The 288,358-nt window shown below is 44.5% G+C and overlaps 1 protein-coding gene across 1 annotated transcript; it reads right to left on the reverse strand.

The window, feature by feature from the left end:
• Window positions 1-31,674: 31,674 nt before the first annotated feature.
• Window positions 31,675-239,272, reverse strand: OSBPL3 (oxysterol binding protein like 3). The gene is made up of 23 exons (XM_056118561.1): window positions 239,198-239,272; window positions 137,182-137,417; window positions 114,457-114,573; window positions 114,218-114,271; window positions 112,797-112,910; window positions 106,962-107,129; window positions 105,538-105,658; window positions 103,220-103,323; window positions 102,925-103,017; window positions 101,071-101,227; window positions 91,352-91,482; window positions 87,028-87,135; window positions 80,510-80,644; window positions 79,161-79,254; window positions 75,401-75,651; window positions 71,172-71,309; window positions 56,480-56,543; window positions 52,648-52,726; window positions 50,106-50,250; window positions 44,928-45,072; window positions 38,314-38,440; window positions 36,984-37,106; window positions 31,675-33,976 (listed from the first exon to the last, which is right to left on the reverse strand). Exons 2-23 carry the CDS (start codon window positions 137,272-137,274, stop codon window positions 33,880-33,882), a joined length of 2,658 nt encoding a protein of 885 aa, XP_055974536.1. The 5' UTR covers window positions 137,275-137,417; window positions 239,198-239,272; the 3' UTR covers window positions 31,675-33,879.
• Window positions 239,273-288,358: the final 49,086 nt, after the last annotated feature.

Below are 288,358 nucleotides of genomic sequence, written 5' to 3' on the forward strand. Positions count from 1 at the left end.
TAAACAGCAAGTTCATTTGAGTTTCACCAGCAGGCCCCACCCTCTATCCAGATAAGATACCACTTGTAATTGAGTGTGCATGAGTATTGTGTGTGTGTGTGTGTGTGTGTGTGTTTTAAGGGAGGTTGCAATAACTACTCATGACTTCAAATCCCTTCACTTTTTGGCCTATCCAATATCTTTCAATGAAATGTCAGTAATATTTATAAGGCATTTTGTATTTACTACCTTCGAGCACACTTCTAGATACCCTGCATGTATTTATTGACTCTTGAATCTTCACGAAAATCAGTTTGAGGGTCCAAGATACAAGTAAGTGAATTCAGGGCCAGAAGGAAAGTAGTTCATCAGACCAGAGCACAACCTTTGCTTGCAGGGTGCTGGGGTTTGATCGCTGACACGACATGGTCCCCAGAGTACAAAGCTCTGTAGCACTGTCCTCCCGTTGCTCATTGATTTGCTCGAGCAGGCACCAGTAATATCTTACCAAGGTATTGAGAGTATCTCGACCTCACGGCAAAGCTGACAAGCTCCCTGTGGTGTATTCAATATGCCAAGTACAAAGAGGGAAGTATAAAATACTTTCAGGTATTGTCTCACAATTTCTTTTATTTGGGGGGTTTGGGGCCATATCTGGCGGTGAAGAGGACTTTCTCTAGGCTCTGTTCTCTGGTATCATTGCTGGCAGTGCTCAGGTGCCAAATGTACCTGATCTATCTCCAGCAAAGCAAGCACCTCAGCCCCTCCACCATCTCTCCGCATGACCCCTTCCTTGTTTTTTTAAAAGAAATTTCTTTATTTTATTTCTTTATTTTTAAATTTTTATTAGTGAAATACCATCAGGTACAGTTGTAGACAAATTTTTGTGCTTGGGTTTCAGTTATACAATGATTGAGTACCCATTCTCCATTACCAATGATCTCAGTATCCTTCCCATCCCACCCCGCCTCTGTGGCAGGGCATTCCCTTTTGTTCTCTCTCTCCTTTTGGGAGTTGTGGTTTGCAATAGAGGTATTGAGTGGCAATCATGATCAGTCTATGGTCTACTTTCAGCGTGTACCTCCCATCCTGGGCGGATCCTCCCTTCCTTGTTTTTTTAACAGTAAATTGAGGCACCGGTTGTAAAGCCCACCCAACTGGAAAGAGTCAGGATCAAGACTGTTTAAGTGCAGGTCATGTGACTTTGCCTGAGCTTGAAACCAGAACACTGGAGTTTGTCTAACAGAAGCCAGGACACACAATAAAAAGTTGGCCTGGTCTTACTTTCCTGCATTGTTTTCCAATTGCTGTGTTTAGGATTATGGTTAAAACTTTTAGAGACTCAGAGATAAATCCAAAATGCAAACTTTTAACAAGAAACAAAAAAATGAATAAAAAGAAAATATCAAAACATAGCTGAGTGGATGCAGTGCATGCTTTGCATGTGGAAGGCCCAAGTTCTAGTACGGGCACCAACCACATGGTCCCTAGAGCACCATTGAGTGTACTCCTATCCCCCCACCTAAATAAATTAATAAATCCTGAAGATATAACACAAGTGAAATCAGTTAAAGACAAAATACTGGATGACTTTACTTATCTGGACAAGATAAAGAAATTCAACTAAATAATAAGTAAAGCAGAAGGAACGCCAATTCCTAGATAATTAGAAAAAAATGGGGGTCTGGAGAGATAGTCCAGTGGGTAAGGTGCTTGCCTTGCATACAGCCTACCTGAGTTCAATCCCCAATATCCTATATGGTCCGCTGAGTACCACCAAGAGTAATACCTGAGTGCAGAGCCAGGAGTAAACACTGAGCATTGTCAGGTATGGCCCAACCCAACCCCCATCCCCCATCTCTCTCTCTCTCTCTCTCTCTCTCTCTCTCTCTCTCTCTCTCTCTCTCTCTCTCTCTCACACACACACACACACACACACACAGAAAAGAAGAAAGGAGTTGGGCCGATGTGATGAAAAGGGTTCAGCTGCATTGTGGAGGACAGAGACTAGACTTAAGGGAACAATCATAGGCAACCCAGAAGCAAAGTAGCCTGGCACCTACATAATGTTCAATTACTGCCATTAAAAAATGCATATTAAAAATGATGTAAAATATCAACCGCTCATTCCACTGTAACTATTTTCCTTTAAAGAAATAGAGCTAGGGGGCTGGAGTGATAGCACAGCAGGTAGGGCGTTTGCCTTGCATGTGCCTGACCCGGGTTTGATTCCTGACATCCCATATGGTCCCCTGAGCACCGCCAGGAGTAATTCCTGAGTGCAAAGCCATGATTAACCCCTGAGCATCGCCAGGTGTGACCTAAAAAGAAAAAAAATAGTATAGTGGGTAAGGCAGACCTGGGTTCTATCCCTGGCATCCCATATGGTTACCTGAACACCACCAGGAGTGATTCCTAAACGCAGAGCCAGTAATAAGCCCTAAGTATCACTAGGTGTTTCCCCAAGCCAAAAATGTTTTAAGAATTATAAATGGGGTCATACATCGAACCAGAATGCATGTCTTTCATGTAGAAGTTCCAGGTTTAAGGCCAGATGATAGTACAGTAAGTCAGGCAATTGCCTCACATGCAACAAACCCAGGTGAAATCTTCAAAACCCCATATGGTTCCCTGAGCCCTGTCAGTAGTGATCCCTGAGCGCAGAGCCAGGGGAATAAGTCCTAACCATCACTAGGTGTGGCCCAAAACCTAAAATAAAAGTGAAAAGATTCAATATATAAGCTATGTTTTAAGTTATAGAATGTCTGAAACCCATCTCTGGGGTATTGTGTTCTCCTTACACTTATTTGCCAGATCCTTACTAAGTTAAGAACTTGTAAAAGTCAGCAAAATTGATTAAAGTTCATTCATGGGCATGTTTCATAAATGAGCATATTAATGAGTCAGCCTGAACAGATGCCAGAACAACATCCTTGTTGGAAACAGGGTCTCTTTAGGTTACTCTCTGGGTTCCTCCTCCTCTCTGAGATGTACAGAGACTTTGAATGATTCCTATTGGAATCAAATCAGCCTAACACTAACCAGATAAATGCTACTTTGGCAAAATTTTTAACTACCTACTCAATACCTTGGGGTGGGGGAGCATGCAAGAGTCATAGTACTAACCCTAAACCTAACCCTAGCCCTAACCTTAACCCTAACCCTAAATGTAGCATTTAGTTTCATAACCATCAGCTCTGGTTCAATCCCTAGCATCACATCTGATTATTGAGGGTCAATATGAATACAGAGCCACAAGGAAGCCCTGAGCACTCCTGTCTGTGCCACCCCGTTATGAAACTAAAAGAGTTGATTTGTGGAAAGCACCCATCATGTGGTAGACCCTCAGTCACAATGAACTTCCTTTTCTGTTGATGCCTTTTCAGTTAATGTCATTTTAAACCAAGGCTACAGACTTTTTGCATGTGTTTAATTTTGTCTTTTACTACATTGACTGCTTCTTTTTCCTCCCCTACTGCACACTGCTTCTTGAAGAAAAAAACTACTAACATAAATTAATAAAAATCTGGCATGCCGTCACACACTAATGAAGTTCAACAAAACCCAGGAAATGCGGAACTTTGTGACCTTGGACTCTGGGCTCAACAAGATCGGGAGCGGAGATCTTCTACCCGTTTTCACCTGTCTCGGACTACCTCCTGCAAGCACCATATAATCTCATCATCAGCCACCATCCAGATGGCATGGTTTTTTTCTCCCGGGAGGGAGCAACATGACGCCCGCCATAGCCATGCCACCAGACGCCACGCCAGCCTGTTTCACTTGGGGTGCCCCAGAGGGGAGCAGGTGAGAGCCCTCTCCACCCCAAGGAACCTAGCCAAAACCTACACAACCAAACCACTGCCATGGTCAAGGCCACTCGCCAAACGTATTCCTGGGCCACGCGGCCACATTTACAGCCACCGGACACATCATAAGACACTCCCTACCCATTCTCCAAGATTACGATACCATATTTGATGAGGTTCAAATAGTAGGCAACTAATCATAGAGGGAAATATATATGTATATAAATATATTTTCAGATATATATACAAAAGTTCATATCACTCAACCTTTAATAACATGTTAGTGATATCCTGAAGGATGTCTTAATGGCCCCTACCAAAATAGAACAATCTTCACACTGTTTCCTCTATGGATATTTTTTGTAGCATTTCCAGCAGTTTTTCATAACAGACAAGACAAAATATATTATTTTAGTTGTGCTTTGGGGCAGGGATTGGGACTTGGGATGGAAACATCCCAAATGTGGTGGTGGAAAGGTGTAATGGTGGTGGGATTGGTGTTTCAATATTGAATGTATTCAAATATTGTGAACTACCTTATAAAATAAAAAAATAAAATTAAAAAAAATTTGGCATGCTTTGAGACATATTTTTAAATCTATTTTATTTCCTCCCTGAATCTTCTTCCCCGCAAAATCAATGATTTTTTTTTAATACTGGAAACTCTTTAAAAAATAAACTGGCTACTATATTTTAAAATTAAAAAAGATTTTTACAGGTTCAATAAAGCCCAGAATGTAGAGCCTGTTTTTGACAGTGTCTCAACTAAAGCCAGCTGGCATGGGGGGCAATCCATGACCCAAAGCCAGCTACCTCATGGAGTGAACCAGGAGCAAGGGCAACTGGGCTGGTGATTCTCACCTCACAGGGGAAGCCAGTCTTGCTCCCTGTACAGCCTAATTCAGGAGGTAGGAGGTGCGGTATAGTTACCAAATCAGCTTATGCCAAAATGGACCTAAGGGCTGACCCCTCACTGCGATTTTTCATCATTTTCATACTAAAAGTCATGCCTATCTGTGGAGATTTCACATGCTAATGAAGCATGTGACCCATGTCAGGGTGTGAATCCATGCTGGGTGTTCCCCAGAGAAAACGCCACTTGCAGGGCAATGGTGGGCCTGAAGACAGGATCCAATATGTGCCAGGGACCGCCCTGCATGAACACAGTCAGAAGCATCCGGAGCTGCTCTCAGGACTACTCCCTGGATGCTCAGGCAGAGAACAAGGAGGCTGGTGTGGGCTGTATTTTCCTGGATTTGCTTCCTTCCCAATTTCCACTAAAGGGGTGACAGCTGGACTCATCTACTACTGACAGAGAGATAGGAGGAGACCCAAAATTTATTCAGTAGCCAGCAAATGATTAACCAAAATTGTCCAAATGACAATTCTCCACACAAATATTATGGGGATAATACAGAAATGAAATGACCTATTGGTTTCCCATGATGAATGCCCCTAGAACAGCTCTTGGCACAACAGCCATTATATTGCATCTCATGACTTTGCACTTCCTGGGGATGAACTGGGCTCACTCAATAGAACTCAATGAGTGAATGGCCTTGAGAAGAGGGCTCAGCATGGCCTCACCATGTGTTTGACTCCTTGACAGGATGATTGGCAAAATTATTGACCAGACACCCCAACATATGGTCTCCACTATGGTCATGCAACTCTTATGTGAAAGCTCAGAGAACTTGGGTGTCTTTTATGGAACTCAGGAGTCTGAAAGCAAGTATTATATGAAACAGGGGAGCAGCTTTCAGTCTGATGAATTTGCACTATATAATAGTCTGATTTCATCCTGAGGATGCAGAATATAATTTCTATATATTCTATTATTTTATGTTGTTTATTGTTTTGATTTAGGGACCATACTCATGGTGCCTGGCACACTGCTTCTCATTCAGTGCTCTGGCCTTACTGTTGAAAGTGTTAGGGGATCCTGTATTGATCACTTGATCACTTGACTTCCCGTTAATCATTGATTTGCTCGAGTGGGCGCCAGTAATGTCTCCATTCGTCCCTGTCACATGCTAGTGTAGCCCAATGGCGTCTGTTTGTTCTAGGAACATGAAGAGCCTCAAACCGATAGTTCAGGGTCTTGACGAAGAAGTCTGACCATCTTGTAGGTGGGCGGCCATGCGGTCTTTTGACATTCCGTGGAATCCAGTCGGTAACGGCTCTAGTCCAGCGGTTGTCTCCAAATCTCATTATGTGTCCAGCCCATCTGATTTTCGATGCCTTGGCAAACGAGACAGCGTCCCTGATTCTTGACCATCAACAGAGGTCGGAACTCCGGATTCTTTCTCTCATTTGAGTGAAATGTGATATCCAAGCATAGCTCTTTCGATTCCTCTTTGGGAGACCCAAATAGAGTTCTCATCTTGTTTTCATAGGGCCCAGGTCTCTAAGGCGTATGTTAATGTAGGAAGAACAGTGGAATCGAAGAGATGTGCTTGGAGCCAGAGGTTCTTCGTCCTCTTAGCTATTTCTTAGACACTCTTGAAGGCGTCCCAATATACTCTCTTCCTCCTGCACAACTCAGGTGCCATATCATTTGTCATGTTGACTTCTTGACCTAGGTACACATAACGGTTGCATTCGGAGATGGTCATTTTGTTGAGAGTGAATGGAACATCAGGAATGAGACTGTTTCTCATAAACATTGTCTTCATTAGATTCAGCTGTAGTCCGACCTTTCCACACTCACGGTTGAAGTCGGTCAGCATTTGTGCCGCTTGACTAATGTTTGGTGTTATTAGAATGATGTCATCAGCAAAGTAGAGGTGGTGTAGTTGCCAACCATCTATCTTCACTCCCATTCCTTCCCATTCCAGTCGTTGCATGACGTTCTCTAGGGTGGCACTGAAGAGTTTTGGTGAAATGGTGTCACCCTGCCAAACCCCTCTCTTGACATCGATTATCACTTCTTTGTAGAATGGTGAGATCTTGGTAGTGAATCCGTAATACAGCTCACAGAGGATCTTGATGTATTGAGTATGAATGCCCTGATTGGCTAGGGCTTTGATGACCGCTTCAGTCTCAACAGAATCAAAGGCCTTCTTTAACTCAATGAACGTTAGACAGAGCAACATCTTGAACTCCTGAGAAACCTCAATGAGGTTTCGTGTAGACATGGTTGATTATGCTGAATCCTTTGCAGAACCTGGCTTGCTCACATGGTTGTCCTTCATCTAGTGTTCTGCCAATCCTATTCAGGATGACTCGAATGAACAGATGACAGACAATAGGCAGAACGGGCGATAGTTGCCAATGTCGTGGATGTCTCCCTTCTTGTACAGTAGTACAGTCCTGCTGGTTTTCCATTGGGACAAAACCTTGCATTCAGACAGGTAGCGCATGAAGAGCCAAGCCAGTGTGTTGATGAGTACTGACGGCAGGTTCTTCAGGTGTTCAGGTCTGACCTTGTCTGGGCCAGGTGCTGTTCATTTCTTCACCGGCGAAAAGGCATGTCAGATTTCTGAAGGAAGAACATTGGGAATGACATATCCATCCTGCAGAATTTGGTATGTGGGCAGGTGGACGTGGCTATCAAAGAGATCTGAGTAGAAGTCATGGATAATCTTCTCCATTGCCCTTCTGGAAGATGTGATAGATCCATCAGGACGTCAGAGGGCAGTCATCTTGGTCTAGTAGTTGGTGAAGGACAGGCGGGCGTTACGAATGTTTTTCCCGGCTTCTGCCGCATCTACCAGCACTGCTGCTCTTCTCTCTTTGAGGTCTTCCTTTATTGCATCTCTGCACTGCTTTGCGAGCTGGGACATTCGCTTGTGGTTGCCTGAGGCATGCACCAAACCACGCTGGCAAATAAGCTCAAGAGTTTTCGAAGACAGGCATTTTTTTGTGGCTATCTCTCTCTTGGTGTTTCTCGCACAATCATGGAGGTGTTGAACCAGTCGATCGTATTCCTCGTCAATGTTGTCAACGATGGCATCTTCCCATATTGCAGCAATAGTGCCAAAGAGCTCCCAGTTGATGGTCGTTCTGGGAGTTCTCTTCTTAAACTTTGCAGCCCTTTCTCCTCGCTCTGTGAAGTAGAGGGGATCCTGTATTGCAGGGATCAAACCTAAGGCGCCAGTATGTAAATCATGCACTCCAGCCCTTTGAGAGATTTCCCCAGTCCAACACTGTATTTCTGAAGCAACCTCAAATTCAGAGAGGGCAGACTCACACTCCTCTCACCAGAGAAACAGCAAAGCTATTCAAACATTTTTCATCTCTCATGCATGTTTTTACAAATGAGGACAACATTAAATAAAGTTAGTATAAACTCCTCTTTTTTTGTACATGTAGAAACATGTATTGTTTAAACATGAAGAAGATGTTTAATGAAGACCATTATTTATTCACTGGATATCAAATTGACAGAAATAACCAGTGAAACATAACTGTACAAGCCTTTCTCAGACTGTTCCCATTATTCTTTTTGAGGAAAGGCCACACCTGGCGGTGCATAGGGTTTCCTCTGAGCTTAGGGATCACTCATTGTGGCGCTTGGGGAACCATATATGGTGTTGGGGATTGAACCAGGATCAGTCATATGCAAGAAAAGGGTCATAATCTCTGTAGGAGCCCCCAGCCCCATTATTCTTAAAGATCATCAGTTAGTATTCAATTTGCTACACCTGCCAAGACTCCCACAAGCCTAGGAAAGAATGGGTGTGCCCTTAGAGGAGATTTGCATTGGCCGTGTACCCTGCTTTGTCAAGAAACCAGTGACATGGTCCCCCTAATGATAAGGGATGCTGAAAAATGTAGTCTTAGTGCTCAAGAGGAAAGGAAAAAGAGGTTCAGAGAGCAGGAGCAAGCTCAGCTTCAAAGCACTTTTAGAACACAAAATACGTGCTGGCCAAGCTCAGAGAGAACTTTTCAAAAGAGCCCCAACAAGGATCAGAGGAATAGTATAACACAGCAGATAGAGTCCTTGCCCTGCACCTGCCCAACCCAAATTTGATCCCCAGCACCACACATGGCTTCTGAGCACCATCAGGAATTATCCCTGAGCACAGAGTCAGGAGTAAGCCCTGAGCACAGCTGACATATCCTTTGACCCACGTTGCCCCACAAGGGACCCAAAAGTTGAGGAAGGTTTTGCATGAGGAAGACCTGGCACCTCAGAGAATCACTCATCACTGTCAGGAGCAATCCTTGACACAGAACCAGGAGTAGCTCTGAGTACTGCTGGTTATGGCTGTCAAAATGTAATAATGGTAGTAAAAATGACAAGAGAATCCCAACTAGGGAAACCCAGAATGTTGAACTGCTTTTAGTTTAAATAATTTATTTTCAAACTATATAGCACATACTGTGAAAAAATAAAACTTTAATCCTACACCTGTGTAAAGAATTGCTCAGAAAATAGGCTTGCTCTTCAAGGCCATGCTCTTCCTTGAACCTGTATCTTGTTTGCTTGTCTCGTTGTCTCTTGACTTGCAGCTTCGTCCTCTCTGGAGAAGCCCATGTGCTCTCTTGACCATATACTTCCTCTCTTTCCCTCACATCTCTCTAAGTAAATTTCATTCAGTAACAACTATTTTGCTTCACACACACACATACACACACACACACACGTGGAGAAACTGGTGACAGAGTGTGTGGATTTGTGGATTTTTTTTCCATCTTTAACAATAATTACTGCTAAAGCTTCTTAGCTGAGCTTTAACTGGAGCAGAAGAGTGGAAATAATATGTATATTTGTTTGGAAAGATCCTTAACTTAAAAGGGCTAATTGCAGCAGAAAAAGCAATTGAGTTAGAAAATTTTTTAAGGCATCTGATTCTATCTTGACTGATTGCTAACAGAACCAGAGTAATAAATTTGTTCATTTAACCATAAGAAATTAAACAGGTCCTGGAGTTGAGTCGCTGTAATCCCTAGGGACCTTCCACACCCTGGAAGGTTCTAATGTTTCTTACTCTTGGTAACAGAAGACTGTGTCAACTGTGTAATAAAATATTTTGAAATAAGATTGTACAGTATGCTTATTGCCAGTGCATTGTAAACTTTGACATAATAGTATATTGTAAATCTTCAAACTTCATTCCCCACCCATCCACCCACTTCCTAAATACCCCAAAAACTGTACCTGTCATCTCTACAAAGCTGGGCTTCTCCGAAAAGTGTAGCCATTCATTAGAAAACAAATTTACAGGCATATAAAAATTCAAGTAGGGTACCAGAGAGCACATGGGTTAGGTTGTGTGTCTTGCATACATCTGACCCCAGTTTGACCTCCGCCAACCCCACATGGTCCCCTGAGCATCACTGGGTATAGTCCTGGAAGTCCCAAGAACCTCAACCTAAGCTGAGAATGACTGGTATGGGACCACAGGTCTCCTGAACACCACTGGGAGCCCCTCCTTATGCCTCCCACAAAAGAAATCTATGTTTATGTATAGTTTTAAATTGTATTTTATATTTATAAAGTTGTTCACAATAATTTATTACAGTTCAATATTCCAACACCAATCCTACCACATTATTAAACCTTCCCACCACCATTATTTTGAATTTCCCCACCACCATCTAAGCCTGCCCCCAAAGCAGGCCCTAAATAATTTATTTTGTGTTGCTTGTTATGAATAATATGTTTAAAATGATCCACACTTTTAGAAGAAAGTGTGTGAAGATTGTTGTATTTCACCCTGGAGCCATTAAGCCCTTGTATAAGAGAATACTAACATGTTATTAGAGATTGAGACTTGTCTGATAATACATAATTTTTTTAATCAAGATCAGTTGTCACATCAAATGTGGTGTGCTCTCTCGGTACATTAGTGGAGTAGAGTATGAAATGTCACGTGATCGCAAATGCAACCGTGTACTCCAGGAATTCTAAAATTTTAAATTGGGTGATACAACTGGAGGCGACTTTGAGATCTAGAGGCATCTCTGCAGCTTGTGGCTCTCTTCCAAGGTTTATTTGGTTCCTGCAGAAGCCAGGAACCAAGACTAAGAAGGCAGGCAGACATATGGAAAGAAGGAGAGAGAGAGAGACAGAGAGGGAGAGACATACACAGTCCCTGGATCATGGCTGTTAAGGAGCTTAAATCAAATCTATGTTTCTAATGGGGAACATAGGTCAAAGAACTGGAGCATATATTTGCATGTTGGAGGCCTAGTTTTAATCCCCAGCACCACATTAATCACCGAGCACTTCCAGGAACACCAAGAGGGGATAATCCCTAAACACCATTGAGTGTGACTCAAGATAAAAATAAAGTATGAAGTAACTTGCTTTCTGCAAGTAAATTCACTTTCTTCTGTTAATGTTCTTGTAGTTAAAAGGGAGGAGAGTGGGGGATGTAGCCCAGTGAAAGAGCACATGTGTGCAGCAATGGGTTTCATCTCTGTCACCAAAACCCAGTGACAAAAGCATCAGTTGTGTGAGAGTTCATTTAGATGTCAACTTGACTCAACAAAATGCTGGAGGAGGGACAAGTTTTTCCTCTTGGTAAGAGTGGGAATTCACTTTCTCCTAGTCATCTGAGACTCCATGTTCATGGTTCTCTAAGCTTCAAACTCAGGCTCACCAACATTACTGACTTCCCAAGTTCTCCAGAACATCCTTGACAGATTGAGAGACCTTCAACTTCACTAATCATGGAAGACAATTGCGATACAGAACCTCACGTATAGAGCTCTTCTCTATATCTAGCAGAAAACCTGTCTCAACCTCCAGCTAGCTGTTCCCTGAAAAAACAGTGACAATCACCACTTTTGAACTCAAGGTGCCTCTCCCAACCACATGATTTCAGTGGTGCCCTGACGTTAAAATATATTATTTTTTTATGTCTTCCAGAGTGAGAAAGTTGAGTAGACTGGCTTTCACTGAATTTTCAAGGGAGGAAGAAGTTGTAGGACCTTCTTTTTGTTTCCAATATATTCTATTTATTTTAAAATTGCCATAAAACATGGTCATTTTATGGGTAAGAAGTCTGGGCTGAAATCATACTTAAGATTTCTTATTATTTCCAAATATCCAGAAACACCTAAAACAGATCACAACTTAGAATGCAATTTCCTCTTTTATGTCCTGTCTGAAAATTTTCCATTACTAGAGAGTCCTAGAGAAAATAAATACTTTTGATGGCTCTCAGGCATGTTTGTATAATACTTTATTAAATGCCATCTGCTTCAGCTTTATTAATGTTTTATTAAGGACCATCTGGCTGTTGCTACAGATCATATAGACTTTCCAATGAGTTGGTTCTTACTCATCAATAAATTAACAAGTGTCATCATTAGCAAAGAAGAGATTAAATTGAGTAGTGGGAAGAGCTAGTGATGCATGTCCCAAGGATGCCCCCAGCTGGTCCCAGCTCGTGGCCAGTAGGGCCCCTCCACATCTTCACATCCATGTGATTCACGTGGAATGCAAGGTTGGACTGGGAGGTCGCTTCTGTGTCAGAAGCTCAAAAAGGAAGTGCTGTGGCTCCAAACCCTGTGTCAGGGGACAGACTTTTTTTTCCCTGTGAAGACATACTAGGCTTTACTCAGGGCTTGTTCCTGACTCTACACTCAGGAATCACTCCTGGTGGTGCTCTGGGGATAACCGTATGGGATACTTGGGATTGATTAAGGTCCCATGCAATCACCTATCCACTGTGCTCTCTCTCCGACTCCCAGGAGAGAGATTTTGTGTGAGAGCTTGATGCTTTCTCACAGTAGCAGGGACTTAGTGGACAAAGAATTGGTAAGTGTTAGGGAGGGCCTGGGAGGGAACCTCATATACAACTGGGTAGATCATTAGGTGGAGTTTGGGCAGAAGCCAGGAACCAAGACTAAGAAGGCAGACAGACATATGGAAGGAAGGGGAGACAGACAGAGAGACAGACGGAGAGACAGAAAGACCGAAAGAGATAGAGCAGATTGGGAAGGATGTTCCTTGACAATGGGGAATTATCAGATCTTTGCTTTATACATCATTTCCCTCTCCTGGCCTTAACTCTCCTTAGTCCTTTAGAAGCATTAAAACAGGCCTAGCCGAACAGATGGGTTTCTTTGCTGGGCTAAAAATTGCCCTTAAAGTACTTTCCCAAATGGTGCAGCATATCAGACTTGGAAATTGGAGCTTCAGTCCTCCAGATGACAGAGGATAATGATTTTATTACTTTTCTTTCCCATTTGTGTTATAATATGACAAAGATTGGTCAGTCTCCTAAATTAATAGAGCTTGAAAATTTGTTTTACAAATGCTTTTCATCCGCAGTTCAAACATTAACAGCATTTATATTAAAACATGTTACTGTTATTAAGTAAATATTTGTATGCCTCCTGTCTCTAGTTCATATGCTGAAGTTTAAATCTCAATAAAATACAAATTATATTTTAAATTATAAATAAATAAAATTGACATCCAATCCTTGGAGGTCACTAGATCATAAGGTCAGAATACTCAATAATGGAATTAGGGCTCTTATAAATTGAATTTGAGGCTGGGAATGTAGGGCTAACATAATAGTTCAATAGACTGAGTTCATGCCTTGCATGCCAAAGGCCTGGATTTGATCCTTAGCATCACATGGTCTCCTGAGTACCACATAGAAAAGCCAATCAAGTTTGGGAATGAACTCAGTGGTAAAGCGCTCAGTTTTCATGTATATGGTCTTAACATTTTTGATTAACCAATTCATTGGTTGAAATTGGACAAAGAGGACCCAAAAGTCCTCCTTTTGTCTGACATATGAGGATGCAGAAAAATGGATGAACAGTATTCTGAATCAGGAAGTTGCTTCTCACCAGACAAATCCTTTATCTTGGACATCCACCTACCAATTTGTGAGAAATAAATTATGATTGCAATTGGCTCCGTTTGTGATATTTTATTATAGCACCCCCAAGGAGAAAAGACATTTATGTTGAGACTGGAGAGATGGTTCATAAGATGCTTAACTTGCATTCAGCTGACCTCTGGTTTGATCCCTGGTACTACATCTGGCTTCCAAGCAACACTAGAAATGATCCCTGAATGCAAAGTGCTTGCCTTGCACACAGCTGACTCAGAATCAGTCCCCAGCACCACATATGGTCCCATTGGCCACACCGAGAGTGATCACTAAAGACAGTCAAGGGTAATTCCTGAGTCTAGCCAGGTGTGAGCTCCAAACCAGAAACTCAAAACCAAAACCTGAAACCTACATTCTATCCCAGCTTGACCAAGCTAGGGTTCTGCCTGAGCACTGGCAGCTGGTACCTTCTCCATAGCGACCATAGTCCCTGAGGAGGTCCTCCAGGAAGGAGCTGATATCAGAGAAACCCTGCAATGTCCTTCCCTCCCTCCCAAGGGCATCCTAGAAGCTTTCTGCACCATTAAGCCCTTCCCCCGCCCCCATCCCAAAGTGCTGAGCTCCTACCTATGGGCCTGAGAGGGTAGGGACCCCACTGGCACCTGCTCCCTATGATGCTGCTTCTTGCTGATCTTGAGGTCTCAGCTTAAGCTTCATTTCCTTTCAGGCAGCATTTCGTGGCCCGCACACTGAACATTTCTGGTGTTCCTCTCTCCTTGCTCATAATCATCTTATTAATTGTAGTGAATGGCTTGTGTAACTATTTAGCAATGCTTTCCCTGCCAGGATTCAAGTTCTGTAAGTGGGGGAAGCAGTCCCTGTCTTTGTGCACTGTTGCATCCTCTCGTCTCTCAAAATAGCAGCGAGCAGGAACTCTGCAAATATTTGTTGAATGTTAATGAATGAATAAACAATCAAGTGTGACTGTCGATTAGACAAAAGTCCAGGTTAAACAATTGGCACCCTGCCCGGCATCTATTTGGTGCCTAATAAGTGATGACTGTTAATTTTATAATTCTCATCAGTTGCTAGTAGTTTTCATAACCTTTGCAAAAGCGGTTGAGTTGTTAGGAATGACAAGTAGTCCCATAATTTTCAGAAATATAGGCCATTAGAACTTAGAAAAGGTGGGTTTTTTCTTCCTGCTTGGTTGCCTCACCTAGGCTATGTGTAAATGCCAGGTATATTTTTAATTTTTATTTACAAAAGAGTCCCTGAGATGAGATTTTGTCTATTTTTTCTCTTTTTCTTTTTGGATCACACCCGGCGATGCTCTGGGGTTTCTCCTGACTCTGCACTCAGGAATTACTCCTGGTGGTGCTTGGGGGACCATATGGGATGCTGGGGATCGAACCTGGTTTGGCCGCATGCAAGGCAAATGTCCTACGAGCTGTACTATCGCTCCAGCCTGAAATGAGATTTCAAAAGAAGAAAAATCTAACTCCCAGGAACTTGAGTGATTTGAAATAATAAAGCACCTAAGAGAATTCAAGGGTTAACAGGTAGGTGCTGGTTAGGTTGTGAGAATCGCATTGCTATTGACCCATGCCCTAGGGGCCGCAGAGAGAGAGAGAGATAGAGAGAGACAAAGAGAGACAGAGAAAGAGAGAGAGAAGCTGTACAAGACTTGCAACAGAATACGCTTTCCATTGTCCCATTTTCATCCCTGAGAATCTGTCTTAAGTCTCCCAGAAACTCATCAATAACAATAAAAATTTTTTTCATCTTATTCTTTTCCTAAACTCAATTCTGTCCAGGCACTGATAAGCTCTTGGGTATAAATGAACTCAGTGTTTAGTCTGATATCACTGTTTAAATCATCAGAGCTATAATTCTGTTTTATGATTTAAACATAGCCAGTACCTGAAGCACACTGAAAAAAATTAACTTTGATAGCTTAAGATAAAATGCCATTATTAGTCTTTCACATTTTAGTGGAAATCATAAATCCACCTATCTGTGGCCTTCATTTTTATAGTTTATGACTAATTCATTTTAACCGTCTTCATACTTGATGGTAATTCATATTGTTCTTCCATTTACTGATTTGTAATTGGATCTTATTTTCATGCGCTTTATGAGGACTCTCAGCTACAGATATGTTATGCAGATTACAGATTTTTTAAGACTAATTAACAATCACAGCCGTGTTGCAATTTCTCTGTAGAGCTGCTTCTTCCCATCCCCATCCTCCCACCCCACCTTTTAAGAGCCCTTCCGAGACTCCTAAAATAGTGCTGGTAGAACCATCACTCATGTTTTGCAGACTGGGCACAGAGAAGGGAGGAGAGGAGAGAAAGAGAGAGAGAGAGGAGAGAGAGAGAGAGAGAGAGAGAGAGAGAGAGAGAGGAGAGAAGGCTTGGGCAGATCTCTTCCTAGAATCTGGTAGTCTCCCTCTGAGTTGAAATAACTTTCTTTTAATTTTTTTATGAAATTACTTTATTTGTTCACTCAAAAGGCTCTAAATGACCATCAATTGTTCAATTGTTCTTTTTTAAGTTTTGCCACATCTAGTCATGCCCGGGGCTTATTCATTTATTTATTTGTCTGCTGATGTTTATTTGTCTGATGTTACCTTTTACTTTTTTTTTTTTTTTTGCTTTTTGGGTCACACCCAGCGATGCTCAGGTTACTCCTGGCGGTGCTTGAGGAGCTGGGTCAAGGGTTTTGGAGGAAAAAGGGTCAGAAAATATTTTGAGGGGCTGGAGCGATAGCACAGCTGGTAGGGCGTTTGCCTTGCACGCAGCCAATATGGCTGACACAGGTTCGATTCCCAGCATCCCATATGGTCCCCCGAGCACTGCCAGGAGCAATTCCTGAGTGCATGAGCCAGGATTAACCCCTGAGCATCGCCAGGTGTGACCCAAAAAGCAAAAAAATAAAATAAAATAAAATAAAAAAACATAAAAAAAAATTTAAAAAAAGAAAATATTTTGAGTTCAGAGTTTTTTCTTAGTTCATGTGAGTTCCTAGATTCTTTCCTCCCTTATTCTCTCCCCCACCCATATATATATTTGCAATACAGTTAATCAGGCTTTCCAAGCTACATCATTACAGCACCAGACCCATCATCAGAGAGCCCATTTTTTTTCCCTCTAATTTCCCAAGGAGCCTCTCAACACTCCCCCTCCCCATGTAAACTCACTTCTCTAGATAAATTTTTCAACTCCTATGATTTTAACCATTTGCTGTTCCTTTTCTATATATATTTTTTTCTTCTTGGTTTGGGGGCCACACTCAATGGTGATCAGGTCTTGTTCCTCTCTCTGCATTCAGGAATCACTCCTGACAGACCCAGGAAACCAAATGGGGTGCCAACAATCAAACCTGGGTCTGTCATATACAACACAAGTTCCTTACCCACTGTACTATCTCTCTGATCCCGCCATGTTCTTTTTCATCCCACACTTAAGAGAAATTTTTTCTTCTCTCCTTTTAAAAAACATACAAACAAGGTACATTTCTCAGTCTGTTGTGAATTGAGGAAGAAAAGGCTTTTTTTTATCATATTTTTAAAAACTCCAGGCAGAGAGGGATGACTAGTGACTATTTACTGTAAGTCAGACATGTTGTTAGATCATAGTGAAACACATTTGGTATTTTATTAATATATTTTTATTTCTGTGGCATGAAGTCATGGTTATTGCCTCATTTTCACTGATTCAAAAACTGGGACTTACTCATAGAACTTGAGAATAAATTGCTTCTTTTTCGTTGCACATATACTTCTCCATGCTTGGCACACCCTTGTCCTTCTTTGCCTAGAAATGACTTTTGAGATGAACTCAGGACTCACATCTTCTGTAAAATTGTCCATGACCCCATTTCCAGCAGGACCAACTCATCTCTTGGCTAAATTTCCTCACCTGGTAAATCTTCATTGCAGGCTCTTTCCTCTCACGGGCATAATTCAGTCATCTTTGTCTCCTCATTGGATAGCACATGTTTTTCTGGAACCTAGGACGTCCTATCAGACTTTGATAAAGATCGAAGCTTCTTGTTTCACTTTATGTTGGATTCATACCTGATGGTGCTCAGGGGTCACTCCTGGTGGTGCTCAGGGGATCACGTGGTGCCAGGGATCAAACCCAGGCCTCCAGCATAGAGAGCACACACTTAGCATGGAGAGCGATCTCTCCAGCTCCAGGGTCAAAATCTTACCAAAGACTTGTTATAATATTCAGAATCACCAAATCAACACACATGATATATTTTAAAAAATGTTGTTCCTACAGTGCCCCATGCCCGAGCACACTGTGGTGCCAACCATTGCTTAGTCCTTGCCAAAGGGCTATGGGCACTGAAGTGCCCCACAAGTACAAAAATAAATAATGAAACAAAAAATATTTAAATTTTTTTTTTATTTTATTGAATCACTGTGAGGTAGAGTAACAAAGCTTTCATGTTTGAGATCCAGCAATACAATGATCAAACACCCATCCCTCCACCAGTGCACATTTTTCACCACCAATGTCTCCAGTAACCACCCCCCTCCCCATCCCAGTCCTCACCCTGCCTCTGTGGCAGACAATTTCCCCAATACTCTCTCTCTACTTTTGGGCATTATGTTTTGCTTGAATTTACCCACCACCATTCAAGCCTACCTGCCAGAGGCAGACCCTAGATAATTTATTTTCCATTGCTCATTTTGTCTGGCAAGCTACCCGTGAAGTATTTGATATGCCAAAAACAGTAACAACAAGTCTCACAATTTGTTGTGAGACGTTACTGGTGCCTGCTCAAGCAAATCGATGAACAACAGGAGGACAGTGCTAAAGTGCAGTGCATTTTGAATATCATGAGAGCTCGCGTGTGTGAAAGCGGCCGTGCACTTCTGGAATTCTAAATTGTTAATGGTTGGGTTCCAGAGGCATCTCACAGGGCACTAATCCATTAGGGATTCAATTGGGGGTCTCTGGACCAGGGTTGTGGGTGTGCTAAGATGACACCTGGGGCAGACTGTGGGTGTGACAGTCAGGCTGCCCAGCAGGTGGGGAGCTAGGGAGGGACAGCCTGACTCCTCTGCCACCATGTGGCCTGGACACTTAGTCCTGGAACCTGCATACCTGGGCCTTGTTTGTGGAAGCTCTTGGTGGCTGGTATTCCATCTGGAGTAGGTGAAAAAAATTTTTTTTTCTTGGGTTGGGGAGATAACTGAAAGGGCTGTAGGATGTGCTTTGCAGGCAGGAGCCCCAAGTTTGATTCCTGGCATTACATGTTTCCCCAACCACCACTGTGTGTCACCACAAAACCTAAGTACATGAAAAAATTTTTAAAAATTAAATCATTTGTTTTGTTTTATTTGGGGGTCACACCGAACAATGCTCAGGGCTTACTTCTAGTTCTGCAGCCAGGGATCACTCCTGGAGGAGTGGGGAACCAGGTATGGTGCCAGGGATTGGACCTAGATTAGCTGTATGCAAGGCAAGTGCCCTACCCACTGGACTATCACTTCAACTTTAAATAATCTTATTGTCAGCCCTTCTCCTGGAAGTGTGAGTCAGTAGGCTGCGGGTGGGAGCAGAAATCTGTGTGTGGATATACTCCTCAGTCACCGGACAGAGGGTCCAGGCCAGTTTGGGAAACAGTGACTTCCCCCAGGGTCATTCTGGCATGCAGGGTTCTGACTATGGGGAAGTGTCTATGTACTAGAAGCCTCTTTCACAAGTGTGCTGCATAGGAAGGAACCGACCCTTTGTAGTCCTTTCCAGAGAAACCAACATCTCCAGGACATCCAGCCTGAGTCCATCTGGATCACTGGGCACCGCTGGGCAGGTTGGGAGAGCAATACTAACTTGAACAAGTCTAAAAGGTGCAGATACTGGAGCCCTGCATAGGGCAGAATCAGGCAGATGCGGCAAAACGAATCGCTCGGACAGAACAGCAAGAGCAGGACTTGGGGTGGCAAACTGCCTGGGCTCAGTATGACAGGAGGGACAAGTATGTGCTTGGTGATGGGAAGTGAGGCTTGAGGGATTCACAGGCCAACAATATATTTATTATTCATTTATAATGCCTTATATAATAGTAAAATTACCCCTTACTGAATCCTCATTTTCTACTATGACGAGTAATTTGCATATATTATGTACAGTTTTGTGCTGTGCTTCCCTAACTCTTTGGTGTCAAAGCCAAAATGCTCTTAAAAAACTAAATGCCCTTGGAGTTCAAGGCTCCCAGGGTGTTTTGTTTGTGTAGATTGTATCTGTTGGTGTTTTTCAAACTATGTTTATAAATACTAATTTATTTAAAATATTGATGATACACTCTTTATATGTCAATATAGAAATACTTATAATGAGATAGAACTATAGTTGCCAACCTACACCCCCCCAGACAATTAGAAGGAAGGGACCAAAGACATAGCTCAAAGAATCATTGCACATGCTTTGCATGTTGGAGCACCTCCAGGTGTACCACCCCATAATCCAATCAAAACAAAAAAAATAGAGGGAAGAGTAATACTGCTTTGCATTTTTCAAATATTGTTCACGCGTGGCATAAGAGAAGACACCAGCTCCCATATCTGTTTCTGCACTCACCTGTCATAAGCTTCTGGGAAACTTTGAAGAGAATGAAGGTGAAAAGGCAAAAGTGTCTTCATATTATGAGGATTCTTGAGGCCTTACACAGCCCTAGGTGAGTCCATTCCACACCAGAGAACCACTGCTCAGAGGCGGTGCCTTGACAGCTTGAGAGCAACCCCACATGGGCATGTGGATTCCCCATCCCAGCAAGCCATTCTAGGACACTAGCAGGTGTTCAAAAATTCAGCTCAGTTGTGCTCAAACCTGACCCCATCTTACTGGAGACAGCAACAGATGTCACAAATAATGGGCTCAGTCACCCAAGATCAGCTTCCTCCAGGACACTGCTGCAAACCTGTGCTCTCACTTGCGCCTCCCCACACCCCATTCATCACAGTTCCCAGGACATGCTGATCAGGTCCCAGAAATTTGCTAGAGGACTGGTTACGCTCTAGAACAAGGATTCTCTCTCTCTCTCTCTCTCTCTCTCTCTCTCTCTCTCCCCTCTCTCTCTCCCTTCCTCCCTCCCTCCCTCCCTCCTTCTTTCCTTCCTTCCTTCCTTCCTTCCTTCCTTCCTTCCTTCTTTCCTTCCTTCTTTCCTTCCTTCCTTCTTTCCTTCCTCCCTCCCTTCCTCCCTTCCTTCCTTCCTTCCTTCCTTCCTTCCTTCCTTCCTTCCTTCCTTCTCTCTCTTCTTTCTCTTTCTTTGCTGATTTGAGGCTTTATTTTTTGCTTTTATTGTTTAAAAAATTTGAGATTCTGTGTGTTACAATATTATTAATAATACTTTCTCCTAATTGGGGCAAGGAGATGAACAGACACGTCTCGAAAGAGGACATATAGTTGATCAACAGGCATGTTAAAAGGTGCTCAGTGTCATCCATGATTAGGGAAATGCAAATCAAAATAGCATTGAGATATCATCTCATGCCTGAGAGAATGGCACATATCAAAAACTCTGGAAACCTGTCTCTGCACTTGGCAATCACTCTTGGTGGGGCTCAGGAGACCATATGTGCCAGGGATCAAGTTGGCCACATGCAAGGCAAGCACTCTTCCTGCTATATTATCTCTTTGACCTGAAATATAAATAGTTCATATAAACACAGTATGGGGTCCTTCCTGGTAATCCTTGGGAAACTGTGAAGTGCTAGGAATTGAAGCTGGGCCTCTTGCATGCAAAGCCTGTGCTCCGCCCTTTGCCATCTCTCCTATGGCTTTAGTTTCTCATGAGAGGCGGAGAGATAGTGCAGCTAACCGAGAGAGGCACTTGCCTTGCATACAACCTACCTTGGTTCAATCCCCAGCACCCATATGGCCTCTCAGGACCCACCAGAATTTGTCCCCAATGCAGAGCCAAGAGTAAATCCTGAGCACAGCCAGGTATGGCCCAAAAATAGAGGGGAAAAAAATCTATTGAGTAAGCGTAGAGGACTGACCTTGGGAGAGGACCATGAGACTTTGGTTGAGGGACAATGACACTCTAGTGGTAGCTTTGAGGTTGTAATACTGTATGTCTGAAACTTTATTATTAGTTTGAGGACCATACCCAGTAGTGCTCAGGGATCAGACCTGGGGGTGCTTGGGGAACCATGTGTGATGTTGGGAGTTGAAATGGGCTTGATCACATGCAAGGCAAGTGTTTTAACCCCTATACTATTTTTCTAGATTCTAAACTCTGTTGTTAATATTTTATAAATCAGGTGGCCTAAATAAATATGGAGGTGGAGGGGTGGGGGAGGAGAAATCTCCTTTAAAAAAAAAGCACCTAATAACTAGCTGTCCTCCTTCTCCCCATCTGTTCTGACTAAAGTCTACATTGTTTAGTTTGTCTCAGCTCATGACAATTTCTTCCTTCCAGTGCTCATGCCACAGACCTAGAGCCATTTTTATTGTCTTCTGAGATTTGTCAGTTTCTGGATCATGGCCGTTAATGAGCTTATATGGCATCAGAGGTAGTTGTGGGTGTAACTCAGGCTCCCGGAAGAACAGGGAGATGGGGCAAGGCAGCCCATCCCTGACTTCGTGAGAGTCTGGAGCCTGTTCACAACACCCACATACTTCAGTTTTTCAGCAGATTCGTTCTCAGGGATGAGGCTCGTCCTGAGCCTGTGGAGATCAGCCGTGAGCATGGCAGCAATTGGGTTATAGGGCTCTGTTGAGGCAGGTGGAGGGACTCACCTGCCCCACTCTGGGGTGCCCCGGATGAGACTCAGCCTGGCGCCGTGTGGAGGCATCACCTAAAGCCATCCTTGTCCTCTCTCTTCCTTTCGCACACCCCATCTCACTCACCAGCCAGTTTGGCCATTTTACCCCTCAATCTGCTTCCAGTTTCATTTTACTTCTCTGACTACTGCATCCTGGTTCAGCCATCCCCATAATGCCCTGGACTCATCTGACAGCCTCTGAGCTGAGCTCCCTGGCTTTGTATGTGGTGACCAGAGCCCGAATCAGAACCTAAGTCAATCATGTCAAGCATCTGCTCAAAATCATTTATTGATTTTAGTTTCCATTGACTGACCATTATTTGACACATGATGGGACCTCAGAGGTTTAGCTTTACATCCTTACACATATATATTCCGTACCACTTTCACCACCTCTGCTCACTTGTTGACTTTTAATCTTACTCAGAGTGTAAAACCAAAGTCCTTAGACTCCCCCAAGTACCTCCTTACCCTCATTTTATTAGCTTCTGTTCACAAGGTTCTGCTTTTTCTAGTAACATTAAACACATTTGATACTCAATGTGTATTGGTGATGGACTACAGAACATTCGAACATTCCCAGCTGTTGACTTTTTTAAAAATCACCGGGAGATACAGTTAGAGTTGTTCATGATTGGGTTTCAGTCATAAAGTGTTTCAACACTCATCCCTTCACCAGTGTGCATTTCCCACCACCAATGTCCCAGGTTTCCCTCCTGCTACCCCACAAGCCTGCATTGATGGCTAACACTTTTTTTTTCTGATCCCCTCTCTCATTCTTCTGGTCTCTCTCATTCTCTCATCATGAGTATTAGAGTTTGAAATACTATTGGAAGGTTATTATGTATATCCCTTTACCTTCTGTCAGCACTCAGTTCTTGTCCAGAGTGATCATTTCCAACTATCACTGCCATATCCCACCTGTTCTTGAGATCATGAAGTGACAGCACAGAGAGACATTTAGCAATATGTTCATTTGTTGGTGTTGCTAAGTGAGTTTTGAAGAAGCTAAGTGGCCTCTCTAAATCTTACCCCCTACCTGCAATTAAGTTCCCCAAGTCCCAACCCAAGGTACTTTTCTACCTATTGAAGTGCCCAGGACAAAAGTTTCTTCACAGGACAAAAGGTTCTTGAGGTAACCTTTGGACTTTTTATTGTTTTTTTTTTTTAATTTTTTATTTATTGAATCACCGTGAGAACAGTTACAAAGCTTTCAGGTTTAAGTCTCAGTCATACAATGATCAAACACCCATCCCTTCACCAGTGCACATTTTCTACCACCAAGAACCCCAGTATACCCCCCATCGCACCTCTCCCTTTGCCTGTGTGACAGATGATTTCCACTTTACTCTCTCTGTACTTTGATTACATTCAATATTTTGACAAAAGACCCACCATTATTATTTGGAATTTCCCCCCAACAATCAGACCTGCCGAAAAGGCATCATTAGATAATTTGTTTTCTATTGCTGGTTATGAAGAGCATATGATGTTACGTGGCTGCGTAATTTTGGAATTCTGCTATTTTAACAATTAAGTCTGGAGGGATTTGGGCAAAAGCTGCTAGGTTCTGAGATTCGTTTGTGTGCCTCTGGGATTATGGCCGTTAAGGAGCTCAATTAGTAGCCGGAAGAGCCGTTTGTGGGCAGCAACTGGGAGTCTCATTGGGGTGAGGGAGAAGGACCTTTGGACTTTTTATTTATTTATTTTTTGTGCCATACTAAGTGGTCCTGGAGATTGCACCCAGGCTTCTTGCATTCAAAGCATGAACTCCAGTCCATTGAGCCACCTCTCCAGCCCCCAAATAAAACACTAGAACTAAGACTAAACATCAGGTATGTAAATGTGGAAGGGACAAAGGTGTTGGGATCCTACTGTTTGCACTTCATTCTATAGCATAAGGTCCTGGGTTCGGAAACAAGTTAGGTCTTTGCTTCTATCCCCGTACTGCTATTAGCATGTTGTGAGAAGTTGGTCAAGTTGCTTAATTTCTTGCCCTAAGTGAATTCTGCTAAATGAAGATCGTCTAAAGGAGGCCTTAAATACCAGGGTTGCATAACCATCCCTCACACTGTAGCCCCCAAGTGAGAAAAACATGATGCTTTCATCTTGTAATTGTTCTGGACTTGATCACCAGTAATTGATCTGGACTTCTTCATGAACTTGCTTTTATCCACTGGTTAGCAAGAAAAAAAAATTAACTTAAGGTCCTGATGTTAAGTGGCCACAAGCCTGAACTCAGCCGCTGACCAAGAGACACACAGAGACAGGACAGATTTTTCAAGATTTTATTCACACACAAAAACACACTCATACAAGGGACTCAGTGCTGAGGGCATTCATAAAAGGGATTCAGTGTTGAGGGGTCACAAGCCTTAGTGACTTGGAACCTTAATTGCCCTCCAGGAGAGGTTTTTTCTTTTCCTTTTTCTTTTTGGGTTACACCTGGTGATGCTTGCGGGTTACTCCTGGCTCTGAACTCTGCACTCAGGAATTACCTCTGGGGGTGCTCAGAGGACCATATGGGATGCCAGGAATCGAACCAGGGTCAGCTGTGTGCAAGAAAAATGCCCTACCTGCTGTACTATTGCTCCAGCCCTCCAAGAGAGGCTTTTAAGCCCTATACCCTCTTGCCTCCGTGCCTGGGTGCATACCTGTGTGTTTAGGTGCCCCTGCTAGACGCATTCTCATGGGCTTGAGTAGCAAAAGCAGAAGTACAGAAGCGAAACAGAGCGGCTAACACATCTTGTTATATTTACTTGAATCATCCTTGTTATCTGTGTTCAGATGCCATGTTTTGGGGGACTAGTGTGTTTTGCTTTCTTTTTTTCCTTGGCAGCTGGAGCAATAGCACAGCAATAGGGTGTTTGCCTTGCAAGCAGACAGCCCGGCTGAGCTGGGTTCGATTCCTCTGCCTCTCTCGGAAAGCCCGACAAGCTACCAAGAGTATCTCGTCCTCACGGCAAAGCCTGGCAAACTACCCGTGACGTATTCAGTATGCCAAACACAGTAACAACAAGTCTCATGATGGAGACGTTACTGGGCCCGCTGGAGCAAATCGATGAATAATGGGAGGACCGGGACCGTGATCGTGAATTTTTTCTTTGGCATTTTGGATGCTTGGGGGTTACTCCTGGCTCTGCACTCAGGAATTACTCCTGGTGTGCTTGGGGGACCATATGGGATGCCAGGGATTGAACCCAGTCTGGCCGCATGCAAGGTAAACATTCTACCTGCTGTGCTATCACTCCAGCCCCTGGCATATTTTTCTTACTAGGTTGCAAACTCATGACTCTGAGGCACAAAATGGAGTCTGGCTTTCCAAAATGAAGTCCCACTCTTTAATTAAAACTTAACTTGGATGGGTTGGACATTTAGGATGGAATAACAAAAAGATCTGCTGATGGACAATGGTGATTCTTCCCTAGAACAGAAGCTGAGTCAGGCCACTGCCATGTGCATATGAAAATAACCCCCCTGGGGCAGGAGAGAGAACAGGAGTTACGGTCTTGCCTGCAGCAAACTCTGGTTGATCCCTGGTACCACATGTGTTCTCCTGAGCAGTCCCAGGACTGATCTCTGAGCACAGAGCCAGGAGTAATCCCAAAGCACATTCAGGTGTGGTCCCCAAACCAAACCAAACCAAAACCAAAAAAAACCTCCCTATGGTCATCAATGTAGACCAGTCATTACTTGAGACCTCCACCAGGCTGAATGACAAAAATCTCAAGGAGAGAGGAAAATGGCAAGACTATTTATAAGCACAATAGAAAATCAAAATGGAGAATACTGAGTTTGGGGGCTGGAGCAATAGTACAGTGGGTAGGGCATTTGTCTTTGCATGAGGTGGACCCAGGTTCAATTCCCGGCATCCCATTAGGTCCCCCAAGCACTGCCAGGAATGATACCTGAGTGCAAAGCTAAAACCAAGAGTAACCCCTGAGCATCACCGGTTTGGCCCAAAGAAACAAACAAATGGAAAAAAAGAGAACTAAGTGTAGTCTAATAAAGCAGTTTCTGAAGAGATGAGAAAACAATTTTCTCAGGAACTCCCTTTCCTGCATGGAAATTTTGTTGGGATATAAGGTGTGTGTGTGTGTGTGTGTGTGAGAGAGAGAGAGAGAGAGAGAGAGAGAGAGAGAGAGAGAGAGAGAGAGAGAGAGAGAGAGGAGAGAAAGTGGGTAATTTAAAAACAGAAGCAGTGGAGGGCTTATGTGATTAGGCAGGAGAGAAGCCTGGGGTACTTGGTTTATCTGCAGCACCCGCACCCCCTATGCCCCCCCCACCCCCGCAGGCACTGCCTGTCTCTACTCCACACTGCTGTTCTCATGGCTCAGAGCTAGGGAAACCAGATATTGTGACACAGTCCTTGTCATGCTAGCGGGGCAGCTGCTTGGTGGTTTAACTGGCATGGAAAGAACCATTAGTCACTGGTGACTCATGTTCCACCCCAGCCTTCTCCACTTGCCAAGCCCCCACATTCTCCTCACTGACTGGGCTCCTGCCCTCACCTGCCCTTATGAAGTCAGGCCAAGCCCTACCACCCTGGGGTTCCCTGTGAAGACTCTCTCACCGCATGGTGCATTCTGATGGGCCCACCGACTTCCCACCAAACAACAAAACTAAATTCAGTACAGAAGCAACTTACAAAACTTAGCGAAATGAAGCACGTGGATGTTCCCAGCATACCCCTTACATGGTCCTGGGATGATTATGAAATTAGAAGGCGGTGTCCCAGCTCCGTGGTGAGCAAACACTGAATTCAACCCGGTCATTATAACACTAAATTAAATGTTAAATGATGGTCAACAAGACTGGGTCTGAACTCTGTGTGTATGTGTGTGTGTGTGTGTGTGTGTGTGTGTGTGTGTGTGTGATTATTCCGAGAATGTTAGGCAGACTTGAGGGTCTCCTCCTCTCATTTTTTTAAGTTACAGTATTTTGAAAAAGAAGAAAGCCTGCCCTAAACTCATTAAAGATTATGAAAAACAAAAAGTTTCTATTTTTTTAAAGGACAGATAAATCAAAGTTTTATCACAAGGTGACCTGAAATTAGCAGAAAAGCAGGTGGCTGCTAAAAGATAGCTGGGAAACAGGACGAGACACCCAAGGACACGGGACAGGACGCTCAAGAATAACCTGAGTTTAGACTAAATAGCTATCACACATTGCTCTTTACGGCTGCCGAGCAGAAATTTTTAACAGTTCAAGGCTAACCGCAAACGTCCAGCTTCTGTACTATGCTTGCTGAATTAGAAGAAAGTTGATCGATGTCGCTAAGCAGAATGTGATAAGAGATGTTCAAAAAACTCTGCCTGGGCTGAGGTTCGAGGCTGTGTGCTGTGCTGAGACCTGACTCAGGCTCTGCAATCCCAAGTTAATAAAGGTTCTTCAACTCAGCAAACAAGGTATGATACTTCTTGGGTATAGTCTCTCACCCCACAACAACTTATCCTTAGTAAAATGTCTGAGTGGCAAAGCAAACAGAAATTGATCTTTTCAGGCCAGAGAGATAATATAGGAGCTAAGGAACCTATCTTTCTCACATGCAGTTAAGCATGGTTTGATCCCCAGAACTACATAGTATCCCACAGAAGTTTACCACAGGAGTGATCTCTTGGGCACAGAGCCAGGAGTAAGCCCAGAGCACCACTATGTGTGTCCCCTCCAATCTATCTCCTCTGGGGTCAGAGAACAGTCCAAAGGGCTGGGGCACATGTTTTAAATGTGGGAACCCTGAATTCCATTCCCTGTACCACCTGGTTCCCTGAGCACACCACGGGGAATAGTCCATGAGCACTGCTGGGTGTGGCCCGAAACCAAACTAAACTAAACCCAACCAAACCCACAAAAATCTTTCAAAGAAAGAAAAGGAAGGAAGCACTTAATCAATTTAGTTACCGAATATTGCTCTGAAGACTCAGATGTAAACTAGGGCCATGAATATAAGATCCAGATGCTGGTCTTGTTTACTAAGGCCTTTCTATGGCTCCAGGGGCTGAGCTCAGAGAAGAGCAATTAGGGGCTTCCAAGTATGCACAGGGGAGAACTGAGGTAGAGGAGACAAAGGTTGTGTGAATTTTTTTCTTTTTGGGTCACACCCAGCGATGCTCAGGGGTTACTCTGGCTCTGCACTCAGAAGTTACTCCTGGCGATGCTCGGGGGACCATATGGGACGCTGGGAATAGAACCCAGGTTGGCCGCATGCAAGGTAAATGCCCTACCCGCTGGGCTATTGCTCCAGCCCTGTGTGAATCTTCTTTACTCTGGTTGGGATGAGGCACAATGCCCATCCAAGGCAGCTTGGGATCCCCCACACTTGCCAGGCAGAGCTGCAGAACTATATGAAACTGCAGAGCACTGCAGGTAGCCCCTTCACTGGAGTCTCTTGAATGAGCAGAAGCGGGTTCTGTTTCCTGCAGGGACTCCAACCCTGAGCTCCATCCTAAGAAACCCTTGACTGGGGTCTACTAGGACACAAGATTCTGATTTGCTGGCAACTAATGGAGGGTAATGACATAATGCTGGTATTCCACTGCTATGATGAGAATATAATGTAACTACAGTTATAAGCTAATGGCCTGGAACTTGTAGCACAGCATTTGATTGCCTCCTTAGAGCAGACACCTTACAATGCTAGTGGCCAACAGGCTAGCCATACTGTGTTTGCCATTTCAGAGTGTCCTCTAGTATGCATAACACTTACCATTCTTTCAAATACATGCTGGAAAATGTTTCTCTGCTAATGACGAATTCCAAATCAGATCAACAGGCAATATCACAACACACATATGAAATTTAACAATAATTTCATGACATTCAAATTTCACTACTTGTCCTACAAATGTCTTTTTCTAGTTTGTGCTCCTTTCAAAGGCAGGATTCGGGGTTGGAGCAATAGCATAGTGGGTAGGGCATTTGTCTTGCATGTGGCCAATCCGGGTTCAATTTCCAGCAACACATATGATCCCCTGAGTACCACCAGGAGTAATTCCTGAGTGCACGAGTCAGAAGTAACCCCTGTGCATCACCGGATGTGACCCAAAAAGGAAAAAAAAAGCCAGGATTCAATCAAGAAAGCATCATGGGCTGAATTAGATCATCTCCTCAATGTTCTTAGGGATTCAGAAAAGTGAGGTGCTTAATTCAGACCCAGGGCCTGGTACAGCACCATGAAGACATCGACAGCTTCACACAAAACTTAAGGAAAAGCTCAAAGTATCCTGAGAATTGCAAATACAAAACTTATCTGCGTGAGTCAGACATTAAATTGACACAAGCACTTTCCACTTTCACGTCGAGACACATGGATACTCATGCAATTTCCCTGGCACCCTGGGGAGATCAAAGAGGGCGTCTTTGTGGGGCTCAACTGTGGGCACCTCTGTGGCACTGGGGATCGGGTCAGGGTTAGCTCCAGATCCCCGTCCTAAGGGGTGGCTTGTAGAACATTTCGGACATTATGAATTCAAACAACATTGTTTTTTCGTTTGTTTGTTTTGTGTTTTGGGTCACTCCTGGCTCAGGGTTACTCCTGGCTCTGCACTCATGAATTACTCAGGTTGGCCATGTGCAAGGCAAACGCCCTATGCACTGACTGGACTATCACTTCAGTCCCCCACAAATTATTATTCCCTTTCACTTTAGATAAATCTGGCATGATCCTTCCTCTGAGGAGCTTAAGGGAGATGGTTGTGATAATAAACAAGTCCTTTCTTGCCTTTCAGCAGTCATATAGACTCACTATCCTAGTAAAACAAAGACAAATGTGGTGGCTTTTTCCATGTTATTTATTCACAGTTAACTAGCTATATAAGGAGAAACAAATTAGTAGGAGGTCTTTTTTGGGGATGGCAGAGGCATCAGAGGTATAGATGGAGTGGGATTTCAACAGAAAAAAATATTATAAATGGTTAGAAGAAAGATTTACAAATATCCATTAAAAAACATAATCTCTCCTGTGGGTCACTGAGGAAGACAGAAATCATCACAAACAAAATAAATTAACAACTTCTGATCATTGCATTCCCCAAAACTTGAGTCTCAGAAAATGGTTTACATGTCAGAATGTCATGATTTGTCGCTACGTATGAATACATATTTCAACAGCAGAAAGGCAAGACTACCATGGAATAACAGATTAATACAATGCAGACGAAAACCGAGCACGTGAAAATAGCTATCTTCTGTAGCAAAAATAGATTTGTGCTGATATTAATATCAAAATGAAAGACAGTCAAATAAATTACACCAATACATTGGAACTATTTATATCTAAAATCATAAGAACAACTTACTGCTCCAACTCATTACTGAAAAGTCTGGGGGAGGTTTGATAGCTAGCAGGGAGGACTTGAGGCCCAGGCAGTCACCCTACAGCGTGTTTCCAACAGCCAAACACCATTTCCATTTTCTTTCAAGGCTGACCTTGTCAATAGAGGGATGGAATCAGTCAACATAGATTTGGAAACTTCCAATGAAGGGCAGCCTCAGAACCCAAGCAAATAACTTCCTGGGAGTAATTAAAGGTAGACTATGGAAAAACAGAATCCCAGAGGAAATAATCATGAAGATGGAAAATTAGTCTGTATGATTATCTTTCCCAGGGTCCCCCAGGATCCCCTGATGACTGTTGGGGCCCAGCAGATTTCCTGGGGCCATAAGAGTATGGGCTGTAGGTCCCAATGTGTGTCTGTCTAACCCCTACAAGAAACTACCTAACTTTGGGCAGGTGAACCTCCAGGAGAAGCTCCTCTGAGACTGGGGGGTATCAGCCAGGGAGGGGAGCATCTCTTTTCCCATCAGCTCTCCTGTAGAGTGGGACAAGTGAGCGTCTGAAAGACCTATTTTGTTTTTTTATGGGTTATCCCAAATGGACAGAAGAGACACATGCTATTAATAAGCTCCTTCCTGCTTTTTCTTTTTTAAAAAAATGGTGATTAAAGTAGCTCTCACATGGTGCAGTGATTGGTATCATTATTTTTAATTGGCGGGGGTAGAGCCATACTCAAAGTGGTGCTCAAAGGCTAGTTCCTGGTTTCAGGGGTGGATCCTGGTGGTATCCAGGTGCTAGGGATGAAATCTGGACCTCTTGCATGCAAAGCATGAGCTCAGCCCTTTGAGCTATCTCTCTGGCCCCTGGTATTACTGAATGAGTAATTTCAAAGCCCAGAAAAAGAAAAATTACATTTATTTTCCAAAAGAATACTAAGTATCAATTTTTATCTTAAAGTATGAAAATCCTTGAACTTCAAATTAGGTACTTTTTTTTTTGAAGTTTGGGGAACCATGTCTGGTAGTACTCAGGGCTTACTCCTGGCTCTGTGCTCAGGGATTTAATTAGGTATTGAGGACAGAGTCTGAAGGCAAAAAGAGCCATTTACTTCATCAAGGTAGTTTTAAGATTACAGTATCTGGGTGCATCATCAAGAAAATCCCTTGTAGATGCTGCTGCTGCTGACATGTGGATTTTTAAGTCTGCAAGCAGTTTCCTATTGTGCTCTACTTCATTCCATTCCCACTTCAAGTCAGGTGACTAGGGTCCATTTATCCTCTCAAACAAAAAATAAAGCATAAGGGCAACTGAAATCATAGCACTAGAGCAATAAGTAATTCCAAACACTGCCCACTAAAGCAACATCTGTTCAGGCAGCCTGTTCTGTCTTTCTTGTTGTGTTTCAAATTTTTGTGCAATTCACTGGAGCAGGCTTATTTAATAATCAGTTCTACCAAAGTTCCACATTTACCTGCATATTGTGAAAATCAGACTTGTTCTCCCCTGGATAATCTTCAAATCTAGAACCTGTGTGTCCCTGTTCAAGAATCTGGACACACGGTAGAAATGAAAAGAGCAAAGAACATATCATAAATTTACTGAACTACCTGGAGATGAAATACACATTGTGCCCATCTTGACATTTCTATATAATGGAGTGAATTAACACAACACTTAATGAGCTGTTTATTGTCTATAGTCTAGTCACTTGCAGGGCCCAAAAGGCTCTGATACACTTTAAATAACTCCATTGTGAAAATGCAATATTGTCCAACAGATTATTTGATGTGGCCTTGAAAAATCAAGGATTTTTCACCTCGATATTTATCCTATTTTTTATTGTAGTGTTATATATGTGCTAAAATTATCTAAATATTTTTAAAATGTTTTCTGGAGAAATATTTTTGCCACAGTACTCTTATACTTTATATTCCATAGAATTGTTATAGACATTAGAATAAAAGGCTTAAAAATTAGGCTTTGGTTTTAAGGTAATTTAGGCAGAAGCTGGAATTGCTTTGGTAATACAACTCAACTCCAGCACAAATCTGTTACCATAATTTGAAGTAATACATTGAAAAACAAGTTTTTCCATTTGGGTGGTTATAATCGATACTCTTCAAGACTGCTGCAAAACTCACCAAAAGAATGGTATGCTTAAGAAGAACATGTAGGAAAGGGCTAAGACATTTAAAGATTGATCAGAACAGAACACAAACTAAGAACATCAATTCTCCACATTTGTCTATAAGGCAGATGGTCAAAACTTTTATATAAGATCTGAAATATGGTGTTTATTTAGAGGTAGAAAATACCAAAACAGTATTTAAGAAAAACATGTTGCTTTTTTTTTTTTAAACAATCAGTCATTTTACTAAACTTCTAGGAAGTCCAACTACATGGAATGCTGTGTTTGACACTTGGCTGGCGCACTTGCCATTCACAGGGTGTGGGGAGGTGGGGAGGGAAGCCGGAGGCGTGGACAACAAAACCACTTCTCAGTTTCCCAAGGATTCAGCTCTCACTAAGGAGAGACTGCCCACTAACTTTCCGGATGCTATTTAATGAAAGGGAATTTCTCAGATGAATAATTTCTCAGAATAAAGGAGGACCGTTCTGTGCATAAGGCTATCCAGCTAACTGCAAGGAGGGATGATTCCACTGCCGCTGCTTCAGGAAAGAGCCAGATTATTCCTTGGTGAAAGCACATTCCAGGGGTCCCATGACATCTCCCCGACATGCAATCGCAAATATTCCTCGTACTCCAGCACCAGCAGAACTGTTCTATATGAACAACTCGAAAGCCGTCTGAGGCAAAAAGATATGTGAGCTACCAAATTAAACTCAGGTAGCTTACTTATGGATCATAATACTGGGTATCTTATTTCTCACTGCACCTGGGAGAGGGATTTCTTTTTTCCTACATCAAATTTTATAAGGCATAAATTTAATTTTTATTTTCCTCACCTTTGGAAAATTAGTGTTAAAGCTTCTTTTTTTTTAGCCCACACATTAACATTCAATCTTTCATTTTTATTAAATAGTTTATATATATAAAAAGAAATCGCAAGATGTTTGCTCTACATTCATATAAACAACTGTGATAATGTTTAGAATTGTAAAGAAACCTACTGAAGAAAATATATACTTAAATACAACGCTAAGCTAAGCATGAGTGATCATTCTAGACACTATCTTTTAAATAGAGACACACGTTTGTGGCTACCGAGCGCAAACACAGGAGAAGCAGGAGGAACCTTTCCCTTCTTCCTTTCTTCACCACAAGACAGGATGATCCAGTGTGGAAAAACCAAGATCTTTCCTAAGTTCCAAATAGGTTCCATTGCTCACCCAAGCATCATCGCTGGATTTCCTATGAAAGAGGAAAAGAATTTCCTGAAGGCTCTTGGAAATATTTTCACATTCTTTCTCCCTCTCCTTCCTTCACTCCACCCTCCCTGTGGGCCATCCTTGTCTCACTAGATCAGTCCCAAACTGAGCATTAAATGCCAGGGAACTGGGAGTCCAGCCCCAGGGACTCACTTCCGGCTCTGCTGTCTCCCACTTGAGGGTCTCTGGGAGAAGTTGCATAGAGGGAAGAGTCTGTCTCTCAAGTGTATATTCATCTACTCCACCTCTCTCCCACAGTGCTGTCTGCTCTTCTACTCCTTTAGTTTTTGTTTTGTTTTGAGAGCCATACTCGGTGGTGCTCAGGGGTTACTCATGACTCTGCACTCAGGGATCACTCCTGGCAGTGCTCAAGGGACCTTGTGAGATGACGAGGATCGAACCTGGGCCAGCTGCATGCAAGGCAAGTTCACTACACACTGTACTATGTCTCAGGCCCCATTTACCTTCAGTTTTTGACATAACAAAATATATCAAGGGTCATTTCCCATTAGCACAAGAAGATCAGCAAACTACAGGTCCAGGATCCATACCAGCCTTTTACCCATCTCTGTCATTCTGTCTAACACACGCTGCACAGCGCCCGAAACCCTCCCTACTGCAATCCCGCAGCCCACAGAGCTAAAGATACTTGCTGTTGGTCCTGGCAGGAAAGGTTCAGTGACTCTGGCAGTAAAATTCCTTACTTTGTTTTCACTTTTCGAAGAGCAGAATGAGCGGCCTGAGATAACACAGTGGGCAGTGCACTTGCCATACAGGCAGCTGACCCAGATTTGATCCCTAGTACCAGCTATGGTTTCCTGAGCCCAGCTAGGTGTGATGTCTGAACACAGAGCCAGAAATAAGCCCTGAGCACAGCCACGTGTGGCCCCCAAACCAAACAAAAACAGAACAAACCTGCCAAGAAAACAACAAATAAAACACAAGCCCACAAATAGCAGTTGAACATTCCATTGTAAAGTACTGACCCTTATTCCACAGGTACCCTACCAATACATGGTTAGGAAGTGCTTCAGCTCCTTCTCCAGCTATTCAAACAAAGCATAGAAAACAAAGCATATTCCTACCAATTGGGCTTGAGCAAAGGGTATCTATCCTGGGATACTGATGGTTAGTGGCATATGTCTAATTATATTTTGTCTTGGCAGGGCCAAGAATTGAAGGTCTCATCTGTGTAAGGAAAGTGCTGAAGCACACACCCCTACTTTTATTTTAGAAGAAAATATGCAAAGAAAATGCTCTGCATTTTTTTAAGAAAAAATGCAGAGCACCTGTTTCCTGTTCTTTCTGGAACATCTTTTTAGAAGCCACACTGAAAAGTGTTTGGGGAGAGAGGAGACTTGGCCCAGGACCTGGGGCTCTGGAACACTACTGATATACCTGGCAGAGTTTGGGGGTTCTGTGCTCTGCCATTTGGACCATCACCCCCTGCCTAGGAACAGAGATTCTGTTCACACTTAGTTTTCTTTTTCTTTTTCTCTTTTAAGGAGAGTGTCTGGGCCACACCCAGCAGTGCCGAGAGGCTGTTCATTCACTGCGCTCAGGGGTGATGTGCAGTCACAAGGACTTGAACCAGGGTTTCAATGGGACATAAGACAAGTGCCTTGCCCCCTGTACCAACTCTCCAATCCCCAGTACTCTTGTTTTTCTTGTCTGATAAGAGGCTGTGATGTTGTTGCTGTTGTTGTTTTTAAAAAAGGAGTCAATTTGCACACTGGATACTTTGAAACAAAGAGGCCTGATTTCGCCTGAGATGCAGTTCCGCTGGCAATTCCTAGAGAATTATGCTGTTGTTCCTTTTATGAATGGAAACACCTGAGCTTCCCCAAGCCTTTCTGTCCATCTTTGCCAGGATCTCTACCGTTGTTTTCTTCCTTTTTTTCTTTGCCCCATCTACTAATTCTGATCATTTTACATTAGGAATGAAAAAAAAAGGCACAGCCACCTGCTGTAGCTGAGTTCAGTACTTTTTCATTCCTGACATAACTCTTCCATGGCAGCAATGACAGTGTAAAGAGCATGGTCAATTTTGCCTTTGAATGTGAATCCATTCCCTGAGCTCCACACACTATGACACTGTTCTTGATGTCTGCACAGTAGATGGGAGTCGAGAGATTTCCTTGCCTCATTATCTCTTTGTGGTACAGGAGACAGAACCCAGGGCAACATTTTCAAGATACGTGCTCTATGGCAGAGTCACAGGGAAGATGTGACACCGAGAAAACGTATTGTAGTAAAGTGGAGGATGCCTAGATCACCCTTGTTTTTGTTTTTGCTTTTTGGTTCACACCGGCAATGCTCAGGGGTTACTCCTAGCTTTGCACTCAGGAATCACTCCTGGCAGTGCTTGGGGAACCATATGGGATGCTGAGAATCAAACCTGGGTCGGCCACATGCAAGGCAAATGCTCTACCCACTGTATTGTCACTCCAACCCCTAGATCACCCTTGACTCCAGTGTTCAGAGAGAAGGAGAGAGAAGAAAAGAAGTCGGGGGGAGGAGGGAGAAACAGGAAGCAATGGGTGAGCAGGCATTGGGCTTCAGTTATCCTGGTGATGTGGGTGAGTGGTATAGTCACATATCCAAAACACAGACTCAACAACGCTGAAAACATGAGAACTGTTTCTAACCAACTAACTGCAGCCACTGGAACTTTGAGATATGCCTGTCAAGTGGACAGGTGGGGATAGGAGGATGTTGAGGTGGGGAGAAAATGTGGGAACACTGGTGGATGGAAGGAAACAATGGTGGTGGCACTGACGTGGCAATATTATATGGCAATATTATATGCCTAAATCAACTCATCAATCAATAACTTTTTAGTTAACAGTTTTTTTTAAAAAAAAGAAAAGAAAAAAAGCAGCAGGAAAGTTGCGGAGAAAGCTCTCATCTGCTCACTCTCTTCACAGCAGAGGCCTGGACGTCCCTGGCCCCCTCGGGCTCGGCCCCGCACCCTAGTCACCCATACCAACCTGAAAAACCTGGGCTTGTGCTCCACATTCTTTTCCTCCAGGATCCGCCGCCGTTCCCGCTGCAGCTGCTCAATCCTCTGCTTCTGCACTTCCGCTTCTTCTAAGTTCCCTTCTTCCAGAAACCTGACACATGAGGGCAGAATCAAAGAAACAATGACCACTGGGTTTGCATACGTCCACAATGAATGATGGAATATTTAAAAGGCTTTCCTAGACAAAGATCCCTCTTCTGACTTTGAAATAATATTTTGAGGAAGTTAGAGAATATGCTTTTTTGAATGGGTGATGCTATTTACACGGATGAATAATTCTATCTGGGATCAGAGAGACAGTACAGTGGGTAGGGCACTAGCCTTGCATGCAACCAACCCAGGTTCATTCCCATGGCACCCCGTACAGTCTCCTGGACCCTGCCAGGAGTGATTCCTCAACGCAAGGCCAGGAGTCCTGAGCACTGTTGGGTGTGACCCAAAAATCCAAAAAATTAAAAAATAGTATTTTGTTGTTGTTGTTGTTGTTGTTTTTTGTGGTCCTGGAGACCTCGCCTGGGTAAGTAAGGCATCCATTCACCCACCAAGCCACACCCACAAAAATATTCTGCATAAAAATATTTTTCCGAAATGTGCTATTATTATAATAATTAATAATAATATGATTATTATATAATAATAATATTATTATTGCTATTGTTTGGTTGGGAGTGTCCCATCTGGTGGTACTGTAGATCTATTCCTGACTGTGCTCAGGGATCACTGCTGTTGGTGCCTTCAGGACCGTTTGGTACCACTTCCAGACTCAAAGCATGTGCTCAGCCTGTTGAGCTATCTCTCCAGTTATGATTTTTTTTTTTTGTCAAATGTATCAAATCCCCCCCTGCTCCCCCCAGTTTTGTTTTATTTTTTTAATTGAGGAGCAAAGAAGCTGGATACTTTCACTCATCAATACCTGCTTTTCTGAAATTCAGTAGCAATAGGATACTCTTAGCCCAGGGAGGCAGCACAGGACACTGCTTTGCATGCATGAGGCAAGGCTGAGCCCAACCCCGTGGACACAATCCCAGCATGGCTGGGCCCACAAAGATTCCTAGAGATGACACCAACAACAACAAAGAAAGGGAAAGATAGAAAGAAGCAGGGCTCTACTGATGAATAAGTCATTCCACACAGTGCTCAAAGGGAGTCTGACATGACAGCTACCAGCCCCTGAAATAACCTCTCTGGCCAGAGGCATCATCCCTGCCTCTCTTTGTCTGAGAATTGCTAATACATTTTTTTTTGGTTGTACAGAGTTTTATATTCTCTGGAGAGAAGAATCTTTGAAAATTCCTTACCTTTGGTCTGGCCGAAATCGAGTGTCAGTCGGTGGTAATAAAGACTTTGACAAAGGATCCATTTCATTTAATTCAAGTGCAAACTGCGTGAAGCCATAATATTGCTCATAGCCTTTTGGCATCGGATCTAAAAGAAAAAGAAATCATTGGCTCTAGCTTGAGCATTTCACTTACATTACAATTTAATCCCTCCGCCTTTTTCATCTTAGACCGGCCACAGTTTTTTTCTCTCTCAGCTCTAAACTGCCATTTCTATTAAGATATCCTAGCAAACAAATAGCTGCTGACTCCACACTGTCGTGAATTTTCTTCTCTACACAGTTTTCTTTTTCCTTCACGAATAAGGCGTTCTTCATGTGGTCACGGAACCAATGTTTAAATGCTGTGAAGTTCCTACATAGGTGAGAAGCATAACTTATTAAGAGAAATATATATATATTTAAAGAGTTCTGGACCCATAGTTTTTGACTATAAGACTCTAGTTCTAGAGAATTTGTCTTTCATTTAAAAACTGGATTCTCCTGACACCGTGTAGTATACCTAGATGAGTGTTGAAACCTACAGCAAGTCAAAAATAAATGTTATTATTTTTTTCAACAACTCTTGTCTTTCCGAATCTGTCTCCACTCCCGGCAGTGTTGGGGCAAGAGGGATGTGACGCTCGATTGTGCAAAGCAAGACATGTTGCTACCTCTTGAGTCACAGTTCTGGACCCTCCCCAAGTCTTACAGTTTTCATTTTAAACCATCACAGCAGGCACTGAAGCAACAGAATAGCGGGTAGGGCACTTGCCTGGCACAAAGCCCATTGGGGTTCAGTCCTCAGCACCCTGAGCACCATCACATCAGAGTGCAGAACCAGGAGCAATCCCTGAGCCTCACCACTCTGAGTGCAGAACTAGGAGCGATTCCTGAGCATCACATCAGAATACAGAAACAGAAGCAATCCCTGAGAACCACCGTGTCAGAGTGCAGAACCAGGAGCAATCCCTGAGCCTCACCACTCTGAGTGCAGAACCAGGAGTAATCCCTGAGCATCACCACCTCAGAGTGCAGAACCAGGAGCAATCCCTGAGCATCACCATACAGAGTGAAGGACCAGGAGCAACCCCTGAGCATCATCACTCAGAGTTCAGAACCAGGAGCGATCCCTGAGCATCACCACTCAGAGTTCAGAACCAGGAGCGATCCCTGAGCACCACCACTCAGTGCAGAACCAGGAGTAATCCCTGAGCACCACCACATCAGATTGCAGAACCAAGAGCAAACCAAACCCCAAACCAATATCAAACCATCGCAACACAACCAAGGAGCAGAGATGGGAGTGAACCAGCGGAAAGAGCGCCAGCTAGACGAGCAGGGACAGAGGGAACTGGAAGAGGAGGGCTGCTGGGCTGCTCCAGGAAGTGACCAGAGGATTCACCCTTAAAGAAAAGGGAAACGGGGCCAGAGTCATAGCACAGCAAGTAGGGTGCTTGCCTTGCACGCGGCTGACTCAGTTTCGATCCCCGGCACCCCAGTGGTTTCCTGAGCATGCCTCAAAGTGATCCCTGAGTATAGAGCAGGAAGTAAGTTCTGAGCAACTCTGGATGCCCAAAAGCAAAAACAAAAGGGAAGGAAGAGGCTGAAGGTGATTTGCGGTCAGGCTGCTGGCCCACAAGTGCAGGGATGAGGCTACCTCCGCCCTGGAAAGGCCCTTCCCTGCTGCAGTTTCAACATGTTAACCTGCCTCCACCCAGAGCCTGGGGCTCATGGGCAGGATACAGGGTGACGGGCCCCAAATGCAGAAGGCAGATCACGGCATCCATCTCTTACCTTGCAATCTCATGGATTTTCCTTGCTTAACTCTGGACTTGCCTGCCCCTAGCACTGGGCCCCTTCTCCCTTTCCTTCTTTCTGATCTCTGCTTTGACATATTGAATACTCTCGGTAGCTTGCCGGGCTCTCCGAGAGGGGTGGAGGAATCGAACTCGGGTTGGCCATGTTGGCTGCTTGTAAGGCAAACGCCCTACCGCTGTGCTATCGTCCAGCAGACAGATACAGTAACAACAAAGTCTCCAATGGAGACGTTACTGGGCCCGCTCGAGCAAATCGACGATCAACGGGAGGGCCTTTACCTTACCTTTACGATCTCTGCTTTATGGAGCGTGAGTGTACAGTCCCTGCCCGCCATGCCTGAACAGCATCTTGGAAACACGCTGGCTTCAGACCCGCACAGCTGGGGAGGGTGGTCCCCACCTCCCCTCTCGCCCATGCTGAGTGTGATGACACTCAGATGAGACTCCACACCGGAGAGGGGCTGCTGGGAGGGATTCAGACCTGGGGCTGCTGCCAGCAAGTGAATGTGCTTTGCAGGAGACGACTCGGGAACCAGGAGCAGAACATTAGGGAACGTGTATCTGTTTGCTCCCCAGATTCCTCCATAGTGTCCTACACCAAATTCCTCTCTATTTGGAGATGAGCCCTCTCAGGAGGAAAATGTGCTTATAGGAGGAGAGAGTGGGGCTTTGACCTGGCACCTCTCAGCAAGCCGGGAGCGGGCTTGGGGCTCACCAGAACCTGAATACCAGCATCTGGATCTTGTTCCTAGCTTCCAGAACCGTAGCAAAGCTAACATCTGTGTTTCTGCAACTCTAGCAGCCAAGGAAGACTAATGTAAGAATTCTGCCCTAACTTGAATTCCAGCTAAAATGTACTTATCTGGAATTAAAATGTACTTGTATTCAGTGAAGTGAATGTGGATTTACGAAACCCACTTATTACCTTGGCTTGAGGTGGTTACTAAAACACATACCTCAAAAATGAGGAAAGGAAATGAACAGACACTTCCCTTAAGAGGACAGATGGATGGCCAGAGGCTGGAGACGACAGTTCAGTATAGTGGGTAGGGCACAAACTTTGCACACACCTTGTAACCCAGATCAATCCCTGCATCCTGAGTGCAGGAGTAAACTGGAAGGAAGGAAGGAAGGAAGGAAGGAAGGGAGGGAGGGAGGGAGGGAGGGAGGGAGGGAGAGGAAAGGAGAAGGAAAAGGAAGGAAGAAGGGAAGGAAGGAGGGAGAAGAGAGAGAGAAAGGGAGGAGAGAGGGAGGAGGAAGGGAATGAAATACCATTTTACACTAGTGAGAATTGCAAATATCAAAAAGTCTGGAAACAATCAGTGCTGGCAGGGATGTAAAATCAGATATAAAACCATTCTGTGTTAATGAAGTAGTAAAAGCTCCATGAAAAACAGCACAGAGATTTCTCAGAAGAGTAAGACTAGGGGCCAGAGCAATAGCACAGCAGGTAGGGCGTTTGCCTTGCATGCGGTGAACCTGGGTTCAATACATAGCATCCCATACGGTCCCCTGAGCACTGCCAGGAGTAATTCCTGAGTGCAGAGCCAGGAGTAACCCATGAGCATTGCCGGGTGTGACCCAAAAAGCAAAAAAATAAATAAATAAATAAAAAAGTAAAACTAGAGGCTGGAGCAACAGCACAATGCACAGGGAGTTTGCCTTGCACGCGGCTGACCCGGGTTCAATTCCCAGCATCCCATATGGTCCCCTGAGCACCACCGGGGTAATTACTGAGCACAGAGCCAGGAGTAACCCCTGTGCACTGCTGGGTGTGACCCAAAAAGAAAAAAAAAGTAAGACTAATGATGCCATAGGACCAGTGCTTCAATTTTATGGCATTGACCCCCAAATTAATGAAAGAAAACTTAATTTAAAAAGATATGTGTACATTTCTGTGCATTTCAGAGTCAAGTACAATAGCCAGGATAGATACAACCCAAGTGTCCACTGAAAGATGGATGGGTAAGGAAGTTGTGGGTGTCTACACAGGGGAACACTAAGCCACTCGAAGACAGGATTAAACCTTGTAGTCTGTGCAACTTGGATGGAACCAGAGGCCATCGTGTTAAGCAAAATAGCTTGGAGAAGAACAAACACTAGGTGGTCACATTCACCTGTGGTACATAGAGAAACAGAACAAGGGAACAGACAGAATGGAAACGACACAAACCCTTACCCTTGAACTACAGAATTCAGATTCCCAGGCAGGGGTAGGTGAAAAGAACCGCTGGAAGTGTCCTAAGGACAGGGAAGCAGTCCTGGGCATGGGGGTGGGGTGGGGGGGTTGTAACAATTGTCCATCAAAACCACAAGCATTAACACAATTGCAATCACATGTAAACCATAGAATATTAATAATAGCAATTTTTTTTAAAAAGCAACAAATACTTTCCTCAGAAAGTTTTCTAGGAAAAATAAATATTTCCCCAAAAAGAAAAAATTTCAGCAGACTCATTTTTCAGAGCTCCCAAGCCCTGCTATATTTGATTGTGTGTCCTAAGCATGAAAATAACAAAGTCTCTGACAAAGTCCTTCAGAAATCTGCCCGCCTAATGCTCCCAGAGGGGAGACAGTAGCTGCTGACAGGAGCCGGGGACCATTGTCACTGTGACCCTCGCACTGTCTCAGGAGGCCTCTAGTGATGCAGGGACCAGCTCTGGGGCCAATTCCTTCCAGCTTCATGGCAGCCTCTGTGCCTGGGATGGAGTGACCGCTCCCCGCTGACCACGCTGGCCCATTTCTCAGTCACCTTACCTCTTTACCTGCTAACGGGAACCGGCTCTGTTCAAGTGGCCCTGGGCCCTGGGGAGGGATGAATGTAACCCACCACAGCAGGGCTCCCCAAGACTGCCTCAGCTGAGGGGCTGGACCCCCATGAGGCTGACAAGACAGAAAAGACACATTTTTCTGGGCGGGGGAGGGGGGAAGTAGAGGGAATATTTCCTCCCTGAGAGAAGAGGCTCGGCAGAGCTCTCTGGTCCTCAACTCCCTGCATGGTGTGCTGCCACCTGGGCAGAGACCACAGAGTCTCCACACAATTGTTTTTACCTCTGTGAGAAACAACATGGTAAACACTGTGGGGAGGTGGCATGTCCTCGGGGCCCCATGCCATCCTAGGAAAGCTGCCTGGGGGTCACCCGGGCTACCTCCTGTCTCCCATGTGTTAACAGCACACGGCACAATGTGAGTGACCACTGTGAGCTGGGTCTTCTTTCTTAATTTTTGGATTGATGGGTGGGCTTTTTGGGTCACACTCAGTGATGCTCAGGGGTTACTCCTGGCTCTGCACTCAGGAATCTCTCCTGGCAGTATTCAGGGACCATATAGGATGCTGGAGATCAAACCTGGGTCGGCTGCATGAAAGGCAACTGCCCTCCCCTCTGTACTATCACTCTGGCCCCATGGGCAGTTTTCTTCCGTAGAAAACATCCCAAGAAGATGAGATGCCTGAGCCCTGGGATTCTACGACCATGACTCAGACACATACTTATCAAATCAGACAAAAGATCGACTGTGTGGGAGTTCTGTGATGAAGGGGCAACCCGATCCTTCTCCTCGAGGCTGTTTCAGGGGCTCTCAGGCATAGGATATGTCAGCGTGGTTTATGTTGAATCTATGGGGTCCCTAACTCACTAAACCTCGGCCATTGCTTGCTCAGAAATACTTCTCTCTACCCCTGACAGAATGACACTTTGCACTCCACTGATAGTCTTTCTTTTTTTGGAAAAAAAAATGCTCATGAGCCTGTGGGCTTCTCCACTTCACCCAGCAGCCCCAGACCTGGTGCCCAGGTGTGTGGGCCCAGCTCAGGTCCAGTCCTGATGGTCACCAGGGCTGTGTTCAGGGGCACATGGGTGTCAGGGATCAAAGTCGAGCCTGGCTCTAATCCTTTGCACCATATCCCAGCACTGCCAGGATCACTGGTAGCGTTTTATCTTTCTGAATTTGCTTTATTGTATGGTAATTGGATGGATGCAAATCAATAAACAAAAGTTTAAAAGCAAGATACATGAAACATCAGAATGTGATTGTCTAATTTCTTTGATTTTTTTTTCTCCTGTAGTTAATCTTTCAAGTCCTTCTCTTATGGGACCAATAAGAAAATTAACTTGGCCTAGCTTCTGTTTCTTTTTTATTTGTTTTCGTTTTTGGTCCACACCTGACCGTGCCCAGGGATCATTCCTGATGGTGCTTGGGGGACCATAGGCAGTGTCGGATATCAAACCCAGGTTGGCCACTTGCAAGGCAAGTGCCCTACTTGCTGTATTCTCTCTCTTGGCCCCAGTGACTTTCCGTTGCTCTGAAAAAGCCCCTCTAGGCATGCTGTGAATCAGCAATGGTTTTGCTTTGGGCCATGAGTTCAGGCCAGAGGCTGGAAGACGAATCAGCAGCAAAAGCACTTTGCAAGCAGGAGGCAGATTTAAGTCCCTGATATAGCTCACATGTGCTGACCCCCCTGCAGCTCTGCAATCTGGGACCCTGGTGCCACAACGGCAAGTGAGGTGCAGTCTCTAAGGAGCCCCGTCGTCAGCAATGAGAACAGGAGGGAGGAAAACCAAGAACTCTCAGGCACAGAGTCACAAGATCACAACATAGGACAAAACAAGCCGGGCTCTGGGGTATGCTGCTCTGCAGGAGGATGAGTTTGGGAGAATGAAAGAAGGGCCCCCACCTGGCCTGGAGTGGAAGCGAGCACAGACTGGAGCGAGGCAGGCCAGGGAGGCCATGGAGGCCACGAAGGCCACGGAGGCCCGGCCCCAGCACTGGTACTCACTTGCTCTCCAGATGCAGGCAGCTGACGAGGAGCTGCCGCAGTAGATGCTCTCGTGCCACTTCCCGAAGAGCCGGTGCACTGCTTTCCCGCTCTTGTCGTAGACGGTGCCTTCGATCTCGCGGGCATTGGTGCTCCAGTACTTAGCCTAGGAGCCAAGTGATAGGTCTCTGTTCAGTATACGTGGGACATACTGAACATTTGTTACAGACGATTCCAGGAGAGAGAAAAGGGAAGAGAAGTGCCAGGAACTCGACGTTGCACCCAGCATGCCTGTTCGACTCTGGGCTCTGCTTCTTACAAGACCTTACACTGCAACGGGGAATGCAAAACTGAACTACCGACTCTTGATTCGCACCCTGGAACACAACACAAAAGATTTGTGTTTTCCGGGTCAGGAGGATGGGTCAATGGTTGGTCAATGGTGTGGGAGGTGGAGGGTAGTTAAGATAGAGGAAGGTCCATTACGACAATGCTAGTTGGAAATGATCACTCTGGACAAGAACTGAGTGTTGAAAGTAGGTAAAGGGATAAACAGGATAACCTTTCAGCATCTGTGTCGCAAACCAAAATGCCTAAAATGAGAGAGAGAAGGGAAAGAGAGACAGAAAGAAGAGATGGGGGAGGGATGGCTTGAAGGGGTGGGAGGGAAACTGGGGACACCGGTGCTGGAAAATGACACTGGCCAAGGGATGGGTGTTAGAACACTGCATGACTGAAACCCAATCATGAACTTTGTAATGCTCGATCTCATGGCGATTCAATGAAAAAATAAAAAGATTTGTGTTTTCTCTTCGAGGGGTGCCCGTGCACTGCAGGAAGGAAAGGCTCAGTTCTCACATCGGGGCCAGAGAGCGTGGGGGGCCCTGAAGATCCCGCTCCTGGGACAGCTTCTCTCGTTGTTGCTCTAACATGGTGGTGGTCTGATTTGTCTCTGGTTTACTCCCAGTGCGCAGGTACGGGCTTGGGGTTACTCCCGGTGGTGCTTGGGGGGCCTTGCAGTGCCTGGGATAAGACTCGGGGTTCCCACGTGCGAAGCACTGCCTCCAGTCCTGTGAGCCACCCCAAGATGTTTATTTTTGATACATTTAGAAGAAATGGGACTCACATTTTATTCCTATAGAGGAGATTGCTTCACAAACCAATTTTTAGTTTCTCTGGTATTTCCTCTACCTGACAGATCTCACTCATAACCACGTTGGGTTCATCTGGCTCTGGGATCAGCTCAGCAGCAGTACTACCCTGCAGCCACCAGAGGGAGCGCCTACTTCCTAACGTCGAATCCGAAATCTCTAGCCCCAAATCTCCCAATTAACTAGCTGCCTTTGAAAACAGTCTCCAAAGAGACCACTAGAACAATGACAGTTGGAAATGGTCTCTCTGGACAAAAACTGAGTGCTGAAGGAGGTAATGGGATATAAATTATAACCTTTCAGTACCTTCAATTACAAACCAAAATGCTCAAAAGGAGAGGGAGAAGACAGAGAGAGAGACTGACAGACAGAGACAGAGAGAAAGAGAGAGAAAAGTGAGTGAAGAGAGAGGGAGGAGAAGAAAAAAGTGTCTGCCATGGGAGATGGGGGGTTATGGGAGGGAAACTGGGGACATTGGTGGTGCGAAGTGTACACTGGTGAAGGGGTGGGAACATTGTATAACTAAAACCCAATCATGAACAACTTTGTAACTGTGTATTTCATGGGGACTCAACAACAAAAAAATTTTTTTTTAATTTTTTCCTCTAAGAAATAACACTAAGCATTAGTCCATCCATCAAAAAAAAAAAAATCCAAGGAATATTCTCAGTAAAAACAGAATCCAGGGGCTGGAGCGAAAGCACAGCGGGTAGGGCATTTGCCTTGCACGCGGCCAACCTGGGTTTGATTCTCAGCATCCCATATGGTCCCTTGAGCACCACCAGGAGTAATTCCTGAGTGCAGAGCCAGGAGTAACCCTTGAGCATTGCCGGGTGTGACCCCAAAAGAAAAACAAACAAACAAACAAACAAACAGAATCCACATCTGTAAGCCAATAGACTGCAGAGGTCTTCTCAGGGGTTACCCGGTGGTAGGAGGTAAAACTGGGGGGTACCTCCGAGTCTCTGAGTGGCCAGTCAGTGGTGGGTGGTGATTGGGCAAGTACAGCAGAGTCTCTGGGCAGAACCAGTTGTTGTTGTTGTTGTTGTTGGTGGTGGTGGTGGTGTGTGTGTGTGTGTGTGTGTGTGTGTGTGTGTGTGAGTACGCAGAGTCTCTGAGCAGAACTAGTGATTTAAAACTGAGTGTTCACACCATACACACACAGAGGAACTGGTAACAGTACTGCCGGAGTTGGATTTCCCTTTGGAGACATCTGTCAGCCAGCAAATCTAGAGCGAAGAGGAGGGTGGCACTGTCCCCACAGCCACTGGGGCAGCCCTGGGACCCTCAGCCCCAGAGGCATCATCGGTGTTTCCTTTCCAATTTCATCCCTCCCAGCTCTGGCCACACGTGGATGAGGGCTGGGAGTGGGAGAGTGGAGTTTATATCCCCAATCTTTCTTGGGGAAAATGATGAGGTGGTTCTCATGGGAAAGGGAGCAGCAAAAATATACAGGCAGACAGGTAAGGCATGGGTAATGCAGGGGAGAAGGCGTTGATCTACCTTGGTTTGACCTCCTGCACCCCATATGGTGCCCTGAGCACCCCCAGGGAACATTCCTGTCATCACTGCTGAGGATGGCCCCCAAACAAACAAACAAAAAACCCCAAAGAAACCCTGAGATCAAAGGGCCAGAGATGTGTCCGAGTGGTGGGAGAGCACGTGCCTCGCACATGTGAGGCTCTGGGTTCAGTCTCCCTGGCACCACAAACAAACAAACAAACAAAAAAACAGTAAGACTGAGATAATGAGTTGGTCTCAGATGTAGACCATCTCAGAGTGAGTACAGGTGGTCCTGGGACTGCCCCCATGGGTCTGATTTTGAGCGGAGCACAACTGGAACAAACCAGGTATTTCATGGGTCAGATCTTAGATCCAGGCTCCCCTCTGCTTCCTCGTTGTCTCCTTAGAGGGGGCCATACCCTGAGCATATGAGGGTGGCCACACTGGGCAATGGCTGAAGTGGGGAGCAGGCCGTGCGAGGGGTCAAACCCAGTGCCGTGCACTCTAACAGACAAACACCCAAGCACCCGGACCCTCTCCCAGGCACCTGTGCCTCTTGTCGCAGAGAGCTCAGACAAAGCTCTCAGGCATGGTGAGATTTTTATTTTACCCCGAACCATTGTCAGTTTGCTCAATCTTGGCTCTGCTGGATTTAGGAGATAGAAAGTCCATCTCTCCATGTTTCCCAGCCAGGGTGGCACAGAGACGGGCTGCAGGGAAACCCCCAATCAGCTCCTCATTCACCATTCATGGTCTTGATCTTCATTAATGGCAATGGTTCCTTGACTAAGGCAATGGTCAGAGATTGTTTAAAGTGTGTGAGATTTTTCGGCGCCAGAGTGACTTTGAGGAGGAAGAGAAAGCAGGAGAGAGGCTGGAGGGAAGGCAGCTGGGCAGGGAAATGGACCAGCCATGCTGCACATCAGATCAACCTTGAGGAACCTGCGATGTGCGTGAACCTCCCCGCAGTCCATTTCCGGGCTTCAGGCTACAGCAGGGAGAGATGCCAGCAGGGAGGGCCGGGAGGGCTCGGCAACAGAAGATGAGCAAGCAAGCCAATGGACAGGAGTGGAAACGGAAGTCCAGCTCTGCTTGTGGCTGACCAGACCAGGCGGGGAGTGGAAGGATCTGGGGAGAGGGCTGGGGCTCAGGAAATGGAACAGAGAAACCACGTCCATGAGGCGAGACAGGAAGGAGGGGAACAAGAGGCTGGGAGGGGTGAGGCTGGAGAGGATGGGGGTGAGGAAGAGTGAGTGTGTGTGTGTGTGTGTGTGTGTGTGTGTGGCTGGGTATGAGGAGCAGACAAAGCATAATTGTTTTGGATCCGAGGGGGTCCTCAGCAGTGCTCGGGGGACACTTGGGTGATACCAACAGTGCTTGGAAGCCATATAGGGTGCTGGGGACCAAACTCGGGTCTTGTGCATGCTTGGCTTTGAGTTCTCTCCCCCAGACCTGGGCAGAACTTTGTGGGTGTTGAATGGATGGACTTTCCTCTAGAGAAAGACAGTAGTCCAAGGATTCAGCTCAATCATGCTGAGAAGCCCGCTCAATAAGCTTACATGCCTAAAAAGCACACAGGGGGGTTAGGCTTGATCCCTGGCTTAACTTTTTCCTCTGACTTTGTTTAAACACTGTGGTTTACAAAGTTGTTCAATACAATTCGTTACAGGCTGCCAATATTTCAAGCCCAATCCCACCACCACTGTCACCTTCCCTCCACCATTGTCTCCATTTTCTCAACCACCCCTCAAGCCTGCCCACAATAATTTGTTTTATATTTCTTGTTACCACTACAAGACTAATGGAAGGATCCAAAAATATTTCCATATTAGAAAATTTGTGAAAAATGTATCTCACCATGGGGACGTCAAGTCCTTGTCTGAGGGTTTACTAAGCTGTTGTTGCTAGTTAAGCCTTCACCACATGATCTTTTGAGCACTGCTGGGAGCGATCCCCAAGCCCAGAGCCAGGTGTGCCCCCGCCCACCGAAATGCGGTCTGATTTGGTGTTTATCGAACGGTGTTCACACATACATATCATAAATCTCTCTATTTTCAGTATTCCAAACTGGCTTCAGGGCCACTAAGGAGATCCAGAACGCGTGCACTTCATAAACACCAGAAGCTTTCTCATGTCCATGAAAGGAAGTTCTGTGTCCATGAAGGAACAGCTTTTGCCTTCCTTCTCCCCAAACCAGCTCCTGAACCACCAGCTCAGTTTTTGTCTCTGTACCTGTCATAGCTCTGGGTCCCTCAAATATAAACGGCCGGGGTGGGGTGGGGATAGGAGGGTGGGCGGGGGGAGGGGGTTGGTTATCCTGCTTAGCACAGCAGCTCCAGACTCGCCAGGTGGGAGCACGGAGACCTGCACTTGATGAGGGCCTTAGGGAAACAAGAGTGGAAGGAGGCAGGAGCAGGAGGGGGTGCTGGGAAAGGGACCCCAACACCGTCTATCTGCGAGATGCAAGTGAAGGTGAAAGACTCCCCCAGGACCCTGTGTCCTGAGGCCCAGGTTAGGCGTCAGCATGCACCAGCCGCCCAGTTACCTTTATAAAGTTCACTTTGCAGTGGCAGGAGTCATCGCTCAGATTCTTGATGACGATCTCTCCATAGTGCTCGATCCACCGCTGCCCACTTAGTATGTTATGGATGCAAGAGGTCACTTTGTTCCACTCAAAGTGATCCCCAAACCTGCAACACAGGGGGAAGTGACGACCCGTGCACAGCAAACACAAACACGCATCCATCTAGAAGTAGAGACAAAGTGTGTGTGTGTGTGTGTGTGTGTGTGTGTGTGTGTGTGTGTGTGTTAGGGAATGTTCTTAGAACGAAAATCACATCTGATTTGTCACTTCAAAAAACTTTCAGGGCTGAAGAGATAGTCCAACAGGTAAGGCCTTTGCCTTATCAGCAGCAGATCCCTCTTTGATCCCTGGCACCAGATATGGTCCCCCAAGACCCACCAGGAGTGATCCCGGAGCACAGAGCCAGGACTACGCCCTGAGTACAGTCAGGTATGGCCCCCACAAAAAAGAAATACATTTCTAAAACTTTCAAGCTTTCCTTTGGGCTTGGGTGGTAGAAAATATCTTGCATGCCTGAGGCCATGGATTTGAGCCCCAAGACATCAAAAATAAAATGAAAATAAAAATAAATCAAGGTTTTTTTTTTTTTTCATGCTGTGTAGTAAAGGTAAAGCAAAAAGGCCAGAGACTTCTCAGTTTCTTGCTTCTGGAACTTTTGGGTGGACTATCACAGCGCAGTTATTTCTGCAAGGGCAGACTAATGAAGATGTCTCTCCCTGTGCTCCGCTTCAGAAAACAGTAATAAGAGCCCATAAACAGCCATCTCCCCCTGCTTACTTGGAAGCACCGGAGCCCCTATTTTTTATTTTCTTACTATTATGACTACAATCTTTATCACTTTAATAAGCCCTGTCTGCTCTCTGAATTCAACAGCGCGCAGTATACAAGTCCACGCCTGGTCACAGCAGCTGTGTGTCTTAAGAGAAACCCCGAAGTAGACAGACACGGACCCTCTGTGGCCATGCAAGAATACAGGGGATTACAGGGGCGCAGCCGAGTGCGAGGGTGAGCTGGGGGGTGAGACAGGAGAGAGGGCGCTGCTGTGTGATGGGATGGGGGCTCACAGCAAGCTAAGAAGCGGTTTTCAGGGTTCCTGCTTGCCCTGATGGCCTGCAGAGAAGGGGGTGTCCGGCCACAGCACCCAGCAGGGGCCACTTCCGGCACGCAGGAACCTCTGGTTCCTTCCCGTGGGGAAGCCGCCAGCGGGGGGCGCTCGAAGTCCGCGAACTCCCGAATCAAGCCCCATTCTAGGTGTCCCTGTGCTGGGGGTGACCTAAAGGTGCCAAGCTAGGAAAGGGGGTGCGGAAGCTGCGACCCTCCCCCTAACAATGTGCTCGCTCTCTCCCCGCACCCATGCATGCGTGCACAGGGGCCAACACGTCCACAAATGATGAGCCTGTATTTATGGGCCTATAAGCCCCGAGGTCCGTATGCCTTAGATGTTTTATAGTGAGACAGGAGTCAGGTACTACTTACAGAATTAAATAGTAATTACGAGGAAAATGGGAGTGAGAGCAAAGGCTTACATGGCATGTTCTCTTTGCCAACTCCTACTTTAAGTGCTCTACCTAGATATAAAATCCATTTCATCTTTACAACCTATGCATCTCTTTTATGCATGAGAGAACTGGTGATCAGCAACTGATTGTATTTGCGATCTTCTTTTCTTTTTCTCCACACATCCCCTGCTTTTGGGGGGCTAAATACTCAGGGTTTACTCTTGGCTCTGTGCTCAGGGATCACTCCTGGTGGAGCTTGGGGCACCATATGGGGTGCTGGGGAATCAAGCCCAGGTGGGCTACATGCAAGGCATATGCCTTACCTGATGTACTAACTCTCCAGTACCAAGATATCTGCTTTTTTGGGGGGTGGGAGGGGGACTTTTAAAATTTCTTTGGGGGCCATACCCTGTGTTGCTCAGGGCTTACTCCTGGCTCTGTGCTCAGGGCAAGGCTCAGGGAACCATATGGGGTGATGAGGATTGAACCCAGGTCAGCCACCTGCAAGACCATTGCTTTACCTGAGGTAATATCTCTCCAACCCCAGTACTTGCCATTTCTAAGTGGCAAGAGTGAGCTAGTCAGTCTTCTTAGGGAAGCAAAGAACAAATGAAATCTTAGTCCCCAAATTCACACTCAGAACCACACTCTTTATAAATGCGTATCAATAATTCCTCTCACAACCCCCACTCCAGATCAAGGCCATAGAGGTCTAAAAGAGCGGGTTAACCCTGGGAGAAAAAAAAAAACAATCCTTCTTCATTTTGCTGGGGAGTGGAGATGGGGTTTACAAAAGCTTTTCTTCAGAGAATCTGGTATCCGGGAAGCGTTTCCATTAGAGAGGAAGAACATGAGATGCTTCTGAAATGAAGGACACCGGAACCGAGTGTCCAAGACACTGAAACAAAAACATTCCCCCCCGAGGGAGCAAGCAGCGGGCAGCCCAGTGCCAAAGTTCTGTCTGGCCTGAACGGTACCAAGCTCCAGGCCGCAGAAGCACTTACACGGGCAGAGTGACGTGGGTTGTACCGATGGGAACAATTTCCATGGATTTGCCCCAGAATTTGTTTTTCCATCTCACATCTGAAACAAAACAGCCAATAATACATCTTTAGTAGGAGTGGCAGTAGGTGGTTCAAAGGGCTCTTAGGCTGGATAAATGATCTATCACTTATCGGAAATAAGTCCTCAAAATAAAATTAAATACCTTTTAGGTTAACTTTTCATTCAACCTAAGTACAACTGAGTCCCTGGAAGCAAATCAGGGAAATTAAGGTTATAAGATAAAGTTTCTCTTGGACTGGCTCAGAGGGATGAACAGACTTGGAAGCAAAAGGAATGTGCAGAGGAAGGCAGGGATTGTGATGTAAGACACCGTGGGACAGGCAGGAGGGATGGTTTCATGATTTGCGGATGGTTTCGTGATCTTGTAACTGGTATGAACAGTGGTAGCACTGTAGCACTGTCCTCCAGTTGTTCATAGATTTGCTGAGTGGACACCAGTAACGTCTCCATTGTGAGACTTCTTGTTACTGTTTTTGGCGTATCAAATACGCCACAGGGAGGTTGCCAGTGCAGGCATGATACTCTTAGTAGCTCTCCGGGCTCTCTGAGAGGGGTGGAGAAATTGAACCTGGGTTGGCCGCGTCCAAGGCAAACGCCCTACCTGCTGTGCTATCGCTCCAGCCCCTTAACAGTGGTACTAAGAGAAAAGACAGGGAATGGCATATGTCCATGACCCCATTTATAGGAATATGCAGAGATGACCCTTCTGGCTGCATAAGGGGCTATTGGAGGCCAGAGTTCAGGATTTAGGGGCGAGGAGGACTGGAACCAGGAATCCCCTGGCCACAAGCTGCATGGCCCAGTTTATATGAAATATGCAAACCAGACACATCTAGGGGAGGCAGCAAGAGTAGGGGGATGGCGTGGGGGTAAACAAGCTTGAGGGAAGTTGTGACATGGTGGAGCTGTGTGGCTCACAGGGTCTCTATAGAAAGAGGACAAGATGCTAAAATTAATTATGGTGATGACTGTAGACCTCTGCAAATATACTGACGGCCACGGAACTGTACCTTACAGTGGATGGTACTTACAGTACATAAAGTATATCTCAATTATTATAAAAATAATTGGCAGTTCAAAGCAAATACTGATAACAGCACATGCAGGATTTAGAAAATACACAAGATGTACAGTGTCCATAATAGGGATTAGGAGAGGGGAAATGGAAGTACACTTTGATAAAATTCTTTATTTTGGCAGAAGTCGGAGTGCGGGAAGTTTCGTGCTCAGAGGCTACTCCTGGTTCTGTGCTTGGTTGCTCCTGTCAGTGCTCAGGGGACCATGCAGTGTTGGGGATTGAACCCGGGGCTCCTGTATGCAAAGTCTGCACTCAGTCCTTTAAACTATCTTCCTTTTTCGTAAGATTCTTATTTTTTTTTAAAAAAAATGATGTATTTTCTATTTGAAGATAAATGGTAATCAATTCAAGACAGATCATGTGAATCCTAGAGTAACAACTGAAAATGAAACTAGAAAGTATAGTTAATAAGTCAACAAACTCCTTTACAATAGAATTATACACACCTCGTCTAAGAGACAGGGAAAAGGAAAAGGGAAGCAAAGAACAAATGAAATCAACAGGAGGGGTCCAGAGCAATGGCACAGCAAGTAAGACATCTGCCATGTATGCGGCTGACCCAGGTTTGTTCCCAGCATCCCATGTGGTACCCCCCAAGCACCACGGTACCCCCCATGCACCACCAGGAGCAATTCCTGTGTGCAAAGCCAGGAGTAACCCCTGAGCATCTCTGAGTGTGCCCCCATCCCTCCCCAAATAGATAGTAACAAACAGGGGGAAAAATGAGGTCAGTTTTATTAGCACCACACTCTAACAAACAGAACTAACCATCCAGGACCTAATTAAAAGGCCTGTCAGATTGGATTTTTCTACAAGGCAAGATTTGGACATTGGGCCTACGGGAACAAGTGAGAGTATGGGGGAAAGGTAGAAAAGGCAAAAGCAAAGGGAGTCAAGAAGGAAACTGTAATGTAAGGAGCTCTGAGAGCCCCTTCCCACTTCACAACACACAGCAGGAAAGTATCTAGGGGACAATGACTCTTAGTGATCAGAACATTAGAGGCATTCTGAAAATTAATTCCAGAAGATTTCAGTTTTAAACTTAACTTCAATTTTGAAGCCCCAAATTTAAACTTTAGTTGTCAAGATTCAAAAAGAAATCATGGTCCGTGTGAACTTTGTATCTGTCTGTCTGTCTGTCCTGCTTTTGCAGTGTTGGGGATCCAAACTGGGCTTCCACAGGCTAGAGCTTTCCCACTGGACTGCATCTACAGCCTGGGCACTTGTGGCATCATCACTGCTGGGTTTCGAGGCTGTGCCCCATGGGACCCAGGGCCCACACTCCATGTGGTCCCCAGACTTGCTCCTGATGGAGGCTGGGGAATAGTGAAACTGGAGCTTCATGGAAAGCCCACATTCCAGAGCTTTGAACATCTCCTTGGGCCTGTATCGTCACTTTACACCTACAATATACAATACTTCTGAGTGGTTCAGGGCTGGGGACTGAAGGTGGGGTAAAGAAGGAGGTCTTTTGTTTTGTTTTTAAATAACACATCCTTTCTTGTCATTTAACTTTTACTTTTTTTTTTAAACATATGGCCATGTGAACAATTAGGTGACACTCCTGTTAGCAGGAAAACGTATTTAAAACCCATTCCTTTAAATCCCAGGATGCTCAACATTTTCCCCTATACTACACTCAATTTATTAATAAATAAGCTAGCAAAATTAATCAGTCCATTTAGAACATATGTGCAGCCTTATTTGTTCAAAACAATCTTTCTTTTCTCTTGCCCAAGACTGAATATAGAACAACAATCCACAAGTTAATAAAAAAGATCAGGGGTTGGAGTAATAGCACAGCAAATAGGGCATTTGCCTTGCATGCGGCAAACCGGGTTCAATCCCCAGCATCCCATAGAGTCCTGCGAGCTCTGTCAGAAGTAATTTCTGAATGCAGAACCAGGAGTAACCCATGAGCATTGTCGGGTGTGACCGAAAAAGACAAAAACAACAGAACAAAACAATGCAAGAAAAACCCCAAAACCAAAAACCAAGGTCAGCAATGTAGAATGTTATTCTGGAAATAAAATTTAAATTTTAAACAAGGAAATTCCTCTGCCACTCATTTTAGGATAAATAACTGTGAATATTTAGTGTTTCTTTAAGTTTAAGAGGCATTTCAAGTATTTGTAGAATAAGATAGAGAAAAAGTTGCGGGGATAAATGGTGGTGCTATATAAAGATTGTGGTGTTTTATTTTTAGAGGAATGACTAAATATATTCTTAAATCTTTATGAAATATATAAATATCAATTATTCATCAGAAAAGAGAGACAAGAATATCAATGGCACAGGCTCTTCTAATAGTGCCCAAATTCAAGGCCGTTTTAAAATTTATTTTATTTATTTATTTAGGTTTTAAGGCCACTCCCAGCAGTGTTCCAGGCTTACTCTTGGCTCTGTGTTCATGATTACTCCTACTGGTGCTTAAGAGACCAGAAGTACTGGGGATAAAACTGCATGGAAGGTAAGTGCCACTTACAAGGCAAGCCCACTGAACTATCTCCCTAGCCCCCTCTTTCAATTTTTTAAAATTTTATTTTAAATAATGTAGGAGTACTGCTAGTTATTCAGCCATTGATTAAGCTGCCCTCTTTCGATTTTAATAAACATTTACAGTAACTCATGAACATATATTTATCACATTCCCCCAAAATGATGGCGCTCGAATACATTAATTACCACATTACCTTGCCAGAAAACAAAATTTCCAGACTCGGCGTGACAAGCAGAAATAGGTGGGTGGTGGCTGACCTGATGGAGCAAAAAAGCAAAACATCAAACAAAAACAATTAACTTTCATGGCATCCATTCCTTCTCTTTTGCATCCAGATGTAACACTAAGCACAAAATGTTTAGCTGAATGACAACACTGGAGGACTTCGACAACTCTGTCTTTGAGAAGTGATCCTGATGTGGTCAGCTCTGCCTGGGTCAAGGTTATCAGCAGGGAGAACCAAGAAGAGAGCCCAGTGGGGAGGGAGGGCAGGGCCAGGCTCTGGAATAAACAGACGCAATAGGTCCATGGAGGGCTGCCTGTACAGATTTCAGCCAAGCTGAGCCTGGATCCCAGGGTCAAACTCTATTAGCAGCCCTGAAAGGACCTGCAAATGTTTCTCTTAAGATGTCGAACCAAGGGGCTGGAGCAATAGCACAACAGGTAGGGCATTTGCCTTGCACGTGGCTGACCCGGGTTCGATTCCCAGCATCCCATCTGGTCCCCTGAGCAGTGCAGAGCCACGAGTAACCCCTGTGCATTGCCAGGTGTAACCCAAAAATATTTTTAAACTCAAGTTCTCAACAAAACAAAAATGTTCTTTGGTTCACCAGATTTAACTCTTGAAAATGGTATCACGAAGTCTACCTTCTTTTTGAATTACCTTACAGAAGATTAACCCAGGGATTGGAGACATAATACAGGGGTGAAGGCACTTGTCCTTGCCGGCCCCTGACCCTGGCAATGCCAATGGTCCTCCAGCACCACCAGAAGTGACCCTTGAGCACAGAGCCAGGAATAGCTTCTGAGTACCGCCAGGTGGGTGTTGCCCAAATTCTCCCCCTAACCCAATAAAGAGATTTAAGGAAAAAAAGAACAATTGAAGGCTTTTTAGATTTTTAATTTAAAGAAAACGATAATTTTTCTACAAGTCTAAATTAATTAGTGAAAAAAATTTGTTGATTGCTAAGAACAAAAATCATGCCGTTTTTGTTCAAGAAAAAAAAATGGTCTAAACACTTATCGCTATGTCCCAGAAAAAAGAGAAATTCTGGTGTACCAGAACCCAGCAACGGCAGTCTCTGTCTTTCCCTATGGGGTCATTACTCCTGCGTTACTCACTAATGAAAAAGAGAAAGAGAAAAAGCTCCGCAGTGGTGAGATTTCCTTATTATCCCAGCAACAGTCAAGGCCGATCAAGGGCTGTGGGTTCGTCACTATAATCAGGTGAGACTGACATCAGGAGGGCAGTGGTGCTCCCAGAAACTTCCCTGCCTGAGCTGCTTTTGGGGAAGGTCCAAGCGTCTAACCCCCAGCTCTCCAGTCGCAAGGAGACGGGCACTGGGAAGGTTCAAGTATTCCTTTAACCAGTAAAGCAAACACACTGGCCACAGGGACTTATAAACCCCAGCACCTGCGGACAGAGGTCCCCGCAGCTTACTGGCACCCCTGACCAACTCCCCAGAGTAGAGGGAGAGGAGACAGCGCTGACTCCCATCCCCAGACCAGAGGCATATTGCAAAGGAGGTAATCACTGGCCAGAACAACTGTATCCCAGAGCAACGAGGGCGGTGGCTCAGGCTTGATAATGAATTGGGCACTTTTCCTTGTTTCTGTTTTATTTATTCAGGAGGGGTGGGGATGGGGTTGGGTCACTCAGGCCTTTGCAATCTCTTTGAGCTTCGCCTTTTCCCTTATAAAAGGAGATCAGAAGATCCACTCTGGCTTCAAACAGTGCTCGGGGGCTCTGGTTCAAATCTCTAGTAGCACCACATATGATCTCATGATCTCTCTCTCTCTCTCTCTCTCTCTCTCTCTCTCTCTCTCTCTCTCTCTCTCTCCCACCGCCCTTGAAAGGGGGGGTGGTGGTCATACCCAGCAATGTAGCAATGTTCAGGAGATACTCCTGGCTCTTCTCTTAGGAATTACTCCTGGCATTGCTCAGGGGACCATATGGGATGCAGGGGATTGAATGGGTTGGCAGCATGTAAGGTAAATAATGCCCAACCCGCTGTACTATTGCTCTGGCCCCACATATGATCTCTTGAGCACCACCAAGGATTACTCTTGAGCCCAGAACCAGGGTTAGCCCTTGAACATTGTCAGGTATAATCTGCCTCCCCCACAAACAAAACAAAACAAAACAAATCCAAAACAAAACCCCAAAGTTCTCAGGAGCTACTCGTGTCTCTATGCTCAGGGATCATGCCTGGTGGTTCTTAGGGGGACCATACGTAGTGCCAGGAATCAAATGAGCATTGGCTGCAGGCAAGGCAAGTTCTTTACCTACTGTACTATGTCTTTGGTCTGAAACTCGGCATTTTTATAGGTGTTTCCAAAAATAAACATTTAAACAAAATGCTGAAGCTAAAAACAAATTTCTTCTGTAATATTTCAAAGACTCAAACAAGGATAAATAAAATGCCCATATGGATTATAAAAGCCCGATTATACTATAAACTATACACAAATTTCATAAAAATGCAACTTTTACCTTATAAAACAATTTGTGTGAGATTAATGAATCAATGCAGACCACCTTTAGACAGGCTTAAAGGAATTTTATGAATGAATTAATCTATCTTTTTTTTTTTAACCCCGGCAATACATAGGGATTACTCCTGGCTCAAACACTCAGGAATTACTCCTGGAGATGTGCAGGGGACCATATGGGATGCTGGAAATTGAACCCGGGTGGGCCACGTGCAAGGCAAACGCCCTACTCGCTGTGCTATCGCTCCAGCCCCAAATGAATGAATCTTAATGATCAACTAACAATGATTCCACCTAATTTTTTCCTGCTTAAAATGGTGTTGGAGAGACTCACATCCCACCATGTTAATGCCCAGCTTCACAGCTTCATGATTAAGAAGACTTGGAAGAGATGCCAAGCTGACGAAACTCACAGGTACACTGGTCTTCTGGCTGAAAACACGGGGGCGTCCTCAGGAGGGGACTGTGAGCTGAATCCCCACCTTGCCATAGCCCCAGAAGCTTCACCCACACTCCATAGTTGCCACCATACAAACAACCCAACTTTACTGTTTCATGACAAGTATCTGAAGAGACACCAGGAGGATAAAACTTCCAGGTACACAGATCCTGGAGTTTCTGGAGTGTGTAGTCACATACAAGGCTGCATGACACCTTCATATGCCACAAGACTGACAACCCAGTAGGAGCACAGCCAATTGGTTGGGAAAGCAGAATAGAAGCCCATTATAAGCCAAAACAATAACACAGAAGGTTCAACTTACAACAAACAACTCAGTAAATCCTCAGATAATGACTCTACTGTGAGAAAAAACAATTTTCACAAACTTTACTGATAATTCCACTTAACATTTTACCGCAACATACAATTTAGAGTGAATTAGTGTGTGTCTGCCAAGGGTGCAGGCTTAGTAGGGGTGAATGGGAAACTGGGGCCAAAGGAGGAGCGAAGATCACACTGGTGATGAGATTAGTGTTGGAACACTGAATGCCTAAAACGAACAATTTTGTAAACCCTGGTGTTTAAATAAAAAAAAAAAATTTTTAAGCAGAGCACTAATTGGGAACTGAGAACAAAAGGTTAGGAAAAAATGAATGACAAGGATACTTTGAAGAAAAATTTGGGGTGAGGGGGTGAAGAATATGTTCACTATCTTTTTTTATTTAACTGAATCACCATGAGACACACAGTTACAAAGCTGTTCGTGGTCCAGTTTCAGTCATAAATGTTCTAACACCCATCCCTCCGCCGGTGTGCACTTCCCACCACCAATGTCCTGTTTTTCTCCAGCCACCCTCCCAGTCCTAGCCTGTTTCTATGGCAGGCACTTTCCCCCTACCTCTCTCTCAGAAAATCGTGTTTTCTCTCTCTCTCTCTCTCTCTCTCTCTCTCTCTCTCTCTCTCTCTCTCTCTCTCTCCCCTCCGCCCCCAACTGCCTTCTCCCCCAGCACTTGAGGCAGGCTTCCAACCGAGGACCAATCCTCCTGGTCCTTATTTCTTGTTCACTATCTTAACTGTGATGGTAGCTATATAAATGTATACGGATGTAAAAATCCACCAAATTGTACAATTTTTTTACATGTGTGATGAAAATACAACAGTTCTATATCAATAAAACGATTATAAGGCCTTGATTTTTGGGGCTGTTTTTAATGGCCAAAATAAACCGAGAATGATTTGTTTAGTGCATGTTGTTTTAAAGCAGTTTACGAAGCTTTCTGGGGAAATGAATGACGGCCTTGTTTTCTTTGATATATTTCCTGACAACAGGTCTTTGTTCATGAAACTCTTTTTTTGTTGGGGGGGGGGGGTGCCCACACTTGGTGATGCTTAGGGGTTACTCTGGCTCTGTACTCGAGCTACTCCTGGCAGGGCTTGGGGGACCATATGGGATGCCGGGGATTGAACCCCAGTAGGCTGTGGGCAAGGCAAGCACCTTCTCCCCAGTGCTATTGCTCCAGCCTCTGATGAAACATCTCTAGCACAGCTACCCTGTGCTGTGCAGAGCCACGGAATGAGGGAACAAGAGCTTTCGGAATCTCAGACAGACACATGCCCTTACCATGCAATGCTCTTACCACCAATATAATCTTGAACAGTTACTATGCCATCTTGTCATTGGTGACCTTATCTGTAAATCAGGGCTGCAGATACACAGCACTAACCACAAGTAAAAAAGGACAACACAGGGGGTGGAGTGATAGCACAGTGGGTAGGGCATCTGTCTTGCACGTGGTTGACCCGGGTTCAATTCCCAGCATCCCATATGGTCCCCTGAGCACCGTCAGAGTAATTTCTGAGTGCATGAGCCAGGAGTAACCCCTGTGCATGGCCATGTGTGACCACCCCCCCCCAAAAAAAGATAACAATACAGGTATCGTGCCAGTGTCCTACTTGATATGGAGGAGACAGGGACTGAATTTTATGTCTTTTTCATGAACATATTTCCACTTACTGACAACCACAAGTCTCTTTTACTGTCCTTTTATCAATTATGAAATAGGGCTTCTGACCAGCAAAGTACCTACTCAATGCGACATGGCTAAGTGACAAATGCAGCACTTTAAGTGGAGATCCTGACTTCCCATCTTAGATTATTTTCCAGATGTCCCAGTAACCTTTTCCATCTATGGCTGACCTCAAAGTTGGGCTCTGTTTCTCCCCAAACCATTCAGGTCTGTCTCGTGGCTATTTAAAGAATTTCCGAGTCTGACCTTTGCAAACTCTTTGATTTTCATTTATTTCTTTGTGAAGGGAGGCCTGAAGATCCCTCTGGCTCTAACTGTACTATTTCTAACATCTATTCTCTACGTCTTCTTTAATTCTACATCAGAGGGGGCAGAGGATGCCAGCCAACTAGAAAAGATTATTCTAAGACTATGAATGATTTGAATGTCCATGAAAAGGGAAACTAGTGACTAATCATTTAATCTTTGTTGGTGTCAGTCTGTCTCTCAAACCTACCAGAGAATAATGAACACAATCTAACCTGATTGTGTTGGTTGTGGGATTTGGCTAAATTTTTTTTATCTCATTATGTCTCCCCCCCACCCCCCCTTTTTGGGCCATACCCGGTGATGCACAGCGGTTACTCCTGGCTCTGCACTCAGGAATTACTCCTGGCAGTGCTCAGGGAACCATAGGGGATGCTGGGAATTGAACCCGGGTCAGCCGTGTGCAAGGCAAACGCCCTAACCACTGTATTATCACTCCAGTCCCCTCTCATTACATCTTAACACAGGGACTTCAAGGCGAAAGATTTCAAGTTTGAGTCTAATTGGCCCGGCCCCAAGCAGATACTGTCCATTATCCCATATGTGCTTTCTGGCACTTCTTTCCATCCCATAGAAATCTAAAAAAATTGTTTTTAATAATAAAATAAAAGTCATCTCTATTCCCTTCCCTCTCTTCATTTCTCCCTCCTTTTCTTTCTTCTGTGAACTAAACCCAGAGCTTCACAGATGCAAGGAAAGCACCCTTCAACCGAGCTATATTCCTGGCCTGAAATAAAACCCTTTCTGACTGGCAAGGATTCTCCAACACCCAGGAAATCAGTAGATACAGCTTTTACTGTGCATGTACTTATGTATCTTTCTACCACACCTAAATCAAGGAGCCCCCCCCCCCCCCCCGTAGTTAGGAACTCTTGTAATAGATGTATATATCTGAGGACTATCTTTTCTCAGCTTGACCTGAACATTGTTCATTTTGAATGCACTTTACGGAAGAGGTAGGTGGTAAGGGGAGAAATAGATAGAACAGGGGTGAAGTTCAAGGTTTGTGTCTTTTGTCTGTTTCCAGGTGAAAGACAATGACCTCTTAACTATATCGTGTTTGCAGCTGTCCAGAAGCATAAGCTCACAGTCCTACTGCAACTTGCTTGATCTGCAGGGGACAATCTACAGGAGGGAGATTGGGTGCAGGTAAAATGTCACCCAGTGGCCGTGCCGGGGACCATATGGCCAATCCTCCCCTGGCACTCAGGCACTGTCCTATGTACCAGGATACAATGAGAAATGAAACAAAATCTTTTTTGTTGTTTCTGTTTTGTTGGGGGCCACACTGGTTTGACCAATGGGGGTTGAGCATTCAGTGTCAGGGCTCAAACCCAAGCCTCCACATGCCAAGCACATCCAGCCCTTTGAGCCATCCCCCTGGCCCCAATACACAATCTGTTGTTGTTATTGTTGTTGTTGTTTTGGAGCCACACTTAGTGGTGCTCAGGGGCTGAGCCTGGAGATGCTCAGAGGACCATAGCAGTGCCAGGATTTGAACCTGGGTTGCAACTGCAGCCACATTCCAAGCAAGGGCCTCAATCTTAGTATCATCTTTCCAGACCCCCCAAACATGATCTTTTTTTGATGTTTGTTTGGATTGAGGGCCAAGCTGACTATGCTCAGGGCATTCTCCTGGCTCTGTGCTCAGGGATGTCAACTAGTGGTTTGCCCTGGGGACCTATGTGTGATGCCAGGGATGAAACCAGGGTCGGTCACATGCAAGGTGAGTATCTAAACTCCTGTTGGCTATACTATCCCTGTACTATCTCTGTAGCCCCCCAAACACAACCTTTACCCTCACGGAGTTTACATCTTACCATGGATGTAGAGGAGAGAAATGATACACAGCTATCTGGGTGTACATGTTGTGGGACGCATCATATTTAGAAGAAGTCCAGGAGGATGGTGAGTGGGCAGGCGCTATTCCAGGCCAGTGGAGGGCGGGGTTCTATGGTGGAAATTTCAGCGACCATGAGAAATACGGAAGCAGTTCTGCTGCTGCTGGGGAAAGTGCAAACGGCCCAGCCCCTGCCCAGGACTGGTCAATGCACCTACTGTGCTAGGGCTCTGACTAAGCAGGTGGCGAGGACTCAGCTGAATGAGTGACAGGGGAGGAGGGTGGCAGTTTGGAGGGCCTCAGGGGCCACATGAGAACTTGGGATTTTATTCTATGGTTCTTGGGAAGTCCCTGGAGCTTTTAAGAGCAGAGTTTGCTTCTTCATAAAGCACTGCCTCTGGGTAATAGAAGAGAAATTACGTAAACAGATACGGAAACAGAAAATCAGTTAATGAGTCTATTGCAATTCATCTTCTTGGGCTCAGTGGAGGCCAGCAGCTGTAGGGGGCGGCAGTGAGAACAGCTGGGCCTTCCTCCAGGCAGAGTCCAGGATTGGATTTATTGATTGATAGGGAGTGGATTCTAAGAGAAAGAACTATGAAGGACGATACCAGGGATACTGTCTGATTTGGAGAAGAAGGGCTTCTCTCGTCTCCTACATTCAGAGTAAATCACATTTCTGGATGAAAACACATGGCTTCTGGCTAAACAAACCAACAAGAAACACACTAAGCAATGACTTGACCTAGAAATTGAGAAGCAACATTTTCACGGTCTTAAATTTGACTAATTGCTGGCTTCACTTCAATAGCTTGAGTTTCCACCCCAATGATGTCTTTAAAAAGCAGTAAGAACTCTGTCTCCTAGTGGATGAGAGGAGTATTCAAAGGTGATGTGTCTAAGCAGAAAAGGGACGGGCGTGGCACTTGTAAGTCTGCTCAGGAACACAGAGCATTGGGAGAGCTTCCATGAGTCACAGAGCAGGGGAAGGCGTAGGCCAGCGGAGCAAATGAAAACACACTGCCATGACCGCTCTTAAATTTTACTGACTTTCAGTAATTTCATTCGGCTTTTCTGACACAATTTACCACAGAATGTGGCCGGGTGAGAAGTAGTTAATACGATGTGAACAGCCCTCTGACGACTCAAGTTCCAGGTAATTAGGAAACACCACTTTCAGATAATAGCTTAATCACATATCCTGAAGACACAAAATCTTTCCCTAAGGAAAAGGAGGAGAAGCAAATCTCACTGAAATGAGTTTCCTGACCGAGGCAGACTCTGTGAGACTCGACCCTGCCTGTCAGCGACGCATGGAGGCAGACAGGCAAGAGCTCACGGACAGGAGGGCCAGTCCCTGAGGAGAGACAGGAAATTCTTTCTTCCTGAATTTGCCCCTTGCAGACTGATTTAGAAAGCTAAGGCTGAATCAGATTTCTGGGCACAGAGGAAACTCCTCCCCCCGAAGATGTGGAACCACCTGAGATTTGTGACCTCTGAGGGGGAGGTTTGTGATCTTTCTCTCCTTTACAGCAGTCATTCCCGGGCCCACAGTGGCTTGGAAGAAAGACCTATGTGGTTTAGGGAAGGAAGGGAGTGAAACTGACAGGCAAAATCCCATCATCGTGAAGGGTACACAAAAAGGCCATTTTTACAACAGAAGCTGTGCTCAGTAACTAACCCCACAGGAGAGACACCAGAAGAAGCCAGAGAGGAGAGGCCGCCAGAAGGGAAGAGTGAAACGCAGCTGAAGAGGAGTGGAAATGTCAGTGCTTTTTTTGCCTTAGTTTCCTCCCCTGTAATTCATTCTCATCTCACCTGCTACAAGAGGCAGGGACAACAGATATTCTGAATATCAGATCACACCCTATACAAGTTTGAAAAGCATCAGGCTTTTCCGGCAATCCTAATACTTAATTATCTGTGAGGAAAAACTGAACAGCAAATGCATCCTCTGATTTCTGATCTCAAAAGGAGTCATTTTGATTTCTAATTTTGGAGGCTTTAGATGAGCAACGGCATTTGCAAGTGGTGATATAGCTAAACTTGGTAAAGCAGTTCATCACTTCATCTAGCTTCTGTGGCTACTAACCACCCCGGACATCCATATACTCACCAGCCCCACAGCCACAGATACCAAGACTTGGAGAAAAGAGAAAGGCATTGCTTTTCAAGTCATGGAATTTTTGTTGTCTTGAAAACTTAGCAGTAAAACTGAGTTATCCTGGCTTCTTTTCAGGTTCTTTTGCTCACTGACATAATTCCTGTAAAATTCCTCATAAGAATAAATTCCATCCTAAAATATTAACATGAGGCCCTAGCCAGGATATGTATCATTTGATGTTCTGTACTTATTGAGTTATGAGCAAAAGGCAGAATGGTGATGTGAGAGGGAGATAGAAGACAGATTTTTCTAGAAGTCCAGCACCATAAGGGGTTGTGTTTTATAGAGTGACACTTCTATGTGAAACAAGTTCATAATGCATTGGCACTCTTGCAGGACAATGATAATCTGTACAAAAACTAAACAAAAATGAAACTACCTGAAGTCATTGAAGTGAAAAAATTCAGCCAGGTTTTGAAAAGATCTCAAGACATAGAAGAGAAAGTGGTAAAGGGTGGGCTTTCCATTTCACAGTTACTGCAGGGAGGATGGGACACTTCAGCACTTTGAGGAGCAAGAGTACATTTGAAATGCGACATGTTGGTCTTCAAAAGTCAGGAGAGTCATCTACCATCCCTTCAGAGACTCATAAATAAATCTCAAAAGAGATCAACTAGCCACAAAAATTTCTCTGGTACCCATTCCTGCTGAGACTTCTAGGGAGATCTTGGGAAGGGGGCGGGCCAGGTCCTGTCCTACCAAAGCCCCAGCAGCCGCTCCCACACTCCCAAAGACCCCCTCATGCCTCCAGCCAGATCGCCCAGATAAATATTCTGTGTTTTCTGGAGTGACATCTCCAAAGTCTGCAACGTTTATATTCCATCAATAGTAGCATATCAGACTGGATGGAATGTAATATAGAGGCCAACCAATTGAGACTAACAAAACCATAAGTGCAGAAGTCTGAACTAGCAACAACTTAGTTAAGTCAGACAAGGACTTAATGTCCCCATGGTAAGATACAATTTTCACAAATTTTCTCCTATGTAAGTATTGCCACATTGTGAAAACAAGCAATATAAAATAAATTATCATGGGCCTGCTATGGGACAGGCTTGAGGGGTGGTTGGGAAAATGGAGACAAAGATGGAGGGTGACAGTGATGGTGGGATTGGTGTTGGAATAGTGACTGCCTGTCACAAATCATCATGAACAACTTTGTAGAGCATGGTATTTACATAAACTGGGGGAAAAATCAGGAGAGTTTGAGGCCATTAGCACAATTATAAATTAAAGGTAGTACTCTATAAATTCATTAATTAGAGAGTTAGGAAGCAAGGGGGGTGGGAAGGTTGTAACAAACTTCATATATGAACTGTGCATAATAATTGCCTCACTAATGTATTCTTTATTATAAAAGAGGAATTAAATTCAAAAGAACTAGGTTTTAATAGGAAACTTCTATCAGGTATTGAAGATTCAGACTTCTGATATTAGCTTTATAAACTGCCAAAATTGATAATGGTTTTAGATTTTATTCATTCAAAACAGCTTTTAATATATATCATCCCTGAAAATTTTAAGTAAAGTTGTTATTAAATGTTAAAATAACTAAGACAAGATGGTCCATTCTAAAAATAAAACAATTTAGAGGAATCCTGATTTGAACATTGAATCAGGAAAAAAAAGTGAAATATTTATTACAGCTACATTAAAAACAAAGAATAAAAAATATGGCAATGATAAATGAATATATACAAAATATCAAATTAATAAGATCTATTTTAAAGAACCATTTATAAATTTTAGAACTAAAAATGATACGACCTGCAGTTTGAAATTCTCTACAGGTAACAAAATAGAGCTAATAAGAAAAAAATGAGTAAACATGAAAATAATGAAATAATTCCCATTATTACTCTTCGCTCCCACATTTTATGTTTTTAGGAATCTAGCTACTTCAAAGTGTGGTTTGAAGTAGCTAGATTGTTCTTTTTCTAAAAGTCCAAAGTATTTCTTGAAGGACTGGTTTACTGGTGGCAAAGTTCTTTAACACATGTTTTTCTAGGCTATCACTCAGATAGCCTAGCTGGGTACAATGTTCTTAGTTAGGAGTCTTTTCCGCCCCACATTGTGTATATATTATATCATTTCTTTCTGGCCTGTATAGTTTTTGTTGACTGTTTACAAGTGTTCCCTTATAAGTAGCTCTTTGCTATCCTTTTGCTGTTTTCAGTATTCTCTACTCTAAATTTAGAGAATTTAGGAAAGAGGGTTTCCGAGTAGTGCTTTGTAGGGCTGGAGACATACTTGGCCAACAGGACCAGATGGTTTAATGCTGAGGCTCAGTGATACAGTACTGCATGTGTTCAGTGGTGCTAGGGACCACCAGGTTCACACATGGTGATTTATTATTTGTATGTCTTCTCTATATGGGTTTATTTTGCTTGGAACTCTTTGAATCTCCTGAATCTAGATATCTAAGTCCTTTCTGAGCTTGGGGAAGTTCTTTTCTATTATGAAAGTCGGTCTCTTGATGTTGTTCCACATATAAGCTTATCTGATGTGAATCTCCCCTTAAAAGACTCATGTATTCTGCGTGTAAAAAAAGAACCAACTCTCTGACGGCCTGAGGTCACCTTCCACACAGATGAAGGGTACATCATGATGAGGACTGACAGCCTTAGCAGGGGGAGAAAGCGGGAGGCCTCAAGGCTCCCTGATGGCTGACTTCTGTTCCTTGCTGCCATCAAACCACTTGAATGAGGTCTACTATATCTTATTTGAACACTCCTCTTATTATTCTTCACACTCTTTATTAAAAAGAAAGTTATAAACAGGTCCTAAACATTTACTATACTCATTCTAAATAATTCACTTATCAGAGTATTTTTTTGCTCGAGCCTCATTACATCCGTGGAGCTAAGCAACCACATTCCTATTTCATAGATACCCATGAAATAACTGAGGCTCATAAGTGTAAGTTGTTTAAACAAGACCATATAGTCAGTGGGGCTCAGCTTTAAAAGTGGATCTACAGGGGATGCTAGAGAGATAGGACAGTGCTGCCTTGCACACAACCAACCAGGGTTCAATCTCCGGCATCCCATATGGTCATCTGAGCACCATCAGGAGTAATTCCGGAGTGCAGAGCTAGGAGTAACCCCTGAGCATCACCTGGTGTCCAGGTTCAATCCCCGCCATCCCATATGGTCCCCCAAACACCACCAGGAGAAATTCCTGAGTGCAGAGCCAGGAGTAACCCCTGAGTATTGCCTGGTGTGATCCCTCAAAATAAATAAATGTGGGTCTACATTACACTGAACATTTACTCCCTAGACTCCAACAATGACCAGATGCCTATTTCCTTGGGATGTGTTTCATGAAACTAAGAACTCCAGTTATGTAATGCTCTTTCTGCCTTCGTGCACATGTGTCCTGGAGCTCTGCTTTCTCTTTGTTGCTATCCTGGGAGAGACACCAGCAGATCCTGAGTTTGGCCCTTCCCTGTCAGAGGAGCATGAGGCTGAGACTTAGCTTTACATGAGCTCATACATCTACTCTGTCTGTATATCCAGCCATCCTGCCACAACTGTTTGCTATCATTTGGGGTTATTTGGGGTCTTCACATTTTTCACATGAGTGCATATAATACCATGGTAACCAATTATATTTCCATGGATCCTCACTCCAGTTTAGGTTTAGTATTTAAATAACCCAATTGCCTCTTAATCAAATTATGTTAGTATCCTTAACTACTGATTCACCCCCTCCTCCCTATATAATAGAAGTGTTTAATTTCTCAATTTCAGCTTCTAATTAGAAAATGACTGAAAAACATGTTTAGGATTACTGTGTATTCATTTCTTACTCAGTCCAAGGAACACTGTCGCTATTTACAGTTAAGACAAGTGTCAAGAAGGCCAGAGAGATAGTATAGTGAGTAGAATGCTCGCCTTGGTGCAGGTTCAATCCCCAAACATCTCAGAAAGTCCCCCCAGGGCCTCAGGAGTAATTTCTGAATGCAAGCCAGGAGTAACCCCTGAGCATCACCAGGTGTGACCCCAAAACATGCAACCCCCCAAAAAAAGACAAGCACCATCTTCATATGTCTCAGTCACACCCTTCCCTGATGGCCCCAATAATACAGACACACAAATAGAGGAAGGAAAACCAGTATTTCAGCCACCTGACTCACACTTTCCAGTTTTCTAAGAACTGGGAGAATAGAGTAAAGCAAGAGTATTTAGGGTTCTCATGCTGCATTTAGGGATATAAAGACACAGAGGTGGGGACACGGCTGAGTCACTGCTTTAAGCAGGTGGGAGAGGACTGCTTTTATTTTATTCATGCACCCCATTTTAGCTAAACAATTCCTCCTTGTCAGACATTTGGGATGTCCTCAATCCTTGGAAATCCTTGGGATCTCCCACCATTGCAAACTAGACTATTGTGTGTCCCTAAGGACTACAAACCCTCATGTCTCACTTCATTCATCACATAGCAATCCCTGCTTGAAGTACCTTGAAATGAGAATTTCACTGGGTCCTTGAAAAGCCAACGGGGTCTGTACCACTATTATCAAAGAGGAAACTGCACTCCAGAGAGGTAAAGGAATCTGTTCTGAATTATGGAGCGAGCGAGAGAGAGAGAGAGAGAGAGAGAGAGCTGAGATTTGAACACTGGCTGGCTGATCCCAGGACACTGATCTTGAAGACGGTTTCTCTGCCAATTTTTGGCTGGGAAGAGTCTCATGGAATCTTGGGGGAGAGGGGAGACAGAAGAAGGTCTGTCCATGGGTAGCAGATGAGAACAGGCCTTCTTGTCAGCGTCTAGCCCTGGCACCTAGAGTGATACCAGGCAGCCAGCACATGTTTAAGGAATCTTTGTGGACTAAACAAATACAGGAATGAATGACTCCACCTGCATCAAAACTAAGAGTCCTCTTTTTCTTTGGTGATTCCCTTTGGGGGCAGTTGGATGCTAGAATGATGATGTGAGTGATTCAGGCTGCATTCGTGATTTACATATTTGTTGACAAGGTCACAGTTGGCTGTGTTCAGGGGTCCATGCAGTGCCAGGGATCAACCCCAGGGGCACGTGTTCTACTGCTTAAGTCACATCCCAGCCCTAAGTACACACTTCAAACCCCTAAATGATGGTCTGTGCAAATGCCTTGAGCTCTGAGAATTCCTCTTCCTTGGTCTTTAAGCAGAAAGGGCACTGTTCCTGCCCAGGGCACTTCCTGGTGCCCAGCATTGCGTGTATCTTTATGCCCAGGGGAGTGGTGAGATTTCTGTAGCAGGGAAATCCATCCCTTTCTTTATATGGAAAAAGACTGCAATTAGTTCCATGGCTTTGAAGTCAGATAAAGGTAAAGGATAAATATTTCAAAAGCACTTTTGATAGCAAACATAAGTAAGTCCTCCCAACCCACAAAGAGTGTAGACTCACCTGTTCTGAAAAGTACCGGAAGCCCTTGTCCTCACGAATACACTCATACGTCTCCCCCAGAACAGGGTTAAAGGGTTTGCTCCCGGCTCGGAAGTAGCTAGACGCATAGGCTGACACAGCAAAGGCTGCCACGTATACCTAGAAAGAGGCCAAAGGGTTGGTCACCTTGATACCCATTTTACAAATATAGATATGAGCAAAAGCAAACTAGCTTCTTTGTCTAGGGCTTATTTCCGAAAGCTGGAGATATGACTCTGGCTTTAAGACAAAGGAACCAACATTGGTTTAATGATGCAAATTCTATAAAAATTATCCTGGGTGAGAGACAAAAAAATAAATAAATAAACATTTTTAAACCAGTCATTTGGTTTTTTGTTTTGTTTTTGTTTGTAGGTCACACTTAAGGGTTCTCAGGGACTAGTCCCTCCTCTTTGTTTGGGGTTGTTTCTGGTGGTGTTTGGAGGACTGTGAGATGCTGAGGATCAAACCTGGGCCTCAGGCCATTGAACTCTCTCTGGTTCTGTCCATTTGTTTTGCTGTCTAACAGTTGGCAGAGGCTTTCAAGATGGTGTCTTCCACTGTGTTGGAGCAGTTGAAACTGCTCCTATAATTATTTATGGGGAGGGGGGTAGGCAATCATCCTCAGAAGGTTTAGGGGCCCTGCCAGGCAATTCTTATAGCCAACTGAGCTGGTGATTTAATGTGCAGAGCCAGAGATTACTTGGGCCACGCCTATGATGTTTTGGGCCAGTTCCAGCTGCAGGCATGACAAGAGCCTTTACCCCTGTACTCTCTCTCCCGTCCAACCTCGCTCTCTTTAATCTGACAATAGCCAAGAATCCTGACATCATGCCAAGGCTTTTGGAGAGAAAGGAAAAAACTAAAAAGAGGCAACTTCCGTCCAAAGCCTCCAAACAATTCACTCACGATGTCATTCTGTACATACCCGAAACTTGTTTGATCAGGGAACATCGTGAATCATTTCCTGAGCTTGGGCAACAAGACAGAAGCCAGAGCACAGTGATGTTAAAAAGTCTGCTTTTCTGGCAGGGCAGGGAGGAAAATGAGGGAAAACTATACACGAACATAAAATGGGGGAAATCCTCGGAGGCCCTCACTCAGAATTTATCTGTCCTCTTTCTGGGCACATGGCACTCTGTTTTTAAATTCACTTCTGAGGGGTGGTAGAGTGGACAGCAGGGGCTAAATATTCAATCTAAAGAGCCAGAGAGACAGTAAAGGGATTACAGTGCTTTCCTTACATGCAGCTGGCCCCGGTTCAAATCCCTGGCACTGTACATGGTCTCCCGAGCACTGTCAGGGATCATTCCTGAACACAGAGTCAGGAATAATCCCTGAGCACCTCTGGGTGTGTGCTCTTGCCATCCCCAAAGAACAAAACCCCTAAAATATTAAATCTAAGTAATGATTACAAATTTCCTGTCTACAAAAAGCAATGTTGGTGTTTTCTCTCTCTTGCATGCTTCATGAAGCCTTTTGCAAATAATACCCAGCATAGAACACTCTATGTGGTGTGGGGTTTTTTTCTTGTTGTTGTTGTTGTTGTTTTGCAACTGTGGTTTGCAACTGTGGTCTGCTGATGTATGGTTGAAAATCAGTCAGTTAAGTGACAATAACTCTCCTATGGTTTGTCAAGGAAGTTTCTGCAGGCCAGCACTGGTGTGTGGACTGGCAGCTGAAAATCACCACAGCCGAACTTGAAAAGATCATCCAAATCAATTTACTAGGCTCAGTTCAGTCTTTGTTCCCAAAACTTGGACAATGATTCTTTTTTCTATGCTAGTGCAACAGGACAGTCACACTCCCTACAGTAGGGAGGGCAGGATCCATCCCATACTGCCTTCACAAGCTAAACCAAATTTATTGAAAAACCTGGTAATACTGGGGAAGCTGGGGGAGGACCAGAGTGAGCCCCCTTCCTTTGGAATGGCAACAGAGAGAATCCAAGCAGGCACATAACTGGGGCTCAGAGCAGCACCCACAGTCCATGTGAGAATCCCCCTCCATTGCTTCCTGCACAGCCTCTTACGAGAGTGCTGGGCTGGGCTTGGAGCCTCTCCTCCTGCCCCTTCCATCGTCCTTCACACAACAGTGAGGTGACAGACAAGGATCCTCTGAACACTTACAAGAATGAAACACCGGGGGTCGAAGTGATAGTACAGTGGGTAGTGTTTGCCTTGCACACAACCTACTCGAGTTTGATCCCTGGTACCCCAATTTTTTAGGATGGTCTCCTGAACACTGCCGGAGGTAATTCCTAAGTGAAGAGCTAGGAGTAAGCCCTGAGCATTGCTGGAGCTTTTTGAGCCAAAAAGCACTGTCCTCCCGTTGTTCACCAATTTGCTCCCGTTGTTCACCAATTTGCTCAAGCGGGTCCAGTAATGCCTCCATTGTGAGACTTGTTGTTACTGTGTTTAGCATATCGAATATGTCATGGGTAGCTTGCCAGGCTCTCCGAAAGAGGCAGAGGAATTGAACCTGGGTTGGCTGGCCCGACCGCGTGCAAGGCAAATGCCCTACCACTGTGCTATCACGGGAAACCTCACCCGGCCCAGACACGGACAGGATTGACAGATTGATAGCTCTTTCTTGATTCCATGGGTGGTGGTGCATGGCTGTTCTTAGCTGGTGGAGCGAGCCAAAAAGCAAAAAAAAAAAAAAAAAAAAAAAAAGGAAAGGAAAGAAAAGAAAAGAAACACCAACAAATAAGAATACTTTCAGCTCCAAAGTCACTGGTTTCCTTTGAAAGGAAAGAGCTGCCCACAGATGTAGATTTTCACACTTGCTTAGAAGCCATTTGCCTCCTTTTCTTCAGCCAATTTTCTCTGGGGGAAAGTAACAGAATTGATTAAAAAAAAAAAATAACAGTTTGTTTTCCTCTCCTCTTATTTTCTTTAGTACAAGAAAATTTCTCTGAGGAGGTCCCTGGAGGTGATGTGGCCTGACTAACATGTCATTCTCAGCCAGGATGAAGAATCCCCTCAAATACTCAAACCACCGAAGCAATGACTTTTGCTTTTACGAGGCATATGGGCTTGGAGGTTGCTTCTGGCTCAGTACTCAGGGGGGTCACTCTCGTCAGTGCTCAGGGGATCACGTAAGTGCTGGGGTTCAGCCTCCTGCATAGCAGAACATTTATCCGAGCCCATTCGACTACCTCCCCCCACCTGAGTGCAGGTTTTTTAATGGGGTGAAAATGTAGACTGCTGAGGGTGTAGAAAGGATCAGTATCTTCCATCAGCCCACCCCAACTCACCCAACAAGCAAACACCCAAGTCAGACTCTGTAGTTGGGAGTGAAGTTGGGGAACTATGGATGTGCCAGCACCCCCAGACAATGACCTTATTGGCATGTGGGTAACACAGGAGGAAGCAAAAAAGAGGAAGAGATTGTTCTGAAGAACAAAGGCAGCCACAGTCCCAAGAAGGGTCGCTTTGCTGGGTCTCACTCCCAAGGCCAAGCCCCAGGGACAGAGGAAGAAGGAGTCCCCAGGGAGCCCCGCCCAGCTCCATAGAAATGGTACTGAATAAATCACATAGGGGCAATTTCCTAACTTGAGCTTGAGAAACAAAACCTTTTCTCCTTGAACTTCCTCAACAGAATAAGCAAGAGAAGAAAGGAGAAATCTTTGTGATAGGAAAATATCTTCCGTGAATGAAGCTCACTGAAAATCTAAGGAACTGGTGGGACAATTCCAAAAATAAACACAATCATTCTCCAGGGAAATTTACCCTGGATGAGAAAAACAGCTAGCTGGAAAATTCAATTCTGTCCTCCCCAGGTAGCAAAAAATAAACACACCAACAACCCTCAAGATATATTTCCTTAGTGGACATATCATAACCATCACATGGAGGGTTCTGGGGAGTAAGGACACACAAAGCCATGGTGCAGAACTACCCCAGACACCAGCTTGGCGAATGCCGACAATGAGGGGGAACCAGCTACTGCTGAGAGAAGAGTGACCAGAGGGCTGGAGAGATAGTCCAGCAGATGGGGCAGTTGCCCTGTACCCAGCTGAGCCTGTTGGATTCCCCAGCACCCCGCATGGTCCCGGAGCACTGCCAGGAGTGATCCCTGACGCAGAGTCAGAAGCCGGCCCAGAACACAGTCTGGCATATTGCCAAAAAGAGTGAGTTGAATGAGGTCGGGCCCAGCGCCCCCCTGCTCAGAGCCCGCACTGGTGCCTAGGCTGGGGCCCCTCTCACCATCCTCTGCAGGGCGTCGGGCAGCTGGGCTGCCTTGTCCAGCAGCTCGCTGTATTCCAGCTCCTCGCAGAGCCTCTGCAGCGTGTTCAGGGGCTCGTTCAGCTCCACAGGCATGGCCACCTTGGACAGGTCCTTCCCTATGTTATTTCTCAGGATGTTCCACAAGCTGATGTTGCTGGTGTTGGGGCACGGGGCGGGCAAGCACGTTCGTCTCTGAGACCGGGACTCTCCCCCGCTCTCAAGAACGGGTCCTGAAAGGGAAAGACGCCTGCTGCTCTTAGGCTGCTCTTCATCTAATTGATGAGGTAAATCCAAAAAGAAAACCTTCCCAGCAAGCCCTTGAGCATACAATTAAGCTCAGTTATCCAGGATCTGACAGTACAGGATATAACGTGCAGCCAGAAAATGTGCCAAAAATTCTGAGCAGGGGCCCAGGGATGCGTCTCAATGGTAGAGCACCCACCTTGTAGAGACCCAAGGCCGTGAGTCTGGTTCCCCACCACAGTGATTCCAAAAATAGTATGCAGCAGTGCATCCCAGAAGAAAGCAGCTCTCTGGAGATCTCTCTGGATCCCTGTGCCAAACCGATTTCACTGGGGCACCTCAGATGGAGAGGGTGTGCCCTCTCTGCCCACTCCAGATGAACTCCTGGTGGTCACAAACTTCCAGAAGAAAAACCCAGGTACGCAGGAGTAGGGACTCAAAACTCCAGGCAAGAAGGTGGCTGAGGAGACAGTTTTCCCCTTACCATCTCCCTGCCCCCTTGGGGTCCTGGCTGTCACACCCACAAACTGCCTCCAGGTGATATTTAAACTTGTCACCAGCCTTCATCCAGAGGCTTACAAATGAATCTCAAAATGGATTAGCCCCCTACATAGATGTCTCCAGACCCCAGAGATTTACAATTTTAGAATTCCAGGACCACGCAGCTGCTTTTCTCATGATATTCATAATAAGCAATAGAAAATAAATTATCTAGCAACTGCCTGTGGCAGACAGGCTTGAATGGTGCTGGGGAAATTTGAAATAATGGTGATGGGAAGGTGTAATGGTGGTGGGATTGGTGTTGAAATATTGAATGTAATCAATTAACATGAACAACTTTTTGAAAATAAAATTTGAAAATTAAAAAAAAATAGTATGGACTCCAACCCCCCTATCACCCATGTCAACCAGTACCAGGTGCGTGCAAACACCACAATGAAGTGCTCAAACCCCTAACACAAAAACAACAAAGAGAAGGGGAAGGGGAATGACTGATGCTGAGTCTGGGAATAATAAGGACTGGAAAGTCAAACACAACACATTTATTAAAAAAAAATTAAAATAACATTGAGCAGCTATGGTCACGGTCCTGCCGTTATTCATCAATTTGCTCAAGCGGGACCAGTAACATCTCCATCGTAAGACTTGTTGTTACTGTGTTTGGCATATTGAACATGTCATGGGGAGTTTGCCAGGCTCTGCTGTGTGGGCAAGATACTCTCGGTAGCTTGCCGGGCTCTCCGAAAGGGATGGAGGAATCGAACTCGGGTCGGCCATGTTGGCTGCGTGCAAGGCAAATGCCCTACCCTCTGTGCTATCGCTCCAGCTCTGAGTAGCTACATTAAGAACCAAAACATCTAGATTTTATTCAAGGGGCATCTTCAAGTTTCTACTTCAAAGCTAGGTCCTCAAAGGTTGTATAGACCTAAAAAGTTCTAATACAACTGGAAGTCACAGTCTATATCTGTTGCAAATTACTGTTGATATTTTCAAAGTCTTTTTCAAAATTACTTTAATTTATTTCTTTTGTTATGTTTTGGGGGCACACTGAGCAATGCTCAGGGCTTCCTCTTGGCTCTGCACTCAGCAATCACTCCTGGCGGGGACCATATGTGATGCTGAGAATCTAACCCATGTAATTTGCATGCAAGGCTAGCACCTTACCTGCTGTACTATCTCTCTGGCCCAGAATGACTTTAGTTTTTGATAGAAATCCTGGGGCCTGAGAATACAGGGGTTCACACTTGCCCTGTAAGCCAATTCAGGTTCACCTAGAGCATTGCATATGAGCCCAACTAGAAGCGATCCCTGAGCACAAAGCCATATGGAAACCCTGAGCACTGTAGGATCTGGGCCCCAAAACAAAACTAAATAAAATCATGAAAACAATGTTTATTATAGAAAAATTATAAAGGAAATGCAAGTCATCCCATTACCCAGAAATAGCATTCCAGAAATTCTATAATGTTTTCACTTTGGGAAAATTTAGGACACACTAATACTGTTAACATAAGTATTTTTCTATATTATTCAAAATTCACCCCAATTGCCATTTTAAATGACAATCAAAAAATTCTGTATACTCTGGAGGGGCTATAATTTGCTGGTCATTTATCTTCTGTCAGATGTTTAAATTTGTTTTAATATTTTGCTCTGATCTGAAAAAAGCAGAGCATATGATTGTTTATGTTCCTTTTTCATATTTTATGGGGGGGAGGGTCACATCCAAGGTTGCTCAGGGCTTACTCCTGCCCCTGTACTCAGGCACTTCTCCTGTTGCCAGGAATGAATCAGGTCCGTCCTGTACCATCTCCCTGGCCCCAGTTAAATTCTTTTTAGGAGCTCTTTCCCTAGACAAAATTCAGTTTTCTGATTGCCATCAGCACTGTCTGCAGTTACCCAGACACTCCAGTCATGCCAGGCTTCAAACTTGTTTGTTTCTGGGCATCATTTCACCCTTGTACTTAACCAACAGTTATTTAAAATACCTTAAAGTCCCCCTATTTTTTGGGGGGAGAGGGAGGAGGAATGCTTCCAAATAGTATTCAGGGTAACCAAGACTGGTAACACTCAGTTGGTGCTCAGCCAATTCGGCCAAGAAGTTCAAAAATTGGAGCCTGTGGATGTGAAGCTACTCAGACCCAGGGACTTCCAGGACCCTGTGTATCTGGCAGGTTTGAGGGACCTAAAGACCCTTTTATAAGACAAAGTCTGTAAAATGCAAAATCTTGAAGACTCTGAAGCTCAATTACCATTTAAATCACTGTCACTGTCACTCCTGTTGTTCACCAATTTGCTCAAGCAGGCCCAGTAATGTCTCCATTGTGACACTTGTTACTGCGTTTGGCATATTGAATATGTCACGGGTAGTTTGCCAGGCTTTGCCGTATGGGCGAGATACTCTCGGTAGCTTGCCGGGCTCTCAAGAGGGGCGGAGGAATTGAACCTGGGTCAGCCAGTTGGCCCGCGTGCAAGGCAAATTCCTTACCCGCTGTGCTGTCGCCCCAGCCCCATTTAAATCAAACTTTTATTATTTAAGTTCTATGAATTTCTAGATAAATTTATTTCTAAAGAAAATTTATTTCTAAATAAAATTTCTAAATAAAAATTCCTAAATAAATAAGCATTACAAGTTACCTAAAATCATTAAGTTATACTCTAATGTTTTCAGGGAGAATGTTTGACTAGGTACTGGATATCTGTGGCATTCATTTTGAACATTAATAATAATTGACATATCCTCCCTTTATAAAACAAAAATTTGCATAAGTCATTTTATTTGAATGAATTCATTTTTATATGTGACTCCCATGTCAACTAGATTATATAAATGCCTCAAAGGTGGGGAACTTATCTTTCTTTTCTTTTTTAAAAATATCTTTATTTTCTTATGCAGTATTTACTACAGTTCTCTGCTTATAATAAGTAATCTCTCTCTGCCTATTAATATTCTATTAGTAAAGGTCCAAACTTTCAGAGATCAAACAAATCTTACCCAGAGTCTGCCTCTCGTTATCTAAATCATTACTGAGATTGTCTAAGGAGAGGTTATCACTGATGTCACTGACATATGAATCATCTTCAGAAATCTATGAAGGGAAAAGAGAAATTATATTAGAGTAAGAGTAAACAAATCAAATTTTCACAGAGAGCTTTCACCCTCAAGGATCAAACGTCATGAATCCCATGTTACTACTCTATGGACATAACTCTGAATGCTCTCTTCCTAGAGACCCACACACCAGTCGCTCTAGGAGGTGTTCACAGCCAACATCTTTATAAAAACTCTTTATCCCTCTTGATTTATTCTCACATAGAAAATGCAAGTCAATTAAAGACTTTAGTTACAAAAAGTCTTATTAGGGCCAGAGTGATAGTATGGCCAAGAGGGTGCCTGTCTTTCAGGCAGCCAATCCAGGTTTAGTCCCCCATATCCCATAGGGTTCCCTGAGCACTGCCAGGAGTAATTCCTGAGTACAGAGCCAGGAGTAACCCCTGACCACTGCCTGGTGTGACCCCAAAATTTAAAAAATAGTTTTATTAATTCAGACTGCATTTTCAGAATTTCTTAGTGCTCAGGTAGAATGGATTACAATTTGTCTTTGAAGTATTTGTGAAATCTTCCATGTATATCAACAAACAAGATTATCAGTATTAATAACTCTATACTGAAGGGTTTAAATTATCAATACACACAGTAATGCCAACTATGATACTTGCCACTTCAGAAAATTATGATTTGAGGCATCAACTCAAATGATACCAGTAGGTGTTATGTTATTTTTATAATAATGTCCATATTACAATAAAAATTTACATAGGTCAAATTCAATGATTAAAAATCAGCATGTAGGGGGATTAGAGTGACAGTACAGTGGGAAGGGTTGCACATGCCAACCCAGGTTCAATTTCCAGTACCACACATGGTCCCCTGAGCCTGCCAGGAGTGATACTTGAGTAATGGACCAGGAGTAAGTCATAAAAAACCGGCAGGTGTGGCCCCAAACAAACAAAAATCAGTACATCAGATGCTGATTTCTGGTCCCATAGCACATACATTCTGCTATCCAACAGTCAATAGTCACAATTATGACACTGCACTTGAAATGAGGTAGGACAAATCCAGTGACAGAACGAGTAAGTCTTCAACATCTACTTTGTCCGACTTTTTCCTTCTGATCATATATCCTGCTGTGATTTGGAGAGTGTGAGTTCTAAAAACATCCTCAGAATAGAATGGTCAAAAGAACCATTGAGTTTTGTGTTTCTAAAAATGGGTATTTACTGAATAGGGAAAGCAAGGAGAGAGTTTTTAAGGTACCTAACTGAAAATAGTACTCAAACCTCATTTTCCGAAGAGCTTGGAGATAAAAGAACTTCCTGGGCATCAAAAAACTCGGACATGGAGTCAGTGATGGAGAGCCGGCTTTCGTTGGAAATCTGATGGACCAGGACTCGGCTGTCATCTCTGGAGTTTTCCTATGGAAACACAAAACCAAAGGTGCCTATCTTTAACAGCAGTCGCAAGAGCTGAAAGAATGACGTAGGAATTGCAGGATGCCTAAGATCGCAGGCCCATGCGAACAAGCAGATCCAAGCAGAGGTCAGCTTCTGACGTTGAGGAGAAGCAAGCCTCACACAAAAGACAACGGACAAAGGGATCCCTTCAATGGGCATCTCGCTGGCAGGCACCATCCTGGCACAGATCTCAAAACCAAGAAAAGGCTGACGGGGTTTGTCTTGGATTTATTTAAGGAGGAAACATCCAATGCTGTCTGAACCCTAGCCTCTTATTTCTTGTTTTCTGGATTCTTTTCATCTTAGACTTTCCTCTGACCTTTACAGAATGCTCAATGGTATGGCTGGTGCAGAGAGGTAGAGTTTTCTCCTACTCCCGTGCTTTGCAAAAAGGCCAGTATGCCTCTCTGGAGGTATCCTTGACTAATAAATAGTGTGTTTTGGCCCACAGGTGCCCCTGGAGGCAGATCATTCATTATTCATGGCTGAATGAGATAAATCCACTGTGCTGTCTCTCGTACTGACAGTGGCTCTGTCAGGAAAGGAAGTGCCCTGACTCCCTTAGAAGCATCTGCAACTCACCACACAATAGAAGATTTGGGTTTTCTCCTGGTGCATGGCCCTCTGCTATGTACTTCTCTGGATCTAGACTTGTCCTGTGGGTGGACCTAAATATTTTGGCAATGGGTTTCTAGTCAATGTGCAAGTAAAATTCAATACCTTACATTGAGCAACTGCTTCGTGGTGGCCAGGGAAGGTTATAATGTAAGATTTCCAGTCCAGAGAACATACCCGCCCCACAAGACCAGACCTTGAGGGGTGAGAACAGAGTCATGACAAGATGATTTGGTATCTCTGAATCAAACACTGGAGATCTGAACTTCCCAATAGCTTGCATTTCCCCAAAGGCTGGAAAAGGAACGGCTTCTGTATCATTAAAAAAAAAAAAAATCCAGGCTGAATCGATAGTACAGTGACCTGGGTTCGATCCCAAGCATCCCATATGGTCCCCTGAGCACCGCCAGGAGTAATTATTGAGTGCAGAGCCAGGAGTAGCCCCTGAGCATTGCTGGGTGTGATGAAAAAAAAAAATCTTGCTCCCTGTCTTTCCCCCTTGTTGCAATGGGGAAAAGGATCAGGGGGTAGGCGAGGGGAGTGTCACTGGTTGTGGTGCTCAAACACTTGCGGGTTGTGTTGCTCCTTAGGACTTTCATACTTGGCTTCAGCATTATTGGAGATCGAACAGTTCGTTGTTGTGGGCCTAGGGAATCTCAAAGGGCAAAGTCAGGGATGGATCTGGAGGTCTGATGCTTGCAGAGCAAGAACTCTGCTACTGGTTATCACTGTGTATCTGTATGTGAATGAGGCCCAGGATAACTTGGGCAGCAGAAAACAAGCCAATAGTGTGTCTCTTCCAAACTTTTACCAGGTGAAAATGGACTCCTTAGTTTCCTAAACAAATTACAGCCACCACAGAGACGCTGTAATGAGAGTACACAGGAAGCTCCATGGTTAGGACCACGGTGACTTTCTGCCCTGTAAGCTATTTCAGACTGAAGGGGATTTGCTGTTGTTTTTTGTTTTGGCATGACACCCGGCGATTTTCAGAAATTAATTCTGGCTGTGCTCAGTGGACCATATGGGATGCTGGGGATCGAACCCAGGTGGCGGTGTGCAAGGCAAGTGCCCTACCTGCTGTACTTCATTCTGCTCCCCATAAGCTATTTCATAGACACACTTAATGGGAAGCCCTTCCTCTTGGATTCTACCCAAGTGAGAAAGAGGGTCAAAGTATTTGTTGGAAGATCTTATCCATCATAAGGTCCCTACCTCTCTCTAAAAGAGGTCTTTTTGTTCCCTCCAACAAAGAGATCACTCTGGAACTCTGAGATAATTATCACAGCTGTTACCCATAGGGCAAAGGTCTCTCCCATTCAAAGAGGAGATAGCCAAGCAGCTAAGTAAGCGCTCCTGGAACAAAGGAATCCTGCTGTGACTTTGGTGTGCCCCTGCCACCTAAGACTCTCATGATTTATTTACTTGTCCTAATCATTAATTTATTAGTGCTCACTCATGTGCGCTCTAGACTCTCCTCTCAGGCAGATAGGTCAGAAGGATTTCTTGGCAGATCAACATGGAAAATGAGAACTGGGTTCCTGGCCCTTTCTGCCATTCCGCTGCCTCAGACACTTTTGGAGAAAACCACTGAGCAAGTCTGAGCAAGGCTGCTGCCCAGGACCCAGCCTGGCATCCTGGACCACACTGACTTAACGTCCAAGCCAGTAATTCCCTCTCAAGTTTCTAAGGTGTGAGTGACTGTTTCTTTTGTACCCTACAAAAAGACAAGCAGAAAATAGGAAGAGAGTACACCGAATCCCAGCATTAAAATGGCCACTATATACATTTTGAGGCATTTTTCTCCAACCCCTGTTCATGTATATAGGTTTGCTTTCATTTAAAATAACTGTAAACACAATGACTTTATATGTTTCCCCCCTGGCAATACCAAACCAAAACCATTATTTCCAAAATTAACACTTATTCTTTGGGCTGGAGTGATAGCACAGCGGTAGGGCGTTCGCCTTACAAGCGGCCAACATGGCAGACCCGAGTTTGATTCCTCCGCCCCTCTCAGAGAGCCCGGGAAGCTACCGAGAGTATCTCGCCCGCACGGCAGAGCCTGGCAAGCCCCCTGTGACGTATTCGATATGCCAAACACAGTAACAACAAAGCCTCCAATGGAGACGTTACTGGGCCCGCTCGAGCAAATCGACGATCAACGGGAGGGCCTTTACCTTTACCTTTAACACTTATTCAAAATTAAAAAGCATTAAAAATAGAAAATACAGTACCATGTAAGTAAAAGAACTATCACTTAAAATCTGAGCACCCAGATGTGGTCTTTATCATCCCGTTTATATATATGGGCCACACATGGCAGTGCTCAGGGCTTACTCCTGACTCTGTGCTCAGGGATCGCTCATGGAAGGGCCCAAGGGACCATAAGTGATGTAGGGGAGCAAGATAACACAAGCAAGCTGTACTATCTCTGGCCCACACCTCATTTTCAAATGTATATGTATTTTCAGCTTGGGTTTCTCCATTTAACTCTAATTTCCTAGCAATCCACTTTAGAATGCAACAGAGAGATTTAAGCTGCTTCCCAAATCACCTTTGAGCTATGCCATTTGAATTTACTGGATAATTTATCTCTTCCCATTGATTTTGGAGCCTCTCCTATTTTTATCTTTCTTTTATATGCAGGGTGATGGTGATGCCTGAGATAAACCCTTTCTCACACTGTCACCATCAGATTTCATGACTGAGCCTGGGGATGTGTTTTATTTTCCAGGGCCATGTCTTTTCACATTAGATTCAAGTAATAGAGAGCTGCTGGTCAAACAAGGACTTCACACTTGTTAATGTAGCACTGTTCTCCTGTTGTTCATCGATTTGCTCGAGCAGGCCCAGTAACATCTCCGTCGTGAGACTTGTTGTTACTGTGTTTGGCATATCCAATACATCACAGGTAGCTTGCCAGGCTCTGCTGTGCGGATGAGATACTCTTGGTAGCTTGCCAGCTCTCCGAGAGGGGCGGAGGAATCAAACCTGCTTCAGCCTGGCCAGATGCGCACAAGGCAAACGCCCTACCACTGTGCTATCGTACTTGGGATAGTAAACTTAAATCCAGGTGCTTTGAGGGAAGATATGCAATCTCTTTCGACTACATTGCTGCTACATTGCACTAGCATGGCCGACCTCAGAAATCATAATGAGATTTGGGGAGGTAAGGCACGCAAATGCATAAGGAACAGAGACAACAGTGAAAGAGTAAGTTCCCTCCTTCTCTCTTGTATTTTTCTTCCAAGACACTGTGGGCCCTCTGAAAATGGACTTTAGATTTTCTAGAAGGATTGTTTTCCTCCAGAGCCACTTAATGTTCCATTTGTAATCTAAACTAATTGAAATAAGTCTAAGAACTTAGAATCTGATCACATTAAATGTTTACCTATAAAAACAGGAGGATCTGACAAGATGTGGGAGTATTTCTAAGTGCATTTCAGAATCCAAGTAGCCAGCTCCATCTTCAAAGGTGCCTCATTTGTGCAGCTAATAAGGAGCAGAGGGAAAGTGTCCTGGGTTGATCCACAGTAGGGAACAGCCATTGCTGGCCCAGAGTGTGAGGTGCCTGCATAGTCAAAGGTGCCTCCCTTTGACTATGTGGTACCGGCATTCCAGGGCTGTGGAATACTTCTCCTCAGACTGTCTCACTTGCTGACAGCAACAGACTTTGCCTTCCATGGAAAGGTTTTAGCCTAAGTCACTCAGGCCATCCAGGCAAAAACCAGGCAATAGGGCTAGAGAGACAGTGCAGTGGGTGGGGTACTTGCCTTGATGGCCAATACCCCTTACGGTGCCCTAAGTCCTACCAGGAATGATCCCTGAGTAGAGAGGCAGAAGTAAGCCGTGGTCACCACCAAGTGTGGGCCCCTGGACTCGTGCTTTTTGACTTCCTTTCAGAATACTAACAGCCCCAAGCATACACACTGAACCGAAATTCAGGAAAGTCTGAATGTTCGATATGGATTTAACCTTTTAAAATTTTGTGTCTTAAAAGCGTGATTTTTTTGGATATGTTACTTGAGAGGCAAGAGCTGCCTGGACACAGACAGGAAATGTTTCTTTGCCCATGATCTAGAGGAAGGGCCGAGAGCAGGCATGCTGAAGCACTCTATCCTGCAGAGCCCAGGGTTCACCCTGGCCCAGAGGACAGGAAGGATGGTTGTGAGATGGCAAGTGTGTTTCACAGGTAACTGTGACTTGGCCTCAGGCATCCTGAGAGGCTGCAGCCTGTGCTGACACAGGCTCCCTCAGTCTGGGCTTCGAGGAGGGGTTTTGGCACTTAAATGTGTTTCTCACTGGAGGCCCCAGAGGCGAGGCACTGAGGCAGGCTTTGGTTTCATGGAGGACAGAGAAAGGGGGAAGACCGCAAGGTTCAACCTAGACATTCTTAAACATTTAATACACAAACAAAATACATATCTCATGGACTTATTACCTTCCTTTTTTACTTAGATATACTCAGTCTAGGACCCAGGGGACAACAGGACATGAGGTCAAACTCTGACCTCACGTGGCCTCCCAAGCACTACCTGGCATGGCTCAGAGGCCCCCGGGCCCTGGATGGCCAGCCTGGGAGCTGAGTCTTGCCAGGATTGGCCCAGGGGCCCCCAAGCACAACTTGGGCGGGCCCCCAATAAATGAATAAATAAATTCTGTGAACAATAATGAATAATATAGCTAACCCTGGAATAAACTTGTTAATGAAGAACTTAGCAAACCTGAAGCATGAGGTGACTAAGTAAGAGTTTTGACTTTTGTTTTCATTTTCTTCATTTTCTGTCTTCTAAATAATTCACTTACATTTTCCCTGAAATTCTCATTTTAAATACCATACCAAGAATATTTTAGACACATTTCCCAGGTCTTGAGAAAAAGACTTTTTTTTTTTGATCCTTTGGGGTCACATCCAGCAATACTCAGGGGTTAATCCTGGCTCTGTACTCAGGAATTACTCCTGGTGGCACTCGGGGACCATATGGGATGCCGGAGATCAAATCTGGGTTGGCTGCATGCAAGGCAAATGCCCCACCCACTGTACTATACCACTCTGACCCCAAGAAAAGACATTTTCAATGGCCTTGGGTTGTGTGTAGCAGGTCCACACTCCATGGTGCTCTGGGACTAAACTTGAGCCTATCCAGTCTTGTCCAGTCCCTCCCACTCCAAGCAAAGCACGTGCAGGAGCCTTCAAGCCCTCCCTCTCCCCAATCTGGATGCAATGAATGACAACAACCAAAAAAAAAAAAGCGCTTCCATTTGAATAAAATCTTTCCCCCACCTGGAGTCTAGAGCTGTGTATTTGAAAAGAAAAAAAGGAGAAAACAGATCACAGAGGAGAGGTGGAAACAGTCACAAAGAAAAGGGAAGGGCGGAAGAACAAAGAGGCAGAGGGAGCAGGGTGGGTGGCTGGCGGGAATTGGAAAGCTCGAGTCAGAGAAACTGAGGCAGCTGCAGAAGTGATAGGAGAAAGAACTGTCCCCACAGCCCTCCCTCCGGGGACACTTTATCCGGAGAAGGTAGGTGGGGAAAAGAAAAACAGAGGGAAAAAGGGAGAGGATGCAATGGCGAGATACACTTAGCAGCAGCTTTGTTGGGGGCACCCAGATGCTGCCTCCCTGCAGCGGTGCAGAGGGGAGCGCTCCTCAGGGGAGCCGGGAGACAGCAGGCAGTGGGGCACGGGGTGGAGGCAGAGACAGGAGCAGACACACAGCCTTACCCACCTCTGCCAGACTGTCACCCAACTTGGCAGCAGCGGGGGGTTCGAGGAGCAGAGACTCAGCATGGATTCTGCATAAGCGTTCTTTAAGATCTGTGTTTTGTGCTAGGGCCTGGAACACGTGAAAAGAAATAGTGGGGCTCCGTTAATCAATGGCGGTTTTAGAAGAGCACCCCGGGGGCCATAGGGGCACTCCCCCAACTCTGTCCTGGAATGCCATCCAATAGGAGACGGTTCTGAGATGCACGGGAGATGACAGGGGTCACTTCTGGGAGCCACGTCACGGTCCCTCTCTAGTTTCCGGAGATGGAAGCAGGGTGGGTGAGGTGCTCCCCTGGAGCAGGAGAGAGACCCAAACATCTCAGCTCGGGCTTTCTGGCCTCTCTCCTTTCAGTGTCTCTTTGCCCCTTTGGTCAGCACTCACCCTAAAAACCACAAAGGTCTTTCATCTTTACAACAGGCCCGTCCCCCCCAAACCCTCTCCCCGCACGCAAGCGCTGAGGATCAGATGTATTTCAGAGCTGTTTTTTATTTTTTCTATTTGGGTCACACCCGGCGGTGAAGAGGGGTTACTCTTGGCTCTTGCACTCAGGAATTACTCCTGGCAGTGCTCAGGGGACCATACGGGATGCTGGGAATCGAACCCGGGTCGACCGCGTGCAAGGCAAATGCCTACTCGCTGGGCTACGGCTCCAGCCCCCAGAGTTGTTTTATAATCACGGCAGTTGCCTGGGTTTTCAGGAAATGTACTGGAAATAGGACTTTAGGAATAATTAGTATTTTCCGAAGTAAGTGTTGTTTCTTTTATTCATCATATCTATGCCTTTACCTTTACCTTTGGTATTTTATTTTTTTAATATTTAAGAGCTCACTTACCTGCATAAGGGATAAGGACCAAGGTCCCGGGAATGGGTGGACATGGTTCAGAACAGTTGTTACTTGTGTGCTCACCCCCTACCTCCTTGCTCTCTCCCTGGGAGGGCTCAGCCTCCCAACCATGCCAGCTAAAGGAAGATGCTCTGGTAGCTTCACACCGGCTCTCCTCCAAAGCTCTGTCATTGCAGAGACCAGTTCATCTGACCATCTTCCCAGACCTGCCCACAAGCAGAAACCACGTGCTCACGCCAGACCCACCCTGTCATCTGTCTTCTGACACCTTTCCAGGAAGCTGGAGCCTTTCTGTCCCTCGCTCAGGCCCACTGGGTCTCACAGGAAGCCCACAGAAGAATGTGGCCCTAATCTCCACTGCTCGGTTCCCAAACAAAGGTTTTGCACTGGTGGGTAGGAGGCAAAAGGAGTGGAGGAAGTGGACACTTATGAAGGGATTGGTGTTGAAACACTGTGTGCCTGAAACCCAATCATGAAAAACTTTGTAATTTCATGGTGACTGAAAAAAATAATAATTTTTAAAAAATAGGAGGCAGAGAGATAATACAGTGGGTATGGTGCTTGCCTTGAAGTGACTGACCTGGGTTAGATTTCCAGCATCCCATATGGCCCCCGAGCCTGCCAGGAGTGATTCCTGAGTTTGGAGTCAGAAAAATCCCCTGAGCACTCCCAGGTGTGGTGAAAACAAACAAACAACAAATTTTTGATATTTTAGATTTAGATTTCGGCTTTACATGTTAATACCTGTAGACTGTTTGCATTATTTGGAAATGTTCTCCAGCTACATTAAAGGAAAACTGAGTAAACGTTTCATATCATACAAATACATGTAAGAATCTGAACGGACCCCTTACTTCATTCTGGCTATTATGACACTGGCTTCCTGGCCTAAGGGAATAGAATCTGACTACGGCCTAAACAGTGTCTTATTTTAATAGCTTCTCTATAGAAGTCACAGGCAGGAGAAAGAAAAACACCAAGATTTGTGATATACACACATCACAAACATACCTATTCTGATTGCCAGGTATAACTCTGAAAAAAAATCATTTAAGAAAAAAACAAACTCCTGAATTGAATCAGGAGTTCAGTCTATAAAGAAACATCCTATTTTAGGGGCTGGAGACATATTACAGATAGTGCTTGCTTGCCTTGCACATGGCCGACCCAGGTTCAATTCTCGGCATCTCATACTGTCCCCTGAGCACCACCAGGAGTGATCCCTAAGTGCAGAGGCAGGAATAAACCCTAAGCCAAGTGTGGCACAAAAACAAAAGAGACAAACAAAGAGAAAAAGAAAAGTTTTATCTTGTTGCCAAAATCCTGCCATGGGCTGAGACCTGAGCAAAGGTAACAACTAGGAAGCCTTGGCCAAATGAGATGCCACTCCATAGCCACCTTCAGACAAGCGGATGAACAAGAAGGTCAGAGCTCCTTGGCAAGGGGAGGGGAGGTGAGAAAGGAAGATCACAGGGGAAGAGGCTGGGGAGCCCAGCAGGAGGCACTTTCTAAATGCACCAAAACCAACCTATTGGGAATAACAGAAATGCTTCTTACCACTAAAAAAATTTCAAAAAGGAATGAATGAAAAACTGAATCGGCAAAGAGGAACCACCTTGCTTGTTTAGATCCAGGGCCCAGTAAACAGCTGGTTGTCTATTACAATCCCAGTGGGAACATTTTTTTCTTTTTCATTTCACAGTGCTAGGGATTGAACATATACCAGATTAAGTGCTCTGCCACTGAGCTATACCCCCAGCCAAAGCGGGTAAATCTATCTTTGACCTTACAGCACCTACAGCTTTTCAGGGCCAGTGGCGATCACGCTGTTTTTGTTCCTATTCATTTCCTTCCAAGACAACTTCCTGGAATGCTCAACTCAGTGATTATTCTGTAAGTACTTTTTGGGGTTGTTATTTGTGTTTAGGGGCCAAACTGGCAGTGCTCAGGGCTTACACCTGGCTCTGCACTCAGGGATCACTCCTGGCAGTGTTCAAGGGACCATATGGGATGTTGGGAATTAAACCTGGTCAGTCAAGGCCAGCACCCTGCCTGCTGTTCTATCTCTTCAGCCACTTCTTAAGCACTTTATACCAATTATGAGTGCTAATGACTGGCCAATGTATTTGCCACTCTCATTACAGGCAGTGCCTTGCAATAATGGTAAATGGATAGTCTGAATGGATAATTTTTAGTTCTCTCAATGTCTGAATTGGTTTCTCAAAACAGTATCTTAAAATTCATCTACTTTACCTGGTCCAAAATTAAAAACTCAGTTGGTAATTTTGAATGTGCACACACACTCTCCTTCTACAGGGAGAATTCCAAAGTACTAGTAAAAAGTAAAAGCAAGCACTGCTGTCTCCCTCTAGCTAAAGGTTCCACATCCACAGACTCCACCAAGCACGAACTGAAAACACAAACTATGTAATTAGGGTTATGATGGTCGGTTGTGTCCAGGTGAAACATGTTGAGATGTTTTTAGGTCAATACTCTATAAACAATGTAGTATAACAATGATTTAAATAGCATTTATATTGTATTAGGTGTCATGAGTCATCTAGAAATAAGGATACAGGAGAATGTGTGTAGATTATATGCAGGTACCAATACTCATGCATCAGTGAATCTTAGTATCTCTGGGGGTCCTCAAACCAATCCCCCCGAGATATAAATGGACAGTATGTGATTTCAACTCTGCTATTTCAAAAGTTCTCTTATGTTTCAGTAGATAGTATAAACAAACAGATAAGCATAACCTCAGTTATGGAGTTCCAGAATATTCAATGGAGTCCAAGGAATAAAACAAAAGAAAGAGAGAGTGAACAACAGATACTCACTGAAAACCACTTCAGGGCCAACAGTGATTTTTCTGTTGTTATGAAGGCACATGATTACCTGACATTCTATATGACTCATCTCATTTGCGGGAGGGAAGGAAAAAGCTAAACATTTTGCACTATCAAATCAAATCAAGCAACTTTCACATCTTCAAAAGAGTGATAAACAGGACCAGTATGTGCAGCAGAGTTGGTGAGTGTGTGTGAAATTCCCTTTACTGTCTGTCATTTAGAAAGTTCAACCAAATCTTGGGAATGAATCAAAACTTTCAAATGGTCAGGTTTCATAAAGATTAATAAGTGTTCTGTTGAGATCTACACAAACACACCACAAAACGCTTTACAGAAATAGAAAAATCAACATCAATAGGAGGAAACCAAACTCAAGAGTGACTCATAAAGTCCCGGCTACTAAAATTCCAAATAGGTTCAGTGTTGGTGCTCAGACTAAACACATCAAAGGTTTTAAAATATAGTGTGGATGATCTGTTTGGTTTTCTCACAAAGCATCAACACAACCACAGAGACAGAGAATACGATAAAACACCAGGAGCCCAGACATGTTGCACTGCGTGTCTGTGACCCAGGCATGTGACTTACAGAGGAGAGCGCGTGTTTCAGACCGAGGACCTGGGCAGAGGGCGAGGCAGAGACGTCCTGTTCCATCAGCTGCTTCAGCTTCTCTCGCTCCATTGATATGGTATTAAAAGCTGACCTTAAAGTTAAGTAAACTACAAAGATATAATCATTACAAAAATGAATCAAGAAAGAGGCATCATTGTAAAAAGGATTTCTTTTGTTTGTTTTTTGTTTGGGGGTCACACCCGTCCATGCTCAGGGAATACTTCTGGCTCTGCACACAGGAATTACTCCCGGAGGTGCTCATGGGACCATATGGGATACCAGGGATTAAATCCAGTCAGCTACCTGCAAGGTAACCTGCTCATCGTGCTGTACTATCATGCCAGCCCTAAAAACAAGCTCTTCAGAGATGCATTTCTTACAAACAACATATACAGCTGAATATTTTGAGCACAAAACTTTTTGGTCTAATTTGGGTTTTAAAATAATCTAAATCAGGGTTACAGAAATAGTACAGTGGGATAGGACCATTATCTTGCATGCAGTTAATCCTTGGTACTCCATATGATTCCCTGAATCTACCAAGTGTGACCACAAAAAAAAAAAAAGTTTTTTTTTTTCATTAATAACACTGGCAGAGAAACAAAGGCACGCGGGTCCTGGGGCTGAGATCTCCAAGCCTGCTCAGATCGGGGCTGAGCATCTTCCACCAAGATCCTCCATCTTCCAGTAGGCGGGGGGTGACACCCACCAACTGCCCCCCAGCGCCGTGTAATCCCATCAACGGCCAAGACCCAGAGACTATAAAACCCAGAAGCGAGCGGCCGTGAATGCCTTATTATCTCATTCTTGCTTTTGACAACCTGGCAGGCTACCGAATGTAACCTGCCTACACGGCAGAATCTGGCAAACTCCCGGTGCCGTACCCAATATGTCAAATACCAGTAACAATGATGGGTCTCATTCTCCTAATCCTGAAAGAGCCTTGAATGTGGCACTTTTTAGAGTCTCAGGGCTAGGACGAAGGAGACATTACTGGTGCCTGCTCGAGGCAATTGACGAACAACAGGATGATCATGATCGTGAATAACACTGAATGAATCCTTAGGTAAATGGTAGATTCTGGGTGATGATGAGTCAATATGAGCTCACTAATGATTAAAAAATGTACCTCAAGACTGGGATGTTGTCTGTGGGGGAAGGGAGCAATACTGGGAACCCTGTACTTCCTGCTCAACTTCACTGTCAAGCTAAAACTGTGTATCAAAAAATATAAAACTACAAATACATCAGTCTGGAGAGATAGCACCGCAGGCAAGGTACGTGTCCTGCACATGGCTGACCTGAACTCAATCCCCAGCACTGAACACAGTCCCTGAGCATCACCAGCAGTGATCCCTGAGCCCAGAGCTCTGAATAAGCCCTGAACACTGCAGGCACCCCAATGCCTCCGCCCTCTGCCCCAAACAAACACCCGCCCACACACATCTATCAATCCAAAGCTTCTTCCTTAATCGCAGTAAATTTCTAAGATCTTACACTTATCAGAGCAAGACGTTTTGACATTTAGAAGGACTATGTTTATGGATTCTCAATTATCAATGCTTAGGTTTGTTTACACCTCCAAACTCTGAAAATGTTTGAAAACAAAGCTTCTTGGATATTGGGGTGAGGACGGGGAGTAGAATGGGGGGTTAATAATGCAGCAGTGAGGGGCGACAGTGGATAAGGAGCTTGCCCTGCATGAAGCCAGAGGATATCCCTGGTATCCCATATGGTCCCCTGAGCCCTGTTACTAATGATTCCCAAGCCCAGAGCCAAGATTAAGCACTAAGCACCACTGAATATGGCCCCAAAACAAAATAATAATAGCAATAATAATAATAAGGCAGAGAAACTAGACAGTACCCTAAAGAGGTAACCAAAATCCTATCTTCTTTTTTTTTTTCCTTTTTGGGTCATACCCGGCAATGCACAGAGTTACTCCTGGATTGTGCATTCAGGAATTACTCCTGGTGGTGCGCAGCGGACAATATGGGATACTGGGAATTGAACCCCGGTCGGCGGTGTGCAAGGCAAACGCCCTACCCGCTGTGCTATCACTCCAGCCCTAAACCCTATCTTCTTAAACTGTGGGTGGTGTCTCCATAAGTGTCATGTAAGTGAATGTGGGGGGGTTGTAAAAAATTGGCAATAGTAAAACATTTCTTAAACAAGCAATGACCAAAAACCAAAACTGAAATCAAAAGCATCATGAATTCTAGGTGCTTTTGGCATTGCTTGCCCATATTGTATTTCTTGGGTGAAAAGCGGTCCCGAGTGGAAAAAGTTTAAGCAGCACTGACCTAATTAATCACCAGTGAGAATCAGAGGGACCGTGAGTGTCTCTGGGTGTAGCACCCTAAAAAAGACACACGTCGTTTTTATGTTGTATGCCAGAAGGACATAGAATTTGATTAAGAGAAATTTCTGAAAACAGGAAGGAGCCTGGAAGTCAGGCTAAGAGATGGAGCATGGGGCTGTAGAAGGTGCACAGTGGACAGGACATTTACCTTGCTTGTAAACTGATCAGGGTTTGATTGCCAGCATACCACACAGACCCCCAAGACTCACCAGGAGTGATCCCTGAGCATAGAGCCAGGGTTAAGTCCTATGTGACACCAGGCGTGACCAAACTGCCCCCCCTCAAAAATAAAAAATAGAAAGAAAGACAGAAAGAAAGAAAGAAAGAGGGAAAAAAAGAGAGAGAAATGAGGGGTAGGAGCGATGGTATAGTGGGTGGGGTATTTGCCCTGTACACAGCCAGCCTGGGTCAATCCCTAGTATCCCTCAGGATCCACTGAGCTCCACTAGGAGTGATCCCTGCAGAGCCAGGAGTAAATGCTGAGCACCACCAAATGATAATTTCATGCATACACTGTTCCAAATTAAAAAACAAAAAAGGAAAAAGAGGTAGAACACATGTCTGCAGTCACTCCATGACACTCCTAGTATATGTGGGTGTAGCTCTGTTGGCCCCTGAATATCCCTGGGCTCAAGTACCATCAGGCCTGCACCTCTGGGAAAGCCCTATAAACACACACACACACACACACACACACACACACACACACACACACTAGCTCACTTAGAGGCAACACATCTCCTCTCACTGTGATTAATTTATCACCTGGCTCCGGGGCTGTCCAGTTTCTGCTGCATTAATACCACCCCCTACAGATTCACTCTCCCTGACACCTCCTGTTAGCTTTGTTTTCAAATATCGCCAGTCTTTGGATATATAAACATCAATACACATGACAACAAAATTCATGAGGTTTGTGCATATATGAGTATACAATTTTTTAATTGTTCTATTTTTATTGAGGCACCATAATTCATAATGCTGTTAATGATAATTTCATGCATACGCTGTTCCAACACCACACCCACCACCACCCATTTCCCTCCATCAAATGCACCAATGACCCAAGGATCCAAGGAACCATCACCCCACTGCCTTTAACCAGGCAAGCTCAGTTCTATTAACTACTGCTCCAGTTCTGGTGCATTTGGTCATATGTTGCTCCATTACTATTTTTTCTATATATTCCACATGTGAGAGACATTCTGTTTCTGTCATTCTGTTTCTGTCCCTTTTCCTATGTACTCAGCCTATGTACAAAGTCACCTAGACATGAAAAAATTGTCTAATTACTGATCATTTAAATCATGTTTAAGTATTATCTTTCCAAGGGCAGGAAAAAAAGTAGAGACAGAGGTATATTGCTCCTCAAGTGACCGGGCACATTGATGAATTCCTCAAGGTTGAATTTTTGAGATATTAATTTTCATAGGTGACCTATTTAATCCTAAAGAAACCAAATATACATTATTGACTTTCATCTCCCATTTAACAGCTATCAGGACAATTGAGCTTTTCCATAGGCTGGTGCTGAGCTTGTGACACTTAACAACAGCCTTGGAGCATCATCTTCATAAAATAAAGACACAAAAACATCTCTGAAATCCCTAGGAACATGATTTGCTTTTTGATTTAAAAGGTTGGTGCTGCAATGTGTGTTAATCAAGTCACATCCAAGTCTGAGGCTCTGGTGGTAGATTCAAATTGAACAAAACAAAAAATGGGGATCCCAGGAGAGTGACCCACTGCATGATTCCCTCATTAGCCCTGATTCTTCTCGGCTCCATCCATCCTGAAATCACTACCTGACCTGGACAAGCGCAGGACAAGCCTGAACCCTGATGCCCTCATTCCTCATTTGCCAATGGAGATGGTAATAACGGCATGTGCTTCAGAAAATTTGTGGGCATTCAATAAGATAATGCTGGGAAGCACTCAGCCCCAAGCAGAGTTATAGTAAATAATAAATGTCACCGCTGTAAACACAGTAACGGGGAGAGAGCAATGGAGGAGGAGGGGCACAGGGCTGCAGACTCCTAAAATATGCGAACAGCTTCAGGTGGCTGCGAATGTCTCTTGCCGGGATGATGCTTGCCAATCCTTAGGTGCAGGGTATAAGAGTGAGTGAGGGTCTATTGAACAGAACTCTGGAGAAGACTCTACAGCAAAGCTTTGGGCCCTGCTGGTGTTTGGGGCCATGCCTGGTGGTGCTCAGGTACTATTCCCAGTTTTGTCATTGCTGGTGGTGCTGGGGGAACCATACAGTGCTAGGTATTAAACCTGGTCCCCCTGTATGTGAAGTAGGTGTTCCAGCCTGCTGGGCTCCTGTCTCTCTCTGGCCCTTCTTCTTCTTATATTAAAGTAACCTTTATTTATAATATTAGTAGTAGGGGTTGTTGCTCTCTGGCTTCAATCCTAATTGAAAGCTGCCAGCCCCCTTCCCTGCTTCACTCTACAGGATCCAGGACACCTGGGTCCATCTGACTGGGTCCCTGGGGGATCAGCTCTTCAAGGCCAGGCTTATCGCTCTTAATTAAATAAATGTGGCACTCAGCTGGCTGCCACTTTACCAAATCAATTCCTCTGGCTTTCAGGATGGGCTGCAGTAAAGCGAGACACTCCACAAAACTATTAAATAAAACTCAGCTCAGCAAGAATGAATATGCACCATTTGGCTCCAAAAGGAGAGATGACAAGAAGCACGAAATGAGCAGGAAGAAATTGAGCTAGTCTCTGTGCTTCCCTGGAAGGTGTCAAGCACATCTAGAGTCACCAAAGAGGTTCTGAAGACCAGATCTCAGGCGTGACTGTGTTTCTTAAAGGACCATCGGGTCTCCTTGGCACACCTTACAGCAGTGATGTTCTGTAATCCAATGATCTGGGACACACGGAACAGCAATCAGAGCTCCTCACACCCCTCTCACCCTTATCCTAATGATTAAATATGCAGCACCCCACCCCAGAGGTCAGGAATAGTCTCTGTGACAGGTCTGTTTTTTGTTTTGTTTTGTTACTAATTCCTAACATGACTCTACAGAAAAAAAAAAAAAGGTGAGACTAGAAAGATCCACATGAGGGTCCAGAGCAATAGGATAGCAGGCAAGGCACTTGCCCTACACACAGCCAACTTGGACTGAATTCCTGACACTGCCTATGGTCCCCCAAGCTTCACCAGGAGTGACCCCTGAGCACAGAGGCAGGAGTAATCTCTGAACACCACTGGGTGTAGCCCAAAAACCAAATAAAAAGAAAAAAAAAAACAGATCCAAATAAGTGTTTTATATCCGTGGATATCTGGTAATAAAGCGGAGCACCCTGGGAGTGCTCCACCACTGCCAGCTTCCTGGCCAAGTGGTCTCCGTGCTCAGCTCACTAGCTGCTCCTCCATAGTCCCTCTGCCTCTAAACCCTCCTAGTGGAGGAGAAAATCCTTCCTGATCCTTGGCTGACTTTTGGATCTGTCTCCTCATTGGCAAACAGACCGACTGCCCTTGCAGGGGGGGCAGGTGGGCAGTGTTTAAATCAGAAAGCAATTGCAGTGCCTCTGATTACTCATCTCTCACCCAGGCTGTCTCTCTGCCATTGCCCAGATCCCCTCACTGTACTCAGAGAGTGGACCCTGTTTGAGCTTCTGAAAGACTTGATTGCCATAAGCATCAAACAGTTGACTTGGATTGAGGCCACACTGGGCAGTGCTCTGGGGCTCCTCCCAGCTCTGAGTAGCTTAGGGGCTGCCCCTGGTGGTGCAAGGCAGGGATGTGGGTGTGTGGACATGATCCAGGGCGGGATATTGAACCTGGACCTCCTATGTGCAAAGTATGTGCTCTGGTAGTCCCTGTCTCTTTCCTTTTTGTTTTTTTTGGTTGTTGTTGAATAGCATTGGTTTGTAACATTAACATTATAACATTAACTAGATTTCAGGTGTACAACTTTATAAATCAACAGCTGTGAGCCAAAGAGATAGTCTAGTAAGATGATTGCCTTGCACATGGCCAGCCCTGGTTTGATCCCTAATGCCACATATGGTTGGTCCCCTGAGCACAGAGCCCAGAGTAAGCCCTGAGCACAGCTGGGTGTGACCCAAGCCCTCCCTCCAAAAATAAACAAACACAAAGGTGTGACAATACAATCACCCCTGGAATCCTAGCTTCCACCTACCACCATAGAATTGATCCCTTTAATCCACTTAATCCACTCTCCAGTTTTCCCTCCTTCCAGTAATCACTGCTTTGTTCTTAGAATCTAAGCATTTCACAAGGACTTCTTAAAGGAGGATGGGCCTCTATTGGTGTAATCTCAACAAAAAAAGGAGAACAGGAGATGCGTTTAACAACAGGAGACAAAGTGGCACACAGTCCCACCAGTGGAACTCTCCCTGCGGTTCAGTTGCTCAGGAATTGCACTGAATAAGTAGACTGATGAGGTCCGGAAGTACAATAGGAACTGCAGGGACCCAGGAGGGCATCCACAGGAGAAAGGCAACACGGTGCCTGTGGCAATGTGTGTTGGTGTGAAAGGAAGGTTCTGGGACTCAGGGGCAAATGCGGGGCCCAGCTTCTGAAAAACTTCTGTGGAAAAGAAGCTGCCTCATCAGGGGCTGGAGCGTGCCCGTGAAGCACAGGGGTAACTGCTGGCTCTGCTCTCAGGAGTTACTCCTGGTGGTGCTCAGGGGACCATATGGGATACTGGGAATCGAACCCAGGTAGGCCGCGCATAAGGCAAACGCTATACCCACTGTGCTATCTCTCCAGCACCCCAAAAAACAAAAATTTTTAAGAAAAAAGACAGCCTGGGGCTTAAGAGACAGTATAGCAGGATAAGGCACTTGCCTAGTACATGGCAAACATGGGTTCAATCACTGGCACAGTATATAGTTCCCGTGAACTCCACTAAGAATGATTCCTGAGCACAGAGCCAGGAGTAAATCTTAAGCACAATTAAGTGTGGCTGCCAAGCAAAATAAATAAATAAAAAGACAGCTCATATTATTAAAAAGTGATGGTGTTTTATTAGGAAGTTCCTCCCACAAAAACACACCTCTGAGAACACACAAGGGATTGTTTGAAGTGCTTTGAAGAGGTGGGATGGGCAATTCTGCCCATTTTACAGATGGATCATACCCCAGCACTGACGAACTTCTAATGGAAACTGGGACAAGAGTTTAAGGTGGGAATTTATGGCGCATAAAACGGTTGCTGCATAAGCAACTTTGTAAGCACCATGCTTTAGATTCATAGGTAAGGAGAAAGAGCTCAATAAAATGAAGGAAGAAAAATACAGAATTGGGGCAATACAGGGAGTGTCTTTTTTTCTTCTACTGCCGTTCTAAAAAAAAGTTTTGTCCCCTAGGATCAGGGAGACAGCTCAGTGCTAGGTGGTACTCGAGGGCCCTTGGTGTTCTGCGGGACAGGGACAGTGAGGGAGAAGTGATTGATATCTAGAATCAAACGCAGGGCTTTAAGTATGCAAGGCAAGCGTTCTACTCATGTTCTCTCTCCCCAGCCCCGGGTTATTTCTAATTCCCAGGTACAGGTACACAACATCCAGTTTTTTGCAATGGAAGCATCTAAGCTAACTGTACAACAGCTAAGCCAGGAAACTGGTATTGATGTACAATTCTAATTCAGATATGACCAGTTTTCCATGCTCTCATTTGCATATGCCTGTAGATTACAACCAATCTACAATTCAATCTACAGATGACTCAATCTACAAATGATTATAATCTACAACAGTTTATAGATTACAATGATTGTAATCTATAATTAATTGTAGATTAAGTCAAACCTGAAGGAGGGGGGAAGGGGGGGGAAGTCAGTGCAATTTTATTACTTTACAGAACCAGGATCACCATCAGGATCCAGAACTTCTTGTCACTTCACAATCTCTCCTGGGACACTTTTAGAATCACACACATCCATTCCCTCTCTTTCTCCTGGCATCCTTGCCTCTTTTCTCCATCTTGTGTTTATCACTTCAAAAGTATTCTAAAAGTATATGTGACATAATCTTTCATCAGCACCATGCTTGGGATCCATCCATCCATGTTGCTGCATCAATAGTCTGTTCCTTTCTATTGCTAAGTAGTATTCTACTTGGGGGCATCCCATAGTGTTGAACCATTCCCCTGCTGAAGGTCCTGGGGGTTGTTCCAGTCTGGGTAATATGAAGAAAATCAGCTTGAACATTTTTTTTGCCACACCCAGAAATGCTCAGGGGTTACTCCTTGTTCTGCACTCAGGACTTACCCCTAGCGGTGCTTGGGGGACCATATTGGATGCTGGGGATCAAACCCTGATCAGCCACATGCAAGACAAGCAACTTCCCTGATGTACTATTGCTCCAGTCCCAGATCTGAACATTTGTATGCAGCTTCATGTATGGACTTAATTTTTCACTTCTGTGGGATAAACCCAAGAAAATTTTGGTACATGATGAGTGCGTGCTTAAATTTATATAAAACTACCACAATTTTCTCAAGTGGTTCACCATCAGCCACTGCCACCAGCAATGATGGACAGATCCAGTTTCCTCACCGGTATTTATACTGTCAGTATTTGTTTTTTTTTTTATTAGTTCATGCAGATTTCACTGCAATTCCCTAATGGCTGATGATAAGGAATATTTATTTCTAATTTTTGGCACAATGAACAATGCTATACTGGGTATCTTTATTTGGAAACATTTTAAGTTGACTCCTAAAAGTGAATTCTTCAAAGTGGTGTTGCTGTAGAGGCAGATATAAATGTCCTTTAAATTAAAAATTCATGAATGATAGAAATACACAAGCTATTTTACTGAGAAAATAGCTAAAACCTAATGCCATAGTGACCTTTATATAATGCCAATTTACATGTTTACCAGTAACGTATGAACTGCCCAGTTTTAAAAGCATACCTAGACAGGATGCTTGGCTCAATGGTAGGATCTTTTCCTTGCATGTGTGAGATTCCTGGATTGATTCCATCCCTTGCATTACACACACAAACACACACACAACACACACACTCACACATATATGTATACATGCACATATGCATGCATGTATACCGTAAAATATATATAATATAAAAACATATATATGTATGTGTGTGTGTGTGCGTGTGTGTGTGTATATATATTGTATACCATAGTATACCTATAGCTCTCCCTATCTCTACACAAGGTTGAAAAGGAACTTTTTACCCAGGTACTCCATAGTACCAGGGAAATACAATGAAAATTAAGTTTCTCAAAGCCTTAATAGAGTAGACAATGAAGCAACTAAGATCTCTTCTTTAAGGGCATGCACTTAATATTTTTCACCCAAAACATTGGGAAGAAAGAAAACTCACCTTTATGGGCAATATGACACAGATCCTCTTGCATTTTAGAAAACTCTGATGAGGTTTCAGAGCCATCGGAGTAATTTTTCTCTTCTCCAAAGTCAAGAGTGGACAGATTAGGATTGGAGGAATGCAGTCTGACTGGGCCGGGATAAGGCTTAGGGACCTGAAGTGACATCAAAGGGGATGATTCCTGTTAGAGGTAAATTGCTTAAAATAGTTACTTGGTTCTAAGATTGGAAAGTTGTAAGAGAAAAACATTTTATAGGGGATAACTTCCACCCAAAAAATAAATGACAACTCAGGAAGACAATTTCTGAAGCAACTTGTACTGACTCCTTATAGAATAAATATAGGTGAGAAATCACATAGACTTCTGGAAAACGACAGAAGTGTTAAAGTTATAGGTTGAAAATGATAGTTAAAAAGCTGCCAGGCTTTTTTTCTTTATACTCATTTCCTTCCTCCTGGCAATACTGATCCACCATCTCTAGGTTGCTAATAGTCACGAGGCATAAACATATCTTTTTTGCTTGTACCTGGTACTTCTACAACACTAACTAACGTCTCAGAGGTCAGAGATAGCATAGCGGGTGGGCATTTTCCCTCCTCACAGCTGACCAGGGTTTGATCCTCAGCACCCAGTATGATTCCCGTAGACTGACAGAGGTGATCTCTGAACATAGAGCAAGGAATAAGCTCGGAGCACCACTGGATGTGAACCAAAGACAAAAAAACCCACACAATTAATTTATCAAATATTTGAACACACAAAGACATTCTTCTTCTTTAAAAATATTAAAATTAATCCCAAAAAACTTGATCAAAAATATACCATATAGAGGGCCAGAGAGATAGTACAGCAGGTAGGGCACTTGCCTTGCATATGACTGACCTGGGTTTGATCTCCAGCATCTCATATGGTCCCCTGAGCACTGCCAGGAATAATTCCTGAGTGCAGAGCCAGAGGGAATTCCTTGAGTTCAGAATAATTCCCTGAGTATCGCATTGACCTATCTCCCAAAGGGGGAAAAAAAAAGAATATACCATATAGCAGACAATCTATATATGTTTATGATTCATTTTGATTTTGGGGACCACACTCAATGAAGTAACATCCAGCTCAGTGCTCAGGAGTTGTTCCGTACTGTGGGTATAAGAATCTAATTGGGCAGGCTTGTGCATACATTCAACCCACTGATCAATCTCTGCAGTCCCACAATGGCACAATTTTATTTATTTATTTATTTATTTATTTCCTTTTTGGATCACATCTGGCAATGCACAGGGGTTACTCCTGGCTCATGCACTCAGGAATTACTTCTGGTGGTGCTTGGGAAACCATAAGGGATGCTGGGAATTGAATCCGGGTCAGCCGCGTGCAAGGCAAACACCCTACCCGCTATCGCTCCAGTCCCAATGGCACAATTTTATATGCAATGGTTGTGATGCAAATCTTGGGCTATGGATTCACTGTGCATTGGGAATACTTGTGCACTAGTAGGTTGTCTCACAAAGTTCTCGTCATGGAGACCCCAGCATGTGGGCTCAGAGGGATGATGAGTCGAATGAGGCCCAGCTAGAAGATGTGGGTCAGAGCACACAACCACAGAAGATACAATGCAAGGTCCACGTCTGAACAGGGAAGACAACAGACAGGCTGAGCATTCCAAGAAGTGGAAATCCCAATCCCAGAAATGGCTGTAGGTTTTGCAATCTCAGGCCATTTCCCCTCTCTGGGTCAGAGAAAAAACTATAGAACAGCTGCTTGTCTGTTCTATTTGCACCCTCATGGTACCCATCATGCTGCATGCAGAGCAGAACCAACGAAGAAACCAGACCGTCAGGGGACGCCACGGTTACCTGCAGCGTTCCTTTGGCATCTTTGCCAAGAGCTCTGGACCGCCACCTCCTGTGTGATCTCTTTTCCTTTTTGGGACTTTCAAAAGCTCCACCCTTTGTTTGAAAACAGGAGAGAGAGCACAGACAGTAAGGTCCGCCAAACCAGTAGGCGCAAATGCATAGCAAAGGCACCACCTCCGTCCCCTGGACTTTGGCTGCAGCAACCACCAGAAAACATCCTATTAGTGACAGGCTTGCGAGGAGCGAGGCAAGCAGAGGGCTGCCCGGAAGCAAGCAAAAGAAGGGCCTGGCTCACCTGCATGGCGTTGATGGCGGGGGCTGAGTAGGTACGGTGCAGGACATCCATGCTTTGCAGGAGTTGGCTCATCTCCACCAGGTAGGTTTGGCAATGGGCAAGGTCTGTGTGAGTCAATGCAGAGAAGTAATAAAAACTTATCTTGCATCCAGGCATCACTATGCTAGTGCCAGCTGTTTTTGTTATTATAATCTGCTTTACATCAGCATGGACAGTATGTTTGATATTCTTATCTTCCAGCAAAGGCACTACATCATCCTGGTTAAGGGCAGGGACCTAGAGAAGCTCCAGCTGAAATATACTGCATGAATGGCATAAATCTTCCCTGTCCCTCGGTTCTGTCTTCTGGCAAAGTGGGGGATAATAGTACACCCAGTTTACAGAATAGCTATTAGAGTTAAGGCTATTAGAGTTAAGTGAGTTGAATATCCAGATTGGTCCTGGGATTGGGAGATAGGTCAAGTGCACCTGCCTAGAGCACACAGCGCATTGCAAGTGTGAATTAAAACAGCATTGCCGATGCAGCCGGCACTGCTATTACCATCCTGCTCTCCCATAGCTGTATGTCTCAGAACAGAAGCAGGTGATGTGAATGAAAGTCACTGATGGTTGTATAAATTTCTAAGGATGACTTTGGGAATCATAGGTCTGAGTGAGGACTGAAAAAATCTTCCGCAGACACCCCGACGGAGCCAGCAGCTCCTCACACCAGCTGATAACTTACAAGGAGTCCTCAATTGGCAAGTCATAGGCAACTGCCTGTTCTGTAGAGTCAAGGACCAAAGGCCTTAGGAAGTGATTCTCCAATGAGGGTACCATCAGAATCACCAGGGGAATTTGTTCATCCACAGAGCAAGGGGATTTACTCCCTAATCTCCAACCCCAGATGTGGACCAGTGTCTCAGCCCAAGCTTAAGAAGTTATTTTTTTCAGTAAGTTCCCTGGACAGGCCAGTGATGCTGGTGCAAGGTAGAGCTTCCAACTCTACTATCCCGAAATGTCACACAGTAAATGTCATGACTGATATTTACTCAGAGGGCAACAATTTCTAAGGCCCCAGATGTGATCACATCTGCATTTAACATGACAAAAAGCATTTTTCAAGGTTATCCTCTAGCACTTTCTATAACAGAAGTTTTCCTCCTCTTCATATTTTTTAATTTGTTTTAATCAAAATTGTTTATTTTTTATTGAGATTCTATAGTTTACAATGCCTATTAATGATCACTAATGCACATAATTCAAACAGTAGTTTTTAACGGTGGTTACACTTTAAATATCAACTGAAGGGTTTTTTTTTAAAAAAAGTTATATCATTCTAAGTCCCATTTCAGACAATTAAATCAGTACATTCTCTAATCTCTCTTTTTTTTTTAGGGGGAATTTTTTTGGGGGAGGGGGGGTCACATCCAACGATGCACAGGGGTTACTCCTGGTGGTGCTCATATGAGTGGACCATATGAGATGCTGGGAGTCAAACCTGGATGAGCCACACGCAAGGCAAATGCCTACCTGCTATACTATTGCTCCAGTCCCAAACCAGTACATTCTCAATTGCATCAGTGACCTTTGGTTTATTTATCCCCTGGATGATTTTTTTTTTTTTTTAGCTAATCAAGGTTGAGAATACTAAGTAAGAATTGCCTACTGTGACTCCCACTTGGAGAAACAATAAAATTGAAACTCATACACCACTCCCCACTCTAACAAATTAAAAAGATTCCTTGGGAGAGGGGCCCCTGTGGATATTTTTCCATTCTAGAAACTCTTTTAAGGCTAGGGAGTTAGCTCAAAGGGTTGGAGTGCATGCCAGACACATACAGTGTTCCAGGTCTGCACCATACGACCTCCTTAGCACTGCCAGGTAGAGTACCGGAACACTGGTGGTTCCCAGCACTTGTGGGAAGCCCTCCATGATTCTAATATGTGTGGTCAGGGAAAAGAATAGCTGCTTTGTGGGGATCTCCATTTGTCTCACCCACTCACCTCCACAAGAAAGATCTTTGATAGATATTAGATGGGCCTCATACTCATTTTTGTCTCTTAAAAAAAAAAAAGAGCTGTACAGACCCCAATCATGGAGACTGATTTAGGAGTCTACAATAACACACACACACACACACACACACACACACACACACACACACACCATGGAGAAAGGGCTAGAAAAATGTGTTGTATTAATCTTGAGAGCAAACCTATTGAACAAAATGTGTAGGATATAGACCAGTAGGGGAAAACACAAACTCACCTGAGTTGCAAGTACTGAACTAATATAAGCCAAGACTACATGGAGCAGAGATTTCAAGCCACTCTACCTTTGGAGCACTTTTCCATGTCCTCTGAAGACTGCAACCACAATGGAACTCGAGCCTCGCCACAAGAAAATGACAAAGTGCTTCCCGTTTGAAAGGAACTCTGCTTTGATATACTGCTACGCTGTTTCACAGAAGACAAAAACCAGTATTAATGAAAACAGAGGCCAGTGGAAAGTCTTTTTGCAAATGTTAACGAAGTAGACTAATGGCAGGTGAAAATTATGCGCCTGGATGGGGAATGAAGCTTCTGGCATAGTCCTCCCACTGGAGACCCCAATTTGGCTATGTCATGCAGGGGGACACAGATGGCAGTACCTATTTGCTTCTTCCATTAAATGATAAGCATGCCCAAACAGGCATGCAAATGTAAGGAAATGGTTCACAATCCTGTATGTCCAAGATTGTACCTATCACTTCCCCAAGTTTTTTTTTTTTAATTTCATTCTAATCACTTAGATTTAAAATACCGTTAGTCATAGGATTCCTTGCTCACAATGTTCCAACTCCATATCTTCTACCAGAGTGAACTTTGCCTCAGGATGCCCTGTCCTGAAATTCCCCCTTTCCCATTGCCTTCTCACAGTAACAAGCTCAGTTCTGTAGACAGTTCTCAGGTGCTGTTGCCTTTGGCCATTTGTTATTCCCTTTCTATGCTTCTTTATGTCCCACATCTTGGAGAGATCATTCCTTATCTGTCCTTTTCCTTCTGACCAACTTCTCTTAGCATGATCTCCTCCAGTTCCATCCATGTAGTGGCATATTGCACAATTCATTTTTTTAATATATAGCTGAGTAATATCCCATAGTTTCCACAGTACCATTATCCAGTCATCTGTTATGGATAATTTGGATTATCCATATGGATATGTGGATTGTTTTCAGATTTTGGCTATTGTGAATAGTGCTGTAAGGAACATAGGAATGCAGATGTCTTTTCTGAATAGAGTTTTGGGGCCCTTGGGGTAGATGCACAGAAGTGGAATCACTGGGTCACATGAAAGCTCAATTCTTAGTTTTTGAGGAGTGCTCATATTATTTTCTAGTAAGGTTGAACCAATTCACAATCCCACCAGAAGAGATTGTAGGCTCCCTTTCCCTACAGCCATGCCAAAAGAGGTTGTTTTTGTTGTCTGTGACGTGTTTCTGATTTTTCTGATGATAACTTACCTATCACTTATTATCGCTAAATGCAAAAACCAAACTCTATACTGGCCAAGGGAAAACTGGAACGCTGAGAGATAAGAAGTCCTACTTACACACTTGTCCTCTGTTATGGCCCAGCTTTCATTGAGACTTCTCTGATTCTGACCAAGAGGGATAAGGACCAGTTTAGGATTACCTTGTTTCCCCTGTAAATAGGTTCCCATGGGATTCCCACTCCAAAGCCCCCCCTTCTGTTTAGACCCTTATTGACAAGTTGTTACCTTTCTACTTGAGATGGAGTCCAAGACTCCAGGTGCACCATCTGTGACAGTGGATCCCGGGAAAAAGTGATTCACTTCATGTGGAAACATGGCAATTTCGTTCTGACGATACATTCTGTGATGGCGCAGTTTGGATACCCACTCATCAAATACTTCTTCTGACTTTACCTAAGTGGTGTTTAATTGAAAGGGAACAAGGTGACTCATGAAAACATGTTGTCATTCTGAGGCCACTCCTAAACCCCCACTTTTCAGAAGGACAAATAGAAATACATATATATTACCGTGTGTGTGTGTGTGTGTGTGTGTGTGTGTGTGTGTGTGTGTGTGTTTGATTGTTTGGGGGCATACCCAGCAATACTCAGGCCTTAATCCTGGCTCTGCATTCAGGGATCATAGCAGCAGTGCATGGGTAAGAACTGAACCCAGATTGGCCATTTGCAAGGCAAATGCAAGGCAAGCACCCTAGCCACTGTATTATCTCTCTGGCCCCATATATATCACTTTATTGGCTCAGTTTACATTTACGTGTTTTATGAGAAAAAGTTAGTGGAGAGTAAAAAGAGTTTTCTAAAATATATTTTTACACTTTCCTAAAAAGAGACAAACTGCTCTGCTATTAAGAAAGCAAAAAACTACCTGGTACATTAAAGAATAAACAAAAACATATGTTTTCCTAAGTATTTCTAGTTTTTTCTTATTTCTCATATTTTGCTGAAAATACTGGCACCATTTGTTTTTAACAATATTTTTTAAAAAATTGACTCTTCAGCTCAATCTTCTCTGAATTGAATTAATTAATAAACTCTTTTCAAAATATTTAAACTTGTAACCTTAATCTTCCCTGACATTGCTGAGAAATATGTGCTAATGAATATGGTTATTAAAAAGAGTATTTTTACCATTCTCAGAAATAGGGAAAAATCTAATAAAGTGTTATTGGCTATTTCAGGACTTTTTCACACAGACACATAGAAACACACACACACACACACACACACACACACACACGAGTCATTCTCTCCATAAATGGGTAAACTACTAGGCCTAAATTCCCTGGAGAATGTTTATGACTAAAATAACTTTTATTATAAAATATTTCAAATGCTCATGGAAGTGTTAAAAAAGACTATAATTAGAACTAGAACTAGAACTACACACCATAGGTACTTCTTCTGAGTCAATATTTGTGTGTGTGAGGGTATATTAATATTATCAAAATGAAACTGTGGGCACCTAGAATCTTTTAGAACTCAAAGATTCATGAAGTGGCGTTTTAAAAATAATTCCAGGGGATCATGGTAGGTTCACTACCAAGAAGAAAAATCCAGGTCAATCCTTTTAAAATCTTTACTAATGCCACAGTGGAGAGCAAGGACACGGGAAATGAATGTCAGCAACATAATTCTTTCAAGAAATGCTGGTCAACTTTCATGTATTGTGTATTGATTAGAAGCACACACATGACTTTTAACCCTTCTCCAATGCTAGTGAATGTGTCACTTACAGGAAGAAGCAATACAAACAGACGCACAACCATTTGTCTTCCCTACATTATATATTTCAAACATATTGCATTTCCCAGATCTGGTTAGCTGGAATTTTACAGGAATCTTCTATCATTCTCTGCATTGATCTACTCTCAGAGACCTTGAGAATCAATGCCCAATGCATTCATCTTGACCTATTTTTTATTGGTTAAACAGGTAAAGAAGAAAAATACTTTATGAAAATAACTGATCAGGGTTCTGCTCCAGCCCCTGAAGTATTTACAGGGCCAGGGGTAAACAGGCCCTTAACCTCTCTGCAGCCCAGATCCCTCACCAACAAAAGAAGAGAATGGATTAGGTTACTCACACTGAAGCTATTAATCAGGCTCCTAAGAGAACTATTTGGAGAACTACTCAGAGCCTGTACGGACCAAGCGCGAACAGACCATGAAGTGAATTACTGTGAGAAACAGAAAATGGTGTTTGAAGGCATACTAGCTCTTTATTTATCTGGGACTGGGGATTGTGGGGCTACTCCCCAGCAGTACTCAGAGAAGCAGGTGGTACTTGGGGTCCAACCGAATGTCCTACATGCAAAGGTCACAGTCAGCCCGTCAAATCAACCTCTGATCTCTAGTACTTGGAAACCTCAAAAAGAATGATTATCTTTACCATTACCTTGACTAATGGGTAGACAAGAACCTGATCTTGGGACTGAAGCGATAGCACAGGGGGTAGGGCATTTGCCTTGCACCCCGGCTGACCTGGGTTCGATTCCCAGAATCCTATATGGTCTCCCAGTACCACCAGGAGTAATTCCTGAGTGCAGAGCCAGGAGCAACCACTGAGCATCGCCTGGTGCAACACAAAAATAAAACAAAAGAAAAAAAAAAAGAACCTGATCTTTCCCAACCACATTAAAGCACAGACCAGAGACACTAAAGAATGTAGAGAGAGAACCTAGAGTATTTGAGAAGAGACTGACCATTGAGAAGTGGGGTGGGAGATGAGGGGTGGTCTTTCTAAAATCTTATTTATTTTCTTAAGATTACATGTGTCTTCCTTTTCTTCCCCATGGGGTGATTTTATACTCCAGAGAACACCTGGCATGGCCTGGAGACATCTGTAGCGTGCCACGTCTGGAGCAAGCTACTGCCACAGAATGTCAGTTCTGAGAAAAAACTTACCATCTTACCATGATGCACAGGCCTGGCTGCCAACTGCCAAGAACTCCCAGGCCAGCCTGTCATTAGTGCCAGGGTGAGCAGCCCAGCTTTACACAGTTAACTTCAATCATAGACATGGGGACAGAAGCTAGGATGCAGCCAGGTAGTTAGTAGACCTCCCTTCTCATGAACTAGCCACAAGAATGCATCAGTCCAAGCACCATGCACAGGGTCTTGGTCACTCACAGCTTCAAACATGCATCTCAGCAGCTTCTGGTTTGACTTTTCCAACCCTCAGCTCTCATTCTCAATACCCCAAGTAATGTGCCTAAGGCAGAGAAGAGTCTTAACATGTTCTCAAGTAACTTCTAACATCTAGGTGCCACCTAATAATTATGTACAATAACTACGCTTATTGAGCTTGCTGGGGGCCGGGCATGATGTCAGATTTTCTTCCAGCAGCCGTACATGATGAGCACTATAATCATTTCCCTTCCGTGAGAGGAGGTGGATCGAGAAAATGAAGCTTTCAGAGTTTAAATAATTTGCCAAGGGACAGTTAATAAGTAGTCAAGTCAAAACACGAGTCATATCTAGATCTCCAAGGCTTTAAGCATGGAAATCTTACCCATTTTTTTTTACCATGGATACCTTAGCTTTTTGCTGTACTGTGGGTACAACCCCATATGGAGTTCTGTGAGTTGAATATGAATGTAATGAAAAATCTTTAAAACCCAAGCACAAAAACATGTAAGTCTACAACTGTACCTCATGGTGTTTCACTAATAAAAATTTAAAACAAAACAAAACAAAAAACAAACAAACAAACAAACAAAACTTCTTTCAAGGAGGTCAGGGAGATAATACTGGATTAGGGCACCTGTGATGCATGTAACTGATGTCGGTTCAATCTCTGACACTACATACGTGCCCCAAGTACCACCAGGAACTGATCCCTGAGCAGCAACAGGATGGCTCCAAAACAAAAAATTGTTTTAGAATAAAATTTTTAAATAAATATCAGCAAATTTTTGGTTTGTAGACCTATTTTATATACCCACTACCTAGGAGCATGTTAAAAATGTCACGGGCTCCAGTAGCTAGGCAGTCACACCCACAACACAAACCACCCCCAGAGCCATGTAATATCATCAATGGCCAAGACCCAGAGACTATAAACTAAGGGTCCTGGAAGAGAATGATACAGAATTTCCTGGACATTATATTCTATCCATAACAAGCAATACAAAACAAACTGTCTAGCATTGCCTTTTCGGCAAGTTTGAGTGGTGGTGAGATTGGTGTCAAAATATACAATGTAACCAAAGTAGAGAGAGAGTATGGGGGAAATTATCTGCCACATAGGCAAGGGAAGGGTTGGAATGGGGGAGGGGGAATACCGAGGATTTTGGTGGTGGAAAATGTGCACTGGTGAAGGGATGGGAGTTTAATGATTGTATGACTGAAGCTCAAACATGAAAGCTGTGTAACTGTTTCTCACAGTGAATCAAAAAAAGGGGGGGGGGGAATAATAATAAAATAATAAAATAAAATTAACATCCTGAATAAAAAAAGAAAAAGTAATGTGGAGTTCACGCCCAATTCAATCAGTTTAATCAATGGCTGAATAAATAGCAGTACTCCTGCATTTAAAAAAAAAAAAGAATGTCACGGGCAGGAGGCTGGAGGGATAGTACAGCGGGTAGGGTGTTTGCCTTGCACGCAGCCGAGCAGGGTTTGATTCCCAGCATCCCATATGGTCCCCCAAGCACCGCCAGGAGTAATTCCTGAGTGCATGAGCCAGGAGTAACCCCTGTGCAATGCAGGGTGTGACCCAAAAAGAAAAGGAAAAAAAAAGAATGTCACGTGCAGGTCTAGAGAGACATGGGGCAAGGGATAAGGTTAAGGATAAGGCACTTGTGTTGCATGCAGGCAATCCCTGTTTGATCTATAGCACCACAGGGTCCCCAACCACCACTGGAAGTCGTCTCTGAGCACTGCTGAGAATATCCCCAAGGCCAATAAGTAATAATAATAATAATAATAATAATAATAAATTTCTGTGCCACAGAGGGGTGATGAGAACTTAAGAGACAGCAAAATGGGCTGGAGCCCTTGCTTGGCATGTAGAAGGTCAGGGTTGGATTCCATGCTGCATGGTTTGCAGAGCACTGCAGGGTGTGACCCCCAAACAACAACAAAGAGGGTCATAAATGGGCAAAGTTTAAGAAACCTGACTCTATACATTCCTTGCAGAAGAAGAGAAGGCCAAAAAACAGTAGTTTTGCAGCTTTAAAGTAAAAGTAAAAGTTTGCAGCTTTGAGGAGTATTATTTGACTCTGCACATGGCAGAGTCTGGCAAACTCCCCGTGGCGTATTCAATATGCCAAAAACCAGTAACAATGATGGGTCTCATTCTCCTGACCCTGAAAGAGCCTCGAATGTGGCACTTCCTAAAATCTCAGGGGTAGGACAAAGGAGATGTTACTGGTGCCTGCTCGAGGAAATTGATGAACAACAGGATGACAGTGATAGTGACAGTGATTTGGCTGTCTATACTTTAGATGGAAAGTTTCTGGCATTCCCTGTAAGATGAACATTTTTTTTTTCCTTTTTGGGTCATACCTGGTGATGTTCTGGGGTTAATCCTGGTTCTGCATTAAGAAATCACTCCTGGCAGTGCTTGGGGGACCATATGGGAATGTGGGGATTGAACTCAGGTCAACTGTGTAGAAAGAAAATGCTCTACCCACTGCACTATCTCTCTGGCCCCCAAGATAAAGTTTTATTAAAATAAACTGAAGTTGTAAGACAAACTAATAAATTGAATTTCAGAAAACCCATTTTAATTTAAGGTAATGATTCTTCATGACAGAGGGTGCTGTCTGAGGACTGAAGGGGCCATATTTGGAAAAACTATTGTTGCACCATATAAAGGGGTTACTAGAGGATAAAGGGACAGGAAGATGACTCCTACAGTGACAGTCCCACATGGTGAATGATCCCATCTGAAGATCAGTAATGATCGATACAAAGACTCTCCTGGTTAAGACTCTCCTACACGTTAGCTGAAGGCTTGCAGTATCAAACCACAGTGCCAATAGGTCAGCAACTCACAATCCCCTTGAAACATAAATGTGTTCTGTGCCACCAAGGACAGCTCCTGGGAAGCCGCTCACCTTCAGATGGTAGATGTGCTCCTCGGTGTCCAGATCGATGCATTTCGATGACTTCTTGACAGACATCACTGAGAGCCCAACATCAATGCAGCCATGCAGCTTCTCTCTCTCTATCTGTGGAGACACAGAGCAGGTCACTGGCAAAGCACAGAGCTAAAATAAGTAGCATCCTTTAAGTAAAGAAGACACGGTCTGTAGGGAAAACTCATCAGCCAGACGCAGAACTGAATCCTTGCCTGGCAATAACATGGAGGCAAGAGGAGGCTGTCGTGGTAGGTGAAGTATGTCAGAAGGAGACAGCAGATGATCTCCCTCATATGTGGGATACAGAGAATCCAAGCAAGGCAAACAGGCAAAAAACACAGCAGCACTCAGTGGGAACCAGTGCCCAGTTGAGTGTGGCAATGTACCTTCTTATCTAATCTATGAGGGAGAGTATGCTCTCTCAATTTTACAGATGAAAAGACAGAGGCATGGTGGGGGGGGGGGGGGCGGGCGGGGAGGTTGTTGCAGCCAGAAGGAAAGAGTGGGGAAAAGAGTCATGTGGATTTACTTGCTGGGGCCATGAACCCTCACCTCCTGCTGACTTCATTTCCACTGTCTAAATTCATTGGGAAGTGACTCCAAAGGAGGAGCAAGAGTGAAAGCCCCACCTGGCTCCTGTGAGACAAGAATTATGTCGTGTTTTCTATCTGCAAGCCTACAAGATGAGCACTCTGAGGAAGAGAGTAGAGATGAGGCATGGAAGAAAGGGTTGCATCTAGGGCAGAACTAATACTCAGAGGCCCCATGAACCATCTGCCTTGCATTGGGAATCTTCACGTCACCTTCACCACCAGCCCCAATCACTCAGCAGTAGAGTGACCCTGCCCCATGTTTTCTTCCAGTGGTCTTTCTGATGATTTCTCCCACTGCAAAGATGATTTCTCCTACTTAGAAGGACCTCCCATCCCGCAGCAAAATCTAAAACCAAAAGAGACCCCCTATTTTCTAGTTGGGGGGACTTTACACCTCCCTGGCAGGTGAGCTGAGTCCATCTGATTGTTTTTGATTCTAAGGGGATGCACTCAGTAATGCTTAGTTAGACCCAAGGGTGCTGGGGGCGAAAGGTAGGGGAGGTGTTGGTGACAGATCTACACCTGGTGGTGCTTGAGCCTGAGGGGGTTATAGGATGTCAGGAATCAAACCCAGCATATGAGCTGATACATTACCCAGAGTGAGAACAGTGAGGAGGAAGCATTCCTTTACATAAGCCTAACCCCCAACAAACCCCCCCCACCCCCACCCCCCACCACACATACACACAGAGTTTCTGGTTCAGAGAAACTTAGTTCCTCAGCGAGCACAATCTCATCCAAGACCTCAAGAGCTAGGTTTTCAGGATTCATCAGCAGCATGTTGGATTATATAAGAAGACTTACATCTGTTTGGCTCTTGGCATATTTCAAGATCCCTTTGTCCAAGTAGAAGAATCTCTGTGGGGAAGAAAGCACAATCCATGGAGACATTCCAGCCAAACATTCTTCCCCAGGCCTCAATGGTCAACTTCAAATTAAAGGCAAGTGCCTAGGAAGGGAATGGGATGGAGGAGGGGATGCGGGGAGGGGGAGACACGTGCAGAGTGGACACAGGAATTCCGAGGCCCAGTCCAGCATCTTACCTTGTGCCAGCCTTTCAGAGGCCACTTCCTCTTTTTCAGCAAAAATCCTTTCTGCACAGGTGGTTCCTGGGTGTAGTTCATCTCGCCCCTCAGTCCTTCCACCACTTCCCAGCTGTCCTGTTCCAACAAGAGAGTTCGAGCTAAATGGCTGTCATTTAGACAATCATTCTATTAAGAAGCACTTTATCCCATCAACAAATCTATCCAAAATGATGAGCCCAGTTGGGTTTGCTGGGAAGGAGAAATTTTAATTTAATTTCTGTGCAGTTCCTGGACTTTATAGATTTAATTTGATTTCTCTCCCCCTAAAGCTCTCTCAGAAAGAAATATTTTTCTCTTCCAGTGCATGAACCCTGATGACCACGTCTGAGGGTAAAGATTTTTACTTTCGGTTCTATTTTGGTTCCCGTGGACATCATCGCAGCTGCTTTTCCCTCACCACCAGACTTCTCTCTGAATTTTAATCAAAAGCTACAGACATCAGGAGGTCGGGGATGGGAAGGGAGGGGGGAAATGGCTTAGGAACTGGCGGAAAAAATATGCGACTGGATGCAAGTTGGTAAACATGGTTGAAATCACAGTTTAGTTGCGTTAATATCTTCACATTCTAAGCATTTGAACATTTGAACATGGGAAATCTGGAAGCAGTGAAAAGGCAGTTCTGCAGCATGCTTTTTCATCCTGCTTTCCACATTTCCTTTATCTTTTCATCTGACCAAAGGACAGTTAGGTTGTTCTCCTGTGGTAGCTATCTGGAATAAGATTGCGATGAAAAGTGAGGTGTAGAGACTTTTTGCAACAAATAAGATTTTGTGGCCAAGAGTGACTTTTGTGGACAAAGTTGCTCCCATTCAAATTTCCAAGGGGTACAGGTAGAGGCTAGTAGGGTGGGAAGACAGACTGAAAACCTGGACCATGAGGGGAGCAGAAGCAATTATATTTGATTCCAGGAATGTCTAATGAGAAGCCCAGGAGTGCTTGGCTCTGTGTCCTCAGATTTACTACAGGAGGAACACCTGGTGACGAGAAGGCTTGCTTTAGTGACTGAACTTTTTAGTGAGCCATTCTGACAGAATCACTGTTTATCTGATAGCACTGGTCCAGAATTCATCCAACAGATGCACTCCAGGACCTGGAGTTGCAAAAGGGCAATCCTTTTAGAAAAAGGAAAAAGCCAAGCTTAGGTTTGGATCTGGAGTCAGAGGAGGTTTGTTTAGAAAGGTAGCAATATTGAAGATAATTCGTCATAGCAATTATTAGCAATGATGCAGTTACACCCAGACAATAAATGTGGGAATGTATATTATGAATCTGCATATATTTCAGCTCAGAAAAACAGCCCTCAAAATTTAAAGGATCACAAGTTGATAGATCTTTCATGAGTCTTTTCAGGAATCTCCTCCAGGAAATCTTCTTCAGAGGAAAGTAATATTTCATCCCTTGAATTTCCATCTATAGCTTATCATAGCTTCACGATGATTCAGACACATATATATGACATGAAAGTCCATCCCTAATGGACAACAGATTCTTTGATGGTGTCAAGTCTCCAGTTCTGATTTCTGCAAAGTGCCTGCCCTCCTGTAAATCCAGCTGGCAAATGGATAAACTTGCTCCTGGAACAAGACTGCAAACAGATTTATGTTCTTGCAGGATCACCAATCAGCAAGCATTTAAAATGAAGTGTTTGAGAAAGTGGAGGGCTCTACTAGTATCTTTGGACTAAATGACTACATACAAATTAAAAAGTGCATCCATATTTGTGAAAGTGACATTATGTATGTCAATATTGTTAAATAAAAATCTAAGATTCCAATTGTTCTAGAAAATACTGTAAGAGCATTTAATAAAACTCCTTTGATTTGTTTGCTTTAAGATTCTCAAGCAGCAAGAAACACTGTCACTGTCACTGTCCTCCCGATGTTCATCGATTTGCTTGAGCGGTCCCAGTAATGTCTCCATTGTGACAATTGTTACTGTGTTTGGCATATTGAATACATCACGGGTAACTTGCCAGGCTTTGACGTGCGGGCGAGACACTCCCGGTAGCTTGCCGGGCTCTCCAAGAGGGGTGGAGGAATCAAGCTCAGGTCGGCCATGTTGGCCGCATGCAAGGCAAACGCCCTACCCGCTGGGCTATCGCTCCAGCCCAGCAAGAAACACAAAGAGTGTAAAGACTAGACAATCCATCACATTTCCTTAGTACATTTGATTGTGAAAACTGCAAATGCCAAGAAGAATTAGACACTGTTATATACTTTACAAAACTTTCTTAAAAAATTGGAATGAGATCATACCTATGGTTTAAAGGAAAACTGGAACTGAATTTCAAATAAGTTTCAAGGATTCCTCTTGGAACTAGATTCCTCCTGACTTCCTGTGGCACCGTATAAAGCTTACTAATGTGCCCACATGGAGGGTAGAGGATGAGTAGACTGGTTGGTTCTAATGGCAGAAATGTCAAAAAGAGTTGGTACTTCTCCTCTAAAGCATCCTCTTTCTGATTATTCTTTTTTTTTTTTTTTTTTTTTTGCTTTTTGGGTCACACCTGGCGATGCACAGGGGTTTCTCCTGGTTCTGCACTCAGGAATTACCCCTGGTGGTGCTCAGGAGACCATATGGGATGCTGGGAATCAAACCCGGGTCGGCTGCATGCAAGGCAAACGCCCTACTCGCTGTGCTATCACTCCATCCCCTGATTATTTTATTTTCTATCTGGGCTTAAACTTGAAACTGACCCAGTTTTTAAAAGAACAACAAAAGAGGTGAAGTGTTTGAGAGAGTAGGGGCTCTCCTTGACTGAGGCCACCCCGGCCTTTTCTGGGCTCACCATCAAATCCCACTCAAGCTTCCCCACCTACCACCATCCTTGCATTATGTCTGTCTGAATGAGTCAGCACCGATCCAGAGACTCTGTGGAGGCAGTCCTGCGCCCTCCAAGGCTGCATAATCCTGGGGGAACTTTGGGTCTCCACCCTGATGAGGTTTGTTTGGTATTAGGAGGCAGGGTACATCCAGAGGTGCTCAAGGCTTACTCCTGGTTCCATGCTCATCCTGGCAGAGCTCCTCTGGGACCATATGTGGAGACTGTACCCTGGCTGGCCACAGGCAAGGCAAGAATCCTCTGGTCCTTACACTTACCACTTTCTAATACATGACAGTAAAGCACTACATTAATATTTTCAGAATTATCCATGCAATATATTAATAATGCATTTCACTTGAGGTGAGTGGCAGGCAGTTCAAATTATAATATGGGGATACTGGAATGATAGGGTTAAGTACCACTGCTGAACTTGGCACAGATTCTGGAAGGAAGACTGCCAGGCAAGACAGAGAGTAGTAAAGTCACTGAGAAATCACAAGGGGGTTATTATTTTACTATAAGTAATGCCAATTGATTTTATTTTCAAATGTGTATCCTTTATGGCCCTTCTCCCTTCCCCACCATCAACCTAACCCAGGCGCTCATCCACCCTGGTTCCCCAAGAACCAAGGAACCTCGACCATCATTTCTAGGGCCCCATTGTCCTATGCCCATGCACCGGAAAGGTGAGGAGCTTCAACCAAATGGGCTGCATTGCAGTGAATTGGACCTCGGGTCAGAAACAGGCCAAGATGCATGAGGTCTCTTGCTAGAGGCAATGGGTGTCTGAGGAAAGTACCAACTGAGACCCGACAGATCTGTGGCCTTGTAACTAGTGAGGATGCCCTGAGACACACAATTAGTGAGCTAACACGGCCCGGCTGATGCTCTGCCAGACATATGGGGCTCAAAGCACACCTGAATCCTCCAGTAGAGAGAGGAAACTGTGACAGGGTCGAGGGGGAGCAGGCTTTTACAGTCTGGGGGTGAGTCTGACTAAAGTTAGTCTGGCACTGTCATCCAGCGTTAAATTCAGTCTGTTTCACTGAATGTCTAAGAGCGCCAAATATAGAAAGCTGCTTTGTGGCTGGAAAGGCAGCTAAGCATTTATTCATGTTCATGATTGAACGGGCCAAGTTCATTTCCATATTGCTGAGTGCACGTATTGAAAGCATTTCCCTCTGGCGCAGCTGTTGCCCCAGCCTGGTCCCTGCACCTTTCAGAGGCTGCGTTTCCATCTCTGCCCTAAAGGGAGGCTAAAAACACACCGGGGTCTCCTCTCTCCTCCAGCAGTTGAATAGTGCTGTGCCAGTTTGGTGGCTGTCTTGACAGTGAGTAGGAAGTTCTGGTGATTTATTTAGTCTAGTTTAAAATAAAAAGAACCACAAGGGAAGACCCAGCATTAAATCGTTAAAATAAAAAGAACCACGAGGGATGGCCCAGCATTAAATCACAAGGAGCCCCGTTTAAAAGGTTTTTAATCATTAGGACCAGATTGTATAGAAAGTAGGGTGTTTGCATTGCTTGTGGCCGACCTAGGTTCGATCCTTGGCATCCCATATGGTTCCCCAAGCACTGTCAGGTGTGATTCCTGAGTGTGCAGAGTTAGGAGAAACCCGTGAGCACTGCCAGGTGTGCCCCGCCCACAACAAAACAAAACAAAACACAAAACCAAAAAGGGTTTTGTTCATTTTAATGGCCTCCAGATCAGCAATCTCATCCTTTATGGAAATATGATGAACACATGGAAATCTGCATCCAGAGAATTTTGGCGACAACAATAACAGTTTTAACGGCTGATGTTTCAATCATGGAAAGTTAGAACTATTGTTCCTCGTCAAGAGTTCCTTCCTGAACTAAGCTTTTGTGAACACCAGCAGATATAACAGCAATAGCAATTAAAAGAACATACTAGGGACTGGAGAGACAGGACAAAGATTAAAACACCTGCCTTCCACAAAGCCTATTCCCATTCCATCCTCAGCACCACATAAAGTCCCCCAAGTAACACCAGGAGTGATCTCTGAGCACAGAGCCACAAGTTCTGAGCACCACCAGATGTGGCCCACAAACAAACAAACAAAAGAACATACTAGGGTTGGGGGGAATAGCTTCAAGGGACAGAGTGCATGCTTTAAATGTGAGAGCAAAGGAAAAGGGAAAAAATAGTGGAAGAGGTAGACTGTGATCTACTACAGCGCTGCTCAAACTACATTTGTACACACTGATCCCTGACAGTCTTGAGAAAATGCAGATTTCAGCTCAGAAGGCCTGGAACAAGGCCCCAGCTTCGGCACCCACCACACTGAGAAGTCCACTGGGGACTCACATGCCCAGAGACCAGACCAGACCAGGCTGTCTTGAAGAACTGGGACTTGACTGCATTGATCTGAGGGCAAAAGCAGGACTAACGGGTTGGGAGTTCCAAAGCTCTGGATCCCAGCACTGTACAAACAATGGCGTGTCTAGTTAGTAATCAGAACTCTGAGAAACCCATGGGCTTCTCGAGAAAAGAGCCATTTCCCTGGTCATGGGAGGACTCTGTCAGAGACCAGGAGAGCTGCAGTGAATGGGAAGACTAGACTAGGAATGAGGTCAGAATAAATGAGCCACGGGGTATCTTCTAATGGATATAGAGTTTCGCTTAGGCCAGGTGAATATGTGCTGGAAGACGGCTCAGAAGGCCAAAGCTATCTCACATGTACTAGGCTTGCATTTGATCCCTGTGCAATCATGGTCCCCTGAACCCTGAAACAGGAGTAGCCCTGAAGCACCCACACCCAATAACAATAGTTAAAACAAAATAAAATATCAGTTGATAAGGTCTTCTAAAAATAAGCAAGCAAAAACAAGTAGCATTAATAAAAGAAAAAAAAGAAAAACAATTAGCATTAACTTCACTGTTCTCCTTGGAACAGTCCCTGGCCTGATGCTCTAAGTGTGAAGGTTTGAGAAACACGAGGCCAAGGGATCAGAGGGATAGTACAGTGTGTAGGGCGTTTGCCTTGCATGTGGCTGACATGGGTTCAATCCCCAACATCCTATATGGTCCCCCAAGAACCACCAGGAATAATTCCTGAGTGCAGAGCCAGGAATAACCCCTGAGCATCGCTGGGTGTGACCCAAAATGAAAAAAAAAAAAAAAGGAATGAAAGATGAGGCTGAGAGACCAGAGGCACTCAGATTCCAGGAGCACTCAGATTCCGGGGCTGTTCAGGGTAAGAATGTCACTCTGTCCCCGAGGAACTCAACCACCCCCTCTGGGTTTCCTTTCAGGGTACATCAGAATGATTTCTTTCCTTCAACAGCATCACGGAACACTTATTTTTCCCATCTCAGAATCTGAAAGAGAATGTAGCAATATTTCCCAACTCTTTCATCAAAAATGAGGCCTCTTAGCTATAAACGATTAGCAAAGGACCCCAATATTGAAGAAAACGAATGAAGACTAAAACCCAAACCTTTCGACCTTAGTCAGTGCCCCCTCTCCTCCCCCTTTCTAAGCACTACCTAGTTCTACGGTGTCAGAGGACCTGTGCGGTATTCGGAGATGAAGTGTTGATATTAGCTTATGCTGTGGAGCAACAGAGCAGAGCCTGGGCTGAGGCAGGTGCTGGGAAATTCCATTGCTGGGGAGAAACAGCCTATGGGCCTGTAGATAGCTGCCTGTGTGCCAGGGCCTCCCTGAGCACTGACCCCAGTCCTGCTTCTGAACACATCACACCTACAAGTGTGGAGAACTCTGCCACTCATCTCCTTGCCTCTGTTTGTCACTAGGGGCTACTGGACTTCCTGGGCTGAAACTGATGTCATTCCTTCCTCTGCTTCCATTGTCACACCACCTTCTTCTCCAGGACTTCTGGTCACTGAATTTATTGTAACCCTGGATAACCATTCTTCATGTCTCAGGATCTTAAATACATCTACAATAACCCTTTTCCTGAAACTTTGGTACGTCTACACAATGGAATATTATGCAGCTGTTAGGAGAGATGAAGTCATGAAATTTGCTTATAAGTGATAGATATGGAGAGTATCATGCTAAGTGAAATGAGTCAGAAAGAGGGGGACAGATATTGAAGGATTGCACTCATTTGTGGAGTATAAAATAACATAACACAAGACTGACACCCAAGGACAGTAGACATAAGGGCCAGGAAGATTGCGCCATAGCTGGAAGCCTGCCTCATGAGCAGGAGTGGGTGGGTGGGTGGTGGGAAAGGTAGATGGAATAGAGAAAGGATCACTAAGAAAATAATGGCTGGAGGAATCGGTCGGGATGGGAGATGTATACTGAAATCTGATAAAGGAGCAAGCATGATAACCTCTCAATATCTTCATTGCAAACCACAGTGCCCAAAAGAAGAAAAAGAGTATCGGAAATATTGTCTGTCATGGAGACAGTGGGAGGGTGGGAAAGTGGGGATACACTGTGAATATTGGTGGTGGGGAATGCACACTGGTGGAGGGATGGGTGTTTGATCAACGTGTGATTATAACTCAAACATGAAAGCTTGTAACTATATCTCACAGTGATTCAATAAAATAAAAATAATTTTTAAAAAAATCCTTTTCCTACTTATGGGGACACCCTGTGATTGGGAGGTGGACATCTCTGAACAAAGGCCTCAGCCAACCTCGTAAACAAGGGAACAGGGGCTGCAGGGACAGAGGTGACAGAAACATGACTCAACTGTGCAGAGATCAGAGAAGTGCTGATGTGGCTTATGTTAGGGGCAGAGGCTGGCTGAGAGGTCCTGGTGTGTAGGTCTCCCTAGGAAGGCTCTTGGTTTACAACCCTGTACAGCTTGGCCATTTCTTGACTTTGAAATTAACACCACCCTGTGTCTGAAGTAGAGCTGGACTTTACTTCTCTATGAAAAAGCCAGTAACTCTGTTCCTTTCATACTTTCAGCTGAAGCTTCTAAGGAACATACCACTGTGAGGCGAGTGCATCAGCAGCCTGATGGCGCCTTCAGAGTTCCAGATACCCCAAAATTGCCGCTGTACCTTTGGCCAGACCCCAACAAGTTGGGGCCAAGTTTACCAAGAAAGTAATCGGCCAAAAGTTAGGTATGTGGGAGACACACCAACAAACCACCTCTGGCTCAGCTATATAATTGGAGGCAAGGCCTCTTTGGTTCCTGATCAAACTGCTTAATGACCATGATCCCAGAGACTCAGAGACAAATCTCAGAACCCAGCAGGTTTTGGTAAATCCCTCCAGATTTAATTGTTAAAATTTCAGAATTTCAAAATTGCGCTGCCACTACTGTGGCCACATGCCATCATATGTTATTCATAACCAGCAACAGAAAACAAATTGTCTACTGTTGCCTTTTCAGCAGATCTGAGTGTTGGGGTAAAATCCCAAATAATAAAGGTGGGTTTGTTGTTGAAATATTGAATGTAATCAAAGTAGAGAGAGAGTAATGTGGAAATCATCTGTCCCACAGGTAGGGGGAGGGTGTGGGATGGGTGGTATACTGGGGGTTTTGGTGGTGGATAATGGGCACTGGTGAAGGGACGGGTATTTGATCATTGTATGACCAAGACTTAAACCCAAAAGCTTTGTAACTGCTCTCACGGTATTTCAATAAATAGATTTACAAAAAAGGGGGAAAAAAGTAATATGGAGTTCATGCCCAATCCAATCAGCCTAATCAATGGCTGAATAAATAGCAATACTCCTAGATTTTAAAAAAAGGGGGGGAGGGAAACATTCCAGTAACTGCATAGCTAGTGATTTGTGCTCATGACAAAAACATGCCCTGTTGAACCTAGAGTGATAGTGCAGTGGGTGAGGCATTTGCCTTGTGCTTGGTCAACCCAGGTTCTATCTCCACCAGCCCATATGGTCCTCAAAGCATCACCAAAAGCAATTCCTGAGCACAGAGTCAGGAGTTACTCCTGAGCACCATGAGGTATGGTCCCCAAACAAACAAAAACAAAACGGAGAAAAAAAAAATGCTGGTTGTTTTCCTGTTTCCTGCACTATAGCCATGTCAATCATGAATGAATTCAAGTTCTTAAGACAAAGAATAAAGTGACTATCCAAGCAGCATTTCTGAAACTCACCAAAAGAAAAAGAAAATACAGATTTCAATGCTCGTTATTCTGGAATGATAGAACAGTACAGACAGTTCAGCAACTTTCAGAAGTGTTTGAAGAGTTTAGCTCCTTCTGTTCTTCTGTGGAGAGGAGCTGACAGTTCATCATTTGTGGACCAGGAAAGTAACAAAGAAGTCCTGCCAACTCAAATATGTCATCTGAATTGAACTTTTCACTTCTATAGCAAGTGTTTGTTGATCTGTTGTTACTATTGTTTTTTAAAAAAAACACTTACTCAGAGTGGAAACATATTAAGAACTGAGCCTTGTCAAAACAAGGAAATAAACTCTATCAAACAATAATAAACCCTTGACTTTGTATTACAATACTCAGCAATTTGCACACCAACCAGTGGGGAGACAGGTGGGGGATAGAATATGAAAAGGCAGATAAGAGGTGACATAGGTGGAGGATTACATAATCTAGGGGCACTTTGGCAGTGGTGGGGGTGCAGTAATTTTGTACACCAATGCTATAAATATTAACACTATAGTAACCATGTTCCCTAAACTATAATAAAAAATAGAGAGAGAGGGAGGGAGGGAGGAAGGGAGGGAGGTAGGGAGGGACAATCCCTATCTCAGCTTCAGTAGGGCTGCTGGCTCTGGAGCTGGAGTGAATGTCTAAAGAAAACTTGAGCAGTGTGTCCCTGGAGGGTCCTTTGCCTTTGCACGGGACTGACCCCAGCACCTGTATGGTCCCCTGAGTTCTTCCTGGAGTGATCCCTGAGCACAGAGGCAGGAATAACCCCTGAGCACTGCCAGCTGTGGACCCCCAAAATAACAATCTCTGTATTTTCCCAGTAGACGGCCGCCTGCTCCCAGTCACATATCAGCGTCATATCTGAATCAGTGAGGCAGAGACAGCAGGGCTCGGAGATGCCTGAGCTACCAAAGGCCGGCAGGGAGGACTGTTGCATGCTGTGAAAATGCTATGGGACTGATGTCAACTTCCAGTGTCCCCTGTGCCTCTTACCCTCAGAGCAGCTTAGGGAGAAGCCAAGATGACTGACTTCTGCTTGTGCCACCAAGTCTGAAGCCAAAACAATGAAATGAGGAAGAACCTGCTCCTTCTGGAAGGTGAACGCTTCACGAGTGAAACACACAGCACTTACTCTGTGCAGCCATTTGCACACCTCTTAAGAGTCAAGGCACAGGGCTGGCGTGATAGCACAGCGGGTATGATGCATGCCTTGCATGTGGCCAACCCGGGTTCAATTCCCAGCATCTCATATGGTTTCCTGAACTCTGCCATAAGTAATTCCTTAGGGCATGAGCCAGGAATAACCCCTCTGCAATGCTGGGTGTGACCCAAAAAGAAAAAAAAAGTCAGGCACAGTGTTGAAGCGATAGGAGGGCAGGGAAGGCTCTTTCCTTGCATATGGCTGACCCAGATTTTAGCCCTGGGTTCCCCTATGGTCCCATGAGCCTGCCAGGAGTGATTCCTGAATGCAGAGCCAGGAGTAAGGCCTGAACATCACCAGATGTGGCTCCCAAACCAAAACAAACTAAATAAACGTTTAAAAAAAAAGAAAAAGAAAAAGAAATCATGGCACAGAGGAGCTAAGAAACTTGCCCCAAGTCAAGCCACTTAGAAATGGTCACAGAGCTAAACCCAGGACATCTGAGTCCATGCTCACTGCTCCTCCTCTTGGGTGACATAATAGAGTAAGGGAAAATCATTGTGATATTTACAAGTCCCTTCTGTCCAACCCACTTTTCTTGGTTTTGGGGAAGGAAGGTTGTTTTGTTTAGTTTTTGTGCTAGAGCCAGTGGTGTTCAGGACTCTCTCCTGACTCTGTGCTCAGGGATCACTCATAGAGGGGTTCAGGGTATCACTTACAAAGCTGGGGATGGGACCAGGTTCTGTAGTGAGCAAGTGCCTGACCTGCTTTCCTATCTTTTGGATCCCTCAACTGATCTTTCATGGGATGTTTATGTAGCCAACACTTAACCAAAGGCAGCCAGAAACTCTCTGCATCTCTAAAGGCATTAGAATTAAAAGATGTAAGTAGGACCAAGCATGTTCAATACCAGGTTGTCTGGACACCTGAGTATTAACACTTTAATTTACTTTTTATCTCTTGGCAACTTCTTCCCAGTTCAACTCCCATGCCTTTTGGATTCTGGCATGGGGCCCAGACAGCCTGGCTCCCAGAAGTGCAGCCTCCAAAAATGAACTCTCATCAGATGACCCTGGGAGAGCTCAAATGCCACCTGGGAGGGTGACAAGAGCAAATTGCAGATTCATATAAGACCACCCAGCCACAGGTGTCTTCCCTACGAGTCAGTCCCCTAAGGTGAGCATTTGTCAGCTATTTCACTTTTTGGCTCCTGCTTTACAGGAAAAACTGAAAAACTGCTGGCAATACACACACACATATGCACGCATGCACGCACGCATGCACAGCAAGAGGCCTTGCTCTTTCTCAACCCACAGTCTGTCTCTAAAATTGCTGACAGTTTTGCTCTGTGCCTCTGACGGCCTTTGTAGTTTCATATATCCCTGCCCAGACACTTTGAATAATACATCCTCATTACATGCTGGTGGAAGAAAAAACTCAGAAAACAGTCCCTTTCAATAAAAACAAAACCTACCTCTTTATCTGCATATAGCTCAGTTTGCCTTCTGAAATATATTATCTTGAAAGTTCTAGGCAGAATGGGCCAAAGAGAGAGTCAACGGGTTGGGCCTCTGCTTCTCATTTGGGGTGTCTAGGTGTGATCCCTAGCATCACAGGGTCCCCTAAGTACCACCAATGTAACCCTTGAACAGAGAACTGGAAGTAATTCCTAGCACTCCTGAGATTCCTTCCCCAACCCCCGACACCCCTTTCCCCAACAAAGAAAAGACCTAGGCAAGAAACATAAGGAGGCATCGGGAAAAGATAAGAGATAATGCATTACTTACACTTGCCAAGTTTTGAAATAGTAATTCTCTCTCCCACTTGGGAGCGATACTATCCTTTAGCCTATCAAATACTGCCAGAGTTTTGTGCACAAAAATCTTTCTACCTACCATACACTGCGGGTTTGTTCATTCATTCCTTTAACCTACACTTAATTGCATTGCCATGGGCTGGCTAGGAACTTCATGGTTATTATTATCTCAGTTCATTCTCAGAAGTATAATTACCCAAGTTTCATAGTTGGACCACTAAGTTCACAGAGGTTTGAAAGAACATGGCAAGATCACCCAATAGGAAGGGTTGGTGTATCAAAGATAGTCTTTAGTTCTGGCCCAATTTTCCAATAGAGCAAAAGGTTCAGAAACCCCCAAGTATAGAAAGTCTTTGGGACTTTTCATCATTCTCCAGAAAAGGCCCAATAGGGAGGTTTTGCTTTCACTTAAGCTTCTCTCACTATGGCAGAAGAGTGAGAAAGATGAGGGATTTGTAAGCTTTGAGCTCCCATTGCCCAAGTGTTTCTGAGCAAATACACTTGCTTGCCCCAGTGGAGGGAAATTTGCCTCTGGGCTTTCATGAACTCAGTCCAATAGGCCGCATCAGCCATGTGAAAAGCCCGCTGCTAGCCACTGTGAGAGCTAAAAGGTTCTGTGAACAGGAATGGTAGAGGAGCATAAACCCTTCCAACCACAAGGCGAGAATTAGTTGTGCCAGAGAGAAGAGGGAAGTAGTACATGTGATGATAGACAAACTCACAATTCCCAGAGCATCTGTGGAGGCTGCTCCCAAGCTCTGTCTGAGGATGTGGGAGAACTGGGGATCCCTCTTCCTCTGCTCCCCCTCTCTCATAAACTGACTCTCACCACCTGCCATTCCCATCACCCAATGTCACAATGACCTTGTGCAACCAGTGTCATGATTTTGAACTCCCCCATCAGCTGCCCTGCCCAAGAAAATGAAAGGGCTGCAAGTCACCTGTCGCATATGCCTTGGAAATGCTCTACAGGGCTCACATATTAAAGGTAAAGGTAAAGGCCCTCCCGTTGATCGTCGATTTGCTCGAACGGGCCCAGTAATGTCTCAATTGGAAACTTTGTTGTTACTGTGTTTGGCATATGGAATACTATCGGTAGCTTGCCGGGCTCGAGCACATATTATTTCTACATAAATAATTTTTGTTAAGAAAAACTAAATTTTATTTGGAGGTTTTTAGGAAGGGAGTGGAGGGAGAAAAAGTGAGAGAGCATACGCGGGCTTCTTCAGAGATGCAGAGAGCTCCTAACACTTCCCAGCATTAGATATGGAAACATGAAGGTTCACATCTCAAGAGGTGAGATGCGGGTGACCCATGTGCTCGGTCATGTGGGCACAAGCAGGACATGGGCTCAGGCAGCATATGCACCTACAAATCATTTTAAAGTGTTAGAGAAATTTAAATGAAGGTTTTCATAATTTAAAAAAAGGTGAGCTGGGGCTGGAGCAATAGCACAGCGGGTAGGGCGTTTTTGCACGCGGCTGACCCGGGTTCAATTCCCAGCATCCCATATGGTCCCCCGAGCACCACCAGGAATAATTCCTGTGTGTAGAGCCAAGAGTAACCCCTGTGCATCGTCGGGTGTGACCCAAAAAGTAAAAAAAAAAAAAGAAGGTGGGCTTTGAACACTATAAATGATGGGGTAGGATTAAGTCAGCCAGAAGAGGGGCTCATGAGAGAGAACAATGGGTACAGTGTTTGCCTTATATATGCTCAACCCAGTTTCAATCGCTGGCATCCCAAATGTTTCCCCAAGCACCACCGGGGGCAGTTCTTAAGTGCAGATCCAGGAGGAACCCCTAAGTATCGCAGATAGTCTCTGTATTATTCCCATTAGCTACAAATTTCCTACAAGGAAAATAAACTCCTAAAACGATTGCCCCATCCCCATCCCGCCATTATCCAAAAGGGGACCTAGAAATGCTATTATCATGAACTTTCATGGGATATTTTGGGCATGCCCAGATGCAAAAGTATCACCTACCAAGCTATCCCAACCAGGAATGTCTGCCTTTCAGAGAAGTAAGCTAAGGGGAATCTGTGCTATCAGCCTCTGCATCTGAGGAACAGTGTGCTGCAGAAAGAACTGATTCTTCCGCACAGGGCTTCTGAAACCAGCCATCTGGTTGTGCTTCTGGTAGTAGCCAGAGGAAAGGGAGCTGACCCTCTGCATCCAGAGGACCTTTCTCCAAACAGCTTTAGGATCTCTGAGCCCGTGCAGACACTCAATGTTCTCTCACAACATTCCTGCAAAGAAGGCAGGACTTGATGGAGTTTTGTCTCCATTGTACAGATGAAAAAAACGAGACCAAGTTGATCTGCGTGAAGTTCCTCCTATACCAAAACATAAAAACAGCAGCAGAGAAGCGTTCAGCCTAAGGACCACATGGAGGGTGCGGGAACCACAGATCCCGGAGGGGGGGAAAAAAAAAAAAACAGGTTCCAAAAAGAGCCGAGATCACCGGCAAGTTCCAGATGGAGTAGGTGCCGCATCCCGCCTCCCCCAGATGGAACCCCGGTGACCAGAAGCCTCTACAAACACAGCTCGAGTATGCGGGAACGAGGACTTTTTCTCAAATCTGCCGGACTACACCTCCCAGGTAACCTCTGATTCCGGAAGTCACGCCCACAGCCCGCCCCCCAGCGCCATCTTTGAAGCGTTCAGCCTAAGGACCACATGGAGGGTGCGGGAACCACAGATCCGGGAGGGGGAAAAAAAAAAAAGGTTCCAAAAAGAGCCGAGATCACCGGCAAGTTCCAGATGGAGTAGGTGCCGCATCCCGCCTCCCCCAGATGGAACCCCAGTGACCAGAAGCCTCTACAAACACAGCTCGAGTATGCGGGAACAAGGACTTTTTCTCAAAACCGCGACATCTCTCTATATACAAAGTGATCAATGAGAAGTAAACCACCCAATCTTTCTCCCTGAAAATCAGAGTTAAGTTTGGAGCACAGCCACAGCCCCAGAAACACAAGGACTTAATGCAGAACCCAGCAGCTTAGAGCAGAAAAGTGAACGGACGATGCGTTAACCCAGGCCATCATTTCTGCCCAGAGGGGAAAGGGTGTTGCCCCATTCGCCCTCTCTTCTCTGGAAAGAAGGATGGCGGCCGCATGGGAGCCTTGTGGACAGCAGGTATGAGCCGGGGGTGTGGGGGCGACTAAAACCTCACGAGAAGGGGGGCGTTCCGGTCCGTCCTTCACACCCTACCGAGGTCAACAGTTGCCCCCCACGAGCGGCTCCCCAGCACGGCCACAGTCCCAGAAGCACAAGGACTTAATGCAAAACCCAGCAGCTTGGAGCAGAAAAGTGAAAGGACTATGCGTTAATCCAGGCCATCAAGTCTGCTGGAGGGGAAAGGGTGTTGCCCCATTCGCCCTCTCTTCTCTGGAAAGAAGGATGGCGGCCGCATGGGAGCCTTGTGGACAGCAGGTATGAGCCGGGGGTGTTGGGGTGACTAAAACCTCATGGGAAGGGGGGCATTCTGGTCCGTCCTTCACGCCCTACCGAGGTCACCAGTTGCCCCCCACGAGCGGCTCTCCAGCACAGCCACAGCCCCAGAAGCACAAGGACTTAATGCAGAACCCAGCAGCTTGGAGCAGAAAAGTGAAAGGACTATGCATTAATCCAGGCCATCATGTCTGCCCGGAGGGGAAAGGGTGTTGCTCCCTTCCGCCCTCCTCCCTCTGGAAAGAAAGATGGTGGCCACATGGGAGCCTTGTGGACAGCAGGTATGAGCCGGGGGTGTGGGGGCGACTAAAATCTCATGGGAAGGGGGGCGTTCCGGTCCGTCCTTCACGCCCTACCGAGGTCACCAGTCGCCCCCCACGAGCGGCTCTCCAGCACAGCCACGGCCCCAGAAGCACAAGGACTTAATGCAGAACCCAGCAGCTTGGAGCAGAAAAGTGAACGGACTATGCGTTGATCCAGGCCATCAAGTCTGCTGGAGGGGAAAGGGTGTTGCCCCATTCGCCCTTTCTTCTCTGGAAAGAAGGATGGCGGCCGCATGGGAGCCTTGTGGACAGCAGGTATGAGCCGGGGGTGTGGGGGCGACTAAAACCTCATGGGAAGGGGGGCGTTCCGGTCCGTCCTTCACGCCTTACCGAGGTCACCAGTTGCCCCCCATGAGCGGCTCTCCAGCACAGCCACAGCCCCAGAAGCACAAGGACTTAATGCAGAACCCAGCAGCTTGGAACAGAAAAGTGAAAGGACTATGCATTAATCCAGGCCATCATGTCTGCCCGGAGGGGAAAGGGTGTTGCTCCCTTCCGCCCTCCTCCCTCTGGAAAGAAAGATGGTGGCCACATGGGAGCCTTGTGGACAGCAGGTATGAGCCGGGGGTGTGGGGGCGACTAAAATCTCATGGGAAGGGGGGCGTTCCGGTCCGTCCTTCACGCCCTACCGAGGTCACCAGTCGCCCCCCATGAGCGGCTCTCCAGCACAGCCACGGCCCCAGAAGCACAAGGACTTAATGCAGAACCCAGCAGCTTGGAGCAAAAAAGTGAACGGACTATGCGTTGATCCAGGCCATCAAGTCTGCCAGAGGGGAAAGGGTGTTGCCCCATTCGCCCTCTCTTCTCTGGAAAGAAGGATGGCGGCCGCATGGGAGCCTTGTGGACAGCAGGTATGAGCCGGGGGTGTGGGGGCGACTAAAACCTCATGGGAAGGGGGGCGTTCTGGTCCGTCCTTCATGCCCTACCGAGGTCACCAGTTGCCCCCCACGAGCGGCTCTCCAGCACAGCCACAGCCCCAGAAGCACAAGGACTTAGTGCAGAACCCAGCAGCTTGGAGCAGAAAAGTGAAAGGACTATGCGTTAATCCAGGCCATCATGTCTGCCCGGAGGGGAAAGGGTGTTGCTCCCTTCCGCCCTCCTCCCTCTGGAAAGAAAGATGGCGGCCACATGGGAGCCTTGTGGACAGCAGGTATGAGCCGGGGGTGTGGGGGCGACTAAAACCTCATGGGAAGGGGGGCGTTCTGGTCCGTCCTTCATGCCCTACCGAGGTCACCAGTTGCCCCCCACGAGCGGCTCTCCAGCACAGCCACAGCCCCAGAAGCACAAGGACTTAATGCAGAACCCAGCAGCTTGGAGCAGAAAAGTGAAAGGACTATGCATTAATCCAGGCCATCATGTCTGCCCGGAGGGGAAAGGGTGTTGCTCCCTTCCGCCCTCCTCCCTCTGGAAAGAAAGATGGCGGCCACATGGGAGCCTTGTGGACAGCAGGTATGAGCCGGGAGTGTGGGGACGACTAAAACCTCATGGGAAGGGGGGCGTTTCGCTCCGCCCTTCACGCCCTACCAAGGCCACCGGTCCCCCCGCGAGCGGCTCTCCAGCACGGCCACGACTCCAGAACACAGAAACCAATTTCTTAACTATCTGACTTTCAGTAGAAATACTTCCAGGGTCAATAGGTAAAATAGCAGAAATCCAAAACCAACATTTAATTCTTGAACCCAGCTGTAGGAAGCAAATCACTTCACAATGCTTTTTCAGCATGTCTGATTTGGGGGGGGGGGGGTAAACTCTAAATAATAGTGGTGAATCTTTTATTGAAACAATGAATCTAATCAAAGCAGATAGAGTATTAACTAGAATTCATCTGCCTCACAGGGACGGGGAGGGGTGGGGGGTGGGGTTTTATTGGGGTTCTTCATGGTAAAAAATAAGTATTGGTAAAGGGAAATGTGTTTGATATTTGCATGACTGAGACATAAACCTGAAAGCTTTGTAACCTTTCCCACAGTGATTCAATAAATAAATAAATAAATAAATAAATAAATTGAAACCCAAGCAAAAAATTTGTAAGTCTACAACTGTTCCTCAAGGTGTTTCACTAATAAAATAAATAAGAAAAAAAAAAAAACAGCAGCAGAGATTCTCTTGAATTCAGTTTTCTATGGACAACAAGGGGTGATGAGTGTGGAACACAAGCTGCCTCTCATAGTCTGGTGCCCACACACCGACCTAAAAATACGGCCCTTGTCCTCTTTCACTTAACTCATACCTGGAGCAGAATTTTCAACACAATGATCCATGCAATAATGACCAAATTCACACCTACACAGATACTGGCAAGGAGGCTGGGATGGGGAAAGGGTAACAACTCACTCATCGAAGCCCAAGAAACAGTAGACTAGGACATGGTAAGAACCTGCCTACTTGTTTCACTTTTGGGGGAACAGATTATGCCTCAAGCCCAGCCAGTCCAGGAGATATTAGAGTTCCTCCGATTATGATGCATTCTGTCTCATTCTTCATTCTTCCCTAAAAGAATTTTGTAATGTGTAAAGAGTAGGCAATTTTAGAAAATTTTCAAGTATGTATTCAAGTAGGCATTGTGTACTTTGCTAGACTTTGCCCAACATAAACGGGGGCAGACAGGTTGCCTTCAAAAGTTAGTGGGGAGGGGCTGGAGTGAGAGGACAGTAAGGAGGGTATTTGCCTTGCACGAGGCTGATCTGGGTTTGATCCCCAGCATCCCATAGGATCCCCTGAGCACCACCAGGAGTAATTCCTAGTGCAGAGACAGGAGCAACCCCTGAGCATCACTGGGCATGACCCAAAACACACACACATACAAACATACACACACACACACACACACACACACACACGCACAAAGGAAATAAAAGAGAAAAAAAGAAAAAGAAAAGAAAGTTAACTGGGGATATGAATAACTATTCACTAGGAACACTTCGTTCTTCCACAAATAAGACTGAAGCACAAGTTAATATAAACATGATAATAAAAATGAATGCTAATATTTACTGTGCCTACTATAAATCCAGCCTTGGATTTAATGCCATGTGTTTTCGGGGTTTTTTTTTTGGGGGGGAACAAACTATTAAGTATTCAAGGGTCACTCCTGGCAGTGCTTGGGAGACCTCATGGTGTTGGAGACTCTAACCCAGGGTTCTGGGAATCTAACCCAGGCCCCAAGTACTTTTCATTTAATCCTCACAATAATCCTGTGAGAAAATAACATATTAATATCCCAGTATTTACTCCTAAGAGCTGAGAGTTTAAGCTCGCAGAAATAAGAAATGGCCAGAGGCAAAGTTGGAGAATTCAAGTTCTAATCACTATGCATAGCTTCTTCCCAAAACAATCTTGGTAAGGCTCTAGCTGCCTCCATGCTGGAACGATGAGGCAGGCCAGTTTTAAGATCTCAAAAGCCCCAGAACTTCACTTGAAAGAGGACAGAATTTCCTCCCTGCGTGTTCCAGCCCTTCATTGTAAACTCTGTTTTAGGGCAGATATAAAAGTGAAAATAGACCACATTTATTACACAGGTCATAAATATTTTTTCCTTCAAGAAAGAAACTCCTTTAGCATAGATCCACGCTTAGGGGAGCAAATACACACAAACGCTCAGATCTTGGAGATTACACGAGTCGGCTGAGGGCAAGTTCAAGTTCAGTTCAAGGAACAAGGACAAAGGCAAATTCAGCATTCAATATTGGAAGAGGGCCAGCGGGGCTGGAGCACAGAGACTCTCCAAGTCACACGACAATGCTGGATGGGTGTTTAAGTGAAAATTACTAAAGGAAGCGAAGTCTTTGTGCCACACTTGTTGATTCGTGGTCATTCCCGATCACTATTCATGTCCCATGTAAAACACACAGTGTTATGAAGCTATATAATTTGAGAAAGCTGTCATGTCTGTTTTTCTTTTCTTTTGTGGGGTGGGAGAGGGTTTGGTCTATGCAATAAAAGCAAGATTACATATCTCCATGGTGCAGACACACACAGAAATGCAAGCCTATGGTAGATAGAGGTGCCCAGGGGTTCTACTTCTGTGAGCAAATGGGGCTGAAACTGTCCCCCCAAAATGCTGAGGCCTGAATGAGGCTCACTATTAGAAATCAGAGCATGTGGGGAAAACCCACATCACAGCGATAGGGGGACTTTGATCATGCACTTGCCCAGAGAGGCAATAGGAGACCAACACAGTCTCATCATGGGGACATGGGCCATGCAAGGCACAATCAGGGTGGGTCCTGGATACTTTTTCACTGTCATGGAACAAAAGTCCTTCACTGTAAAAGGAAGTACAATGACAAAACTTGGTCATGGGTTACAAAACTAAGATTCATGGGCCAGAGCAAGAGTTAAGGTACTGCTTGCACACAGCTGACCCAGGTTCAATCCCTGGCACCACATCTGATCATCTCCTCTGCCAGAGTGATCCCTGAGCACCATGGCATCATCATTGTATTCAGCACCCAAGACTCCTGGCTAGAGCTGTCTTCTCTAAGTGCCAGAACCAACAGCAGCCCAGGCCCCAGACCAGGTCCCTGCTCCTCTGTGGCTGTAAGAGACAATATGAGACAGTCTGTGATGGCAGGAAGGGCACGGACTCCCAAGGCGAACCACACAGACAGAAAAGCTCTGTCAGGGGCAAGGAGGTGAGGGGCAGAGCCCTGCATGCACTGGGATAGACCTTACACTCAGTACCACATGGCCCCCTGAGCACTGCCAGATGCAGCCTCAGAGCCCCACCGGGTGGCCAGGTAATGCCTGTCACTGCAGGGCAGAGCAGCACCGTATACTCGGGTCCTCATGCTGAGTCTCAGGCCTGGTGGACAAGTATTGCCAGGAAGGGTCCCTTGAGAGATTCCCTCACACCACCACCACCACTACCAAAACATAAAGAAAGATAAACCACATCAATCTGAAACCCAAAAAGCTCTCTTTGATGGGCGTGGGGGGGTGGTGGAAAGCAGGCAGAATAAAAAACATGTCCTGAAATTTTAACAGTAGTTTTGTAAAAGGTCGATTCTTGCTAAAATTGGGGGATAAAATGCATTCGACTATCCATCCACTCTACCACAGTTTTAAATTAACAGTAAGTTCTTTGTGTGTGTGTTTTGTTTTGGGGAGTGGGGGGTCACATTCAGCAATGTTCAGGGGCTACTCCTGTCTTGGCACTCAGGAATTATTCCTAGGAGTGCTTGGGAGACCATATGGGATGCTGGAGATGAAATCTGGGTTGGCTGGGTGCAAGGCAAACACCCTCCCCGCTGTGCAATCTCTCCAGCCTCCAATAAGTTCATATAAAAGTAGATAATGGCCCTAACTCTAAAAGGAGGTCCTCAGATGATGGCGTCACTAGTTGAAGCCAGGAAAAAATGTTCCACAAACTCCCTACGATGTAGCCACAAAACATGCCTGTGGAAACCAAGTCGATAGTATTGCACAGCACACAAAAAAGGTTCTGAGAATGTGCTTGTGCTGCTCAGATGCACACATGCTACTGAAATGAATCTGTGGACACAGCAATAGGAACATTAGGTGAAAAGGAGTGTAGGGTGAGCACATTCTACTCTAATGCGAGGCAGAATTTTGGCCTAAGGAGGGAAATATCCCCATGGGAGCTGACAGTGTGTACACAAAGCTGCCCTCAAAAACTGGAACTCCCAGGAACCCAAATGCATTAGACCGGAATTCATTTTAGTCTTACTATGTTTTGTTTTTGTTTGAAGGCTCAGGGTACGATGCAGTGTTGGGGATGGAACCTAACTAAAAAACATGTGCCCAACCCTCGACAGTCATTTTCCCCTCATCATATATATTTTTTAAACCCCAGAGGATTTTAATTTAATAAAACAAATAATTTTATTATTTATTTTCAATAATAACCATATGAAAGACGTTTTTTATCCTAATCCCTGGAAGGGGAAGAGGGGGTCATGCATCTTCATGACCTGTCCCCTTGACCTGCCATCTCAGGACTGTTCAGTCCTGCCTGTCAGGACTATGTAAAAAAAAAAAAAGTAATTTGTCAAAAAGAACAGATCTGGGCAACAGGAAGCAGGACTGAGAGGTGGCCAGCTTCCTGTCCCTGCTGTGTTCAAGTGGAGAGACCGGTATGATGTGTCAGAAATGTGGGAACATGTCTAAGGCAGGAGGTTGCTTAATTGTTGCTTCCAAATTTGGAACAAAGGAGTCTGGGCAATTGTCAGGCGCAGGCAACCCCTGGGGCAGGGTAGTGCCCACACAGCCAGCAGGGCCTGCAAGGGCTCCGAGGCTGGACAGGTTGCAACACCCCGGGCCTTGTGACAGCCTTCTCTCTTTCTCTCTCTCTCTCTCTCTCTGAAAGTGGAGGAATTATAATTAGAGTGCATTGCTGCCACTGATCTAAAACCCAGCAAATTCTGCCAACGGATTTATTAGCGAGAAAACCAAGAAGCAACGTATAATTAGCCGACAGTTATTTCAGAGTTGATGGTCCTGTTTTTTCAGTTTCCTCTTGCTTCAGTCCTTGGACCGCTCCTCTGTTCACTATGCCCTTACGGTGCAGGGGAAAGAGGCAGGTATGATTTGTAAGAGAGAACGCTGTCAACGAGGTTCGGTGAAAGGAAGGGAAAGACTGGCAGAGAGGGGGTGGTGGGTTCTAATGACTGGAAATGTGATTGTTCTGTTTCAGTTAGCAGGCGTCAAGGAAAGGTGTGGGTTTGCAGTTGGGCGGAGCATCAATTTCTTGATTTCTTGCTCTGTTCTTACTACTGTGTGTCCTTGGGCAAGCAGCTCCATGGGTCTGACTCACCTTCCTCACAGTGAAAATGGGGGCATTAACATCTGTGTTGGAGGAGAGTGGCAAGAATGGAATAAAATAATGCAGAGAGCTCAGTCCACCCTTCCCATCTGGCAGGTGCCCAAGCAGCCTTATCGCCTGAAATATACTCTTCTCACAGAATGAGGCACTGAGGATGGGAAAATGCTCAGAAGCTGAGCAGGAGGGTTTCTCAGAGATGCATGCATTTCAATCTACAAAATTCTGGGAGGTGGAAATTTGTACAACTTTACCTGCCGACTTCCCTGCTTAGAGGAGCAGCTGCTGGTGCTCCTGGAAGGCGAGACCAACTTTTGGGACACCCCGAGGCTCTTCTCATCACTCATCGTGAGCTGGTGGTCACTGGGCCTCCAGCCAGTCAAAGGCCATCAGAAGGGAGAGGAGCAGAGTATGGACGGTCCACACGGGCTGGAACTCGGCTTATATTCAATCCGCTTTCAAAGCATTTTAGATGAGCTGGAGGAAACTCCTAAAAACCAACAAACAAAGAATTAGCAGGAAATCCAGAGACATCATCTCTAATGATGATGTCCTTGAAAGGAGGTAAATATGCCCGCTTTTAGAAGCAGGCTGTGGGGGTAAGAGGGAAACTGAGGACTTGGTGGAGGGTAGTGGACACCAGTGAAGAGATTGATGATGGAACATTGTATGCCTGAAACTCAGGAACAACAATGAAACTTTCTAATTTATAGCGACTCAACAATGAAAATATAATAAATAATTTATTCACAATACAAATGACACAATACACATCACAAATACAAGTGATTAGCTACCAGGGCGAATGAAGGAAAAGACACTTTCTCTTTTCTCTGGCTGGAAATGATGGTGGTTTGTCTATAGTTCAGCAGTACAACAGGCACACGAACATCACTTAGAAAATTTGCGTCCAGAAGCTAGAGTGATAGAACAGTAGGTAGGGCGCTTGCCTGGCACATGGCCCACACAGGTTTGATCCTCAGCACCACATACTCTTCCCTGAGCAATACCAGGAGTGATCCCTAGTGCAGAATCAAGAGTGAGTCCTGAGTATAGCCAGCTGTGGCCCCAAAACCAAAACAACAACAAGAAGGAAGGAAGGAAGGAAGGAAGGAAGGAAGGAAGGAAGGATTTCTTTATTTTGGGTCCAGACACATACATAAGACACATAAATAATCACTACTTGAAAACCCATCCCAAGTCACAGTGAGGTACCACTTCTTTCCCCCTAGGATAGCTTCATAGAAATCTGCAACCCAAAATAAACAGAAAATAACAAATGCTGGAAAGGGTGGAAGGCCATTATTCCATGCAATATGGCTAGGCAGATTCTCCTCAAGTTAAGCACAATATTATATTACCCAGAGGCATGAGAGATAGTACAGCAGATAAAGTTCTTGCCTTGCATGTGGCTAACCCAAGCTCCATCTTCAGAATGCCATAGCATCCCTGAGTCCTGCCAGCAGTGATCCCTGGGTGCAGAGCCAGGAATAAGCCCTGAGCTCTGTCAGCTGTGACCCAAATACAAAACAAAACACCAGGCAGCATTAAAATATAATAATTGTAGGGCTGGAGAGATGGTACAGTGGGTAAGTACTTGCCTTGCACGCTGCCAACCCAGGGTGATCTCCCATACCCCATATGGTGCCCTGAACTCCATCAGGAAAGATCCCTGAGCTAAGACTCAGGGGTTAGCTCTAAGCACCACTGGGTATGGCCCCTGAACCAAATATTCTTTCTTATATTAATAGTTCAACAACCGTGTTGGCTGTTCACTGTATCACTGTATCACTGTATCACTCTCATCCCGTTGTTTATCAATTTACTCAAGTGGGCGCCAGTAACGTCTCCATTCGTCCCAGCCCTGAGATTTTAGCAGCCCCTCCTTACTCATCTTTCCCAACGCTGCCGTATTGGAAGCTCTTCAGGGCCAGAGGAATGAGACTCATTATTGTTACTGTTTATGCCAAAAAACTGTTGCTATGTCAGGGAAAATAAAAGGAAACATCAGATGATGAAGTGAGAGTGCTGTGACCATGATGACTGACTCCACAGTAGGGGTCTCACAGCAGCCAGGGTGGCTGTTTGTGCACCAAAAGTGTCCCTGATCATTGACCCTGGTGCTGACCCCAGTGGCTCACATTTGGACGTGCCAATGGGCAGACTGTACTACCAAATATGTACACCAGGTTCTTGAACTGGGATGGTAAAAAGAAAAGAAAAAAGAAAAACCTGCTATATAGTTGAAAATTAAATTACTTATTGTTCATTTCACAACTTTATCTTAGATGGATTGGAAGAAAGGAGGGATTATTTAATGAAGCTCATTATTTAATGATGAGAAACACAAATTGCAGCCGGGGTGTTAATGGGTCAAAGGCTGAGATCCTGGGGGGAGGGGAGGGAGGAAGGGCAGACTGTCACGTGTGAAGAAAGGAGAGGCAAAACTAAAACTAAATTAAAGGAAGACAATAAAGAGTCCCATGAACTCTGAAACTGCCACACTCAGAAATAGAACTTTGTCCAGAGGCTCTGGGAAAGGGCCCCTTTATCACCATCCTGCTCAGTTTCAGTCGGAAGCAACCAAGGGCAGGGCTGGGGGCCAAGTCTCTGCTCTCCAGTTACTTCATTTATTTGGGTGGGGCTGGGTTTGGGGAGAGCTTGGACCACACCTGGTGGTACTCAAGGCTTACAACATCCAATTATCTCACCCTTCATTCTTTTTTTTTTCCCTTGTATCTTTCCCTTATTTTTTATGAAACCGAAGCCACACTGGACTGGAGATAGTACAGCGGGGGATGGGGAGTGTTGCACGTAGTCCACCCACGTTCCATCTCTGGCACCTCATATGGTCCCCTGATCCTTGTCAGGAGTGACCGCTGAGTGGTTAGTTAGGCATAACCCCTGAGCAATCACCAGGTTTGGCCCAAAAACCAGGGAGAGAAAGAGCGAGCCTCACATCATAAGATGAACAAATCTTAAAACACAGAGACAGTTGTATGAAATTTCACCTTGGCACTGGCAACTCCAGGGAAGATTCCGGCACCTACTGCCGCTGCTCTGACTGGCAGGAGCAAATCCTGTGCAGGAGCTGAGGGTCCAGCAGCAACCCCTCCTGCCCGTGTCTCAGCCGGACCTCAGCTTCTGCACAAGCATTCAGATCCATTCAGAAATACACCACTTGTGCCTTTGAGATGAGCCGGGTCCGCTGTCACTTGGGTTGCTAAGGTAGAAAACTGATTGGTCAGCTGAAGGTCCAATGGGCATAAGACACAGGAAACCATTCTCATCTCAGGGGAACAGAGAAGTCCAAGTTCTATCAAGAATGGGGAGAATAAAGCCAACCCTGGTGGCAACAAAGGCTGACCTTAAGACCTATTTCAGAAAACTTGAGTTATTAAAGAATACAAGTTTGTCAAAACATGCAAAGAACATACACACACACACACACACACACACACACACACACACACTCCCACGCGCACACAGAATGAAGCAAACTTAGAGTTGGACCTCAGTATGTGTGTTTGGTTTGATTTAGGGGGCCACACCGGTGGTACTCAGGGCTGACCTCTGATACTGCTCTGGGGACCATATGCAGCATCAGGAATTGAACCTGGCTCTCGTGAGTTCCTGATCTCAATATGAAATGGTATCTTCTCTCTCTCTCTCTCTCTCTCTCTCTCTCTCTCTCTCTCTCTCTCTCTCTCTGCCTCTCTCTCATTTTGTTTTTTGAGCCACACTCATGATGCTCAGGGATTACTCCTAACTAACCACCACTCAGAAATTAGTCCTGGTGTGACGTGCTCAGGGGACCATACAGGATGCCGAGAATCAAACACAGGTTGGCCGCATGCAATCCTAAAGTAGTATGCACTTAATACACATTCTGTACCCCTTTAAAAATGTATGAACACCCTGATCTTCAGGACTTTTTACTTTTTCAAATGAAAGAGATGGTGGGTCATGAGGACTAAAGGAGAAAAAGAAGACAAAGGTTTGAGCTTGACTAGAATAGACATCCAACAGATGTTAGCTCCGTTCCCTCTCCCCCAGTTTCCTAAAAGCAGCATAGGCAGCAGAAGATAAGATCCTCTACTCCTCTTGCAACCGAAAACAAATGAGTCTAGGGAGTTTTAAAACATTTTTGTCTTTCAACGTTTAACATTTCCCTAAATATGTAACACAAGTGTGAACAGATTTTTAAGCATTGTGCTTACTTGGGAGCAAGACACACTCAAAAAGAGAAAAATCACATTATTCATCATCACTGGCTAGTCATCCACCTCTTTTTAAAAAGGCAATTTGATATTAACTAGTAGACTGGAAACAGTGTCATAGAACACAGCTATTTATTAATCCATGCAGCCTGTGGGTCTGCACCCACGCACTCGGCTGTGTCTTGCTTGAGAAACAGGTTTTGCTTGCATCCTTGGACACAAGTTTCAGGCAAACCAGAGGGCATAGAGTTCCAACTCATTCCCAATTTCCAATAAGATGTGAAGAAAAGCTGTGTCCTGAATTAACACCAAAATTAAAATTATAGTGGAATATCCATTTTCTGGTCTTCTATATTCGTTCGTAAAAGTATTCAAGGAGCCAGAGACCTAGAACAGGGTTAAAGGCACTTGCTTTCCATACATGAACGTAGTTTGATCCTTGACCCCTGAGTATCGCCAGAGGTGGCCCCAAACCCCATCACCACCAGTAAATAAAAAAGAAAAAGGTTAAGTCCGGGATATGTTTTTGGTTTTATCTTTAAAATACCCTTTGAGACTAACACCTAAGTACAGTTGAAATAAGGGTCAGGAGGACTGCCCCACAGCTTGGAAGCCAATCTCATGTGCTGGGGAAAAAGGCAGATGGGATGGAGAAAGGAACATTAAGTAAATGATGGTTGGAGGGATCGCTCGGGATAGTAGATGCATGCTAAAAGTAGACTATAGACCAAACATGATGGCCGCTTAACATGTGTATTGCAAATCATAACACCCAAAGGACAGAGAGAGTAAGAGGAAGTGAGCCTGCCACAAAGGCAGGGGATGGGAAGGGGTGGGGGTGGTGGGAGAGATACTGGGAACATTGGCGGTGGAGAATAGGCACTGGTGGAGCGATGGGTACTTGAACATTGTTTGACTGAAATGCAATCATGAAAGTTTGTAAGTCTGTAAATGTATATCACGGTGATTCATTAAAATATAAAAAAAAATAACCCTCTGCAATGCCTGATTTCCAAAATGTTACATCACCAAAAGCAGAGTTCCAGTTCTTTGGCTCTTGGCCCCACAGGTGACCAGAAGCTTCTGAAAGTGGGTTGCAATCCTGGCACCTGGGCGGCTAACCAGAGCCACTGTGCCATGCTGGTGATCTTCCTTCACTTTTACACCACAGGCCTCATCCGAGGACTCAGAACTGAAGCCAGGATCAAAGATGCTCCTCTCTCCCCTCCTAAGGGGCAAACCCTTTCTCTTTTTCCTGGATTCTGAGAGAACAGGGTGAAGATACCTAGAGAGCCAGAAGCCTCATCTCACAGTGGGGAAACACAAAATAGGCTCTCCAACCCCAGCACGATTCACACCACCTGCCAAGGCATCCTGCATCCCACTGCCCTTCTCAATTCTCACGTTCAGGGAAGAACCTGTTGATACTGAGATCAATCCAGCCACAGATGACAAGCTAATGGCACAGATCTGAAAATGTAGCAGCTTCCATGAGACCAAAAAGAAAAAAAAAAAGAAAAAAAAGAAGCATGACAACAGCATCAGACTCTAAATGGGCACCTGAACCATGTGCTGCCTCCCATGAGGAAACAGACTGAAAGAAACAAATATTTTGGCCAATGGCGCCAGAGAAATAGTACAGCAGGTAGAGCACTTGCCTTGCATGAGGTCAATTCTCGGGACTCCATATGATCCCCCAAGCCCCACCAGTAGTGATCGCTGAGCACAGAGCCAAAAGTCAGCCCTGAGCATTGCCAGGTATGGCCCCCCACCAAAAATTTAAAAGCCAAACCAAAACAAAATACTAGCCAGCCATAACAAAGAATCATGAGACTGAAGAAGGAATTCTAACCCAACTTCTTGTTTTTGTTTTTGCTTGTTGGGTCACACTTGGTGATGCACAGGGGTTACTCCTGGCTCTGCACTCAGGAATTACTTCTAGCAGTGCTCAGGGGACCATATGGGATGCTGGGAATCGAACCCAGGTTGGCTGCATGCAAGGCAAATTGCTTACCCACTATCGCTCCAGCCCTCTAACCCAACTTCTTACCCAAAGCAAGAATCCCTTCTATAACATGACTAGATCCCCCTCCTTAATGACTTCCCATGACAGAAACTGGATGTTGCTTCTAGTTTTTGTGAAAAGAGAGAAATTCTATATGATTCTTCATTGACAATTGAACTCCATCTCACTGTAACTTCCACCCACGGTTGTCAGCTCTCCCCTGCTTAGCAATTCTGTCCAAACTCATCTGCACTGAAACCAACACCACTCCACACCCCCTGCTCCCAGCAAAGCTGTGGACTCTAGATCAGCCACTTCTTGGCCATTTCTGAGGATACCAAGGTCCAGAAGCCTTTCAGCCACAAACATCCAGCCAATCGGTTACACTTCAGTTGACCTTACTCGGCAGTTTTACAGACAAGCTCTGGCTATTAAATTTCTATACTGGGGGCTGAGCACATACGGTGCTTGTCTTGCAGGTGGCCAACCTGGGTTCAAAACATGGCATCCCATATGGTCCCCTGAGCACTTCCAGGAATGATCCCTGAGCACAAATCCAGGAGTAAGCCCTAAGCACTAGTAGTTGTGGCACCCTCCCCTCAATTCTCTTTGTTTGGGGGGCACTCAGTCTTTCTAGACCCTAAGTGTTCTCTTGGACTCTGATGTAGAGGAATCATAAAGAAGCTTACCTTGCCCGTAGCTGACCCAGGTTTAATCCCTGGCATCCCATGTGATCCCCCAAGCTCCTCCAGGAGTGATCCCTGAGTGCAGAGCCAGAAGTAAGCCTTGAGCACTGCCCATAAAACCAACAAAGCTGGACTTCCCTCCCTTTGAACAGGATTACTATGCCTTTAAATGGAATTCAGTTCTAAAATTTCTCATTTTCTTTCACTATTGCTGTTATTAAATCATCTCACAATAATTTGACACATGATTCCAGTCTGTGAAAAGATACTTCTGAGTCTGGCCATCATTCTCTGATGCCCAGTTCACTGGACAAGTGAATTCTGTCTTCGCAAAAGTAAATCACACTTGGAGAGCTCCTAAAGAGAAAAACATCAAGGACCAGAAATCTTCACCAGAGCTCGATGTTCATTTGCTTGCTAGTTAGCATTTCTGGATCCAAATTTGCCAACTCGCTGTGAATTTCTCAAGCAGTGCAATCAGTCCCACCCTCATCCATTCCACCTTCTTCAAAGTCTCCTGGGCCCACATATAAAAGCAGATTTAGGCTGAAGCGATAGTACTGAAGGTAAAGCATTTGCCTTGCACAAAGCTGACCTGAGTTCCATCCCTGGCACTCTATATGGTCCTCAAGCCCATCAGGAGTGATCCCTGAGCACAAACCAGGAGTAAGCCGGAAAACTGCCAGGTAAGCCCCCAATGACCCCCAAAATGCAGATTTGAAAATTCTGGGATTTGGTTCAACGTTCTTATCTAAATGAGGCTTGATTCCTATCACTACATGGTCCCTGGAGCACTGCCGGGGTGACCTACCCAAGATATGTTTGAAAACCCCTCCATGTCAGTTGTTTTCAATCCTACTTACCTTATCCATAATCAATCCTTCTATCTGTGTAACTATGATGAGCAGAGATAGTAGAGAGCTAAAGGAATCTTTTGTTATCTGAGGCAGGTAGATTTCAAAGAGCAAACCAGTAAATTTAGCATCATCCGAGAACTTGTTAGAAATATAAATTGTCAGGCCCCACCACAGTCCTGCTTGGTCAGGAACTGAGGGTGGGATCGAGAAATCTGATTTTAACAAGTTCTTTGTTTTTGTTTTATTTTGTTTGGGGGCCACACTTGTCATTCTGCCAACTCAGAAATCACTCCTGGTAGTGCTCGAGGGACCACATGGGATATCGGGGTTAAAGTTGGGCTGATTGCATGCCGGGCAAGCACCCTACCTGCTGTACTATTGCTCTAGCCCCTTATTTTAACAAGTTCTTCAGAGGATTTTTGAGGGTCAGAGAAGAAGGGAAGGTTGGACCACACCCAGCAGTGCTGCAGGGCTGCTCAGCTCTTTTCTCTGGTTTTACTGCTGGTGGTGCTCAGGAGACCATGAGGTACCAGGCATCAAACCCAGGCCTCCCCCATGCAAAGCATGTGCTCAATCCACTAAGCATTCTCACTCCCGTCCCAAACAAATTAAGCCCTTAACTTCATTTGATGTTTTGTCTTTTATTGTTTGCAGTGTTGGGAATGAAACCCAGGTTTCGTGGGTGCAAGGCCGCTGAGTCACATCTCAAAACCCCCTTGAGGCAATTCTGATACACAAGTTCAAGATCCATTACCATGGCCAATATTTTGCCCATGGCACAGAATCTTGAGGAAGAGAGAGAGAGAGAGAGAGAGAGAGAGAGAGAGAGAGAGAGCTCAGAATCAGGAGATTGGAAGTGTTCCTGAACACTTTTTAAATTTTTTATTTGGAGTGGCTTTGGGAACACATCCAGCACTGGTCAGGGCTGACTCCTGGCTCTGTGCTCAGGGCTGACTCCTGGTGGTGTTCAGGGGACCGTTTGTTTGTTGCACTGGTGATCAAAGTCCAGTCAAGTATGTGCAAGGCAAGCACCCGACTTGCTCCACTTTCTCTCCAGTCCAAGATTTTATCTTTTTTAATATATATCTTTTTTCTCAACTGCATAGTATTCCACTGTATATATACCACAACTTCTTTATGCTTTCACCTGTCACTGAACATTTGTAACCCTGCAGTCTTTTCCAAGAAAAACTGTCTGGCTGCTTAGCTACTCCTTGAAGTCAGTAATGGCAACACCAGCTCCATGTGCTTCCCCCTCCCATGTTTCCTCTTCTGGCAAACGCTCTCAAAGGTTCTCAGACAGTTGTCCAGAAACTGGAAAGAGTTGCAGAGCCACATGTGATCCTGTGGGCGTGGAGGATGGGCAGAAGTCTACGCATTCTCTCCTCCTCAGTGGGAGTCTGAATTTCCTAAGATATTAACTCCTGGGTAAGAGAGAGCTGAGTGCATACTTTTCCTGTGGCAGATGCCAATTCGATCTCCAGCACGGCTGGGAACAATCTCTCAGCACAGAGCCAGGGGTAACCCCTGAGCACCACCAAATGTGGCCCAAAACCCCCAAAAAATTTAATTAAAAAATTAATTGGGGCCGGAGAGATAGTCCTGCAATTAAGGTTGCTTGCTTTGCATGTAGCTGACCTTGATTCCATCCCCAGCACCCTATATGGTCCCTAAAGTCCACCAGGAGTGATTCCTGGTGTAAAGCCAGGAGTAACCCCTGAGCATTGCTGGGTGTGGCCCAAAAAATAAATTTAATTTAATTTAAAACTGATGATCACCATAAGCTATCTACTTTTCCAGCTCTGACCAAACTTAACCATGATCATTGTAAGGTCCAGACTTTCTACAGAATAAATCTCTGCTCTGACTATGCATGAGTATATATGGAGAACTTTCAAAAGAGCTGATGTCTAGGGGCCAGAGAAATAGCACAGTGGACAAGGCACTTGTTTCACGTGTGTCCAACTCAGGTTCAATCCCCAGCAGCACTCCATAAAGTCCACTGAGCTTGTCAGAAATGATCCCTGAGCAAAACATTCAAGAGTTAAGCCTTGAGAATAGCTGTGTGTAACCCCAAAACAAAACAAATAAAAAGGCAGATAAGATGGCCAGATCTTATTCCACATCTATGAGATCTGAATCTTTGGTGGGGCCAGATATTGGGGTTCCGAAAACCACCACAAGCAGTTCTGCAGTGGAACGTGGTAATGAATCTGAAGATAAGCGTATGCAAGCCCCTCACTGCAGCTAGACCAGCTCAGCTGGGCATCTGAGCTGACCAACTCAGATGGCTGAGTGATAGGATTGCATTATTCTCATCTGCATGGAGGTTGATTTTTTTTTTTGGGGGGGGGCACTGTTTTCCAGAGTTGTGTTCAAAGCATACAATGAAAAAAAATTGTATACATAAAATAATCAACCCACCCACTCCTTAATATTGGTAAATTTTATAGAGTAGTGTAATAATTAAGACTACAAGCTCTGGGGCCGGAGCAATAGTACAGCGGGTAGGGCCTTTGCCTTGCACATGGCAGACCCGGGTTCGATTCCCAGCATCCCATATGGTCCCCTGAGCATCGCCAGGGGTAAAATCCTGAGTGCAGAGCCAGGAGTAACCCCTATGCATCACCATGTATGACCCAAAAAGCAAAGCTATGATTCAAATAGAGGTAAGAGAGACAGTATAGATGCTAAGATGTTTTAGCCTTACGTGTGACTGACCCCAGTTTTGTCCCTGGAATGGCATATGGTCTCCCAAGCACTGCCAGGAGTAATACTTGAGCATGGGACCAAGAATAAGCTCTGAACATCACTGGGGATGGCCCAGAACTAAAACAAAAGACAACAAATTTCATGGTTCAAAGTCATCCACACCAAAGTGGCTCTAGGCAAGCTGTCAGGTTCTCTAATTCCCAAGACTCCAATTAACTTTGGAAATAACTGGAGGGTGTCCTGGAAGGGGGCGTTATCATGATTAGACGGACTGATCCACATAAAAGCATATGGCAGGAAGCAGGCAGTCGCTTGTTGCTGATGCAAAACATAGTGGTTGCTGTGGGTGTACAACATCAAAAAAGCTGCTTTTCTCTCTCAAGCAGAAAAATAGAACTGAAGTCCATATTCCCGTCATCTGAAACCAACACTTGTACCACGGACACAGCACTGTCTGTCTTTATTTTAAAGATGTTTATTCCAGAGACCCTGAAATAAAGCTCCCAGAAGAGAGTGCCATAGAACGTCCTGACCCTGAGCCAGGCTGTCTTCACTAGGGCAACTCGGAGTGGGGTGGATTGAGTTTCCTTCCCTTCCCCAAGCAGAACCCCGGCAAGCCAAAAACCTCCACAACCCAACCCCCACCATGCTCAAGGCCGCTCTCCACATGCTCAGATGAGCCTCACCCATGAGGGAACCTGCAGGAAAAACCCAGGTATACAGGACCCATGACTGAGATCTCCAAGCTTGCTCAGAGTGGGACTGGGCCTCCTCCCCCAGCTCCCTAGTTTTCCAGTAGCGTGGCAGCCGTTCCCACAAACTGCCCCCAGCACCATATAATCTCATCAACAGCCAAGATCCAGAGACTATGAAATAAAACTCCCGGAAGAGAGCACTATAGAACATCCTGGACCTCTTATACTCTAGCCCAGTCACTTGATCACTTGACTTCCCGTTAATCGTCGATTTGCTCGAGCGGGCGCCAGTAACGTCTCCATTTGTCCCTGTCGCGTGCTAGTGTAGCCCAATGGCGTCTGTTCGCTCTAGAAACATGAAGAGCCTCAAACCGATCGTTCATGATCTTGATGAAGAAGTCTGACCATCTGGTAGGTGGGTGGCCACGTGATCTTTTGACATCCTGTGGAATCCAGTCGGTAACAGCTCTAGTCCAGCGGTCGTCTTTAAATCTCATTACGTGACCAGCCATCTGATTTTTGACACCTTAGCAAACAAGACAGCGTCCCTGATTCTTGATCGTCGACGGATGTCGGAACTCCGGATTCTTTCTCTCATTTGAGTGAAACGTGATATTCCAAGCATAGCTCTTTCAATTCCTCTTTGGGAGACCCGAATAGCGTTCTCATCCTGTTTGCGTAGGGCCCAGGTCTCTGAGGCATATGTTAATGCAGGAAGAACAGTGGAATCAAAGAGATGTGCCTGGAGCCGGAGGTTCTTCGTCCTCTTAGCTATTTCTTCGACGTTCTTGAAGGCGTTCCAAGCCGCTCTCTTCCTCCTGTGCAGCTCAGGTGCCAGGTCATTTGTCATGTTGACTTCTCGACCTAGGTACACATAGCTGTTGCATTCGGAGATGGTCGTTCCGTTGAGAGCGAATGGGGCATCAGGAACGAGGCTGTTTCTCATAAACATTGTCTTCGTAAGATTCAGCTGTAGTCCTACCTTTCCACACTCACGGTCGAAGTCGGCCAGCATTTGTGCCGCTTGGCTGATGTTTGGTGTTATTAAAACAATGTCATCAGCAAAGCGGAGGTGGTGTAGTAAAGTACCAAAAGTAGCACACATTTATTTGGGTTTAACATACATGCTTATAATCTCTTCTTACAAGAGTGGCTCCAGGATGAAATACAACAATCTTTACACACTTTCCTCTTATGGTGGTGGGAAGGTGCACAGTGGTGGGATTGGTGTTTGAATATGAAATGTAATGAACTATTGTGAACAACTTTAGAAAAATAAAATAAAATTTATAAACAAAAAAGATGTCTGTGAAATAAATAGTATCATACCGTACGTTTCTTTCTGCAGCACAATTATTTTTACTCAAAATCATTGCATACAACACACACATACTGGCTCATTTTTTAACATAGTTCCACAGTCGAACTGTGCCTTGTTCAATTTTCCTTCCCTGGGGCTGTTTTCGATCCTTTGCTGCTCTAACGCTGCTGTCAGATTTGATCCTTGTATGGCTGTGCCAGGACTTCCTTCTCAGTTAAGGCATAACTGAATTAGGGAGCACCACAGAATGAATCAATATTAGTACAAAATGCAAAATGATCAACAAAAGACGTCTAGTGAAATCCATAGCCATAAAGACCTGCAAGCTTTTCTTCAAACTTCTCAAGTAAATTTTTAAAGATCTATTCTCTTCACAACTTTCAGATAGATAATACTGTATATTGGACGATAGTCCATGTGATAACCACAAGTTTGTGCCACCTTTGCCCATTTTCACACACGCACACCTTTGGCAAGCACCAATCTGTACCTATGAATATGCATTTGATTAAAAAGTATTCTATATAAGTGAGATCACATAGTATTTCTTTTTGTCTCACTTATTTAACTTATTTCCAAGGTCCTCAAGGTCCCTCCGTGTGAGCAGAATTTCCCTCTTCTTATGAGTAGCTAAGCATGCCATACACACATGCACGCATGCATACACATACAGCACATATTCTTTTGTTTGTTTATCCCTGGATGAATACTGAGGTTGCTTCCACATCTTGGTAATTGTAAATAATGTTGCAATAAGCATGGGGAAACACATCTTTCAAGTTTTATTTCCTTTGGGTACACACACAGAAGTAAAATTTATGGATTGTGTGGCAGCTTGGCTTTTAAATTTTCGAAGAAAGTCTTTGATGTTTTCCTTAGTGGCTGTATCAACTTACATTCCCACCAAGAGGCCCCAGGGTTTCTCTTAATCCACAAGCTAGCAAAGGCTTGTTATTTCCTGTATTTCCCATATAACCATTCTCAAAGGTATGAGATGATATCAATACATGGTGGTTTTAATTTGTATTTCCCTAAAAATACTGAGTGCTCCTTAGAATGATTTTCTAAAATAAGTGAACTATCCTATTGATGGGTAGAATTACTTTAAGTGTTTTGTTTTGTTTGTTTGTTTTAGTTTATTGGGGATTGGGGTCACATCCAGTAGGGCTGAGGGATCACTCCTGGTGGTGCCTGGAGGTCCATGTGTAACACCAGGGAGTGAACCCAGGGTCAGCTGCATTCAAGCAAGCACCCTACCCGCTGTATTGTCTGTCTAGCCCCCCAAAGATACTCGTTAGTGAAGAAAGGGAGAAACAATATGAGGAAAGAAATGGCTAAGAGGGTTTAAGTACTTCAAATAAATTGTCTGCGTTTAGTATCAGCACCACATGGTCCCTGGAGCAACTCCCTTTCACAGAGCCAGGAGTAGGCCCTGAGCACCACCAAGTGTGGCCCAAAAACAAAACAAAACAAAACAAAAAATTAAAGTGAAAAAAAAATCATTGAAGAATCACTGGCTTCTACTGCCATAATTTTCAAGGTAACAACATTGTAGTGAGACAATGCCTCATGGTGATCTCAACCAAAGGTCAAAGTTCCACCCACCATACTCTTGACCCCTTTGTTCTTGCCTCCAACTTTGGAAAGTCCCTCCAACCTCCAAAGAGCATTTCAAGCATCACTTTCTCCGTGAAACCTTTTCTGAAGCCTCCTGGTGGTACTCCTCTTTTGAAGCCTCCACATTTTTGTTCTCTCAGAAAGAAAATCATGTTTCCTGCATTTTGCTCCATTCGTCATAGTCTGACCACTGGAGGAGGTTAGAAGGTTAGATTTATGTCCCCTGCAGGGACTGCGTTTTACTCATGTTACATTCTGTGACAAAGTGACAAAGTTACTTACAGTGGCTGGAGCAATGACACAGCAGGTAAGGCATTTGCCTTGCGTGCAACTGACCCGGGTTTGATTCCCGGCATCCCATATGGTCCCCTGAGCACCACCAGGGGTGATTCCTGAGTGCAGAGCCAGGAGTAGGCCCTATGCATCACTGGGTGTGACCCAAAAAGCAAAACACAAGCAAGCAAGCAAACAAACAAAAAAGTGACTTGCAAGTATCAGGAGCAATTGTGAGAGTGTGTGTGTGTGTGTGTGTGTGTGTGTGTGTGTATCAAGGGACAGGTTTGCAACAAAACACCCACAGATGTGCTCAAGGCTTACTCCTGGCTCAGTGCTCAAGGGTCAGTCAATGCTCAGGGGACCACATGTAGTGATTAAACAAGGGTTGGGCACATGCAAGGCAAGTGACTTAACCCCTATACTATCTCTTTGGCTTCAGTGGCAGTAATTTGTTAAGTCAGACAGCTTTCATTAATCTGAGTGAAGGAGGAAAAGTTCTCTGTGAGTACACTGATTTCTCTTACCCAGGAACCTTCCTCTTTCCTCTTCACTGAATCACTGGAGACATTTCTGTGGTTCAAAACATTTCCACGAGCCCTTCCTTTTGAGTTCTCCTTACTTTGAAATCTTTGGCCTTAAGAGAGATCACTTCTTTCTTTTCTTTGGACTGCTTGAAATGTTTTCAGAGTAGATAGCGCTGACCAAAGTATGTCTCGAGGTTTCATTTCCTCATTTCTGTCACTTTATGTAACTTTGCTGGGTCAGTATGAAATTTAGAGATGTCATTGCTTGCACCATCGTCTCCATCTTCTTAAGAATGAATTGATCAACAAAACCAGTCAGGCATTATCAGAAACTGAGCCAGAGAGAAGAGTAAGATATTTGCTTTGCAAACACTCCTGAAATTTATATGGAACAATAAGCCCCCACGAATAGCTAAAGCAATTCTTGGGAAAAAGAAAATGGGAGGAATCAACCTCCCTAACTTCAAACTCTACTACAAAGCAGTAATAATTAAAACAGCATGGTACTGGAACAAAAGCAGAACAGCAAAATGGAACAGAGTTGAATATACTGACATTCCCCCCAAACATATGATCACCTAATCTTTGATAAAGGTAAAGGTAAAGGCCCTCCCGTTGATCGTCGATTTGCTCGAGTGGGCCCAGTAACGTCTCCATTGGAGACTTTGTTGTTACTGTGTCTGGCATATCGACTACTCTCGGTAGCTTGCCGGGCTCTCCGAGAGGGGCGGAGGAATCGAACTCGGGTCGGCCATGTTGGCCGCTTGTAAGGCGAACGCCCTACCCGCTGTGCTATCGCTCCAACAATAAAGGAGCAAGAAATGTGAAGTGGAGTAAGGAAAGCCTTTTTAACAAATGGTGCTGGCAAAATTGGACAGCTACATGCAAAAAAATGGGCTCAGATTTCTGCCTAACACCATGTACAAAAGTAAGATCAAAATGGATTAAAGATCTCAACATCAGACCGAAATCCATAAGGTACATTGAAGACAAAGTCGGCAAAACCCTCCATAACACTGAAGCTAATGGTGTCTTCAAAGATGTCATTCCACTGGCTAAGCAAGTGAAAACAGAGATAGACAAATGGAACTATATTAAACTAAGAAGCTTCTGCACCTCAAAAGAAACAGTGACCAAAACACAAAGACAGTCCACAGAATGGGAAAGGATATTTGCCAAATACACATCCGACAAGGGGTTGATATCAAGGATATACAAAGTACTGGTTGAATTCCACAAGAAGAAAACATCCAACCCTATTGAAAATGGGGCGACAAAATGAACAGAAACTTTCTCAAAGAAGAAATCCGAATGACTAAAAGACACATGAGAAAATGCTCTACATCATTAATCATCAGGGAGATGCTGATCAAAACAACAATGAGATATCATTTCACACCACAGAGACTGGCCCACATCCAAAAGAACAAAAGCAACCAGTGCTGGTGCAGATGTGGCAAAAAAGGCCCTCCTTCACTGCTGGTGGGAATGCCAACTGGTTCAGCCCTTCTGGAAAACAGTATGGACGATTCTCAAAAAAGCTAGAAATTGAGCTCCCAATTGACCCAGCAATTCCACTCCTGGGAATATACCTCAGAAAGGCAAAAAAGTACAGCTGAAGCGACATCTGCAGTTGTCTGTTCATTGCAGCACTGTTTACAATAGCTAGAATCTGGAAAAAACCTGAGTGCCCAAGAACAGATGACTGGTTAAAGAAACTTTGGTACATCTACACAACGGAATACTATGTAGCTGTCAGAAAGGATGAAGTCATGAAATTTACATATAAGTGGTACTACATAGAAAGTATCATGCTAAGCGAAATGAGTCAGAAAGGGAGGTATAGACATAGAAAGATTGCATTCATCTGGGGAACATAAAGTAACAAAATAGGAGACTAATACCCAAGAATAGCCAAGATAAATACCAGGAGGTTTACTCCATGGCTTGGAGGCCAGCTTCACACTCTAGGGGTAATGGCAGCCCAGATGTAGAAGGGAGCACCAAATGGGGGGTATTGGAAGGATCCCCCCAGGATGGGAGAAGCATGCTGAGACTAGACTCTAGACCGAGCATGTTGCCACTCAATGCCTCTTTTGCAGGCCACAGCACCCAAAAGGAGAGAGAGAACAAAAGGGAGTGCCATGCCACAGAGGTAGGGTAGGGTGGGGGGATAAGGGGAGTGGGAGGGGTACTGGGATCAGTGGTGGTGGAAAATGGGCACTGGTGGAGGGATGGGTAGTTGATCATTGTACAATGGAAACACAAACACCAAAATCTGTAAGTCTACAACTGTACCTCATGGTGTTTCACTAATAAAAAAAAGTTTTTTAAAAAAAAGATACCTGCTTTGCATGAGGCTGACACTAGTTAGAGCTCCAGCATTGCTTATGGTCTCCCTCAGAGTTATCCTTAAACACAGAAGCAAGAGTAAGCTCTGAGCATCACCAGGTGTGACCAAACAGCCACACTCCCCTGACACAACAGAGTTAACAGAAGGTAACAGATATTCATTGAGTTTTACCAACACAATTCACAACCATTCTGGAGTTAGAGTCTACAAAGAGAGCCACACTCATTCTCTCTATCTGGCAATCTACAATATTGATCCTGCTACAACAAAGTGCTTTTCCTCTCCCCTTCCCTGTGTGGTTGTGTTGATGTTTCTGAATGACCAAGATCGCACACTTGGTCTACAAACACCTCCTTTGTGGCGTCCTGCCCCTCCCAGACTCAATGAAGCACCTTTCCAATATGGATTTACAAGCAAAATATTCTGTTCTAGTCTCATTTTAGTCACCAAGCCCACCCTGACCTTCTTGGTGAGACAGATCAGATGATCCCAAGCAATGTCAAGTTCCGTGTTCACCTCGCTGAGTCCTCAGATGTCCTGTACCCTTCCACAAAGACTGAGGTATCGGTCCCCTCAACAAAATTTGCCAATGACCTCTTCTCTGGTTGGTATCCTGGACCAGAAACAAGAGCCCTTGAGATGCTGGCAGTGAGAATCCCCGGCTTGACAAAGCACAGAGTCCAGGAGTATGTTATCATCCCTCAAAACATCCCAAGTTCTTCAATAGGCTTTCTGGGAGAGACGCATTCCTCACATTGTGTCACCTCCAGCAGAACCCCCTCCCCTGCCAGCCCCCTTTGGATGGCATCTGTCACCCAAGCAATCCTAAGAGCCTGTCTAGAGGCCAAGGACTGCCTGCTCTGATGGAAGAGGGAGGAGTCCCAGGTCACAGAACAATCCCCCACTCCCAACTAGAGAGATCAGGGAGGAACTGAGCTTTCCTCTCCTTCAGACCTCCTTACTTCAAGGCAAAGTTTAGTGACTCAGGGCTGGGGCATTAGTTCAGGGCACTTGTTTGGCACCCGGCAGATGTGTGTTCAACCCTCAGCACCACACATGGTCCCCTGAGCCCCTCCAGGCGTGATCCCTGAGTACAGAACTAGTAGTAAGCCCTGATGCTGACTGTTCTTCCATGTCCCAAGAGGAAAACATACTGAAGGACAAAAGTGGCGAATATGGGGCTGGAGCGATAGTGGGTAGGGTGTTTGCCTGGTATGCAGCCAACCCGGGTTCGATTCCCAACATCCCATATGCTTCCCCAAGCACCGCCAGGAGTGACTCCTGAGTGCAGAGTCAAGAGTAACCCCTGAGCATCACCAGGTATGACCCCCCCCACAAAAAAAATGGGTGCATAAGAGAAACTGTGGGACTGTGAGGCAGGGCAGGAGTTGGGGCACTTGCCCTGCAAGAGGCTGACCCAGATTCACTCTAGCACTGCCAGGAATGATCCCTGAGCACGGAGCCAGTAGTCCGTCAGCATCACTAGGTGTGATACTCTATTCCCACCCCCCACCCCCCCCACTGCCCAACATACACACAAGGAAGCTTCAGTTATAAGACTAGAGGTTAACGGAGAAAAGATTTACTGAGGAAAATTCAGTTCATTCTGTATCTAGAAAATACTCTACCAAGTGTTGATAGCCATATTTGCCCCTCATCGATAGAACTGAGTGGGGAAAATGCAGTCCACTTTAAGAAAACCAGACCTACAGGGCAGAGAGGTCTGGGGCACAAGTGACTTGCACATGTGAGGTGATGAGTCTAATCCCTGTGCTGCCTGCAGGGCCTGATCATGATCCTGGGGACTCCGCTTTTTGGGAACCCAGATGCCACCACACAGGGTGCTCACCATGCCCCCACAACCACTCCAAAGAGGGTGCAACCCCTGGCCATTGCAACAGCAAAGGAAGAGTGATGTCGAATGGAAGGATCTGGGACAGACTTGTCGGCTCTCACACCAAATTGCTCCATGGGGCTAGAACTGTGAACAAAAGCTAGAAAGAGGCAGTTGGCCGGGCTTTGTGATGTGGGTGTGAGCTGAGGCAGTGGAGAGGAATGTGCTGGCCCAGGACACCTCACAGAACCCTGCACCAGCCTGGCTGCAGGGCTGAGACAGCCTGGGAGAATCTGTAAAACATGAAAGCCGTTTGCTCTGGGAGCCGTTTGCTCCATTTGCTCAGTGTCTCAGCAAGGGCACTGGACAAGTTCCTGGGTGGTTATGATGTACAGTGAGGGTAGAGAACTGCAGCCTAGATTGAAAATCCATAAATGAGAGAAAAATTGGCTCCACAGTCCTGGAGACTGAACACAACAGGCTGAGTGCAGGCTTTGCATGTGGGGAAGGTCCAGGTTCCATCCTAGTGCTCAGGGCCCCTCAAGCACTGTCAAGAGCAACCCCTGAGCACTGAACCAGGAGTATCTCCTGAGCTTACAAAACACTCCCCCCTCCAAAATCCAATTTGCTCCACAGAACTTTTGATTTAGATCTTTGATTTCATTTTAGTGTCTCCTGTCAGACCCACCTCTATTGCATCTAATTTACAGGACATTAAAATGCAAAGCAGTATGTGACTTGGCAATTTAAAGGGTAATGAGTGCTAGCACCACCGAAGAACTTAAAATAACATCAGAGGTTTAAGTTTTATCAGTGGGTGTCATTACCTTCCCTTCACCCACAAGTTCTGGCGGAAGTGGGGTAGCGTTTTTTTGACAACTGGCAACCACAGACAACATTTCATTACTTTAAAGGCTGAGTCACTCTGAAATGTGAATGTGAATTCCAAAAGCTTCTCTCTCACCTTAAGAAATCTACTCATCATCCTTTCCAAAATGCAGACATGAAACTAACGATAAACTGAACTGAATACTCTGAAATGACAAGTGAAATATCTGGGTGGGGAACGTATCAGATGTACTCACATCCACCCACTGATAGGAACCCCCAGAGAGAGGGAAGTTTAGCACAAATTCTATAAAATTAATTTCCTGGGGCTGGACACATAGTACAGCAGTAGGTAAGGCATTTGCCTTATATGTAGTCAACCCATTTCAATTTCTGGATGCACATACGGTCCCCCAAGAGAAACCCCTGAACACAGAGCCGGGTATGGCCCTTAGATCAAAGGGAAAAAATGATTTCCTGGCATAAATTTGGGGGCATCTTCTCAAAGTTTGAAGAGACTCAAAATAAGGCATTTGATGGCCCCCGAATAGAGGTGGGAAAGAAAAAGGTATAACAGGAGATGCCACTAAGTTCTAAGAAGAAGGACTGCTGGGAGAAATGGGATACAGGATACTTTCACAGTAGCACAGGCTGAAAACAGGCATAGGAGAAACAGGGAGAAGTTGGGGAGAACAGGTTGAAAAATTGGGTTGTTCTGGAAGGCAAAGCTAAAAAAGGCAAGAAAAATGCAAGGTGCCCCTGTTGCTGAGGTTAACAAACACAATGGTTATTTCCCCCCACTAGAAAAGAATGTAGGTCTGGAGCCATTTAATGCCTGTGTCTTATTCTTTTTGGGGAGAGGGAGCCAAAAAGGGGGGGGTTCATTTCTAACAAATGGCACAGGATTCGACAGAGGACTCCTCCTTACACTAAAAACCTGCTTTGACTTGGACCCCTAGGAGTGACTTCATGACAAAACATGACACCTTTACAAGCATGAGGGTGTGAGTTCAATCCCCAGTGCTGCCCACATGTCACAGGTGCCCTGCGGCTCTGCCATCTGGGCCTCCTACTGCCCTGACAGTGTCCCATCTCTCGTGCACAGCTGGGTGTGTGCGAGCACAACTAAAGTGTGGCACCTGGCGAGCAACCAGGAATACGCGTGTATCATGGGCAGAAGAGCAGTCCCCAGTAAGCAAGTGTGTGAGCATTAGTGACCCTTCGCGAGCACCATGAACAGAATGGGATCAGGCACCACAGACACCAGCAACAGTGCAAGCCACAGGCATCACAGCAACACAGAGAAAGGAGTAGAGAAACCGGAAAACCAGATTTTCACCCAAACTAATCTTTTTCTCAGAAATAACTCATATTCTAAATAGTTTTGGAAAACATACACCCAAATTATTTAGGAGTTTGTTTCTAATGAGAATGTTATCAAAGAATAAACAGTAAAAGAAATCACAAATAAGAGGGAGCCGAAAAGGATAGTATAGTGTGTAGGGTGTTTGCCTTGTATGCGTTCAACTCTGGTTCAATCCCCGGCATCACCTATGGCCCCCTGAGCACCACCAGGAGTGATCCCTGAGTGCAGAGCCAGAACTAATCCCTGAGCACTGTCAGGTGTGCCCCCCCCCCCCCACAATAAAGAAAAGAAACCACAAATAAAGAAACCTAGATCAGGGATCAATATTTGATGGACTCATATTTGATCCCAGCACCCCATGACTTTTTCTCAAGCTCTTCTGGGTTTTGGTCCCTACTAAGATATAAAAAGCAGAGAATCAGAGATAACAGTTCAACGGTAGAACTCATGCCTGCATGTGTGTGGCCCTGTGTTTGATCCCCAGCACCACACAGAAAAGACAAAAAAAAAAAAGTACAGCATTGGGGATGTGGCTCAGTGACTTGCAAGTTCAAGGGCCTGAATTTGATTCCCAGTTCAGGAAGGAAGGAAGGAAGGAAGGAAGGAAGGAAGGAAGGAAGGAAGGAGATCAGTACATGAAGCACACAGAAGAACACCTTAAAACCAGCTGATCATGACGGGTACATGTCTGTTAGCCACAGACCACAAATAGGCACTAGAATTCTCAGTCTCTGACTGAAGACAAGATCAATGTTTTACATATCTTTAAAAATATCTTTTAAAACAGAACTCAAAATTCTTCACTATCCTTTATCTTCATGTGAATGTGAATGGTGGCCAGAAGTGAGCTCCAGAATTGATGTTATCAAGGTCAGAGGGGCCATCAGGAGTAGAGACTTAGGACAGACCCTTTGAGGACACACATTCAGGGGCCCAGGGATATTTCAGTGGTACTCCCCTGCCTCGCAGACCTCATGTCTGGTCCCTGGACCCACCTCTCATGCTGAATGGGATCCTGATGACACTCTCGTGGTCGTGGCTAGTACCATAACGTTGTACAACAATCGCTTCTGGAACACTTCAACCAAGTATGTGTGAGCTCTGAACAGTGTGTGACCCTCCCCCCCACACACACCAAGCACCCTAACTAAAGCATGCGATAGAATGACTGCACTTATTTGTGGGATTATAAAAAAACAAAAAGAGGAAAAAAAATCAGTATGGCACTAGTATCTAAGGACAGTAGAAACAAGAGCACAAGGGCTAGGAGGACTGGTCCATTGTTAGAAGCTTGCCACAAGTAGAGGGGGCAGTTAGGATAGAGAAGGGACAATGATAGTTAGCAATGACAAGAAATGAGTTTGAGAGTAGGTAAAGGGATATACATGATGACCTGTCAGAACCCGTATTGCAAACTATAATGGCCAGAAGCGGGGGAGGGAAGAGAGAGAGAGAGAGAGAGAGAGAGAGAGAGAGAGAGAGAGAGAGAGAGAGAGTCTGCCATAGAAGCAAGCTGGTATGGGGGTGAGGGATGGGGGGTGGCAGTAGGGAAACTGGGGACATTGGAACATTGGTGATGGAAAAATGTACACTAGTGAAGGACAGGTGTTGGAACATTGTATACCCAAGCCTACTCGGATTGGGGTCGAGCATCCTCCACCCAGATCCTCCAAATTCCAGTAGGCAGGGGTCACACCCACCAACTGGCCCCCTGGCGCCGTGTAATCCCATCAACGGCCAAGACTCAGAGACTATAAAAACCAGCTCCCGGAACCGCGCGGCCGCGAATATCTCATTCCTACTTTGGACAAACTGGCAGGCTACCGTATGTAGCCTGCCCACACGGCAGAGTCTGGCAAACTCCCCGTGGCGTACCCAATATGCCAAATACCAGTAACAATGATGGGTCTCATTCTCCTAAAGAGCCTTGAATACAATCTCAGGGCTAGGATGAAGGAGACGTTACTGGGGCCTGCTCGAGGCAATCGACGAAGAACAGGATGATTTGTGATTGTGTGATCTCATGGTGATTCAATTAAAGGCTTAAAAAAATGATACAAAAAACTGAAGGATGAGACCCCCTGTCATGGGTTGGGGATGTAGAGAACACACATTTATCCAGAAGGGGAAGAGGGAACTGGGGGAAAGTTCAAAGCATAAACCTTTAAGTATTTCTAAAGGCAATGAATTGTCAAACTGAAGAGTCAAATTCCCAAACACCTTTAAATCCTTTTTATAAGAACAAGGAGAGCTTGAGTCTTTGCCAGATTTGTTGGATGGATTCCATAAGGCAAAGATCTAGTCTTTGAAGCACATGCAGATAGCAGCGAGGTATAGCAGCGAGGTACGGAAGGCAGAGCGCAGGAGGGAAGCACAGGAAGGGAGGAAGGAGCCTGGATCCCTACCCTCTGCTCTGCTGTGCATCCTGGACAGTAACTAAATGAAGTAGAGCACAGGAACCAGAGCTATCCACTATCCAGCAGAACTTGGGGCCATCAGACACTGCAGCCTCACCCACATGTGCCTGCGGAGCACTTGAAATGGAGTCATTGCTGCAAAGAAAGTGAGTTTTACCTTCTGTTCATCTTCCAAGAATTGATTGGAGAATAGCCATGACCCATGGCTCAGCCCAGCTTCAAATCGCACTACTCTTTTTTTTATTACTTTTTTTTAATTTTTTTTGCTTTTTGGGTCACACCCAGCATTGCACAGGGATTACTCCTCTGACTTATGCACTCACGAATTACTCCTGGCAGTATTCAGGAGACCATATGGGATGCTGGGAATCGAACCAGGGTCGCGTGCAAGGCAAATGCCCTACCGCTGTGCTATTGTTCCAGGACCCAGATCGCAGTATTCTAAACCACCCCTTTGCTCCCTCCTGCCCTTCACTCAGCATGATGGGAGACTACCTGGGACTGCTTCCACAGGCTGAGCCTTCAGGTGTGCCTCCAGGCACCCTCGGAAGTTTCCTCCCAGGTCCCTTGGGAGAACTCAGCAGCTGCCTCACTGATGAGTCAGCCCCAGATATAGTGAACCAAACTTCAATCCATGAAGTCACATCAGGGAACTTTTCTTTCAAACTCCACCGTCTGAAGACGGAGAATGGAATAGTGGAGTGGGTTATCAGCGTTCTACGGGAGGTCAGCAGGAATGTTTCCGAATGCACCCAACATCACCTGACTGATGATTCGGTCTGTGCCAGTTCAGAGATAAGCTATCCCAAAAGAATCAAACCCTGCAACACACAGTTTCCATCCCAGCCGTTTGGACTGTCTCAGGACAGTAGGCAGAGGGCATGATCTCCTAGGAATGTGGGTGGTGGCTGTTGAGTTTTAAACAACAATCTGTGATATAGGTGAGAGAAAAGGGGATTCTGGTAAATCAATCATCTGATGGTCAAAGAGAAATGGCACTTTTGGCCAGTCCCAGATGGCAACAAAAATCCATCCTGAGTTCCACAGTGCTACTTCAGTTTGGGTTTTCTGTGATTTTCTAAAACAGAGAGGGGAGGGAGAGAATCCTATTAAGAAGGTTAAGTCAAATTTTATCAAATTTGAATTTTATAACTCAAATTCAGCCCCAGACTCAGCCCCATGAAATTGCTCAGAACCTATAAAGTAATCTGCAGGAAAGTTAATTCTGAATGGACATGAGAAATTATCACCCCAACAGTCGAATTCCCAAGATTCAAGTGAGTCCATAGTCTGACACCCGATTTACCAATTTGAACTTATTTTAGCCATTGCCCAATGTTTTACCTTTACAGGCAAACAGGAGTTCTAAAAATGTTCCCCATTTGAGGGAGGTATACTCACTGCTAGTAGAATGTAGGTTATGCGAAGCCTTTAATAGACAGTTTGATGAAAACAAGTTGTTTTTCAAAAATGAAGGCAGAACCAGAGAGCTAGTACAGTGAAGAGGGTTCTTGCTTTGAAGATCAATAACACAAATTCCATCTCTGGCACTACACATGGTCCCCTGAGCTCTGCAAGAGTGATCCCTGATCACAGAGCCAGGAGGAAGCCCTTAAAACCACAGAGTGTAGCCCCAAACAAATAAATAAAACAGAAAGGCAATAAGGCCAGAAGAGTAGGCTGATCCTGGGTATCACATATGTCCCCCATTCACCACCAGGAGTGATCCCTGAGCACTAGAGAAAGAAGTAGGCAATGAGCACAGCCAAGTGTGTTTAGTTAATTAATTTATTTAAGATTTGAAGGCCACATGGGGTGGTGCTGGGATATAGGATAGTCCTGGCTAGTTGCACAAGGAACCAACCATGTGGTGTCAGGAATCAAACCCTGAGGTCCATCCAGGGATTCCTGAATGCAAAGCATATTATCTGGCACTCTGAGCCACCTATCTGGTGCCGTGGTTTGACTTTTTTTGACTGCTGGGGCTTGACTTTTTTGACCGCTGTCTTAATAAAAGGACAAGGAGCACACACTCATTTTTCTGGGATGTGCCAACACACAAGACCCATTCCAGCAACAGCAACTCAAAGGGGTTAGGAAATCAGCATTGTTGTATGAGAAATAAAGATAATAAACTGGACTATAGACATTCAAACACTTCAGGGAAAAAATACAATTCCATGGGGTTCTCTGTAAGGGTAAGTCCCCAAAGACCTTGGGGCGTTCCACCACCACATTCCCTCTCAAACAGTATAAGACACAGTAGCACAATAATGGCTCTGAGAGGCTGTTCAGTTAAAACAAACAACAAGAAATGTCAACTGTTGACTTTGCTGAGCTCATTCCAAACTACTTTGGTCATAGGAGCTCGTCTTTGAGTTAACACTTACCACTTACCAACAACATTCCTTAAGGCTGAGCATCCCGGCTAGATTTCAAACGCCATCATTCTACATGCCCGTGAAGGGATTTGAATCTACTGTGCAGATAATAGCTTTACAAGTGCAGGCACCACTTTTTGGCTATGAATCAGACTCTTCGCAGCCAGTAATAACACTTGGCTATTCTTCGCTTCTAGTTTCATGTCTAGACTAGAGAAGTCTAGGGAGGCACGAAAAAACATGACCATCACAGCGAACCATAAGTAGCCAGGTCCAGAGACAGGAAACGTACTTCCCTAGATGACTGAGCTCCCCTAAAAAGTCACTTCCTAGCATATCATGATTGCCTCTCACCTCCCAGATCTAACTTTCCTTCTTTTTCACCTTGGTTTCCTAAAACTTACTGCTCAGTCTTAGTCCTTTTTATTTCACTATGCGATAATCCAGCAGGAGAAACGCCTGATGGGGAGAATGACGTCACTGAGAAGGAAAAAGTGCCCAGGGATAGTGCTAAATTGAAAGGACAAACTGCTCTCCTCAACCCTCTGGAAAATATCTCAGAAGTTGAAAACCATCGCAACTGAGGTATAGGCTTACTGAAACACACATCGCCAAGCACTCTATTTACTCAAGTAAACAAGAAAATGCATTCAAAGTATACTGAGTATTTAGCTCTCAGACACAGTTCCTGATCATAGAGATAAAGCCACTAATGAAGCACACACACCACACTGCAGGGACCAGAGCAATAGTACAGCAGGTAGGGCACTTGCCTTCCATATGGCCTACCCAAGTTCAATCACCAACACCATATCTGGTTCTCCTCCACGAGTGATCCCTGAGCACAGAGCCAGGAGTAAGGCCTGAGCACCACTGGGTGTGGCCCCAAAACAACAACAAAAAAACACACATCGGACAATATCACAGAACAGACTAGAAAATTCCGTGATTCCAACCCCCACATGAATTTGGGGGCAAGTTTTTCAATGAAGAAAGCTAAGTTTGAGGAAGAATTCAAAACTATTTAGTAAGGTACAGAAGAACTTTTGCATATAGAAGAAGGGTATGGGGGAAAGCGGAAGGCATTTATTTTGTATCTGTCATTTCCCTGACATTGTGCTAGATATTTTCACATACATTAAAAAACAAAACAAACAAACAAAAAAAACACTCAATATCACTGACCATGATACATATCACAACTAGAGAAAAATACTATTTCACATCCCCCAGGATGCCCATAACATAAATAAACAAGAGACAGACAGACCAGGATAGTGTTAATATAGAAGAAGAGAAAGGGGAACCACCATACATTTGGGTAGGAATGTATATTTTAGAAGCAGTCTGATCATTCCTCAAAATGTCAAAATGTCACAGACAGAAGGCAGCAATTCTATCCTTGGGTATAAAGTCAAAGACTTGAAAATAAAAACCTACAAAAAAAATTGCACAGGAACGTTCACAGCACTATAACTTATCATAGCCCCCAAAGTGAGGAAATCCAATAACTATCAGCTGATGAATAAATCCATGAAGAGTGGATGAAATATTAACTCAGGACTGAATACGTGAGTCATCCTCAAAAATCCTATACCAAAGGCTAATCTCAGTGATGGCACTTAGAGATGGGAGCACCAGGAATATATCCAGTCATGAGGGTGATGTCCTCATGAAGAGATTAGTGGTCTGATAAAAAGAAAGTTACTCCTCTCTCTGTTCTTAGGATAAAAGAAGACAGTCACCTACAAACCACAGACAATGAGCTTGCTGCCACTTGGTTCTTGGACTCCCCAGTCTCCAAAATTGCAAGAAATAAATGTTTGTTGTTTAAGCCATTCTACCTATGGTAACTTGTTATAGGAACCCAGACTAAGACACTATACAATATTATTCAGCTATAAAATAGAATGAAACATTGAGTCACACTTCAACATGGGTGAACTTTAAAAACAGCATTTATGCTAAGTGAAGGAAGTCAGGGGGGAAAAGGCAACATATTGTATGATTCCATTTATATACAATGTGCAGAAATGTGAATATGAAATGTGTCGCTATAGAAACAAAGTATATTAGTGTTTTCCAGGTCTTAGAGGTGGGAGGAATGGGGAATTATGGGAATTCTTCTTGCAATGGTGGAAACATTCTGGAATTAGTGGTGGTAGTTATGTAATTTTGTGACTGTACTAAAAAATAAATCACTGACTTACAGACTCTTAGAGAATAAAGTTGTGCCTATATAAATAGTAACCCCCAAATATAGATACATATAAATCTACATATATATATATATATATTTGGTTTTGGAGTGACACCAGCGATGCTCAGGACTTATACATTCCTGACTTTGTGCTCAAGGGACCATATGGAGTACCCGGGATCAAATCTGAGTCAGACGCGTACAAAGTAAATGCTCTAACCACTTGACCATCACTCCACCCCTAAAAACTTTATTAATTAAATAGAAGATAAGCAGTTATTCATATCTCACCCCCCCACAAACACTACTGGCTTTAATGTGAACCTACCTTTGCTTAATCAGATGTGAGACACAAGGAAATAGCTTTAAGATTAAAAAAAAAAATTCTGTGCTCTCAATGAGATGAAGTCCAAGAGTTTTTAGAACTCCAACATGACTGGTTTAAAGTTAGCCTTCTCAATTGAAATCAGATGAGCAAAGTAATATTTCGATGGGGACTTATTATTGCAGAGCAGCCTACATAAAGCCTTCTGAATCTATATGCAGAATGGACTCATGGAAAGGAAAGAATGCAATAGCCAAAGTCAGAGGTCAAAGTCAATTCTACACGTGGAAACGAACAGCAATACAAATTAGGACAAGACTCAAGGCTCATCCACCCGTGGCTTCATTAGTCATCCCCAAAGCCACAAATAGACCACAGAGGCTTCTCACTCATGAGGCTGTTGAGAACCAAGTCTAGAAATGAACACAAGGCCTTTCAAGACCTCAAAGACTTTTTTCCATTCTTATTGGCAATGCCAGTTTAAATACCGAGGCCTATTTACAAGCAATCAGGGAACTAATTAAAGCCCTCACTGAATGACTAAAAGCCAAATCTGGATGTGACGTTAAAGTGACCTTCAAGCTCCAAAACTGATCTTTGATCCATCAATATGTTTGCTCTGCAGTGAGCAATGACTCAGGTGTGCATGCACACACACACACACACACACACACACACACACACACACACACACACACATTTCTATGCCTCCAATTCTCATATATCCCACCTTATAGGCGATAACAGATACATATTCACACAAATCAAACCCAGCAAGAATCCAAAGAACAAGAAAAAGTTATGGAAAGCTGAATTTCAGTATCAGCTATCAAAAGCAAGATAAATGAGACACCAGGCAGGCATAGATAATTCAAATGTTTAAGAGAGTATGATCCAAAAGACATTTAAACATTAACTGTTTTGAAACTCAAAAAATACACTTTTTGCAATGATACATCAGTCACGGTCCCTTTTGAGTGGAGCATGGGGAGCTGTCATGTAGCACTATTCAGCAGAGTGCTAACAGTGTCACTTAGGGGCAGATACCTTTCCAGTTCAATTCCAGACACAAGCCCCCAAAAGTCAGCATCACGGCACAGTCCTGAATAAGTGGGTACACACTCTCTAGCCCCATTATTTCCTCAGATATCATAAAATGGAGAACAAATGCAGACCATGAGCCCCAGCAAGAACCTACTCCCCGAGGTGGGGCAGGGGCGGTGGTTTTGTGCATCTTACTCCTCCAGCATTCTGCTATGAAGAAACGCCTGATTCTCGAAAAACAAAGGCCAACAAAAGAGGTCACATTTTGAGAGCTTTGAAAAACGTTTTGTTATTTTTTTGTATGACAAACTTTTTGTTATTTTTGCATGACTTTCCTACAGGAAGTCAAACTGCTGAAAGGGACGATCATGCAGAGCAGTAACTTCTAGCACTTTTTCGTGTCTCCTGCCATCCGGATAGTCTGCTTTTCATCACCATCATGTCCTACATGCTGTGTGCAGCAGACAACACAAAAACCTGGGTAGAATCCCTGTGCTTTGTAGTAAGACTACAATTTATTTTTACTTTTTATTGGTCAGTGCCAGGGATCGAACCAAGGACGTCCCACATTCAAGGTCTGTACTTCACCACTGAGCCCCATTCCCTGTCATTTTTTTTTTTTTTTGGAAAATACTCGAAAATAATTCATGACTCAGACAGGGATTGACCTGACCTCAGAAAGAAAACCCATTTTGGTGAGAAGAAAATAGCATCAGAGAGAGCTCAAAAGGACTAAGCACTCATGCAGAAAGGAAGCCCAGGTTCGATCCCTGAGACTGTACACATGCATGGTCTTCAAACACACCCAAGAATGATCCCCGAACACTGAGCCTCAGAGCATTTCCCATCCAAAACTAAAACAGAAAGAAAAAGAAAAACAGGAAATAGATGGTTAGAAAATGCTCAACCTGCACTGACACTGCAGCATACAGACGTGTCACAAAGTCTCAGCACACAGAGCAGAGCTCGGGCACCAACTCAGGTACTGCCCAGCCAGGCTAGCCTCGCCACAGCAAGATCTGCAGCAAATACCCTCTTTCTACATGATTTTCTCAACCAGGGAACTGTTCTTATGCAGGGAACTGGGTAGCTGGGCTACAAGGGAAATTAAATTTTCAATGGGTAACCTGAAGGCCCATGGACTGGGGTTTCACAAACCCAGATTTATTGCCGACCTAACAAAACAACAGAACATGTTAAGGACTTTGGCATTGCCAAAAGCCCTGAAGCCAGCATTGTAGAATGTGGAAAAGTTCAGGCCATCCTCCAAGCCTCTTCTGCCACCTTCTAGCTCGCTCCCTGTACCTTCTCCTGGCTCCCTGCTAAGTCACTGCCTCTGTCCCTACCACTCAGCCAGACCTTCTAATCTGATAAGCAGATTCTGAGACACAGGTTGGTGTCTAAGCAGGACCCGGCCCCCACCGCACCCCAGAGGACTTACAACTATCCTCCATATCTCCACTGACTTGCACTTTTTGCACAAGAGCTAAGGATCATTCTCCTTAGAGAACGCTCAGAGTGATTTGGGGATATAAAAGAAAGCTTATGAATTTAGGGTTATAGCAGAAAGAGGGTGGGAGAAAGCAAGTTTGAATTAGAGCTTTCAAATATTTTTATCTCTGAAATGTAAATGCAAACACAGAAATTAACAGAAATACACTCTGATATACCCTCCCAGCTTTCTGCTGGGACCAGGGTATAACAGAGAAATCAATTAAGCAAACTCTTTTTTTACTTGAGGGACAGCAAACCTAACCCATAGAGAATGGTTTCCATCAATCATGACAGATTATCCAGCAAAAGTGGGTGAGTCTTCATTAATCTCGGATCTTTCTTTCTTTGTTGTTTTGGGGCCACACCTAAGGGTGCTCAGCGACTATTCCTGGCTCAATGCTCAGGCGGTGTTTGGGGGGCCATGAGGTGCTGGGAATCAAACCCCATCCTTCCACACGGAAAATAACTGCTCCAGCCCATTGAGCGGAGCCTCCCCTCTTATTTTGTCAGGCCCCCCAAAAACATCATGACTTACTTGCTGATCTATCTCTGCAAGGTTGGGGCTCACCATGAGGAAGTCTTTGATTGCAGAAAAATCCCTTAGACAGGCTGTTCTCAGCTCCCCTTCTCCCTGGCCCCACTTTTCCCTGAGAACTGACCTCTTCCTCACTACTGCAAGGCCAAATCAACTGCAGCCACAGCACTGACAGAGCCGGATAGCAGATTGTTTTTGTTTTGGAGTCTGGAAGGTAGACAGAGGCCAAGGCCGACTCTGTGATCACTGAACCTAGAAGACAAATGGGGTTGTGGGAAGAGCTATTTTTAACCACCTGCAAACAACAAGAAGCTGAGGGAATGGACTGGCAAGAGCGGCTGATAGAGGGACTAAAAGCAAGGCAAAGGGAGCCAGGCAAACACAGAGAAATGCCAAGCTCCCTCATCTCAGCCAGGCTCTGGCATGGAATGTCTTTTGTCCAGGGCTCTGCTCACTTCTCCCAGCCCCTAGGCCAGGGAGTTGCCCCATCTGATGTCAGTTCCAATTCCCCAAACCCAGGTGTGTGCTTCTGGCACTGGGACTCCACCCACCTGCTACCTTTCACAATAGCCAGGCTCCAGCACGGATGGCATTGCGCCTGGGACCCTATACACTGTGCTAATGTTTCTGCACGAGGTTATTACTGAACACATTCTTTACATTGAAGCCAGTGGGTGCAACAACCATACATCACTGACTTTATATTTCAGTCAACTAAATGGTGTGACTTGTTCAAAAGCACCTTGTCACTGTCTAATAGCACTACAAAGTAAAGGGGACTCTGAACAGCAGAGGTAGCCCTCTGGTCAAAACAAATGAACATATCAGTTCTTAAGTAAAGTAGTCAGTTCTTAAGTAGGAATCTAAAATTCCAACATTAACCCACATAAAACTCAAAGAACAATGGGGAAACTAAGGAACCAAATTGCTGTGTCAGACAGAGACAGGTACCTAGGCAAATCATCAAGCCCATTAAAATTCTCAAGCTTGGTTCGTGAAGACCTAAAATCAACACTGACTACACTGGCAATTGAAATTAAGTAAGCATTAGCCACTGAAATTAAGTAATCACTAGATGAGAAATTTGACCAATTGAAAAAAGAACTGATTCAGAGGATGTCAGATTCCGTGAAAACAAACTGAGGAAACATAATAACAAGTCATAGCAGTAGAACTGCAGGGTAGGGCAACAATATAGCCAAACTTGAAGACAAACTACAAGCCAGCAACTGGCAAGGTAACTGGCAAAAGAAAAGCACTAGAATGGAAGAGAATGGAAGATATTTAATGGATAATAGCAAGAAAAAAATCTCCAAATTATATGAATACAAGAAGAAGAGGAAAATGGCAAAGGGAAGAACAGGTGGTGGGAGAAATCATTGCTGAGAATATCCCTATTATCTGAAGGGAGGCTGATAAACAGATGAGTTTCAAGAAGCCCAAAGAGTACCGAGCAAAATAAACCCAAGAAGAATAATTCCAAGACATAATAGTAATCAAAATAGCAAAATCCAAAGAGAGAGACAGACTTCTTAAATCTTCTAAAGAGAAACCTTAAATATAAGGAAAACAACATAAGAATCACAATAGCTCTCTCATATGAGACAGTACAAGAGAGAAAACAGTGGACTCGCATATTCAAATTACTCACTGAAAAAAACTTTCAACTTAGAGTCCACTACCCTGCAAAGCTATCATTTGCATGGGAGGGAAGGATAAAAACATTCTCAGATAAACAGGAGCTCACATTATTTGCTATAACTAAACCAGACCTGAATGAAATACTGAAAGATCATTTTTATAAACCAAACAGCCGATTACAGAAGCAACAACCCCATATAGTAAAATGGCAGTGCAACAATACAATAATTTCTCTGAATGCAAATGGACTGAACTCTCACACAAAAGACACAGAGTTGCAAAATGATCAGGAAACAAAATTCATTCATTTGCTGCTTACAGCAAACACATCTAAAACCACTGGAGAGACACCGGCTCAGAGTGAAAGGGTGGAAAATAATCATACAAGCCGACAGTAAAAAGAAAAAATCCAGGACAACCATACTTACATCAAACCAAACAATTCAATCTAAAGAAAATAATTAGAGATAGGAATGGCATGACTTATTGGTTAAGGGAATAGATCAAGAAGTACTAACTATAGTTAACTAACATTATTAATATATATATATGCACCACACATAAGATCAGCAAAGTTTAAAAGGCTTTTGCTCACAAATCTAAATAAACATATGAATGGAAACATAAAATAGCAGTGTTTCAACATCCATTGTCACCATTGGACATACCAATTACACAGAATGTCAATAAGGACATAAGAGCACCAAATGAAGAATTAGAAGAGCTGGGACCAGTGGCTACAAACAGGGCTTTACATCCTCAAAATGCCAAGTACACATGCTTCTCTAGTGCACATGGAACCTTCTCCAGCATCGATCACATATTAATCAGGCCAAAAGACAAACCAACACAAATTAACAAGCATAAAAATCATACCACGTATTTTATCAGACCACAATACCAGAGATAGAAATTAATCATTAAAAGATGTAGAGAAATGCTCATACCTGGAGACTGAACAACACACTACTAACAACAGTGGATCAGAGAGGAAATCAAGGAACAGATTTTAAAAATTTCTTGAGATCTACACACACACACACACACACACACACACACACACACACACCCCTGATCACTTGATCACTTGATATCCTGTTACTCATCGATGTGCTCAAATGGGTGCCTGTAACGTCTCCATCCGTCCCTGTCACGTGCTAGTGTAGCCCAATGGCGTCTGCTCATTCTAGGAACACAAAAGCCTCAAACCGATCATTCAGGGTCTTGATGAAGAAGTCTGACCATCTCATAGGTGGGCGGCCACACGATCTTTTGATGTCCTGTGGAATCCAGTCGGTAATGGCTCTAGTCTAGAGGTCGTCTCCAAATCTCATTAAGTGTCCAGCCCATCTGATTTTTGATGTCTTGGCAAATGAGAGAGCATCCCTGATTCTTGTTGAACAACAGAGGCCGGAACTCTAGATTCTTTCTCTCATTTGAGTGAAGCGTGTTACTCCAAGCATAGCTCTTTCGATTCCTCTTTGGGATACCCAAATAGCGTTCTCATCCTATTTTCGTAGGGCCCAGGTCTCTGAGGCATATGTTAATACAGGAAGAACAGTGGAATTGAAGAGATGTGCCCAGACCCAGAGGTTCTTCATCCTCTTAGCTATTTTTTTGACGCTCTTGAAGGTGTTCCAAGCCACTCTCTTCCTCCTGAGCAACTCTGGTGCCAGGTCATTCATCATGTTGACTTCTCGACCTAGGTAAACATAACTGCTGCAGGTTCTTCAGGTGTTTGGGTTTGACCTTGTCTGAGCCGGGTGCTGTTCACTTTTTTACTGAAAAAATGGTGTGTCGGATTTCGGAAGGGAGAACGTTGGGAACGACATATCCATCCTGCGGAATTTGGTATGTGGGCAGCAGGTGGACGTGGCTATCAAAGAGATCTGAGTAGAAGTCATGGGTAATCTTCTCCATTGCCCTCCTGGAAGATGTGATAGATCCATCAGGATGTCGGAGGGCAGTCATCTTGGTCTTGCAGTTAGCAAAGGACAGGTGTGCACTGCAAATGCTTTTCCTGGCTTCTGTCGCATCTGCCTGCACTGCTGCTCTTCTCTCTTTGAAGTCTTCCTATATCGCATCTCTGCACTGCTTTGCAAGCTCAGATGTTTCCTTGCGGTTGCCTGAGGCTTGCATCAAGCCTCCTTTGCAAATGAGCTCAAGAGTTTTCAAAGACAGGTATCTTTTTGTAGCTATCTCTTGGTGTTCCTTGCACAATCATGGAGATCGTAGTCCTCATCAATGTTGTCAACGACAGCATCTTCCCATATTGCCGCAATAGTGCCAAAGAGCTCCCAGTTGGTGGTCGTTCTGGGAGTTCTCTTTTTAAACTTTGCAGCCCTTTCTCACCGCTCTGTGAAGTAGAATTTTGCATGAAGGAGACGGTGGTCCGATCCCGTTCGGAATTTTGGGACAACAGCGACATCGGTCACGCAAAACTGTCAACTGAATATGATGTGGTCAATTTCATTGTGGAACCGTCCACCGGGAGACTCCCATGTCCACTGTTTAGATTCGGCCTTCTGGAACTGTGAGTTACCATGGATAGTCTTGGTCGACATGATGAACTCAGACAATCTCTCACCCTGTTCGTTCCATTCTAGGCCATGGGTCCCGATGTGGAGTTCTTTGGCTGATCTTCTCGGTCCTATCTTGGCATTAAAATCACCGACACACACACACACACACACACACACACACACACGTGCACGCATGCATGCTATCCACATACAATACACATAAGCAGTGAGCCAGAGGCAGCAGACATTTTAAAAGCAACGGCCAGAGGGAGAGGCCCTGGTATGGCAGAGTCAAGGCAGCAAAGGGAGATCTTGATTTCTGACAGGCCTGAGCTCTGCCATGTTCCAGCTGTATGTCCTGCTTTTGCGCCTGAATCTGCAGCACCCTAATCAACCCTTGTATCAACCCAAAAAAATATTCCCCCGCCTCATCCTGGTTCAGGCACTTTCATCTATGACATTGGAAAAGAAAACTAAAATGTCAATACCTGGAGTAGAGGAGATAGTACAGCAGGTAGGACATTTACCTTGTAGGTGGCTGACCCGGCTTTGATCCCCAACATCCCATATAGTTACCCCAAGGACTGCCAAGAGTAATTCCTGACTGCAGAGCCAAGAGTAACCCCTAAGCATAGCTGGTATGACCGTCCCCAAAAAAGAAAATTTTTTTAATTGAAAAATAAATGTCATAAAGCAACAAAACGGGAGACTAACACCCAGGAATGGCTGAGATTAGTACCAGGAATTTTGCTCCATGACTTGAAGGCCAGCCACATGTGCTGGGTGAAAAGGAAGCTCAGATAGAGAAGAGAGCACCAAATAAAGGATGTCGTGAAGACCCTCCCAGGGTGGGAGAAACATGCTAAAAGTAGTCTATAGACCAAACATGATTGCCACTCAATGCCTCTCTTGCAAAACACAGTACCCAAAAGAAGAGAGAGAACAAGGGGGAATGCCCTGCCACAGCGGCAGGGTGGGACGAGGGGGGAGGATGGGGGGGAGGGATGCTGGGACCCGTGGTGGGGGAGGATGGGCACTGGTGGAGGGATGGTTACTTGATCATTGTATAACTGAAACCCAAGCACAAAAATTTATAAGTCTATAACTGTACCTCATGGTGTTTCACTAATAAAAAAAATGATAAAAAAATAAAAAAGGAAAAGAAAAAGGAATGTCAGGGGGCGGAACAATAGCACAGCAGGTATAGGGCGTTTACCTTGCACTTGGCCGTACCTGGTTTGATCCCCGACATCTCATATGGTCCCCCAAGCAACCCCAAGAGTAATTCCTGAGTGAAAAGCCAGGAGTAACCCCTGAGCATCACTGGGTGTGACCCAAAGAGCAATAAATAAATAAATAAATAAATAAATAAAATAAACGTCAATACCCAAAGAGAGTTAGAACAGGCAAGTTTGGACCTAGATTTCTGAGAGCAGTATAAATAAATAAAAACATTTGGAAGTTTATTTAGCAACTTATCAATCAGATCATCCTCTCCTGGATTCAGTGTTGGAGATAAGGAAAAGGTGCAGACAGCCTACAGTCCTACAGAAGGGGATAAATCTAGCAAATTCAGCTTGACTATTCCAATATTGTACTGATGACAACATGCTCAAAATAATACCTTTACTCGAAGTCAAATAGGAAGATGAAGAATGCAACAGCCTCTCGCCTATAGATGTCTGTACTTGTTTTGACCCTGTGGCGACTTCCCCGCCTTCCATCTATACATGCTTCTGGGGTTTATTTTGAAAGACGTTATGGAGGGAAGTTTGTTGTTATAGGTGTATAGTGAAAGATTACCAGAATAATTTTGATTCAACTGTTTTCTCTCTTTTTGGTGAGGAGAGGAGAGGTATTCAAAGGGGGACCCAAGAGACACTGCTGGTGATTCTTAGCCAAAAAAGAAATAGGAATATGTGGACCTGGTGGGTGCAGTGCTACTTGGGCCCTGTAGTGCCAGGAACCATCAGCCCTAGTATTATTTATTTTTTTGGGGGGAGGGGTGTTTGTCTGTGAATGAATTGATCAACAAAACCAGTCAGGCATTATCAGAAACTGAGCCAGAGAGAAGAGTAAGATATTTGCTTTGCAAACACTCCTGAAATTTATATAGAACAATAAGCCCCCACGAATAGCTAAAGCAATTCTTGGGAAAAAGAAAATGGGAGGAATCAACCTCCCAAACTTTAAACTGTACTACAAAGCAGTAATAATTAAAACAGCATGGTACTGGAACAAAGGCAGAACTGCAGACCAATGGAACAGGGTTGAATACACTGACATCTCCCCTCAATCATATGATCATCTAATCTTTGATAAAGGTGCAAGTAATGTGAAGTGGAGTAAAGAAAGCCTCTTTAATAAATTGTGTTGGCATCACTGGACAGCTACATGCAAAAAAATAGGCTCAGGACTCTGCCTAACACCATGTACAAAAGTAAGATCAAAATGGATTAAAGACCTCAACATCAGACCAGAAACCATAAGGTACATTGAAGATAAAGTTGGCAAAACTCTCCATGACATTGAAGCTAATGGTATCTTCAAAGATGCCACGCCACTAGCCGAGCAAGTGAAAACAGAGATAGATAAATGGGACTATCTTAAACTAAGAAGCTTCTGCACCTCCAAAGAAACAGTGACCAAAATACAAAGACAGTCTACAGAATGGGAAAGGATATTCACCGAATACACATCTGACAAGGGGTTGATATCCAGGATATACAAAATACTGGTTAAACTCCACAAGAAGAAAACATCCAACCCCATCCAAAAATGGGGCAATGAAATGAACAGAAACTTTCTCAAAGAAGAAATACGAATGGCAAAAAAGCACATGAGAAAATGCTCTACATCATTAATCATCCGGGAGATGCAGATCAAAACCACAATGAGATACCATCTCACACCTCAGAGACTGGCCCACATTCAAAAGAGCAAAAGCAACCGATGCTGGCGTGGATGTGGCGAGAAAGGGACATTCCTTCACTGTTGGTGGGAATGTCGACTGGTTCAGCCCTTCTGGAAAACAGTATGGACGATTCTCAAAAAAGCTAAAAATTGAGCTCCCATTTGACCCAGCATTACCACTCCTGGGAATATATCCCAGAGAGGCAAAAATGTATAGTCGAAGTGACATCTGCACTTGTTTGTTCATTGCAGCACTCTTTACAATAGCCAGAACCTGGAAGAAATCTGAATGCCTAAGAACAGATGACTGGTTAAAGAAACTTTGGTACATCTACACAATGGAGTACTATGTAGCTGTTAGAAAAGAGGAAGTCATGAAATTTACATACAAGTGGTACAATATGGAAAGTATCATGCTAAGCGAAATGAGTCAGAAAGAGAGGGATAGACATAGAAAGATTGCATTCATCTGGGGGATATAAAGTAACAAAGTATGAGATTAATACCCAAGAATAGCTGAGATCAGCACCAGGAGGATTACTCCATAACTTAGAGGCCAGCTGGGTATCCTAGAGGAAAGGGCAGTTCAGATAGAGAAGGGAGCACCAAATAAAGGGTGTTTGGAGGATCCTCCCAGGAGGGGAGATGCATGTCGAAAGTAGACTATGGACTGAACATGTTTGCCACTCAATGCCTCTTTTGCAGACCACAACACCCAAAAGGAGAGAGAGAACACAGGGGATTGCCCTGCCACAGAGGCAGGGGGGGATGGGGGATGGGGGTGCGGGGATATTATCCATGGTGGTGGAAAATGGGCACTGGTGGAGGGATGGGTATCTGATCATTGTATAATCGAAACCCAAGCACAAAAAATTATAAATCTACAACTGTAAAAAAAAAAAAAAGAAACAAACAAACAAACAAAAAAAAAAGTAGAAATGAAGACAGAGGTGGGTTCTACTAACACCATGGTTAAAACAAATTTTCTCCTTTTACTTTAATGCTGTATCTCTGGTGTGACACATTCAATTCCTTAACCAGTATTTTACCCATACTTGTGATACAGATGTATCACAAGTGACATATTCAATATGCCAAACACAGTAACAAGTCTCAAAATGGAGACATTACTGGGCCCGCTCAAGCAAATCGATGAACAATGGGAGGACAGTGTTTGTTTATTGGTCAGTGTGATACAGAAAGGTTGCATAGAACAGCTGTTCTGGCTATCAAACAGCTCACTCATGCCATAGATATATACTCGGGTCCTCATTCTGCAGATTTCAAATTCAGTACCTTGGAATCTATATATAAACATTTCTAAAGCTTTTTAGTTGATTAAAATACACAGGATTGAGGATTGCCACCTTATGAAGTTTTTCGTCTTCTATACTACACACAAGCTTCAATTCCCATCATTATCCACCTCACGCTTTACTTTCAACAACACCAGTCCACATGCAGTTCCCACAAATCGGCTCTCGGACTTTGGAGCAGTCAACCACACTCCACTGGTGAGCAGAGTACAGCGCGCTGGTTATCAAAAGAGATTTCCTGTCCTCAGTCACCCCCAGTTATTATTCCAAGTACACAAAAGATAAGGAAATTGGAATCTAGGACCGGAGAAATAATACAGCAAGCAGGGCACTTGCCTTGCACACAGCTAAACCAGGTTCAATTCCCAGCATCCCGTAAGTTCTTCTGAGCCCCACCAGGAGTGATATCTGAGTGCAGAGCCAGGAGTATGCATTGAACCACCACTGTGTGTGGCCCAAAACCCAGAGAGAAAGAAGAGAGGTATCTGAGCACACCTCTATCCTCAGCATATCTTTAATCACAATACTACAGGAAGTCATCAAATCACAAAAGAAGAGAAAGAAAAGAAAGCGATTACAAAACAGTCAGAAAACAGTTTTCAAAATTGGCAATAAGTACATACCGATTGTACATACCTACAATGATTCCATTACAGGTAAATATACTTTATTTTCCCATCAAAGACACAGTGGTTGTTATCGATAAAAACAAAACCTGCCTGAAAGATATTCACTTCAAGTAAGAACACAAACAGACTGAAAGTGAAGGGATAGAAAAAGATTATTTCAGGCCAATGTAAATCCGAAGAAAGCTGTGATAGGTATACTCATATCATACACAACAAACTTTAGAACAGAGATTGGAATAAGAGAGTAAGCATGTCATTATGCAGTGATAACAGTATCAATTCAACAGGGGGTTTAACATGTATAAATGTTTATTACCCAATATAGGGGGCACTTAAATACAATGACACAGATATCAACAGACCTAACAGATAGCAAGAGAGAAATGAAGAGAAATACAATAATATCTGGGAACCCTCACGGATGACAGATCCTTCAGACAGAAAATCAATAAGGAGACACTAGTTTAACACATTAGACTAGACAGACTCAGTCCCAGGTGGTACACGGCAAACTATCCTAGCTCATACCTCACCCAAGCAATTTATTGTATTTTCCACAATAAACGTTTGTTTGCAAGCCTGTATTCTTATCAAATTATAAGCTCCTGGAGGATGACACTTTATCTTTATTCCCATCTACTTTGCAAAATACCAGTAATATGATAATACTCAATAAAATTTCTGTGAATGAATAAATATGTCTACAAGAAACTCACATAGCCAAAACAGTAAATAAATCAGAATTGTAAATACAGAATATTAGTGGCCCTATTTTGTTTTAGTTTGAATAAAGAAAATTTGAAAAAAATACAATTGCACATTTTTATTCAATTAGCTTCTCTCTAGTGTGCTTTGGGTTCTTAGAGTTCCTTAAAACTACTTAGCACATCGCAAGAGAAAGCTTTGGAGAATGAATCGTTGACTCACTTAGAAACACTGCTTCTTTTGTTTTATATCTAGAAGTTATTTCAAGAAAAACTTATTTCATTGAACTTATTTCAATTGAGTCATAAGACTTCAATTTGAGTTTTAGGCATTACTGAAAGAAATCTCTGAAGGAAGCTGGCAGGCAAGCTGGCAAGATGAAAATATATTGTAAACGCAATTTTGAGTTTTCTGAATAGCATTTTGCTAATCTACAGGCTTAGGGGGGCTTAAAATATGACTCAGAACACCAACAGGGAAGCCAATATCTTATTTTTAGATTTTTTAGCAGAGAATATGACTATAAATTCAACCTACTCAGTCTACAAATCCTCTAAACTTCCTCCTCAATAAAAAGAAAGGCACTTGGCATTTATCTGGGTATTATTTTATTTGCATATACAGTTATGCTGGCAAAATTTTGGTAAAGAAGAATTAGTAACTGGAGCACTAAATAATTTCCATGATTACTGCTTAAGTTGGCAAAATATCCTCAAGCACAGAATTTTGTTCGTGAAAATGTGCATGAGCAGATTGATCCTTTTTTCACAATGGTAGAGCTGTTGTAATTATAGCCAAGTTTTCAGACAAAGGACAAGGAGACAATAATAGCAGGACCATAATTTTAAGACAGTGAATGGAACTAGAGAAAATTCATTGTTATGGTAAAAATATTTTGTGTTTTATACCAACTTTGCTTTATTGTTCAGTCCCTTGGCTTCTCACTATCCCCTCTCTTTTTTCTTAATCAAATTTACTGAAATATATATTACATAAAGTGAAATACACCCCTTCAAGTATAGCTTGACGGGTTTGCACAAACAGAGATGCCTATGTAACCAAAGAGATACAACATTTCTCTCACTCGAAATGTCCCTCCCTCATGCCCTTTGCCAGTCAACTCTCACATTTATCAATCTGATTTCAACATTTACATTACTTTTGTCTGTTCCATCCAGGACTTCAAATGAATGGTATTAGGCAAAATATGTTCCTTCTGTGTCTTCTCTCTCTGAGCCTAACATTTTTGTGGTCTACCCATGTCAGAGCAGACTCTTCCTTGTTGGGATTGTAAACAGCATCCCATTGTTTCAATGCAACGCACACCACTATTCACCAGTTGATGAACATAGACTTTTCAAGTATTATCAAGAACTTTCTGATACATGATTTTCTCCGGAGTGAATTCATGGCAGCAGAGCTGTTCGCAGAACTGCTATGTGGACAGTGTAGTTAACATTAGAAAGTGCCAGGGGGACCAGCAATAGGGCTTTAGTGGTGGTAGTATAACCCTGGTCTTAATGACACCCTAGGTTTGATCCCCAGCACTGTGGGTAAAAAAAAAAAAGTGTCAAACTACTCCTCAAAGTGGTTTTATCTCTAAATAGCTCCAACACTGCAGAGCCTACCGATGAACAATATTGTCAGTCTCAAGTGACCGACATGCTGGTGAGTACATAAGCATGTCACTGTGACCTAACCAAGGATACACCAGACTCTAATCACTTCCTTCAACACCAGTCATTGGTATGGCACACCACATTGCAGTATCATGAGAGACACCAGATCAAGGTCTCTCGTCTTGAATTGGTCACTACATAGTTGCATTATGCTATAAAGACCACTTATTCTGGCCTTGGTTTCTGAGAGATACCCTCTTTCTCTGGATTGTCAAGTTACTTAGCCAAATCACTGAACCTTGATAAATCCTGTTTGCAGAGTCATCTAGCTTAATTCTAAATTATCCCTGCTTGATTTTTCTTTAACCACTCTGATTCAAAAACCACAAATAATAACTTGTGGTCATATGTATTTTGCTCGCCAAGCTTTAAGTCATATGGAGTGACTCAGTGAGCAAATCTTTAGATTTTATTTGCTGCTGCGTTTATGAACACAGGACATTTCTTCCTCATTGTTAAGCTTCATAGATTCATGTACGGAGACCAAAAAAAAAAAATCTCAAATATCAGTTTTCATCTCTTTGGATTCCAATAAGGTAAGATAAAGGGAAATGAAAGGTGAAAAGCAAAATTAACGACCAAGGCAGGAAAACATGCATTCTTTATGAGGAAATGTAAGAAGTCAGGATAAAGGGTCAGAAAGTCAGTAAAGGGGTTAAGATACATGATTGCAAATGGTCCACCCTGGTTTGATCCCTGGCACTTGGAGTGTAGCCCTGGAGGCCCTGAGCCCCCCTGGGGTGGCCTGGATAATCCGGAGCACAGGGCATCTCAAGGACAGCAGTGCATCTTTGCACATCTCCAGGGATTCGCCCCTCCTGCCCCCACCCACCACACTCCTATCCCAGGCTTCCTAACACCTGGGAAACCTAGGAAAAAAGAAGAGGTAAATAGTAATCCAAGATGAAGGAGAAATGCAAGAGAGAAAATGAGATTTCAGTTCCAAAGAAATATGTATAGGAAGAAAATAAAACTCGCAAGTAAAACATCTGGTGCTCTGGGGACTAGTGGGGGATAAAACAAACCAACACTTTTTATTCTCAATTTCCTTCCAAACAAACAAATTATATATTGCCTATCCAAGACTCAGATTACACATAACAAAGGTTTCCCTATCATGTTCTAAAGATATCTCAGAATATGCCTACAGAAACAGAATAAACCTTTTCTTGCTGACGGCTTCAGTGGGAGGTCAATTTCAATATGAATGGGGGAAGTTGAGTTGCAGCTAAAATAAGATCCCACCCGTATTTTTTTTTATTTTAAAATGTACAGTCTGTTTCCAGGGATCTTTTGGTTTCAAAGATTGAGAAAATGGAAAATAACACACACACATACTCATACCCTTAATTCAATTGATTATTAACATTTCCTAGATCACTAACCTCTCAAAAACACACACACAAAATCATGGTCTCTTCTCCCCCACCCTTCCAGAAAAATCACCATTAGCTTTACAGAGCCCTAACAGGTGCTGCTCTCTGAAGGCCTCCCCAGGCATCTTTAGAATTTGGGGACCCCAAGTTTTTAAGACGAAGAACTTCTGATTAAACAAATGTATTAAGATTTCTGCTGACAAGAGCCAAAAGAGGAAAGCAAACAGCTCCTAATTCAAATCCCAATAAACACATGGTAAAATGAGAAGATGCCTTTTCTAATTCTGACAATTATGAAACATTTTCACAGGAAGTCCATGTTGGGAGCCAAGCAAGTGAGCTGCAGGAGCACTCCCAGACAGTCACTCCCTGCCACTGCCTCTACAACACCAGCGTAAACCCAGGAACGGAAGAGGCACTCAAGGGGATGATGTCAGCCCCATCCAATTCTAGAATGGGTCCATTCTAAAAGGAGAAATTCATTATGAAACAGAAGCAAGAAAGTACGTGACTAGCAAAAGTGTAAGTGAGAAAACTGATAAATTTGATTTGATTTGGGAGCATTCTGAATTGCAGGGGGGAAAATGAAGAAAGGAGGGCCAGAGAGACAGTGCACTAGGCAGGGCACTTGCCTTATATGTGCCTGACCTGGGTTCAATCCTGGGCTCCCCATATGGTCCCCTAACCAGGAGTGATCACCTCTAGGCACAAATCCAGGAGTAAACCATGAACAACACTGGCCAAGGAGAAAAGGGGGGAGGATAGAGGAAAAGGAGGAGGAGGAAGAGAAGGAGGAGGAGGAGAAGGAGGAGGAGGAGGAGGAGGAGGAGGAGGAGGAGGAGGATGAAGGGGAGGGGGAGGAGGAGGAGGTGAAGGAGGAGGATCTCCTCCCCTAAATATCTACATCCTATGCCCTGGAACCAGAGGTGAAGAGAAGAGATACCCTGGTGAGTTCGAAATAACCTGAAAGGAACTTATCAGGAAGCTAGAAATCAGCAGAGGGCAATGAAATAAGAATGTCTTCATACAAACTGGGAGAGGAAAAGGGACATTTTGTGGGTTTGTGAGCCAACAAACACAGGTAGCCCAGAAAAGTAAGAGAAAATGAAAATGGATATTCTCCACAAAAGCCTGCAGAAGGGATCTGGGACCGTGAGCCTTGACTCTAGATTCTGACCTTCATAAAAGTAAGAAATGTGTTGCTTTAAGTCATTATGTTTGTGCTGCAAAACAAATTATTTACTGCAGCAAGAGGAAACTAATAAGGTCCCTCTTCCTCTCATAAGAAAATGAAGAGAATCATAAAACAGTGAAATGGAAAAAGTATCTTCCCAGGCACAACAAATATCCTCCACCAACAATCAGCTGAGAATAGTTCAATGTGGCCCTCAGTCTGCAACCTATAGGGCAGGGCAGCTACATAAAAATCATGCAAAATGCTGGTTACAAAATCTCAGTTCTCACACTTGCTCTTCCACATACAGCTCTATGCTATCAGGCGCACACAACTCTGATCTGTATAACGGAGATTACATGACGCATACTGTCTCCTTGAACTTAAAGGCCAGAGGTGTGTCCTGTGGTCAGTTTTCCCAACAACCAACTCTGAATGTCCTATCTCAATCCTCTCACCACCCCATGAGATTGGGGACACTCCTCATTTGTAGCTTTGGCTACTAAAGCTTAAAGAGGTTTTTTCATTTGCTCACCATCCCTGGGATTCAGAAGCCAGCCTGCCTGCCTGGAAACTATTCTCTCTCCACCTTGCCGAGGCATACTGCAGCCCTATGGACTCCAGGTAGAACTCAAAAGAAAGAAGAGCTGGGTCCAATCCCAATCCTCAGCACTGCAGATAAATAAATAAAATAGACCACCAATACAAACAAGGATCATAAATACGCTAGTGAAAAGGAAAAAGGAGACTCGTGTGTGTGTGTGTGTGTGTGTGTGTGTGTGTGTGTGTGTGTGTGTGTTTAATGTGTGCAGCAAAACCAAATACTGCCTAATCCTCAGCATCTTCAGGAACTTTTCTGAGCCTACTCTTAGAGACAAAAGGAAGTTCCAAGCCCCAAAGCAACCTCACGGGCAGACACACTACTGTTCTATGAGTTCCAGGAGGCAGAAGGCAATGTCACAAGCCAGAGCCCCTGCCTCTCTCTGTCTTCTGATTCCACACTGGGCCTCTGCTGCTTGCAGCAACCCCGGCCTTCACGGTTCACAGGAGGAGAGTGGAAAGGCTGCTGCCCAAAATAGTTTAATAAGGCCAGTAATGATTCATGGAGTAATCACAGGCCAAGCAGACAGACGCCTGCAGAATGGAGCCCAGCTGGGAGGGGGTTTCATGGCTCAAGGTTAAACTGGAGAATAAAGAGACATTATTGCACATGTCCAAGGCAGGATGATCAAGAGAACCACCTGCAAGCTCAGAACCACCTGCAAGCTCCCCCAAAGGGAGGCAAATAGGAGACATTTCAGCTCACTGACTTATTAGCATCATCCTAGAAGGTACAAACGATAGACCATGAAGGTAAAGACCAACGATGCAAACGCACAGGCCCTTCTGGATGTTTTCTCTGTCCCTTACCTCAATTTAGTTCTCACGCTTGCTAAATCATTCCATGGGTTTATAATTAAGAAATACATACAAAGAAAAACATCCCCAAATTATAAAGATATGGACAAAATGTAGCCCATCTAAAAATCCAAATCCAACTATATTAATCCCATAATACAGAACTACTTAGGCTACCAATGAGTTTTCTTATTATATTTCCATTTCCGGAGAAAATTAAGAGTTGAGCAAATCTTTAAGCATGTTACACAAAAGAAAGTGTGCCTTTCTAGAATTCATTTTAAATTGTACCTAAGGCAAACAGTTGCATATGCTCCTAGTTATTATTAGAAGTCGATGTTTACATAGTTGGGAAGAAAACAAACAGATGGGTCATTCATAAAATTAGTAACTATTTTTAGCTACCAAAATTTGGAAGTTCAACCCAAAACAGTCCAATGTATCTACACAAAGATACATATTAAGTGGAAATGATAAAACAACAAATTCTAATAATCGTTAGCATTATGTTACAGTCTCTACACAGTTGCACGAATAAAATGAAAAAAGCAAATTTTAAAAGAAGGAAGGGGCAGAATGTGATGGAACAGATGACAGGGGGCAGGCCATACGTGTAATTGCTCGAAAATGGAAATCTGAGAGAAAGTCAATTTTCTCAGCTGGAATCAAGAGTAGAAGTTTAGAAGTGATAGAAAATAAGGTCATATGAGAGCAGGGTTTTTTTTAGGTGTAAAAAGTTAAATCTCACCACTTCAAGATAGCACTCATTTGGAAAACATCAATTCAATTACTTCCACAAATTTTTGTTCAAGTCTTCCCCAGATAAACACAGCAGGCTCCATACTGATCTTATTGGCAAATACACATTTTCTTTGCTGGGTGTCTAAGAAGCAATAATCTTTTCATTCTATTCCTCTCATGTATCAAGTTAGACACTTCAGTGATAAATAACCCAGTTCTTGGATCAAAGATAAAACCCTCAACAACAGAATACAAATTAAAGAAAAACTACTATCCAAAAATAGAGACAGCAGGGAACCGGGGAGATTGTACAGAGTAGAGGTGAGGCCGTGCATGTGATCAACGCCAGTTCAACCCTTCACACAACACCAGTTTCCTAAGCATCACTGTGAACAGCCCCAAGCATTGCCAGATGTGACCCAACAAACAGCAATAACAAATGCCTTCCTTACAATTAAAGTAGGAGATACCTGCTGGGCCCAGATAAAAGACAATCCTTATTTAAAAGGTACGTTAACTGCATGTCACCCCCAGAGTCATACCCACAGCCCACAAATGCCCACTATGTAAATGACCAGCGACCAACTTCTTGGAAGAGACCCCACGCTGATGAAACTCATAGGCACACTGGTCTTTGGGCTGAAAACTCCGGGGCGCCTTCAGGAGGAAGGCTGAGATCATCCTATTCTATAGATCCTGGAGTGTCTGGCCACATATGTGACACCTCCAAATTCCACGATACATAGAACCTAGAAAGAGTCTTCAAATTAGATGAGAAAGTAGCGTAGAAGCCAACTAAGCTCAGCAAGCAAAGACAACACAAAAGACTAAACTAGCAACAAACAGCTCAGTAAATCCTCAATGATATTAATAACTGTTATACATAACAAATATATAACATATATATAATATATAACATATATATAACATACAATATAAAACAACTTTCACTCATTTTTAACTAAACTATTTTTTATAATTCCATTTACATTTCTTGATAGCAAGCAATATAAAACAAATTATTTTATGCCAGGCCAGAGGGATGGTACAGTGGGTATGGTGTTTGCTTTGAACTCTGCTGACCCGGGTTCGATCCCCAGCATCCTATATGGTCCCTGCAGCACTGCTAGGAGTAATTCTTGAGAATTCTTGAGCACAGAGCTGGGCACTATGAGCACTGTCAAGTGTGACCCAAAACAAACAAAAAATAATTTTATGGCTGCCAGCAGGGCAGGCTTGGTGGGTGAGTGAATCTGAGGACAATGTAGGGGGGGAGGGGGAGTCAGACTAGTGACAGGACTGGTGTTGGAACACTAAATGCCTGAAACAACTGCATTATGTGTTAAGTTTTTTTTTAAATAAACTTTACATGTCTTGTAGAGTAGTCCCCAAGCCCTTAACTGTGTGGAGAGAGAGAGTCATTTGAGTCAACAGGGACAATCTGCTGGGACAGGAACTTGAAGATCTGCTGGTATGTACAGGATAAAGAGCATGAAAGAAAAAAGGATTCTAGACACAATCTTGAAAATCATGATTACCGGTTCAAATGCACTAGCCTATATGCAAATGAAGATCCAAGGGATTGTCACTGACACCAGCAAGAAGACTTGCCTGGTATCAGTGTTAAAAGTGAGTTGGAATGGGCAGAGTGGGAAAGGACAAATTGTGCCAAATTTTTTTGAAAAATAGCAAAACCCTTGGGGTTAGAGCGATAGTACAGTAGGGAGGGTGCTTACCTTGCATATGGCTGACCTGGGTTCAATCCCCAAAGTTCCATATGGTCCCCTGTGACTGCCAGGAGTGACTCCTGAGTGCAGTCAAGAGTAAGCCCTGAACACTGCCAGGTATGGACCCCCAAAACCAAAACAAAAAACAAAAATAAAGGAAGAGCAAATAAATAATTTTGCACCCTTTTAAAAATTAAATAATTGCATATAAATTTTAATGTGTTCCATGGATTTACATGTGGCATTTTTATCAATTAGCTCAGGAGTACATTTTTTAACTAATCTTTTGGTGAGCAAAAATATTTATTTTTACATGAGTATTGACGAAGAATGAGTTATAATCAAATTTCAAATACTGTCCCCTTGACTCCCTCACCCTTAAGTAGACTATCATTTCCTTAATACTTCTAAGATCTCCAGGCTCATTTATATATGTACATTCAGATACATTTCTAAGTAGAATTAATTGTATTATTTTTGTACTATCCTATTAATTTTTTACTTAAGATTCTACACTAAAGGAAAGATTATTTTTATAATAACACTTTGTTAGCACTTCTCCCTATATCTTTATTTTTAACTATATAAATGACATATTGCATGTAATCCACAATCTCTTTGTTCAACATTTTTCCAGAGATTTACCCAAAATAATATACTAATTCTTTCTGCTGTTCCAGTTCTTTTTTTTTTTTTTGGAGGGAGGATAAAAGAAGGGGGCACACCAGGAGGTACTCGGGGCTTACTCCTGTCTCTGTACTCAGGAATCACTCCTGGAAGGAAAGGCTGGGGGTGCCAGGGATTAAACCTGGTTTGACCAGAGGTAAGGCAAGTACCATTGCCATTGTACAATCACTCTGACCCTCTAACTCTTTCTGCTTAAAGAGTCTATAGACTTTGGTTGAATACATTATGCTTATTCACCTATATAGTTCACAGAGATTTTGTAGTTGCTTATGTTTGCTCTAACAAAAAAAAGAGCAGTGAACAGAATATGTAGACTTCCCAATATATGTGCATTAAGACTTTCATATGTGGGGCTTCAGCAGTAGTACAGCAGGAAGGGTTGCATGCAGCTTACACACAGCTGACCCGGTTTGCAAACAAATTCTGAATCAGGATCAACCGGGAACTGAGGAAGCTGGGAAGAGGGTAGGAGAAGGATCCATAGGGGTAATAGTGGAGGGATCCTGATAGATGTGGGTGGGGGTTACTGCTCTGCAACTATAAAATCATAACTTTGACAGTATTGCAAAATATATACCTTAATAAATTCAATATTTTTAAGTCTAGAGGAAGGCACGGTGAAGATGACTAGCAACTCTATAATCAAAGACCTAGTACCCTTCCATCCTGGATTCCCTCTTCAAGATCACCATAGGGCCCAAGACGATTTGTGAAACTCTAGTCATTACTCACACTTCAGGGCAGAAGGGTCAGGGAAATAGTGCAGGGGCCTGGAACTTAGGCCTTTTGTGCACAAAGCCCTGAGTTTGATATCTGTCTCTGTGCATTCCCTGACCACTGCTCTTCAAGTATTGCAAGGTGTTGCCCTAGAGATTCCTGAGCACTGCTTGGAGTATCCCCAACAAATAAAATCCAGAAGGGCAGAAATATGGACCGAAAGAGGATAACTTCCAATTAAAGAACTTTCTTTTGGGGGTGTGTGGGGAGGGCAGTGAGGGGTCATTCCCGGTGGTGCTCAGTATCTGGGACTGATCCCAGATTGGCTGTGTGAAAAGCAAGCACCTTACTCCCTTTACTCTCTTTCCAGCACTCAGTAGATTTCTTTTGTTAATCCTCCTGAAAGTCCCCCGTAATACTCATAACACCCACTGGCCAAAACTTGGTCATATAGCTATACCTAGGTATAACAAAGACAGGTGCAAGGTGTTTTTGTGGAGATTGAAGAAACAAAGAAAGAGAACAGTCATGGCCAATGAAAACACACCCTGTACATCTGCCTACAGAACTGAGGCTGTCAAGTATGGAGTGGAGGGATAAGGGCTAGAGCGGGGAAAGCAGGGGTGAAGAAGTTTCCAAGAGCCCTAAGAACAGTGGTGGAAGAATAACAAAACGATGGTGGCTGGTGTGGTGCTATAATAATACATGCTTAAAACATTAATATTAGTACTACTGTTAAGCATGAAAATCATGTTATGTAACTTTTCAAAATATGTCTGATACCAAGCAGTAACAACAAGTCTCACAATGGAGACATTACTGGTGCCTGCTCAAGCAAATCGGTGAACAAGATGACAGTGCTACAGTGCTACCAAGGGGAAAAGTGCCATTCTTCAACACAGACTTGATCCAACAATATACAGAACACAGAACTGATGAACAGCCATAGTACAGTGAGTAGGGTGCTTGCCTGGCACATAGGCAACCTGGGTTTGACCCCTGACACCCCAGATGGTCCCCCAAGCCCTGCCAGGAGTGGTTGTTGAGTGTAGAGTCAGAAATAAGTCCTGAACACTTTTGGAGTATGGCCCTCCAAACAGAAAGGAAACAGAAAAAATTAGTAGGGAAATGGGGCTAAGAGAGGTCAGTGTAGGGACAGAGTTTCATGACTCACCCACACGGAGCTCTCTGATGAGATGACAGGCATAAGTAAGAATGTTAGAGAGAGCATCAAAGATCTAGAAGAAGCTGGTGAGCTGTGGGTGGCAGAAAAGCCCCGATGGAGGAGGAAAAGACAGGCCAAGTCGATGCAGAAAGCTAAAGCAAAGAATATTCACACAAGGAAGAAAAACTCTGGTCTCACCCTACTGGAGCCCCGTCTTTCAGCCCTAAGGAGTGTTGCAAAAGCTAAGGTCTGAATGGTCTCCTTGAGAGCCAGACTCCTGTTCTTTTTCACTACCAACTGAACTCCAATTTTGCTCAGATCCTAGAATGTTATCTGTTTGCAGGGAGCAAACCTAAATTCTAAGTTTTGACAGTAATCATTCTCCCTGGTAACCCAGTCCTGCATCAGGAGGAATGTGACACAGACTTGGCCAACACCTTAACACAGTGTTGGGAAGAATTGAAAGTTGAGCTGCTGTGAACGGGAGGATGGAAAGTCTCAAAGCCTGGCCCTTGGTGACACCATCAAGTCCTTGAATTCAGCAACCCTGGAACCCACTTTTTATATGTTTCTTTCCTGAAGTCTCTTCTTTCAGCCTCTTTGATTTAGGTTTCTCTGTGTTTGCAGCCGAACTGACCCCAGTAGACACAAGTTATGGCCAGGCCAGGGTAGAATGATGAGGTCTTAGGAAACAAAAAGGCAGGGCAGGGAGAGAATTCAAAGGACTGGAACACAAGCTTTACATGAGGGAGACCTGGGTTCAATCCCCAGCACCACATGAGCATCCCTCAGGGGAGCAATCTTTGAGCACCGAGTCAGTGCTAGCCCAGAGCACTACCAGGTTTGACTCAAAAAACTGTAGCACTGTAGCACTGTTCTCCCATTGTTCATCAATTTGCTCAAGCGGGCACCAGTAACATCTCCATAGTGAGACTTGTTGTTACTATTTTTGGCATATCAAATACGCCACAGGGAGCTTGCCAGGCTCTGCTGTGCGGGCAGGATACTCTCAGTAGCTTGCCAAGCTCTCTGAGAGGGATGGAGAAATCGAACCTGGGTCAGTCACATGCAAGGCAAAAGCCCTACCCGCTGAGCTATCACTCCAGCCCAATTCAAAAAAAAAAAAAAAAGAACAAAAACTTAAATTCATAAATACAGAAATAGACTATAATGGCACTTCCAACACTGAGAAAGGGTAACATCAAAAACTCTGGATCTGGATATAAAGTTGGTAGATTGACTTCCTAAAAACGTATGCTTCTAGAAAACATTAGGACAAGTTCAATGCAGAGAACAAAGTTATGGAAGCAAGTTGTACAATGGAAGAGAATACTAAAAGTTTGGAAGAATCGCTACAGAAAATGGGAAAGGGTGTGAATTCTGGATCAACAAAGTGATTTTCAAGGAAATCAAGGCTTAAATCTTTTTTTGTTTATTTTATTTGGGGGCCTTACCCCCACAGAGCTCAGGGCTTACTCTGGGCTCTGCATTCAGGGATCACTTCTGGTGGGGGACCATATGGGATGCCAGTGATCAAAGCCAGGTCAGCTGAGTGCAAGGTGGATGGCCCTACCTGCTGTACTATCTCTCTGACCCCAATGGCTAAACAATATTAACTGTAAAATATAAATTCACAGGGAGTCAGCAGAGTTACAAAGTAGAGAATAGAAGTAAATTGTGGTTTTCATTAAGAGAAAGAGATGAGGATAAAATACAGGTTCAGTGAATGAGGTACAGATACAGTGAATATACCACCAGGGCTGAGAGCTCAGAGAAAACTAGGAGATGTCCAAAAGCTGAAAGCTGCCAACCCCACTCCATTCTGAATGGTTCTTTCTTTATCTAAACTTGCTCAATCTTAGTGTGTTTGAAAAGATCCCTATCACCTACACAATAGTTTCTGTTTCACTCTGTATTAAAAGCTTTTCTGGATTCTACCGCTGAGGCTGACATTCTTTTATACCTTATACATACATATGTTACATTATTTGTAAGAGTATAAATTACATATAACACCCATTACACACGTTCACTGTGGTCCTGAACCCTGAAGAAATACTAGAGAACCCAGTGCGTAATCAAACAGTGCTCCAATTGGGTCTTCCCTGCTTAACAATACAGATAAGCCCCTTGAAGAATTAAGATACTTCTGAAAGTATCTACTTCTGGCATTTTCTTTTCTTTCTCTTCCACAATGACCTCCAGGTTCTAGAACTTCTAGAATGACATTGGCTCCACGAGGTCACAGCTCCTGCCTCCCTCTGGAAGCTCCCCACTGGGACCATTCCACACACTGTTACCAAACAGACCTTCTAGAACAGGGCCACAGAACTGCATCTGCACACCTATTTTTGTTTTTAAAGGAAATGTGATACTTTAAAGATACGGTACCTGCTCCAGAAGAACCTGAGGCAGCAACTCTGAAAGTCTGGCCACAAAATATATGAATATTGCTATTAACCAGAATAAAGAACCAACATCAAGAGCACAGAGACTTTACTGTCAGATGAGTCCCAAACCACACCACACTGAACCTGTTGCTGATTTCACAACAGTGGCAAGAGACTGAAGTAGAAGCAACTGGGCACTGTTGGAGCTTGAGAAACAACTGCTGCTATTACTGCTTCTAGCTGATCGGAAACGGGCCCTGTGGTACCTGCAAAATCCATCCACTGCGGGGTGGTCCCAGAATGAACCCAGTTCAGGGCTGGAAGAAAGTTTTGAGGATATCCCCACCTCCGGTTCATCCAATTTCCTCACCATGTTGGTTATCTGAGGTGCCTAATATGTCAAGAATTCCTCACTCATGCTTGTTAGCCATGGCTGTCCAGGTTTCCTGCGCTGACCAACACAGGCCCCATCCATGGCTGCTAGCACACGGACAGCATACAGTGTTCCAGAAGGTGCATCACGGGTGTGTGAGCATCCAAGAATCAGAAGCTCCAGCTGCACCATGCTCTGGACCACATCCAGCAAAGGCAAAAACCTGCATCTCAGCGTATAGGTTAGGAAGCAATTCAGTAACTTCATCCCTAAAGTGAGCTTTTAACCCAGAAGGCTGGCTAGCTTCCACACTGACTCTTCTTCACCAAGGATTCTGAACCAGAGCAGGAAGAGAGACCCGCTCCAGACGTTTCCAGGACCCCTCGTTTTGTGGCAGTGGGGGAGCTGGTGTTCAGCCACCAGCAAGCCCTTCATCATAAAATTAGACAAAGGCGCCGGCGTGACAGTGCAGTGAGAAGAGGTTTGCTTTACACACAGCTGGCCAGGATTGGGTCCCTGGTACCACATATGGTCCCCAGGACCCCACCAGAATTGACTGATCCCTGATGGCCTGGCCGGAAGTAAGCACTGCTAGGTGGGGTACAACCCTTGCCCCCAAATACCATGGGAAGAGGGCAAAAGTTGGCCTGAAAGAAATAAAAGTGAGGTATTGGCATTCCAGAGAAGCGAAGAAAGTGGTCAGAGCGCACAGGGTTGATATGCCTGGCCAAAGAAAACAGGCCACAAGCTGTGCAAATAATTGTTTTGTTATTTTGTCCCATTATTTATGATGTCAGTTTGCATGTCTACAGATTAGGTTTTAGAATAACATGACACACCTGTACTTGACTTGGCCTCATCTGGAGAAAACACAAGCCAAATTTTAAAAAATTATTTTTCTCAGAACTGATTTTCTCAGAATTGATATCATCAATTCCTTCCGAGCCTCCATGAGTGCTTTTTTAAAGTTTTACAACCGAGGAAGCAGGATTTTGCTTCCTCTTACCAATAAATAGAACATGTCAGCTATATGCATCAGCCCTTTTATAGGCCTAAGAATGCCCCTAAGTTGCTGAGATTGGACCTGGGATCAGCCAATACACTGATCTACACAGCCTCTGCTTTTTGGAAAATCTGTCTGTGACTATAACTAACAATGCCAGTGTTTCCCCACCTTCCCATCCCACCTCCAAAATCACCCCTGAAACAGAGCACCAAATTCCCAGTGAGAAATGTTTCATCTCCAGGGGCTGGAGAGATAATACAAAGGAGAGGGCATTTGCCTTGCATTCAGCAGACTAAATTTCAATCCCCAGCAACACATATAGTCCCCCAAACCCCACTAAGAGTGATCCCTAAGCACAGTCAGGAATAAGTCCTGAGCACAGCTACATGTGCTTCCACAACCCCCCTAAAAAAAAAAAAAAAGAAAAAAAAAACCAAAGAAATGTATCATCTCCAATCTTATCTCCATAGTTTTGATACTTGCTTCGTTGGAATAGTTTAATAACCTAGGAAAGAACTTAGTTTTCCAAGAAGCCTATTAAACTAGATCAGATTGGAGCTACCACTAAATCTTTATCTATGCAGATCTCCAAGGAAACCCAGCTAAGAGTGGAGAAGGGTAAGAAATAGATTCAATTCAGAAACCAATCAGGCAAGTAGAATTGAATATAATGGAAATGTGACTAGAGAAAGAGACTTCATGCCCTCCAACAATGTGGTCACCACACAGTGACACAATGAAACTGGGAAGAGCTGGGAAGATGCCACGGCCCAAAGGGAACAGCACCCACTGGAGGACTCGGCCCAGGCTAGCCTCACTCTTCCTTGGCACTTGTCATTGTCCTCCAGGGAAATCAGCTTATGAAGTTTTACTTTGTGTTTCAGATTAAACACAAACTAGGAGCTGTAGCGATAGCACAGTGGGTAGGGCTTTAGCCTTGCACGAGGCCAACTCGAGTTCGATTCCTAACATCCCATATGGTCGCCTGAACACCACCAGGAGTAATCCCTGAGTGCAGAGCCAGGAGTAAACCCTCTGCATGGCCAGATGTGACCAAAAAAGAAAAAAAAAAAGGGGCACACAAACTAGAAAGGAAAATAATAGATAAATGAAAAATTCCTTTTCTCAATCAATCTTCCTGTCATAGATAAGAGACCATAAGTTCTCAATGACTTCCTTTAATATGCATAAAAGAGAAAAATAAATGAAAGAAATTATCAATCTGACACCAACAATAAATTAAGAAACAAAATTTAATGGCAGAAAAAACAAACTAAAGTGCAGGTCAACAAATTCTGTGTCATCTGAAAGGTGATGTTCTAATTGCAAAAGATAGTGCCCTGCCTCCTAAAACTTATGAAACTTGGAGCAAGAATTTGTTTGGGTTGTTTTTGTTTCTGTTTTTGCTTTTGATTTTTGCAATGAACTCTTCTGACCTAATTACTGAAACGACAGGGCAGACATGGGATCAGAAACTCCAGGTGTTCAAATGATGTCCCAACCTGACTGATCTCTCTCTCCTTTTCCAAAAGATAAAGGATAATTGATTCCATAATCAACAGGCTTTTCCTCACCCTGTATTTGACCAAATAGCTAGTTGTGGATATAAGCGTTGCAGGCTTAGGTTGGCAATGTGGCGCTACTTGTAGGCTCAGTCATGTGGTGGCCACCAGGGACACACCAGCGGTGCTTTTGGGGTTAGGGATAGAAATTGGGACCTCACACAAAGCACACAACTGCAGCCCTTTCAGCTACTGCTCCTGCCCCCCGTCATATGCTTAAGCCAGAGCAGCCATTGCCAAGGCTTTTGATAACCAAGGTAATATTTTTAAAAGAGACAAAAAGAACTAGAGACATAGTACAGCAGTAGGGAGTTTGCCCTACATGAGGCTGACTCAGTTTCAATCCCTGGCACCTCATATGCCCCGGCACTCCATATGATCCCGAGTCCCTTAGGAGTAATCCCTGAGCACAGAGCCAGGAGTGAGCCCTGAGCACCGCTAGGTGTGGCTCCCCCAAAACCCCACCTCCCCAAATTAATTAATTAAATAATGTTTATTATTATTATTCTAAACAAATAAATAAATGGGCAAATTAGTAAACAAGAGACAAAAGAAAGTCACCTTTATCTCAAATCCGGCACCATTTCCTCCCACGTGACAATACGTTTCCTTCAAGAATTTTTCTTGCAGGGTAAATATCTCTGCTTCGTTCACACATTCACCCACAACTCAACTCCCATCCTCATTGCCTCCCTTAGGACAGGCTCCATATGGACACTCGCTCTGGTCACCCTACCCAGTTTCCCATGTTCACTCCCCCAACAAAGGCACTGTGGACACCAGGAATGACTCTAGAGCTGGGCATATAATCATCAGTGACACGTCACTTCTCGTCAGAAGCATGGAATTCCACTCCGTATCTAGAACAACACCAAAATCAACACTTACTATTTTCTTAAAACATCGCTCACAAAATGTACGTGGATTTGAAGATGATGATTCCGAATGTGGTTTCATGTGTTGAAAGTGGCACACGCAGCTGTGACAAAATGACTATAAGCAGCAAGGGAGAAAAAAAACAACACATGTCTAGAGCTTCTTTGCCTTTTACTGCATAGCTCTAGGACGTAACTCCTTAATAATCAGTCAGAGACTAAGACAGACGATGCTCATTATTTCGAAGAGGCCCAGTTTATGACTATATTCTTTTCTTTTTTGGCCACACCTGGAAGTTTTCAGGACTTACTTCTGGCTCTGTGCTCGGGGATCACTCATAGCAGGGCTCGGAGTACGAGATGGGGTACCAGGGATCAAACCCAGGTCAGTCCTGTGCAATGCAAGCATTCTACTCACCATACTATCACTCTAAGCAAATTCTGACTAGATTCTGTCCAAAAATGTAGATAAGACACTTACCCTCAAACCTAGCAGCTTTAGGGGCCAGGGCAAGAGTACAATGGGTAGCGCATTTGCCATTTTCCCTAAACGCGGCCAACCTGGGTTGGATCCCCGGCATCCCATATGATCCCTCTAGCACCGCCAGGAGTAATTCTGAGTGCATAAGCCAGGAGTAACCCCTGAGCATCACCAGGTATGACCCCCCCCCCAAAAAAAAAACCCTAGCAGCTATGACATTTGGCCCTTAAGTTGGGGGACAGGAATTTAGAAAAGAGCCTGGGGGTACATCAAAGGACTGGGAAACATGCTCTGCATGTGGGAGCCCCAGGCTTCATCCCGCCACTACATGGTCCCCTGAGCACCACTGTGTATGTCCGGTCATGCCCCAAATTAGAACTCAGGATAGCCTCAGACACTCACGAGTAGTCACAAGTTAGCAGGAACTGTAGTATCTGAAAGCTGCACTGGGTGGGTGTGTAATAGGCCCCCTTACAAAGCTGGCCCATAACTGGGGTGCAGACATGTGGCTGAGCCCCGATGGAAATCTCAGAGCAGCCAGATGTCTATATGGCAGCTAGTGTCCAAGCCTCAGGGGTGCCAAAAACGCAGGCAGAAGTTGCTATGCACTGGAGTGATAATATAGCGGGTGGAGAGATTGCCTTGCATGCAGCCAACCTGGATTTGATCCCTGGTACCCCAGATGGTCTCCGGAGCCTGCCAGAAGTGATCCCTGAGCACAAAACCAGGAATAAGCCCTGAAAACTGTTGGGTGTAAACCCCCCACCAAAACAAACAAACAAACAAAACATAAATAACTAAACAAAAAAATTTGCAAGGCCTTGGGGCTGGAGTGATAAGAACAGCAGGCAAAGCATTCGCCTTGCATGAGGTCGAACCAGGTTGGATTCCCAGCATCCCATATGGTCCCCCAAGCACCACCAGGAGTAATTCCTTAGTGTATGAGCCAGGAGTAAGCCCTGTGCATCTCTGGGTATGACCCAAAAAGCAAAAAAATAAATAAAAAGAAGCTTAAAAAAAAAAAGTTGCAAGGCCTTCTTTGATCCAGTGCTGGAAGTAACCCAGGGCCAATCTGTCAAAGGGCACAGGATGGGGCTGTCATACCCAGAAGGTACACAGATGCCCCACCCCCACCCCACCCCCGACACCCCAACTATTGATGTGAGGATTTTTTTAGCCCTTTAAAAATTTTTTTCTCTCTTTTTTTTTCTTTGTTGTTGGGGAGTGAAGGGGGTGGGAGAGGCAGGTCATACCCAGTGGTACTCAGAACTATCTCCTAGTTCTGTGCTTAGGAATCACTCTGGCAAGGCTTGAGGGACCAAGCGGCATGCTGGAATCAAACCAGGGTTGGCTGTGTGCAAGACAAGTGTCCTACCTGCTGTACTACAACTCCAGCCCCTGATTACAATTTTGAAAAGGATTTCAATTATTCCAACATGTGGTCACTTGCCCTGCACATGGCCAACTCAGGTTCAATCCCTGGCATCCCATATAGTCCCTCGAGCACTGCTAGGAGTAATTCATGAGTGCAGAGCCAGGATAACCCCTGACCCCTGCCAGGTGTGATGCCAAAACAAGAAGAAACAAAAAGCCCAACAAAACAAAACAAACAAATCACTGGGTCAGGTAGACGGCTGCATTCCAGATGAGTCATGATGAGGAAAATATTTTCTGTTATTTTACTCCATGCAAATATTGTCCTTTGTCAATTAATCTAAGCAGAACCAATTGATTAGTTTAAACAGAGGGTGAGAGAACAGCTTTTGGACTCTTTGCATTCTTAAGCAACAACACAATGCTGGAATTCCTGCCCTTTTCTTATGTGCAGGCTGCACGCCTGCCAGGCCTAAGGCCAGGACTACCTCCAAGGGTGTTGACACATCCCACCTTCCCTTCTTTGTCCAGTTCACTGCCCTGGAACAGCACAGACTCAAATAAGTGTCCCATAACGACGGGGGCAGAAGAAAAATTGACTCCATTCATATCGCTAGCTTTAGAGATCTTCTTGGGCACAAAGTCAACAACGGTTTGATCCCTGGCACCATATATGGTTCCCCAAACATGGCTAAGGGGAATGCCTGAGCACAGAGCCAGGAGCAAGCCCGGTGCAGCACCAGGTGTGGCCAAAGGACAAAACAAAAGTATCTTTATTCCCCACAGCATCCAGTGTTTGACCTATGAGCAAAGTAAAAACAGATATCTCTTTAATTCATCATTTTTGTCCTATTTATACCTGTAAATAAATAATATAAAGAAAACAACACGTGTCATTGGAAGGTGATCTGCTGAGGGCTGGTAAGGCCCAGAGCTGTTTAAAACAAAAAAGGGCCACTTCCCATCATAAATGATGGCCATGCACAGTGTCTGCAAAGGATGAAGATAACAGAAGGAAGCTGAGCTTAAAGGTTCTAGGATCTCTTCATAAGAAAGACTTCCAGAAGTCTATAGAAATAGAATTCTATTTTTTAAAAAGAGGTTTTCTTAAAGCAAAATTGAAATTCTGCAAATGTGTGAAATGTTTCCATTCACTATTAGTCTTCTAAAGCTATATTTAAATAGAATAAGAGACACCAACAAAGCTGAATAAAGTCCTTCAAATCATATCATTCAGTCCTTGACACAAAGAACAGGCCTTCTGGGTAGATGCGACTTGACTAACTGAAACTCAAGAACAGTATCCCCACACCTGGGCAGTGCCTGGGGAATCCTGACCAAGATCTCAGAGCTGCTCTGGGAGGAGCTTGGGAACCAAGCAGGGCTGCAGCCCAACCTGGGCCTCTTGCAGGGAAAGCACATGCTCCAGCCCTTAGGCTCCCTCCCTTTTGCTTCCTGGGTCTTCTTTCTCCCTCTGGGTCATTCTCCCTCTGCCCAGCTCCCATCCAGTCAAGGCAAAGAGCTCCTGAAAGGTCAGATTCAGGACCAGGGAGATGGCTCAAAGGGCCGAACGCATGCTTTGCATACAGGAGGCCCAGGTTCAATCACCAGGATGGCATGGTCTCCTGAACACTGCTGGGTCTGGCCAGAAACCAAACAAAAAAACAAACAAAACAAGATCCAAGGACAGACAACACAGAAGGCCCCTTTGTTCTCCACGGCCTCCTCTGAAACTCGGCACTAACTCAAGCTGGAAGACAATATCCAAAAGTGTGGAACCTTTGACGATAGTCCAGGTACAAGGGCAACCGTGGTACAGGGCCACTGGACCAAGGTTCAAGCCTCCAGTCTTTCCAAAGAAGAATCAGAGAGTAGATCAAGCCCCAACTGAGGGGGTCTTTTCCTGCTTTCCAACTTTCCCTGCCCCCTCACTCCTGCCTATCATTGCCTCCCCCCTGCCTCCCACCCTGTATCCCAACTTCTCACTTCAAGCTGTGCTTTCAGAGGAACCCAAAAGGGCATTTCCATTATTTCTAGGTCTTGATCTGTAAGATGACAAAATAGAACCAAAACTCAGATTGTCTTTGATGTGACACCTTATATTTTTTTTTCTTTTTTTTTATATTTTTTTCTTTTAAAAAAATGTTTTTAATTGAATTGCCATGAAATACACAATTACAAAGCTGTTCAAGATTGGACTTCAGTCATACAATGGTTCAATACCCATCCCTCCACCATTAATAATTTTTCTTGTTCTTAATACCATCATTGTTGGGGGAAAAAAATATTTAATCAGTTTTGTTGTTGTTACAGTACTTGCTAATTTTATGTATGCAGCCCTTCATGTTCTTTTTTTTTTTAATTTTTATTAGTGAAACACCATGAGGCACAGTTGTGGACTTACAAGTTTGTTTTTTTTTTATTTTTTTTTTTATTAGTGAAACACCATGAGGTACAGTTGTAGATTTACAATTTTTTGTGCTTGGGTTTGATTATACAATGATCAGATACCCATCCCTCCACCAGTGCCCATTTTCCACCACCATGGATAATATCCCCCCCACCCCCATCCCCCCATCCCCCCCTACCTCTGTGGCAGGGCAATCCCCTGTGTTCTCTCTCTCCTTTTGGGTGTTGTGGTCTGCAAAAGAGGTATTGAGTGGCAAACATGTTCAGTCCATAGTCCACTTTCGACATGCATCTCCCCTCCTGGGAGGATCCTCCAAACACCCTTTATTTGGTGTTCCCTTCTCTATCTGAGTTGCCCTTTCCTCTAGAATGCCTGACTGGCCACTAAGCTATGGAGTAATCCTCCTGACTTACAAGTTTTTGTGCTTGGGTTTCAGTTATACAATGATCGAGTACCCATCCCTCCACCAGTGCCCATTCTCCACCACCACTGATCCCAGTATCCCTCCCCCCCCCCTCCCCATTCCCCCCATCCCACCCTGCCTCTGTGGCAGGGCATTCCCTTTTGTTCTCTCTCTCCTTTTGGGTGCTGTAGTTAGCAAAAGAGGCACTGAGTGGCAATCATGTTCAGTCTATAGTCTACTTTCAGCATGCATCTCCCATCCTGGGAGGATCCTCCCAACACCCTTTATTTGCTGTTCCCTTCTCTATCTGATCTGCCTTTTCCCCTAGCATGTGTGGCTGGCCTCCAAGCCATGGAATAAACCTCCTGGTACTTATCTCGGCTATTGTTGGGTGTTACTCTCCTATTTTGTTACTTTATCTTCCCCAGATGAATGCAATCTTTCTATGTCTGTCCCTGTCTTTCTGACTCATTTTGCTTAGCATGATACTTTCTATGTAGTACCATTTGTATGTAAATTTCATGACTTCATCTTTTCTAACAGCTACATAGTACTCCATTGTGAAGATGTACCAAAGTTTCTTTAACCAGTCATCTGCTCTTGGGCATTCAGGTTTTTTTTCCCCCAGATTCTAGCTACTGTAAACAGTGCTGCAATGAACAAACAAGTGCAGATGCCACTTCGACTATACATTTTTGCCTCTCTGGGACATATTCCCAGAAGTGGTATTGCTGGGTCAAGTGGGAGCTCAATTTCTAATTTTTTGAGAATCGTCCATACTATTTTCCAAAAGGGCTGAACCAGTCAGCATTCCCACCAGCAGTGAAGGAAGGTCCATTTCTCGCCACATCCATGCCAATACCGGTTGCTTTTGTTCTTTTGGATGTGGGTGATGTGACACCTTAGACTTAGAGGAAATGGCCCCTTTTTCCTACACCTCATGGATCTGTCACACTAATAAACTCTATTATCATTCAAGTGAATTGTTAAGCATCATCATAAATGTTTTTTGAATGCCTTCAAATGGGATAAAAAATTAGATGCACTGAGGGCCAGAGCAGTAGTATAGTGAGTGAGGTGCTTACTTTGCATAGGGCTGACCCAGGTTCAATTCCCAGCATCCCACATGCCCCCCTCCCCTGCAAGAACAACCAGGAGTAATTCCTGAGTGCTGGGCCAGGAACAACTGCTGAACATTGCTGGCTGTGGCCCAAAGGACAAAAAAAAAAAAAAAAAAAACAAGACAATCAAAAAGAATTTGAACCACAGAAAGATGTCAAAGTTGGTGGGTATATGCTTCAAATATGATGATGGCATTAGTGAATTCACTTCACAAGTTTAAATACAGAAAAGCTATAATGAATGCTTTAGCCCAATTAGAGAGTCCAGCTTTACTGGATAATTTAAACAGTCTCCAATTTTCTAATATTTATTATTCAAAAACGCATTTGTAAATCAACTGTGAGCAACTTTTAAGTCATACCCCCACCTCCCACCCACCCCCATGCCCAGAAATGCTATTATAAAAGATTTGAGTTTCCAACCCAGACTATTATACGTTTTTATTCTGGGGCTGGAAAACAGCTCAAAGACTGAGTGCAGGCTTTTTATTTGCTTGTTCCTGCTTTTTTCTTGGGGCAACACCCAGAGGTGCTCAGGGATCATTCTCCGCTGGCTCAAGGGACAATATGCAGTGCTGGGGATCGAACCCAGTTTGGCCACATGCAAAGCAAATGCTCTCTCTGCTGTACCACTGTTCCAGCCCTTGAGTTCAGGGTCTGCATGCAGGAGGCCCATATTCAATCCCTAGCACCACATAGTCCCAGGGAGTACCATATGGAGTAGCCCATGCACACTGCAGGGATGCCTCCAGAAAGCAGAAAAATAAAATAAAACTCTTCTGTAACAGGACTAAGCAACAGCACTAAAGCTCCTAAGGAAACACATAACAATCACACTGCATTGTTTTACCAATGGAAATACTTAGTAAGACAAGCAAGAGTCTAGAAAGAAATATTTACCTACTCCAAATATACAAGCACACACATTCAGGTGTAAGGGAATTTCCCAAGACTTGATATGCCTGTATCTTAAGTCATTAGATTAGTCTTAAAATCAAGACAGACAGACAGACAGATACACACACACACACACACACACACACACACACACAAATTCAATTCATAAAGGATCTCAAAGGAGAAAACGAAAAGATTTACTTTAATTTAGTTCAGTGTAAAATTTCTGGTCATAAGAGTAAAAGGAAAGAAGTCATTTAAAATAAGTTTCCTTAGAACAAGGTGGTTATGTAACTTGAAACTCAAATCATCACAAAGGACTAGTGAATGCCAAAGCCCAATAGCTACAAGCCAAGTTGCCAAATCACATGACACCATACACCTGAGTTGGGGGACAAAAAAAAAAAAATCAGTTCATCTTTATATAACACTGAGCCTTGGGCCAAGGATAGGGCTCAGTGAACTGAAATAAAAGCACAGCTTCAATTTTAAGTAATAGATTAAGGCTGAATTTATGCAAAGTTTTGCGATAATTGTTCACTTATTATTTAATACTTAAACAGTCATCAACTGTCACTCACTCCCATTCAAAAGAGAAAAGAAGGGGGTTAAGATGTGTGCCAGGAATGATCCCGGAGCAAAGAGCCAGGAGTTGGCCCTGAGCACTGTCATGTGTGGCCACCAAACCAAACGCAACTTGCTAAATGCAAAGGGAACAATAATTATGTCTTCAACTGTGCATAGAAGATTTATATGTAACTTCATACCCTTTCTGATCAAAAAAGGGAGAAAATCAAAACCAAATGCAAACCAAAAAAGATCCCTGAGCAATAGTAAATATATAATAGGATCCATGATAAGAACAGTGAGTACATAAGACAAAAAGCACTTTTAGAGCTGGAAAAGAAATCTTATCTACAAAAGGTATATTAGTGTTTTGACCTAGGCTTTATTATTTCTCTCTCTCTCTCTCTCTCTCTCTCATACAATACAAATGTTATTTTCTTTTTTAACTTTTGGGTCATACCCAGTAATGTTTACAGGTTACTTCTGATTCTATACTCAGGAATTACTCCTGGCAGTGCTCAGGGGACCATATGGGATGCCCAGGACTGAACCCTGGGTTGCCCACATGCAGGGCAAGTACCTACCTTCTGTACTATCTCTCTAGCCCCAAAATGTTCATTTTCTTTCTTCTCAAGTTCCCTAATTTTATGGGAAAATGTAAGATGTGAATCTGAGGTAAAAATTTCTTTCCCGTTTTCTCTTCCATGTAAGGACTCACCAAAAGCACCCCAGGGTGGAAAACCTGTGCTCATTATTCTCCTGGTTTTCAAGAAAAGCTCTTTATTAATTTCAGTCTAAATAAACACACATAAACAGACAAAACACTCTAGACACAGCCGGCTGCAAAGGTTCTCGGAAACCAGACAGAACACCCACGGCACATCTTGGAACTTGAATGAACAAACACTTCCAGCAGGACCTCAAATGATTTCACTTTTTTTGTTTTTTAATATAAAAGGGGAATCATTTTATTTAGGCATGAATGAAACTTCTGAGAGCTTTCGCATTGTTGATAGCAACACTTCTTAGAGATATCATTAACTGGATTATCACAGCAAATAACTGAAAAGAAGCAGTGGGAGTGTCTCTTGGTCCTTTTATGCTTTAAAAAGGAGCTCAGACATTCAAGTTTTATATGGCAATAATCAAGGGACTCTTGAACTACCCCTGAAATGAGACATAATTCTATTCACTGAGGCCAATATGTGATTTGGATTAGGAGAAACAATCTAAGCAGATTTAAGAAAAAGAATTTAAGAAGCAAAACATAAGTAATTCAAACTTCTATTTTAGAGATGGGGAAACTGAGGTCCAAAGGCCCAAGTTTTGCCCTGTGTCTTGTAACCATCAACCATAAACCCAGTTATCCACTAATCAATCGCCTGGCTATCTGCCCTGACAATCAATACAGAGAAATTTCAGAAACCATGGGAGGTATGATCCTATCTTTTATGTCTGAAAAAATAATTTTTAACACCCTTGGACATAAAATAGGATGAAATATTGGGTGTTTTTCTACCAGTAAGGAAGATTTTATATGAAATATCTCAAGAGACAATCTACTTGAAATTTTCATCTAGTTCAATATAACTAATACCGGGCATATGTCTATTCATTGGCAAAATCCTACACCATCCTAACTTGGTGTTAAATCAGTCCTAAGGAAATTATTGCTGGGTAATTTCCAGGATACACTGCCCCTAACAATATGTGAATCTATAAACAAGAGTTCCAACAAGCTCCCAGATTTATAACATTTCCCCCAATCAATTCTCTTCCAGCAACTCCACTAAAAGAGCTGGGCTTTTCAACATAAAATGCCCAAGAGCTGGACAGACTTCACAAATAAATAAATAAATAGAGGTGGGGTGAGAGTGATAGTACAGCGGGTAGGGCATTTGTCTTGCACACAGCCAACCCAGGTTCGATTGACGGCATCCAACCCTGAGCACTGCCAGGAATAATTCCTGAGTGCAGAGTCAGAAGTAACCCATGAGCATTGCCAGGTGTGACCCAAAAAACAAATAAATAAATAATAAAATCTTTTTTAAAAAAATAGAGGTACAGATGGTCAACAGACACATGATTAATATTTATTATCACTTAACATCAGAGAAATGCAAAATCAAAATGACAATAAAATGTCACCTCTTACCTGTGAAAATGCTCTATATCAAAAAGTATAGGGGCACAGGTGGAGTTTGAGTGTAAGGAACCTTCATTCACTGTAGGCAGAAATGTAACTTAGTCTGGCCTCTGTAGGAAACAATAGGGAGATTTCTCAAAGTGTTGCCCACAGATCTACCATATCTTCCCACACTTCCACTCTTGGGTATCCATCCCAAGAACACAAAAGCTCTAACTCAAAAAGATAGGTGTAACTCTAGTTTACTGCAGCATTTCCCACAAGAGCCAAGGTCTAGAAATGCCAAATGCCCACGGACAGATAGACAGAGAGGATGGAATATTTTTCGGTCATAAGAAAAGATGAACTTGCCCTTTGCAACACCATGGATGAAACTGGAGGGGTCTAAATGAGAAAAGCAAGTACTGAATGATTGCATTCTTACGCAGTGTATAAATACATAGAGCAAGGAAACAAGTCAGGTCAAATTTAAAAAGCAAGGCTGTGGTCTCCCTCAAAGGCAGAGGGAGGTCCAACAGGATATGGTGAAGAACATGTGTACCTTGGTGTAGGAATGGTGTGATGACATATATTCTGAAGGTGGGAAATTATATAGCTAAAACATAGTTTTGTAAGCCACCATGACCTCAATGAGAGAAAGAAAACAACAAAAGAAAAAAAGAAAAAAGAAAACTAATGCTCCCTTAAAAGACGACAGCCTCGAAGTGAATAGTTGTGCTGGATCTTTCTAATTAGATTGTTGGTCCCGTGTAGGCACATTTCACCCATGAATTCTCCATTTCCAGCCAATTGTCAGCTCTGCCAGAGAGTTCACCTGAGTCTTTCCAGACCAAGAAACCTTTCCCTGAGGGTGCTTTTAGGGAAAAATTATACCAGCAGGTTCTAATTTTCTCTCACTGCAGGAAAAGCTGCTCAGAGTTTGGGCTTAAACGTCTCTTACCAAAATATTGCAAAGTTGCTGAGTTATGACCGGATTTTCAGTCTTCTTCATAAAAAGGAGCTTATTAATTGAGCACTTGTTCTCATCTTCAGTATGAAAGTCAAGTCAATGATCAAAAAATAGGATTAGGCACATTACAAAGCAGTCAGATTCATTGATTAAGCAGTTCAGAGTCAGGTGGAAAGGTTGCATTAAATAGAGAGTAAGATTTGTACTCTCTACCTATTTCAGAATCTAGATCAATGTCTCTGTCTCTATGTCTCTGTCTCTGTCTCTCTCTCTCTCTACACACACACACACACACACACACACACACACACACACACACCCCGAGACCAGAACAATAGTATGGTGGTGGGGAGGGCACTGGCCTTGCATGCAGCTGACCTGGTTTGATCCCCAGCAACCCCCATATGGTCCCCCAGCCTGACAGAAGGGACTCCTGAATTGAGGAATAAGTGCTAAGCTCTGCTGGGTATGACCCAGAAAAAAACAGAAACACAATACAAAAGAAAACAAAACAAAAAAACTAAGTGAATGAATGAATGTAAAACTTCAAATCACTTTAGACCTGATTCCCTGTAATAGATGGTCAGTGCCTTCCATCATCCTACTAAAACTGAATGGCATAAGGTAGAAAAACAGTATGTATCCCATGATTTCCAGGTAGCACATCTATCCCCTGCTACAAAGTGTTAGCTAGAACAACTAGTGTAGGAAATGATTTTTGATGGCAGTTCACACTTCAAACTTCTCCAAGAACTTGAATTTTTAAGGACAGAGTGACAGTAAGGAAGGAAAGGCATTTGCCTTGACCAGGTTTGATTCCTGGCCACCCATATGGTTCCCTGAGCACTGCAAGGAGTGATTTCTGTGCAGAAACAGGAGTAAACCCTGAGCACTGCCAGTCATGACCCTAAAAACGTACTAGAGTTTTTGTGTAGGCTAACAATGTTCATATAGATCATTACTCAAGCCAAATCATCACCCCAAGCCCTACAAATCATCCAGCTGCCCTAGAAGGTACTCAAAAGTTTGGTTTGGGAACCATGCGGAGGGACACCATGCAGAGCCAGAGATCAAAGCTAGTGCTCTGCATCCATCTCCCTGACTCGTAAATTGATTGTTTTTCCTGATAAGCATATATAATACATACCCATTTTGTTTAAAGCTTTTTGAAAACACAGGCAGGTGCTTTAAAGCACATGTCACTGTGACCTATATTTTTGTTGCTGTTTTTGGGTCACAACCAGCTGTGCTCAAATCTGGGTGCAAGGCAGGCACCTTATGCACTGTACAGCCTTCCAGACTCTGACCTATAATTCTTACAATAGTCATAACTATTACAAAACTTTGGTGCATTTTGGAACCAAAGCAACAGTACAGTGGGTAGGGCATTTCCCTCGCACACGGCTGACCTAAGTTCGATCCCTGGCATCCCATATGGTCCCTGGAGCACCGTCAGGCATAATTTCTGAGTGCAGAGTGAGAATACCTGAGTGTTACCAGTTGTAACTGTCACTGTCACTGTCACTGTCCACCTGTTGTTCATCGATTTGCTCGAGCGGGCCCAGTAACGTCTCCATTGTGACAACTGTTACTGTGTTTAGCTACTGAGAGTATCTCGCAGCACGGCATAAGCACGTGAGTATTCAGTATGCCAAGCACAGTAACGAGTCTCACGATGGAGACGTTACTGGGCCTGCTCGAGCAAATCAAGAGGAGAATGACAGTGACCAGTTGTAATGAAAAAATAAAAGTCTTGGTGCCTTTTTATCCCCAAAAGCTTTCGGCTCACTTAATTGGAAAAAAGAAATTCTTTTTATCACTGTATTCACATTATATAATATAGTTATATATTCTGTTTTTCTGAGAAGCATTTCCCCCTCTTTGTAGTCATATAACTCTCAGATCTATGGCAAGTACTGTCTCAAAACTAGTGTTTGACTTTCTTAATCTGCAGGGGACCAGCCTGCAGCCATACAAGCTGTTCCTCTGCTCTGCCTAAGGCCAGCTACCAGGGTGTCTGAGACAGCTGGGGGCACTCCACAAGCCCCCCACTTCCTACTGCTCTCCACACCTCCAAACACTCCTGCCTTAGGCACCCATGCTACACTGTCCATGGGTACCCCACCCATCCCGCGGCTTAAAGATGCTCCTAGGCCTCCTAGGCATTACCCTCTTTGTCACATGCACCAGAGTCTTCCTGGTAGATGCCGTCCTTCTCTGGCTCTTCCTTCCGCAGTTACCTGATGACTCAGATACCACCATTCTGTTTCCCCTGCCACTGTCTTCTCCCACCTAAGCCTCTCTCTCCTTGGCTCCTTCTCTGCTGCAAACAACATGTTGAAAATCTACATTACTTACCCCCACCCTTTGGTCACCTCTGCCCCTTTCCTCCACTGTGGTACCCATGCCCACCCTGGGCTCCCTGTCATTCTTCCAACATTCAAGCCCCCTCCTGCCGCTCCCGGGCCTTTGCACTTGCTTTTTCCTCTCTCGGGATCAATCTTTCCCTGCACAATGGCATGTTCTCTCCTTCCACTCCATCCTCCCTACTCACGTGACACCTTAGCACTGAGGCCTTTGCTTATTTTACATGAAAGCAAATAACAACCCTCAGTCTCTTGTACCCCCTGACCCCTAAGCCTTGCTTTAACAGACATCATGCCCTGTCACCCGGCATATGTTTAACTATTTATGACATATTCCATGAAGGTAGATCTCGGGTCACTGCTATATTCCCAACACCCACTGGAGGGCTGGAGTAAAGGTAAGGTAAAGGCCCTCCCGTTGATCGTCGATTTGCTCGAGCGGGCCCAGTAACGTCTCCATTGGAGACTTTGTTGTTACTGTGTCTGGCATATTGAATACTCTCGGTAGCTTGCCGGGCTCTCCGAGAGGGGCGGAGGAATCGAACTCGGGTCGGCCATGTTGGCCGCTTGTAAGGCAAACGCCCTACCCGCTGTGCTATCGCTCCAGCCCTGGAGTATTAGTAAATATTCAATGAAAATGTAGAAAACAGAATCCAAGGAGCTAGTACAATGGGTAAGGTGCCTGTCTTGCACACTGGCTGCCCAAGTTTGATCCCTGGCACCTCATATAATCCTCTGCGCACTGCCAGGAATGATCTTTGAGCAAAGAACCAGGAATAAGCCCTGGGCACAGCCAAATGAGCATACACGCTCACGTGCGCGTGCACGCGCGTGCGCACGCGCGCGCGCACACACACACACACACACACACACACACACACACACAGGAAAAAATATGTAGAAAACAAATATTCTTGAAAACAGACAGCCATGAAGCTCATTGATGTGTAGCTTGGTCTCTGTGGCCTCATAGATCTTTTTCACTCTACAGACTCTGAGAAAAGCCTGCACTGCTGCTGAATCAGGCTATTTCCCGACTACCTTCAATGGAGCAGCTGGTGACGCCATCTGCAAAGTCTGAGTACGACTCCTACTTCATATTCCAGAGCACAAAGAAAAGGGGTGGGGTGTCCATTTCTTCCAGACTACTGATGCCTCCCAGGGAGACCGTGCACCCCAGCCAGCTTCTGAATGCAAACTCAGTGCTAACAGCCCCCATCCAGGACCCACTTAGTCATGCAAAGGTTGTGATCAAACTGCTGTGGGGCTGTATCACAGCAAAACCTGTTCTAGGGTGATCCTGGACCAGCCTCCAGGGTGCCAACTGGGTTAATGATTCCTTGTCGTTCTTCAGAGATATTTCCACAGCTGCCCCTGTGCCAGAGGAAAGCACCAGGCTACTTGCACTAGAGTCTGTCTAAACCTAGAAATAATCTCACATCCCTCTGCTCTACTCAACCTTCTCTCTTATCTTGCACATTCCAAGTATTTGTTCTTAGAAAAAACTAAAGAGTCAGCCGGGCTGGAGAGATAGTATAGGACATTCCAAGCAAGGTGGGGAGTGTATGGGGTGGAATAATGAAGTGTATCAGAAGTGACTTAAGGACAGTGGTAGAGGGCCTTGGGCACTTTGGGTAACAGTGGGTAACTGTGTAAGTCAAACCCATAAATGTTGACACTACTGTAAATATGAGACCTCAACTAGAGTAATTAGTTTTAAAAGCAGAAAGACATACTCCAGTCCCTTGAACTGTCTCCCCAGCCCTGTTTGGTAATAAAAGTGGTAATAAAACTAAGGTTACCTAAGGATGAGGGTGTGGGAAAGGGAGAGAAAGAAAGGGGAGAGGAAGAGAATTCATCCTACGGGTTGGAGTGATAGTGGTAGGGCGTTTGCCTTGCACGCCGCAGACCCGGGTTCGATTCCCAGCATCCAATATGGTCCCCAGAGCACCGCCAGGAGTAATTCCTGAGTTCATGAGCCAGGAGTAACCCCTGTGCATTGCTGGGTGTGACCCAAAAAGAAAAGAGAGAGAGAGAGAGAGAGAGAGAGAGAGAGAGAGAGAGAGAGAAAGAGAGAGAGAATTCATACTAATAAGTGAAGAAACAGGACCAAAGAGAGCCCACAGCAGGCTCAAGAACATGCTGCCATTCCTGAAACCGACTGGTCCCCCAAGCACCAAGTCAGGAACAGCCCCTAAGTACAGGAAGAGAAGGAGGAGGGAGAGGAAGAAGTGAAACTAGGCTGCATCCAGGTCCTGAAAGATTCCATCCATTGAAGTAGTGGAATGTGGGCATACCCTTGCACTTCCAGTTCTACCTGCTCATCGGATAACTGTGTTCTGTAGACCTCATCCCGTGTTGTGAAGGGCAAAGAAGACCAAGTGGCCAGGACTGTGACTCATATCCATCTAGAAAGCTTCATTCACTGGCTTTGAACAGGTTCCTTTTGGAACAGATAAAAGAGAACCTGAATGGTGAGACATGAGGGGGACCAATGTCACTAAAGCCACAAAATCCACACATGAGCTCTTTGCTGAGATACAGGCAGAACAGACACAAAAAGGAAAACAAAAATTACCATCTTCAACTAAGGCTTGTGAGAGACAAATTATTTCCATGAATTGATTTTTTAAAAACAGAAGACAAAGATCCAGACAGCAAATTCACACATTGCGTTAAGTAAAAAACCATCAAGTCTGCAACCGACTTTTTTTCTTAATGAATTTCGACTTTTTTGCCCAGGAATAGAACTTGAAACCATGTACTAATTAAGATTAAAGAGGTAAAACTTGGTCAGAATGGTTAACACTGTACACAAATAAATATCTAGATAAAAGTCGTCCTAAATACTTTTCACAACACTATTTCAATGACTATTATTTGATATGCATTCATTTAGCCTAAAAATAAACAACTGCTTTGCCTTTGGTCCTTTTCATGAAATTCCAGTAAATAAACTCATTTCTTAAACAATATGCTTCGTGCTCTCAAATGTAATATAAGCCTCTGAAAGATGTTGTGCAATTACTTTAATACCTACGTTTCTGATTTCTCATTTACAAAACAGAAACCTGCTTCCTTACTTGGTTGTGAAGATTAAAATAAGGGAATGTACTTGGATATATTTATAAACCTAGTATTTATAAACCTAATAGGTCACACAAAAATCAGGCTGCAACTCAAAAGTTCTTTAGGACTTCATTTCTTGTTCTGAGGGAGAGGAGGGCAATTTCATTTATTCTTAATAAGCAATGTCCAAAGTTCAAAAGTTGCAAAATTTTCCCTAAATTTACACTCAGGGAGAAACTGATGTGACTGACTTCATATTTATTAATGACTTTATTTGTTTATGTATCTCTGATACCTATGGATTCCCTCTCCCCAATTATATAGGCATCACCATACATTTCACTGCCTTGACTTTTTTTTGTTTCTGATTTGAAACTGAACCTTCTAGAATTGTTTCACAGAGATATGTATAGCTATTGAGAGGGAGGGACCTTCCCAACTCTTCATGGCTGCATGGGAAAACTACAGAATAGAAAGATCAAGATTCATTTCACTGTGTCCCACATTTGCTTTATTTTCCAGCCTTTTTCTTTTACAGCCATTGTCTAAGTGTAAAGGTAAAGGTAAAGGCCCTCCCGTTGATTGTCGATTTGCTCGAGCGGGTCCAGTAACGTCTCCATTGGAGACTTTGTTGTTACTGTGTCTGGCATATCGAATACTCTCGGTAGCTTGCCGGGCTCTCCGAGAGGGGCGGAGGAATCGAACTCGGGTCAGCCATGTTGGCCGCTTGTAAGGCGAACGCCCTACCCGCTGTGCTATCAGTTTTAAGGTACATTTCTAAAAGAATTGCTGAATCAAATGTAATGGTGGGGGAGAGATGAATTGACAATTATGCTCCATGGAGGTTGACTCCAAGTTTTTCTCCTTACTTCCACAGAGACTTCTCCACATACTTGTCAATATAATCCCTTATCAAATACTTGTTGCATAGTTCAAAGCCTTGCATGTGTGAGGTCCTGGGTTTGATCCTCAGTGTGACAGTCTCCTTGATCCCCTGTTATGTATCAGACAATAAAATCACATAAAAGTGATATTCTCCTTCTGTTCCTATCCTCTTTTTAATTTTTCTTCCCATTTATTTTATTTTATTTTTGCCATCCCTGGGATCACTTCTAGGGTCATACACATGTGGGCCAAGTATTCTACTCCTGAGCTCTACCCCAGCCTAATTTGCTTTCTCTAATGAGGTTTTCTGGTCTTTTATTAATTGGTGGCCTTTGGTTATTACAAAGAAATATTTTGCTCTGCTTTTTTTCTTCAATCTCATTCTGTACATCCTGTGACCTAGTTACTCATTCAGAGCTATTTACTATTTCCCAAATGGGCCACAGTTGAGGTAATGCCTCCTCCTTTCACCTCCAATCATAGAAATGTCTGACAGTGAAGTTCAAAGGCATTTCAATGTCTCCACAATGTTCCTGTGCTTCTTTCAGAGAACTTAATTCCTCCTTCCTCAGGATGCCCCAGGCACATTTTTAAAGCTTCATAATATCTCTCTGCAAGAACTTCTTAAAGGTTTTTTTTTTCTTCTTGGGTCACACCCTGCAATGCACAGGGGTCACTCCTGACTCTGCTCTCAGGAATTACCCCTGGCAGTGCTCAGGGGACCATATGGGATGCTAGGAATCGAACCCAGATTGGCTGCGTGCAAGGCAAATGCCCTACCCGCTGTGCTATTGCTCCAACCCCAAGAACTTCTTAAAGTTTGAGACCAAGTTTTCTCTCTTAGCATCCAACACATTCACTTAGTGTATGTAGCATGGAAAACAGAATGAGAAATATTGTGAATTATAATTGCGGCCGCGTGACATCTTACATCTCATTCTTACTTTGGACAACCTGGCAGGCTACCGAATGTAACCTGCCCACACGGCAAAGTCTAGCAAACTCCCCGTGGTGTACCCAATATGCCAAATACCAGTAACAATGATAGGGCTCATTCTCCTAATCCTGAGAGAGCCTTGAATATGGCACTTTTGAAAATTTCAGGGTTAGGGCAAAGGAGACGTTACTGGTGCCTGCTCAAGGCAATTGACGAACAACAGGATGATCATGATCGTGATAATTGCATCAGTGCAATATATACCTCCCAAATATAACAAATACATGAATTGTAATTCCCAAAACAACATTGTAAATCTAATAATGAGGCTAAGAAAATAAAGTGAAGCTCTGAAGTGTTGCTATTTAGCCTAGAACACTGTTACCTAACGTGGCACAATGCCATCCCCCTGGGGAAGTAGGGGACAGTAATAGTCTCAGATGTGGTGGGGTGGGGTCCTTTCCTGGATTTGGGCTTAAAGGAGGTAGACTAGGAACCTTAGTTTTAAATGGAACTTCATAGCAAGTTTGCTCTGAAATTATTAGTTTTTTTCTGAATGGAGGGTAGTAGACCAAATAAGTTTGGGAAACTCTGACCGGCAAGTTAATATCCAAACAATACATACTTATAAAACCCTCTAAAATTGTTATGTTGTTTTTATCTAACTCTGAAATTGAGACTAAAGAACAAAACTAAAATCAAAATATGTTCTTCAAGCAATATACTAACATCCCCCAAAAAAGGTGACATTTACTTCTTTAGGGAAAGTAATTTAAAAATCTTCAGACATCACTATCTAATAAATTGGTCCAAATGAAAAAGACAGAAAATGTCAACCATGAATGTAGATAAACTAAAATGCTCATATACTTCTTGATAAAATGCAAAAGCCATTTTTTGAAAACTGGGGAAACCAAAAACTAGCTCCCGGAACCGCGCAACCGCATTCGCGGCCACTCGATATCCTATTATGACATCTTATTATCTCATTCCTACTTTGGACAAACTGGCAGGCTACCGAATGTAGCCTGCCCACAGGTCAGAGTCTGGTAAACTCCCCGTGGCGTACCCAATATGCCAAATACCAGTAACAATGATGGGTCTCATTCTCCTAAAGAGCCTTGAATATAATCTCCGGGCTAGGATGAAGGAGACGTTACTGGGGCCTGCTCGAGGTAATCGACGATTAACAGGATGATTTGTGTGTGATTTTGGAGAAACCAACTAAAGTTACACATATGCTAGCCCCATAACCAAGAAAATCTACTCTGGTGTGTATACTTGACAAAAACACACACAATGTTCACCAAAAGCCATGTGTGTACAAGAATATGGACAGAAGCACTGATCCTAGCACCCTAAAATGAGAAAACAGGGGCCAGAGAATAATACCACAGGTAGAGCATTTGGCTTGCATATGGTCAACCCAGGTTTAATCCCTGGCATCTCATATGACCCTCAAGCACCGCCAGAAGAGATCTCTGAGTGCAGAGCCAGGAAAAATCCATAGCACTGCCAGGTTTAGCAGAGAGAGAGAGAGAGAGAGAGAGAGAGAGAGATTCATCTGCTTATCAAGATTGGGAGTGGGGGAAACACAAGGTAATGCTCAAGACTCTGCATTCAAGAATCACTCCTGGTGGTGTAATTACTCCTGGGGCGGGGGGACTTGGGGGGAGGCTGTATATGGGATGCTGGGAATAAAACCCAGGTCAACTGTGTACAAGGAAAGCACCCTACCCACTATACTATCCACTTAGAACTTGAACAAATAAATAAACCCAGGTATATCCATACACTGGTATTCTAACAGCAACCAGAATGACTACACTACAACTTATAACCAAAGTACAGGTGGATTTCATAGACCCAAGTAATGGGCATGATCCCGTTGATGTAAATGACAGTAAAATGGTAATCTGGTAGGTTTGCAATTAGGACTCTCTTCGGGTAGTTATGAGGCTGTTTGAGATTTCTACCAAGTTGCAAATATTGTTTCTTGATCTACACACACAGATGCACTCGTCTTATGAAAATGTGTTAGATGACGCATTTCTGCTTTGTGTGCTTTTCTACATAGATGCTACACTTCCTACAAAGTTTCTGTAAAAGAAAGGCCAGGGTGCTGCTCAGTCTCTGGACTCACCCCACTACTTCCTGCATACCTTCCCCCACCCTCAAAAAAAAGAAAAAAATGTGTGCCTAAGGACCAGGGAGAAAGTTTAAAGAGCTAGTTAGCATACCAGGGGTGGCCTTATTTCCAACCTGACACCAAATGATCCACCAGCACTGCCCAAATAACAACATGAGCACCTCACCAGAAGTAGCTTCTGAGCACTGTGGTCTGTGTAGAGTTGAACCACAGGGAGCAATCCCTAAGCAATAGCACCAAGCAAAGCACCTCAGAGGGAGACCAAAAGGACAGCCAACAAAAGCAATAGGCTAACCTCCAATAGATAAACCCTCCAACAGATAAACCCATGGGACAACAAAAAATACAAAACAATGCAGTGAGGGCCTGCTATGAGAGCAGGCTTAAGAAGGGGTTTGGGAAAATTGAAGACAATGGAGGAGGGAAGTTGTAATGGTGGTGGGGTTGGTGTTGGAATATTGAATGCTGTTACAAATCGTCATGAACAACTTTGTACACCGCAGTGCTTATATAATGCGTAAGGGGGAAATTTACATATGTAGGCCTTACTTATTCCATGAAAGCTCCAAAATATATTAATACAGAATTACCTTTAAAGCGTTATTAATGACAGTGAGACCTGAGTATTACCATAATGAGATCCCAGTATAAAATAAAATTTGATGTAATATACTTCAGATTCTAGAGTTGGAAATGTACGTATGTAAATGAAAATAGGCATTTTTTTTCTTTTTGGGTCACACCCAGCGATGCACAGGGTTACTCCTGGCTCATGCACTCAGGAATTACTCCTGGTGGTGTTCGAGGGACCATATGGGATGCTGGAAATTGAACCCGGCTTGGCGATGTGCAAGGCAAACGCCCTAACCGCTGTGCTATTGCTCCAGCCCTAAAAATAGACATTTTTATATTGTATTAAATGGTTTCAACTTTCTTATTTACATAGGTCAAAATCATATAGTAACCACATACTGATTTATTTTCTGATCATTCTATTTACCAGTTCTTAGAGTTTTGTTGGAATAAGCAATATAAAGTAAATTTGTTATGTGTCAGAGAGGCAGGTTGCATTTGGGAAGGAAACAAGGGATACTGGTGGAAGAAAGGTCTCACTGGTGGTGTTGGAACACTAAATGCTTGAAACAACTATTAATGAACAATCTTTGTACATCACAGTGTTTTTAATTTAAAAAAAAATCAATTGAAAAATGCCTCTCATGCATTTCAGCACCCTGAGTACCACGGTGCAGCCCTGGATGCCCACAAGTGCCACTGGGCTAGCCCAGGTCATCCTTGGCATTCTCAGGCTCTTGTACTGAACCACAATCCTTGGTTAGCCAAGAATCCTAGGGAGAATGAATGCCAGAGGGTCCCGGAGCCACACTTGGAAGATCAGCCCCCCACCAAAGTAATAACATTACCCTCATTGGGTGGAGGCGTGGCTCAGAGGTAGAGTACCTAACTTGCACATATAGAACCTTGGGTTCAAACATCAAAGGAAACATCACAAACTAAATGAAACAAAAGCTCTCATGAATAAATAGGTGTTTTTTTTTTTAAATACCTTGGTGATTATCAGCCACTTGCAAATCCAATTGATGCACACTGGTTTGACCCACAGGCCTATTACTAAAAAGAGTTTCCAAAGAAAACAATTTTCTATTTCAGGAACAATGCAGGAAACATAAATGGCATTTACAATTTTTTTCTTAAGAAGAAAATTAAAACCAAGGTGGCCAGAGGCAATCAGATATAGAGAAGAAACAAAGATCGCAGGGGAAAAAAAAGATGAAAAGAAAGGGGGGTTAAAAACCTTCTTAAAATAATACCAAAAATAGCAACTACTCTTAAACGAGCCTCTGTTGAACTAAGGGGGGAAAAAAACAACTATTTATTCCAATGCAGATACTTGTCTCAGCACCCATCTTCCCTCCCGATATTATTTTAAAGCACTGCAAACAAAGAAAGAGACTACCATGGGAATAGTAATTAAAGGCAAAAGCAGGTGTCGAAATAGAGGGAAACCAAGGGAAATGAAACACAAATCCTTCCACCTCATTAGTCTTCTAAAAATATTCTCACAATACAAAGACATGCCCTGCTTGTGTAGTACAAAAATGAATGGGAAATCTAATCAAAACGGTTTCTGTGACTCTTGACCATAGCCCTAATGCAAGTATTTTCACATTGAAGGGGCGGGGGGAGTGACTGCTCTGAACGAGTCAAGTGAAGCTTGCACAAAACATACAAAAGGGAGAAAATAAAATCAATATAGTAAACTCAATTATCCATACTAATGGAGACAGATGTTTTAAAAATCTTGGCTCTGTGGCTACAAAATACACAAACAACAGACACTCTAAAACTAATGAACAGACCCGAACACTTGTCCTCATCTAAGCCTGGCATTAACTCATTTTTTTAACTTGATCTTGATGGGCCCCAAGAGGAAGGCAAATGATCTGAAGTCTAGACAACCACCAGAGACGGGTGACTTTGAAGCCACATTATTGACTTCCTGTTCAAAAGGAGATGCCACAAAAAATATGAGGTGAAATTCACACATAATCCACCACAGTTGGGCCAGAGCAATAGTACAGTGGGTAGTTTGCTTTACATGCACCCGGGTTCAATTCCAGGCATCCCATATGGTCCCCTGAACACCACCAGGAGTAATTCCTGAGTGCACAGCCAAGTGTTACCCCTGAGCACTGCCAGGTATGACCCAAAAAGTAACCAAAAAAGAAAAAAATCCACCACAGTCCATGTTAAGTCAATGTACAAAACGTATATTGCATAAAATCATTGCCAAAGAGGTAGCTTCCCACAAAAGAAACAAGAGGTGGGCTACAGCCACAGGAAATTCCTTGATCTGATCTTGTCTCCTGTAAGGCAAAAACAGGTAGCCATGCAGAAAACATGTGAGAGATCTGAATAATCAAACATTTAAATCTCTTAACAAATCATTCTTGGTTCATTTGCTGTTAAAGAAAAAAGTTCTCCACTTACAAAAGGAAGGATTAGCATTAACCACCAGGGTTGAGGTTACAGCTCAATGGACTGGAAGGGCAGGCTTTGCATGCAGGAGCCCCAGATTCAATCCCTGGCACTGCACACTTCTCCAATCTCTGTCAGGTGTGGCCCCCCGAAAAAAACAAAATGAATAAATGAACCACTAATGAATGGGCTGAGCTAGAAGTGAAATCAAGGCTATTTCTCTCCTTTTCCCTAGTAGCAAAGCAGATTTATTAATAACTATGCTGACCATATAGCCAAAGCAAATCAAAACTTGTCTAACAGTGATTTGGTTATATAGGCTCAACAACTCATTGGGATCTAACTAAAATAAGGCATACCAAGATCTGGCAAACAGGTTGGTACATTAGTCAAAGAATGGTTAGAATGTCTCTCTCTAAAAATCATGAATCCACAAAATAAATATGTAGCCTAACTAAGCAAAGTTTCCAACAGCTTTAGAGCTGGAAATTCACTCATTCAACAAGCACTTAGCCCACATTTACTCAATGGTAACTGACAAATGGGCATCCATTATTCTTGTCTGTCCAGCAAATATCATCCAGGTACCACCTCAATCTCCTGTGGAAATGTATCTTCATGGGAAACACTTGAAGCATCAAGCCAGCAAAAGACCTACTTACAATGGTTCCCAGCAACTGATGCAAGGCCAGGAGGATGACCAAAGGCATAGACAATCAGAAACAAGAGAATTCATACGAAAAAGGCCTCCTGAGAAGGAAGCCTGATGAAAACAGGCTAGAAAATGACAGGAAACAGCACCCAAGTCAAACGACATTGTTTGAGCACCTAGGCGCAACCATGCCTGAAGTTGGAATAATCTCGAATTGTTTAGCAACATAGACCTATAATTTTTCTTTTAAGCTGGATGGGTTTTCATTATTTGAAAATGAAATATCCTAATATATCATTACTACCTTATTCCTTTAAACTCCTTTACAGAAATTATCCTTCAGCATTCTCAATTATTAAGAAAAATTTTGAGTCTTTTGAAATGGAACATTCTGAGAAATGGATATAAATTAAAGTTTCTCCTTTATTATTCCCTGAATCTTGAGTCTTTTGATGACTACATTATTTCCTTCCATAAAGGAAAAGAAGCTTCCTGGTGTAAATGATTATTTATACCAGATTCTAATATGGGTTGTCTAAGGCTTTAGAACACCAAAACTCTGTCTGTTCAGCTCTGCTTTGTGGATCCTAGGAAATTACAGGATGAAGTGAAATCTGAGTTTTGTTGCTTGAAATAGCTCCTTTCTCCTTAACAATGGAAAGGAGGAAAACACAGCAAACAAGAGTGTGTGTATTCTACAAGCTTCTCTTTCACCCCCATTTCTCCACGAGACACAGGCTAGATATGTGGTCAAACACTGGCACAAAGGGGTGACGTCAGCATTCACATCCATTCTGCAGGCTTTTAACTTCTGAACATGAAATCTCCCTCTAATGGAAAACACAGACGTTATATGGCAATGATCAAGGAGTTTCTGGTCAGTTCTTTGGACCCTCCCCCCCCCCATTTTTTGCTTTTTTGGGGTCACAGCCCACGTTGCACAGGGGTTACTCCTGGCTCATGCACTCAGGAATTACTCCTGGCGGTGCTCAGGGGACCATACAGGATGCTGGGAATTGAACCCAGGTTGGCTGCATGTAAGGCAAACGCCCTACCCGCTGTGCTATCGCTCCAGCCCCTCTTTGCCCCCTTTAGTTCTGGACACACAATCCTGCCTACATACACACACATACATACATACTGAATTCACATATCACAGCCTGCTCACAAGGATGGCATGAGAAGGAAGCTGTTGACCCAGGATCTGAATGGCAGAATCTGGCAGCATGAAATGAAAGGACGGAACTAGAGAAGTCTAGAGAATCTGGCACTCACTGGCCTAGCTTTGCCACAACAACATTTGACAATGGCAAAGTCACTTCATCTTTCAAGCGCTGAAGTGAACTGGTGTTTTTTCTCTCTGGGTGATGACTCAAGTAGATGGCAAAATGAATTTGGTGGATCAGATGAGCTTTTTTTAAATGATTCTATTGTATGGAGTGAAGACACTTGCCTTGCATGCAGCTGGCATGCAAGTTTGGTCCCCAGAGCTAAATATGCAGGTCTCACTCCCACTCTGCTCAGCATTTCCAAGAGTGATTCCTGAGCACCACCAAGTGTGGCCAAAACCAAACAAATGAACAAAAACATTTGCCTTATATTTGGCCCATCCGTTGCTCTTGCACACCACTAGGCACAATATTATTTTACTAACATTAATTATTATTCTATTTCCAATATTAGTAGTATTTTTTGTTGTTTGGGGGGACCACATCTAGCAGTGGTCAGGGCTTACTCCTGGTTCTGTGCTCAGGGAATCACTCCAGAAGTGCTCAGAGTCTTCTATGGGGTACTGGGGACCCAACGGGGTCCTTTGTGTGCAGAACAAGTACTTTCCTTAGTATCCTATCTCTCTAGCCTGTGACTGAGTCTTTCGCCTACTGAACAATGCTTGTATTTTTAATGAAGTCCCTGCATGAATAATGCCTGGGAATGTGCCAGAACAGACTCTAAGTCTCACAGTAGAGGGCTACTATGTCAGAACTCTGGGGTCTGGACCAACAACCTTTGTTTTATTAATTTTCTTAAGGGAAGTCCACACCCAACAAGGGTGTTCAAAGGCCCCTCCCAAGTGTGAGATTGGGGCTCGCTCCCATGGGGAAATCAGAGTGCTGGGGGTCAAAGCTGATGCCAGGGAATCTAACTGGTCCTCCTGCATGCAAATTCTCTCTGGCCTCAGCAACCTGTGCTGGAACAAGCACCCAGATCATTCCAGGGCTGCCCTTCACAACCACAGCCCCAGGGAAACTGACAGATAACCAAATCCCATCTGCAGGGACCACATTCTCCAGCTGGCTGCCAGCCTGGCTAGCAAATCACCTGCCTCTCATTTCCTCCCCATTAACACACGGATTCACACCATGACACAGAGAAGGGGACAGAAAAAAAACAGGCAGGACTAGCCTCTGGGTGGTAGGAAAGTTCAAGCAGCGCCAGGTCTCGGCGGGAGAGAGCCAGCCAGAGCAAGGCCTATGCAGCTGGCTTCTTCCTCCAACATGATGATTTTGCCAAAGGAATCCTTGAAGTTCCTGGCAATAAAGGAACATCAGGGTTCCTCCTGGGCCCACATACTGCACATTTTACAGACACCCACATTCCAACAACCTAGCACTTGTCAGAGGACGGTGGCACGGTCTGTAGTTGAGAAAAGAGCAGGATCTGCCCATGCTCATGAAACATGGGGTCTCCTTCCAGACCCCAGGAGAGAGAATCAAAGAGGCTTCCAGTCTCTTCATCAAAGAATAAAGAATGCAGAACTGAAAGTGACAGTCAAGGAAGATGATGGTCATTCAATACTTGTATTACAGATGACAACACCCTAAAGGAAAGTAAAAGGGAATGTACCTGCCATAGAGACGTGGGGGGGGGGGGGGGGATTGGGGAGGGGGGATAGGAGGGAGGGATAGGAGGGATAACGGGAACACTGGTGGTGGAGAGTGGGCACTGGTGGAGGGATGGGCACTCGATCATTGTATGACTGAAACATAAGCACAAAAGTTTGTAAGTCTGTAACTGTACCTCACGGTGATTCATTTTTAAAAAATTTTTAAAAATAAAAGGAAAAAAGAAAGTGAAAATCAAACTGGAATATTATTTTGGCCCCTGGAACCCATGTCTGGGAAAACAGGAAGTACCACCTGGGGGGATGATGAAGTAAAGGGTGGTGTGAAGGAGTCCACACAGCCCTTTCTCTGAACCACCGTGATGAGAATGTTCCTCTTTTGCCGGTGCTGGGGTCTCTCAGGCAGTGCTCAGGGAGCCTGAGGACCAGTCTTGGTGTGGATACGCAGGAAGTGCTCAGTACCAGAGCCACACCAGCCAGTGCATGGGGTGTGGGCGATCACAGCTGCCAAATGTGCCCTCCAGCCCTCTAAGCTCTCTCCCAGGGGCTGCCCAGACTTTTCCTTTTGACACCTCATTATTGGTCTTTCTCTTAGCAACACAAATGCTACAGACTTCAGACAATGCTAGAGAAAGCCCTAGTTGAAAACCTAATTAGGGTGAAACTTCACACTCGGTTTGTATACAGATACTTAACAAGGTAAATGAGCTGCTCTTGGAGTATCCAAGGAGCAGAGGCAGGGCCAGAACAATAGTACTGCGGGCAGGGCATTCGCCTTGCACTCAGATAACCAAGTTCAATGCAGTAGGATCTTTACATGGGGTCACTGTCACTGTCCTCCTGTTGTTCATCAATTTTCTCGAGCGGGCCCAGTAATGTCTCCATCGTGAGACTTTGTTGTTACTGTGTTTGACATATCGAATACGTCATGGAGAACTTGCCAGGCTTTGCCGTGCGGGCGAGATACTCTCGGTAGGCTCTCCAAGAGGGGCGGAGGAATCGAACTCGGGTAGGCCATGTTGGCTGCGTGCAAGGCAAATGCCCTACCCGCTGTGCTATCGCTCCAGCCCTTACATGGGGTAAAGACTTCAATTTGATTGTTGTTTGGGGGCCTCCCCAGCAGTGCTTGGAGAACCCAAGAGCCATGCTCAGAGATTCTCATCCTACTGGGCCAGGGGTTGGATATGAGGGCCTGACAGTAACTGTGGTGCTGCCCAGGTCCTGCGGTGCTGAGGATGAAACTGGGGTGGGCAAGGCAAGAGCCCCATCCCCTGTGCTATCTTCCAGGTCCCTAGGGCCAGAATGTAAAAGGCATGAGCACTGAGGCATGCAGAGTTCTGTCTGCTGAGGGAGAGAAGAGATTGTGGGAATGGAAGGCACAGCAGGGTTTCTCTGGCCACCAATCCCCTGCCACCCCCCAACCCCCACCAACTTTCCATTCCAGAGAACAAGGCTGCATCACTTGGCCTAGACATAAGCTTTTTACAAAAATTAAATGTTAGGGGCTGGAGCGATATAGCACAGCAGGTAGGGCGTTTGTCTAGCACACAGCCGACCCGAATTCAATTCCCAGCATCCCATATGGTCCCCTGAGCATCGCCAAGAGTAATTACTGAGTGCAGAGCCAGGAGTAACCCCTGAGCATTCCCAGTTGTGACCCAAAAAACAAAAAAATTTAAAAAATTAAGATAAAAAAACAAAACTGAAATGTTTTCATGGAGGATTTAACATGTGTTCCTTAATAGGGAGCGAAAATGAGCTGAACTTTTTTTTCTTTTTTCTTTTTTTTTTTTTAATTGAATCACCGTGAGATGCAGTTACAAAGCTTTCCTGTTTGAGTTTCAGTCGTACAATGATTGAACACCCAACCCTCCTTGAGGTCAATCAGAAACGGGTCCAGTATGTGCTCAGGGAGCCGGTAGCCTGAATGCTCCCTCATGGGTGTCTGGACTCTGGCAGAACTCTAGCATGGGAGTGTAGGGTTTGTCTTTTTACCTCTCTTCTGTCAGTACACTGTGGGCCAGATGCCTCTTTTATCAGAAGATGGTAGGTGAGGGGGCAAGGAGGCGAATGGAGAGCTGACACATCCTATGACCAATGATTTATTCCTGAGAAATAACGTTTCTCTCTCAGCATATACATAGGTCTGATTCTGCTCTTTGCTTGTTTCATTGGGAGGGTGGGAAGGGGCACACCCAGCAGTGCTTATTGCTAACTCATGGCTGTGCTCAGGGATCACTCCTTGTGGGGCTCAAGGTGGGCAATTAGATTTGAAATATTTTGTTTATTGAAACAAAAGTATTGCAATATGTTCATTGCAGCACTGTGTTCATTGCAGCACTATTCACAGTAGCCAAAATCTGGAAACAACCCAAATGCCCAAGAACAAATGACTGGATAAAGAAACATATACATAATGGAATACTATTCAGCCATAAGAAAAATACGAAGTCATGGGATTTGCTGCTACAAGGTTGGAACTAGAGGGCATCAGGCTAAGCGAAGTCAGTCAGATGAAAAGAGCAGATACAAAATGATCTCTCTCAGGTGAGGATTAAAGAAACACAGTGAAGGAAGAGCAAATGGCCAAAGGCAACAGGACCAAAAACTGATTTACAGGACTGAGCTTACCGATGGCAGAAGGCAGCAGCTGAGGGAGGGAGCCTAAGAAGGTAGCAGACACTGGTGGAGGGTGTGGTGTTGGGACATTGTATGCACAGAACCCTATCAGGAACAGCATTCTAAATCACAGTTCCTCAAATAGATGTTTTTAAAGTGCAATAAATTAGTTTATAGTTGTTATAAATATTTTACATATATTGTAAAAGATTGTAAATGTAAATATGTACACTATTGTGTGCATTTGCATACCTATAAAAATTAATAGAATTGCTTACCTTGTTTCAGAGTAAGCAAGACATAGTGATAGCCCAGGCTGATGGAGTGCTCGAATGCCTGGCATGCCCAAAGCCCTAGTTTGATCCCAGGTGCCACATGCCTTCCATGAACATCATTGATGTCCCCCCGGTGGCCCCAACACTGCTGAACCCGAGCAGCACCACCTAGCCACGCCCAAGCTTTGAACCGTTGTGCCCGCACTGCCAAGCAGAGTGCAGCAGCCCCTTGAGCACTGCTGAGAGGATCCCTCAAAACAAAGAGTGTGCGTATGGGCAATTCTGATAAACACGAACACTGGCTCTCCACAAGTCTTTGCCAACAGAATTTCACACTTTGTATTGAATGCTAATCTGGTAGGTGAAGCACAGCATTTTACTAAAGTTTTCACTGTGTTTCTCTTTTTGTGAGTGAGCTTCAAGTCTTCCTCTGTGTGCGGTTCTGTAGGTTCAGTGCCAGGATGCTCTGCCTCTGGAGTCCCTGGCATCAGGTGCAGTCCAGGCTGCATCAAGATGCAGCCAAGTGGGAACAAATTCTTTTTAATTAAACAACTGATGAATGAATGATACCTTAAAACTCCTTTTATCCTAAAAGAAGGAATTTTCTATGACTTTTTCTCTGCCTGCCCCCACCCCTGAGAAAGCAGGAAATTAATCTTTGTGAATCTTTGTGAAACACTTTTCTGTATCAGGAGAGAAAAAAATTTTAGTGTCTCTACAAAAATTTTAGAGTCCAAATCTCACTATGCTAGTTGTCCAAGCCACAATTTTTTTTTTTGGCAGGGGGGACAAACCGGGCAATTCAGGGTCACTCCTGGCTCTGCACTCAAGAATTACTACTGGAGATGCTGCGGGTCATATGGGATGCCAGGGATCAAACCCAGGTCAGCTGCATGGAAGGCAAACATCCTACCTGCTGTACTATCGCTGTGCCCCAAGTCACAACTATCGACAATGTCATCATCTTATTGGTTCTTCACAGCTTTATTGCTTGTCTAAAGTTTTGTAGAAATTTTGACTGTCATGTCTGGGTCTGGGTTGTCCCCTGGGTCTCATGTTCAAAGTGGCACCTCCCCGGGCAAGAAATTAAATGATTTTCCTCTTTAAATCTGTCACATGCAAATCTAATAATTTCCTAGTAACAAGGACATCAAATCAAAGGGTAAAGAAAGATGACTTTCCTCCCTAGCCCTGGCCTTTCCTGTTATTGATTTATTGGAGTTCTTTATATATGGATGAAATCACAATGTTATAATATGGATTGCAACTGTTTTTCTAAACTGATTGATTTCCTTTTGACATCACTGAAAAATGTTGGCCTCGCAAGAATTATTGCAGTCAAATGAATCAATCTTTTATTTTACAACTTCTTAATTTGGTGCCCTATCTTGAGAGAATTTTCCATCCCATGAACAGCGATATGCTTTACATTTGTCCTCGTTGTTCTATTTTTCCCTTCCCTGCTTGCTGCTGCCGTTGTTGCCAGGGCTCACGGTGTGGTGAGCACAAACATGCTTTATTGTGATGCTGAGGGGGCTCCCATACCTGGCCACCATACTCACACACCCACTGCTGTGGTGTAGGATGCATCCATCCAGTGTTCTTGCAGTTTAAGCACCTACTAGCTGGGGGAGGTATTTATCAAAGTGTGATGCAATGCTCACACACATGCATCACAGGACCACACACCTGGCCTTCGTGCTCACAGAGGTTCCGGCCGGGGTCCCAGACTTCAGTTACAAGTCTGAACACATGTGGCAGTATTCTAGAGATCACACATCTGTTGAGGCATCACAGGCCCCAGACAACCAAGATACTGGAAGCTCAATCAGTGCACGAGAGCAGCGTGAGGGATCGAACTGATAGCCTCACACCTGCAGGGCAGTTATCTGTTGCCTCAGCACCATTCCCCAGACCTCTCCTCATTGTTTTATTCTCTTTGATTCTTTGTTTGGGGCCACACCAGGCTGTGTGCAGGGCTTACTCTGTCTCTGCACTCAGGGATCATTCTTGAGGTACTCCAGGGGCTATAGAGGGCATTAGGGTTGAACCTGGGTTGGTTGTGGAATTAATCTGGTGGCCAGTGTGACATAAATTTCTGGCTTTACTTTCTTATCTGACAGAACCAATGCTACTTACTTTCTCCTCTGGAATCCTGCGATATCTCCCTCCACAAATTCTATTTCTTACGAGCTGATGCTGTTTTGTCTTCTCTTCCCTCTCCTATGCTGACCAGTCGAGAGCAGGGCTTGTGTCATGGTGCCTATGCCCCCAGCCTCTGGTGCTATCCGGCACTAGAACACTCTCTGTAAGCAAACTCCCACCTAATCACCTCCCTGTTCACTGATTATTTTTTTTAAAGAAAAAAAAAGGTTATGATTAGGGCCAGAGAGATTGTACAGGGGTTAAAGCACTTGCTTTGCACACAGCCAAGCTAGTTGATCCCCAGCATGACATCATCTCTGCAGAAAGGCCAGGAATGCCCCCTGACTACAGAGGTCCAAAAATTAACAATAAAACGTTCTGATATGGGATTTAGGAGCCACTGCAAGGGATCCTAATCTTTTCTGCCATTCCTGGCTCCCATCACTTTTCCTACCTGGCTGTCCATTGTTCCATCACAGTTGATGGCTCCTCATGAGCCCCGTGCCTCGAACTTCCTCGGTTCCCCTCCATCCCCTTCCTTCTTCCTCTGGCCTGTGTCCTTCAAGACTTGACTCAAATTCACGCTTGTCAACAGAAGCATCTTCCATGCTGTGCTGGGCTCATAAAACCCTTTGCCCGCCCCCCCCCCCCTCCTGTACAGCCAGCACCACACCCTGAGCTCTCACATTGCGATTTTTTGTTGTTGTTGTTGTTTTGGGGGTAGGGGTATCACACTCAGAGATGCACAGGGGTTACTGCTGGCTCTGCACTCAGGAATTACTTTTGGTGATGCTCGGGGGGCCATATGGGATGGTGGGAACCGAAGTCGGGTTGGCCGCATGCAAAGCAAATGCCCTACCCACTGTGCTATCACTCCAGCCCCCTCACAATTGTGTTTTGATCATCTCTCCCCAACTGGAAAGAATCCTCCTAAGCAGGAGTTGGGGCTGATGACATTTTACAGCTTCCTGCTTCTGGATCGCATCTAATACCTAATAAGGTGGTTTGAAGAAGACAAAAATGCCTTGGCCCCTTGGTTCTCAAGCTTTGATATACCTCAGAATTACCGATGGGATTGTGAAAACAGGGAACCAGCCCTTGCAGCTTCTCATTCAATAAGCCCAAGGTGTGGTCTGAGAATTTGCTGATGTGCTAATCCCGCTCTTTCCGGGAACCACACTGGAAACAGAGGCCTCAGGCCAGACCTCAAACCTGGAATTGAAAGTCTCTAGAAACCGTGGGGGCTAACAACATGCAAAAATCTCACAGAGGAAGATCCCCCCCACCCCCGGGGCTGGGTGTCTTTCATCTTTCATATGTGCAACTTCATGGGGTCCACAAATCTTCACCGGAAAAAGGTAGGCGGGGGCAGGAAGGGCCTCAAAAGCGGGGTGCGGGTGGTGGTGGTGGTGGGGAGAACCACAGCTAGGAGCGAATCCTTGGATTCCTGGGATAGCATGCTCCTAGCAGAGGGGGTCTTTTCTCAAGGGTTGATGGTTGGGGGGGTGTGGGGGACAGAAGGTGCCCTGCCCCGAGTTCGGTCACTTTCTTAGGTCACCAAATGTGAAGGGGACTGTATACTGAGAAAAGGTCAGCTCCAGGAGCCAAGAAGAGGCTGGAGGGGATATAATCTACAGCTAAATGGGCAGCCAGACCATGTCGCGGGAGGAAGGGTGGGAATGATCTGGACAGACACCGCCAGGGCACCCGCAGCATCTCTGTGACCCTTGGCCTCTCGGAGTCCACCAGGAGGCCTCTGACTTGCCTGGCTCACAGGGACAGGGCCACCCAGGAGCGGGCACGGTAGACTATATCCAAAGACAAGAAGTGGCTCTCCATGGGGCCGGGGCCACTGCAGTGGGCAGGATGTCGCCTTCCTTGCGGCAGACCCGAGTCCCATCTCTGACATCCTCTACGATCCCTCGAGACCCCCCGGAGGGATTCCTGAGTGGAGACACAGGAGTAACCACTGAGTATGCGAGGTGTGACCTCCTCCCAACCCCCACCTCCCCAAAAAAGAGGATTTTTTTTTACATGTAAGTCAGAAAAGGGAAACAAGCAACTCAGTGGCAACCAAGGACCCTTGCAGAGGGCCAGAATAAGGAAAGTCCCTCAGTCGGGCACAGAGGATGTGCTGCTAGTGTCATTGCTATGGCTTTATTAATATAGACTGCAGCACTGGTGCCAAGGAAAAGCAGGGGAACGTCCCCACTCCCCAGTGTCCCCTCCTGTTCCTCAGGACACCTCGGGCCATCCTTGAGGCACCAGGAATCAATGGGCTTGAAGTGGGTTTCCTCTCTTCCAGGCCATCCAAGAGTCTTCACACAGGGTCCCTCTGATGAGACACTTCTGAACTGGCAAGGGACTTCGAGGCGGCAGCATTTGTCCCTAACTGGTGGCTTTGCTGGCGCACACACTGTCTGCTCTCATCCAATCCCAGTTACGAAGACGGGAGAAACAGTTACAAAATCTCTCATCTTTAGATTGCATTCCTTAACAAATAAATCCACATGTAGTATCATGGAAAGCAATTACAGATCTGGAGCATGTGGTAAAACCCTTCCTCCAGGGGCTGGGAAGAGAGCTCAGGAGGCCTGACTTCCATCCTGGCACTGCTGACAGCAGCCCTGGGAGTCCCCCAAGCACCACCGAGTCAAGCTCTAAGGTCCCTATTTAAAAAGAAGGAAGGGAGGGAGGGAGGGAGGGAGGGAGGGAGGGAGGGAGGGAGGGAGGGAGGGACGGACGGACGGATAGACGGACAGACGGACAGACAGACCTGAAAACCCTCCTACTCCACTCTACAAGGCAGGAACATCCCTCCACTTCCTTCTCTGAATTCCCCAGCCTTGTTCTTCCTCCCGCTTCAGCCCATCAGCAGGTGAAACAGAGCCTGCAGGAAAATGGAACTTATCCCTCCAGGGTCCCAATTAAAATCCAGACACTCTCCCTTTGAGCCACAAATTCCCACTGTGATCAATGAATTCTCAGTGACTATTAACATCTCTGTCACTAGCTAAACAGTAAGCAACTTGAAGGCAGGGTCACACAGCCTAAAGCCCTACCACAACACCCAGCTAGTATGTGGCAGAGTTCAAGCTCAGCAAATGCTAATGAAGGGCCAGAGAGATATAAGGGGCAGGGCATTTGCTGGCACAAGGCCGACCCCCACTTTGATCCCTGGCACAAAATGTGATTCCCTTGGGGTCAGAATAATAAATAATACAGTCAGTTGCAGCCAGCCCAGGGTTGATCCCAGCACCCCATATTGTCCCCTTGAGCACACTAGGAGTGATCCCTGAGTGTAGAGCTAGGAATAAGCCCTGAGCACCAAATATGGTTCTCTGAACACTTCTAAGAGTGATTCTTGAGAATAGAGGCAAGAGTAAGCTCTGAGCACCGTCAACTGTGGCCCCCAAACAAAATACATATATACTTACATTACACTAATTAAATAATGAACAAAAATCTACACAGGCATTCATTCAAGGGAGGCACTTCATGTTTAATATGCTTAGGAGATTCAAAAGATTTCACCTCTAAATATTTCAAAATCACAGCTCACCACAAATGATTTAGAGGTTTATTTTATAAGACTAAAATTGTAGCTTAATAAAGTGATAAATTATAACTTTAAGTTTCTTGTAAATATTACAATATTTGACATCGAAGCAGAAAATAAGCATAACTTATTTTTAATAGTACTCTTTAATAATACTGTGTTTGCATACATAAATCGGGAAATACATTGAAAAATAGGTGACCCACTAGAATGTTTAATCTTTTAACCCTAAAGAGTAAACAAAGTAACAAATTTGATTCTAAACTAACAGGCATAATTCTCTGATGATCCCTTTTTGAGCAGATCCTTGAAAAATGGTTCTGCCCTGTTTTTACATTCAATTTATTTTTCAATTCCGGTCCTTTCTCACACAATGTCAGAAATCATAGAAAGCCAATCCTTCAGGGTGAATTGTCTGGTCCAGGCTCCGCAGAGAACTGAGTTTATCATTTCAGCTCTCATTTTTTGAGTAAAGACAGGAGCATAACTTTCATGTAAAGAAAATTTTATAGGGCCAGAGAGATAGTACAGCAGATAGGAGTTTGCATTGCACACAGCCAGCCAGGTTCAATTCCCGGCATCACATATGATCTCTCAAGCATAGCCAGGAGTGATCCCTGAGTGAAATCTAGAGTAGCCCCTGAGCAGAGAGCGAAGGGAGGGAGAAAAAAGTTCTTATATAAAAGTCACTTGCTTCTCTGTTGTAAATATACTTATTAATATCATCATTATTATTAAGCTCCCCGTGATGTATTCTATATGCCAAACAAAGTAACAAGTCTCACAATGTTACTGGGCCTGCTCGAGCAAATCAATGAACAATGGGAGGACAGTGACAGTGACAGTGATTATTATTAAGGATTCTATTCCATTCATATGTCAAGGGTCTTGGGACCAATAATATTTTGACTTTCAAACAGATATAGGCAAAGCAATTTTATTTTATTATTTTTTTTTTTTTTGCTTTTGGGGTCACACCCGGCGATGCGCAGAGGTTACTCCTGGTTCATGCACTCAGGAATCACTCCTGAGTGCAGTGATCAGGGAACCATATGGGATGCTGTGAATCAAGCCCGGGTCAGCCACATGCAAGGCAAATGCCCTACCCGCTGTGCTATTGCTCCAGACCCGACAAAGCAATTTTAAAGCAAGTCTAAGGAAAATTCAATTTCAGGATATAAGCAGGATGACTAAGAAAAAGGAAACAATCACTGTGTTTTCTATAATTTTTCAAAGATGAAGGAAATAGTTTGTCAACCTTAAAAGAATTAGGTAAATGAGAGCAGCTTTCTACTTCCTTATGCTGTAATACTGTTTATTTTATACACTTTCACATGGATGAAATAAACCAAGGAATCACATCAAAAGACCACAATATGCTACAATCTTCTACAAAAAAAAATTCTAGTACAAATTAATATTTCCTGATCTTTTTATATAGGCACAATCCCCTGGGAGAACATTTCCGGAGCCAGAAATAGTAGAATGGGTAAGGCGCTTGCCTTGCATGTGACTGACCCAGATGTGATTCCCCAGTTTTCCATACGGTCCCCTGAGTCTTCCAGGAGTGTTTCCTGAGTGCAGAGGCAAAAGGAATCCCCAAGAATTGCCAGGTGTGGGGCTGGAGCAATAGCACAGTGGGTAGGGTGTTTGCCTTGCACGCGGCCAACCCGGGTTCGATTCCCAGCATCCCATACGGTCCCTTGAGCACTTCCAGGAGCAATTCCTGAGTGCAGAGCCAGGAGTAACCCTTGTGCATTGCTGGGTGTGACCCAAAAAGAAAAAAAAAGAATTGCCAGGTGTGACATTCCCCCCTAAAAAAAAAAAAAGAAAATACTTCACTTCAAACTTTTAAAATGAGTGCAATCAGCCAGTAATATGCTTGGTTTGCAAGTGACCAACCCAGATTTGATCCTCAGCATACTATATGGTCCCCAAAGTGTCTCCAGGGGTGATCCCTGAGCCAGGACTAAGCCCTTGGCACCATGATGTGTGGCCCAAAAAACAAATCCGGAAAAAAAAAAAAATACACACAGAGTCAAGAGTAAACTCTGATGGGCCACAGCAATAACTGAGTGGGGAGGGTGTTTGCCTTGCAACTGGCTGACCCAGGTTCCATCTCCAGCATCCCATATGGTCAGTACTCAGAGGACCACCAGGAGTTAAATTCCTGAATGCAGAGCCAGAGCTATCCCTGAGGATCACCGGGTGTGCCTCCCCCGACTCCACCCCCACCCACCTGCCCCCCAAAACGGAGTAAACCCTGAGCACAGCAGGGTGTAGCCCAAAAACAAACAAAAAATAAATAAAAATAAAAGTCATTGTGTATCCAACTCTTAAGAGTACACCTCAGTACAGCCTAGCCACACTGTCAGAGCCACTCAACAGCCACATGTGAATGACAACGGCTGCCACACGGACACCATATGGAGAAAGAGCTTTAACAAGCGCCATGACCTCATCAACCCTTCAGGTATGATTAACTCACAGGCAGCCTCAGCACTTCCTGTCCACCTGGACTAGTTTGAAGCAGGTAGAAGAATCAGAGCATTTCATTCATGTGAAATATCCTTGATTAACTCAGTGTTGGGTTGGGGCTTTGTTTTTTGTTGGGTTTTTTTTGGGGGGGAGGGGAGGGATGAGGTCCACTTGGGGTGGTGATCAGGACTGACTTCTAACTCTGTGCTCAGGGATCACTCCTGGCAATGACTGGGGGACTATCTGGGGGTGCCAGGGCAAGCACCCCACCCTCTGTACTCTCTGTTTTGGCCCCAACTCATAATATTTTAATAATTTAAATTGGTACGCAACCAATGAACTATCAGTACTGTTTCTATATTTAAAATGCCAGTGTTGGGGCCGGAGCAATAGCACAGCGGGTAGGCGTTTGCCTCGCACGCGGCCGACTCAGGTTCAATCCCCGGCATCCCATATGGTCCCGCAAGCACCGCCAGGAGTAATTCCTGAGTGTAGAGCCAGGAGGGACCCCTGAGCATCGCTGGGTGTGACCCAAAAGGCAAAAAAAAAAATAATAAATAAAGTAAAATGCCAGTGTTGTTTGTTTAGTCAAAGTAGAGTTCACATTTCACCACTGCAAACTAAGCCCAAATATATCGTTGGGCCGGAAAGAGAGTACAGTGGGTAGGATGTTTGCAGCTGGCCTGGGTTTGATCCCTGGCACCTCACACAGTCTCCCCACCCCCTTCCCGTTAACCCTGAGTTCAGAGTCAGATGTGGCTCTCAGCATACCTCCTCCCCTGGCCCCTAATTTTTTTAATGTGACAGAGTTCTTGGTCAATAAAATACTGACAAAAATTTAGGTTAGAGATGGGGAGGTGACAGTTCACAGGCTGGGCATATGCCAGGCAGGCAACTGGGCCCCCGTTCAACCCAGGTACAATGTGGCCTCTTGAGCACCACAGGGTGCAGCCCTGATGGGTCCCAACACCACTGAGGACCACCCCTAAAAACAGTTTAAGTGCCCTACAGGTTTGGTATCTTTTAATGACAACAGCATGACCACATCCATGAGAAATTAACACCCATAGGATGCAAAGCATTGATTCTACAATGCATTGTATATGGATTTGAGATCATCATGCAATATTTCCTTGTTCCAACTGTGAGAGCAGCCAGCATGTGCTCTCTGATTTAAAATAATTAGGATTTCTATTACTTCATCTTAAATGATGATGACATTCAAGTATTATGGAAAAAAAAAAACAGAAAACCAAATGTCACGCCCCAGTGACATTTTTCACAGAATACTCTCGGAGAGCCCGGCAAGCTACCGAGAGTATTCGATATGCCAGACACAGTAACAACAAAGTCTCCAATGGAGACGTTACTGGGCCCGCTCGAGCAAATCGACGATCAACGGGAGGGCCTTTACTCTGACTACAGCCAAATACAATTGTGCTATATTCTCCATCCATGCCAGTGGTGCTCAGGTATAGCATGTCCAGCTCGGCACTCAGAAGCTGCTCCTGGAGTCTCAGAGGATCCTCATTGCTGGGACTCAAACCCAGGGCTCTCAATGCACAGGATGGGCTCAGTACTTTGAGCCATCTTTCTGGCCCATAGGGCAGAGGGGTTTTGCTTTACTTTGTTATGCTTTGTTTGAGGAGGATGTAAGTTAATATGCATCTTGGGTTTCATGAGGAAAAAAATCGAAATTGACCAGGGTTCTGTTCTTTGGGCTTGCTCCAATCGCTGGCTGGCACTGGTTTCTACATCTTCTTTTTATCAGGATTGGTACCTTCCAGGACATTCTTCTTTTTCCTCAGAGAGAGATTGTCCGAAGTGTTTCCTTTTTTATTTACTTGTTTTCAGGCCACACCCAGCTCTGCTCTGAGCTTATTCCTGCCTCTGAGCTCAGAGATCACTTCTGGCAGTGCTCAGAGGACCACATGGGGTGCTGGGGACTGAATTCCGGTCGTCCATATGCAAGGAAATCCCTCCCTACCTGCTATCACTCAACCTCAGTTTTGCTTGTTTCTCTTTTGTGTTGTTGTCGGGGTTGGTTTTTGGGGGTTTTTTTGGGGGGAGGGGAGAGAACAGCAGTGATGCCCAGTAGTCACTCAAGAAGTACTTCTGGCAATGCTCAAGGGGCCATACAGGGTGCAAGGGAATCAAGCCAGGGCCGGCTGTATGCAGGGCAGGCTGTGTGCAGGGCAGGTAGGTGCCTTACCTGCTGTAGTATCTCTCCAGCCACCCTACTTGTTTCATACAGCAGCTTTCCACACAGCCTATCCTTCTACTGCTGACACAAAAAGGTTCAGTAACCACTACTTAACAGTATTATAATTATTTTTAAAGTATCATAATTATAGTATTATAATTTTGACTATAAAGCCTCCTAGAAATGTATAGCAACAGAGCGCAGAATCTGAAATTGTTTGCTAACTATGATATCAAAGAAAAAAAAAGGGAGAAAAAAAAATCCCCTGAATGAAGATGGTGCTAGGGCAACAGGAGGAGAATGATATAAAAGACTGTAAGAAGAATAAGCGTTGGAGAGAAGGGGATGGAAAAACAGTACAGCAGGCGGGCACTTGCCTTGTATGTAGCTGACCCAGGTTCAATCCCCAGCACCCCTTTATGGTCCCCTAAGAACAACCACAAGTAGTCCCTCAGCATAGAGCCAAGAGTAAGCCCGGAGCACCACCAGGTATGATCCAAAAAGCAAATAAACAAAAATTTGGAATAAATATCAACCTGGTCTGAAGAGCAGTAATTGAGAAGTCTAGAAGGAAGTTTTCGGAGGACAGTGCCAGGACGTTGATGAGTAAGAAAAGCATGTGTGGTAAAGTAAGCATGTATACAGGCAGGGAATTACAAACAGTTCTCAATTATGCATGGAAGGTGCTTTCTCCTTTCTGGGTGTGCCACACCCGCATCACTGCCGAGGGCATCTTGGCTGAAGGGTTTTCCCTTTCTCCCTAGAACACTCCCGAAACGGAATAAGCAATTTGAAAACTATAGCATTGCCAAGAAGCGCATTATAAATAAGACTGTAGACGATCCAGACCCGCAGACAGGGGTGAACATTCTGCCACCCCCAAAAAACTGGAATGGCAATACAAGAAAAAAGAATCTCTAATTCCTTCCCATTGTCCCTCCTAGCCAGCTCCTTTTTCCAACTTCTCCTGGACCATACTTGAACTACAAGAGTACAAGGAAGCATTGAAAGGTAGTTATTTAACCAAAAGCTTCCGCCGAAGCTTTTGAAATGCATAATGGTTTCTTATTCTCCGTCTAATGTATAGGAACAGAGGAACCACCTAGCTTTCCAGGGCTTTCCTTAAGGGGCATAAACAGAGTCTTAAATGTATTCAGAGTTCATTGACTACAGTGAATTGCATTTCTCTTTGATTTAGGTGAAATGCAAATGTAAATGTAGGAAAAAGGAGAATTTCCCTTCCTCCTATATTCAAAGTCCCCTATCTACAAGCATCACAAACCATAAACCCAACCACAAAAAAATGAATGACATTAAAAGGCTCACCAGTTCAACAGTCAGTTCTAGATATCAACTAGTGTAACACTCAATACTGGCAGCAGAAAGTTTATAGACTAGAGCTGGAGAGAAAGCGAGTAGGCCTCTTGCCTTGCACATGGCTGACCCAGGTTTGCGGGCACCTCATATTGCCCACAGAACCATGCCAGGAGTGACCCTCAGCACTGAAGCCCTGAGCGCAGCTGGGTATAGCCCAAAAAACAAAAAACGTTAAAGGTTTATAGCCCAATCTTGGATTCTTTTAATAGGCTGTATCATTAGGCTCCATCATAATCAGTTAACATCTCTTTAAATAGAGGGAGCAGGGGGAGGGAGCAAAGGCTCAACAAAGAACTGAAGCACATACTTCGCACACAGGAGGCCTGGGGTTCTATCCCAGGCACACAGTCCCCTGTTTGCCCCCAGCATCTCCAGGACTGACCTCCAAACAATAAGTCTAGAGCAACCTCTGAGTACCTCCAAGGTATGGTCCAAAAACCAAAATTAATAAAGGGAGCAGGAGATATTTTAAAATGGTAGTGGCTACTTGGAGTACGAAAGACCAACAAGAAAATCTAGTTTAACAGTTTCACTATTGATCCTTGAAAAGTTTCTGAGTGGACACCCAAAAGGAGAGAGAAAACGAAAGGAAATGCCCTGCCACAGGGGTGGGGTGGAATGGGGGGGTGGGGGGGTGGGAGGGATACTGGGGGCACTGGAGGTGGAGAATGGGCACTGGTGGAGGGATGGGTACCCAATCATTGTATAACCGAAACCCAGGCACAAAAAATTGTAAGTCTACAACTGTACCACATGGCGTTTCACTAATTAGTAAAGTAAGTAAAGGCCCTCCCGTTGATCATCGATTTGCTCGAGCGGGCCCTGCCGTGCGGGCGAGATACTCTCGGTAGCTTGCCGGGCTCTCCGAGAGGGGCGGAGGAATCGAACTCGGGTTGGCCATGTTGGCTGTGTGCAAGGCAAACGCCCTACCGCTGTGCTATAGCTCCAGCCCCGCTGTGCTATAGCTCCAGCCCACTAATTAAAAAAAAAAAAGAAAAAAAAAAGTTTCTGAGTGGAGGCTTCAGTGATATGGGTTCAAAAATGGAGAAAAGCTGAACTGGAGCAATAGCACAGCAGGTAAGGCATTTGAAAAGCTGGGCTGGAGCGATAACACAGCAGGTAAGGCGTTTGCCTTGCACGCAGCCAACCCGGGTTCAATTCCCAGCATCCCATATGGTCCCCTGAGCACTGCCAGGAGTAATTCCTGAGTGCATGAGCCAGGAGTAACCCCTGTGCGTTGCTGGGTGTGAACCCCCCCAAAAAAAGCAAAAAAAAAAAAAAGAGAAAAGCTCAAAACCCAGTCTTATCAAGATGAAGATTAAATGAGATAATAAAGCTTATGGCAGTCAGAGACTATCTGGCCTACAACATAACTATAAGCTATTGTGGAAACTATCTCAGTAACAAAACAAATCTTCTATTGATGGCTAAGGAATAACTCTGTTGCAAATAAAGCTAAATGCCCATTGGCTGTAAGTGGTTCAATGAAAACATTTAGTTACTTGGATGTAGCCCAACACCACAAAGAGAAAATGAGCTGAAATTCTGGTTCTGCCAGGATAATCTTGGGAAAATTAGTTAATCTGGTTATAAATACCCAGTTAATAAAATGACTACACTGTTCACTGAGGTGATCCTCACGGTTCCCAGGGCATTATCTGGCTCTTGCTAGATGTACAATCCACGGTAGTTCTTACGATTTATTCATTCTCCCAATAGCAAGAAATAAGATAAACGAAATGCAAAGCTAGCTGTGACGTCACCCGTTACTTCCTCTTCTACAGAGAGGTTCCCATTCATTAACTCCATAAGTACTTCTAGTAGACAAGGAGAGGACTAAGCAACACGGGCAAGGCCTGCGCTTTCCCAGAACCTCCGTCCTAGTGGGGGTAGGCAGCTGTGAACCATCCAAGGAGACCATTTCAGAGAGATGAGGGCATGAGGAGCACCACCAGGGCGGTGTGCTAGCACGGGATGGTCCACTTAACTCGGGCGCATCCCATTCTAGCGGCTCAGGCCCACCTGATTGGTCTCTCCCTTCAGGAGGAGTGGAAAAACATCTCACCCAGTATACTGCTTGTAGAGTGGATGGTGAAAATCCAGATGCCAAACCTACATGTTTACCTGTCGATGGAAGGATCTCTTGCAGCGGCACCTTAAAATATTCCTAAATGCTTCCATCCCAATAGTTAAAGCCCTAGGGTCTTGGGTCTTGAGCTATAGTAAGACTTGCACACGGCAAGACCGGGTTCGATCCGCGGCATCCCATATGGTCCCCCGAAGCCTCCAGGAGTGATTCCTGAGCGCAGAGCCCCGAGTAAAGTGGCACTGCTGGGTGTGACCCCAAAACAAACTCCCAGGGTCAGTGCGACATTGGGAAGGGAGGGCGACGTGTTAGAAGAATCTCATTACAATTCCCCGAAACAACGAAAGCAACCGTTCCCACGGCCCCTCGGTTCCGAGTTCCGACTGAGAACAGAAATTTGTAAGACCGAGAAACGGAGAACACAAATGTTCAGAGGGTGGCCGGCAAGTTGCATGATGGCAAGGCGCGCCCGGGGCCCGAAGAAATAGCTGAACCTGAGGACGGTGCCCGCCAGTGAGACTCCAGAGGCTGCACAAGCTAACCCGAGCGTTGGGAAGCCCGAAGGGGCGCGTGCGCTCGGCTCGCAGCCTGGACACCAAGGAGCCGAGCAGGCCGGGCGAAAGGGGGCGCTTGCAAGGAGATGAGCGTCCCCGGGTCCCCGCGAAGCGCCCCATCCCGCGGATGTGGTGAAACCTAGCGCTCGGCCCAATTAAACAGATTTCCTGTGCCTGCCTCCGCGGCGCGCGCCTCCCCGCTGCCCTGCATCCTCGGGCGGCTGCACCCGGGCTCCGCCACCTCCAGCCGAGCCGTCCCCCTAGGGACCGGGACTGAGGGTGGGGCACGCACCGCACCGGCCTCCAGCCCCCACCCCTGAGACGATCCCCCCGGCTCGGAGCTGGCGCCCCGGCACGCTCTCCCCTGGGAGCCCCGGAGCCCGCGCTGCTCCCGGCTCCCAACCACACCCAGCACCAGTCGGGGCCGACGTCCCGGAGCTTACCTGCGCGCTCTGCAGCCGGGGCGCTCGTTCCCCACTGTCTGGCTCCGAGGTTCGTGTCCAAACCCGAAAGACCGCTCTCCCCCCACCCCCCACCCCGCAACCAGCACACAAAGCTGACAGTTCCCGCACCAGCCACACAAGACGTGGGCGGGGACGGTCACAGACGGGCGGCCAGGCGGGTCTGAACCCAGAGGTGCCCCGCCGCCGCGCTTTGCTCTCCGGGCCGGGCAGGACTCGCCCGCGCGCCGATCGCGCCGCCAGTTCCCAGTACTTTGCCCAGAACTTCTCGGTGCGCGCGGCCCGGGGATTAGCAGGAGGCGGGGAGCGGGAGGCGCGAGCGCGGGGGCGGGGCCTCACGGCGAGGGCGGGAGGGGCGGCAGAGTGAGCCCCACCCCCACCAATCAGGAGTCGGCTCCGGGAAGGGGGCGGGGCGTTGTGCTGGGAAGTCGCGGGGCAGTGCGGGGAGGCGGCCGCGGCAGTGGGGACTTGGGGTTCGCGACAGGTGTGCGAGGCAGAGAGGGAGGCGAGAGATGCGGCGGGGCCGGGGAACGGGCGGCACCGAGGAAGGTGGGTGGGGTGGCTTTGCCGTGCTGGACGGAGGGAGAAGAGTGGGCAGGGCGGGCTGGACGAGGAGGTTCCTGGAGACACGTGTCTGGGACTGGGCAGGAAGGTCAGACCCAGGCCAGGGGGTCTGGGAAGGAGAAAACCCGTGGTGGACAGAGAATCTCTGGTTCTGGATGACAAGGGACACAAATGACATGGGCCGGGGCCCGACACTGGGACCCTGACATTCGGGATCCCAGCAGTAGGAGGGAAGTGGTTGTTGGGGTGTGTGATTCGTGTACAAAGCGGGGAAAGACTCAAAATGTAAAAAGGCTATTAAAATGCAGCCCCTACCCCACAGGAAGACCCCTCTCCCCCAGCCAGACTGTCCAGTGACTCCTCCTTTGACTTTCTGGGGGAGGGGTGTTTGGTTTTGTTTGGGGGGGGGGGGGTCACACTGCGGTGCTCGGAGCTCGCTGCTGGCGGCGCTCGGGGACCACGCAGTGCTGGGACCTCGGTGTCCTGCTCGCAAAGCCTAGGCGCTCTCTCCGGGCTCCTTCGGTCCCTTAGGATGCTGGTGAAAACGCTCAAGCATCCCCGGATCCCTCGGGGCTGTTTGGAGACCGCCAAAGTGTGCGGTGCCGCAGGGGCCGGGAGTGCTCGGAAATAAACCTTCCCTGGGCGCCTCGCTAGGAGCCCGGCGCCGAAACGGGCGGGGACAGTGACACGATCTTCGGGTTCCTTGTGGGAAGACAGACATGAAACAACACGTGAGAATACAAACGAGGAAAATGCCAGCGAACTGCAAGAGTTCAGCAGAGACGTCCAAGGGCGCGTGCGGCGAGAAGCTGCGCGGCCCCGAGGGCCTCTCGGCCGAGGTGGCTTCTGCAGGTGCCGGAACCTGAGAAAGACTTGTCACCACCACCCCCAACCCTACCCCCACCCTCACCCCCCACCCCCAGTGTGCGGAGGACGCTGGGTTTGCTAAAGAACGGCAAAGGTGTCGGATTTAATCGCCGACCCAGCCCGCGAGACTGGATAGAGAGTTCACTGGGCTCTTCCTCCGCAACCCAATAGGAGCTCAGGATATTCAATTCGGGCTACACCTATCCCACCCCGACACCCCCAACTCACTTCCAGTCCCTCAGCTGAGTCCCCACGAAGGTTTCTGCGGTTTTAACCCTTGGTCACTAATGTCAGTAACCACTCCCCGCTGTCTGGAATCATCTCCGTGGTGGATTGCCGAGAAAGGGTCTGCTTAGGATCTGGCACGACGAGAATTTAGATGGGAGGGAGGGAGGAATTAAATAAAATCGAGGGGGCAGAGCTGTATTACTGGGGTTTGTCTTGCACGCGGCCGACGTGAGTTCGATCCCTGGGTTATCAGTTCCCCCCGGAATACCGCAGGAGTGATCCCTGACCATAGCTGGGTGTGGCCACCAATCCCCTCCCCTCCCCCCAAAAAAAGAAAAGAAAGAACTGTTTTTAATCAAAAGGTTCGGAGGTTAAGTCACGCCGTCCTCTCTCCGGCTAACCTGCTCACTCCAACCCACCCCAGTGTCCACCTAACGTTGATGCTTAGACCAGTGATTCCGAATTCCAACCGGCGCCTGCGCGCGAGCACCCCGGCTGCCAACTAGAGCGGTTCACAGGGGGTCCATTCCTTCTCCCTGCTTGGACAAAGATGCCACAGCTGCTTCCTTCCCTCTCGTCCTTCAGCCTTTTAGTTTTTTTCCCCTCCCTCTCTCTCTTTTCCCTTTTCTTCTCTCCCTCTCCCACACATACCCATTTTCATTCACATTGTGTATTTTGTCTTGAGGAACCTTAAATTTAAGAGTTATTTGCATAAGGCTTTCGTGTTGAAACTAGTATCCAGTCCTTAACTTTCCCACCAGTTTTCTCCACGTGCCCATGTGTATTAGTTAGGATTTTTTTTTGCAGTCCTATTTGAGACAATTAATTGGACAGGATAAGAGAATTATTCATATTCATATTGTGCCTCGCCTCCCAGAAAAAGAGAAATCCTACTGTGACTTTTCATAGTCTCATTTCCTCTTCTAAATAAATTTCAGGCTCACCAGCTCCTAAAAGGAAAAAAAAAATTTAAGATGAAACCCACGCAGAATTTTTCTTGAAAAAGCTTGTTAATGTCCTAAAATTAACTTTCTCTTCGGTTTTATTTTTAAAAGCATGGCTCTGCGTGTCTCCTGAGAACATCAATGATTCCCTAGTAAGTTTCTAGAGCCCTTTCTCTTTGGTCCAGGAAGCATGTTATCTTTAGACACACCCGCAGATAGGAATTTGTCTGTAGGCTGAATGAGTTTAGCTTCTGAGACCCAAAATAGGTAAGCAGGTGTCTCTGGAGTTTGCACGTTTTGATAGTAAAGAAGCCGGTGATAAAAGGAGGGAGCTCCACAGCCTCTTTACCTGGGTTTCTGTCTAGTGGTGACCACTTCCTGATTCTGAGACCTGCTGGGGGATGAGGGTGGGGTGGGGTGGGGGCACAGGAGACTCTGCTCATGTCTTATTCCTGGCCCTGTGCTCAGGGATCACTCCTGGAGTTGCTTCGGTGACCCTATGGGGTGCCAGGGTTCAAATCTTGGTCAGCAGCATTCAAGGCTGCTGTACTATCTCTCCGGCCCCAAAGGTGTTTGCTGTTTTTGTTTGGGGACCACACCCATCCATGCTCAGGGCTTACCCCTGGCTCTGTTCTATAGGGGTCCTTCCTGGTGGGCATCGTGAACCATATGGGATGCCAGGTATCCAACCAGGGTGTGTGGCGAGCAAGGCAAAGGCTTTAGTCGCTGTACTATCTCTCCAGACCCCCATAGACATTGTATTACAAGGACAGCGAGCCAAGAAACGTATTCAAGAGACACTGCAGTCTTCTCCAGCAGGAGGAGAGAGACCCATCAAGTGAAAGAAAAGGAAAGACACACTGCAAGGTGGGATGTGGGCGTCGCGGGAGTGTAGAGCGCCAGGACGAATGCCTTCCCTTGTCTGTAAAGTGTGGTGAGCTGGAGCAGCTCTTGCTGGGTCTGGCACTGCGGGGTCAGCTCCTGCTCTCCACAGGTGCGGCTTCTCTCTGGAACCCTGAGCCACAATCAGGGCCTCTCCCTACAAGAATCAGAAACACCCTCTCCTTCCCACCACCAGAAAGTCTTCAGATGTTGCTGCTGGTGGATGGTACTAACCCAGTCAGAGCAACCTCCCTCTGCTTAGGAGGTGGTACAGGAAGTGCTTGAAGATGTGAAGGGAGCCTCAGGTATTGTTGCTTCCCCAATTCTTATCTGTAAAATGGCAATGAGAATGGGGCCTAAACACTTACACATGGACTACCCCAGTTTGTTTGTTTTTAATTTTATATTATTTTTATAAAGTAGTTCACAATATTTGATTACATGTAATATTCGAACAACAATCCCACCACAATATTTTAGCAGTTTCCATCCTGAACCCCAACTCCTGCCCCAAAGCAGAACCAAAATAATTTATTTTGTATTGTTTGTTAAGAAAAACCGCTGAAAATGCTGCAAAAAAATTTTCGTTACAGGAAAGTGTGTGAAGATTGTTGTATTTTATCCAGGGGCCATTAAGCCCTTCTATAATAGATCACTAATATGTTGTTAAAGGTTGAAACTTTTGTACTTATAAATATATATACAAATATATGTAAAAATATATTTCCCTCTAAGATTGGTTGCCTTCTGCTTTAAACCCCATCAAATGTGGTACACTACTCTTGGAATATAAATTGTGTGAGGTATGAGACGCGGCTGCATGGTCCAGGCATACATTCACTCGTGGGTGAGTGTGTGAAGAGTGGTCATGAGCACAGCAGCGATTGAGTTCTGGAGGTTTTCGGCTGCCAGGGCTGCGTCCCTTGAGGGGGAGGGACCTCACCCGCCTCCCCCTAGGGTGCCCCAAATGAAACAGCCTGGCCCTGGGTCCAGCAGCATGACTATGGCCGGACCACCCCAGTTTGATTGGTCCATGCAGCATTGCCAGGAGTGATCTCTAAGCCCAGAGACAAAAGGAAGCCCTGAGTACCTTCACCCCCCTCAAAGTGGGAATAATAATAATGTGAATTTGTAGAAACTGCTGAATGATTTGGCAGGGGCAGGGGAGAGTACACTCAGCATATACTCACATGAAAATACCATGTGCTTCAATCCTCTCAGCCTTCTCCCTGGTTTTGTTAATTTTTTTAATACTTGCATGTAAAAGTAATTTGCTTACTTTTAATCTAGCTCAGTGGTAGAGAGTATGCCTTGAACATGTAAGGCCCTAGGTTTAATCCCCAGCACCACTAAATAAATGTGCCTGGCACATGATAAACAAACAAGAGGAGCAAGCATTTCCCCTTTCCTTCCTGGGAAGTGGAAGCATTGCACTGGATCAATGATAATGTTTCTTGGCTTATTTGATGCCACTTCCCATGCTTCCTCAAGTAAGACAGCACTAGGACATTTAATACCAAGGTATTTTCTCCTCCTGAGTCTATCTACAGCCTCAGAATTCTCAGCCTCAGGAAGCTGCTACCCATAGGTCAGGGTCAGTCAGTGAGATAATGCTGAATCATCATGCTGGGACTTCATGACCCTGAAGTTAGTTTTAGACTAAGATCTTAAGTCATGCCAAACTGGGTGTAGGGTTGGAACATTGTTCACCTGAAATTCTATTATTGACACTATTTTAAATCACAGTACCTAAGTGAAAACATGTGCTTTGAAAAAGACATTGAGTCATCAGAAGATTAGAGCTTCAGTCTTCTAGGTTGAGACAAATGTCTATCACCTCGCCACTCCCTTATCTGAGTGGGTGCCCAAGAGTTCTAGCATCGTGACTATAACTATACAGCTTTTGTTTTGTTTTGGGGGGTGGGTTTTTTGTTTGGAGAGGTGTTTGATTTTATTTTATAGTGTTCAGGACTTACTCCTGGTTCTGTGCTCAGGAATTACTCCTGGCAGGGCTCAAGGGACCATATGGGGTTTGGGAATTGAGCCCAGGTATATCTCTCCAGCCCCAGCTGTTCAGCCTTTGAGAGTATCCTCTTCTTTTTTGTTTTAACATTTCACTGAATAACTTTTTTACGTGTAGTATCTTAGTTTACAATAGTATTAAAATAGATGTTTTATGTTGCGGGGTACTACCCCAATCCCTCCACCAGTATTTCAAGATCCCAGCCACCTTTTCCCTCATCTCCACCTCCTCTGTTCCCAGTTCTATTAATTCAGCCTCAGGATTTGTTTCCTCTGGGGATTGTCTAGCTCCTTTCTTCGTTTCTTTATGTTCCTTATGTGAGTGAGATCTTCTGCCATTTATCTTTTACTTCATGACTCACTTTGCTGAGCACAACATCCTCCAATTCCAACCTAGTTGCAGAAAACTGCAAAAATTTCTTCTTCCCCATAGCTGAATAGTATTCTGCTGTGTATCTATTCCACAGTCTGTTTCTTCACTCATCTGTTGTGGGGCACTTGAGTTGTTTCCAGATTTGCGCTATTGTAGATAATGCTGCAGTCAACGTAGGTGTACATATGTTTTTTTCAGATTAATGTTTTGTATTCTTGGGGCAGATTCCTAGAATTGGTCTTTTAGATGAAAAGGGAAAATGACCTGGAAGAATAATCCTATTATACTTCTGCGAAAATCAGCAAACGGGGACCTCTTTGTTGATGCTTTTTGATCCCAATACAATCTATTTTGCATGGATTTATTGGTTTCCTTGTTTGTTGTTTGTTTTCTTTGGGGTGGCAGAGATCAAATCCAAGCCTCCTGGATGCTAGATATTTGCTTTGTAGCTGAGCCATATTCCTGGACCCAGGTCTACATTTTTGTCTGTAATGCAGAAACCTGATTTACCCTACTACTTATAGAAGACCAAGCAGTAGACCTGGGCCAATGCTAAAGCCAAATCTGACCTGTAGATCCATGTATTCTTGGATCATAAAAACTGTGTTCAGTATCTGAGAAGTTATTGTTTGGTGGTAGGAATAATTCATTTTCTTGCACTTGTAGAGCTCTCTCTAGGCTTCCTTCTGCCTTGGCTCCACACACTGTGCAATAGACAACAATCTTCCTGTTTCTCCTGATATTTAACCTTAAAGAGCACCAGAGTCTGAGCAATGAGGCACTTCATTACTCAGCTGCTCAGTCTCTCTCCATTCTGACCCACACAGGTGATGAGGCAGAGATGGCAAGTACTAAGTTCTCACATGTGATTGTCCTTTTCATTCTTATTCTGTACCATGATGGAGAACAAGAAGCATTCAGCTCTCTTCAATGCACTCTTTTCCCTACTTCTGCCTTCTGTGGATGGTTGGGGTGGGGGGAGAATAAGAAAAGAAAACACTTGGGAGTTGTAGGCATGAACTCCCCAAACGCCTAGCAATTTTCTTTCTCCTTCACTTTTATCTGAAAAATGAACAAAAATATTTGGTTGAGTAGGAACACTTTGTAAGCATTCTTTCAAAAGTATCAGTGAGTTCATGACTGAAGACTGCATAAGAACGCCCCAATTCTTTCAATAAACACAGGCTACCTACCTCCTTTAGACAAGGGGTCATTCATGGTGGGCACTGGAAGAGCTCCAAAGAACAGGGCGACTGGCATGAAGTTCTGCAGGAGATTGTATGAGTGAGGCCCTGAGAGAAAGTAAGAGAGACAGAGGAGAGAGAGGGGGGGGGGGGCGCTCCAAGGATGGCTCTGGTGGAGAGTCCCTGCCCTAAATGTTTTTACAGTCCCTGTAAATTGTGCCAATCAGCCATGAACATAAATAAACTTCATACAAGCTAAAAAGTGGAAAGTATCCTAAGAGAGATCCCAAAAATGTGTTCAGAAGGGAGAAATTATTGGGATATCAGAGTCACTTCCTGCATGTCTTTTTTTTTTTTTTTTTTTTTTTTTTTGCCTTTTTGCATCACACCTGGCAATGCACAGGGATAAGTCCTGACTTTGTATTTGGGAGTTACGCCTGGCAGTGCTCAGGACCATATGGAATGCTGGGGATAGAACTTGGGTCAGCTGCTTGCAAGCCCTACCCACTATACCATCACTCCAGCCCCCTGTGTGTCTTTATTGACATTTTTAACTTTTGATTTAAAAAAAAAAAAGCACGGGTTGCAATCACCTTGCAGAGGGAGCAGCAGCTTTGCCCAGCTTCCTGGCTTTGACACAGTTCCCCTGAGTCAGGATGGTTACACTAAGTTACAGTTTATTCTAACCCCAAATTATCCCTTTTCTCAACAGATATTTTAAAGTTCTGGGATGTTCTAGAAGACGATGGTTCACCTTTATGCTAACAGGCTAGCTTTCTCCCACACATCTGACAGAACCAGTCTGTTTCCTGGCTTGTTTGGGTTCCTCAGCACACTAAGCTGCAGGAGTAGGGGATGCTTTCAACAAGGAGCATAACAGAAGACAAGGAATGCCATCTGGACAGTAAACCATGGGTCAATCTCTGCTTCAGAAGCTCCTTTGTACCAACTCTTAGGCCGGCCTTGAGCCTTCCCTCCTCCTTTAGGTTCTGTCTCCATGGCATTGACCATCGCATGGTGTTAATTGCCGTAAATACTAAATATAATAGTAACAGCCCACATGAATTAAGCATTTATGTGCTGGGCACTGCCAAACTCAATCACCAAGACTACTGCCCCTAAAACCCAACTTCTACACTTTAAGACCTTGAGATCTCTTTTCTGAGTAAAGAACCAAGTCCCCACCCTCACCCCCCCACCCCAACAAATGAAGCAAAAACAAATTTTAAAAAGCCAATAAGCCCAGCTCAGAATGATTTAAAAACCCTAATCCATGGTGGGGAGCAGTTGCTGGGTGGGGTTGGGGGAGGGGGTAACTCTAGTGAAGGGTATAAGATGTTGGAACATTGTACGATTGAAACCCTACCACGAACAGTATTGCAAATCACAGAGCCACAGAGCCTAAGAATTTTTTTTTTGAAATTTCATAAAACAACTGCAATCTGACCATAAAGCCCCTCCATAGCTTCCATCCTGCCCAGGATAAGGACTAAAGTGCTTACATGCTTTTCTGCTGTGTCCTGCTTGATCTCCTGCCACGTGGCTCCACCCTCTCACCCTTGCTCCCTCCTGCCATGGGCACTCCCAGCCTGGAATGTGGAGTCCCTGCTATTTAGCTATTCCTGCCAGCTCATTCTGCATTCTTCATGCAAGTTCACCTTTTACCTCTAGGTCAACTTGCTCTGCGTCATGGTCTGGTTAGACTGAGATTCTGTGTGTGTGTGTGTGTGTGTGTGTGTGTGTGTGTGTGTGTGTCTTAGCACCTATTCCATGTAAGGGTTTGGTTGGGTTGGGTTGGGGGCCATACTCAGCTTTGCCTAGGGTTTCCTCCTGGCTCTGCACTCAGGAATCACTCCCTGGTAGTGGGCATTTGGGACCATCTGGGGGGAAGGGGATCGAACTCGGGTCAGCCATGTGCAAGGCAAGTGTGGTAGCTGCTGTACTATTGCTCCAGCCCCACCATATAGGTTCTTAACCTCCCAACTCCATCTCAACTTCTAGCAGCTATTGGGCCTGCTTCTATTTGTTAAATAAATACAGAGAAGAAGAAAGGTTTATAGAGAAGAAGAAACGTTCTTGTCGGAAGCTGCCATGGGTTCCGAGCTGACTGCTGTGTTGCTCTGCTCATACAGATGATCTTAAAACTAGGTGTCAAACCATGCACTGCTGGAGAAAGCCTAAAGACTTCCCCAGATGAGAATGATCCTGATAGCCTTTAAGCGCCAAGGTGTGGGTGAGTCGTGTGTGTCCCTGGAGACCCCTGATACTGCAGGATCTAAGCAGCATCACATTGTTGGATCTTTTTGTAGAATCACCTTCCTAGCTGCCAGAGATTCCCAGGAGTGATTCCCAGGCCCCACACTGCGTAGGAGAAGACATCCCCCCCTTTAAATATGATGCCATTTCCTTCAACAATTATTAAGGTTATTATTATTATTATTATTATTATTTTGAGGGGACCACACTTGGCAATGCTCAGGCATAACCTGATTCTGCACTCAGAAATTTCTTCTGGCAAGGCTCCGAGTACCACACTGAGGAGAGAATTTGGGTTACTGATGTGCAAGCCAGCTGTTCTATAGCTCCAGTCCTAAAGTTATTGTTTTACAATATCACACGTTCACGGTATTTTTTGTTATTCTTGTTGTTTGTTTTGCTTTGGGGCACCCAGTGGTGGTCAGGGCTTACTCCTGGCTCTGTGTTCAGGAATCACTCCTGGAGGTGCTCAGGGAACCATATATAATGGTGGTAGAGAATCAGGGTTGGCCACGTACAAGGCAAACCCTTAGAGTATGCTATCTCCTCAGCCCCAGTTTACTGATTTTTAGCTTATCTTTTCCCCACTTCTAATAGTTTTCCTTGTTTCTTAGAAAGCCTACATCAATTTTACCAAAGAGCACAAAAGAAATGTCAGAGGCTGGCTCGGCTTGGCTACTTCCACTACACCCAGGCCCACTTCCCACTTGAAATGAAAACTGAGGCTCCTACATAGGTATATGTGTGTTCACCTTCTCTTCAGATGGGTTTCACCTTGGGGGTAAACATTCCATTTCTCACAGTCATTGGATCCTGTGGTTTTCATCAGAAGAAAGTGCCCTGTTGGCTGATTCTTATAACTTGCCCATGATTTCCTATTGATCCACAGTGGCACAGATTAAATCAGCACTTCAGGGAAGAAACTGCAACCTCCTTGCTTGGACTCCTGCAAACTCAGAGGTAGTGTCCACCTTGCATAATTTCTGTCCAGGCACCACTTCTCACATCTGTGATGCCAGTGCCCCAGAAAAGCATGTGCCTGCCACGACTGTGCCACCAGCACTGCTACTAAAGTGTACAAGCATCAGAGCAGGAGTGCAAAGCCCAGCCAGCACTGCCACTGCATGTGTCCAACACCTGATCACACCAGCAACAGCAAAGGGGGATGGAAAGGGGGAATAGGTAGGTGTGTGTGTGTGTGTGTGTGTGTGTGTGTGTGTGTGCGCGTGTGTTTATACACATATATAAGGTAAAGGTAAAAGGTAAAGGCCCCCCGTTGATCGTCGATTTGCTCGAGCAGGCCCAGTAACGTCTCCATTGGAGACTTTGTTGTTACTGTGTCTGGCATATGGAATACTCTCGGTAGCTTGCCGGGCTCTCCGAGAGGGGCGGAGGAATCGAACTCGGGTCGGCCATGTTGGCCGCTTGTAAGGCGAACGCCCTACCCGCTGTGCTATCGCTCCAGCACACATATATAAAGAACATTAAAATACTGGAGAGACAGGGGTTAAGGCCCTTTCCTTGCCTGCAGCCGATCCCAGATCCATCCCTTGCACCACAAGGCCCCCCAGCATGGCCAAGAGTGAGCCAGAAGCACAGAGGCCCAACCCTCCCCCCAAATAAAATTGTAAGCGAGTCAAGAACTGAACCCCAGAAAGGAAAAAATAGACATGTCTGTGGGTGCACTAAGAATCAGGCTTGTTAACATCTAGACTCTGGGTTTTCCTACAGAATAAGGACAGCTTGGAACTGTGGACTGGGTCTGTGAAATGGAGAACAAGATGAGGAAAAAATTGGATTTTGAGAGAATGAGATTTTTGGCACTTGCTTTACATCATTTTTTCTAGCAAAAAATGATTTTATGATAAAATTAAGTTATATTTATTGGGGCCAGAACAATAGATAGCACATTATTAGGGCATTTGCCTTGCACACTGCCAACCTGGATTCGATCCCTGGCACAGCATATGGTCCCTCGAGTACTGCCAGGACTGATCCCTCAGCACAGAACCAGGAGTAAGTCCTGAGCACCAGTGGGTGTGACCCATCCCACCCCCCAAAAAATTGCCTATTATCTCCATATAAAATAAAAACCAAAAATCTGTGCATTGTTATTCGTCAATTTTTTTCTACTAATATAGGCAGGAATGTCACTCAGAGATATTTTTTCATCCAGTTTTAACTTTTAGGGTAAATACAAATTTAAATTATACTTTTGACCCAATATTATATGTTTTTATAATTGCTGCCTCATAATTATTAGCATAATATTATGCATTCATTAAGTGAATTAAAGACTGAAAATTAGGTGTGATATCAATTAAACCTGTATCATCACCAAAGTAATTGAATTTTGAATTACAAAGAGCTAGTTTAAATACTACCTTTTCCATTTAGCAGTTCTTTCATCTAGGGCAAATAATTTAACCTTTCTAAATTTTTGCTTCTTCAGTTTTTAAATGAAGCTCATAATAGCTGCCTCATTATACAGATGGAAAGTGATGATGTGGCCAGCTGAGACAGGCTCCCAGGAAAAAGGAAACTATTTCTACAAGATTTGGGGGAGTAATCTCCTATTTAATAAGTCCCCCTTCTCCACTCAAAGAACATAATTCGATCTCTATTTCTATCACGTCCCAATGAAGCATCCCTTAGTCTGCCAGTTACATCTTAGAGAAATATCCGGAGTGAGGTTCTGGAGAGCAGGAGCTGAGCAGTGCCCGTCTGTGCCATGGCCTGTGCCAGCCCAGCCCATACGGCTGATGGTGTATTAGCAGCACTGCAGCCTGTGCCAGTGACCCACTTTCTTCCCGTAAGAGCAACCTTCCTCCCTCCCCATCTTTCCTTCCCTTCTTGCCTCCTTTCCTCTCTCTATTCTTTTCTTTTCCCTTCTCTCTCTCTCTCTCTCTCTCATGCTGGGAATGAAACTCAGGATCTCACACATGCAGGCTAAGTACTCTACCACTGAGCTACATTCCTGGCCCCCAAATAAGCTACATTTCTTTTATTATTATTATTATTATTATTATTATTATTATTAATTACTTTTATTCTTTTCCAAGCCACACCCAACTGTTTCAGGCTCTGCAAGCAGTGATTGCTTCTGGGGGGAATTGGGGGAGCCTGGGAGAGCTGGGGATCAAACCCAGGAGGGCTGTGTGTGAGGCAAGTGCCTTCTCTGCTGTACTATCTCTCTGGTCTGAGATGTGCATCTCTAGGGCAAATAGATAATTCTTAGAAGTTACTGATTGGTGTGATAAGCATGCACTGAACAGAAAAGAATCGGAAAACTTATTTGTTTATCCTGTAAGCTAACCCTTCCTCATTGGTGAGGATAGTCCCTGGGCAACTTCATTCAAAATAAAAATAAACAAAAAGGAGCTGGAGAGATAGTACAACTAGTAGGGCACTTGTCCTTGCATTCCATCAATCTAGATTTGACCCAGCATCCCATAAGTTCCCCTGAGAACCTCCAGAGGTCATTCCTTTTTTAAAAATTGATTAAATTTAAAAAACTTAATCACAGTGAGAAACACAGTAACAAAATTGTTCGTGACTGGGTTTGTCATATAATGTTCCAAGACCGATCCCTCCTTCACCAGTGTACATTTTCCACAACCAATGTCCCCAGTTTCCCTCCTCCCCCTGCCCCTGCCTCTATGGAAGGCACTTTCCTTTTCTCTTTTTTTCCTCTCTCTCTCTCTCTCTTTCTCTCTCTTTCTCTCTCTGTCTCTCTCTCTCTCTCTCTCTCTCTCTCTCTCTCTCTCTCTCTCTCTCTCTCCATTTGGGCCTTCTGGTTTGGAATACAGATACTGAAAAGTTATCAAGTATATACCTTTACCTACTTTCAACACACAGTTCCTGTCCAAAATGATCATTTCCAACTATTATTGTCATATTAGTCCCTTCCCTATCCTAACCCCCATGTACTCTTGTAACAAGCTTCCAACCGTTGACCAATCCTCCTGGTCAATTAAATAATAAATTAATTTAAAAAATGACATGCCACAAAGAATCTGTACCAATAATATATTAAAATTATATATATATGACTAATATCCACAGCCAGGGAAAACAGGGGCTAGTAGGACTGGTCAATGGTTGGAATCAACCACAGATGTGTGGGGGACAGAAGGTAGGTAAGATAGAAAAAGGACCAGTAGTACAATAATAGCTAAAAGTGATCACTCCGGACAAGAACTGAGTGTTAAAAGGGAATGCCCTGCCACAGAGGCAGGGTGAGATGGGTGGGGGGGATGGGGGGGATACTGGGATTAGTGGTGGTAGAGAATGGGCACTGGTGGAGGGATGAGTACTTGATCACTGTATAACTGAAACCCAAGCACAAAAATTTGTAAGTCTATAGCTGTACATCATTGTGTTTCACTAATAAAAAATTAAAAAAGAAAAAAAAAAGACCCTGAAAAAAAAAAAGCATGTATTGCAAACCACAATGCCCCAAAGAAGAGACAGAGAGAGAGAGAGAGAGAGAGAGAGAGAGAGAGAGAGAGAGAGAAGAAAAGCACTTGCTATAGAGGCAGGCTGGAGGGTGGGGGGTAGGGGGTGATGGGAGGGAAACTGGGGACACTGGTGCTGGGAAGTACACTCTAGTGGAATCATGAACATCTTTGTAATGGTCTGATACACAGTGATACAAAAACAAAAGTTCTTAATTTAAAAAAAAGAAAAGATATATCACCATACAAGAAAAAAAAAAGAATTTTTTAGAATTAAGGACAAAAAGCAAGCAACTCACTAAAAATCAGAAAAATACTTGACTAGATCCATTTTTAAATAAACAAGCATTAAAAAAAAAGGGGGGGTGGGGGCTGGAGCAATAGCACAGTGGGTAGGGCGTTTGCCTTGCACATGGCTGACCCAGGTTCAATTCCCAGCATCCCATGTGATCCCCTGAGCACTGCCAGGAGTAATTCCTGAGTACAGCGCCAGGAATAACCCCTGTGCATTGCCAGGTGTGACCCCAAAAAGCACACACACACAAAAAAAAAAAAAGGAGAAGTGAGTCCTGAGTCCTGAATGCAGAGCCAAGTATAACCTCTGAGCATCGCTGGGTGTGGCACACACACACACACACACACACACACAAACAGAAAAAGAGAAAAATCCTAGGAATCCCGGGTACTGAAGGGGCCTGCACTCCTTCACTGACCAATGCTCTGTGTCCACCTGCTCATGGCTGGAGCGTGTTTAATCTCAAGCAAGTGTGCCTTAAAGGAGCCAATACCAAGACGTTCAGAAGTTTACATCCCTCTCTGAGTGGGATGTTATATACCCCAATGATCGCTTCTTTACTTTTATTTATATTTAATAACTTCACTATTTTAGTTTAAGGGCCACACCCAGCAGTCCCCAGAGAGACTCTGTGCTCCTGCTTGCACCCAGGGTTACTCCCAGGGTCACTGGTGCAGAGGCTTATACTTGGGCCTCCTACATGAAAAGCTGCACTTAGCCATTAAGCATCTCCCCAGCCCCTCACTTTAAAGGTTTGTTCCATATGCTCCCAGATTCCATCTGGCCTCCAGGGATGGGATCTGCCTTTATCAGGAACAATTTTAAGTTTGAATGGGCACCTGCCAATATACGGGCTGAGGGATCCTGAAGATGACCAGGGTGGGAGCTTAGAAGAACTTGTATCCCATATAACATCAGCTCATTGGCTAGTGTAAAAGGCTCCACTGCTTTGCATTGCATTGTTTTTTTAGTTCAAATGACTTAAGACACTGTGTTAAGTTTAGTTGGGTATCCATCTTATATTCCTTGCTACATTTTATCTTCTCTTCCTAAATGTTCTCTTTCCAGGCTCTATGCATAAAAGACATTCCATTCGTTAATTATTGGACAAATGCTTAAATATATATTCCTCAGAATTGATATGGAGCCGCTGGGGAGATAATATAGCCATTAGGGCACTTGTCTTGCATGCAGTTGACTCCTGGTTAGATCCCAGCACCACATATGGCCCCTGAGCCCTATTACATTGTGTTAAACTTCCCCTTTGGTACGCACTTCTCCTGCATTGTTTCCCAGTCTATCACTGTCTCACCTTCTGCTTGTGTGACCAAAAACAAATAAACAAAAATTTTAGGTTTGTAAAACTTTAATATAGGCGCTGGAGAAATAGTTCAGCTTTGCATGCTAGAGCAAGTCAAATCCAGCACTGCACGATCCTCCAACATGACTTGGAGCAACTCTTGAGCACAGAGCCAAAAATACTCCAGAGCACTGTCAGATGTAGTCTCAAAACCTATGAAGCTATTGCAGGATGGGTAGTGAGGCCACACCCAGTAGTGTTCAGGGTTTACTACTGTCTTAGCACTCAGGAATCACTACTTGCAGGGCTCAGGGAACCATATATGGTTCTGGAGATTAAATCCAGGTCACCTGCAAGGCAAGAGCCTTCTGTCTGTCCCGTAGTGATGGGGTCCTGTGGTGTGTTCAGAGCCAAGAGACGATCCCTGGCTGATAGATGTGGAACGAGTTGTGGACAGATTGCCAAGCAATAATGAACAACCTTCATTCCCAACTAAACAGACTTAATATAAGGAAGAGGAACCACTAGGAGTTGGGAACAGTGATCGACTGGGAAACAGTGCTAGGGAAGTGCAGCCCAAAGGAGAAGTTTAACACCAGCACAGGAACTGTGAGTACCCTGGAGAGTCCAAGTTCCACAGAGGCACTGCAGTGGGTGAAGCAGAAGGGAGGCAAGTAACTCAACCATAACCTCCTTGTGAAGAGAAATAGCCCTAGAGCCATGCCGAAGAACAGCTCATAAAAGAGGAGCAAAGATTATAAATTATGGGGAGATACCCCTTTTGGTATTGCCCTTTGCCATTTCTGGAGTGATGACTCAAAAGCTCTCTTGCCTCAAGGAAACTCCCTAGATGTTAACCAACAGGGCGACCTCACAGTGCCAGCAAGAGAGTCAACACCTCACGTGTGATACTTACTATCTCTCCAGCCACAAGAATCGAGTATGTAAGCTCAGTTGGCAAAGTACTAGAATATTATTAATTTTTGTTCGCTTGTTTCTGTTTTCAGTCATACCCAGCAGTGCTCAGGGGCTACTCTTGGTAGAGGATATGAAGTGGGAAAACTGAAGGCAGGACCTCTGAATGACCCATCCAGAGACCGGCAGAGGTGAATGGGTCATAAATCATCCAAATGTACACCAAGAGCAGAGCAAGGGAGCAAACTGGTCAGGTTGCTGGAACAGGAACTGGGTCACAGGAACAATTAGTAAACATCTTCATGGAACTTAAAGCAAATTGGATCACTGGTTGTACAATTATTGTATATGTTAGCAACTATGTTAACAGCAATATCTATATGTTTGTTCAATTAACAATGTTTCCCTTCCATACATGTAGCTTGTGACTGTCCTATCAAAGCTCTTTGTGAACTGTTGGATGGTGGCTCAGCCCTTTTTGGTAATACCCAGGTTGAGTACTGATGTGTAAATAAGCTGGAAAGCCCTCCCTTCTTCTCCATATGCCAATCTGTTTCCTAGTCAAATTTCTGTAATATTTAGAGGATTTTATGGTGCTGGGAATGAAACCGGGTCTCCTGCATTTACAGCATGTGCTAAGCTGTTGAGCTCACTTTCTCTGTTTTTCTTTCTGTCTCTGTCTCTGTCTCTGTCTATCTCGCTCTCTCTCTCTCTATGTATCTGTCTCTTTCTCTCTGTTTTTCTCTCTGCCTCTGTCTTCCCTCTCTCTGGCCCCGTATTATTTATTTTGTCTGCTGGAATGCTTTGGTTGCAAGTATAATAGGGGCCTGGAGATAATACAGTGGGTAGGACACTTGCCTTGCATGTGGCCAGTCAGGTTCTACCCCCAAGCCTAGCCAGGAGTGATTCCTGACTACAGAGCCAGGAGTCAGCCCTGAAGTGTCCAAATCCAAAAGAGAAAGAAACCCAATGGAGAGAGCCAGAGAGATAGTACAGTGGGTAGGGTGCTTGCTTTGCCAGTTTGATCCCACATATCCCATAAAGTTCTCTGATCACTCCCAGGAGTGATTCCTGATCACAGAGCCAGGAGAAAGACCTGAGCACTGTCAAGTATGTCCCCATCAAAAAAAAAAAAAAAGAACCATGGAAAAAAATAAAGAGACAAGAAGAAACATTATGCTGTATAGTAAGTCTGGAGATGTACTTTGGCATTGGTTCATTTGGTAGCTCAAACCTGTCAGCAACAATTTTAATTCTTTCTTTTCTGCTCTGCCAAACCCACCTTGAAGACCACCTCCTAAGGCTCAATGTTACATACAAGCTGCAGTATTGTGTTCAAGGATAGAAAAGAATCATCTTCCTTGAGTCATGTTCTAGAAGAAGGTCCTTGGACAGAAAACAGTCATCTTTCTTAGTCACATTCTAGAAAAAATCAAGGCTCTCCTACAAGGCCCCCGCTGAGTAAGGTTAGTGTTTCATTGGCCAGGATTGGGGGCAGAATTGGGAGTTATGAAATTCCATTTTGATGAAAGTTCTCAGAATAGAAAAAACAGAGAGACAAAATTCAGATTTGTGATGTTGGAGCCAAGAGAAAAGGGAGCATGGGGGGAGAAATAGGTCCTCCATGGGAGTGATGGAAATGTTTGGAACTAGAGATGGTGGTCACACAACATTGTCAGTGTTCAAAATGCTACTGAAAATGGTTAATTCTAGGGGCTGGAGAGATACCACAGCTGGTAGGGCGTTTGCCTTGCACGCGGCTGACCCAGGTTCGACTCCCAGCATCCCATATGGTCCCCTGAGCACTGCCAGGAGTAACTCCTGAGTGCAGAGCCAGGAGTAACCCTTATGCACCGCCAGGTGTGACCCAAAAAGCAAAAAAAAAAAAAAAAAAAAATAGAAAGGTTCATTCTATATGAACTTTAGCCACATAGTTTTTTTTTGTTTTGTTTTGTTTTTGAGGTGGGAAACGTCCAGTGAACTCAAGGCTTATTCCTGACTCTACACTCAGGAATTACTCCTAGAGGGGTTCAGGAGACCATATGGGATGCCAGGTCAGCCACATGCAAGGCAAGCACCCTACTTGCTGTACTATTGCTCTGGCCACTCGATAATTTAATATTTAAAGCGTTATGGAAGGGGAAGAGAGGAGTCAACATTCTTTTTAAATGATGACTTGAAGATCCAGAGAATTAGTACAGTAGGTTAGGGCCAGGATTGATCCTCGGCACTGCATATAAGTTCTAAGCACAGCCACGTGTGCCCCCTGTCCCTGACCCTGCAAAAATAAAAAAAGTGACCACAGAATAACTCCAGGAGTAATTCATTTTCTCAATGAAAGCAGCACTATTCATGGAGAGCAGCAGTGGTGGCTAAGGTTGGCTCTGTGCATGTGTGTGTATGTGTGTGTGTGTGTGTGTGTGCGCGCGCATGGTGTATGTATTCATGTGTGTGTGTGTATCTGTGTGTGTATATGTGTGTGTATGTGTGTGTGTGTCTAGTAAGAATAAATGTGCTCCAGGCAGGGAGCAAAGCAGTTCTCTAGGAAAGCATGTGGACTTTGACCTCTACAGAGACCTTTTTTGTTTAATGTTTAATGTTTAAAGTTTTTGTTGGGTCTCAGACAAGGTAAAAAAAAATTATGAGATAACTGTTCCTTCAACAAAGAGCTCATACTCCTGGAGAAACACACACTTCTTTTCTTTCTTTCTTTCTTTCTTTCTTTCTTTCTTTCTTTCTTTCTTTCTTTCTTTCTTTGAATCTCTGTGATCTGGAGTTACAAAACTTTCATGTTTGAGTTTCAGTCATACAATGACCGAACACCCATCCCTCCACCAGTGTACATTTTCCACCACCAATGTTTCCAGTATCCCCCCAACCCCCATCCCACCCCTCCCCCTGACTTTAAGGCAGACAATTGCCCTCTTATTCTCTGTCTACTTATGGGCATTATGGTTTGCAACACAGACACTGAGAGGTTATCACATTTGGTCCTTTATCTACCTTTAGCACACATCTCCCATTCTGATTGATCCCTCCAACCATCATTGACTTAGTGATCCCTTCTCTATCCCAACTGCTTTCTCCCCCAGTTCATAAGGCAGGCTTCCAATTCGAGGAGTATTCTTCCTGGACCTTGTCTCTACTGTCCTTGGGGAAACAGAGATTTCTGACTGTACTTGGTTTGAAGGTGAGGTTGAGTCCTCCATCTCGCTGGTCCTGCTCTGGCCATCTGGTGGGCACCGGCCTCTCTTCATTGTGCCACCATTTATTGTGCTGGTTTTTGGTGCTGCTAGCTAATGTGGCTGTGATTGACTCTCTGAATACATTATTTTCAAGATGCACTTTATTTTTTTTAATTTATATTAGTGAGACACCATGAGGTACAGTTGTAGACTTACAAATTTTGTGCTTGGGTTTCAATTATATAATGATCAAATACCCATCCCTCCACCAGTGCCCATTTCCCACCACCACGGATCCCAGTATCCCTCCCACCCCCCATCCCTCCATCTCACCCTGCCTCTGTGGCAGGGCATTCCCTTTTGTTCTCTCTCTCCTATTGGGTGTTGTGGTTTGCAAAAGAGGCAATGGGTGGCAATCATGTTTGGTTTATAGTCACTTTCAGCATTCTTCTCCCATCCTGGAAGGATCTTCCCAACACCATTTATTTGGTGCTCCCTTCTCTATCTGAGCTCCCTTTTCCCCTAGCATGTGTGGCTGGCCTCCAAGCCATGGAGTAAAATTCCTGGTACTAATCTCAGCCATTCTTGGGTGTTAGTCTCCTATTTTGTTCCTTTATGTTCCCCAGATGAATGCAATCTTTCTATGTCTATCCCTTTCTTTCTGAGTCATTTCACTTAACATGATACTTTCCATGTAGTACCACTTGTATGTAAATTTCATGACTTTGTCTTTTCTAACAGCTACATAGTACTCCATTGTGTAAATGTACCAAAGTTTCTTTAACCAGTCATCTGTTCTCGGGCACTCAGGTTTTTTCCAGATTCTGGCTATTGTAAAGAGTCAGCATGCACTTTATTTATCTTGGCTTTCTTCTTCTTTTTAAGTAGGGGTTACTCCAGGCAGTGGGGGCCTGGTGAGAGTTAGGAGTGAGTGTTAGAGAGTTAAGAGTTAGATCCAGGGTGTCTGGGGGCTACCAGGAGTATACCTGGGGGTGCCCAGGAAGCCACATGGTACTGGAGCTCTAACTCAGAGCCTCACATAAGCTCAGCATGCAGTTAGCAAGCTTGAGCAAGACCCCTCCCCAGTCCCTATTGATTTTTTTAAGGGGTTGGGGATCACACCCAGCAGTGCTCAAACCTTACTTCTGGCTCTGCACTCAGGGATCACTTCTGGCAGAGGTCGAGGGATGATATGGGGCACTGGAATCAAACATGGGTTGACCATGAGCAAGTTCAATGCTGCCACTCACTTACCTTATTTCTTTTTAATGAGGTCGCTTTGGTTCACATCATTGTGTATGCAGGAGTGTAGGAGACACCTACCTCTCTTATTCATGTTGCCAAAGAACCAATATACCTTCATCAGATACAGTTCATTGTTCATATCTATCTTTCTACCTTGGACTTGACTTAGCAGAATCCCCTCAATTTCCATTCATGTTGTTATGAATATGGATGAAGATTGAATGAATATGACAATATTTTAAAAATATAAGTTCCTCTTCTTTGGAATAGCTAAATATGATTCCATTATGTGCATATGCCCCATCTTCTTCACCCAATATCCAACATGGGCACTTAGGTTGTTTCTCTACCTTTTATCAATCAATACAGAGGTGCATGTTTCATCATGTGATTGCTGCATTCTGATGTTTTATAAAAAGTCCCATATTAATGCTGCACCCAATTTTTTGAGAAAAAAATAATTTAATATAAAACTGCAATGATTATGTGGTGAAATATAGTGTATCTTTTTGATTTAGTGTTAGAGAGTTAGAGTTAGATCCAGGGTGGTTGGGGGCCAGAAAGAGATCAGGGGTGAGAGATCAAGTACAAGAGCCAAGGGACTTGCCTTGCATGTGGCTAGGTACAATCCCTTAGGTACAAAGCCAAGAGTAGCCCCCAGTACCACCAGATACAGCCCCAACTCCCACCCCCCAATAAACAAGCTAATCTAAATTGTAAAATGTTCTTCCATCTGTTTGTTATTTTCTTCTCCACATTGGGGGAGAAGGGGGAAATGATCCCCGGACACAGAACCAAGAGTGATTCCCGTGCAGCCAAGAGTAATTACTGAGCAAAAAACAAACCCCCAAACTCTCACCACGACAAGGCTATTTGCTGCACCACAACCAAGTGTGGGTCATCCCGACAGCAACAGGGGACAAAAAGAGGCAGCAGTGTTGTCATCTTTCACCTCTGCGGACAGCTGATGTTCTCTGTCAGGGATCCCCCAGAGAGCGGGTCTCCAGATTGGAGCAGCTGCTGAGAGCACACACAGGGCACAGCTGTAGTTCCAAGCAGGGCTGGGTTTGTGACTGCCAAAGCACAGAAAGAAAACCCGCACAGGGCAAAGGTGTGGGCAGAGGACATGAGGGAACCCAGGCTGGGCTCTGAGTCCTCCCAGGCAGACCCACCCAGGACATGCTCCATAGGTAGTGCATGTGAGCACGTGCACATGTATTTTTGGGAAATGGGTAGCACTGTCCTCCTGTTGTTCATCGATTTGCTCTAGCAGGCACCAGTAACGTCTCCATTGTGGGACTTGTTGTTACTGTTTTTGACATATTGAACCTGCCACAGGGAGCTTGTCAGGCTCTGCCGTGAGGGTGGGATGCTCTATATAGCTTACCGGGCTCTCCGAGAAGAATCAAACCTGGGTCGGCCTCATGCAAGGAAAATGCCCTACCCGCTGTGCTATGGCTCCAGACCATTTTGGGGGGGCTATTTTTGGGAAATAGAAATAATACACACTTAATCAGAGATTCCCAAGCCCTGGGTTAACCAAGGGCATGAAGACTACTTGAGGGCTCTGGAACAAAAACAAACAAATAGAAGAACAATCCCTTCCACATGTAAATAACATCGCTTTGACATGCAAGTCCTGAACTTTTTGGAAAGGAGAAACTGAACCGCCATCCAGATGCAGAAATCCAAGACCCCACTACAAAGCAGAAAGGGAGAAACTATGAAAAATCCATGAGATTATGAGAAGGCCATCAGTACTGCAAGACTTTTCTGTGACAGCACCCAGATTCATTTATATATTTGCAAAACTCCACAAAAACCCATTTGAAAGAATTGTTGCACCTTCCAAGGATATCTGGGGCTTGGTCTTCAATTCCCTGTTCTTCCTTGAATGTGCTTATTTCTATGGTTTTTTGCTTACTATTTCCACTGTAGAGAAGCCCGTGTTCTCTCTTGAACATGTCCCTTTCTCTTTCTCACCCCTCACATCTTTCTAAATTAGTTTCAATAAAACTTTCTTGTTTCACTATTTTGTGTCCTCCTGAAATTCTTTTCTATGTGAGAAAGGCAATGGACCCACAAGTGCCTGTGCTGAGGTTGGGATTGACCTAGGCCAGGCATTTCCCTGAGAGCTAGTGGCCAAGGTGGATTGAGCAGAGAGGTGAGGAACACTCTTCTCTCGAGTTTACCTCCTTTGCTCCCTACTTCACCAAGACACCAGCAACACTTTTTTGCAGTGCTGGGAATTGAACTCAGGGCCTCACACATGCAAGAAAAGTGTTCTATCACTAAGCCACCACTACCATCACCGTTCTGTAGAAACTCAAAGGTTTTTCACATTGAAACTGGGGTGCAGATGTTTCACCTCTTCAGCGTCTTCCCAGCCATAGTCAGCAACCTTCACTCCTGATAGCCTTCCCTAAACGAGTGCCGTATTTGAATTACCTTTGTTACTCATTGAAATGAAAAGATTGGGCTGTACTCAGAATTATTAAAATAACTCAATTCTGTTGGTCAGGTCCAGAAACCCTTTTTAACCAAATAATTGATGGTAATTTTTTAAAAATCAAAATCTGCCAATTTGTTTAATCCTCTTTGTTTAATCAAATTCTGATCATCTGACTGACAGTTATTAGCTAAGAATTTTGCTGCCTTTGGAGAATTTCCCAATACCTTAGCCGTTAGAATCAATAGAAACACTTTTGGGAGAGGGTTGGGTCACACCCTACTGCCTCAGGACTTACTCCTGGCTCTTCACTCAGGAAGAGCACCTTGTTGGTGCCCAGGGGCTGTATAGGATGCCGGGGATTAAATCAGGGTTGACTGAGTACAAGGTAAACACCCTACCTGCTATACTATCTTTCCAGGTCCAAAAATAACTTTTGAAAAGTGATTCTGTTTGGGGCTGGAAAAATGGTTCGGTGAGTAAGGCAACCCAGATTTAATCCTAACATTCCATATGGTCCCCTGAGCATAGTCAGGTGTTCTCCTCCAGCATCATTGGGTGTTGCCAAAAATCCAAAAATAAATTAAAAAATCAATTTGATTTGTGAGTCACATCCAGTGGCACTCAGAGGCCACTCCTGACTTTGTTCTGGGTAATCCTCCTGCTGAAGTTCAGTGGACCTTTCAGAGCTGGGAATCAAATCCCACGTGCAAAGCATGCTCTCAGCTCTTTCGACTATCTCCCCATCCCTATTCATGTTATTTATTTTTATGGGTGCCTGGCTTTGGGCCACATCCAGAGGTGCTCAGGAATGATCCTTGGTGGTGTTTGGGGGAGCACACATGGTGGCAAAGGGAATTTGAACCAGGGTTGCTGAATTTATTTATTTTTTGATATTTGAGTGAGGGTTTAGATTTTTTTTTATTAATAAATGTATTGCTCTTAGGAAATAAAACAGGTAGGTCAATGTCAATCAAATCAGATATTTTTTTTCTTTTTTTTTTCATTAGTGAAACACCATGAGATACAGTTGTAGACTTACAAGTTTTTGTGCTTGGGTTTCAGTTATACAATGATTGAGTACCCATCCCACCACTAGTGCCCATTTCCTACCATCACGGATCGCAGTATCCCTCTGTGGTGTGAAATGATATCTCATTGTTGTTTTGATCTGCATCTCCCTAATGATTAATGATGTAGAGCATTTTCTCATGTGTCTTTCAGCCATTCAGATTTCTTCTTTGAGAAAGTTTCTGTTCATTTCGTTGCCCCACTTTTTGATGGGGTTGGATGTTTTCTTCTTGTGGAGTTCAACCAGCACTTTGTATATCCTTGATATCAACCCCTTGTCAGATGTGTATTCAGCGAATATCCTTTCCCATTCTGTAGACTGTCTTTGTATTTTGGCCACTGTTTCTTTTGAGGTGCAGAAGCTTCTTAGTTTAAGATAGTCCCATTTGTCTATCTCTGTTTTCACTTGCTTGGCCAGTGGTGTGTGATCTTTGAAGATACCATTAGCTTCAATGTCATGGAGGGTTTTGCCCACATTTTCTTCAATGTACCTTATGGATTTCGGTCTGATGTTGAGGTCTTTGATCCATTTTGATCTTACTTTTGTACGTGGAGTTAGGCAGAGATCTGAGCCCAGTTTTTTGCATGTAGCCGTCCAGTTTTGCCAGCACCATTTGTTAAAAAGGCTCTCCTTGCTCCACTTCACATTTCTTGCTCCTTTATCAAAGATTAGATGATCATATGTTTGAGGGGAGATGTCAATATATTCAAGGGTTGCTGAATTTAAACCAATGGCCTCAACACAAGACAAGTGTGTCGCCTCCTGCACTATCTCCCAGCCCTGTTGATGCTACTTCCCTCTCCTGTCCCTTTGCTGTGAACTGACTGGGCTTGCACACTTGGCTGCAGTACTTCCTGAGGTCAGCACTTTCAGTGGCAGTGCCCACACACACATGGCGACCTTGTGCTGGAGATTGAGCATCTGTTCTGGTTCCAGAAATTAAAAGACAGTGCTACTGGGATAGGGACTTGGGGAGAGAGTGGGGGACAGGGGGTAGTTCTAGGAATGATACTACCAGCTGCCTCAGCTTGCCAGGCAAATGCTATCTTTTATTTATTTATCTATGTGCTTATTTTTGCTTTTGGTTTCATACCTAGTGAAATAATTGAGTTAGAGTCGCAGATGAGACACCCAAGTTTGCAGTTCAAAATGTTGAATTTGGGGCTGGAGAGACAATACAGTGGTTGTTGACGCACACAGTTGTGTGCTTGTTTGATGAACACAGCATCTTGCACATAGCCGACATGCCTTTTCTCTCTGGCACCACAGAGCCGGAGTAAGCTCTGAGCACTTCTGGTGAGGCCTAAAAAGAAGCTAAAACAGAACAAAAAAAGACATGGCTAGGTCCACAGATCTAGGATCAATCCCCAGCACTACCTGCAGTGTGCCAAACCCCACCAGAGTGATTCCTGAGCACAGAGCCAGGAGTAGTAATCCCTGAGCACATATGAATATGGCCTCAAAACCAAAACTAAACAAACCCCCACAAAAAAATTAATTCTGTTTTTAAAACAAAGGATATAGAGAATACAATGGGTGTGAGTGTTACATGTAGGTGGCCAGGATTTGAGGTCCCCTGGAGTGATCTCCAAACACTACTGGGAATACATTGTAGCACCATGCAGTGTGGTCCAACAACATGAAAGATAAAAAAAGAAAAGAACCAGTGCAGATAATGTGTATCTATTGACTACAGTAGGCTCTTATGGCTAAAACAGAAGTGTAAAATAAATAAATAAATAAATAAATAAATAAATAAGAGCCAGAGAGATAGTACAGCAGGTAAGGAGCTTACTTCATGTGGCCAATCCTAGTACAATCCAGGCATCCCATATGGTCGTCCCCCAAGCATTGCCAGAAATGATTCCTGAGCACAGAGCCAGGAGTAACCCCTGAACATCCCTAGGTGTGATGCAAACCTGCCACCACCACCCCCAAATACAGTAGCCTGGAGCCAAAAATATAATAGAACAAATGCCCAAGTGTCTCCAGAGGCTTGCAATGCATTGCAATTAGTGGATAATAGTCTTGTTGCATGTAAATGGACAAGCTACATCACTCTTCCAGGAATGAAAACCCTGACTCTAGCTTTCCAGAAATCCAGTATTTAAGAACTCCATCATCCCACCCTTTATTGTTGCCAAAACATACATCTAAAGTGCTTTGCTGGAAACTTCCTACTCAAAGAAGTTTCTTAAACAGAAAATGACAGCTTGATAAACACAAAACACCAAATGTCCTGCTGCTTTCTTTTAAAATTATATTTTCCTGTCTTCAAATCTACATTTTTTTTCTTACCTTGAAAAAGATTTTTATGAGGATATTGGACAAAATCCTAATAAGGTCTAAGTAATAATAACAGGTTCAGGTGGAGCAGGAAAATGAGAGGCAGAAGTAGGACCTCTGAATGACCCATTGTAAGAGGTAGGCAAAGATAAATAGTCCGTAAATCACAGAGAACACAGCAAGGGAGCAGTCTGGTCAGATTGCCTGGACAGGAACTGGGCCACAGAAATAAATGGAAATGTCTGCGTGGAACTTCAAATTCTATAAATCACTGGTAATATTGATAATACACTGATTAATGGTAAATATAAAAACGTTTCCCTTAGAAACACAAAACTTGTAACTGTCCTATAAAAGTTCGTTGTGGGCTGGAGAAATAGCACAGCAGGAAGGGCGTTTGCCTTGCATGCGGCCAACCCGGGATCGATTCCCAGCATCCCATATGGCCCCCTGAGCACCGCCAGGGGTAATTCCTGAGTGCAGAGCCAGGAGTAACCCCTGTGCATCCCAGGGCATGACCCAAAAAGCAAAAAAAAAAAAAAAAAAAAAAAGTTTGTTGTGAATTACATTCCTGGGCTTGGCCCCTTTTGGCCACAGCCAAATCAAATGCTCTTGCGCAAATAAACTGGAGGGCCATTCCTCTTATCATTCAAGTGCTAATCTCTTTCCTACTCAGATTCTTGTTGCAGAAAGATGTGATTCAGTGGCAAAGCACATGCCTTTCATGCATTCCATCGCTGGGACCACAAAACAACTTAGGCAGCAACAACTTTGGCAGCAACAACTTAGGACCACAAAACAACTTAGGCACAAAACAACTTTGGCAGCAACAACTTAGGGCTAGAGAGAGAGTACAGGGGGATAGATGCTTATCTGGCATGGGTTGGTTTCAGGGCACCACATAAGGTCTTTGAGTCCAACCAGGAGTGATCCCTGAGGACAGAGCCAGGAGTAAACACAGAGTCGTGGGTGGAGCAGGCAGTTGAAAGCTGTTTTCTTGAGGCTTCCCTCCTTGCTTCCCACATCAGTCAAAGTCACTTGCAATAGTTTTATAGTACTTGGGTGCTTTTAGTTGTAACTTTACCAAAGTTATAACTTTGTATTTATTTTGTATGGTTTTTAAAAATCTGTTACCTTTGAGATATTTGAGGGCCAGGGTTTCTGCTAATCTTTTCATCTTCTGAAAGGACTTTGTACATTGCCTGATGGGCTGAACACATGCTTTGCCTGCATGAGGCTCAGCACTGCCAGAAGCAATCCCAGAGCACTGAGCTGGGAGTAGCTCTTGAGCATGGTCAGACGTTACAATAAAGAAGAAACAAGCCACGAAGTAAATGTTCAATAAATGTTTGTTAAGCGAATAGATGAGGGACTGGAGAGAGATAGTACAGCGGGTAGGGCGTTTGCCTTGCATGCGGTCGACCTGGGTTCAATCCCCGGCATCCCATATGGTACCCCAGCACCACCAGGAGTAATTTCTGAGGGCAGAGTCAGGAGTAACCCCTAAACATCACTGGGTGTGACCCAAAAAGCAAAAATAAATAAATAAATACATATTTAAGTTAGATGAATCTATGTAGGAAATGAAAAGGAGGGAGTAGAGAAGGCCAAGAGAAGGAATAAAATGGAAAGTGTGATTTTAAGCAAAGACCCTCTTTTCATTATTTATTATTTATTTGGTTTGGAGGGCCATGCCCCACAGTGCCCAAGGCTTACTCCTGACTCTGTGTTTGGGGATCTGTCCTGATGGAATTTGGATACCATGTGTTAGGGATCAAACTCAGGAACTCTGAGCAAGGCAAGTGCCCTACCTGCTGTGTTATCACTCCAGTCTTTGATTGATTACCTTTTAAGATTTTTTTATTCATATTGGAGGATGGAGGGACCCCCTCAAGCCATGTTCAGGGGACCAGGAGCCCCTCCTGGATAAACTCAGCCCTTTGGGTCATGCAGTTCAATGCCAGGGCATGAGGGTGCAGTGCAGATACCACCACGATCTCCCCATGGGGACACAGGGAACTCCAGATTCCAACACACTCAGTGGTGTTCAGGAGTCCCTGGGATCTAAGATTTTGTTTTGTATTTGGGGTCCACACTTTGAAGAACTTGGGGCTTATTCCTACTTCTGCATTCAGGGGTCACTCCGGGTGGGGCTCAAGATACCATGTGTGATAAGGGATGGAACCAGAGTTAGATGCATGCAAGGCAAGAGCCCTACCTACTTACTGCACCATCTCTTCAGCCCTGATCTAGGATTTTGTTGTTGTTATTGTTTTGCTTTATTTTGGTTTGGAGACCACACTTGGTGATGCTCAGAGCTTACTCCTGGCTCTGCACTTCAAGAATCACTCCTGGCAGGGTTCAAGGGATCATATGGGATGCCAGGAATCAAACCCGGACTGGCTGCATGCAAAGCCTCTGCTCTACCTGCTGTACTGTCCCTCTGGCCCCTGTTCTAGAATTTTTTTTTTTTGTATCACCGTGAGATAGAGTTACAAAGCTTTCATGTTTGAGATTCAGCCATACAATGATGGAACACCCATCCCTCTACCAGTGCCCATTTTCCACCACCAATGTCCCAAATATCACTCTCCCCCCCACATACACACATACACATCGCAGTCCTCACACTGCCTCTATGGCAGACAATTTCCCCAATACCCTCTCTCTAATTTTGGGCATTAATTTTGCTCAAATTTTCCCACCACCATGCAAGCCTACCTACCAGGGGCAGACTCTAGATAATATATTTTCCATAGCTCATTTTGAATATCACGAGAGCTCACGCAGCCACAATTGTAAATGTAAATTTCTAGATTGTAAATGGTTGGGTTCCAGAGACATCTCTGTATGGCACTAATCCATTTTGGGATTTAATTGGGAATCTCTTGGCCAGGGCTGTTGGTGTACTAAGATGGTGCCCGGAGACTAATTGTGGGCATGACAGACAATCTTCTGGGCAGGCGGGTACCTGAGGAGGGACAGCCCAGGTCCTCTGCAACCATGCAGCCTAGAGATTTAGTCCTGAACCCGCATACACCTGAGCCTTGCTTGTGAAAGCTCTTGGTCACAGGGATTCCATCTGGAGTATGCGGGGAGACTGCACCTGCTCCATCTGGGGTGCCCCAGTGATATCGGCTCGGTAAGGGGCCCGGAGAGATCTCTGGCACTGTGGTGTCTTCCGGGACTTGCTGCTGTGTCTCTGGGCCAGGACTGTTGGTGAGCTAAGATCCACATTACAAAATTTTCAGCAGATTGTATCTTGGAGAGGTCTATCCTGAGACGGTGGAGTCAGGCTTAGGGTATGGTGGCAATTTTGTATTGTGGAAGCAAGTGGTTGCCGGGGACTCTGCCTGGGCGGGTACAGGCCAATCTGATCCCTCCAATTTACTCCGGACTGTTCAGCCTTGTATGGGTTTGAGCTTAACTGCGGCTTTTGATCTCTTTCGAGATTTATTTAGGGTCTCTGAGGCAAGACCAATAGTAGAGCTTACAGGGTGGTGCTGGAGTTGGTTCGTGGGGGTGACTGCCAGTTCTTCCAAGTGTATTGGGAAGTGGAGGAGGTAGCCCATCCCAACTGTGAGTGAGCTTGTATAGCTGAGCCGGAGGTGGTTTGTGGGTGTGACTCCCACAAATCTAACTTTTGGTCGTTTAATTTCTTGGTAAACTTATTCCTAAGTTGTTGGGGTCTGGCTAAAGGCATAGCGGCAATTTTGGGGTATCAGGAAGCCTGAAGGCAACATCAGGCTGCTGATGCACTCGCCCCGCAGGTGCAGGTTGACCTGTTGGCGGCACCATGCCCCCATGTTCTAGGATTTTTAACTCAGTTTCTGGCCTCTGAGTCAATTTTCCTGCCCAGTGATTTTTTTTGTTTTTTTTTTTTTTTAATAGGGGCCACACCTGGTGCTGGGGTTTGGCAGTATGTATATAGACATACAGGGCTGGAAATCAAATTCAGAGCCTCACACATGCTAGACAGGTGTTCTGCCACATGAGCTATTTCTCTCCCTGCCCCTAAGATGACTATTTTGTGAAAGACTTCCTGGGATACAATTGTATCTGTTTCCAGTTGTAGACAGTCACCACGCCACACTTTTTCTTGATTTGACTTAGTCATTTCTTATCAGTGTTATGACTCAATGTGGATATTGTGCTTATACATTTTTTCTATGATTACAACATAGGGCTAAAGCGATAGCACAGTGGTAGGGTGTTTGCCTTGTGCACAGCCAGTCCAGCCGAGCCAGGTTCGATTCCTCTGCCCCTCTCGGAGAGCCCGGCAAGCTACTGAGAGTATCTCGCCCACACGCAAAAGCCTGGCAAGCTACCCGTGACTTATTCGATATGCCAAACACAGTAGCAACAAGTCTCAAAATGGAGATGTTCCTGGGCCCGCTCGAGCAAATCGATGAAAACGGGAGGACAGGGGGGAGGACAGGGACAGTGACAGTGACATATTAAAGCTTAAATGCTTCCTTATATGATTTTTTTTTTAAAGAGAGAGCGATTCAAAGATTATAAGAGGAGTCTGGGTGGAGAATTATTTTCCTTCAGAAATGCCAAACTACCCTCTACAAACCTTATTTGTGCTAGTGTTTATATCCTCACCAGCATGATTTGAGTTCTCTGTGTTCTCTGGAACTGACATACTAACGGCCTGCTATTGTTCCCCAAGACAATATAAGAGGGCCCCAGGGGAAGTCATATAAACAGGGGCCATGTCAGGAGACTAGGTGGCAATTGGAAGGACAGGAGAGCCACAGCTGGCAAAGGGTTGGGAAACATTGCTCTGGGAAGGAGCAAGGTTGTGGGTCACATGAGGAAGGTGCCTCCTATATTTGCTCAGGCTTCACAAGCAGGGGATTAATGCTGAGTTCGAGGTCAGTCAGGACACGGGATTTCTCTGACTTGCCTGTAATTCACTGGGTCCTTAGCAGTCCTCCAAGTTCCTCCTGTCAAGTTCTAGAATGTTTTGCTGAGGATTTTTGGTTCTTATGTTGATATCACGTCCTTCTGGCTTGTTCTCCTCATGCCATTGCTAAGAGCCCCAGTGCCCAGTGCTTGCTTCTCCCTGGGTCATGGTTACAACTGTGAGAATGCTCAGAGGTTACTCCCAGCTCTGGGCTCAGGAATTACTCCTGGTGGTGCTCAGGGGACCATGAGGGATGCCCAGGATCAAACCCGAGTCAGCCACATGCAAGACAAACACCCTATCTGCTGTACTATATCTCTGATCCCTAGATTTTTATTTTTTCTCTCTTTTTTTTAGATTTTTCTTAAGATATATTTGCTATGGAAATTTCAAATACAGATTATAGAAGAACAAGCAAAAGCCCATGACTGCTGCCTTCCAAGATTTTGATGCACCAGTGTTGACCTTCAGACACACAGACCCTAACGAGATCTAGTACCCATACAGCCTGATGTGTGAATAGAGGGCATACATCATACAATATTAATTTAAAGACACTTCTTTTTTTTTAATTTAATTTTTTTAATTTATTTTTTATTAGTGAAACACCATGAGGTACAGTTGTAGATTTACAAATTTTTGTGCTTGGATTTCGGTCATACCATGATCAAATACCCATCCCTCCACCAGTGCCCATTTTCCACCACCAGGATAATATCCCTCCCCCCCATCCCCCCCATCCCCCTCTGCCACTGTGGCAGGGCATTCCCTTTTGTTCTCTCTCTCCTTTTGGGTGTTGTGATCAGCAAAAGAGGCATTGAGTGGCAAACATATTCAGTCCAGTCTACTTTCAACCTGCATCTCCCCTCCTGGGAGGATCCTCCAAACACCCTCCATTTGGTGCTCCCTTCTCTATCTGAACTGTCCTTTCCCCTAGAATACCCGGCTGGCCTCTAAGCTATGGAGTAATCCTCCTGGTGTTGATCTCAGCTACTCTTGGGTATTAATCTCATATTTTGTTATTTTATATCCCCCAGATGAATGTTAAAGACACTTCTAATCCTGAACCCACCTCTTGGAAACTCTTAAAGATGCCTTAATTTGCACCTGTACTTTTTTAAGCCTCTGGGGGATCTCTGATATGATAAATCTCAAACTATCTCAATCCCCAGTTGGTGATTTTTTTCAACTTTCTGATCTCCTTAATCTCCAAGTTTTTGCAATGCAAATTAGCTTGGTCACTTAGGAAGTGCTTTCTGGCAGATTTCTTTATATCCTCCAGATATAGCATCTGAAAAAAGGGTGGATGAGACGAAGACTCCAAGTTGTAGAGAGAGAACCAAGGAAAGCTCTCTGAAAGCCAGGAATAGTCACACACCCAAAATACCATTCTTGCTCCTCTCTCTCCCCCTCCCGCCCCACACGCATGCACACATGCACACAGGACATAGCACTTCAGATGCCACTAAAGTAAGTGGCTCAAAATGTCTCAGCAGGTGGCCACTGAAGAGCTGAGTGTTGCCCAGGATGTGACCACTGACTTCTGCCAGGGTGAGTGATCCAAGAGAGAGAGAATGTACCTAAGAGGAAAACTAAATAGTTTTCCCAAATACCAGATGACCTCACTCATCTACGGAATCTGGAGAAACAAAACAAAGGAGTAGGTGTGTGTGGATTGATGACCCTTGATTTTGGATTACAGAAGTGAGATTCCCAAGCCAGAGGGCCTGGGGAAGGGGGCTGTAGAAGAGGCATATTAAAAGTGACACAGGGACAATTGTAGAGGATCTTGGACACTTTGGTGATGGTGAAGTGCCTTAGCTATATATATCAAAGCCAGGAGAGTTAACACTATTGCAACTATGTTACCTAAACTACAATAAATCAAATCTGTTTTGATTTATTTGATAGTTTAAAACAAAAATGAAAACCCTCTTTTAGCCTTATCCTGGGAGTGACATTGTGGCTCCTCTGTGTATTCTTTTAATTAGTAGAGTCAATAAATCCAGCCATAATCGTGCAGGGAAGATAGTAGAATGGGTAAGGCTCTTGCCTTGCTCCGAGCTGACTCCAGTTTGGTCCCAGCACCATATAAGGTGACCTGAGTACTGCCATGAGTGATCCCTGAGCACAGAGCCAGAAATAGCCTCTGAGCACTGCTGGGTGTGGCCCCAAGGTACCCCTCCATACATTCTTTTTTAAATAGAAGAAAGTAAGTCCAGCCACTCTCCAGGAGTTAGTGTTATTCAGGGACAAGATCACTAGAGCACGGCTCACTGGGGCTATCCAAGCTGGCCATTCTCATTTTCTCTTTTTTCAATGTTTAATTTTACTAAAGAACTGTGATTTATATTGTTATTGGTAGTTGAGTTTTAGACATATAATTGATGTAGGCAGGTAGACGGGGAAAGGCCCTCAGCAACGAAACTTAGGTCAACAAAACTCCTTGGAGGAAAATTCTAAGGCTGATCTACCCTGTGGATACGAAAAACAGACCTGATAAGACCTTCGGCAGCAGGCACTGAGGAGATTGTACCCCTCCCCATGAAGTTCCTCAAAACTCTCCCTTGACTTTAGTGATTCAGCTCCAAGAAGACTCCAGAATGTTCCGGATCAAAACAACCAAGAAGAGCCTATAAAAGCCACCTCCAACAAAGGAAGGGCGTGCATATGCTGTTCAAGCCCATGTGCTGCTTGTGTTCATGTGGTGTCTGAGCACATGTGGCGCCCGCATCTCCCCTTTTGAGATGTGTACTTTCATGCTTTCGTGTCTAATGCTGGGATGCGTGTAGGGGCTCTCTCCGCCCTTGGAGAAGCCCACATTCTCTCTTGAGTGTGTTAGTCTCCGTTCTATCCCACCTTCTCTCCCTCCTTCCCTTCAAAACCTGCAAATAAAATCTGTTTTACTTCACTGCTTGTCTACTCCTGAAATTCTTTTCTGCAAGGTAAGACAAGAACCCAGTAACCCTGGGTCCCAGGTGGCAGAGGCTGATAGGGAGAAAGTAACCATCTTTCTCTCTTTCTGACTCATGTGAGCCACCCGTGGGGTCCACCGACATCAAAATGTTCTAGTACCAATCCCACCACCAGTGTCAACTTCCATTAATGACAGGACGGTACTTCATATTTCTGATGAGTGATTCTCCCTTTGGGCTGGAGCCCACCCAGGTTGGAGCGATAGCACAGCAGGTAAGGCGTTTTGCCTTGCACATGGCCAACGTGGCCAATCCGGGTTTGATTCCTCTTCCCCTCTCGGAGAGGCCGGCAAGCTACCGAGAGTCTCTCGCCCATCCGGCAAAGCCTGACAAGCTCCCCGTGATGCATTCGATATGCCAAACACAGTAACATGTCTCACAATTTGTTGTGAGACGTTACTGGTGCCCGCTGGAGCAAATCGATTTGCTCCAAAACATCGGGAGGACAGCGCTATAGTGCTACAGAATCTTCCTTTCTGTTTTGTTTTGTTTTGTTTTACTTTTGGTGTGTGTGTGGGGAGGGGAGGGGGGCACATCCAGCAATACCAAGGGCTTACTCCTGGCTCTGCACTCAGGAATTACTCCTGGCAGTGCTTCGGGGACCATATGGGATACAGGGATTGAACCTGGGTTTGTTGCTTGCAAGGCAAGCTCCTACCCACTGTACTATCTCTCCTTTATTTTTTGAACCATCATCCATGATTGCCAATTTATTTTCTGTTCACTTATTGTCTTTTGACTTCACCTTTTGCTCTGTGTTTAGAACTTACACCTTGCATTTTTGTTGACTAGCATCGATATTCCCCCCTTTTTGGTAGCACTTGGGATCAAATACAGGATTTTAGGCATGCAAGGCTGAGCTTTAGCACTGAGTCACATTCTAGCCACTGACTAACATTGATTTTGACCATTTTCAAAACGGAGCTATATCTTGCTTACCCAACCCTGAAAACAAGATAAGAACTAAAGCATCTTTTCACTTGTCACCTACATCATCATGTTTTGTTTGTTTTGGTTTGGGGTCAGGTCCTGCAGTGTCAGGGCTTACTCCTGGCTCTATGCTCAGGAATCACTTCTGGAGGTGCTTGAGGGACCATATGTGGTTCTGGAGATTCAAACGCAGGTTGCTATAGCCACAACCTTGTGCAAAATAAGCACCTTGCTTCCCTTTCTTATTGTAGTTATCATGCCCTGTGGTGCCCAGGTGGGCTCCTAGGGCGGTAGCAAGAGGTAGAGGAGTGCCATGCATTGGCAGAGATCACATCCAAGGCCTAACACATGCAAGAAAAATGCTCTATCACTTGAGCTGCATCTTCAGCCCTTCCATTCTTAAAGTCATTTAAATTCTTTTTTTTTTTTGGAGGGGTCATACTCGGCAATGCTCTGGGATTACAGCAATGCTCAGGGGTTACTCCTGGCTCTGCACTCTAGAATTACTCAGGAGACCATAAGGGATAAGAGATGCCTGGAATCGAACCTGGGTAGGCTGTATGCAAGGCAGATGCCCTACCCACTGTACTATCGCTCTGGCCTCATTCATTTAAATTCTTATCTCTAGGGGCCGAGAGATAGTACACCAGATAGGGTGTTTGCCTTGCATGCAGCCCACCCAGGTTTGATCCTTGGCATCCCATGTTGTCCCCCAACCACTGCCAGGTGTAATTCCTGAGTGAAGAACCAGGAGCAAAGGTACCTATATTATCTGAAAATAAACACAAACTCACATCATCCTGTCATTGTAACAATGATGGGTCTCATTTCCCCTGACCCTGAAAAAGCCTCCAATGTGGCACTTGCTAAAATCTCAGGGCTAGGACAAATGGAGTCGTTACTGGTGCGTGCTTGAGGAAATCAATGAACAATGGGATGGCAGTGATACAGTGCAGTGAACACAAACTACTGCCTTTTGACAACAGAGCAGGGGCCAGGGAGATAGTGCAAGTGGTAAAGTACATGCCTAGTATGTTTAAGGTCGTAAATTTTATCATTGGAGCTCCCAAGTCTGAGCACTGATCCATCAGACAGACAGGCTACACATTCCTGGTGACCCCAAGTGCCCCTGCACCACTAGCATGCTTGGATATGTAGGTTGGTTGGTTGGCAGGTTGGTGGTCGGCTGGTTGGTTGATTGAGTAAGCTGTCCTGGTATCTAAGAATAGAAGATGAGGGCCTGGGGAGACAATTCAAAGGCTTAGAGTTTGTACCTTACATGCAGAAGTTTTGGGTTCAAGCCCCAAGTACTACAAGTTCCCCTGAGCACTGCAGTCAATGGCACCACTAGGTACAGTCCCCCCCAAAAAGTTCTTAAATCATAGATGATATGAAGAGTCTGAATGACTCCTTTAAAATTACTTAATACTTAATAGTAAATTCTAAACTATAACAAAATTAACTACTCTGGTGCTGGGGAGATAATAGACAAAAGTCTAGAGAGTATGATTAGTGTGCGAGGGTCAGGTTCCTGGCAATGACCCAGAGCATCCCAAGGAGTCACTCCCAAGTACCGCTGAGTATGGCCCAACAAACAAAAGGAAAAAAGAAACTAACCCAAACCTGGCTCCTTGCTGGCTATTTTAACTATAAATAGGATTACTAGATTCCAAACCTTGAAGATTTAGTTATGATGGTATCTCCTCCCTTATGTTCCTCTAATGAATGCTTCTAGAACACCAGGAGAGGCTGAAAGATAGTATGAAGTCCAATCATGTCATTAAGTTCAAATCATGCCTAATTTTGAGAGTATGTTTAGAGAAACATAAAAAAACAAACTAAGGGCTGGAGCGATAGCAGAGGAGGTAGGGCGTTCAATTCCCAGCATCCCATATGGTCCCCCAAGCACCACCAGGAGTGATTCCTCAGTGCAGAGCCAGGAGTAATCCCTGTGCAATGCTTGTGTGACCCAAAAAGCAAAATAAATAATATAAATAATATAAAAATTAAAAAAAAACTAATATCCAAGTACCTGTAACTCTTTTAGAGGGAGAGGCCCTAGAGAAGGGGTTCTGGTATAATTATAATCATCAAAGAGAATTTGGTCACTTATTTATGTGCTAGGAGCCTGCCCAAACTAGAACTGAGTAATATCTCTTTGAAATGACAGAGGGGTCTCACAAACGTTGTTAGAAACCAGAACACAATTTACACAATGACTAGAAACTCAAGCCCTGAGAGGAAAGAGACAAATAATCAAACACACGTGACACACTGGCAATGAAAGGCAACTAGCACCTAATTAAAGCTTGTAGTATTGATCACTCTTTCTTTAATATTCATTCACCAAAGTCCTTTCTTCCTGGTCCTTTTCCTTTGAATTCCAAGAGCCAATTTCTAGTTTCTGCAAATATGTGAGCAAGGCTTGGTTTTGCAACTTAGCATCAAAAGCAAAAGCTGAAGTTCTGTGAAAGCCTAAAAGGGGTATATGTGAGCTCATTGTGTGTCTAACTTTTGGACTCAAAGAAAGGGTATTTGAGCATCAAGCCACCTAAGGGCATCTGAGTCATACCTCCCACTTACTGTTTGTCACAGATATCAAACACCTGTTAAAGTACTTTCCTTCACAGACCTTAGGGGCAGGCAGGAAGTATTACTCACCCCCAATGTAGGAGGAAGGTTGCAGTCAGGATGTTTTGGGCTGCAAGTAATGGAAAGTACAACTGATGAAAGGAGCATAAGGGGCCAGAGAGATAGGTCAGTGGGTAGGGTTCTTGCCTCAAATGGGAAGACCTGTATTCCATCCCAGCACCCCATACGGTTCTTCGAACCTCATTAGGAATGATCCCAGAGCACCAAACCAGGAGTAAGCCCCAGGCACTACTGGGAGTGGGCCCAAACTAAGCCAAATTAAAAAAAAAATGAGAGAGGCATATTATCTATTGTTGCAAATAGACATGCTCGCGTTTTCACAGAGGGAAGGATGTCCATAAATATCACTACTTGAGACAAGAGGAGGTAACTCAAAAGGTTGAGCACGTGCTTGGCATCAGGAAGCCCAGCTTCAATCCAGGACATTGCCCGATCCTCCCTCCCCCACTCCCAGCACCACTTGGTGCAACTCCCTCGCACACAGCTAGTGGTAACCCCAGCACTGCCAGGATGGCTCTCAAACCAAAGTCAATAAATAATTAGTAAAAGTACTATCTGAGGGCCAAGAAGTGATTCTATGGCAGAAGGAAGGACCTGCCATGCATGTCCTGGGGTCTGTCTGACACATTCACACTCATACACACATACATACACACACACTCACACACACACTCACATGCACATTCACATGCACGCTCACATGCGTACTCTCTCACACACATATACTCACATGCATACTCTCACACACACAAACACATACACTCACACATACACCTCACATACACACACACTCAAACACACTCACATACTAACATACACAAATACAAACTAATACATAAAAGCATACACTAACATTCACACTCATACATACTCATGTGTTCCACACACACTCACATGTGCTAACACAGGAACACATATGCTAACACACATACACACACACACACACACACTCATAGCCACTATCTACTTGTAGGAAAATTCCTCTCCAACAAGATTGAGTTTATGTATCAATCAATCACGACCTATGATTTGCAAAAGGTTGTAAAACAACTCAAAGACAATTGAACAGAGCTAGAATAACCTGAAACCTGAAATGTTATACTGTTATACTGATTACCTGAAATGTATTCACAGTTTCCATTGAGATGGAAAAATATTTTTCTAAATTTTTAATTAAGTCATATGTCAAGATTTAAAAAAGATAACATCTATATTGAGAACTATCCCTCCCCCCACCAAAGGTAAAGTTCAAAAGTCTTATAACTGCTGGGTCCAAAACCTGCCCTTCTCTCCCCCAACAAGAAAAAAAAAAAAGAAGAAGAAAAAGTTTGAAAACTGGCATCCACCTTTGGCTCAGACACAAAAGAAAATGTCAGCATCTCTTGCAGAAGAGATCACACAAGTGTTCTAACCTTGGGACACCCACAGGAACCAGAAGCGAAGGTCAAGTTCAGTCTCCACCCCCACCCGCCCCCCACCCCCGTGAGCCCTCTAGTGCAGCACTGGTGGGGGTCCAACAAGTTGGGAGCAGCCCAGGAGCCATCTGAGACCCCCAGCAAGAAAAGAAGACAAGAAGACATCCAGGGATCATCCCAACCCTGGAGAAATCTTTAAATCGTCGATCGTCGATTGCCTCGAGCAGGCCCCAGTAACGTCTCTTTCATCCTAGCCCTGAGATTATATTCACGGCTCTTTAGGAGAATGAGACCCATCATTGTTACTGGTATTTGGCATATTTGGTACGCCACGGGGAGTTTGCCAGACTCTGCCCTGTGGGCAGGCTACATTTGATAGAAAACTTTAGGTCTCAATTTTGTTGTATGCATATTTTTTTTTATTTTTATGTAGCACTGTAGCACTGTCCTCCCATTGTTCATCGATTTGCTCCAGCAGGCACCAGTAACGTCTCCATTGTGAGACTTGTTATTACTATTTTTGGCATATCGAACACGCCATGGGGAGCTTGCCAGGCTCTGCCATGTGGGCGAGATACTCTCAGTTTTTTGCCAGGCTCTCCAAGAGGGACAGAGGAATCAACCCGGGTCAGCCGCATATAAGGCAAATGCCCTACTTGCTATGCTATCGCTCCAGCCCTATTTTTATGTACTTGCTTTTAATTTTGACTTTTGGTTTATTTTTTTCATTTGTGAGTTTTAGTTTGGTCTTTTTAGGTTTGAATGAAGTTATTTATTTTTATTTAGAAGTCTTTTGTGTCATTTTCACTTTTTTTTTTAAGTCTCCTTTGTTTTGCTGTATCTGCACTCATACGCAGGGATCACACATGGGAGATATTATAAGCACTTCAAGAATCCATCCTTAGCCAGAGAGAAAGTATAGAGATGAAGGGGCTTGTACTGAGCCAACCCCTGTCAATGCCGGCATATTCAGGAGAGAAACCTGAGCATCACAGGGTGTGATCCCCAAACAATGAATAGTAATCAGAAAAACAAACACATACTCTGTTACTCCTCTCATACCAGTGTCTAGCACCTGTGCTTCTCTGGGCAGCTCCTCCCCTCTGTTCTCTTACTTAATCCCTGGACCTGGGCCTCCACGTCTAGCTTCAGACCTGCAGAGGACCCCAGTTGTGGCCAGGACCCGGCGCCTAGCCTTTGGCAGTAGACTCTCATACTTTCTGCCATGACCCCCCTCTGTATGCTCAGGAAATCAAGGCTTGGCAAACCCGAAGATGGCCCCGGCTGGCTGGAAATGAGGGCTGTCCCATGTTCACATTTGTGATTTCTCCCAGGCTCAGACTGCCCTACCCCTCAGGCTGCAGCCTTGGGAGAACAGTTTGTCAGCTGGGTAGAACATAGTTGGGAAGGCCATGGGGACTAGAGGTGTGACTCCTAGGGGCTAGAGGTATCTAGATCAGGGGCAGGGATGGGCAGGCCAGAGGGGCGGGTGGGGTGAGGTGGAGGGAGGGTGGGGGTTCACAGAGCCTTAGGGCAGGAGTGAGCCAGCAGAATCAGGGAATGTAGGGGTGCCGGCTGCATCTTGGGCACCCACCGGGATGACAGAACTGGAGCACCAGTGCCCTATCTCTAACTCCTAATCTGGTCAGGAAATGCTGTGGAGACAAAAAACCAAGCCCAGGTATGCTTGGCTTCTGGGACAAAAATGGGAGCAGAGAGATTTGCTCCAACGCAAGATAGGAAAAACTCTCACTTCTGGGTGAAGAAAAGAATTCTGTTCATGTGACTAAGAAAAAAAAACCAAAACCGTTTGGGGAGGTTACCTGGACAGGCGGGGCAGTCAGGCGGAAACAGACACCTCCTACCTGCGGTGTTTGCTCTGTTCGGTGTGTGTGTGTGTGTGTGTGTGTGTGTGTGTGTGTGTGTGTGTGTGTGTGTGTGTTGGTGGAGGAGCAAAGGGGAGGAGGTGGAGCAGTCCCTGCAGCCTTCTTGTCTCCCCACCCTGCCATTTCTCCTATTTTCTGCCTCCTCTTCCCGTTCTCCTTCCTCCCCACTCATCTCTTCCCCAACTGGAGCCAAATAATCAGAACCTTCTCAACTCTGTTCCCCGACTCCCCCTCACCCCAGTTTAGAAAGACTCTCTCTCCCTGCGTAAGTGCAAAATCAGACAGGCTTGTCGTTTGGAGCATGTGACCAGCCCGCTCTGGGAACAGACGCACTGGTACATTCCTCAGCTTTGATTGGATGGAGACAGTGTCACAAATATCTTCTCGTTGATAAGGTGCACAGGCTTCTGGTTGGACAGGACAGGTCATGGCGGCTGCTCCATGGAGCCCCTGACAGTCCCCTTGGTCCTCCCCACCACACTGACAAGTCCCACGAGGCTTCCCGCCGTCTCCTCTCCTCTCCCGGTGGGAGGGTCTGAGCTCCCTGCTCACATACAGGATTTTTCCTAGGAAACAATTCCTATAGATTGTTATGTCATTCTAACTCAGCGTCAAAACAGACCTCCACACCTACCTTTTTCCTTTCTGTTTTTTTTTTTAAAAGCTTGTGCTGTAGTCTGGGCTGCTTAGACACATTTCTGATGTATAAATAAGCGTTCTCTTTTCCAATAAAGCAGCCCCCACTTTGTATTCTAAATTCAGCTGTTTCTTTAATTTTTCTTTTTCCTTTTTCATGGTTGTTGATTTCTGGGCCACACCCAGTGGCACTCAGGCTTACTCCCAGCTCTGCTCAGAGATCACTCCTGGAGGCTCTCAAGAGACCCTGTGGTGTGCCCAGGGTTGAATGGTTGGTTGTGTGCAAGGCCAACACTCATCCTGCTGGGCTGTATCTCTGGCCTCTTTTGAAACTTGGATAACACACTCTTAGGGTTGGTCCCTCCCTTTTTCTCTTTTCTTTGGCTTTGCTTCACCCCAGCGTCCTCTGCTTTCCTCTCACTCCTTAGCCCGGGGTTCCTGTCCATGGCAGCACCAGCCCCACCACACAAGCAGCTTCACCCGACAGTCAGACTCAGATCTTGTTTTCTTGGCATTTCCCAGTTCCTATTCCCAAGGGACGAAGAGATCCTGCGCCAACACTTGTTTTTATGTCAGAGCACATCAGGGCCACTGGGTAGTCTGGGAACTGAACTGAGTCATGTGTGACCAGGCAGGCTGGGGCTAAAGCAGAGCTGCCCCAGCAGAACGGCCCTCCTGGGTGGGGCAGCAGTGTGGTGGACATCTAGACTAATCTCTCCTCCCTCTCTTTTCCTCCTCCTCCTCCCTTTCACCTCCTCCTTCTCCTCCTCTCCTCTTCCTTCTTCACTTTTTGGTCTTTGGACCACACCCAGCGATGCTAAAGGATTACTCCTGGTTCTGCATTCAGGAATTACTCCTAGCAGTGCTTGGGGGACCATATGGGATGTGTGGGGCTGAACCTGAGTCAGCCACATGCAAGGCAAAAGCCCTACCTGCTGTACTATGGATCTGGTCCCTAGAATAATCTCCTTTTTGACAATGACATGGACTGTGACATTATATAAGTTTCTGGGAAAATCAGCATATGACTACAGTAAGGGTATTGGGGTTTCCTTCAGGGCCGGCAGGGGATGGAGACGTGGGCAGATGAAAGAATTTATCACAGTGCGGTGGGTGCAATAGTGCAGTGGGCAGGCACTGACTTTGCATGCAGCCAATCCAGGTTTGATTCCAGCACTCCATATGGTGCCCTGAGCATCACTGTGGGTGAGCATCACTGGAGTTGATCCCTTAATGCAGATCCAGGAATAAATCCTGAACACTACCAGTTTGTGACCACAAAATAAAAACAATCCTGCTGGCTGTGGAAACAGTGAAGGAAGGGAAAGATAGTACAACAGGAAATGTGCTTGCCTTGCAAATGGTTGACCCAGGTTCAATCCCCTGAACCCAATATGGCCCCCAGGAGAGATCCCTGAGTGTGGCTCCAGGATTAAGCCCTGGGTGCAGACCCAAAACAAAATAAAATCACAAAGAAGTTGAGCCTATGGGGCTGGAGAGAGCACAGCAGGTAGGGTGTTTGCCTTGCACGTGGCCAACACGAGTTCAATTTCCAGCATCCCATATGGTCCCCCCAAGCACCGCCAGGAGTAATTCCTGAGTGCAGAGCCAGGAGTAACTCTTGTGCATCACTGAGGGTGAACCAAAAAGCAAAAAAAAAAAAAATATGTTGAGTCCTTTATTAAGATGAAATAATAATACTCAGAAAATACATACAGGGGCTGGAGCAGTAGGGCGTTTGCCTTGCATGCAGCAGACACAGGTTCAATTCCCAGCATCCCATATGGTCCCCTGTGCACCGTCAGGAGTAATTACTCCTGTGCATCTCTGGGTGTGACCCAAAAAAGCAAAAAGAAAAAAAAAGAAAAAGAAAACGAAAACACATAACGTTTCTAGAGAAAGACATTTAGAGACATTTATAGTGCAAAATATCAAGGTAAAATATTTTGACCCAATACAGAATAATCTTTCTGTGGACTCAATATTGAAGCAGTGATCATTTATAGGGACATGGAAGGGTCAGGCAAATTAACATTTATAACCTTGATGTGCACAATTTCCAATGCTCAGAATTAAACCAAACTTCATAGGTGAAGGGCAAAATTCTCAACCAAATGGACTTACTACAAGACCCCAATCACATGCGTGGGGTTTCCAGGACCTCCACTCGGACCTACAGGCTGTAAATTTGGAAACTACGGTTAGCCCCTTAGATCTGATAACTCACTGGACCTTTCAAACTCAGGAATATGCTAGATTTACAACCATACTTTCATCATAGTAAAAAAGACTATTATATTTTATAGCAATCAGGGCTCATAGGACAAGGTCTGGGATGGTCACAGATAAAAAGTTCGCTTTGTCCTCTCCCTGCAATCAGGACACGTGACCCTCATGGCTTATGATGTGTAACAAGATCGCAGAATAGTGCAGAATAGCCCCAGCCAGGGGAGCTCACTTGAACTCCAGTGTTTGCAGCTTTTATTGACTAATGAACACACGACTGTCCTCCTTTCCTCCCTCCCTCCAAGGGGCAAGCTGATATCATTGACTCAAAGCCCCAACCCTCAGATACATGGTTGGCATTTCTGATAGTGCCAGCTGCCATCCTGAGTCATCTTTTTAGTTTTACCAGTTGCTGACATCTGATAAAGAGATGGGTCAGTAGCCAAACACCAATCAAATAATATCCACATTTTCATTATTGTGGAGTCTATTACATAGAGATTGTGTCATAGATATATAGATATAGATATAGATATAGTTTATATCTTCAGGGAGACCTCGCTTTGAATAAGTGATGAAGTGGTATAAAAATAAATTCTCGAATCAAAGACTAAATATTGGAGGAAAATGTAAGCCAGTCTCAAAAGTTAACTTGCATGTTTTGAAAGTTCTTTTATTCTTTTATTTTTTTGGAGGGGGGCATACCCAGCAGTGCTAGGGGTTAGTCTTGGCTTAGTGCTCAGGAGTGACACTTGGGAAGTGCTCAGGTGAACCATTCACGGTTTCAGGAACTCAACCTGGGGTCATCTGTATGGAAAGTGAACACCTTACCTCCTGTAATATCTCTCCAACCCAGATGTTAAGTATTCTAACTAGAACATTAAAGGTCTATTTTGGGGGTACTATAGAAAAGGGGGAGGGAAAAATTAACAAACTTAGCACTGTAGCACTGTCCTCCCGTTGTTCATCAATTTGCTCGAGCGGGCCCAGTAACGTCTCCATCATGAGACTTGTTGTTACTGTGTTTGGCATATCGAATATATCATGGGTAGCTTGCCAGGCTTTGCCGCGCAGGCGAGATACTCTCGGTAGCTTGCCGGGCTCTCCAAGAGGGGCGGAAGAATCGAATCAGGCTCGGCTGGGCTGGCTGTGCACAAGGCAAACACCCTACCGCTGTGCTATCGTTCCAGCCCAACAAACGTACCCAGAGAATTAATAAACTAGTATAAACAATGTAATGTTTGAAAAGGGGTTTAAAATTATGTAAAATTATCCCACAGAAAGTAATTTCAAAAATATTTTAATTGATAATGAAATTATACTACAGCTGAGGAATCAAGGCTCAGAATAGGCAAAACTCAATGTGCATAAACTAACAACTCGTTTGAAAGGGAGCACTCTAATGTAAGAAAAAAAACTTAGATATTTTTAAAATATCTTTGGGGTTAGAGAATAGCTCAATGGGTTGCGCACATGCTTTGCATGTAGGAGATTGAGGATCCATCCCGAGCACAGTGACAGGAGCAGATCCTGAGAACTGCTGGGTGTGCTCCCCCAAATAACAACAACAAAATCTTTGAACCTGAAAATTTAACTACAAAAGAGCAAAAGAATCTGGACGGGGGGCTGGAATGATAGTACAGCAGGTAGGGTACTTGCCTAGCCTGTGGTTGACCCACAATCCCAAACATCACCCTCTCCAGCCCAGCAGGAGTCAGTCCTGAGCTCAGAGCTAAGAACCAGCCCTGAGCACCACCAGCTGTGCCCCACCCCAGCCCACTTTTTTTCTCTTTTGGTGCTGGATAATTATTCTATGTCCTAAGTATTCTCCAAATGCTGGAAGCCCAGGTTTGATCCCAGGCATCACAAGTTCCCCTGAGCACCATTAGGAGCAACCCTCAAGCACAAAGTTGGAAAAAGCTTCTGAGTGCTGAAGGATGAGAACTCAAACTGCAAAATAAGTATTTTGGTCTCTCTTTCTCTGTGTCTATTTGTCTATTTGTTCGTTTGTTTGGGAACCACACCCAAACCATACTGTGCTCAGGGATCACTTCCAGCTGTATTCAGGGAACCATATATGATATGAGGGATTGAACTGGAACGAACTACATGTGAGGCCAGTGCCCTACCCACTGTACTATGTCTCTGGCCCAAGAAAATTTTTTGAAAGAAGAAAATTCAGTCTGACTGAGCATTAAAGAATGCAAACTTAAAGAAGAGGAGATGTCCTGGGAATATACCCCAGAGAAGCAAAAAAAGTATAGTCGAAGCGACATTTGCAGTTGTCTGTTCATTGCAGCACTGTTTACAATAGCTAGAATCTGGAAAAAACCTGAGTGCCCAAGAACAGATGACTGGTTAAAGAAACTTTGGTACATCTACACAATGGAATACTATGTAGCTGTCAGAAAAGATGAAATCATGAAATTTACATACAAGTGGTACTACTTGGAAAGTATCGCGCTAAGCGAAATGAGTCAGAAAGAGAGGGATAGACATAAAAAGATTGCATTCATCTGGGGAACATAAAGTAACAAAATAGGAGACTAACACCCAAGAATAGCTGAGATAAATACCAGGAGAATTACTCCATGGCTTTGAGGACAGCCGCACACGCTAGGGGAAAAGGCAGCTCAGATAGAGAAGGGAGCACCAAATAAAGGATGTTGGGAGGATCCTCCCAGGATGGGAGAAGCATGCTAAAAGTAGACTATAGACCAAACATGATTGCCACCCATTGCCTCTTTTGCAAACCACAACACCCAAAGGAGAGAGAGAACAAAAGGGAATGCCCTGCCACAGTGGTAGGGTGGCTTGGGGGGAAGGGGGTTGGGAGGGATACTGGGACTGGTGGTGGTGGAGAATGGACACTGGTGGAGGATGGGTATTCAATCAGTGTATAACTGAAACCCAAGCACAAAAATTTGTAAGTCTACAACTGTACCTCATGGTGTTTCACTAATAAAAATTTAAGGAAAAAAAAAAGAAGAGGAGATGTTCAAGACCTTGGGGTAGACAAAGATTTATTTTAGAGGACACAACAAGGTTGGAGATATAGGACAACAGTCAGGATGCTTGCCTCACCCTCAGTCAATCCCAGTGTGACTGCCAGCATGACATATGGTCCCCCAAGGACTGCCAGAGTAATTCCAGAGCACAGTCAGGAGTAAAGCCTAAGGTCCAGTATGACTCAAATGACCCCCAGTCCTTAAAAAGAGCACAGCAATCATGAAATCATGAAGGGGAAAATGTATACTCTGGATCTATTAAAATGTCTATCTTGGACCAGGGACATGAGTCCAGCAGTAGACTACATATAAAACTAGCATGTGCAAAGCTCTAAGTTCAGGGGCTGGAGAGATAATACAGCAGGGTATGGTATGCCTTGCATACAGCCTCCCCAGGCTCAATCTCCTGCATCCGCCAAGCACCACCAGCAATGATTCCTGAATGCAGAGCCAGGAGTAATCCCAGAGCATCACCTTGTGTGCCCCTTCAATTAAAAAAAAGCCCTGAGTTCAGTTCCCAGCACCACATGTTCTGGTGACCCACTGCCAGGTATCGGCCCATAAAAAGTCAGGTCCACTTCTGAAGACACTAGGTCCACTGGCCTAGGAGGTTCAATGCTTGGGAGTTAGGATACAGGATTAGGAAAACATACTGTGCTCCGCAGGGACAGGTACCACCAGGGCCCCTTTGCAACTATTCAGGGCTCTCTAGGACCATTCCTGGCAGTGCTGGAGCGGGGATTGTGGGAGAGAATGTCATTCTGGGATTTTAACTCATGTCTGGGCATGTGATATTCTGGCTACTGAGCTATCTCTCCAGCCCCAAGTGACATCTTTCTTATGGGGGAAGGGTGAACACACCTGGTAATGCTCCTGGTTCTGCACTCAGGGATTACTACTGGTAGTACTTGGGGGACTATAAGGGGTTTGGGGACACAGCTGGATCCAGCCTGCAAGTACTCTACTCTTTGTACTATTTCTCTAACCCTAACCAATTTATATCTTTTGTTCTTAAAAACAACACTAATGAATAATAAGATAGCCCAAAGTATAGAAGTGTAGAAGACATTTGACAAAGGACTAGAATATTATTTATTTATTTATTTATTTATTCATTTATTTTTGCTTTTTGGGTCACATCTGGCGATGCACAGGGGTTACTCCTGGCTCTGCACTCAGGAATTATCCCTGGAGGTGCTCAGTGAACCTTATAGAATGCTGGGAATCGAATCTGCGTTGGTCACGTGCAAGGCAGACACCCTCCCCACTGTGCTATTGCTCCAGCCCCTAGAATTTTTTAAAATGCTTATAGGGTCTGGTGAGGTTGTACAGCAGGTAGAGTGCTTGCCTGGTACACAGCTGATTCGGATTGAATCTCTAGCACCACATAAGCAACTCCAAAGCCATAGAGCCAAGTGTAAACCCTGAACACTGCCAGGTATGACCCATTCCCCCCCAATCTTGCAAATGCTCTTTTAATTCAGTAAGAGACAACTTAATTAAGAACTGCAAAAATTAATGAGAATCAAAAGGGTAAAAAAAATCAATCATACTAATTACAAAAGTTTTGTAAAGTATTTTCAAATGTCCAATGCAAAGTTACCTAACCTCATATTCACTAAGAAGTGCATATTAAAGGTACAATGATTTATTAGTACAACCCTAATCAAACAGCTAAAATAAAAAAGATTAATAGCAAATGTTGACCAAAACTTGGAGAAACTAGAATTCTTAAATACTCCTTCTGGGAGTCTAACTGGACACAACTATTCAGAAATGCTTGTCTGGGAGCAACAAAGCTGCCTATAGGATCCTTGATAGCCCAACAATTCCAGATGTTGACTCACCCAAAATGTATAGCAAACAAAATATACAAAAAAAGCACGAAGTCCCAGATGGAAAACAATTCAAATATCCATTAGCAGCAGAATGGATGAGGACAATGTACTGTGCTTATAAAGTGAAATACCACAATGAAA

This window comes from Sorex fumeus, unplaced genomic scaffold (genome assembly GCF_029834395.1).
Source record: "Sorex fumeus unplaced genomic scaffold, SorFum_2.1 ptg000037l, whole genome shotgun sequence".
Classification (NCBI taxonomy): Eukaryota; Metazoa; Chordata; class Mammalia; order Eulipotyphla; family Soricidae; genus Sorex; species Sorex fumeus.

What these genes read in the sequence shown, in the direction of transcription:
- OSBPL3 (XM_056118561.1), bottom strand. Translation starts at nt 137,274, where the DNA reads ATGAGTGATGAGAAGAGCCTCGGGGTGTCCCAAAAGTTGGTCTCGCCT. An exon ending in GTGTCATATTGCCCATAAAG is followed by an intron (nt 91,483 to 101,070) that starts GTGAGTTTTCTT and finishes ATATCTTTGTAG; the next exon opens with TTTACTTAACTTTAAGGTCA. An exon ending in TGAAACACGCGCTCTCCTCT is followed by an intron (nt 87,136 to 91,351) that starts GTAAGTCACATG and finishes CACGTGTTCCAG; the next exon opens with GCCCTAGCACAAAACACAGA.